Raw genomic sequence first — 288,358 nt, forward strand, 5'->3', positions numbered from 1 at the left:
TTTTTTTTTTTTTCTGAGAGCGGTACCATGCAGGAGTCTTGACAAGAAGTTGACAATAGTGTTCCCTTTTACATCCTTCCTTCCAACTCCAACCTCTCTTTTGAAGGATGACAGATTGCATTTTCCAGAGATGACCATGGCAATATCCCTGTCCCATGCCCTCTCGACATTCCTTCCATACAGAAGTGAGTGTCTGTTCCCTCCTCCCGAATCTGGGCAGGCTGTGACTACGGCTGAAGTCATGCTCTGTGACGTCTTAGATGAGACCATACTAATTCTCTGTACTTTTGCCTTGCTCTTTTGGGATGCTCATTTTTGGAATCTCAGCTAAGGTGCCAGCCCATAGCCAGATCCATAAGCATATAATTAGAGAAGCTTCCAGATGATTCTAGCCCACAGCAGTTAAGTCACCCCCAAGCTGAGTCTTCCTAGCTGAGGTCCCAGAGAATATATAGCAGAGACAAGCCGATCTTGTGCCCTGTCTGAATTCCTGAACTACCCTATCAGTGATCATAATAAAATGGTGGGTTTTGGCCCTTACACAGATTCAGAAATCAAATCTGAGCTGGAGGAGTTGGTACTTGAGAAGAGGAAGAGGAGCAGGACACAGGAGAACTCAGACATGAGGGTGGGACTTAGGCCCCCTTGTTCTCCCTCGCTAGGTGTGTGAGTGATGAGCCCCCAACTTTCCTACCGGGCAGCTCCAGGTCTTTTCCTGAGACCTCAGGCTGTGGTGTGGAGAGGAAGGTGGGAGGCAAGCAGTCAGCAAAGGGAGGCTTATAGAGCTCGCTACACCATATTTCTCCTTTCTCAGCTAAGGCCCTGGGAGGAAGGAAGCAGCAGAGCCTGAAGTTCCCACAGTGAGGAAAGGGAGTCGTTGTGAGAAGCATGTCCATCCATCCACTCACTCACTCAATGCCTGATCCCCGAGTGTCTGCACTTGTGTTTAGCATGGGAGGCAGAAGGAGTGGATACCCAGCTCTGTGGGGACAGACACAGCCTCCTTCTGGTTCTCAATCCCCTCTACTGACTCTTGGACATCTTTGAAAAATCCTTGATCAAACCCCTTTTCTCCATTACTATACCTGAGGTGGAGGCTCTTAGAGGATGTCAGGAGACTTGTGGGGAAGTAAGGTCCCTGGGTGTAATTGGTCTGTACTCAGCTATCAACCAAAAGGTTGGTGATTTGAATCTGCCCAGTGGTGCCATGCGAGAAAGGCCTGGTGATCTGCTTTCATAAAGGTTACATCCAAGAAAATCCTATGGAGCAGTTATGCTTTGTATCATATGGGGTCTTTTGAGTCATAGTCTAGTCAAGGACAATTTTATTTTTATTTTATTTTTTGGTAGGGAAGTAGGCATATGTGTCCCTCTCTGACCTCCAGATGAAACTTGGCACCATGTGACCTTGTAGGCCCTTCTCGAACTGACCCTTTCTCCTAACTTTCGCCTGCTCCAAGGTCAGGCTGTGTCCACCACCTTGAGGCTGAGCTGCCTTTCACCTTGAGCTGAAGCCTTCCACATCCGGCAGAATGGAGGGTTGAGACCTCTATCATTAGCAGCACCTTTTGGCCTGGGAGGAAGGCCACAAAGAGAAGGGTGGGTGAGAAAAGCCACTAGAGGGCACATGGGAGCCCATCCTAGAGGGCCTCCCCCTACCCGCCTGAGGCCACAAGGGCCCATCAGTGACAACTGTTCCCACTGCTCTGGGCCCTGCCCTGGCACAGTAACCTGAGGCAGAAGCCCAGGTAAACACTCACCTGCATCTCACACTGCTGGGTGAGGTCTCATGTAGGCAAAAGGAGGAGCAGCCTCAATCATTTAATCTTCTTGCATTACCTCCTTTACTCCTCAGCATAGTCCTATGAGATGGGTATTACTACCTTCATTTTGGTAAGAAAATGCAGGCTCAAAGATTTTAGGAAACTTTCCAGGGTCACAAGATAGTAAGAGTCTGTCAAATACTATGCTCATCCCTGCTGCCCCTCTAGATCAAGAACGGACAGGTACCCAGGATGCCAAGTCCCTACTAGGGACAAGGGGAGCAACACATCAGGGCAAAGGAGTGTATGTCTACACCTGTAGTATGTGGAGTATAGATACGCTCCCATGGGGAGTGTCAAGGCTGTCCTGCTCAGCACCAGGACCTGGGCTCAATCAGGAACCGAGCAAAGATTGAAAACCTTCCTGTTGTTAGGTGCCAACAAGTCGATTCAGACTCATAGTGACCCTATGTACAACAGAATGAAACACTGCCTGGTTTGCCCCATCCTCACAATTCTTGTTATGCTGGGGCCCATTGTTGCAGCCACTGTGTCAATCCATCTCGCTGAGCGTCTTCCTCTTTTTCGCTGACCCTCTACCTTACAAAGTATAACGTCCTTCTCCAGGAACTGGTCCCTCCTGATAACATGCTCAAAGTATGTGAGATGAAGTCTTACCGTCTTCATTTTTAAGAACCATTCTGGCTGTACTTCTTCCAAGACAGATTTGTTTGTTCTTTCAGCAGTCCACTGTATATTCAATATTCTTCACCCCACCACAATTCAAAGGCATCAATCCTTCTTTGGTTTTCCTTACTCGTCGTTTAGTTTTCAGATGCATATAAGATGGTGGAAAACACCATGGCTTTGGTCAGGTGCACCTTAGTCTTCAAGGTGACATCTTTGCTTTTCAACACTTTAAAGAGGTCTTTTGCAGCAAATTTGCCCAATACAATGTGTCTTTTGATTTCTTCACTGCTGCTTCTATGGGTGTTGATTACGGATTCAAGTAAAACAAAATCCTTGATAGCTTCAATCCATTCTCCACTTATCATGATGTTGTTTATTGGTCAGTTGTGAGGATTTTTGTTATACTTATGTTGAGGTGTAATCCATACTGAAGGCTGTGGTCTTTGATCTTCATCAGTAAGTGCTTCAAATCCTCTTCACTTTCAGCAAGCAAGGTTGTGTCGTCTTTGTAACATGGGCTGTTAGTGAGTCTTGCTCCAATCCTGATGCCCTGTTCTTCCTCATGTAGTCCAGCTTCTCAGTTTATTTGCTCAGCATACACATTGAATAGGTATGGTGAAAGGATACAACCTTGATATACACCTTTTCTAACTTTAAACCATGCAGTATCCCGTCATTCTGTTTATTTATTTTTATTGTGCTTTAAGTGAAAGTTTACAGTTCAAGTTAGTTTCTTGTACAAAAATTTCTACACACATTGTTATGTGGCCCGGTTGCTCTCCTTGTAATGTAACAGCACATGCTCCTTTCCACCCTGTATTTCCCATGTCCATTCAGCCAGCTCCTGTCCCTTTCTGCCTTCTCATCTCGCCTTTGGACAGGAGCTGCCCATTTAGTCTCATGTGTCTACTTGAGCTAAGAAGCACAAAAGTATCATTTTATGTCTTATAGTCCAGTCTAATCTTTGTCTGAAGAGTTGGCTTTGGGAATGGTTTTAGTTTTGGGCTAACAGAGAGTCTGGGGGCCATGTCTTCTGGGGTCCTTCCAGTCTCAGTCAGACCATTCAGTCTGGTCTTTTGACTAGAATTTGAGTTCTGCACCCCACTTTTCTCCTGCTCCATCAGGGACTGTCTGTTGTGTTCCCTGTCAGAGTGGTCATTGGTGGTTCTTCTGGTCCCATGCTTATAGAGTTTCTGGTTTATGTGGCCCTTTCTGTCTCTTGGGCTCATATTTTTCTTGTGTCTTTGTTGTTCCTCATTTGCCTTTGCTCCAAGTGGGTTGGGACCAATTGATGCATCTTAGATGGCTGTTCGCTAGCTTTTAAGACCCCAGACACTACTCACCAAAGTGGGATACAGAACATTTTCTTAATAAACTTTGTTATGCCAATTGACCTAGATGTCCCTGGAAACCATGGCCCCAGACCCCTGCCCCTGCTACTCTGTCACTCGAAGTGTTTGGTTGTCTTCAGAAAACTTCTTAGATTTTGGTTTTGTCCAGTTGTGCTGACTTCCCCTGTATTGTGTGTTGTCCTTTCCTTCACCTAAGATAATTCTTGTCCACTATCTGTTAGTGAATACCCCTCTCCCTCTCTCCCCACCCTCATAACCACCAAAGAATGTTTTCTTCTGTGTTTAAACCTTTTCTTGAGTTCTTATAATAGTGGAGCCGTACAATATTTGTCCTTTTGCAACTGACTAATTTCACTTGGCATAATGCTTTCCAGGTTACTCCATGTTATGAGATGTTTCTCGGACTCATCGTTGTTCTTTGTTATTGCATACTATTCCATTGTGTGAATATACCATAATTTGTTTATCCTTCAGTCCATTGATGGGCAGCTTTTTGCTTTTGTGAACAGTACTGCAGTGAACATGGGTATGCATGTATCTATTCATGTGACGGCTCTTATTTCTCTAGAATATATTCCAAGGAGTGGGATTGCTAGAGCATATGGTAATTCTATTCCTAGCTTTTTAAGGAAGCACCAAATTGATTTCCAACATGGTTATACCATTTTACATTCCCACCAGCAGTGTATAAGTGTTCCAGTCTCTTCACAGCCTCTGCAACATTTGTTATTTGGAGTTTTTTGGGTTCATGCTAGCCTCGTTGGGGTGAGATGGTGTCTCATTGTAATTTTTTTTTTTAATTGTACTTTAGGTGAAGGTTTACAGAACAAACTAGTTTCTCTTTAAACAGTTAGTACGCATATTGTTTTATGACATTGGTTAACAACTCCATGACATGTCAACACTCTCCCTTCTCAACCTTGGATTCCCTATTGCCAACTTTCCTGTCTCGTCCTGCCTTCTAGTCCCTACCCCAAGGCTCATGTGCTCTGTTAGACTCGTTTTGTTTTATGGGCCTGTCCAATCTTTGGCTGAAGGGTGAACCTCAGGATGGACTTCATTACTGAGTTGAAATGGTGTCCAGGGACCATACTCTCAGGGTTCCTCCAGTCTCTGTCAGACCAGCAAGTCTGATCTTTCTTTTTGAGTTAGAATTTTGTTCTACATTTTTCTCCAGCTCTGTCTGGGATGCTCTATTGTGATTCCTGTCAGAGCCATCAGTGGTGGTAGCTGGGTACCATCTAGTTGTACTGGACTCAGTCTGGTGGAGGCCGTGGTAGATGTGGTCCATTAGTCCTTTGGACTAATCTTTTCCTTTTATCTTTAGTTTTCTTCTTTCTTCCTTGCCTCCAAAGGGGTGAGCCCAGTGGAGTATCTTAGATGGCCACTTACAAGCTTTTATGTATGACCCCAGACGCTACTCACCAAAGTAGAATGTACAACATTTTCTTTATAAACTATGTTATGCCAATTGAACTAGATGTTCCCTGAGACCATGGTCACCACAGCCCTCAGCCCAGCAATTCTGTCCCTCAGGGAGTTTGGATGTGTCTATGGAGCGTCCATGATCTTGCCTTGTACAAGTTGTGCTGGCTTCTCCAGTGTTGTGTACTGTCTTACCCTTCACCAAAGTTACGACTTATCTACTGTCTATTTAGTGTTTTTCCTTCCACATCCCTCCCCTCCCTCGTAACCATCAAAGATCGTTTCTCCTTGTGCGTAAACATTTTCATGAGTTTTTATGGTAATGGTCTCATAGAATATTTGTCCTTTTGTTATTGACTTCTTTCACTCAGCATAACATCCTTCAGATTCATCCGTGTTATGAGATGTTTCACAGATTCATCATTGTTCTTTATCGTTGTGGAATACTCCAATGCACGTATGTATCGCAGTTTGATTATTCATTCATTTGTTGATGGGAATCTAGGTTGTTTCCATCTTTTTGCCCTTGTGAACAATGCTGCAGTGAACATGGTTGTGCGTATGTCTATTCGCATGGCTACTTTTATTTCTCTAGAATATATTCCTAGGACTGGGATTGCTGGGTCATATGGCATTTCTATTTCTAGCTTTCTAAGGAAGCACCATATTGTCTTCCAAAATGGTTGTATCATTTTGCATTCCCACCAGCAATGCATAAGAGCTCGGATCTCCCTGAAGCCTCTGCAACATTTGTTATTGTCTGTGTTTTTGATTCATGCCAGTAATGCCAGGGTGAGATGGTATCTCATTGTGGTTTTAATCTGCATTTCACTAATGGCTAGTGATCACGAACATGTGTCTGTTGGCAGCTTGAATGTCTTCTTTGGTGAAGTGTCTGTTCATTTCCTTTGCCTATTTTTTAATTGGATTATTTGTCTTTTTGATGTAGAGGTGTTGGATTTTCTTGTAGATTTTAGAGATTAGAACTTTGTCTGATTTGTAATAGCCAAATTTTCTTCCCAGCATGTAGGTTCTCTTTTTACTCTTTTGGTGAAGTCTTTTTTTTTTTTTTTTTTTAATTTTTATTGTGCTTTAAGTGAAAGTTTACAAATCAGGTCAGTCTCTCATACAAAAATTTACACACACCTTGCCATAGGCTCCTAATTGCTCTTGCTCCAATGAGACAGCACAGCTCTTCCCTCCACTCTCTCTCCCCTCGTGTCCATTTGGGTAGTTTCTGGCCCCCTCTGCCCTCTCATTGCCCGTGAAGACAGGAGATGCCAACATAGTCTCGTGTGTCCACTTGATCCAAGAATGTCGTTCTTTACCAGTATAATTTTCCATTCTCTCTTCCAGTCCAATCCTTGTCTGAAGAGTTAGCTTTGGGAATGTTTCCTGTCCTGAGCTAACAGAAGGTCTGGGGACCATGGCCTCCGGGGTCCCTCCAGTCCCAGTCTGACTGTTAAGTCTGGTCTTTTTTTATGAGAATTTGGGGTCTGCATCCCACTGCTTTCCTGCTCCCTAAGGGTTTCTCTGTTGAGTTCCCCGTCAGGGCAGTCATCGGTTGTGGCCGGGCACCATCTAGTGGTGAAGTCTATGATGAGCATAAGTGTTTAATTTTTAGACGATCCCAGTTATCTAGCTTATCTTCTGGACTATGTGTGTTGTTGGTTGTGGTTTGTATCCTGTTAATGCTGTGCATTAGGGCCTCTAGCATTGGTCCTATTTTTTCTCCTATGAACTTCATAGGTTTTGGCTTTATATTTAGGTCTTTGATCCATTTTGAGTTAGTTTTTGTGTATAGTGTGAGGTATGGGTCCTGTTTCTTTTTTTTGCAGATGGACGTCCAGTTTTGCCAGCACCATTTGAAAAAAGACTGTCCTTTCCCCGTTGGATGGGCTTTGGGCCCTTGTCGAAGATCAGGTGACCACAGGTGGATGATTTACATCTAGGTTCTCAATTCCATTCCTTTGGTCAATGTATCTGTTGTTGTACCAGTACCAGGCTGTTTTGACTGTCTTAGCTGTATAGTCCCCCACTTGTCTGTCAGTTTGTCATACTGTGGGGGCTTGCGTGTTGCTGTGATGCTGGAAACTATGCCACCGGTATTCAGATACCAGCAAGGTCACCCGTGGAGGACAGGTTTCAGCTGAGCTTCCAGACTAAGACAGACGAGGAAGAAGGACCCAGCAGTCTACTTCTGAAAAGCATTAGCTAGTGAAAACCTTACGAATAGCAGCAGAACATTATCTGATATAGTGCTGGAAGATGAGCTCCCCAGGTTGAAAGGCACTCAAAAGGTGACTGGGGAAGAGCTGCCTCCTCAAAGTAGAGTCAACCTTAAAGACATGGATGGAGTAAAGTTTTCAGGGCCTTCATTTGCTGATGTGGCAAGACTCAAAATGAGAAGAAACATCTGCAAACATCCATTAATAATCAGAACCTGGAATTTACGAAATATGAATCTAGGAAAATTGGAAATTGTCAAAAATGAAATGGAATGCATAAACTTCAATATCCTAGGCATTAGTGAGCTGAAATGGACTGGTATTGGCCATTTTGAATAGGACAATCGTAGTCTACTTCACTGGGAATAACACCTTGAGGAAGAATGCTGTTGCATTCATTGTCAAAAAGAACGTTTCAAGATCTATCCTGAAGTACAGTGCTGTCAGTGATAGGATAATTCCACACGCCTACAAAGAAGACCAGTTAATATGACTATTATTCAAATTTATGCACCAACCACTAGGGCCAAAGATGAAGAAATAGAAGATTTTTATCAGCTGCTGCAGTCTGAAATTGATCGAACATGCAATCAAGATGCATTAATAATTACTGGCGCTAGGAATGCAAAGAAGAAGAATCAGTAGCTGGAAAATATGGCCTTGTTGATAGAAACAATGCTGGAGATCGAATGATAGAATTTTGCAAGACCAACATCTTCATTGCACATACCTTCTTTCACCAATATAAATGGTAACTATACACATTGACCTCACCAGATGGAACATACAAAAATCAAATTGACTACATCTGTGGAAAGAGAGGAAGGAAAAGCTCAATATCATCACGCAGAACAAGGCCAGGGGCCAGCTGTGAAACAGACCATCAATTGCTCATACGCGATTCAAGTTGAAACCAAAGAAAATCAGAGCAAGTACACAAGAGCCAATATATGACCTTGAGTACATCCCACCTGAATTTAGAGACCATCTGAAGAATAGGTCTGACGCATTGAACACTAGTGACCGAACATCAGATGAGTTGTGGAATGACATCAAGGGCATCATACATGAAAAAAAGCAAGAGGTCATTGAAAAGACAGGAAAGAAAGAAAAGTCCAAGATGGATGTCAGAGGAGACTCTGAAACTTGCTCTCGAACGTCGAGCAGCTAAAGCAAAAGGAAGAATTGATGAAGTAAAAGAACTGAACAGAAGATTTCAAAGGGCATCTTGAAAAGACAAAGTAAAGTAGTATAAGGACATGTGCAAAGAGCTGGAGATAGAAAACTAAAAGGGAAGAACACGCTCAGCGTTTCTCAAGCTGAAAGAACTGAAGAAAAAATTCAAGCCTTGAGTTGCAATAGTGACGGATTCTATGGAGAAAATATTAACTGACGCATCAAAAGAGGATGGAAGTAATACACAGAGTCATTATACCAAAAAGAATTAGTCGATATTCAACCATTTCAAGAGGTAGCATATGAACAGGAACTGATGGTACTGAAGGAAGAAGTTTAAGCTTCTCTGAAGGCATTGGCGAGAAACAAGGCTCCAGGAATTGATGGAATATCAATTGAGATGTTCCAACAAATGGATGCAGCACTGGAGGTGCTCAGTCGTCTATGCCAAGAAATATGGAAGACAGCTTCCTGGCCAACTGATGGGAAGAGATCCATATTTATGCCTATTTCCAAGAAAGGTGATCCAACCGAATGTGGAAATCATAGAACAATATCATTAATATCACACGCAAGTAAAATTTTGCTGAAGATCATTCAAAGATGGCTGCAGCCTTGTATTGACAGGGAACTGCCAGAAATTCAGGCTGGTTTCAGAAGAGGACTTGGAACCAGGGATATCATTGCTGATGTCAGATGGGTCCTGGCTGAAAGCAGAGAATACCAGACGAATGTTTACCTGTGTTTTATTGACTCTGCAAAGGCATTCGACTTTGTGGATCATAACAAATTATGGATAACATTGGGAAGAACCGGAATTCCAGGACACTTAACTGTGCTCATGAGGAACCTTTACATAGATCAAGAGGCAGTTGTTCGGACAGAACAAGGGGATATTGATTGGCTTAAAGTCAAGAAAGGGGTGCGTCAGGGTTGTATTCTTTCACCATACCTATTCAATCTGTGTGCTGAGCAAATAATCCGAGAAGTTGGACTATATGAAGAAGAACAGGCATCAGGATTGGAGGAAGACTCATTAACAACCTGCATTATGCAGATGACACAACCTAGCTTGCTGCAAATGAAGAGGACTTGAAGCACTTACTGATGAAGATCAAAGACCACAGCCTTCAGTATGGATTATACCTCAATATAAAGAAAACAAAAATCCTCACAACTGGACCAATGAGCAACATCATGATAAATGGAGAAAAGACTGAAGTTGTCAAGGATTTCATTTTACTTGGATCCACAATCAACAGCCATGGAAGCAGCAGTCAAGAAATCAAAAGACACGTTGCATTGGGTAAATCTGCTGCAAAAGACCTCTTCAAAGTGTTGAAGAGCAAAGATGTCACCTTGGAGACTAAGGTGTGCCTAACCCAAGCCATGGTATTTTCAATTGCATCTTATGCATGTGAAAGCTGGTCAATGAATAAGGAAGACCGAAGAAGAATTGGTGCCTTTGAATTGTGGTATTGGTGATGAATATTGAATATACCATGGACTGCCAAAAGAACGAACTAATCTGTCTTAGAAGAAGTACAAACAGAATGCTCCTTAGAGGCAAGGATGGTGAGACTGCGTCTTACATACTTTGGACATGTTGTCAGGAGGGATCAGTCCCTGGAGAAGGATATCATGCCTGGCAGAGTACGGGGTCAACAGAAAAGAGGAAGACCCTCAATGAGGTGGATTGATACAGTGGCTGCAACAATGAGCTCAAGCATAACAACAATTGTAAGGATGGCTCAGGACCGGGCAGTATTTCATTCTGTTGTGCGTGGGGTCGCTGTGAGTCTGAACCAACTCCAGGGTACCGAACAACAACAGCTGTATGAGGTCCAGTAGTGTGAGTCCTCCTAATTTATTCTCTTTCAATAGTGCTTTACTTATCTGGGGCTTCTTCCCCTTCCATATTAAGTTAATGAGTTTTTCCACCTCTTTAAAGAATATTGTTGGTATTTGGATCAGGATTACATTGTATTTCTAATTTGCTTTGGGTAGAAATGTTATTTTCACAATTTTGAGTATACCGATTCATGAGCATGATATGTTTTTCCATTTATGTAGATCTGGTTTCTTGCAGTAGTGTTTTGTAGTTTTCTTTGTATAGGTCCTTTACATCCCTGGTTGAATTTATTCCTAAGTATTTTAGTTTTGGGGGGGCTATTATAAATGGTATTGTTTTCATGATTTCCTTTTCATCATTCTTTTTATTGGTGTATAAGAATCCAACTGATTTTTTGTGTGTTTACCTTGTATCCTGCTACTATGCTGAATCTTTCTATTAGTTCCAGAAGTTTTCTCATGGGGTCTTTTGGGTTTTCTATGTATACTATCATATCATCCACAAATAAGGACAGTTTAACTTCTTCATTACTAATTTGGATGCCCTTTTTTTCTTTTTCTTGCCTTATTGCTCTAGCTAGACCTTCCAACACAATGTTAAATAGGAGTGGTGATAAAGGGCATCCTTGTCTTGTTCCTGTTCTCAAGGGGAATGATTTCATCCTCTCTCCATTAAGAATGTTGTTGGCCATTGGTTTTGCATAGATGCCCTTTATTATGTTGACAAATTTCCCTTCTATATCTATTGTATCAAGAGTTTTCTTTATCAGAAATGGGTGTTGGACTTTGTCAAATGCCTTTTCTGGGTGGATTGAGATGATCGTGTGATTCTTTTCTTTCCCTTTATTTATGGGGTAGATTATGTCGATTGATCTAATGTTGAGCCACCCTCGCATAAAAGAAATTTTTTTTGAATGAATCCTACTTGGTCGTGGTGTGTTATTTTTAGATATGCTGCTGAATTCTGTTGGCTAGAATATTGTTGAGAATTTTTGCATCTATATTCATGAGAGATATTGGTCTGTAATTTTCTTTTTTTGTGGTGTCTTTGCCTGGTTTTGGTATCAGGGCTATGCTGTCTTCATAGAATGAATTTGCAAGTATCCCTTCCATTTCTATGTTCTGAAATAGTTCGAATAGTACTAGTGTGAGGTCTTCTCTGAATGTTTGGCAGAAGTCTCCTGTGAAGCCATCTGGGCCAGGGCTTTTTTTCTGTTGGGATATATATTTTTTTTAATTACCTTTTCAATCTCTTCTCTTGTTATGGGTCTGTTCAGATTTTCAACATTATTTTGTGTTAGTTTCAGTAGATAGTGCGTTTCTAGAAATTTGTCTATTTCCTCTAGGTTTTCAAATTTATTGGAGTTTAGTGTTTCATAATACTCCGTTATGACACTTTTTATTTCAGTTGGGTCTGTTGTAATGTCCCCCATTTTATTTCTTGTCTGGGTTGTGTCCTCTTCTGTTTTTCTTTTGTTAATTTGGCCAGTGGTTTGTCAAGTTTGTTGATCCTTTCAAAGAACCAGCTTTTAGTTTTGTTGATTCTTTTTATTGTTTTTCTAGTCTCTGTTTCATTTATTTCTGCTCTGATATTTATTATTTCCTTTCTTCTGGTGGCTGTGGGCTTCTTTTGCTGTTCTCTTTCTATTTGTTCAAGTTGTGTAACTAATGTTTTGATTTTATCACTTTTTTTTTTGATGTGTGCTTCTGTTGCTATAAATTGGCTTCTGAGCAGTGCCTTTGGTGTGTCCCAAAAGTTTTGGTGTGATGAGTTTTCATTCTCATTTGATTCTAGGAATTTTTTGATTCCATGTTTGATTAATTCTATTACCCAGTGGTTTTTAAGCAGGGTGTCATTCAGTTTCCATGTAATTGATTTTTTTCTCCTTGCTCTTCCTGTTGTAAATTTCTATTTTGATGGCTTTGTGGTCAGAGAAGATACTTTGTATTATCTCAATATTTTGGATTTTGTTGAGGGTTGCTCTGTGGCCTAAGATGTGGTCTCTTCTGAAGAACATTCCATGTGCATTGGAAAAGAACGTGCACCTTGGATCTGTTGGGTAGAGTGCTCTATGTATGTCTATGAGGTCAAGTTGGCTGATTGTGCCCTTTAGCTTTTCTGTATCTTTGTTGAGTTTCTTTCTAGATGTTCTGTCCTTTATAGAGGGTGATTTGTTGAAGTCTCCTACCGTTATTGTGGAACTGTAAATTGCTCGTTTCAGTTCTGTTAGAGTTCGTTTTATGTATTTTGGAGCCCTGTCATTGGGTGCATACATGTTTATTATGGTTAAGTGTTCATGATGGATCATCCCTTTAGTCATTATATAGCGCCCTTCTTTGCCTTTTATGATGGATTTTGTTTCAAAGTCTATTTTATCTGAGATTTGTATTGCCACTTCTGCTCTTTTTTGGTAGTTATTTGCTTGATATATATTTTCCCACCCTTTGATTTTTAATAAATTTGCATCTTTGTTTCCAAGGTGTGTTTCTTATGGAGAGCATATTGATGGATCCTGTTTTTTTATCCATTCTGTCACTCTCTGTCTCTTTATGGATGCGTTTAGGCCATTCACAGTCAGTGTAATTATTGATAGATGTGAGTTTATTGCTGTCATTTTGTAGTGCTTTTTTGGGGGTGGGGGCGGTTTCTTACATTTTCTTTGTTCCTCTTACTCTCCCATGCTGATTTCTTTTGTTTTTGTAGAGTGTGTTTTTATTGAGACTGTATGTGTTTCTTTATTTTGATGAGTATGTTTGTTAACTTTCTTTGTGGTTACCTTGAAATTTACCCTTATCTTCCTAGGTTTTAACCAGTCTATTATTATTTAGTATTTCCTTGTCTTCCTTTCCATTAGAGAGTTCTGTACCTACACTGTTCATCCCCTCTTTTGTTGTTCTGACATTGTTGTTATTTACAGATTAACCTCTCTGGTTCGCTGTTACAATTGTTTTGGTTTTGGATAGTCCTTAAGAGTTCATTTCCTACGTTGGTATCTCGCTGGTACAATCTTGTATCCTAGATTCAGGCTGTGGTCTGATGTTGTTTGTTCTCAGACTGAAGGACTCCCTTTAATAATTCTTGTAAGTTTGGTTTGGCTTTTACATATTCCCTCAATTTCTGTTTATCTGGAAATGTCCTAATTTCACCAACATATGTGAACAAGAGTTTTGTAAGATATATTATTCTTAGTTGGCAATTTTTTTTTCTTTCAAGGTTTTATATATGTCATTCCATTGCCTTCTTGCCTGCATGGTTTCTGCCAAATAATCAGAGCTTAGCCTTATTGTTTGTCCTCTGTATGCGACTTTTTGTTTTTCTCGTGCTGCTCTCAGGGCTTTGTCTTTGGTTTTAGTGACTGTGATTATGGTATGCCTTGGTAATTTTGTTTTGGGGTCTATCCTATACGGGGTTTGTTGAGCTTCTTAGATTGGCAGCTTTTCATCTTTCATGATATTAGGGAAGTTTTCTGTCAGCAATTCTTCAATAATCTCCATTTTCCATTTTTTCCCCTCTTCTGGAGCTCCGATCACTTGATTTTTGCTTTCGATTGTATCCCACGTGATTCTCAGGTTTTCTTCATTTTTCTTCATTTTTTCTGGATTTTTCCTCAAACAGAGTTGTATCCAAATGTTTGTCTTCAATTTTGTTGATTCTGTCTTCCATCATTTCACACCTGCTCAGGTTTATGACACTGTTTCTGAAATCTTGTTTATCTTTTGGATTTCTAGTTGTTGTTTTTGTATATTTTCTGTTTGTGAATTTATTCTGGCATTTTGTTCCTGCACTATTTTCCTGAATTCTTACATTTTTTTGTCTGTATTTTCCATGAATTTGTCTGCCTTTTCCATGAATTTGTCTGTGTTTCCTCACTTTTGTCTGCTTTTTGCTTCAGCTCTTGGATAGCTCTGAATATTAAAGATTTGAATTCCCCATCCGATAGTTCTATTGCCTTTTCTTCTACTGGAAAGTCATCTGATGTTTTATTTTGGACGCCTACTGGAACCATTCTGTCATCCTGTTTTTTGTATGCTTTGATATTGTCTGCTGTCAATATTAGTAGTTAATTTCTTTGTTTATTGATTGTAAATTTGTTTGTTTTTGTCCTTTTTTTTGTTTATTTGGTCATGTTTGAGCAGGTGGGCTGTGCATTCTTTGTTGTTTATTCGCCTGTGGTCTTGACACTTTTCATCTCTTTGTCAATGGGCAGGGCCAGTCACTCAGCTATGGTGCAGCAGGGCAGGTCCAGCTGAATGGGAGGGCCTGGGATGGGTCGTTTGTGGCATGTACTGGGGCCAACAGGGTGAGCCAGGAATCAGTGCTGGGCAGGTTCTGGTAGGCTGTGCCTATGCTGCTCCATGGTGTGATGTTCAGCGCATGCTGCAGTTAGGCAGGAAGGGGGGGGGGTTGTGATGTGTGGAGCTAATATGGATATGGGAAAGAGGAGAGAGAAATAGGACCTAAAAACAAACAAACACACCAAAAAAAAAGAGTGCTAAAGGAGCTTGCCATTGGAGTGGAGAGATGAGAAACTGAGAAATGGGGAGAAAAAAGGGAAAAAGAAAAAATAGCTAGATAAAAATTTGAAAGAAAGAAAAGAAAATCCCCCGGGGGTCTCACTAGTGCAGCTTCAAAAAATGGGGAAGTGGCTCCCAAGCTGCACAATATAGCCTGGCTAGAAGGGGTATAGGTATTCAGGAGACAGGAAAAGGAGGTAAGTACAGAGAGACGAGAATTGAGATATGAAGAAAAACAGAAAGGAAAAAAGAGAAAATAGAAATGCCCCAGGGATTCCACCTATGTGGCTCTGCAGTTTGGGGGAGTTGCTCCTAAGCCATGCAGTGCAGCCTGGCTAGAAAGGACTCCCAAGGTGCAAAAAGAAAAAGAAAACAAATTGACAAAAGAAAATAGAGCAAAACAAAGCAAAAAAAAAAAAAAAAGCCTTGGGGATCTCATAAGCTTGGTGCTGCAGGCCGTGAGAGTAGTTCCCCAGTTGAGCCGTGCATCACTTCCTTTCAAGAGGAGGCAAAGATCACACGCAGAGCCAGGTGTTCCAGAGAAAGGAGTGGGAGGTGGTGGGATGCCCAGAAGAAACCAAAAGAAATGGAAAAAAGCTATACCAGGAATAGACAGATGGCACTCAGGTAGCCAGCCAGTGTGGGTCCAGTGAATCCAAGTGGCCTGGGGCTGAAGCAGTTGCCTCAGGGCCAAGAGACTGCAGCCAGTGGGAAGATGAGGAGGCTGGGGGTGGGGGGAGGTTGTGGTGGGAAGAAGGGCGGGAGTTACGAAAACCTACATCGCTGGTTACTGGGTGCTCTGTCTCCTGCTGGGAACTTAATGAAGCTGCTTTCCTGTACTCCCTGTCAGCTGATCTCTGATGTGGGTGGGGCAAATCCAAGTGGCACACAGATGCTGCACTTCCCCGCTGGCAGAGCCACAGCTGCCAGCTAGGAAGCACGGAGGTAGAGCAGCTGGGAGAGGATAGGGGGTGGGAAAGCATGTATCGCTGGTTACCGGGTGATCTGTCTCCTGCTGGGAGCTCTGTGAAGCTGCGTTCCCGTGCTCCCTCTCTGCTGATCTCCGACAGGAGTCCAAGAAGGCGAATCCACGCTGCCTTAGCTGATAGGGGAACTCCATTGGCATCTCTCCTCACTCTCTGTTCTCTGTCAGTTTTTTATTCCATTCGGTACTTGGCTGAGTTCATTATTTCTTCATTTGACACTTTGGTTTCCAGGACTGACATTTGTCTCCGTTTTAGTTTTTCAGGTCTTTGCTGTGGAGAGATGAGGTGGTGCTTCTGTCTATGGTGCCATGTTGGCTGGAAGTCCTCTCATTGTAGTTTTGATTTGCATTTCTCTAATGGCTTATGATGGTGAGTATTTCCTCATGTATCTTTTAGCCACCTGAATGCCTTCTTTGTTGAAGTGCCTCTTCATATCCTTTGCCCATTTTTTAATGGGTATTTGTCTTTTTGTTGTTGAAGTTTTGCAGTATCTCATAGCTTTTAGAGATTAGATGCTGATCGGATTTGTTGTAGCTAATTTTTTTTCCGTAGTCTGTAGCTTGCCTTTTTTTTATGCTTTTGGTGAAGTCTTTAGATGAGCATAAGTGTTTGAATTTTAGGAGATCCCAGTTATCTAGTTTCTTTTCTGGGTCCTGTGCATTGTTAGTAATGTTTTGTATTCTGTTTATGGCATGTATGGGGGCTCCTAGCATTGTCCCTGTTTTTTCCTTCCAGGATCTTTATCATTTTGGATTTTACATTTAGGTCTTTGATCCATTTTGAGTTACTTTTTGTGCATGGTGTGAAGTATGGGTCTTGTTTCATTTTTTTGCAGATGGATATCCAGTTGTGCCAGCACCATTTGTTAAAGAGACTGTCTTTCCCCCCATTAATGGACTTTGGGCCTTTGTCAAGTATCAGCTGCTCATAGGTCAATAAATTTATGTCTGGATTCTCAGTTCTGTTCAACTGGTCTATATATCTGTTGTACCTGTACCAGGTTGTTTTGACTACAGTGGTGCTATAATAGGTTCCAAAATCAGGTAGAGTGAGGTCTCCCACTTTGATCTTGTTCTTCAGTAATGCTTTACATATCAGGGCCTCTTTTCTTTCCATATGACGTTGATGATTAGTTTCTGCATCTCATTAAAAAATTCCATTGGAATATGGATTGGGATTACATCGTATGTGTAGATCACTTTGTGTAGAATAGACATTTTTACAATGTTGAGTTTTCCTATCCATGAGCAAGGTATATTTTTCCACTTACGTAGGTCTCTTTTGGTTTCTTGCAGTAGTGTCTTATAGTTTTCTTTGTATAGGTCTTTTACGTCTCTGGTTAGGTTTATTCCTAAGTATTTTATCTTCTTGGGGATATTGTAAATTGTATTGATTTGGTGATTTCCTCTTCTACGTCCTCTTTGTTGCTGTAGAGAAATCCAACTGATTTTGCAGGTTTCTCTTGTATCCTGATACTTTGCTGAAACCTTCCATTAGTTCCAATAGTTTTCTTGTGGATTCTTTAGGGTTTTCTGTGTATATGATTATATCATCTGTAAATAGAGGTACTTTACTTCTTCCTTACCAATATGGATGCCCTTTTTTTCTTTTTCTAGCCTGATTGCTCTAGCTAGGACCTCCAGCACGATGTTCAGTAAGAGTGGTGATAAAGGGCATACTTTTCTGATTCCTGTTCTCAAGGAGAATGCTTTCAGACCCTCTTCATTTAGGAAGATGTTGGCTGTTGGCTTTGTATAAATGCCCTTTATTATGTTGAGGAATTTCCTTTCTATTCCTATTTTGCTGAGAGTTTGTATCATGAATGGGTGTTGGACTTTGTCAAATGCCTTTTCTGCACCAATTGATAAGATCATGTGGTTCTTGGCTAGAATTTTGTTGAGGATATTTGGGTCTATGTTCATGAAGGATTTTAGTCTGTAATTTTCTTTTTTTGTGGTGTCTTTACCAGATTTTGGTATCAGGATTATGTTGGCTTCATAGAATGAGTTTGGGAGTATTCCATCCTTTTCTATACTCTGAAATACCTTTAGTAGTAGTGGTGTTAACTCTTCTCTGAAAGTTTGGTAGAATTCTTCAGTGAAGCTGTCAGTGCCAGGGCTTTTTTTGTTGTTGTTGTTGTTGGGAGTTTTTTAATTACCTTTTCAATCTCTTATTTTGTTATAGGCTTATTTAGTTGTTCTATGTCTGTTTGTGTTAACATAGTTAAGTAGAATGTTTCTAGAAATTTGTCCATTTCCTCTAGGTTTTCAAATTTGCTACAGGACAATCTTTCATAGTATTCTGTTATGATTCTTTTATTTTCAGTTTGATCTGTTGTGATATCACCCTTCTCATTTCTTATTAGGGCTGTTTGCTTTCTCTTCTGTTTTTCTTTTGTCAATTTGGTCAGTGGTTTATCGATTTTGTTCTTTCAAAGAATGAGCTTTTGGTCTTATTAACTCTTTCAATTGTTTTTCTAGTCTCCATTTCTTTTAATTGTGCTCTAATTTTTATTATTTGCTTTCTTCTGGTGCTCAAGGCCTTCTTTTGCTGCTCTCTATTTGTCTGTGTCATAAGGTTAATGTTTTGATTTTGGCCCTTTTTTCTTTTTCCATGTGTGAATTTATTGCTATAAGTTGGCCTTTTGTGCACTGCTTTTGCTGTGTCCTGAAGGTTCTGGTAGGATGTATTTTCATTCTCATGTGATTCTGTGAATTTCCTTATTCAGTCCTTAATCTCTTCTATAGCCCAGTAGTTTTTGAGCAATGTACTGTTCAGTTTCCATGTGTTAGATTTTTTTTTTCTTGCTTTTTCTGTTATTGATTTCTACTTTTATGGCTTTATGGTCAGAAAAGATGCTTTGTAATATTTTAATATTTTGGATTCTGTTAAGTCTTGCTTTATACCCTGATATGTGGTCTATTCTGGAGAATGTTCCATGTGCATTGGATAAGAAAGTATGCTCAGCTGCTGTAGGGTGGAGTGTTGTGTATATGTCTCTGAGGCCAAGTTGGTTGATTGTGGCATTTAGTTCTTCCATGTCTTTATTGAGCTTCTTTCTGGATGTTCTGTCCTTCACTGAAAATGGTGTGTTGAAGTCTCCTACTATTATTGTGGAGCTGTCTATTTCACTTTTCAATGCTGGTAGAGTTTGTTTTATGTATTTTGGAGCCCTGTCATTCAGTGTGTAAATATTGAATATGGTTATGTCCTCCTGGTGTATGGACCCTTTAAGCGTATGGACCCTTTAATCATTATATAGTGTCCTTCCTTATCCTTTGTGGTGGATTTTACTTTAAAGTCTGTTTTGTGAGAAATTAATATTGCCACTACTGCTCTTTTATGATTGTTGTTTCCTTGATGTATTTTTTCCATTCTTTGAGTTTTAGTTTGCTTGTGTCTTTAAGTCTAAGGTGTGTTTCTTGTAGGTAACATTTAGACAGATTGTGTTTTTTAATCCATTATGCCACTCTCTTTCTCTTTATTGGTGCGTTTAGTCTATTTACATTCAGGGTAATTATTGATAGGTATGAGTTTAGTGCTGTCATTTTGATGTCTTTTGTGTATGTGTTGTTGTCTGTTTCCTTGTTCTGCTTAATTTTCTGTGCTGTCCTTTTTCTTTGTGTATTTTCTTTTGATCTTTTTCATTGTTGTTGATTCTGTATTTCCTGAATATATTTTTCTTGTTTTTTTATTTTGTGTGTTAGGATGGTTAGTTTCTTTTCTGGTTATGTTAATATTTACCCATTTTTCTAAGTTTAAACCAATCTTTTCTTTCTTTACATTACCTTGACTTCCTCTACATATGAAAGATATATGACTACATGTTTTTACTGTACTTTAGATGAAGGTTTTCAGAACAAACTAGTTTCTCAGTAAACAGTTAATACACATTACTGTTTTATGACATTTGTTAACTACCCCATGACAGGTCAACAATCTCCCTTCTCAGACTTTGGTTCCCTATTACCAGCTTTCTTGTCTCCTCCTGCTTTCTAGTCCTTGCCCCAGGGCTTGTGTGCCCCTTTAGTCTCGGTTTGTTTTATGGGCCTGACCAATCTTTGTCTGAAGGGTGAACCTCAGGGGTGACTTCATTACTGAGCTGAAAGGGTTTTTGGGGGCTGTACTCTCAGGGTTTCTCCAGTCTCTTCCAGGCCAGCAAATCTGGTCTTTCTTTTAGAGTTAGAATTTTGTTCTAAATTTTTCTCCAGCTCTCCCTGGGACCCCGTATTGTGATCGCTGTCAGAGATGTCAGTGGTGGTGGCTGGGTACAATCTAGTTGTACTGGACTCAGTCTGGTGGATGCCATGGTAGATGTGGTCCATTAGTCCTTTGGACCACCTCTTTCCCTTTTATCTTTAGTTTTCTTCATTCTTTCTTGCTCCCAAAGGAATGAGACCAGTGTAGTATTCCAGATGGCTGCTTACAGGCTTTTAAGACCCCAGATGCTACTCGCCAAAGTAGAATGTAGAACACTTTCTTTATAAACTAAGTTATGCCCACTGGTCTTGATGTTCCCTGAGACCATGGTCCCTGTCTTAGTCATCTAGTGTTGCCATAACAGAAGTACCACAAGTGGATGGCTTTAACAAAGAGAAATTTATTTCCTCACAGTCTAGTAGGGTAAAAGTCCAAATTTCAGGACATCAGCTCCAGGGAAAAACATTCTCTCTCTGTCCACCTTCTCATCAATGTTCCCTTGGACTAGGAGCTTCTTCACACAGGGACCCTGAGTCCAAAGGATGTGCTCTGCTCCCGGTGCTTCTTTCTTGGTGGTATGAGGTCCCCCTGTCTCTCTGCTTGCTTCTATCTTTTATATCTCAAGAGATTGCCTCAAGGCACAATCCAATCCTGTACGTTGAGTCCTGCCTCACTAACACAACTGCTGCCCACTCTCCCTCATTAACATCATAAAGGCAGGATTTACAACATATAGGAAGGTCACACAATACTGGGAATCATGGCCCAGCCAAATTGATACACGTATTTTTGGGGGGACATAATTCAATCCATGACAATCCCCACAGCTCTTAGCCCAGCAATTCGGTCCCTCAGGGAGTTTGGATGTATCTATGGAGCTTCCATGACTTTGCCTTGTATAAGTTGTGGTGGCTTCCCCAGTATTATGTACTCTCTTACGCTTCACCAAAGTTACCACTTATCTACTGTCTGTTTAGCGTTTTTCCATCCCCATCCCTTTCCTCCCTCATAACCATGAAAGATTGTTTCTTTTTGTGTGTAAAGCTTTTCATGAGTTTTTACAGTAGCGATCTCATGCAATATTTGTCCTTTTGTGATTGACTTATTTCACTCAGCATAACGCCCTCCAGATTCACCCACGTTATAAGATGCTTCACAGATTTATCCTAGTTCTTATTGTTGCGTAGTACTCCATTGTGTGTGTGTCGCACAGTTTGTTTATCCATTCATCTGTTGATGGGCATCTAGGTTGGTTCCGTCTTTTTGCTTTCATGAACAATGCTGCAGTGAATGTGGGTGTGCATATGTCTATTCGTGTGACAACTCTTATTTCCCTAGGATTTATATTACTAGAAATGGGATTGCTGGATCATATGGCATTTCTATTCCTAGCTTTCTAAGGAAGCACCATAAAAAAGCTCCATGAAGCTGCTTTCCCATGCTGCCTGTCTGCCGATCTCTGACGGGAGTGCAAAATGGTGAATCTGTGCTGCGTTAGCTGATGGGGAACATCCGCCTGTATCTCTCCTCTCTCTCTCTGTAGGTTTCTTATTCCATTCAGTGCTTGGCTGAGTCCTTTATCTCTTCATTTGACTCTTCAGGTTCCAGGATTGATGTTTGTCTCTGTTTTACTCAGTTTTTTGGTCTTTGCTGCGGTGGGATGGCGTGGTGCTTCTGTCTATGGCATCATGTTGACCAGACCTTATGACTACGTTTTTAAGTCCCTCTTTTTTTGTTTTAATGTTTTATGTATCAAAGTCTCTGTTTCTCTATTTTCAGTGTTTTAGCTTTGGTTTATTTTTGTGACTTCCTTATCTGGGTTGACATCTGGTTGCTCTGTCCTGTGTTCTAGTCTTGGGTTGTTATCTGATATTATTGATTTTCTAACCGGAGGAATCCCTTTAGCATTTCTTGTAATTTTCCTTTGGTTTTTAAATTCCCTGTACTGTTTAAGTGGAAATGCCCTAATTTCACCATCACATTTAAAAGTCAGTTTTGCCGGATATATAATTCTTGACTGGCATTTTTTTTCCTCCAAGGCTTTATATATGTCATCCCACTGCCTTCTTGCGTACATGGTTTCTGCTGAGTAGTCAGAGCTTAGTCTTATTGACTCTCCTTTATAGATGACTTTGTGTTTATCCCTAGCCACTTTTAAAATTCTCTCCTTATCTTTGGCTTTGGCAAGATTGATTATAATTTATCTTGGTGACTTTCCTTTAGGATCTACCTTGTGTGAGTTTCCATAAGCATCTTGGACATATATCTTATCTTTTATGATATCAGGTAAGTTTTCTTCCAACAAATCTTCAACAATTCTCTCTGTATTTTCTGTTATCCACCCCTGTTTTGGTACTCCATTCACTTGTGTTATTTTTCTTGATAGAGTCCTACATAATTCTTAGGTTTTCTTCAATTTTTAAAATTCTTTTATCTGATTTTTCCTCAAATAACTTGATGTCAAGTGCTTTATCTTCAGTCTCACTAATTCTGACTTCCATTGCTCCAATTCTGCTCCTATGACTTTCTATTGTGTTGTCTAATTCTAAAATTGTATTGTTAATCTTCTGGATTTCTGTTTGCTGTCTCTCTATGGATCCTTGCAGCCTGTTAAATTTGTCATTATGCTCTTCTACAATCTTAAGTTTCCCTATTGCTTTGTCTGTGTGTTCCTTGGCTTATTCTGTGTTTTGCCTGATCTCCTTCCTGATCTCTTGAATAGTTCTGTATATCAATTTTTTGTAGTCTACCTCCAGTAATTTCAGGAAATTCTCTTTCTCTGGAAAATTTCTTGATTCTTTGTTTTGGGAGATTGCTGAAGCCATCATGGTCTCCCTCTTATGTGATTTGATATTGACTGTTGTCTCCAAGCCATCAATAAGTTATTATATTTTCTTATTTTATGTTTGCTTATTGTGTCCTAGCTTCCTGTTTTGATATGCCCAAATAGGTGCTCCTGTGAGCTGGTTTGATTACTAGAACCTTTGAAGCTCTAACATCCTGTCACCAGGTGGTTAGATCTGTTACTAGGTATGTGTGCCCAGGAGTCTGTTTATTTTCTTGTATGGATTCAGCTCAGGTGTCCAGATAGTCAGTCAGCAAGTGTGTGGTGCAGGCTCTCGCCTACAGTCCTAGACAGCCAGAGGTGATTGGTGTAGGCACAGGTATCTGGCTGCAGTACAGGGTCACACGCTGAGCAAAGCAGGGCACTGACAGTTGCTGCTGAGTGGGAGGAAAGTGTGCCCCTGCTCCCTAGAGCACATAGGTGGGTGGGTTTTGCACCTGGACTATGGGCTCCCAATGTTGTTTGCCATAAGGACTGGGAGGCACCACTTATTCTTGGACCCTTGTTGCGGGTGGCTAAGTAGCATGGGTGGAGTCACCAGTCTCAGGCTCCTGATGTGGGTAGGTGAGGACCCTACTTAATAGGCAGAGCTGTGTCAAATATCATGAACTTGCCACTCCACCATATAGCTGATACAGTTGAAGTTAGGCTTCAGGTATATAGCCTGTTGTACTGTGCTAATGAGGGCCTATGTTGTTGAAATGGACCCACACAGGTCTATGCAGGGGCAAAAGGCATTCAAAATCCATGGACCCCTTATACCTGTGCCTAGGCAAAGGAGCTGTGCCTGCCCTGAGTTCCTGGCTTAGGGGAGCTGGCAGATTATTGTTTCCTGTTTGTTAATTTGTTTCTCTCCAAGTCTGGGAGAATAGCTCAGGATGTGTGATGGGTCCTACTTCTGGCCCAGGGGACACAGCAATGTCTGAAGCCAGCTTGGGACCGAGTGTAGAGCAGGGAGGGGGCAGGTAAATGGGAGAGATTTTCCCAAAGTTTGTTTTTTGATCTGCACGGTAGGTTAGATGCATGTACTTATCTTTTGCCAAATGAGTGCTGCTTTTCACAGATTCTGGAGTCTCGAGTAGACTCTCTGCTGCTCTGTCTCCCCCAATGTAGAAAAAGCTTCCTGAGTGCCACTGCTTACCTCACTGCTTGTGCCAGCCAATCCAGCCTGCAGGGTGCTGGTTCCCACTGGGTCAGGTCTGGCAACTCCTCACTGCTTCCATAAGTTGTTGTGACCCACACAGTTGAATGCCTTTGCATAGTCAATAGAACAGAGGGAAACATCTTTCTGGTATTCTCCGCCTCCAGCCAGGATCCATCTGACATCAGCAATGATAATCCTGGTTCCATGTACTCTTCTGAATCTGGCTTGAATTTCTGGCAATTCTCCGTCAATGTACTGCTGCAGCAGCTTTTGAATGATCTTCAGCAAAAGTTTACTCGTGTGTGATATTAATGATGTTGCTTGATAATTTCCACATTTGGTTGGATCACCTTGCTCACAGAATCCTTCAATATTGCAACTCAAGGCTTGAATTTTTTCTTTGGTTCTTTCAGCTTGAGAAATGCCAAGTGTGTTCTTCTCTTTTGGTTTTCTAACTCCAGGTCTTTGCACATTAGTTATAATATTTTACTTCATCTTCTTGAGCTGCCCTTCGAAATCTTCTGTTCAGCTTTTTTACTTCATCATTTCTTCCATTTGTTTTAGCTACTCTACTTTCAAGAGCAAGTTTCAGAGTCTTTTCTTACATCCATTTGATCTCATCTTCCTTTCCTGTGTTTTTAATGACCTCTTGTTTTCTTCATGTATGATGTTGTTGATGTCATTACACAACTCGTCTGGTCTCCAGTCATTAGTGTTCAACTCATCAAATCTATTCTTTAGGTCATCTATAAATTCAGGTGGATATACTCAAGGTTGTATTTTGGCACCCCTGGACTTGTTACAATTTTCTTCAGCTTCAAATTGAACTTGCATAGGAGCAATAATTGTCTGTTCCACAGTCATCTCCTAGCCTTGTTCCCACTGATGATGTTGAGTTTCCATTGTCTCTTTCCACATTGTAACAAATTATGGATAACATTGCAAAGAATGGGAATTCCAGAACACTTAATTGTGCACGTGAGGAACCTGTACACAGATCAAGAGGCAGTTGTTATAACAGAACAAGGGGATACTGCATGGTTTAAAGTCAGGAAAAGTGTGCATTAAGGCTGTATCCTTTCACCATACCAATTCAATCTATATACGGAGCAAGTAATCTGAGAAACTGGACTATATGAAGAAGAAAGGGGCATCAAGACTGGAGGAAGTCTCATTAACAACCTGCATTATGGTTGGATATTCCTGAGCTGCCCTTCGAAATTTTCTGTTCAGCTTTTTTACTTCATCATTTCTTCCATTCGTTTTACCTACTCTACTTTCAAAAGCAAGTTTCAGAGTCTTTTTTTACACCCATTTGATCTCATCTTTCTTTCCTGTGTTTTTAAAGACCTCTTGCTTTCTTCATGAAAGCAACCTTGCTTATTGAAAGTGAAGAGGACTTGAAGCACTTACTGATGAAGATCAAAGACCACAGCCTTCAGTATGGATTACATCTCAAAGTAAAGAAAACAAGAATCTTCACAACTGGACCAATAAGCAACATCATGATAAAAGGAGAAAAGATTGAATTTGTTATTTGGATCCACAATCAACACCCACGGAAGCAGCAGTGAAGAAATCAAATGATGAATTGCATTGGGCAAATCTGCTGCAAAAGACCTCTTTAAAGTGTTGAAAAGCAAAGATATCACCTCCAAGACTAAGGTGGGCCTGAACCAAGCCATGGTGTTTTCAATCATCTCATATGTGTGTAAAAGCTGGACAATGAATAAAGAAGACTGAAGAAGAATTGATGTCTTTGAATTATGGTGTTGGCAAACAATAATGAATATACCATGAACTGCAAAAAGAAAGAACAAACCTGTCTTGGAAGAAGTACAAACAGAGTGCTCCTTGGAAGCAAGGATAGCAAGACTACCTCTTACATATTTTGGACGTGTTATCAGGGGGGATCAGTCCCTGGAGAAGAACATTATGTTTGGTAAAGTAGAGGGTCAGCGAAAAAGAGAGAGACCCTCAATGAGACGGATTGACACAGTGGCAGCAACAATGGGCTCAAACATAACAAAGATTGTGAGGATGGCAGGGCCGGGCGGTGTTTAGTTCTGTAGAACATAGGATCTCTGAGTTGGAACCGACTGGAAGGCAGCTAACAATAACAACAACATTCTCTCTTTCCACAGATGTAGTCAATTTGATTCCTGTGTATTCCACCTGGCAAGGTCCACATGTATAGTCGCCATTGATGTTTTTGAAAAAGGTATTTGCAATTAATAAGTCATTGGTGTTGCAAAATTCTATCATGTGGTTTCTGATATTGTTTCTATCACCAAGGCCACATTTTTCAACTACTGTTTATTCTTCTTTGTTTCCAACTTTCCCATTCCAATTTCCAGTAATTATCAATGCATCTCAATTGCATGTTTGATCAGTTTCAGACTGCAGAAGTTGATAACAATCTTCAATTCCTTCATCTTTGGCATTAGTGGTTGGTGCGTAAATTTGAATAATAGTCTTATTAACTGGTCTTCATTGTAGGTTTATGGATATAACTGACAACAGTGTTGTACTTCAAGATAGCTCTTGAAATGTTCTTTTTGACAATGACTACAACACCATTCCTCTTCAATTTGTCATTCTTGGCATAGTAGACCATGTGATTATGTGATTCCAAATGGCCAGTACCAGTCCATTTCAGCTCAGTAATGTCTAGGATATTGATATTTATGCATTCCATTTAACTTTTGATGATTTCCGATTTTTCTAGATCCATACTTCATACATTCCACCTTCCTCTTAATGGACATTTGCAGTCATTTCTTCTCATTTTAAGTCGTGCTACATTAGCAAATGAAGGCACCAAAATCTTGACTCCATCCACGCAGGTCATTAAATTTGACTCCACTTTGAGGGGGCAGTTCTTCCTCATTCATATTTTGAATGCCTTCCAACCTTAAGTTCCCATCTTCCTGCACTATATCAGACTATATTCTGGTGCTATTCTTAAGGTTTTCATTGGCTAATTAGACTGCCTGGTCCTTCTTCCTAGTCTGTTTTAGTCAGGAAACTCAGCTGAAACCTGTCTGCCATGAGTGACTGTTGTTTTTTGAAATATCAGTGGCAAAACATCCAGTATTACAGTAACACACAAGCCACCACAGTGCAACAAACTGACCAAAGAGTGAGGATACTCAGCTGGCAACCTTTTCTTCTCCAAACATCCATAGCCAGGCACTGGTTGCTGTAACTGGTCCCTGTCACCTCCTTCTGAAGGACAGACTGGATGTCAAAACCAGGAGAGGTGTTAGAACAAGAGGAAAAGTAGAGAAGGGAATGAACACCCATGATGAGATGACAAGATTCCCCTCCCCTTGTGATATCAGCATCTTATTCCATTTTTCTAGAATGGTGAACCCCACACTGGGAGGCCCATCCACAGCTCCTGCCAAGAACTGAACAGAAACTTTCCTCCAGCTTCCATTATTCTACCATTCCTCCCACCCCCTCACTTTCACTTGGACTCCAAAAGCTTTGGAAGGCGGGATTATTATTGGCATAATGGTCAACAGCATTGGCTTTGAAACCGGATACAATCCAAGTTCAAATCTTGAATCTACCTTTTAGTAGTTAAGTAATCTTGACCCCATCATGTAGACCCATATATCCTACAACCTTCATGATATCTTCATTTCTATGCCTCATGTATCCAAAACTGAGTTCATGATATATACTCACATTCTCTTCTCTCAAGAGATAAAGTGTATTTTCATCACATCATATTTAGAGTACCTACTGTAAACATGATTAGGAATTGTTTATGTGGGCTTTAATCACCTGGATGTGGTAGTGTTTGTAAGGTTTTCCATTGTAAAGCTACAATCCCCGCCCTTTACATTCTGTACTCTTTGAAATGGCAAGCACAGTCCACAATTAAGGCATGGGGAGTTATGTTCCTTCTTTAGGGTGGAGTATCTACATAAATGTTTGTAGACATTTGGATAGAATATTTGTCTCTTTTCATAAATTTATTAACTTAATCGTTTACTTATATCAGTATGGACTCATGAATATTTATTATATATTTTGGGATGTAATTCAGCACTACTTTATTTATTTTGTTGCTCAAACCATTTCAACTTTGGCTATTGGGAACTCTTTCTGTTGGTTCTTGTGTCAGTGTGGGTTTTTTTTTTTTTTGTCTGAGCACTTCCTTAATTTCTGAAGGATGTTGAATTTTTGTTGGCATTTTTTAAACGCAAAAAAGAGAGAGCAATCTTTAAAGAAAGGGCTTTAGAATTTAAGAGCCAGGTGATTTAATGGAAAATCATTTTATTTTGAAATCCAACATCTAGTATAAACCAATGTCTTGAATAAAATATTATTCATTTATTTATTAAACAAAATATTTAAGAGCATATTATATGGCAGTCACTATTTTGCCACTGATGATACCTTTCCTTTTAGTATTTACATTCTATTTGAGGAAGACAGACAACAAACAAATAAATACAGAAAGTTCTTCCTCGACACGGTGCCGATATGCATGAAGTTTGAAGAGAAGCGGTTAGTTAAATAACACCAGTCTCCCAACAATATGGTTTCAAAATTTCAGTTTCAATTCAGTTACAAGATAAATTCACTGTGAGTCATTGCATAAAGTATAAACTTCATTACTGGCTCTTCAGGCCACAAATCACTACATAAATAACAGATGCTTATCATGATCAGTGAACAATCACATCTTCTTTCAAAGTCTGTTGGTAATTGATTTGCAAATCTTATTCATTTTATGCACAGGCAGCAAAGCATGGAGATCTCTTGTCCCTTGTGATGGTTAAGGTTGTGGGTCAACTTGGTTGGGCCATGATTCTCAATGATTTGGCAGCTATGATTAGGTTGGCAGGTATGTAGTGATGTAATCATCTCGGTAATGAGATCTGATATAATGTAATCACCTCTATGATGAGATCTGTTGTTGTTAGGTGCCATGGAGTTGATTCCAACTCATAGTGACCCTATGCACAACAGAACGAAACACTACCCAGTCCTGTGCCATCCTTACAATCATTGTTATGCTTGAGCCCATTGTGGCAGCCACTGTTTCAATCTACCTCATTGAGGGTCCTCCTCTTTTCTGCTGACCCTGTACCTTGCCAAGCCTGATGTCCTTCTCCAGGGACTGATCCCTCCTGACAACATGTCCAAAGTATGTAAGACGCAGTCTCGCCATCCTTGCTTCTAAGGAGCATTCTGGTTGTACTTCTTCCAAGAGATCTGTTAGGTGCTGTCAATTTGTTGAAAGCAATTTCTTTGTGGGTGTGACCTGCATTCACTATAGATGGACTTTCTGGTAAAGCTCGTGGGCTTTTGCTCACTCTGTATTCTGCAACTGCCTCCTGTTCATCTGACCTCCAGTTCTTGGGGCTTGAGCCAGCAGCTTGCCTGCCGATGTTGGGATTCATCAGCCTCTACAGCCTGTGAGCTACTGGCCTGACAGGTTTCTTGTAGATCTTGTGTTCTTTGGCCCCTGCAGCTACCTGAGTTGGGAGACTAGATTCTTCATTCAATGTTTCAGCTCAAGAGGTTAAGAAAGCACCTAATAGTTTATTTGGTTGGTTCTCTGAAGCATGGATTATGCAGTGGTCCACAGTAAATCAAGTTGAAGTGCTAGATCTGCCTTGGTGTACTATATCTTGGTATACTTGGGATCTCTTAGTGATGAACTCACATGATATTTTTCAAAAATGAATTATTAAAAGAAGGAATAGGCCAACAATGATTTAGGTGTAAGAAAAAAGGAAAAGTAATAGTGTTGGAAGTGAAATTCAATAAAAGATACAAGTAGTTATAGAAGAAATAATAGACCATGGAAATGTTGACACGCTGTCTGATAGACTGTAGATATGCAGCCATAGAAACTTAGTGAAGGCAAACTTAACAGATGAGGTGATACCAGCAAAAACCTTCACATTAAAGGAACTCTTGGAGAGATTTTACAAAATTGAAAGTGCAAAGGATAAAATGTTGGAAATGGATCCAAACTTTGAAAGGAGTATGATAACTCACCAAGGCAGGAGCAAGATGCTTGTTCTGTGTTTTAAGTTATACAGTGAGATGAAGGCAAGCACTATTTAAACTACCCTGGACAAATTTTTTACCAAGATACAAAACACTTTAATTCCCCATGTTTTTAAATTTTGGATTACAGTGTACTAAATAAATATTCTTTTTACTATTTTTTTAATTTTCTCTATATCTGGGTGGAGCATGTGGTTTGTGATCACCTGCTAACCTAAAGGTTGGCTGTTTAAACACACCCAGTGACTCCATGGAAGAAAGGCCTAGTGAACTACTTCTGTAAAGATTACAGCCAAGCCCTGTAGAGCAGTTCTACTCTGTAACACATCGGGTTTCCATGACTCAGAATCAGTTGGTTTTGTTTTGCTTTTTTATGCATTTATGGCTGGCAGTAAGAATGCTGTTAATGTTTTGACAAAAAAAAAAAAAAAAAATGAAAGCTCATTAAGCAATCACTATTTTTGCATTGACTATTAAGATCACTTTCCATAGTTTCAATTTGTATGCTCGTTTTTATGATCCCCCAGCTACCATCCAAAGTGAAGACTGCTCATATTTAGTATGTCAGATGGTAATAGTGCTATGGCAAAAAATTAGTCAGGTTAAGAGGAATTGAAATTCTAGGGTGGGGGGGTATTGATATTTTATATAGGATGGTTTACAGAAGGTGCCTTTAATAAGGTGACATTTAAACAGAGATTTGAAAAAGGGAGGGAGTGACCCAGGCAGATATGTCTGAGAAGAAGTAGAGGAATGATATAGTCTGACTCACATTTCAAAGAATCATTGTGGCTTCTTCAAGAGCAAAGCTGAAATAGGGAAGCCAGTTAGAGGGTAGCAATGATGGGAGAAGAGACGATGGTGGCTGGGATGAGGGAGTAGTGGTGGAGGTGAGGTATATAGATGATGGGTAGGAGAGGATGCAGGATGATAGAAGAACTAGTGTTCTCATCACAGAGAGGGGAGGGAAAACTTCCGGGTTTGAAAAGTAGGACACCTGGGCAAAGAGGGAGGAGAGAATAACTTTTCTTTTTCAAACAGAGATAGGGATCCATTTATGTTCAGGAGGCAAGGCTGGGTGTCAGGGTTTGGTAGGAATCCAGAAGGCAAGAAGAATTCTTGAGAGCACAGACTTGAGCATGTGGTCCACAGCCTAGTCACACAGCAGTGGATGAGACATATCTTGATATGTTCAGGAAACTTGATTTTTCTCATATTCTAAGGAAGTGGAGTTAATCAGTACCCAGAACCAGCTCTCAAGACCCATCCCTGGGGCACCAAGGACTGTAAGAAGCAACAGCAGTAGGGTTTGGGCAGGCAGGTGTCCAGAGCAGGGAGGCACGTGAAGCAGAGTTTGCAGAATCTTCCATCTGGCACCTTCTCTCAGGCTGGGCCGTCTGGGAAGGAAGGAAGTAGCTGCGGGGACACAATTGCACATTTAATTATCTGATCATTATCAAGAAATGTTTTCTGAGTGCCTACTGTGTCCCCAGGGCTTTTCTACTCCTGGGATGATAGTTGGGTTGTGAGGGGATAAGAAGCTGCTGGGATAGTTTCCAGCCATCTTCATCTTTCTCCCTGAGTCCATCTGCAGTCCTGTCCACTCGGGCTTGTGCAGCATTAGTTAGATACCCTTGCAGCAGCTGATCTAGGGGTTCTTAACATTACTTTAAAATGTAGATTCCTTTTGCCCTCATAGAACCCCAGTGTTCAAGTAATCTAGAGATATTCTCCAAGGGAGCCACCCACTGAATTGCCCCTCACTCACCCACACCCCTGCCATTTCCTCCATGGAACCTCTATGATTCTGAGGATACCCTTTGAAAACCCTTGACCTAACTCACCTCCTGCAGGTATCCACATGCTTCCTGGGAGCTGAGAACTAATTAGAGGGTTTCAGGAGACTCCTGAGGGGATTGTAGAGGGTGTCACCTCTCTTAACTCCAGGTGGGTCCTGACACTGTGACACATGGGACCTCCTAGGCTGGTCCTCCTTGCTGACCTTGCCCTTCTGGGGAAAGACCTTGCATGTGCCCCCCTCCCCTTCCTTAAGCCTGAGCTTTTCCCACAACTTACAGTCAGGCCCTCTGCTTCCTGTAGGCATAGATGGCAGAGACACCAACCACCAGCAGTGCTTTGAAGCCTAGAAGGAGTCCTTCAAGGAGGAGGAATGGAGTCGACAGCACTGGGACTAGAAGTTAACAGGCAGGAGAAGCCATTAGAGGAAGCACACAGGAGTCCAATCCCAGGGCTTCCACTTACTCCCTCTGAGACTCCCTGTGCCCATTGATGCTCTGAAGCCTTTGAACCTGCATCCTGTCTGTCCTCATTCTCAGCAGCCAGGACAGTCCTCCTTGAGGGAATGGGTGGGGAGAACGTGTACTCAGTGGCATATAAGTGTGACCCTTGGTTTACTTACTTGATCCTCACAATGCTGTGGGGCAAGTATCATCCCGACTCTGATGAGGAAACTGAAGCTTAGAGAGTTTAGAGAGGGTTATGAGGTGAATGGTATTCAATCTAGGGAAGTCCATACTGTGGCCCCTTAGGATGGCTCCAGAAACCCTGTTTTTGGAGCCAAGACAAGTCCATCATCTCAGGGTCATGGGAATTACGTAAACACTGCAGGCAAGGGAGTGAGGACAGGTTTCACTGGTAGAGATTTAAGGCTTTGCACCAAGGAGCTGAGGGAGCCCTCAGGGCAGCCTGACCTAATGAAACCTGCTGGCTGGGATCACCTGGTAAGTAAAGGAATCAGAGTCTCATGCCTGGGAGGGGCCTTACATATGATCTAGTCTGCCTGGCCCCAGAACAGATGCCACCTGAACTCTTTCTGTTGGACACTGAAAGATGGATCTGGGGAAGCACACCTTTGGATTCTTTGTATTTTTATGAGGAGCGGATTTTGCTTTTAATATTAAACAAATCCCCCCAAAAAAAACCAAACCCAGTGCCGCAGAGTGGATTCCAACTCATAGCGACCCTACAGGACAGAGTAGAACTGCCGCATAGAGCTTCCAAGGAGCGCCTGGCGGATTCAAACTGCCGACCCTTTGGTTAGCAACCGTAGCACTTAACCACTACGCCACCAGGGTTTCCATTAAACAAAGAGAGACATTAAAATATTTTTCTTAATAAATAAGATAATGGCGGTGCCTCCTTAAGAAAGGAGGGGAGACCTCATCATTTGTCGGTGCTGGTGTTTTAGAGGCCGCAAGCTCTCTGGAGCTTTATTTCAGTTGAAGACAGCTGCATTGCCTAAGGTCACATCTCCTTCTAGGGGACAACCCAGTCTAACCACTGGCTGAATTGTGGTATATAGGCTCCTTCCCATCCCTTTAATTGGAAACAGCTCTAAAAGACCATCCTAGCTCTACAGCCTTCTGTAGGAGTGACTCTTTTGTTGTTCAGCTGCAATTATACAGTTCAATGTTTTTCACCCCCAGTTCTGCTTCTTATACCCCTTCGTATGTATTGATCCTGATGGCACTCCACAAAGAGCTTCCTGCATTCTTATACTCATTTTGGAGTCTGTTTCCCAGAGAAACTGACCTATCTGAATTGGGCTGTTTTGAGAGTTTCTGGAAAACAGACTCTAAAATGCAAATCTGAAACTGGGTCACTCACGATGTGGATGAATTTTGTCCCTCTCAAAATATATGGTGAATTTCTAATTCCCAGTCCTTGTGAATGCGATCTTATTTAGAAAAAGTCTTTGCAGATGTAATCAAGTTAATATGAGGTCACAGTGGATTAGGGTGGGTCCTAAATCCAAAGACTGGTGTCCTTACAAGAAGAGACAGATTCAGAAATACAGACACACAGAAGGGAACCTTGTTTTAAGCGGCACAAATTTGCCGTATAGACTGGATTCAGGGATTCAGATTTACTCTGATTAGCTTAGGACAATCACCTGGTCTAATGGCAAGATGCCTTTGACAACATCCCATATCACTACCTGAGTCCTAGTTTCCCATCTGTAGAACTCCAAACCAACAGGGTGGTGATTGAAGCAAGAAAGGAGACCACAGATAAACTGAAATATGCATTTTTCTAAGTCCTAATAAGTTCCTTTAGCTTTTCTGCTAGAGCACATGTTAAACATTGTGTTTTAATTTTTTCAAAAAATGTTTATTTTGCCTTCATTATACAAGTAATTTTCATTGGATAAAGAATTCTACATTTATAGTTTTTTTCCCCTCCTTTATCACTTTTATGTTGCTTTTCCATTGACGTACACCCTCCTTTTTCCAACAAGAAGTCATGTGTCATTTGTATCGTCTTCTTCTATGTCATTTCTTTGTGTATGTGTGTGGCTATTTAAAGATGTTCTCTTAATCTCTCATTTTCAAAAGTTCGATTATGACATACCTAAATAGTGCTCGAGTTCAGTGAGCATCTTGCATTTATAGATTAACTTCATTTACAAAATTTGTGAAATTTTAGCCATTTCTTCAAATGACCTTTCTGCCCCACCTTGTCTCTCTTCCTTTTTCCCACAGGTGTGTTTGTTCCTTGTTTTTAATCTTTTCCCTCTCGGCTTCTCAGGTTGGGTAATTTCTGGTCATCTGTTTTATTAGTACCAGTTGCTGTTCAGTCAATCCTGACTCATTGTGATCGTGTCTGTGTCACAGTGGAACTGTGCTCCATAGGGTTTTCAATGGCTGGTTTTTTAGAAGTAGATTGCCAGACCTTTCTTCCAAGGCACCTCTGGGTGGACTCAAACCTCCAACCTTTTTGTTAGCAGCTGAGCATGTTAACTGTTTGCACCACCTGGAGAGTACATTAGCTCAACTAATTCTATCATTTCCAATCTGCACTTAAGGACAGCCAGTGCATTTTTTAATTTCGTACATTCTATGTTTTTGTTCTATGATTACTTTTTGGTATTTTGAAAATAATTTTTATTTCTTTGATAATGTTACCTATCTGCTAATCCATTTAAAAATATTATATATTAGTTATCGATCATAGTTTTAATAGCTGAATCAAAATCCTTGCCTGCTAACACATACATCTGTATCACCTCAGGAATGATCTCCACCTATCGCTTTTTATGTTGAGAATTATTTACATTTTCTGTTTCATCATATGAATAAATTTGGATTGTAACATGAATTTTGTAAATGAGATATTGTAGAGGCCTTGAATTATGCTGCTGTGAAGAGATTTGATTTTTTTGAGACAGTTAATTTTGTCTAAATAGTTTTTGGATTGTTCATTTGGCTGAGTTAATACACAGAATTGGGGCTATCCTTCTTGGATTTCTCTTTTCTGGGATTTTCCTGTCCTCCAATGGCTGTGGTCACCAAAACACTATCTTCTGACTCTTTACACAGTAAAACTGCAAGTTTCTACCCAAGTTACAGTCGACTGTTGAACATCGAGTAGGGCTGATGCTTAGCAAAAAACTGCAACAATGGGAAACACGGCCAGTACTGCTCCTTTCATTCAAAGTGGATCCATCTGCAGTTTCTGTCTGCTTTTGTTTGCCCTCCAAAGTATTCAGAAAGTTGGCCCTGTGCTTACAGATGTTATCTTCAGAAAAATTGGCCTATTGAGCTACTCTACCTTTTCTTAAAGTCTTACTTTTTACATGTTAAGACTTTAATCCAGCCTCCTGGAGAACATTGCCCCAACCCTGCAAGATATTGCCACCTAGCAGGCATTGTAATTGTGTCTTTGGAAGGCCATTTCATCATTCTGTAAAGCCAGCTGCTTCAGGATCATGGTGAACAGGGTAAGATCAGTGAATTACATGAGCATGGGCCCATTGCTGCACTTCGTTTACCGTGAAGTGAGTTCCTTCATTTGAGGCAATGATGTATGGGGTGCCTTGACAGTGGATGAGGCAGTCTGTGAGTCCATGAATGGTAGTTTTGGCAGAAGCACTGCATGCATGGAAGGCAAATCTGTATCCAGATTGAGTGTCTATTCCACTAAGAACAAAAGTTTGCCCTTTCCATGATGGAAGTGGTCCAATGTAAACAACTTGCCACCAGGTTGCTGGCTGATCACCAAGGAGTAGTGCCGTATTGAGGACTCAGTGTTGATCTCTGCTGTTGGCAGATTGGGCACTCAGCAGTGGCTGTAGCCAACATGACCTTGGTGAGTGGAAGTCCATGTTGCTGAGGTCATGCATAACCTCCTTCCCTGCCACCATGACCACTTAGGTTTTTAGCCCATTTGGGCGATGAAAGAGATGGTTGGGGAAGGAGGATGAATGATTTCCACTGAACATGTCATCCTCAGTACTCGAATGTTAAAATCCTCCTCCGCCAAGGTCACTCTTTGTTGAGCATTCACATGAGACCTAAATATCTTCACTTCTTTGGCCAGTTCAGAGAGATCTATCCATATACCTCTTCCCCATACCTCCTTGTCATCAACTTTCCAATCATGTTCCTTCCAAATCCCTGACCATTGAGCCAAACCATTGGCCACAGCCCATGACTCAGTATACAATAGCATATCTGGCCATTTTTCCTTCCAACCAAAGTGAACTACCAGGTGCCCTGCTTGAAGTTCTGCCCATTGGGAGGATTTCACTTCATCACTGTCCTTCAGGGAGTCCCAGAAAGGGGCTACAGTGCTGTCCAATTTCAAGTATTGCCTGCATGTCACATAGAACCATCTGTGCTGCTGTGCATGTCCTTCTTTATGACTCTGTAGGTCAAACAACATCCAGTTCATGATGGGTAGCTCAGGGCACATAGTGACTTTTTGGCCCATGGTTAAGCATTCAGTCTCTGTGAAGGTCCAGTAACAAGACAAAAGCTGTTTCTTGAAAGGAGAGTAGTTATCTGCTGAGGATGGCTGGGCTTTGCTCCAAAATTCTAAGGGTCTGCACTGTGATTCACCAATAGGGGCCTGCCAAAGACTCCAAAGAGCATCTCTGTCTGACACTGACACTTCAAGAACCATTGAATCAGCCAGAACACAAGGGCCAAGTGGCAGAGCAACTTGCATGGAAGCTGGAACCTGTTGCAGAGCCTTCTCTTGTTCTGGGCCTCACTCAAAATTAGCAGTTTTTTGAGTCACTTTACAAACAGGCTGGAGTAGCATACTCAAATGAGGGATATGTTACCTCCAAAATCCAAAGAGGCCCACCAGGTGTTGTCCCTCCATTTTAGTTGTAGGGGAAGGAAGATGCAACAACTTATCCTTCACTTTAGAAAGAATATCTCAACATACCCCACACCACTGGACCACCAGAAATTTCACTGATGTGGAAGACACCAGAATTTTTGTCAGGTTAATTTCCTGCCCTCTACGCTAATGTCTTACCAGTAAATCTAGAGTCATTGATGCTTCTTCCTTACTGGGTCCAACCTGCCTAATGTCATCAATGTAATGGACCAGTGTGATGTCTTGTGGAAGGGAAAGGTGATCAAATCCCTGCGGACTAAATTGTGACATAGGCCTGGGGAGTTGATATACACTGAGGTAAGAAAATGAATGTATATTGCTGGCCTTACCAGCTGAAGGCAAACTGTTTCTGGTGATCTCTCGAAACCAGAATCAGGAAAAAGGCATTAGTCAGATCAATAGCAGTATACCAGGTACTAGATAATCCACTGTAATCCTACAAAATCCATCTGTTTTTGCACAGGCCCAATAGACAAGATGAGTGGGGACGTTTGTAGGAATCTCCACCTCTGCATCCTTCAAGTCCTTGATAATGGCAGTAATCTCCATATTCCTTCCAGGAATGCGATGTTGCTTTTGCTTTACTATTTTCCTAGGTAGGAGCAGCTCTAATAGTTTCCAAGTGGCCTTTCCTTCCATAATAACTGTTACTCCACAAGTCAGGGATCCAGTGGAGGTGGGAATTCTGCCAGTTGCTGAGCATATCTATTTTTGTTATGCATTCTGGAACAGTGAAATGACTAAGGATGGATTTGGTGACCCACTGGACCCACAGTGAGACACACCTGAGCTAACTCTCCATTAATATCCTGACCTCCATCCACCCTGCCCCCAAATCTGACTGGTGGGCCACAATGACATTTTGGGTATCCTGGAATTAGTGTCAGTTCATATTCAGTGTCCAAAAATCCTTCAAAAATCTGATTATCCTTTTCCTCAATGAACTGTCACTTTCATAAAAGGCCATAGATCCCTTTGGGGAAGGCTGGAAGAAAAAGCAACTGTATACATTTTTGGCAGTGTAGTGGGGTCCTTCCTCAAGGAGATCCAGCCTCCCCTTCATTCAGGGCATTCTGGGTATGCAAACTGGCTCAAATCTGGGAATGATTGAGAAGTAGTGACTCTTTGGTCTAGTGATTCAACTTAGACTGCCATTCACTTGACCTAGAATTCTTTCACTTGTACAAATTTAGTAAATATTTAGATTTCCCATCTATTGTAGTCCTGGGGATACAGTGACTAAATAGCCAATGACATAAGTTCATATGAGTCAGCCTATTTTGATTATTGCTTTGAGTGTACTGTCCATTATGGTAATTACACCCACATTGTCTTTGTCGATTAAGTGCCTCCACTGGGTCTCTACCACCATGGGGTACAATCAGCCCCATTGTAGTTGTTGTTGTTAGGTGCCATCAAGTTGGTTCTGACTCATAGTTACCCTATGTAAAATAGAACCGAACACTGCCCATTCCTGCACAATCCTCACAATTGTTATGCTTGATCCTATTGTTGCAGCCACTGTCTCAATCCATCTCATTGAGGGTCTTCCTCTTTTTCACTGACCCTCTACTTTACCAAGCATGATGTTCTCCTCCAGGGACAGGTCCCTTCTGGTAACATGTCCAAAGTACGTGAGAAGAAATCTTGCCATCCTTGCATCTAAAGAGCATTCTGGTTGTACTTCTTCCAAAACAGATTTGTTCATTCTTCTGTCATTCCATGATATATTCAATATTCTTTGACAACACCATAATTCAAAGGCATTAATTATTCTTTGGTCTCCCTTATTCATTTTAGGTAGATGTCTTAATTCACTTAGGGCAATTCCTACTGTCAAGCCTGACTTACATAAAATAGGAATCACAGCAGTCTTCCAGGATGCTGAGGCTCCCTTCATAAATTTGTTCCTCACCATTGCGGTAAAAGGCGTGTCCTCTGGGCACTCCATGGGGGGTATGTGGGTCCAAACTGATCAGTCCACTCAAACATTCCGGTTTTCCTTAGCCTTTGGATACTTTCTTCTACAGTATATCAAGGGAGGTCTGGCATTTCAACTCGATTTAATGTAGGCCACCACTTAGTCCATGCTTCAGTGAACCAGCCAAATAAATTATTAGATCCTTTTCTAACCTTTTGAGCTGAAACATTGAATGAAGAACCTGTGCTCAATGGGCCCATATCAACAAACTCAGACTGATCCAACTTTATGTTCCTTACACCATTATCCCACACCACTAATAGCCATTCCCACACATATTCCACAGGATTCTGTTTGGATATATTAGAAAATCAAGCAGTTCTTTTGAAGCACACTTAGAAGTGTAGCTACTTTGAAGCGTAGCGTACCTCCTCCTGCATCACACTTTGTATTTCACATCTTGACACTTGCTGGGAGTTAAGTCTAGTTATAGGACTAGAGGAAAAATGGGTTGTGGGGGTGGATCCTGGGACATTCAGCAATGTCTTATAAGGCATCTGCCTCAGGTGATGCCCCAGGATGGCCCCAGGAGCTGCCCCAGGCAATATCTAAGACAAAGACTCTTTAGGAACAGCTTAGTTAATCTCATCAGATGGGGGTGGGATAGATACTGGTTTTACTGGGAAGGTAGTTTAGCAGACAGAGATGGAGCAATCTCTTGAGATTAGATTTAGAGGGCTGGTTCCATTGGCAGGAGTGATTCAACAGAATTTTTAGGAGCTCAGTGCCCCAACTTCCTGATTATCTGCCTATATGTCCCCATCTCAAGTTTCAGGATCCCATTTCTTCCCAATTGATGCCCTCATTTTAACTTCAGACACCGTTCAACATTGGGTATTCAGTTGTCATTGTAATTTAGCCACTTTTATGATAAGACCCTAGGTTTGGTTTTCAGCGGTATCAGCTTTGTGACTACAAGAAATAAGGCTTCCTTTCAGGGCACAAGTGGCAACATTCAGGTCATTTATGTGGCATTTGAGCTGTGACTCTGAAGACTTGAGCTCGTTCCTTTCTTTTACCACTTTGTCTAGCAAAAGAAGGAAAAATCAACAAGCTTCCTTATACTTCTCATTCTGATAAAATTATAGAAAAGTATCAAATATACAATCACCCAGAGCTTTGCCTCTCACAAATATTTAATCTATTGGGGGTGATATTTTGTGTATTCTATTGCCACTTCATGCCATGGGTTAGCAGTGCCCTCTTTACTACTGGAAGCAAAGACTTCAATGCCCTTAAAACTAGCCAGACTTGAGAACCAATTTAGAAGACTCATCCTTACGATTTTGTTCCTCTAGAACAACTCCTGGTACCAAATGTCTTAGAGGACCAAAACCACTGAAAGAGATATGTATGAATATATATACCCAATATATAGAGAGAGGTTTAATTCAAGGAAATGGCTAATGAAGTTGTGAAGGCTGAAAAGACCCAAATCCATGGGCCAGGCATCAGGCTTGAGGCTTCTTCTGACTCAAGTGATTGCAAGGGCTGAGGAAGTCAACTTCAGCATGTCAGACAGTAGGCTGCTGGCTCAAGGGGCTGTGGGAGCTGGAGAATCCCAAAATCTGCACATCAGATAACAGGCTATTGGCTCAAGTCCCAGAACCGAAAGTCAGATGATGACAAGACAAATATTGCATCCAGAGTGAGCCGGCTAGTGAGCTTTGCCAGAATGTCCATATATACTGGATGTAATCCACACCTCCGAGGAAACTCCTCTTACAGCTGATTGGCTGATCACATAGGATCATATCCTGGAGGTGATTATGTTATATTATCTTACGGAAAACCCATCAGTCCAATGTCTGCCAAACCACTGAGAATCATAACCCAATCAAGTTGACACATAACATTAGCCATCACAGTAAGCAATCCCTCCACACTGTTATTTTTCATTCTTTTCTTAGTAGTGCTCATGAATATATTCTTTTTATTTAAATATGAACATTCCACAGGGCACTGCAGCACCACTAGATACAGCCATTTTGAAGAAAGGAAATACACTGATAACAGATTGGATAGGGTGAGAAAAGGATACACTGAAGGCCTCTTACTCCCCCAAGGGATTGAATTCATACAACCCTTTTAAGGGACAGAATGGTAGTGTTATCATCATTTAAATAGGCGTGCCCTTTGACCAGAAATGCTCCTTTGGGAATTCATCCCTCGGAATAGTCACACATGAGAGATATATGTACAAGGACTTTCTTTGCAGCATTAACCTGTAAGCTGTAAACATCCCAGACGCACCTCCTGTCCAGTGCACTGTCTGAATGAGACCTGAGATAGGCTTGCAAAGCTGTGAGGGAGGCAAGGCAGAGGTTAGAAAGAACAAGGAGGAGGCCTGTGGGCTCACATGGACCTGGGAAAGTCGTGATTGTTAGGGGAGGAAAGCAAGGGGCAGGATGCTGTGAATGGGATGATCCTCTTCTTCCCTCCCTCCCTCCCTCCTTCTCTTTGTCTTCCCTTCTTTCTTTAATATGTATTTATGCAAAAATACCTATAAAAATACATACTCAACTCTTACAGTGGTGGGTGACCTTGGGCTGTGGGATTTCAGGGAAAGAAGCTCACTTTAAACTTCTGATTTATATTAACAAGCATCTAGGTTACAAGGAGCCATGGTGGTGCAGTGGTTAAGCACTCAGCAGTTAACTGAAAGGTCGGAGGTTCCAACCCACCAGCTGCTCCTTGGAGAAAGGTATGGCAACTTGCTTCTGTGGAGATTTACAGTCTTGGAAACACTACGGGCAGTTCTCTTTCCTGTAGGGTCCCTATGAGTCAGAATTGACTCCGTGGGTTTGGTTTTAGGTTAGATTGCCCTATAATAAGTGTAAATGAAAGAGCCCTGATGGGGCAAAGGTTAAGCTTTGACTGTTAACTGAAAGGTTGGTGGCATGAACCCACTGAGATGTTCTGTAGGAGAAAAACTTATTGATCTGCTCCTATGAAGATTACAGCCTAGAAAACACTGTGGGGCAGTCCTACTCTGTTACATGCAGTCGCTATGAGTCAGAATTGTCTCAATGGCATCTAACAACAACAAGCATGAGTGACTATCTTAACATTAAAATAATAAAGATAAAATTAAGGTACAATTTAAAGATAAGCCAGGTGGGGTGGATTGGAGGTCTCACCAGAGATTGACTTCCTGGTGTGGTCCTTCCAGAGGGTAGTGAACTTCAGGGTCTGGTGTTTGGTGACTGCTGGCTGCCCGTCATGCACCACCTGGCAGGTGAGCACCACATCCTCCCTGTGAGCAGATGAGTTCACCAGGATCCAGCTCTTCAGGTTATAGGTCCCATCCTTGTCCTTGGTGGGGATCCAGGCTGAGTCTGTTTGGGACACATTTCCGTCCTCCAACCAGGTCAGCTCTAGGCTCTTGGGGTAGAAACTCTTCACCTGGCAGGTGATGTTCACTTGGTTCCCTTGAATGGGGATTTGGGTAACCTCCAAGGTGGGTGGAACTGAAACAGCACAGAGTAGAAGCTCTGACCTTGTGGAAAAGACAGATCACAGAGGGGGAGCTCAATAATGGTTAGTTCTCACCATCATGGCAAGGGAATCACCGAGGAAAATGCTAGACATGCAGGAGGTACCCAAGCAATATACATTCTCTTTGCATAATGAATGAAATCACTAGGCACAATGCCTGAAACGCAGTATGTGCTCATGGACTGGTAGCTCCTATTAGGATAATAATGAGTGAAATCAGCCAGCACAATGCCTCGCATGCAGTCAGAATGTAATAACTATACCAAAATAAATAAAATCACCAAACACATAGGTGCTTACCATGTAGTCGGTGCTCAGTAATTGTCACTGCTGTTGGTAAAATAAATGGAACTAACACTGTGCTCGGAACATGAAAAGTATTCAGCTGGAAGCTGCCATTAAAATAGTAGGTGAAAGTGTTGAGCAGAGTGACTGACAGATTGTAGGTTTATGGTAATTGGGAGGGACTATTAGGAATTGGATTCCAGGAAGTTCAAGCCCTGGAGCAAACCTGGGAGAACAGACTGGGGGCTGGGTGGGGGTCTGGGCTGGGTGTGAGTGTCATCTACCTCGGATGATGTTAGACAAGTTGGCTGTCCCACGAAGAGAGCCCTGCAAGGTACTGTGGGCCACCTCACAGATGACCTGACTGTGGACATCCTCTTGGGTCAGCATCACCGGTGTCTTGCTTGAGACCTTGTAGGAGACACTGTCGCCCAGCGGGACTACCTTGGTTTGGAGGGCTGGGAGCTCCTTTCCATTTTTGAACCACTTCAGGGTGACATCTCTGGGGGAGAAGCCGTGGGATTCGCAGGTGAAGGTCACTGTCTGGCCAGGGGTGGTCCTCCTTGAGGGGCACAACACCACCAGGGGAGAGGGCTTGGCTACAAGAAGGAGCATTTGTAAACAATAACCATCACTGCATCATCACCATGAATGGTAAGTGTGTGACACTGCTCAGACTCTTCATGCTTACTGTTTTCTAATCCTGCTAATAGTGCTGGGAGGGAGGGGTCGCTGTCCTCATCTCATAGAGCAGGAAACAAACATTCTGAGAGGTAAAGGGACCTGACCGAAAGCAAGGCCAACATGGTATTCTATGCCTGCATCCAGCTCCACTTTCTTTTCCCTACACCAGGGGATCGCCCCACCAATCTCAACTCTGGAACACATTTACTTACAAGTCTCATTCTTTGAAATAAATGTTCCTAGCTGGCCTCATCCGGAAGCATTCCCATTTCAGAGAAATCGCTTATAGAAGTAAATGTAGGGGAAGAAGTGGCAGAGTGGGACCGCCTTGAAAGCAGAATCCAGGCTGACCAGCCACTGGCGGCGTGGCTGCTGCACATTCCAGGTTCCTCATCTGTAAAATGGGACCATAAACATTCTCCTCCCAGGGCTGGTGAGGTTCAAATGAGTCAATGCCAGCATTTCTGCACTGGACAAACCACAGAGGATGCTTAACAGAAATAAACAAGTGCAAGGTGAGTTTGGTTTTTTTTTGTAAACCTATCTTTAACACATGCTGTGTTTACATCCAGAGCTCCTTCTTCTTCAGGTATTTATTGTTGCATACTTTTCATTTCTTCCATCAATGTTCCAGCAGGGCCTAATCTGTATAAACCAGGAAATTGAAAGGAGGGGACAGGGGAATGTTTCTCTGAACCTGGGGCCTTCTTTTGGGTCAGCTGGGGGTGGAAAATGGAGACTACCGAGTGCTGAGAACTGTTAATTACAAGACACGCACGCACACACGAACGCACGTGCACACATACACACACACATACACACATGGGGATACTAAACCCAGAAGCACTTCAGGTACCCTGAAAGCTTCCAGAAATCAAAGAATCAGAAGAACCAGGGCAGTCCCTACCAGTGTGCAGGTCCTAAAGGAATGCCTCTTGGGTCTCCAGATTGTTAATTATTGCCCAAATTTCTGCGCCAGCAAATAGTGCAAATACTTGCATTTGTGAATATATGACTTGGCTCCTAACACCCATGGAACATTTTTGGGCACAGTAAGGAGGGCGTCACTTGAATAATCAAGTCATGAGAACACCAGATGTCTGGATATACCTAGAAGCACAATATGGGGTCGCCAGTGACCATTTATTGAGAGATCCCAGTCCTGATGCTGGGCTGATCCCTCCAGCCCCTCAGCTCTTTCTCCCTCCCTCCAGCCCTGTGCACTAGGTGGTAGTGACCCCCATTTATTGGATGAGGCTCAGAGAGGCACATGGTGGCCAAGGACGCACAGTGGGTAATGGCGGAGCTCGCCCCACGTAAGGGCTGACTAATGTTCGCATCTCTGTGCTTTATCTTTCTGAGCTTCAGTGTCTGTTTCTGCAAAAAGCGGATGATGACACCAACCTGGTAAGATTAGAGATGGTGTATGTACAAGGGAGAGCCTGGCATGTAGTAGGTGCTCGATAAATTATACGTATCATTGAGATCATAAGATCTGCTCATTACGAGTTCTTAAACTACATATTTACTCTTTAGGCAGTAAAAAGACAAAACAAAGCACAGGAGAAACACCAAAAACAGTCCCAAATCCTGCTCCCTGCAGCTGCAACAACAACAAAAACCGAAATGAAAAAAGCAGTAGAAACCACCAAATTATAATTCTCCTTTTTTAAAATAATCCCCTCAGGAGGCAAGTTTGGCAGATGAATTTGCAAAACAGAAACAAGATCACAGGCGTTTTCTTGCAGATTAGCTCTTTACAGAAGCTGGAAGCATTCTGAAAGGGCGAGGGAGCAGATTTTATCTGTGACATTGTGATGTGCTGGGGGAGGGAGAGTTCTGTGGCTGAACAGTGAGGATTTGTTGAAATTCCCTCACCTGTTCAGGCACAGACATTTTTAAAGGTAAAAATCTTCCCTGGCAATGAGCTGGATCTGAACCTGGCTTTGTCTGGGTTTTCCCTCTTGGTGAACAGAAGGGGTAGGAGCCCCTTCTCAGCCCCTGAGGCAGGTCCACGGGTAGGGTGTTGTCCTAGTCATCTAGTGCTGCTGTAACAGAAATACCACAAGTGTATGACAACAAAGAGAAGTTTATTCTCTCACTGTCCAGTAGGCTAGAAGACTGAATTCAGGGCGCCAGCTCCAAGGGAAGACTTTCTCTCTCTGTTGGCTCTGGAGGAAGGTCCTTGGCATCAGTCTTCCCTTGGTCTGGGAGCATCTCAGCGCAGAAACCTTGGATCCAAAGGACACGCTCTGCTCCCAGTTCTGCTTTCTTAGCGGTATAAAGTTCTCATATCTTTCTGCTCGCTTCTCTCTTTTATACCTCCTAAGAGATTGGCTTAAGACACTGCCTAGTCTTGTAGACCTCATCAATATAACTTCCGCTAATCCATCATAGTGATAGGATTTACAACATACAGGAAAATTACATACAATGGTGGACAATCACATAAAATGGTGAACAATCACACAATACTGAGAATGATGGCCCAGCTAAGTTGAAGATATTTTTGGGAGACACAATTCAATCCATGACAGGTGTCCACACCACACATCTAGGGCCTATTTTGTCAGGCCCACAAATACCTGTCACTGCCAGATGCTCTTCTGAAGTGCCCACACCCTGAAAGCTGTTCTAAAGCCCTAGTTCAGTGAGAAACCTCCCTTGACAAGAAAAAAATACAATTTTTCTCCTGCGACCCCAGAGAAAATGTAACTCAGGGGCTCTAAGCCCTGGCTGTGTAATAGAATCACCTACAATTATTTACACGTCTGTCAGTTTGTCTGACTATGGGGGCTTGAGTGTTGCTGTGATGCTGGAAGCTATGCCACTGGTGTTCAAATAACAGCAGGGTCACCCATAGTGGACAGGTTTCAGCAGAGCTTCCAGGCTATGATTATCACCATTTTGCAGATGAGAAAACTGAGGCTTCGAGGAATAAAGTGCCTGCATCCACGTGGGAATTTTATGTGGCCACCTAAGCTTTCGCATGCTATCAGCAGAGCAAACGCCCACCTTCAGGAGCCCTGACACTGACCGCCACCCTCCCTTTTCCCTTTGAGATCTCTGGCTTCAGCAATTATAGTGAGAACTTGCCCTCCTCAGTCAGTGCCCAGGCTGGTTACTCAGCAGCAATAAACAGAAGACACTGGGCTCCTGATATCCTGCATCGGGAATGTAAACATTTGCTCACCCACGACTCCAAGCACCTTCCAGGGACTGCCTTCCTCTCAGCCTCCTCAGTCTTCAGAGCTGTGTAGTGGGTGCTCGTTCTCTGTTGGGTTGCCCTGGGCCCCTCTTTGTTCCATGAGCACTGCCTTTTACAGAGCTGGCTCCCAGGCTGCTGGGGGAGAAGCAACATCACAGCAATGGAGGAAAAGGTGCCTTATTCCTTTTAAGGATGCTGAGATGCCTCTTTTAGGAACAGGTTCAACATATCCTGAGCTGCCTGCAGTATCTGTAGGATCTGGGTTGCAAAGTGAGCCCCTCCTCCCCCTGTAGGATTTTTTTTTTTTTTTTTTTTTTTTTAATGCTTATTGCTGCAAAACAGAGTAACACAAGATTTTAAAAGGCGAGGGCTGGCGCATTCTCCACACTTTGATAAGCACTGTGAGGATTGCAGAGAGCAGGGGCTGCGGAGTCTGTCTCCTTGGAGTTCAAGTCTCAGCTCCCCTACTGCCCACAGACAGTTCCGCTCTCTGAGCATCATGTAAAAGGGGCAGTGAAGGACCGCTTCTTCACAGCCCTGGTTGTAAGGGTAAATGCCATTATGCCCCCCCTTCTCATCCTGGCCATCACTTGGGAAGGCAATGTGGCAGAGAGGGATGGGGACTCACTAGGAGTTAGTGGCACTGAGTCAGGGTTGAGCCACTTACTACTGTGACCGCTTCCACAAGAGAAAGGGACTCACCATCTGGGAACCTCAGTGTCCCCACGTGTAATGTCTGTAAATCAAGATAGAGCTGCCTTCCCTGCCTATGTCCAGGGTTGTGGGAAACTGCTGTATCTGGGAGGGAATCTGGCCCTATCCACGTAAACTAAACTACCCACTATCCACTTAAATTAAACTACCCGCGCTCTATGACCCAGCAGCAACACCCCCAGTGGCCACCCCACGTGAGGAGGATGATGCAGGTGCAGGTCACCCCTGGCAGCACCATTTAATAGCTGGAGACTGGAGACAGCCTACTTATCCATCCACAGGAGATTGTAAAATAAGTGATGACATGTCCATACAACGGGGCATTCTGGAGTCCTTAAAAACAATGGAGAAGCTCTGTATGTACTGAAATGGCCTACACAAAGTGATCTGGCTTAAGTTAGACAAAGGCTTTGCAATCATATATGGGCCTCAGGGTCTGAGTGCAAGGGGCATTCTCGACCTTTGGGAAATTGATGAGAAGCAGCACTGCTGGCTCCTACTCAATGCTGGGTTCAACAAGCTTTTACTCAGCACCTACTGCGTCCAGGCTCTTCTGTGGACAGGGTATCTGATGGCGGGGCAGCAAGGAGCCTGGCCTGGAACCAGATCTTGGTTTGGGTACAGATCCCACCACTAACTCACCCTGTGACCACGGTCAGGGCCCTGTCGTCTCCTGGCCTCAAGTGCCCCATCTCTGAGTGGGGGCTGGGCTGGGCGGTGTCTAAAGATCCTTCCCGGCTGACGTCCAGGATCCAGGAGTTGGGAAGAGGATCCTGGGCCTCTGGCAGCAAACCCAAAGGAGCATCTTCTGTGCTGCCTCAGCTGGGTAACTCCTAAGTCACCCACATGGGGGGCCTCATCTCTGGGGTGAGGGACATTCTGAGATGACCAGCCTGGCTCGAACTCTCTGTACTTCGTGGGGGTGTCGGTCCTGAATCAGGATTTTCCCAAAAGAGCCCTCGGCCAAGCAAACCCTCTCAGCCTCTCCCCAACCAGGGCTCTCAGATCAAACAGTGAGTCTCTGCCTCTTAGGACTTTCTGCTTGGTGTGATGTTTCTGAAGACTACATAAAGAAACTCACATCTGCTCTCTGCCCTGGACCGACCCTCTCCTCCTTGGAGGGGAAGAGAACGGAAGCTTCACGGGAGGAGAGCTTTTGCCTGCCTTGTCCCTTGCTGTTTCTAATGAGAGCAGAGCCTGGCACACAGTAGGTCCTCAGCAAGTGTTTGTTGAATAAGAGAAGACACGACCACAATGCAGGGGAAGAATCTGGGGGCAGGAGGTGAGGTTTGGCCTGTGACTGGGCAAGTCGCCCAAACTGTCAGTCCCCTCATCTGCAGAGACCAGATTGGGAAAGGCAAGGGGAGCCAGGCTGACTAGGTTTCCAGACTTTCCTCCACCTTTTATCGGCTGGGGGTCCTTGAGCAAATAGCAAGCCCTCTAGGCCTCAGCTCCCTGATCTGTAAAAGGGGGTGAAAGGTGACCATGAGTATAAACACCCACCATCACACCTGATACATAGTTGTTCAAAGAACCGAGGGCATTATTACTGAGTTGTCGTCACACACTGGGGGGAGGAGGCCCATACTACTCACCACTCACAGTCACCTCTGTCCCAGGACCAGACTCAAACTCCACGTCCTCAGGGCTCCCTTTCCTGAACTTGACACAGAAGTAGGTGCCGGCGTCTTCTGGGGTGATGTTCCTGATGCGGATGGAATAGTCCATGTTGCCTCTTATTGTCTGGTCTGTAGCATTCGTTACTCGGGGGAAGAGGCGTACACGGTCTAGGCCTCCACCGAAACTGTAGACTAACTGCTGATCTGGTCCATTCCCCCTGAACCACTTGATGGGCCCCACACATTGCAGAGAGGAGACAAGGCAGGGCAGAGTGACCGCCTCCCCAGCCGCAACCGACACCGACGTCTCACGCTGAGTCACCTGGAGCTCCTGCTCACCTGTCACTCCTGCAGGGAACACAGGCCATTATTCATCCTGCAGGATCCTGTCTGTTGTCTCAGGTGTTTATCAGCAACGACTTCCGCTGACTGAGTGCAGACCATGAGCTGGGCTTGTGCTCATCACGTCCCATGTACCATCTCACGTAATCCTCACCACAAGCCTACCTGGTGAGACTGTATGACAAATGGGGAAACTGAGGCACACAGTGGTTAATGACCCAGCAGATGTGGGTGTGAACCCATCTGAGGGGGGTCTTGAGCTCTCTTTGGAAGAACCCTGTCCAAGCTGAGCTCTGGGGTTCAAACCTGGATTTACCAGGAAGAAAGGGGGCCTGGTATTCCCGACAAAGGGAACAGCCTGGGCCAAGGCTCAGAGGTGTGCGGCGGCATGTGTGTGTGGGGCTTAGAAAGGAGTTTAGTTCTGTTTCCAGTCTGGCCCAGGAAGCAGGCCCCAAGCAGGGAGCTGTACTCAGTGGTTTAGGCTTCATCCAGGCAGTGGAGACGTGGGAAAGATAAAACCAGAAAAAAACCAAACCCAGTGCCATCGAGTCAATTCCGACTCATAACGACCCTATAGGACAGAGTAGAACTGCTCTGTAGAGTTTCCAAGGAGCACCTGGTGGATTCAAACTGCTGACCCTTGGCTTAGCAGCTGTAGCACTTAGCCACTGTGCCACCAGGGTTTCCATGGGAAAGATACGGGATTTGAAATAGGAGAACTTGTTCTGGAGTCCTGGCCCAGTGGCTTCTAGTCGTATGACCCTGGCCAATCACTCAGATGACTGACAGGGTCGGAGGGGTGCTCACGAGAGTGAGCTCTGCAAGCTGCCTTGGTTTAGGTGGGTCCCTGTACTGCTCCTGAGCCTTCATCTCCTCCTCCGTGATATAATTACTATGACCCCATCTCCAGTCTCTGTGAAGATTAGATTCATGTAGGGCAGAGGCAGTGTCAAAAAGAAATCTGGCCTTTGGAGTCATCAGATCTGGTTTGAAACTGGGTGGAACCCCTTATTCATGTGTGAAGTTATCCATCAGTTTTGTTTGTTTGACTCCTTATCTAGGAGATGGGTACTGTACCCCGCCCCTCTGTTTTATTTCGGAAAGACAATGAGATGACACTTAGAAGTCAAGTAAGTAACCTGATCCTAAGAATGCTAGTAAATTTCCATTAGTCCTTAAAGTAGCCCAAGCCAGATTCCGCCCACCCTGCTTCTGCAGAAGGGCTAGCTGTGACCACTATTTGACCTCAGCAGAGGACGCAGCAACAGGAGGAATAAATCAGACAGCAAATCATCACCAGGACCCTACTGGGAAGTGAGAGGTCCAACAAGAACCACATCACCTCCTGTTTCCTGGTCCCCTTCTAGAATTTTCCCTCCCCACTATGCCTCTGTGGCCACCATCTTGCTGCCCAAATCATGTATAGGCCCTGCTTCCCCATGGCTTAGGGAGTTGAATCTGAGGAACTTCCTTCCAGTTCCTTGCTCTATGCATTCCAGTAAAGTTACTTTCTCTTTCTCAAAGACTGGTGTCCAGAAAATTGGCAAGTCTGAGCATGCCAGACAAGGATGCACCTTTCCGGACTCGGTAACAGTCATTTAGTACTGAGCTGGGTACAAGGGAGGCTATTCTTGTCATTATACAAAAGAAGAATAAATGGGGAGGGGCTGGTGCTCAAATGTCACCCCACCAACCCTCGCTGATGCCCCTGCAGGCCAGGCCCCTGCTGGATGCGGGACACACAGGAGCTGGACCCAGTCCACGCATCCAGGGCTCCCGGGCTCGGCAGCAGGAAGGAGCCTGAGTCCCAAATCAAAGACCACTTGATGCACATGAGACAGGGACCCGGATAAGGAGTCTGGGTGGACGAGAGGAGGACACAGCCAGGATGATGAACAGACAGGAGAAGGATGAAGGGACAAGAGGACATTGTTTTGAGACATGCAGGGACAGAGAGAGAATAGCCCAGGGCCTGATTCTGAACAAAGTGTGGGGTGAGGGAAGAGAAAATGGAAAGAGACAGATCACAGAGAGAAACACGGAGAAACAGAGAGACAGACAGATGGAAGGAAGCAGAAAGAAAGAGAGAGAGGGAAAGGCAGACAGAGACAGAATGAGAGAGTGAGGTGGAGTGGGGAAAAAGAAAGTGAGCCAGACAGAGACAGGGAGTGGTGACAGCCTGGTGTGCGGGAAGACAGGGATCCAGTCCCAGCCTGAGCTCTCCACTGCCCTGCAATGTGCCCTTGGGCAAGTCCTGCCCCAACCTAGGCCTCTTTGCCTCACAGTCAGCCAGGGCTGGAGCAGATGCCCTGAGCAGCCTGCTCTGGCTCTGGCCTGGGCAGGAGAGAGACATTGTGGATTTGTCCACCAGCCTATGCGCCTGGCACTGCCCTGCCTGTAGGCGCAGGCACCCAAGGGAAGGGAGGACCACAGATTCCAGTGTGCCCTCACTGGGCTAACCCAGGGCCTGGGAACAGGTCTCATCCACCTGTCCCTCATCTTCTTTCCCCCTTCCCAGTCTCACCCCACCCTGGCTCCTGGGCCGGGGATCGCCCTTGGGGCCCAGTTCTCATGGCATGTAAGCAGAGTCTCAGAGCTTCAACCTGCTCCTCATAGGACAGGGGGAGGAGCCAAGACCCACAGAGGCAGGGGAGCAGCAGGCATCACCCAGCCTAGAGTGGTGTGGCTGGTGCCAGATGTGTGAGAGACACAGAGGGGTACAGGTGCACCATGGCAGAGACAAGAAGCAACCCAGTGACATCAGAGGCAGCGCTGCAGCTGCCAACAGCAGTGAGCCAGGCACATTCCCAGTGGGTCAACATTTCAGCATCGGAGACAGGAAGGACTGAAGTGCTGCTTGGAAGAAGTGCAGGCTCTGGGACCAGCGGGCGGTATGAGGACGGGGTTCCCCTCTTAGCCAGCCCAGTACCCACCCTCTCTGGGCCTCATCATCCATAAGGTAGGGTACCGGCATCTACCCCCACGGTAGTCCTGAAGTCTGCATGGCCCAGTTGTTCACACTGCCTGTCACATAGGGGGTGGTGTCCACCTTCTGGTTCCTGTCCCATCGTTATCATCATATAAATGCAGTATTTATATTTGATTTTCTTGCGGTAATCATATCCCCCTACTAGCACATAAGATCCGTGATGGACTGTTTCCAAACCCTTGCCTGGAACAGTGTCTGACATGACATTAAAAAAAAAAACCAAAAACAACAACAACAAAAAAAACCGGGAGCCATAATTTATTATGAATCATGGCGACCCCATGTGTGTCAGAGTAGACCTGTGCTCCATAGGTTTTCAATGGCTGACTTTTTGGAATTAGATCGATCGTCAGGCTTTTCTTCCGAGGTGCTTCTGGGTGTACTCAAACCACCAACCGTTTGATTAGTAGCCGAGCATTTTAACTGTTTTACTACCCAGGTACACACTAAAGCAAAAAAGTCTGTTGCCATTGATCCGACTCAGGATGACTCCATGTGTGCAGAGTAGAACTGTGCTCCAAAGGATTTTCAAGGTTGCGACATCCTGGAAACAGATGGCAAGGCCTTTCTTCTGAGGCTCCTCTGGGCGGGTTCAAACTGCCAACTTTCAGTTAGTTGTAGAGTGCTTAACTGTTTGCACCACCCAGGGACTCCAGGCACACACACCAGATCCTCAATAAATATATGCTGAATGGATGAATGAATGAGTGACGGGTTGTGCTTGTTCCATTGCCCAGGGCCAATCCCTTCTCTGAGCCTCTCTCCTCATCTGTGAATTGGAGCTAAGGTTGGCATTTCCAGGAGACAGTGCAAGCCTGGAGCCTGGGCTGAGCAGCTCACAGATCAAGTGTAGTAACTGGCAGTTATTATTATCCTTATCAATAACACCACGCCGGGCTGTGAGTCAGCAGTCGGTGCAGTGGGAGGGGAGCCGCGGAGTCAGGCAAGCGGCAGGCTGGAGCAGGGCTATTCTTGTTGTGCCACCGAGGCCTGTAATCACAACCCGGCAGGTGACAATAAAATCTGGAGTTGTGGAGGGCTGGCTCCCCACCCCCCGCCCCCGCTTTTTTTTTTTTAAGCTCTTTCCACCAACTGCAGCCAGCTTTTGGCTGCTTAATTAATTAAAAAAAAAGTGTTTATAAGGCATTTGAAGAACTTTAAAAGTGTGATGTAAGTGCCAAATATTATATTAATATGTGTATGTGCGCACTTTTTTTCCAGCAGAGTTCTTTCTTTCCTCCTTTCTTTTCTTTTTCTCTGCAGGTTCTGTTCCAGGAAAAGAGCTTGTTAAAAATCACTGTGGCAGCTCTGGGCCTCGGGTCATCATGCTGGCATAGTTGACAACACCATTTCCTGCTACTCCTGCTGTCCTGGCAGAAAAGCGACTGTTGGGGGCCTGAAAGGTCTCCCGGAGATGAGGGTGGCTGGGCAGTCTTTCTCACACGCTGCTGGTGGAAGTGGAGATTGGAACCTCCTGAAATGTCCCTGGGCAGCACAAGTGGTTTGCACTCGACTACTAACCTATAGGTTGGCAGTTCAAACCCCACCCAGCAGAGCTACAGAAGAAAGGCCTGGTGATCTCCTTCCAAAAGGTCACAGCCATGGAAACCCTATGAAGTACAGTTCTACTCTGCAACACATGAAGTTGCCATGAGTTGCAGTTGACTCAATGGTAACAAGTCATTGGGAAAGCAGTTTGACAGGATGTACCAAAGGTGTGAAAACTGTTCACTAACCTTTTTGGCTGGGCTGATCTACTTCTGGGACTTCACCAGAGGTCATTACCCCAAATGTGGAGTGTATTTTCTATGTAACGATCTTCAAAAAGTTGGGAAAAAGTCCAAATGGCCAATAGTAGGGAATGGTTAAATGAATTACAGCCTGTCCCCTACTTGGAAACACAAGCAGCCATAAAAAGCCATCACCAAGAAAACCGTGGTAATATTGACACCTTTATGGTATAATTTTGAACAATATTGTGATAACCCAAATAAAATGTATTCATTGCAAAGCATTTAGAGAAAACAAAAAGCATAAAAACAGAATAATAATGTCATGGAATACCATCAAAGGTAACTACAATCAACATTTTGGTGTAGTTAAAACATAAAGTGGGAAAAAATATATATATGTATAAAATCATCCCATCAGGTAACTAAGGATATGTGCAAACATTTAGCTTCATTCATTCCAGAGTTCTTATAAAAAGGAAGAATTGAGAGTAACTTAACATCCAAAGAAAGGAAGCTGACCCCATTACAGTTAATCCATGTGATGACCAAGTCTACAGCCATGAAAATTGACAGTGTAGACTTATAATGATCAATGTGGAAATATGGTGCAAGAATGGTTGCCAAGTGATACATTCAATGTGATCTCAAACTTCTGTTTTTTTAAAAAGAATATATGACATTAAGGATAAGCTATGATTAATTTTGAGTGGTAGATTTATGAGGGATTTTGCTGTTGTTTATATTTTGCTTTTCTTTTTAAATTAAATACCCATAACTTGTGCAACAAGAAAAGATGAAAGAAGAATAGAGGCAGGGCCAAGATGGCAGAGTAGTCAGAAGCTTCCAGTGATCCCTCTTACAACAAAGACCCCCCCAAAACAAGTGAATTGATTATATGTATGACAAGCTAGGAGCCCTGAACATCAAGGCAAAGTTAGGAAATTGGACTCAATGGTACAGGGAGAGATGGTTCAGAAGCAGTGAGGAGTTGCTGGACCTGACTTGGTGGGAACCGGTGCCCCTCAGGCACGATCCATTGGCTTGACTGCAATGGGACTGGTGGTAGTGATTGGGACACGGTTTCCTGAGGGAGAGACAGACAGCCACACAGAATCAATGATGAACACTGCTCTCGGCAAAAGATAAGTACTTGCATCTAATTTACCGCACCCCCAACCTCCAAGCTGGCTTCAGTGGCTGTTGATTTTCCTGGGCCTGAGATAGGTCCTGCAGTGCACCCTGAGCCATACTCCCAGCCTTGGAGAAGGAATTAATTAACAATTGGGGGAAAAAAATCTGTTGGCTCCCCTAAGCTGAGAACTCAGAGCAGGAGTGGTTCCTGTCCAGGCACATACAGTCCATAGAATTTGAATGCCTTTCACCCCTGCATGGACCTGCGTGGGTGCATTTCAGGAGCTTAGGCCCTTATTAGGAGACTGCAATGTTGTATGTGCCTGAGATCTGACTACAACTATTTCAGCTGTGAGGTGGAGAGGTGGGTTTTGACATTTGACACTGCTCTGCATATTAAACAAGGTCCTCAAAAAAAAAAATTTTTTTTTTCACCTACCCACATCAGGGGCCTGAGGGATGGTGGCTCCACCCACACCACCTAGCCACCCGAGACAGGGGTCCAAGGATAGATGGTGCCTCACAGTCCTTACAACCAGAAACATTGGGTGCTCTTGGTCTGGCTGCAGAACCCACCCACCTGTGCACTCTAGGGAACAGGGATAAGCTTTCCTCACGTACACTCAAGGGACAGTTATCAGTCCCCTGCCTTGCTCAGAGTGTGACCCCCTGCTGCAGCCAGATACCTGTGCCTACATCAATCACTCCTGCCCTTTTACGGCTGTAGAACAGAGCCTGCAGCACACACTTGGTGACCAACTATCTGGACACCTGAGCTGAATCCAGGCAAGGAAAGTAAATGGACTCCTGGGCTCATATACCTGGTAAGAGCTCTAGCCATCTGGTGACAGGATGTTAGAGATTCAAAGGTGCAAATAATTAAGTTACCTTACTCAAGCAGCCTATTTGGGCATATCAAAATAAAACAAAGAAAGAAGCTAGGATACAGTAAGAAAACAAAATAAATTAATACAATAACTTATACATGGCTCAGAGAAAACAGTCAATACCAAATCACATAAAGAAGCAGACCATGATCACTTCAACAGGCTCCCAAAACAAAGAATCAAGGAATTTCCTGGACAAAGAGGTGCTCTGGAATTACCAGAGGTAGAATACAAAAGATTAATATATACAACTCTTCGAGAGATCAGGCAAAACACAGAACAAGCCAAGGAGCAAACAGATAAAGTAGTTGAGGAAATTAAGAAGGTTATTCAAGAGCATAATGAAAAATTTAATAGGCTGCAAGAACCCATAGAGAGACAGCAAACAGAAATTCAGAAGATTAACAATAAAAGTCCAGAATTAGACAACCAATAGAAAGTCAGAGGAGCAGAATTGAGGAACTGGAAGTCAGAATTAGTGAGATTGAAGATAAAACACTTGGCACCAATATATTTGAAGAAAAATCAGTTAAAAGAATTTTTTAAAAATGAAGAAATTCTAATAATCATGTGGGACTGTATTAAGAAAAATAACTTATGAGTGATTGAAGTACCAAAACAGGGAGGGAGAATGGAAAATACAGGGAGGGAGAACAGAAAATACAGAGAGTTATTGAAGATTTGTTGGCAGAAAACTTCCCCGATATCGTGAAAAATGAGAAGCTATTGATCCAAGATGCTCATCGAACCCCACATAAGGTAGATCCCAAAAGAAAATCACCAAGACATAATCAAACTTGCCAAAACCAAAGATAGAGAATTTTAAGAGCAGCTAGGGATAAACAAAAAGCCCCCTACAAAGAAGAGTCAATAAGAATGAGCTCAGACTATTCAAAAGAAACCAGGCAGGCAAGAAGGCAATGTGATGACATATATAAAGCATTGAAGGAAAAAAAAATCACCAGCCAAGAATCAAAATATCCAGCAAAACTGTCTTTCAAATATGAAGGCCAAATTAAGAAATTTCCAGAAAAACAGAAGCTTAGGGAATTTGCAAAAACCAAACCAAAACTACAAGAAATACTAAAGGGATTTCTCGATTAGAAAACCAATAACATCAGATACCAATCCAAGACTAGAACAGAGGACAGAGCAACCAGATATCAACCCAGATAGGGAAATCACAAAAATAAATCAAGATTAAAAAAACGCTCAAAACAGGGAAATAGTGATGTCATTATGTAAAAAGATGACAACATTAAGTCAATAAAGAGGATCTAAAAAATGTAGTCATAGATTGTTCATATGGACAGGAAGCCAAGGCAATATAAAGAAATAAAAGTTTGGTTTAAAATTAGAAAAATAGGGGTAAATATTAATGTAACCACAAAGGAGACTAACAATCCTACTCATGAAAATAAAATACAAGAAAAACATAAAGGCTTAGCAAGAACAAAATTGGCAACAATGAAAAAGAGACAATATATAAGGAAAACCTACTCAGCACAAAAAATTAAGTGGAAAAAAGAAACTGCCAGCAATGCACAAAAAAAAAAAAGACATCAAAATGACAGAACTAAACTCATACCTATCCATAATTATGCTGAATGTAAATGGCCTAAATGTACCAATAAAGAGGCAGAGAGTGGCAGAATGGATTAAAAAAAAAAACACGATCCATCTATATGCTGCCTACAAGAGACACACCTTAGACTTAGAGACACAAACAAACTAAAACTCAAAGAATGAAAAAAATATATATCAAACGACAATCAAAAAAGAGCAGGAGTGGCAATATTAATTTCTGACAAAATAGACTTTAAAGTAAAATCCACCACAAAGGATAAGGAAGGACACTATATAATGATTAAAGGGACAATGTACCAGGAGGACATAACCATATTAAATATTTATGCACCCAACTACAGGGCTTCAATATACATAAAACAAACTCTAACAGCATTGAAAAGAGAGACAGACAGCTCCACAGTAATAGTAGGAGGCTTCAACATACCACTATTGGTGAAGGACAGAACTCCAGAAAGAAGCTCAATAAAGACACAGAAGAGTTAATGCCACAATCAACCAACTTGACCTCATAGACATATACAGAAGACTCCACCCAACAGCAACCAAGTATACTTTCTTTTCCAATGCACATGGAACATCCTCTAGAATAGACCACATATTAGGCAATAAAGCAAGCCTGAACAGAATCCAAAACATGAAATATTACAAAGTATCATTAAAAAAAAAAAAAAGCCATTAAAGTAGAAATCAATAACAGAGAAAACTTGGAAACTGAACAACACCTTGCTCAAAAACTACTGGGTTATAGAAGAAATTAAGGATGGAATAAAAGAAATTCATAGAATCCAATGAGAACGAAAACACTTCCGATAAGAACTTTTGGGACACAGCAAAAGCAGTGCTCGGAGGCCAATTTATATCAATAAATGCACACATACAAAAAGAAGAAAGGGCCAAAATCAAATTATCCCTACAACTTGAACAAATAGAAAGGGAGCAACAAAAGAAACCCTCAGGCACCAGAAGAAGGCAAATAATAAAAATTAGAGCAGAATTAAATGAAATACAAAACAGAAAAACAAGTGAAAGTGTTAACAAGACCCAAATCTGGTTCTCTGAAAAAATTAACTGATAAACTACTGGCCATACTGACAAAAGAAAAACTCGAGAGGAAGCAAATAACCCGAATAAGAAATGAGATGGGCAATATCACAACAAACCCAACTGGAATTAAATGAATCATATCAGATTACTATGAAAAATTGTACAGTAACAAAAAAATTTTTTTCCCTTTATTATGGATTTATTTAGTTGTTTTATCTCTGTGTTAGGTAGATAGTGTGTTTCTAGAAATTCATCCATTTCTTCTAGGTTTTCAAACTTGTTACTGTACAATTTTTCATAGCAATCTGATATGATTCATTTAATTCCAGTTGGGTTTGTTGTGATATTGCCCATCTCATTTCTTATTGCTTCCTCTCGAGTTTTTATTTTGTCAAGAGATTGGAAAGTAATTTAAAAAACTCGCAACAAAAAAAAGCCCTGGCCCTGATGGCTTCACTGGAGAATTTTACCAAACTTTCAGAGAAGAGTTAACACCACTACTGCTAAAGGTATTTCAGAGCATAGAAAAGGATGGAATACTCCCAAACTCATTCTATGCAGGCAGCATATCCCTGATAAAAAAAAAAAAAAAAACAGGTAAAGATACAACAAAAAAAGAAAATTACAGACCTATATCCCTCACAAACTTAAATGCAAAAATCCTCCACAAAATTCTAGTCAACAGAATCCAATAATATATCAAAAAGAAAAAAAAAATTCACCATGACCAAGTGGGATTTGTACCAGTATGCGGGGATGGTTCAATACTAGAGAAACAGTCAATGTAATCCGATTCATGATTTGATATCACCAATTCATGGTAAAAACTCTCAGCAAAATAGGAATAGAAGGGAAATTCCTCAACATAAGAAAGGCCATTTATGCAAAGCCAACAGCCAACATCATCCTAAATGGAGAGAGTCTGAAAGTGTTCCTCTTCAGAGCGGGAACCAGACAAGGATGCCCTTTATCACCACTCTTATTCAACATTGTGCTGGAGGTCCTAGCCAGAGCAATTAGGCTATAAAAAAAAGAAATAAAGGGCATCCAAATTGGTAAGGAAGAAGTAAAAGTATCCCTATTTGCAGATGACATGATCTTATACACAGAAAACCCTAAAGAATCTTCAAGAAAGCTACTAAAACTAATAGAAGAGTTCAGCAGAGTATCAAGATACAAGACAAACATACAAAAATCAGCTAGATTCCTCTGTACCACCAAAGAGAACTTGGAAGAGGAAATCACCAAATCAATACCATTTACAGTAGTCCCCCAGAAGATAAAATACTTAGGAATAAATCTTACGAGAGACCCAAAAAAAACCCCACTGCCCTTGAGTCGATTCCAACTCATAGCAACCTGCCCCATAGAGTTTCCAAGGAGCACCTGGTGGATTTGAACTGCCGACCCTTTGGTTAGCAGCTATAGCACTTAACCACTATGCCACCAGGGTTTCCATAAAAGACCTATACAAAGAAAACTACAGGACGGTACAGCAAGAAACCAAAAGAGACCTACATAAGTAACATAAAACATACCTTGCTCAAGGATAGGAAGACTTAACATTGTAAAAGTATCTGTCCTGCCCAAAGCCATCCATAGATACAATGCAATCCCGATCCAAATTCCAATGACATTTTTTAATGAGATGGAGAAACAAATCGCCATCTTCATATGGAAGGAGAAGAGGCCCCAGATAAGTAAAGTATTACTGAAAAAGAAGAACAGAGTGGGAAGCCTCACACTACCTCATTTTAGAACCTATCATACCGCCACAGTAGTCAAAACAGCCTGGCACTGGTGCAACAACAGATACATAGACCAATGGAACAGCATAGAGACTCCAGACATAAATCCATCCACATATGAGCAGCTGATATTTGACAAAGGCCCAAAGTCTGTTAAATGGGAAAAAGACAGTGTCTTTAACAAATGGTGCTGGCATAATTAGATATCTATCTGCAAAAAAGTGAAACAAGACCCACACCTCACACCACGCACAAAAACCAACTCAAAATGGATCAAAGACCTTAATATAAAATCTAAAAAAATAAAGATCATGGAAGAAAAAATAGGGACAATGCTAGGAGCCCTAATACATGGCATAAATAGTATACAAAACATTACTAACAGTGCACAAACACCAGAAGAGAAACTAGATAACTGGGAGCTTCTAAAAAATCAAACACTTAAGCTCATCGAAAGACTTCACCAAAAGAGTAAAATGATTACCTACAGACTGGGAAAAAGTTTTTAGCTATGACATTTCCGATCAGTGTCTGATCTCTAAAATCTACATGATAATGCAACAACTTCAGCAACAAAAAACAAATAACCCAATTAAAAAATGGGCAAAGGATATGAAGAGGCCCTTCACCAAAGAAGTCATTCTCATGATCATTAGCCATCAGAAAAATGCAAATCAAAACTACAATGAGATACCATCTCACTTGAACAGACTGGCATTAATTAAAAAAACACAAATAATAAATGTTGGAGAGGTTGTGGAGAGGCTGGAACATTTATACACTGCTGGTGGGAATGTAAAATGGTACAACCACTTTGGAAATTGATTTGGCACTTCCTTAAAAAGCTAGAAATAGAACTACCATATAATTCAGCAACCCCGCTCCTTGAAATATATCCTAGAGAAATAAGAGTCCTTACGTGAACAGATATACGCACACCCATATTCACCACAGCACTGTTTACAATAGCAAAAAGAGGGAAGCAACCAAGGTGCCCACCAACGGATGAATGGTTAAATAAATTATGTTATACTTACACAATGGAATACTATGCAACAATAAGAACAACTATGAATCTGAGAAACATCTCGTAACATGGAGGAACCTGGAAGGCATTATGCTGAGTGAAATTAGTCAGTTGCAAAAGGACAAATATTGTATGAGACCACTATTGTAAGAACACTAGATAAAGTTTAAACACAGTAGAAAACATTCTTTGATGGTTACAAGTGTTGGGAGGGAGGGAAGGGGATATTCACTAATTAGATAGTAGACAAAAATTATTTTAGGTGAAGTGAAGGGCAACACACAACACAGGGGAAGTTGGTATAACTGGACTAAACCAAAAGTAGTTTCCTGAATACAACCAAATGCTTCAAAGGCCAGTGTCACAGGGACGGGGGTCTGGGGACCATGGTTTCAGAGACATCTAGGTCAATTGGCATAACAAAATGTATTAAGAAAACGTACTTCACCAGTTTGGTGAGAGGCATCTGGGGTCTTAAACACTGGCAAGCGGCCAAGTAAGATGCATCAATTGGTCTCAGCCTACCCGGATCAAATGAGAATGAAGAACACCAAAGACATATGGTAAAGATAAGCCCAAGAGACAGAAAGGGCCACATAAACCAGAGACTCCATCAGCCTGAGACCAGAAGAACTGGAAGGTGCCCGGCTACCACAGATCACTGTCCTGACAGGGAGCAAGACAGAGAATCCCTGATGGAGCAGGAGAACAGTGAAATGCAGACCTCAAATTCTCATAAAAAGACCAGACGTAACGGCCTGACTGAGACTAGAAGGACCCTGGAGGTCATGTTCCCCGGACCTTCTGTTAGCCCAAGACTGGAACCATTCCCAAAACCAACTCTTCAGACAGGGATCGGACTTGAATATAAGACAGAAAATGATACCGGTGAGGAGGGAGCTTCTTGTTTCAAGTAGACACATGAGACTATGTGGGCAGCTTCTGTCTGGAGGTGAGATGAGAAGGCAGAGGGGGACAGGAGCTGACTGAATGCACATGGCGAATACAGGGTAGAGAGGAAGAGTATGCTGTCTTATTAGGGGGAGAGCAGGTAGGAGTACACAGCAAGGTGTATATAAGTTTTTGTATGAGAGACTGACTTGATTTGTAAACTTTCACTTAAAGAACAATAAAAAAAAATGTAAAAAAAGAAGATGAAGGAAAAACTGTACTTTCAGGATGATCATGACTACGTAAACTAAAACTATTAACTATTTTATACTATATGTATAAATTAAATTTATAATACAATGATATAATATACATAAATAATTTTAGTTGTATCAAATACAAAAAAAACTGTATAATGTATATAGTTTCATTTTATTTTACAAAAGCATATATAATATATGCTCATATATGTATATAAACACCTGCAAGGTATTACACAAATTATAATGTATTGCCTGTTCTACACATGGAAGTTCTTTGGATCATGAATCTAAGTCTCATGGGAGTTTTTTCTTTTTTCCCTTTTATTTTGGGTATTTTTATGATTTTCTGAACTGCACGAACATTACATAATTGTATAGAATCTCTGTTTGTTTCTGTAGAAAGCTGTACGGATACGTGTGTTCCTTGTGTGTTTATTGTCTGAATGAGCTGTCCCGAGATTCTGTGTTTTGCTCACTGTATTTCCCTAGCTCCTGATAGGAGTTTTGGCACAGAGTAGGTGCTCCATGAATAACTGCTGAATGTACAGAGAAAAGGGTCTAGAATGGAAAAAGCCCAAATGTTTCAGTATGTTGCTTTTGGGAAGTGGGACAGGGAGGGAGGCTGGTTTTCTTTTTATATTATAGTAAACAATATATTCAAGTCTTTTTTGTTTTTCTTACCGTGAATGTTTATTGTTTTTAGGAAGAGATCAATGTGATGAAATAAAACATGTGACTAAATTTTCTAATGGGAGGAGTCAGCACAGTGGATGGTGACAGCCCCCTCTATTTGTTGTAGAGGAACCATTGTCAACAGGAGGCTGGATGCCCACAGCAGAGGGCCAGTCAGGACTTCATTTCTGGATTCCACTGTGAGCCAGGTGCTGAGCTAAGGGCTGTGAAGTGACTGTGGTCCCTGTCCTCACGGAGCTGGCATGCTAGCCCTGAAGACAGAGGTTAAGGAAATAACTCGAATGACTACATTTGGAATGAGTCCCCTGCCCCCTTAGCCATGTGGCTCCTGCTGACCTCTTGGCCCCCATCTCCTACCCCCTCCCTATGACCCACTGTGCTCCCTGCATCCCACTCTCCTTCCTCATCCTCAAATAGGCCAAGGAGGGCAGGGCCACCTGTAAATGCTGCTGAGAGGTACAGCAAGATGGGGGCTGAGAAGTGACCATTTGGCTTGGGAAAATGTACTTGATACAGTCATCCTGTGAGAGCGGGAATTCGATGGCACTGTATTGTTTGCCTGGGTCTTGCAAGTTTTCCACCTTTGACAGGGTGCAGTTATTACCACTAGGCTTGTTGACTTGACAACTTGAGGACCTTCTGTCCTACCTTCCCATTTTGCAGAGGGAAAAACTGAGGCCTGGAGGCAAATCTAGGAGAGGCCGGGGACTCAGATGGGTGGACTTCCAATTTCAAGACCCCATGTGTTCCTATAGAAAGGCCTATTCTGCACGGCAAGTTTTCCTCAGTACAGTGTGTGGACTGGGCAGACACAGAAGCCCCTGTGTTTCCTCACAGCAGCCCATGAGGTGAGTGCCGTTATTACCATCCCTTCTTACGGGTGGCAATAGGTCTTGGTTTGGTCTTACAGACAAGGGAATTGAGACCCAGAGAGGCAGGCAAGTGGCAGAGCTGGATTCAAACCAGAAGGCTTGCCGCAGAGCCTGTGTCCACCACGTGCGTTAGCTTTTCAAGAGTATAAAGGGGTCCCTCCGGCTTTGGCTGCTGACTCTCAGACTGCCAACAATGAACACACATGTTTCCCCAGCTGAGATAAACCAACACCCAAAACCAAACTGGTTGCCGTCGAGTAGATTCTGACTCATAGTGACCCAATAGGACAGAGTGGAACTGCCCCACAGGTTCCCAAGAAGCCGTTGGTGCATTTGAACTGCTGACCTTTTTGGTTAGCAGCCTGAGCTAAGTGACATGCATTTACTCAATGACATTTGCCAAGCTTTCAGCATACTCTACTGCCAACATCTGATAGTCTCCAGATGGGGTTTCCCCTAAGCTGACACTATTCACAGATTCCTTCTATAGAGCTTTTTACAGCTCGCAAGAAGCACTTTCCACAGCTCTTAGCTCTCTCAATTCAGCCGTTCTTGTGTGGGAGAAAACAGCATCAGTTTTTCCATTTTGCTGATGGGGAAACTGAGGTTCAGAGGGGAAGATGCTTGCTTGAGAGCACACAGCTCAGCAAGTGCGACATGCTGGATTAGAACTTAGGAATGGCAAACTCAGAAGCGTAAACAGGTCGAGAGGGGCAGAGTAGTGCGTTTCAGGTCTACTAGCTGGTAAATGATGGAACAGGGATTCTACCTTCTCTTTTGAGCCCCAAAGCATAAAATTGTGATAACACAATAATGGTTAATGTGCTTGGATGCTAACTGAAAGGTTGGAGGTTTGAGTCCCCCCAGAGGTGCCTTGGAAGAAAGTCCTGGTGATCTAATTTCAAAAGATCAGCCATTGTAAACCCTGTGGAGCAGAGTTCTACTCTGACACACATGGGGTCTCTGCGAGTTGGAATAGACTCTACAGCAACTGGGTTAGTAATGGCGGCTAATGAGCCCCAACCCCTGCCCCTGCTGAGAGCACGACAGATCTCACCTGACCTCCACAGTGACCGAGCAAGACAATGCTGTCACCACCCCCACTTTAGAGAGGACAAGACTGAGGCTTAGGGTGGTACAGCCCCTTGGCCAAGGTCACAGGTCTGGCAAGTGGTCTGACTCCACCTGCCCCCCCACATTATACTACCTTGTGCAATGACTTTTTGGGAGGAGGGTGACCACAAATCAGGCCCTCCAAACCAAATTCCAGGGGAAAGAATGCAACGTCAATTGTGTGATATTTCATGGTTTGCACAGCACCTACACATTTGTCATGCTTTCTAACCTGGGCAGGAAATTATGGGAAGCTGCAGTTTTTAGTACAAAATCTTGTGTTTATTGGTTCCTCCCCCAACTCCACCTTGCACTGATATTTTGTGTTCTTTGATATTCTACGGCCTCTATGGCATGACTCGAAATGAGAAGAAACAGCTGCAAACATCCATTAATAGCTGGAATGTAAAATACATGAAGTATGAAATCTAGGGAAATTGGAAATTGTCAAAAATTAAATGGAATTCATATACAGCTTTAGTGAGCTGAAATGTACTGGTACCAGCCATTTTGAATTGGACAATCAGAGGTGGGGCCAAGATGGCGGAGTAGTAAGATGCTTCTGGTGAACCCTCTTACAACAAAGACCTGAAAAAACAAGTGAAAAGATTACATTTATGACAAGCTAGAAGTCCTGAACATCAAAGGCAAAGTTAGAAAATGGACTGAGTGGAAGTGGGAGGGCGAGATTGTTCAGAAGCGGAAAGGAGTTGCCAGACCTGAATTGCAGGAAACCCTCAGGCTGCAGTGTGTTGGTGGTAGCGTTAGGCTGTAGTTTTCTCAAAGAGAAACAGCCAGCTGCACAGCCTACTCAAACCTCCAGAACCAGAGAAAAATGGCGCTCTTGGCAAAAGCTAAGTACTTGAGTATACTTGGCTTCAGTGGCTGTCAATTTCCTTGGGCCTGAGATAGGTTCTGTTGCTCATCCTGGGCCATTCTCCCAGCTGTGGAGAAGGAATAAATTCACAATTGGGGAAAAGATAATCTGCCAGTTCCACTAACCTGGGGAGCTCAGGACAGAAACGGCTCCTGTCCAGGCATAAACAGTCTGCAGACTTTGAATACCTTTCTGCCCTGCATGGACCTGTGTGGGTCTATTGCAGGAGAATAGGCCATGTTGGCAGACTGCAACTGTTTCAGCTGTGCTGTGGAGAGGTGGGTGTTTGATGTTTTACACTGTTTTGCCTATTAAACAGGGTCCTCGCATACCCACATCAGGGGCCTAAGGACCAGTGACTCCACCCAGGCCACCCAGCCACCCGCGAAAGGGGTCTAAGGATAACTGGTACCTTCCTGTTCTTACAACCAAAAGCATTGGGTGCCCAAGGTCCATCTGCAGAACCCACCCACCTGTGTGCTCTAGGGGACAGGGATGTTCTTTCCTCACAGACACTAGGGGGATGGTTGTCAGCCCCCTGCCTTGTTCAGAGCATGATCCCCTGCTCCAACCAGATACCTTTACTTACACCAATCAACCCTACCCCTCTAAGACTGTAGGACAGAACCTGTGCCACACACTTGATGACCAACTACCTGGACACCTGAGCTGAATTCATACAAGAAAAGTGAATGGACTCCTAGGCTCATATCTGGTAACAGCTCTAGCCATCTGGTGACAGGACGTTAGAGCTTCAAAGGCAAAAATAATCAAGCTAGCTCACTCAAGCAACCTATTTGGATGTATCAAAATAAAACAAAGCAAGAAGCTAGGATGTAGTAAGCAAACATAAACTAATACAATAACTTATAATGGCTCAGAGACAACGGTCAATATCAAATCAAAACAAAGAATCAAGGGATTTTCTGGATGAAGGTGCACTCCTGGAATTACCGGATGCAGAATACAAAAGATTAATACACAGAACTCTTCAAGACATCAGGAAGGAGATCAGGAAGGAGATCAGGCAGTACTCAGAACAAGCCAAGGGACATACAGATAAAGCAACTGAAGAAATTAAAAAGGTAATTCAAGAACATAATAAAAAATTTAATAAACTGCAAGAATCCATAGAGAGACAGCAATCAGAAAATCAGAAGATTAACAATAAAATTATGGAATTAGACAACTCAACAGGAAGTCAGAGGAGCAGAATTGAGCAAGTGGAAGGCAGAAGTGGTGAGACTGAAGATAAAACACTTGGCACCAATATATTTGAAGAAAAATCAGAAAAAAGAATTAAAAAAATGAAGAAACCTTAAGAATCATGTGGGGCTCTGTCAAGAGAAATAACCTACAAGTGATTGGAGTACCAGAACAGGGAGGGATAACATAAAATACAGAAAGAATTGTTGAAAATTTGTTGGCAGGATACTTCCCTGATATCGTGAAAGATGAGACGATATCTATCCAAGACGCTCATCGAACTTCACATAAGGTAGATCTTAAAAGAAAGTCACCAAGACATATTATAATCAAACTTGCTAAAACCAAAGATAAAGAGAATTTTAAGAGCTGCTAGGGATAAGCAAAAAGTCACCTACAAAGGAGAGTCAATAAGAACAAACTCAGACTCCTCAGCAGAAACCATGTAGGCAAGAAGACAGTGGGATGACTTATATAAAGCATTGAAGGAAAAAAAATTCCAGCCAAGAATCATATATCCAGCAAAACTGTCTCTCAAATATGAAGGCAAAATTAGGACATTTTTCAGACAAACAGAAGTTGAGTTGGGCAATCATATGGTCTACTATGCTGGGAAAGATAAGTTAAAGAGGAACAGCATCGCATTCACTGTCAAAAAATTTCAAGATCTATCCTGAAGTACAACTCTGTCAGTAATAGGGTAATATCCATATGCCTACAAGAAAGACCACTTAATACGACATTATTCAAATTTATGCACCAACCACTAAGGCCAAACAGGAAGAAATTGAAGATTTTTTACCAACTTCTGCAGTCTGAAATTGATTGAACATGCAATTAGGATGCATTGATAATTACTGGAGACTGGAATGCGAAAGTTGGAAACAAAGAAGAAGCGTCAGCAGTTGGAAAATATGGCCTTAGTGGGTAGAAACAATGCTGGAGATTGCATGATATAATTTTGCAAGACCAATGACTTCTTCATTGCAAATACCTTTTTTCAAAAACATAAACGGCAGCTATACATGTGGACCTCACCTGATGTAATGCACAGAAATCAAATTGACTACATCTGTGGAAAGAGATGATGGAGAAGCTCAATATAATCAGTCAGAAATAGGCCAGGGGACGATTGTGGAACAGACCATCAATTGCTAATATGCAAGTTCAAGTTGAAGCTGAAGAAAATTAGAACGAGTCCATGAGAGCCAAAGTATGACCTTGAGTATACCCCATCTGAATTTAGAGACCATCTAAAGAATAGATTTGACCCACTGAACACTAACATTATCATTAACATCACAGGCAAGTAAAATTTTGCTGGAGATCATTCAAAAGTGGTTGGATTAGTACATCAACAGGGAACTCCCAGAAGTTCAAGCTGAATTCAGAAGAGGACGTGGAACGACATATAACATCACTGATGTCAGATGGATCCTGGCTGAAAGCAGAGAGTATCAGAAAGATGTTGTCATGGATTGAATTGTGTCTCCCCCATATATCTGTCAACTTGGCTGGGCCATGATTCCCAGTGTTATCATCCACCGTTTTGTCATCAGATGGGATTTTCCTCTGTGTTGTAAATCCTATCTGATGTTGATGAGATGTGATTATCAGCAGTTACATTAATAAGGTGGAACTCAAGCTTTGAGATTAGATTTTGCCTTGAACCAATCTCTTCTGAGATATAAAGGAGAGTAGCGAGCAGAGAGACATGGGGACCTCATTTCACTAAGTAAGTAGAGGTAGGAACAAGTGTTGTTTGGAGCCAGAGTTCCTGCGCTGAGAAGCTCCTAGACCAGGGGAAGATTGATGACAAGAGCTTTCCCCTAGAGCCAACAGAGAGAGAAAGCCTTCCCCTGGAGTTGGTACCCTGAATTCAGACTTCTAGCCTCCTAGACTGTGAGAGAATAAATTTCTCTTTGTTGAAGCCATCTACTTGTGGTATTTCTGTTATAGCAGCATTAGATGACTAAGACTGATGTTTACCCGTGTTTTATTGGCTGTGCAAAGCCATTTGACTGCGCGGATCATGACAAATTATGGATAACATTGGGAAGAACGGGAATTCCAGACACTTAATTGCGCTTATGAGGAACCTGTACATAGATCAAGAGGCAGTCATTTGAACAAAACAAGGGGATACTGTGTGGTTTAAAGTCAGGAAAGGTGTGCGTCAGGGTTGTATCCTTTCACCATACTTATTCAATCTGTACTCTGAGCAAATAATCAGACACTGCTTGCTACCAGTGGTCCTTCTTACAACAAAGACCCTAAAAAACAAGTGAATCGATTATATATGACAATCTAGGCGCCCTGAACATCAAAGGAAAAGTTGAGGAATTGGGCTGAGCAGCAGGGGGAGGGAGAGACAGTTCAGAAGTAGTGAGGAATTGCCAGACTTAACCAGCAAGAACTGGCACCCTGCAGGTCGGATTGGCTGGTGTGAGTGGCGAGGCAAGCAGTGGTGCCCGGGATGCATTTTCCACACCGGAAGAGACCAAGCAACAGAGTCTATTCAAGCCTCCAGAACAAGTGAAAAGTGGTGCTCAATTGGCAAAAAAAAAAAAAAAAGTACATGAGCCTAACCTACTGCACAGACCAAAAAACACCCCTTTGGGAAAAAACATCTCTCCTGTTTACATGACCCATCCCCACTCTGCATTGGGTCATCGGCCTGCTTCAGAGATTGCTGTGTCCCCTGGGCCAGAAGTAGGACCCGTCACTCTCTCTGAGCCATTCTCCCAGGATTGGAGAAACAACAATTTAACAAACAGGAAAAAAAAAATCTGCCAGCCCCCTAAGCCGGGAACTCAGGGCACGCACAGCTCCTTTGCTTAGGCACAAGCATAAGGGACCCAAGGACTTTGAATGGCTTTCACCCCTGCATAGACCTGTGGGAGCCCATTTCAACAGCTGTGGCAGATTCATATTTGACACCCCTCTGCCTATAAAGCAGGGTCCTCACCTACCCACATCAGGGCCCGGAGGACTGGTGGCTCCACCCGTGCCACCTAGCCAACCACAACAGAGGTCCAAGAATAAGTAGTGCTTCCCAGTCCTTACAGCCAACAGCATAGTCTGGATGCAAAACCCATTCAGCTACGCACTCTAGGGAAGAGGGACATGCATTCCTCCCAGACACTCAGGGACAGCTGTCAGCCCCCTGACTTGCTCAGTGGATGACCCCCTACTGCAGCCAGACACCTGTGCCTACAGGAATCACCCCTTCTGGTCTGGGACTGTAGGTGAGAGACTGCACCACACACTTGGTGACTGACTACCTGAACACCTGAGCTGAATCCATACAAGAAAAGTAAATGGTCTCCTGGGCTCACATACATAGTAACAGACCTAACCACCTGGTGACAGAATGTTAGAGCTTCAAAGCTGCCAGTGATCAAGCTAGATCACAAAAGCAGCCTATTTGGGAGTATCAAAACAAAACAAGAAGCTAGGACAATGTAAGCAAACATAAAATAAATAAAAATAATAACTTATTGATGGCTTGGAGACAACAGTCAGTATCAAATTACATAAAAAGGGAGACCATGATGGCTTCAGCAAGCTCCAAAAACAAAGAATCAAGAAATTTTCCAGAGGAAAAGAATTTCCTGGAATTACCAGAGGTAGAAAACAAAAGATTAATATACAGAACTCCTCAAAAGATCTGGAAGGAGATCAGGCAAAATGCAGAACAAGCCAAGGAACATGCAGACAAAACAATAGAGGAACTTAGGAAGATTATAGAAGAGCATAACGACAAATTTAACAGGCTCCAAGAATCCATAGAGAGACAGCAAACAGAAATCCAGAAGATTAACAATAAAATTTCAGAATTAGACAACTCAATAGAAAGTCACAGGAGCATAATTAAGGCAATGGAAATGAGAATTAGTGAAACTGAAGATAAAGCACTTGACACCAACTTATTTGAGGAAAAATCAGATAAAAGAATTTTTAAAAAATGAAGAAACTCTTAGAGCTATTTGGGACTCTATCAAGAAAAATAACCTACAAGTGAATGGAGTTCCAAAACAGGGGTGGATAACAGAAAATACAGAGAGAATTGTTGAAGATTTGTTGGCAGAAAACTTCCCTGGTATTGTGAAAGATGAGATGATACCTATCCAATATGCTTATCAAAGCCCACATAAGGTAGATCCCAAAAGAAAGTCACCAAGACATATTATAATCAAACTTGCCAAAACTAAATATAAAGAGAGAATTTTATAAGTGGGTAGGGAAAAATAAAAAGTCATCTACAAAGGAGAGTCAATAAGACTAAGTTTGGACTACTCAGCAGAAACCATGCTGGCAAGAAGGCAATGTAATGACATATATAAAGCCTTGAAGGAAAAAAATTGCCAGCCAAGAATTATATATCCAGCAAAACTGTCTCTCAAAAATGATGGCAATATTAGGGCATTTCTGGACAAACAGAAGTTAAGGCAATTTGTAAAAACTAAACCAAAATTACAAAATATACCAAAAGGTGTCCTAAGGTTAGAAAATCAGTAACATCAGATAACAACCCAAGACTACAACACAGGACAGCGCTGCCATATGTCAACCCAGATAGGGAAGTCACAAAAATAAATCAAAGCTAAAAAACTGAAAATAGGGAAACAGAGGCATCAATATGTAAAAGATGACAACATTAGAACAAAAAAGAGGGACTAAAAAATGTAGTCATAGGTCCTTCATATGGAGAGGACATCAAGGCAATATAAAGAAATAAAAATTTGTTTAAACTTAGAAAAATAGGGGTAAATATTAAGGTAACCACAAAGGAAACTAACAATCCTACACATCAAAACAAAAAACAAGAAAAACATAAAGTCTCATCAAATACTAAATCAACAACAACAAAAAGGGGGAAAATAAAATACATAAAAGAAAAGAACTCAGCACAGAAAATGAAGCAGAACAAAGAAACTGTCAACAACACACAGCAAAAAGGCATCAAAATGTCAGCACTAAACTCACACCTATCAATAATTACACTGAATGTAAATCGACTAAATGCACCAATAAAGAGACAGAGTAGCAGAATGGATTAAAAAAACAATCTATATGCTGCCTACAAGAGACACATCTTAGACTTAAAGACACAGACAAACTAAAACTCAAAGGATGGAAAAAAAATATACCAAGCAAACAGCAATCAAGAAAGAAAAGGAATGGCAATATTAATCTCTGACAAAGTAGACTTTAAAGTAAAATCCACCAGAAAGGATAAGGAAGGACACTATATAATGACTAAAGTGTCAATACACCAGGAGGACATGACCATAATAAATATTTACACACCCAACAGCAGGGCTCCAAAATACATAAAACAAACTCTAACAGCATTGAAGAGATAGACAGCTCCACAATAATAGTAGGAGACTTCAAGGCACTACTTTTGGTGAAGGATAGACCGTCCAGAAAGAAACTCAATAAAGACATGAAAGATCTAAATGCCACAATCAACTTGACCTCATAGACATATACAGAACACCACCAAACAGCAGCCATGTATACTTTCTTTTCCAATGCACATGGAACATTCTCCAGAATAGACCACATATTAGGCCATAAAGCAAGCCTTAACAGAATCCAAAGCATTGAAGTATTACAAAGCATCTTTTCTGACTATAAAGCCCTAAAAGTAGAAATCGGTAACAGAAAAAGCAAGGGAAAAAAATCAAACACATGGAAACTGAACAACACCTTGCTCAAAAATACTCTGTTATAGAAGAAATTAAGGATGGAATAAAGAAATTCATAGAATGAAATGAGAATGAAAACACTGCCTATCAGAACCTTTGGGACACAGCAAAGGCAGTGCTCAGAGGTCAATTTATAGCAATAAATCACACATCTAAAAAGAAGAAAGGGCCAAAATCAAAACATTAACCCTACAACTTGAACAAATAGAGAACAGCAAAAGAAGACCTCAGGTACCAGAAGAAAGCAAATAATAAAAATTAGAGCAGAATTAAATGAAATAGTGAATAGAAAAACAATTGAAAGTGTTAACTAGACCAAAAGCTGGTTCCTTGACAGGATCAACAAAATCAATAAACCATTGGCCAAAATGACAAAAGAAAAACAGAAAAGAAAGCAAATAACCTGAATAAGAAATTAGATAAGTGATATCACAACAGACCAGCCGGAATTAAAAAAATCGTAACAGAATACTATGAAAAATTGTACGCTAACAAATTTGAAAACTTAGAGGAAATGGACAAATTTCTAGAAACATACTACTTACCTAAACTAATACAGAGGTAGAACAACTAAATAAACCTATAACAAAAGAAGAGATTGAAAAGGTAATTAGAAAACTCTGAACAACAATGACAAAAACAACCCTGGCCCCGATGGCTTCGCTGGAGAATTCTACCAAACATTCACTGAAGAGCTTACACTAGTACTACCCAAACTATTTCAGAACATAGAAATGGAAGGGACACTTCCAAATTCATTCTAGGAAACCAGCATAACCCTGATAACAAAATCAGGCAAAGACACCACAAAAAAAGAAAATTATAGACCAATATCTCTCAGGAATATAATTTGAAAATTCTTAGCCCAGATGCGGGGCTGTTACAGAGCCACGCCACTCCCCAGGCATTGTCATTTGTGAGGGCCACGGGGCTGTGTTTCCATATGAGAAATCCTGTGACTCAGTTAAAAGCTTCTGCCCCAGAAGAAATCTTTCTTCAAACCTCCATCTAAGCCCAGAGGGGGCTCCTGCCCTGGGTCTCCAAACCCTACAACTTGGACAAAGTTTAATCCTGATTGAGTCCTTAAACTCCTCCTTCCCTCAGAGGCCACCCAAGGAGGCCTAAATTCAAAATCTAGGTTCCCTACCTCATACTCCTTGGACAAGTTTTGGACCGGGTAATCAGTTCTGGGAGTCTCTGTGTGGTACAAAGGGTTAACTTGTTCAGCTGCAAACCGAAGGTTGGAGAATGGAGTCTACACAGAGGCTCCTTAGAAAAAATGCCTGGTGATCTATTTCTGGAAAAATCAGCCATTGAAAACATTATGGACCAACACCTTATAGGATTTGGTTCCTTGATTTGGAGATTTAGGGTCATGGTCTCATGGGCAGTCCCAGGTAAATGACCCAATAACGTGTGTAATGCTTCTGTTCTACCTCCTAGTTTGTTTCATAGTGCTTGGCATCTTAAAAGCTTGCAAGCGGCCATCCAAGGTACAACAATTGATCTCTATTTGCCTGGAGCAACAGAGGAAGGAGAGGCAGGAATAGGAGGAGGATATGGAGCATGTGGCTAACTGCCTCCATTAACAATCGCCTCCTTTGCCATGAGACCAGAAGAACTCAGTGGTGTTTGGCTACCATTACTGAACATTTTGATCAAAGATTCTATAGAATGTTCCTGATCAAAAGGAGGAAAATGCAGAACAGAATTTCAAATTCTTATGGACTCCAGACTTTCTGGAGCCACGGAGGCTGGATGAACCTCTGAAACTTTGCCCTGAGATAGTCTTTAAACCTTAAACCAAAAAAAAAAAAAAAGTCCCCTGAAGTCTTCTTAAAACCAAACAATAGTTTAGCTTAACTAGTAAAGAATGCCTGCCTTGAGCGTTGTGCTGTTTTAAGATATATCTCTATGGGATCAAACTGACAACAGCAAATGGAAAGATTAGATGGGAAATTTAGGGGGCAGTGAGTTTATGTTAATGAAGGAGTGACAACTCGGAAAAGGAGGGTAAGAATGGTTGAATAACTCAAAGAATATAATCAGTGTCACTGAATTGTACATGTAGAAATTGCTGAATTGGTGTATGTTCTGCTGTGTATATTCTCAACAACAACAACAAAACAAAATAAATTATTAAAAAAAAAAAAAAGCAAAACCCTATGGGGCATAGTCCTACTTTGATACACATGAAATCGACATGAGTTGGAGTCAACTTAATGGCAACTGGTACTGGTAATCAGTTTTGGACTCAATTTTCCTCATCTGTACAATGGGGATAAGAGCCACCTCCTCATGCTTTGATTTGCTGATTAATGAGCTTATGTCAATAAAGGGCTCAGCACACAGTCTGGCATGAGGTTGACAATCAATGAACATTGGTTCTCCTACCTTTTCTCAACATATGGTTCAAATCAGGATTTCACACATGAATCACACCATGGGTCTCCAGGGGTCCAGTGGAAGAGGCCCCTGAACTGGGTATCAGGCTGACTGGGCTCAAGGCTTGGCTCCAGCATTGACCAGCCAAAGCCACACTGTTTCTTCTCCATTCTGTTTCTTTTGCAAACATGATGGATCATTCCCATTTCCCATGTTGCTGTGAGATTTAAGTGAAGACTTGGGCTTGTCCAGGACACAGAGGAAGTGCTCCGTAAGGGCCACAATCAGCAGGACCACTTTATGTATTTGCACTTACTGAGCCCTGGAGGGATGTAACACAGACGGCTGCTGGGCACCACACATTATTCTGAACATTTGGCTACATTAACTAACTTGTTTAATTTTTACCACAACCCTATTAGGGAAGCATTGTTATTTATTCCCATTTTATAGACAAGTAACTTGCCCAAAGTCTAACAGCCTGTAAGTGATGGAACTCAGAACTGAACTCTGGCAGGTTGGTTTCAAGAAATATCTGTGCTTTTAATCACTTTGCTAGATGGCCTCTCAGCTGAGATGTTAGCACTTGTGGGAGGAGGAGGGGTGCTCTCCGGTCTGCTTCAGAGTCTGTGCCGAGCTCTGGGTAGAAAGAGTGGACCAGCGGGAGAAACGCCCACATCCAGAATGTAACCCAAGGATGCTGGATTCTGGGTGACTTCATAATGTGCAAATCACTATTTACCAGTTTTTTTCTACTGTTGTTGTTAGGTGCCGTCCAGTCAATTCTGACTCATTGCGACCCTGTATACAACAGAACGAAACTCTGCCTTGTCTTGCACTGCCCTCATAATCGTTGTTATGCTTGAGCCCATTGTTGCAGTCACTGTATCAGTACATCTCGTTGAGGGTTTTCCTCTTTTTCGCTGACACTCTACCATGCATGTTGTCCTTCTCAAGGGATTGATCCTCCTGATAATGTGTCCAAACTATGCGAGACAAAGTTTCGCCATCCTCACTTTTAAGGAGCGTTCTGGCTGTACTTCTTCCAAGATAGATTCGTTTGTTCTTTGGCAGTCCATGGTACATTCAATATTCTTCGCCAGCACCATAATTCAAAAGGGTCGATTCTTCTTCAGTCTTCCTTATTCATTGTCCAGCTTTCTCACGCATATGAGGCTTTTGAAAACTCTATGGCTTGGATCAGGCTCACCTTAGTCCTTAAAGTGACATCTTTGCTTTTTTTAAAAAATTTATTTATTGTGCTTATTGGAAAGTTTACAAATCAAGTCAGTCTCTCATACAAAAAGTCATACACACCCCGCTGTGGACTCCCAGCTGCTCTCCCCTTAAGGAGACAGCATCTTCCTCCTTTCCATCCTGTATTCCCCTTGTCCATTCAACCTGCTCCTGTCCTCCTCTTCCTTCTCATCTCACCACCAGACAGGAGTGGCCCACATAGTCTCATGTGTCTACTTGAGCCATAAAGTTCACTCCTCACCAGCATCGTTGTCTATCTTATAGTCCAGGCCAATCTCTGTCTATAGAGTTGGTTTCAGGAATGGTTCCAATCTTGGGCTATCAAAGGGTGCAGGGACCATGACTGTCAGGGTCCCTCCAGTCTCAGTCAGACCATTAAGCCTGGTCTTTTTTATCAGAATTTAAGAGCTGCATCCCACTGTTCTCTTGCTCCATCAGGGATTCTCTGTTGTGTTCCCTGTCAGGGCAGTCATTGGTGGTAGCCGGGCACCATCTAGTTCTTCCGGTCTCAGGCTGATGGAGGCTCTGGTTTATGTGGCAGATCTTTGCTGTTTAACACTTTAGAGGTATTTTGCAGCAGATTTGCCCATTGCAATGCATCATTTGATTTCTTGGCTGCTGCTTCCATGGGAGCTGATTGTCAATCCAAGTAAAATGATATCCTTGACAAACTTCTCTCTGTTTATCATGATGTTGCTTATTGGTCCAGTTGTGAGGGTTTTTGTTTTCTTTATGTTGAGGTGTAATGCATACTGAAGGCTGTAGTCTTTGATTTTCATCAGTAAGTGCTTCAAGTCCTCTTCACTTTCAGCAAGCAAGGTTGTGTCATCTGCGTATCGCAGGTTGTTAATAAGACTTCCACTAATCCTGATGCCACATTTTTCTTCATATAGTCAAGCTTCTTGGATTATTTGCTCAGCATAGAGATTGAATAAGTACGGTGAAAGGATACTACTGTGTCGCACACTTTTCTTGACTTTAAACCATGCAGTATCCCCTTGTTCTGTCTGAACAACTGCCTCTTGTTCCAAGTACGGGTTCCTCCTGAGCAAAATTAAGTGTTCTGGAGCCCCCATTCTTTGCAATGTTATGCATAATTTGTTATGATCCACAGAGTCAAATGCCTTTTTATAGTCAATAAAACACAGGTAAACATCTTCTTCATATTCTCTACCTTCAGCCATCATCCATTTGACATCGGTAATGATATTCTTTGTTCCATGTCCTCTTCTGAATCTGGAGTTCTCCATACTAGTTGTGTTATATGTATATATATATTAGAAACTATTAGAAATATATATGTTTTTTAAATATATATATTTAATATATATATCATATTATGTAGGATATAATATGATATATATATATAGCACATGTACACACACACACACATCCCTGGGTGGTACAAGTAGTTAACCCAGTCACTGTCAACTGGAAAATTAGAGGTTCAAGTCCACCCAGAGGTGCCTTAGAAGAAAGGTCTGATTGTCTGCTTCTGAAAAATCAGCCACTGAAAATCCTGAGGAGCACAGATCTACTCTGACACACATGAAGTCACTGTGATTCAGAGTCAAGTCCACAGCAACTGGAAAAAATATATATATACATATACATACGAGCCGTGGTGGTGCAATGGTTAGGCTCTCAGCTGCTAATCACAAGGTTGGTGGTTTGAACACACCCCACGGTTCTGTAGGACAAAGGCCTGATCATCTACTTCCATAAGATTACAGCCAAGATAATCCTATGGGGCAGTTCTGCTCTGTCACACAGGGTCTCTATGAGTAGAAAATCAACTCCACAGCAGCCAGCAACAACATACGTATACATATAATCTACATCTGCATATATATACATATACACGCACACATGTATTCATACATATATATGCACATACGTATACACACATATATGCAAGTACATACATGTGTATATGTATAAACACACATACACACATATATATACACAGAAACACATAGGTATATATACACACACATAAACACATACTATATATAATACACACGCTCATACACATATGTATATACACATACATACATGTACACAAATATATACATATGTATAGGGTCACTATGAGTCGGAATCGACTCGACGGCACTGGGTTTGGTTTTGGTTTTTTATATATACACACACACACACACATACATGAGAATGTATGTATATAGGCAGTCAGCTTCCCAGGATCTATGGTCTTCAGCAGGAACAAAGAGTCCGACGCTGCACCCTCACTTCCTCCTTCAAGAGGTTAAGCCCCAGGAGGGCATGGAGCCTTGACAGGGTGTCAGGTGTGTGGGAGGTGAAGAAAAAAACAGCAAAAACTTATTGCTGTAGCACGGATTCTGACTCAGAGTGACCCCATGTGTGTCAGAGTAGAACTGTGCTCCATATGGTTTTCATTAACTGTGATCTTTCAGAAGTAGATTGCCAGGACTTTCTTCTGAGGTGCCTCTAGTGGATTCGAACAACTAACCTTTCAGCTAGCAGCCAAGCACTACCCAGTGACTCTGTGGGAAGTGAGGAAGGACTGGACAAAGCACTGGAAGTCCTGTTGGGTAAACCCTGCCTGGACCTGGCTGGGAGAGGAAAGGACCCCTCCAAGGAGGGAGATATCCCTGGGGCAGAAGTAAGACTTCTGGGGGGATTTCTCTGGAAGTTCCTTGTTATAAAATCAGCTATTTAGGGCAATGGCTTAAGAGGAAGAGGCAGAGGAGAAAGAGGTCCGAGGACTGTGAAGTAATTAAAGAAGGGGGGGACAGAAGGTGAGGTGGTGTGGGACAGAGACTCATCTGCCCCACTGCCAAGCAGAGAAGGGTACCTCTGTCAGGCTTAGGTGAGCATCCCTGCAAGTTGGTGCCTGAGGGTAGCCACACTCACCTGTGAGTCCCAGCAGCAGAGGCAGCAGCAAGGAAGGCAGAGGCAGGCGGGGCTGGGTGGCAGAGACCAGCATTGTCGTGGTCCCTGGAGCTTGCTCTGTGCCAGTGTTGCCCTGAGGAAGCCCTAGACTCTGCTCTGCAGGAAGAAATGCAGGCTTTTCTCCCGTGGTGTCAGAGGAAGTGACTGTGATGGGAGGAAAGGGCTGTGAGACTCTGGCAGTTTCTGCTTCTAGATTGTGAAATAGAAACCAGACACCATCTAAGAGGTTACCGAGCTGAAAGTTCCAAGAAACAATGATTTTTGGAGAGTTGCTGCCAACCCCTTTAGTGCCCAGGCTCTGTGCCCTGGGCCCTACGTGCCATCTCAGGAACGCTGGTGCCTGTCCTGATCCAGGAGCCCCGGGACATGGACTGGGTGAAGGCTTCTGCCCCAGCACCTTGCAACGGTGGAAGGTGCGTTCAGCCTCTTGTACCTGCCCAGCATCTGGGCTCAGAAAAGCTACACAGCTGGAGTCAGGAGGAGAGCTCCACAGGGCCAGTGCGGCGTTTTGGTGGAGGTCTCAGGGGATGGGAGTCCTGTTTTCCCCACTCCAGTGGCATCAGTGGTTACAGTGAGCCTGAGTCAGTGTGTACTGAGGGCCCCTGGATTTGCAGCCAGTCCCTGCCCAGAGTGCAGGGAGCGCCTCCTTTCTCCTTCTTGCAGAGGAAGGAGCTTTGGCTGAGCAAGGAGTTAGACCCTGGGAGGGACTTGTGTTTTCTGTTTCAGAGGATGGGGGAAGCCTGGGGGAAGGAGGAGGGGAGGCGAGCAGGGGACTAGGGGTGATCATCCTGCAGGGAGAGCAACACACCCAGAAACACAGCTAGGAGCAGGGGTGCCTCTCACGTCTGTCCACCAGTCTGGGGCCAGCTGTGGGGAGAGTGGATGGCCGGAGAAGTGGCCACACCAGGAATGTGCCTCCTCTTCCCACTTCTGAACGATCATGTCCAGCTCACACCGTGGTGTCCAGAGCCTCTCAACCGTGCGCTCTTCACTTCTGTGGGCCCATCGCCAGGCGCTGCTGTCTGTGACTTAGTTTCTCCTCTGCTCCAGGCCCCTGCCTCCTTCCTAGAGGCTGACTGTATGTTTGTGATGAGAAGGGACCAAACCAGTGGGGAAATCCGAGACATGACAGGTTTTCCTCTTCCCCTGAGACCTTATTATTCTGGCTTAAGTGTTCTGGAATTCCCACTTTTTGAAATGTTATCCATAATTTGTTATGATCCACACAGTTGAATGCCTTTGCATAGTCAGTAAAACACAGGTAAACATCTTTCTCTGCTTTCACCCAGGATCCATTTGTCATCACCACGGCCTCTTCTGAATCCGGTTTGAATTTCTGGCAGTTCTCTGTCAGTGCACTGCTGCAGCAGCTTTTGAATGATCTTCAGCAAAATTTTACTTGCAGGTGATATTAGTGATATTGTTTGGTAATACCCACATTCAGTTAGATCACCTTGCCCATAGAATCCTTCATTATTGCAACTCAGGGCTTGAATTTTCTCTTCAGTTCTTGCAGCTTGAGAAATGCTGAGCGTGTTCTTCCCTTTTGGTTTTCTAACTCCAGGCCTTTGCACATTCATTATTATGCTTTGTCTTCTCGAGCCGCCCTTTGAAATCTTCTGTTCAGCTCTTTTACTTTATCGTTTCTCCATTCGTTTTAGCTACTGTACATTGAACAGCAAATTTCAGAGTCTCTTCTTACATCTGTTTTGGTCTTTCCTTCCTGTTTGTTTATTTATTTATGTGCTTTAGGTGAAAGTTTATAAATCAAGTCAGTCTCTCATACAAAAAGTTATACACACCTTGCTATGTACTCCTAGTTGCTCTCCTCCTAATGAGACAGCACACTTCTCCTCTGCACCCTGTATTCTGCGTCCATTCAGCCAGCTCCTGTTCCCCATTTCCTTCTCATCTCTCCACCAGACAGGAGTTGCTCACATAATCTCAAGTGTCTTCTTGGGCCGAGAAGCTCACATCTCACCAGTATCATTGCCTATCTTATAGTCCAGTCTGTTTTGTCAGAAATTAATATTGCCACTCCTGCTCTTTTTTCATTGCTTGCTTGATATATTTTTTCCATCCTTTGAGTTTTAGTTTGTCTGTGTCTTTAAGTCTAAGGTGTGTCTCTTGTAGGCAGCATATAGATGGATCATGTTTTTTTTTTTATCCTTTCTGCCACTCTCTGTTTCATTATCGGTGCATTTAGTCCATCTACATTCGGCGTGACTATGGGTAGGTATGAGTTTAGTGCTGTCATTGTGATGTATTTTTTTTGCGTTGTTGACAGTTTCTTTTTTCCCTTTACTTTTTTTGTGCTGAGCAGTTTTTCTTTGCAAATTGTGCGTTCCTCTTTTTCATTGTTGTTGATTTTGTTTTTGCTGAGTCTTTATGTTTTTCTTGTATTTCATTTTGATGTGTAAGATTGTTAGTGTCTTTTTGTTACCTTATTATTTATCCCTATTTTTCTAAGTTTAAACCTAACTTTTAACTCCCTATAATTGCCTTGATTTCCTCTCCATATGAAAGATCTATGACTACTTTATGTAGTCCTTTTTTCTTTATCGATTTAATGTTGTAATCTTTTACATAAGGACATCGCTGTTTCCCTGTTTTGAGCATTTATTTATCTTGATTTATTGTTGTGATTTGTCTATCCGGGTTGATATCTGGTTGCTCTGTCCTGTGTTCTAGTCTTGGGTTGATAGCTGATATTATTGGTTTTCTAGCCAGAGAATTCCATTTAGTTTTTCTTGCAGTTTGGTTTGGTTTTTGCAAATTCCCTAAACTTCTGTTTATCTGGAAATGTCCTAATTTCACCTTCATATTTGAGAGACAGTTTTGCTGGATGTAAGGTTCTTGGATGGCAATTTTTTTCCTTCAGTGCTTTATATATGTCATCCCATTGTCTTCTTGGTTTCTGCTGAGTAGTCCGAGCTTGTTCTTATTGACTCTCCTTTGTAGGTGACTTTTCGTTTATCTCTGGCTGCTCTTAAAATTTTCTCTTTATCTTTGGTTTTGGCAATTTTGATTATAATACGTCCTGGTGACTTTCTTTTGGGATCTACCTTGTATGGGGTTTGATGAGCATCTTGGATAGATATCTTCTCATCTTTCATGATATCAGGGAAGTTTTTGCTGACAAATCTTTAAAAATTCTCTCTGTATTTTCTGTTATCATTCCCTATTTTGGTACCCCAATCACTCATAGGTTATTTCTCTTGATAGAGTCCACATGATTCTAAGGGTTTCTTCATTTTTTTTAATTCTTTTCTCTGATTTTTCTTTGAATACATTGTTGCCAAGTGTTTTATCTTCAGTCTTGCTTATTCTGATTTCCATTTCCTCAATTCTGCTCCGCTGACTTTCTACTGAGTTGGGTAATTCTGAAATTTTATTGTTAACCTTCTGAATTTCTGATTGCTGCCTCTCTATGGATTCTTGCAGCCTATTAAATTTTCCATTATGTTCTTGAATATCCTTCTTAATTTCCTCAACTGCTTTATCTGTGTGCTTCTTGGTTTGTTTTGCATTTTGCCCGATCTCCTTGCTGATGTCTTGAACACTTCTCTGTATTAACCTTTTGCATTCTTTGTCTAGTAATTCCGGGAAAACATCTTCATTCAGAAGATTCCTGGATTCTTTGTTATGGGATTTTGTTGAAGTGATCATGGTCTGCTTCTTTGTGTGATTTGATATCTACTGTTGTCTCTGAGGCATCTATAAGTTATAGTATTAATTTATTTTATGTTTGCTCACTGTGTCCTAGGTTCTTGCTTTGTTTTGTTTTAATATACCCAAATAGGCTACTAGAGTGAGCTAACTTGATTATTGGAGCCTTTGGAGCACTAATGTCCTATCACCAGATGGCTAGAATTGTTACCAGGTGTATGAGCCTAGGTGCCCATTCACTGTTCTTGTATAGATTCAGCTCAGGTGTCCAGGTGGTCAGTCACCTAGTGTGTGGTACAGGCTCTCATCTACGATCTTAGAGGAGTAGTGGTGATTGGTGCATGTGCAGGTTTCTGGTTGCAGCAGAGGGTCACACTCTGAGGAAGGCAGGGAGCTGACAACCTTCCCCTGAGTGTCTGTGAGGAAGGTGCATCCCTGTTCTCTACAGCACACTGGTGGGTGGGCTGTCCAGCCATACCATAGGGACCCAGTACTTTTAATTGTAAGGACTGGGAGGCATCACTTATCCTTGGACCCCTGTCATGGGTGGCTGGGTAGGGTGGGCGGAGCCACCAGTCCTCAGACCCCTGCTGTGGGTATGTGAGCACACCATTTACTAGGCAGAGCAGTATGAAATGTCAAAACCCCTCCTCTCTGCTGCACAGCTGAAACAGTTACAGCCAGACCTCCAGCACACTCGCCCTTGCAATATAACAGCCAGATCCTATCTGCTGTAAAGGGGCCACCTGTGTCCATTCAAAGGCTGTGGACTGCTTGTGCCTGGACAGGAGCTGCTTTTGCTCTAAGTCTCCAGATTAGGGGAGCTGGCAGATTATTTTTCCCCCGTTCGTTAATTTGTTTCTTCTCCAAGGCTGGGAGACTGGCTCAGGGAATACAGCAGAACCTATCTCAGACCCAGGGAAATCAAGTGTCACCGAAGCCAGCTGGTGCAGAGGGAGGAGGGATCAAATAGATGGGAGAGAGTTCTTTCAAAAGGAGGAACTACTAGATCCAAGCAGTAAATTAGACAAAATCACTTACTTTGTGCTGCAAGAACTGTTTCATCTCAGATTCTGGAGACGTGTAGATTATGTGTGCTGGCTCAGCCCCTCACCTTCTTTTGATGAAGCAGCCATGTCCCAAACGCTACTGCCAGCCCCGCCATGGTCATGCCTGGGGATCGGGGCTGAGGCACTCCCGTGAAGTCAGGTCTGGCAACTCCTTGCTGCTTCTGCACCATCTCTCCTTTCCCCTGTCACTCAGTCTGATTTCTTAACTTTTCCTTTGATGTTCAGGGTTCCTAGCTTGTCATATATATAATTGATTCACTTGTTGTTTTGGGTCTTTGTTGTAAGAGAGACCACCGGAAGCATCTGACTGCTCTGCCATCTTGGCTCCACCTCCCTTTCCTGTCTTTTTTTTTTTTTTGCTTTAGCAAGGGGAAATTTATTTTCTCACAGTCTAGTAGGTTACAAGTCCAAATTCAGGAGCACTGGCTCCAGGGGAAGGCTTTCTTTCTCTGTCAGCACTGGAGGAAGGTCCTTGTCCTCAATCTTCCCCTGGTCAAGGAGCTTCTCAGGCACAGGGACCCCATGTCCAAAGGACACTCTCTGCTCCTGGTGCTGCTTTCTTGGTGGTATGAGATCCCCAACTCTCTGCTTGCTTCTCTTTCCTTTTTATCTCTTGAGAGAGAAAAGGTGGCACAAGCTACACCCCAGGGAAACTCCCTTTACATCAGGATCAGGGATGTGACCTGGCTAAGGGCGGTATTACAATCCTACCCAAATCCTTTTTAACATAAAATTACAATCACAAAATGGAGGACAAACAGAATACTGGGAATCATAGCCTAAACAAGATGATACACACATTTTGGGGGGGACATAATTCAATCCATGACAGTGATCAACACATTTGACCCCAAAATCTTTTACGATGTTCAGCACTCTCTTTTTAGTATGTGGGATGTGGCTGCGGGGGAAGAGGTCTCCACAGAGATGCAGCTCAGTTGCTGCAGGAGTTTGGGGCACATTATTTTTTCTTACATTTTTGATTGTGTTTTCTTTCTCTGTATCATCGTATCTTCCTCTCCATATGGAAGGTGTATGATTACATTTCTTAGTCCCTCTTTATTATTTTAATGTTGTCTTCTTTTATATAATAACATTGCCATTACCGTGTGTTGGGCTTTTTTTTTTTTTTTTTTTTTTTAATCTTGCTTTGTTTTTTGGATTTCCCTGTTTGGGTTGACTTCTGGTTGCTCTGCCCAGTGTTCTAGTCTTGGGTCGATACCTGATATTATTGATTTTCCAACCAAAGAACTCCCTTTAGTATTTCTTGTAGTTTGGGTTTGGTTTTTACAAATTCCCTCAACTTGTGTTTATCTGGAAATGTCTTAATTTCACCTTCATATTTAAGAGACAGTTTTGATGGATATGATTGACTCTTGGCAGGCAATTATTTTCCTTCAATTTTTTAAATATATCATCCCATTGCCTTCTTGCCTGCATGGTTTCTGCCGAGTAGTCCGAGCTTATTCTTATTGACTCTCCTTTATAGGTAACTTCTCATTTATCCCTCGCTGCTCTTATAATTCTCTCTTTATCTTTGGTTTTGGCAAGCTTGATTATAATATGTCTTGGTGACTTTCTTTTAACATCTACATATGTGGAGTTCGATGAGCATCTTGGGTAGATATCTTCTCATCTTTCACAGTATCAGGGAAATTTTCTGCCAACAAGTCTTCAACAATTTTCTCTGTATTTTCCGCTATCCCTCCCTGTTCTGGTACTCCAATCACTTGGTTATTTCTCTTGAGAGAGTCCCACATGATTCTTAAGGTTTCTTCATTTTTTTTTAATTCTTTTATCTGATTTTTCCTCAAATATATTAGTGCCAAGTGATTTATCTTCAGGTTCAGAAATTCTAGCTTCTACTTGCTCAATTCTGCCCCTCTTTCTATTGAGTTATCTAATTCTGTAATTTTATTGTTCATCTTCTGAATTTCTGATTGCTGTCTGTCTGTGGATTTTTCCAGCTTATTAAAGTTTTCATTATGTTCCTGAATAATCTTTCTAATTTCTTCAGTTGCTTTATCTGTGTGTTTCTTGGCTCGTTCTGTGTATTGCCTCATTTCCTTCCTGATTTCTTGAAGGGTTCAGTATATTAAACTTTTGTATTCTGCATCTGGTAATTACAGGAATGCACTTTCATCTGGATGATCCCTGGATTCTTTGTTTCGAGAGACTATTGAGGTGATCATGGTCTGTTTCTTTATGTGACTTGATATTGACTGTTGTCTCTGAGCCATCTATAAGTTACTGTATTAGTTTATGCTTGCTTACTGTGTCTTAGCTGCTTGCTTTGTTTTGTTTTGGTATACCCCTATGGGTCGCTTGAGTGAGCTAGCTTGATTATTTTCACCTTTGGAGCTCTGGGGTCCTGTCCCCAGATGGCTAGTATCAGTCTAGGAGTCCATTCAGTTTTCTTGTATGAATTCAGCTCAGGTTTCAGGTAACTGATCATCAAGTGTGTGGTACAGGCTCTGTCCTACAGTCTTAGAGGAGCAGGGGTGATTGGCGTATAGACCCGTATCTGATTGCAGCAGGGGGTCACGCTCTGAACAAGGCAGGGGGCTGAGAACCGACCCCCAAGTGTCTCTGAGGAAAAAGTGTCTCTGTTCCCTAGAGCTTGCTGGTGGGTGGGTTCTGCAGAGGGACTATGGGCACCCAAATTTTTCATTGTAAGGACTGGGAGGTACCAGTTATCTTTGGACCTCTGTTGCGGGTGGCTGGGTGACCTGAGTGGAGCTACCAGTCCTTTGGTCCCTGATGTGGGTAGGTGAGGACCTTGTTTAATAGGCAAAGCAATGTCAAACATCAAATACCCACCTCTCCACTGCTCTGCTGAAATGGTTGGAGTTTGTTAACAAGGGCCTATTCTCCCGAAATAGGCCCACACAGGTCCATGCAGAAGGGAAAGGTGCTCAAGGTCCACAGATGGTTTATGCCTGGACAGGAGCCGCTTCCGTCCTGAGCTCCCCCAGTTAATGGAGCTAGCAAATTATCTTTTCCCCCCATTTGCAAATTTTTTCCTTCCCCAAGGCTGGGAGGACGGCTCCAGGTGCTCACCAGGGTCTATCTCAGGAGTAGAGATTCAGCCGCTGAAGCTGGTTTGCGGGTGGGGGGGCGTGGTAAAATATACACAAGTACTTAGCTTTTGCCGAGAGCGCCATTCTCCTTAGGTTCCTGAGGTGTGAGTGGGCCGTGTGGCTGGCTACTTCTCCCTGAGGAAACTGAGGCCGAATGCTAGGACCAGCCTGCCACTGCCACCGCCACTGCTCTGGAAATGGTGCCTGAGGGCTCCCCGCAATTCAGGTCCGGTAACTCCTCTCCACTTCTGAACAGCCTCTTCCTCCCCCTGCCCCTCAGCTCATTGTCCAAGCTTGCCTTTGATGCTCAGGGCTCCCAGCTTGTCACAAATATACTCATTTCACTTGTTTTTTCAGGTCTTTATTGTAAAGAGGGCTCAAAGGAAGCATCTGTCTATTCCGCCATCTTGGCTCCACCTCCCTGTTTCCTTTTTAATGACCTCTTGCTTTCTTCATGTATGATGTCCTTGATGTCATTCCACAACTCGTCTGGTCTTTGGTCATTAGTGTTCAATGTGTCAAATCTATTCTTGAGAGGGTCTCTAAATTCAGGTGGGACATACTCAAGGTCATATTTTGGCACTTCTGGACTTGTTCTTTCTTCAGCTTCAACTTGAACTTGCATAAGAGCAATGATGGTCTGCTTCAGTCATCTCCTGGCCTTGTTCTGTTGATATTGAGTTTTCCATTGTCTCTTTCCGCAGATGTAGTTGATCTAATTCCTGTTTATTCTATCTGGTAAGGTCCACGTGTATAGCCGCCATTCCTGTTGTTGAAAAAAGGTATTTGCAATTAACAAGTCATTGGTCTTGCAAAATTCTATTATGCAACTTCTGGCGCCATTTCTATCACCAAAGCCATATTTTTCAACTACTCTTTCTTCATCTTTGCTTCCAACTTTTGCATTCCAATTTCTGGTAATTATTAATGCATCTTGATTGCATGTTTCATCAAATTCAAACTGCTGAAGTTGGTAAAAGTCTTCATTTCTTCATCTTTGGCCTTTGTGGTTGGTGCCTAAATTTGAGTAATAGTTGTATTAACTAGTCTTCCTTGTAGGCATATGGACATTATCCTATTACTGACAGCGTTGTACTTCAGGGCAGATCTTGAAATGTTCTTTTTGATAGTGAATGCAATGCCATTCCTCTTCAATTTGTCATTCTCGGCATAGTAGACCATATGATTGTCAGATTCAAAATAGCCAATACCCACCCATTTCAGCTCACTAATGCCTAGGATATTGATATTTATGCATTCCATTTCATTTTTGATGATTTCCAATTTTCCTAGATTCATACTTCATACATTCCTGTTATTAATGGATATTTGCAGTTGTTTCTTCTCATTTTGAGTCATGCCACGTTAGCAGATGAAGGTCCCAAAAGCTTGGCTCCATCCACACACATCGTTAAAGTTGACTCTACTTTGAGGAGGCAGTTCTTCCCCAGTCATATTTTGAATGCCTCCCAACCTCAGGTTCTCATCTTCCTGCACTGTATGAGACAATGTTCTGCTGGTATTCTTAAGGTTTCATTGGCTACTTTTTTCAGAAGTAGACTGCCTGGTCCTTCTTAGTCTGTTTTAGTCTGGAAGCTCAGCTGAAACCTGTCACCATGGATAACTGCTGGTATTTAAAATACCGGTGGCAAAAGTTTCAGTATCACAGAAAGCCACCACAGTGCAACCAAATTAACCAACACATGAAGATACTCAGTTGGTGACCCTTTTATGTCCAACCATCCATAGCCAGGCACTGGTTGCTGTAACTGGTCCCTACCACCTCCATCTAAGGGATAGACTGTATGTCAAAGCTAGGTGTTAGAACAAGAGGAAAAGCCAGAGCAGGGAGTGAGCACCCTTGATGAGATGACAAGATTCCCCTCCCCTTGTGATATCAGCATCTTTTTCCATTTTTCTAGGGTGGTGAAACCCACACTGGGAGGTCCATCCAAGGCTCCTGCCAAGAACTGGGCAGAAATTTTCCTCCAACTTCCATCATTCTACCCTTCCTCGCACGTCCTCACTTTCGCTTAGACTCTAAGGACTTTGGAGGGTGGTATTCTTAGTGGCATAATGGCCAAGAACATTGTCTTTGGAACCAGATACAATTTAGGTTCAAATCTTGAACCTACCTCTTAGTAGTTATGTAATCTTGAGCCCGTCATGTAGACCCATATATCCTACAACCTTCTTGATATCTTCATTTCTGTGCTTCAGGTATCCAAAACTGAGTTCATGATCTACATTCACATCTTCTTCTCCCAAGAGGTAAAGTGCTATTTTCATCACATCATATTTAGATTACCTACTATAACCGCGATTTAGAACTGTTGATGTGGACTTTGATCACCTGAATGTGGCAGTGTTTATCAGGTTTTTCCATTGTAAAGTCACACCCCTCCCCCCATTTTGTACTCTTTGGAAGGGCAAGCACAGTCCACACTTAAGGCATGGGGATTTATGGTTCTCCTTTAGGGTGGAGTATCTACATAAATGATTCTAGATATTTGGATGAGATATTTGTCTCTTTTCACAAATTTATCAATTTATTCAATCACTTACATCAGTATGAACTCATGAATATTTATTACGTATTTGGGATGTAATTCAATAGTACTGTATTTATTTTGTTACTCAAATTATTCCAGTTTTAGTGATTGGGAACTCTTTATTTGGTTGTTGTGTCAATGTGGGGTTTTTTTTTTTGTTATTGTTATGTTGTTGTTTGAGCACTTCCTTACTTTCTGAAGAATGTTGAATTTTTGATGGAATTTTTTTAAACTTAAAGTAGAGAGAACAATCTTTAAAGAAAGAGCTTTAGAAGTTAAGAACCAGGTGATTGAATTGAAAATAATTTTATTTTGATATCCAACATCTAATATCAACCAATTTCTTGCACAAAATTTCATTTATTTATTTATTAAACAAAATATTGAAGAGCTTTTTATACGACAGTCACTATTTTGCCACTGAGGATACCTTCCCTGTAAGAATTTACATCCTGTTTGAGGAAGACAGACAACAAACAATTAAATACAGGAAGTTCTTCCTTGACATGGTGCTGATATGCATGAAGTTTGAAGAGAAGAGTTTAGTTAAATAATACCAGTCTCCCAACAACATGGTTTCAATTCACTACATGATGAGTTCAATGTAATTGCATAAAGTATAAACTTCACTGCTGGCTCTTCAGTTCACAAATCACTACACAAATAACAAATGCTCATCGTGGTCAGTGAACATTCAGGTCACTTCTTTTAAAGTCTGTTGGTGAAGGATTTGTGAATCTTACCCATTTTATGCTCAGGCAGCAAAGCATGGAGTTCTGTTGCCTCCTCTGATGGTTACGGTTCTGGGTCAACTTGGCTGGGCCATGATTCCCGATGGTTTGTTAGTTATGATTAGGTTGGCAGCTATGTAGTGATGTAATCACCTCTGTAACAAGATCTGATATAATGTAGTCACCTAAATTTTAGATTATGATGTACTAAATAAATATTCTTTTTACTATTTTTTTCATTTCTCTATATCTGGTTTAGGTAGGCATATCTGATGGAGCAAGTGGTTTGTGATTGTCTGCTAACCTAAAGGTTGGCTGCTTAAACACACCCAGTGACTCTGTGGAAGAAAGGCCCAGAGAGCTGCTTCTATAAAGATTACAGCCAAGTTTTATGAAGCAGCTCTACTGTGTAACACATGGGGTTTCCATAAATCAGAATCGACTTGATACCAATGGGTTTTATTTTGCTTTTTTAGGCATTTATAGCTGACAGTAAGAATGTTTTTAATGTTTTGACAAAAAAAATTGAAAGCTCATTAAGCAAGCACTATTTTCCCAGTGACTATAAACATCAGTTTCCATAGTCTCAATTTGCATGCTCATTTTTATGATCCCACAGCTACCATGCAAAGTGAAGACTGCTCATATTTAGTATGTCAGAGGGTAAGAGTACTATGACAAAAAAATTAACCAGGTTAAGAGGAATTGAAATTCCGGGTGAGGGGGGGTATTGATATTTTACATAGAGTGGTTTACAGAAAAAAAACAAAAAACAAACCCAGTGCCGTTGAGTCGATTCTGACTCTTAGCGACTCATAGGACATAGCGATTCTGACTTATAGCGACCCTATAGGACAGAGTAGAACTGCACCATAGAGTTTCAAAGGAGCACCTGGTGGATTTGAACTGCCAACCTCTTGGTTAGCAGCCGTGGCCCTCCCCCGCTCCCCGAAGCCTGAGCTTCTCCCACAACTTACAGTCAGGCCCTCTGCTTCCTGTAGACATAGATGGCAGAGACACAAACCACCAGCAGGGCCTTGAAGCCTATAACCACTATGCCAGCAGGGTTTCCAGGGTTTATATAAGGTACCTTTAATAAGGTGACATTTAAGCAGAGACTTAGAAAAGGGAGGGAGTGACCCAGGTAGATATGTCTGAGAAGAAACAGGGGAATGATATAACCTGACTCGTGTTTCAAGGAATCATTGTGGTTTCCTGAAGCAGTAAAACTGAAATAGAGAAGCCAGTTAGGGGTAGCATGATCCAAGAAGAGATGATGGTGGCGGGGGTGAGGGAGTAGTGATGGAGGTGAGGTATACAGAGGATGGATATAACTCAGGGGTGTGCTGGACTGGGCTTGTACTGGCTCATGAAAGCTGATTGCTAAATTTTCGGGAATTTTTCAATCTGGTTGCTAAACTGTTAGTGGCTTGAAATTGGCCTTGGTGGGAATATTTACACCACAGAAATTGGAAAACGCCACAAATTAGGCTTTTTTTCTTTTCCTTTTGGAGAGCCAATTGTTAACCGTTTGTAAGTCTATCTCTGGATACAAGCAGTTTGAAGGCCGAATAAAGTATGGGTATAAAAACTTTTGGAACACTCATAACATGTGCACCTTGGGCAACAGGGTAGGGGAGGGTACAGGATGATATAAGAACTAGTACTCCCGTCACAGAGAGGGGAGGGGAGATTTCTTTTGGGTTTGAGGAGTAGGACACTTGGGCAAAGAGGGAGAAGAGAATAATTTTTCTTTTTTAAACAGGATTAGGGATCTATTTATGTTCAGAAGGCAAGGCTGGGAAGTCAAGGGTGGGCAGAAATCCAGAAGCTGAGAAGAATTCTTGAGAGCAGACTTCAGTATGTGGTTTATGGCCTCATCGCACAGCAGCAAATGACACATAACTTGATATGTTTAGGAAACTTGACTTTTTCTCATATTCTAGGGAACCGGAGTGAGTCAGTCCTCAGAACCAGTTCCTAAGACCTGTCATTGGGGCACCAAGGACTGTAGGAAGGAACAGCAGGAGAGTATGGGCAGGCAGGTGTCCAGAGCTCAGAGGCACATGGAACAGAGTCTGTGGAAGCTTCCGTGTAGCACCTTGTCTCAGGCTGGGCAGTCTGCGGAGCAAGTAGCTGTGGGGACACAGTTGTACTTTTAATTATCTGCTCATTATTGAGACATGTTTCCTGAGTGCCTACTGTGTCCCGGAGGCTGCTCTCCTCCTGGGATGATAGTTGTGTTGTGAGGGAATAGGAAGCTCCCAGGATAGTTTCCAGCCATCTTCATCTTTCTCCCTGAGTCCTCACTCCCATCCCCAGTCCTGTCCACTCAGCCATGTGGTATATCAGTTGGACCCCTCATAGCAGGTGATCTAGAGGTTCTCAACATTACTCTAAAATGTGGATTTCTTTTGCCAGCATGGAGCCCCAGTATTCAAGTAACCTGGAGATGGTCTCCAAGGGAACCACTCGCTCAGTTGCCCCTCACTCAGCACCCCTTGCCATTTCATTCATGGAACCTCTAGGACCCTGAGGATACCCTTTGAAAACGCTTGGCCTAACCCACCTCCTGCAGGTCTCCACATGCTTCCTGGCAGCTGAGAACTTCTTAGAGAGTTCCAGGAGACTCCTGAGGGGAGTAGAGAGGGTTTCACTTCTCTTAACTCCAGGTGGAGCCTAACACTGTTACAACTGGGACCTTCTGGGCTGGTCCTCCTTGCAGACCTTGCCCTTCTGGGGACAGACATTGGCCTGTGCCGCCCCCCCCCCCCCCCCGAAGCCTGAGCTTCTCCCACAACTTACAGTCAGGCCCTCTGCTTCCTGTAGACATAGATGGCGGAGACACAAACCACCAGCAGGGCCTTGAAGCCTAGAAGGAGACCTCCAAGGAGGAGGAATGGAGTCAACAGCACTGGGACTAGAAGTTAACAGGCAGGAGAAGCCATTAGAGGAGGTACACAAGAGTCCAATCCCAGGGCTCCCACTTACTCTCTCTGAGGCTCCCTATGCCCACTGATGCTCTGAAGCCTTTGAACTTGCGTCCTGTCTGTCCTCATTCTCACTTATCTTCTCAGCAGCCAGGATAGTCCTCCTTGAGGGAATAGGTGGGGAGAATGTGTACTCAGTGGCATACAAGTGTAACCCTTCACCTACTTTCTTGATCCTCACAACGCTGTGGGGGCAGTATTACCCCTAGTCTGGTGAGGAAACTAAGGCTTAGAGAGTTTAGAGAGGGTCACGAGATGAATGGGATTCAATCTAGGGCAGTCCATACTGTGGTCTGGAGATCCTGTTTTTGGAGCCAAGACAAATCCACCATCTCAGGGTCATGGGAATTATGTCAACATTGTAGGCAAGGGAGTGAGGACAGGTTTCCTTCAGAGAGAGTTTCAAGGCTTTGCACCAAGGAGCGGAGGGGCTCTCAGGGCAGCCTGACCTAATGAAACCTGCTGCCTGGAATCACCCTGGTAAGTCAAACAATGGGACTTTCATGCCTGGGAGGGGCCTCACATATGATCTAGTCCACCTGCCCCCAGGGCAGATACCACTTCAACTCTGTTGGACACAGAAAGATGGATATGGGAAAGCATGCCTTTGCTTTCTTTGTGTTTTTATGAGAAGCAGTTTTTGTTTTTAATATTAAATGAATAGAAATATTAAAATATTTTTCTGAATAAATAAGATAGTGGTGGTACCTCCTTAAGAAAGGAGTGGGGACACCTCCCTATTTGTTACTGCTCGGGTGTTGGAGGCCACAATCCTCAGCTGAGTCACTCTCTGGAACTTTATCTCAACTGAGGACAGCTACATTGCCTAAGGTCACGTCTCCTTCTAGGGGGCAACTGAATCCAATGACTGGCTGAACTGTGGTGTATTCCCTCAATTCGAAACGACTCTAAAAGTCCATCCTAGCTCTACAGCCCTCTGTTGGAGTGAATGAGTCTTTTGTTGTTCACCTGCAATTGTGCTTCAGTTATATACTTCAATATTTTTCACCCCCAGTTCTGCTTCCTATACCCCTTCGTGTATATTGATCTTGATGGCACTCCCCAGTGAGCTTCCTGCATTCTTACACTCATTTTGGAGTCTGTTTCCCAGAGAAACTGACCTATTGGAATTGGGCTGAAAGTGATCTGGAAAGCAGATTCTGAAATGCAAATCTGAAACTGGATCACTCATGTTGTGGATAAATTTTGTCCCTCTCAAAATATATGGTGAATTCCTAACTCCCAGTACTTGTGAATGTGATCTCATTTAGAAAAAGTCTTTCTGGATGTAATCAAGTTAATATTAGGTCCTACTGGTTTTGGGTGGGTCCTAAATCCAATGACTGGTATCCTTATAAGAGATGGTTTCAGAGATACAGACACACAGAAGGGAATCTTGTTCTAAGTGGCACAGATTTGCTGTATTGGCTGGATTCAAGGATTCAGATTTACTCTGATTAGCTTAGGACAATCACCTGGTCTAATGGCAAGACACCTTCAGCAACATCCCGTATTACTCCCTGAGTGCTAGTTTCCCATCTGTAGAACTCCAGACCAACCGGGTGGTGGCTGAAGCAAGAAAGGAGACCACAGGTAAACTGAAATATGCATTTTTCTCAGTCCTAATAAGTTCCTTTAGCTTTTCTCCTAGTGTACATGATAAGCTTTCTGTTTTAATTACCCCCCGTTTTTTTGTTTTTTTGCCTTCATTATACAAATAATTTTAATTGGATATAGAATTCAACATTTATAGTTTTTTTTCCTCCTTTAGCAATTTTATGCTCTTTTTTATTGTCTTCCCATTGACCCCATTGCTGTCGAGTCGATTCCAACTCATAGTGACCCTACAGGACAGAGTAGAACTGCCCCATAGGGTTAACAAAGGAGCACCTGGTGGATTTGAACTGCTGACCTTTCGGTTAGCAGCCATCGCTCTTAACCACTATACCACCAGGGCTTCCATTGTCTTATGCCCTCTTTTTTCCAATGGGAAGTCATGTGTTATTTCTATTGTTTTCTTCTATGTCATTTCTTTGTGTATCTGTGTGGCTGCTTAAAGATATTCTCTTAATCTCTCATTTTCAAGAGTTTATGACATACATAAGTTGTGCTGGAGTTCAATGAGCTTCTTGCATTTATAGATCAATTTCATTTGCAAAATTTGTGGAATTTTAGCCATTTCTTCAAATAGCTTTTATACCTCAACTTGTCTCTCCTCCTTCCCACAAGCACCTATATTCTTGCTTTTAATCTTTTTCCTCTCTGCTTTTCAGATCAGGTAATTTCTATTAATCTATTTTAGTACCAGTTGCTGTCGAGACATTCTGACTCACAGTGATCATATCTGTGTCATAATAGAACTGTGCTCCATAGAGTTTTCAGTTGCTGGTTTTTCAGAAGTAGATAGCCAGACCTTTCTTCTGAAGTACCTCTGGGTGGACTCACCTCCAACCTTTCAGTTAGCAGCTGCACATATTAACTGTTTGCACCATCTGGGGAGTACATTACCCCTAGTAATTCTTCCATCATTTCCAATCTGCTCTTAAGGACAGCCAATAAATTTTTTATTTCATATATCCTTCGATTCGATGGCACTGGGATCTGGGACGTTATTTTATGATTTCCTTTTGGTCTTTTTAAAGTAATTTTTATTTATTTGATGACATTACCTACCTGTTAATTCACTTAAAAATATTTTAAATTAGTTATCGATCATAGATTTAATAGCTGAATCAAAATCCTTGTCTGCTGATACATACATTTGGATCATCTCAGGTTAATTTCCACTGATTGCTTTTTATGTTGAGAATTGCTTACATTTTCCCTTTCATCATATGCATAAATTTGGATTGTATCCTGGACTTTGTAAATGAGATATTGTAGAGACCTTGAGTTATACTGCTATGAAGAGATTTGATTTTTTTGAGACAGTTAGTTTTGGCTAAATAGTTTTTTAGATAGTTCATTTGGCTGAATTAATACACAGAATTGGGGCTGCTCTTCTCTGATTTCTCCTTTCTGGAATTCCCCTGTCCTCCAGGGGCCGTGGTCACCAAAATGCTATCCTCTAACTCTTCACTCCACAAGACTGCAAGCTTCTATCCACGTTACAGTTGACTGGTGGACATTGATTTGGGCTGATGCTTAGCAAAAAGCTGTACCAACGGGAAACACAGTCGCTACTGCTCCTTTCATTCAAAGTTGATTCCTCTGCAGTTCCTGCCTGCTTGTTTTCACCCTCCAAAGTCTTCAGAAAGTTGTTCCAGTACTCGCACTTGCTATCTTCAGAAAATTGGCCCAATGAGCTATTCCACCTTTTCTTAAAGTCTTACTTTTTATGTATTAAGACTTTAATCTAGTCTCCTGGAGAACATTGCCCCAACTCTGCAAGGTATTGCCACCTAGCAGGCACTGTAATTGTGTCTTTAGAAGGTCATTTCATCATTCTATAAAGCCAGCTGCTTCAGCATGATGGTGAACATAATAAGATCAGTGAATTACATGAGCATGGGCCCATTGTTGCACTTCATTTACTGTGAAGTGAGTCCCTTCATCCGAGGCAATGGTGTGTGGGATACCATGACAACGGGTGAGGAATTCTATAAGTCCATGAATGGTAGTTTTGGCAGAAGCATAGTGTGCAGGAAAGGCAAATCCATATTCAGATTGAGTGTCTATTTCAGTAAGAACAAAACTCTGCCTTTTCCATGATGGAAGCAGTCCAATGCAATCAGCTGGCCACCAGGTTGCTAGCTGATCACCTTGAGGAATAGTGCCATGTCGAGATTGGCAGATTGGATACTGAGCAATGGCTGTAGCCAAGTCAGCCTTGGTGAGTAGAAGTCCATGTGGCTGAAGCCATGCATTATCTCCATCCCCGACACCATGGCCACTTACCTTTTGAGCACATTCGGGCAATGACAGAAGTGGTTAGGGAAAGAGAATGACTGGTTTCCACCAAACTTGTCTTGCTCAGTACTTGAATGTTAAAATCCTCCTCTGCCAAGGTCTCTCTTTGGTGAGCATTCACATGAGATCTAAGTATCTTCACTCCTTTGACCAATTCAGAGAGGCCTATCCACATACCTCTTCCCCATACCTCCTCATCACCAATTTTCCAATCATGTTCCTTCCCAGTCCCTGGCCATCTAGCCAAACCATTGGCCACAGCCCATGACTCAGTATAGAATTGCACATCCGGCCATTTCTCCTTCCAAGCAAAGTGAACAACCCGGTGTACTGCTCATAGTTCTGCCCATTGGGAGGATTTCCCTTCATCACTATCCTTCAGGGAGTCCCAGAAAGGGGCTACAGTGCTGAGGCTGTCCAATTTCAAGTGGTGCTGGCATGTCACATAGAACCATCTGTAACCAAGGCACAAGTTTTCTCTTCCTCAGGCAGCTGATCATAAGGAACTCCCCATTAGGCCATAGGTGCAGACTGGGAGAGGGAAGTTAATGTGTCAGGGGTGGAGACCATGAGCATTTGGGCCACTTCCTCATGTAATTTACTTGTGCCTTCAGGTCCTGCTCAAGCCCAATCTCGTATAAACCACTTCCATTTAATGATGGAGTGCTGCTGTGCATGTCTGACTTTATGACTCTGTGGGTCAAACAACACCCAGTTCATGATGGGTAGCTCAGGCCACATAGTGACTTATTGGCCCGTGGTAACCATGCAGTCTCTACTAAGGCCAAGTAACAAGACAAAAGCTGTTTCTTGAAAGGAGAGTAGTTATCTGCTGAGGATAGCAGAGCTTTGCTCCAAAATCCTAAGGGTCTGTGCTGTGATTCACCAACAGGGGCCTGCCGAAGACTCCAAATAGCACCTCTATCTGTCACCGACACTTCAAGAATCATTGAATCAGCCAGATCACAAGGGCCAAGTGGCACAGCAGCTTGCATGGCAGTTTGAACCTATTGCAGAGCCTTCTCTTGTTCTGGGCTCCACTCAAAACTAGCAGCTCTTTGAGTCGCTTGACAAATAGGCCAGAGTAGTATATCCAAATGAGGGATATGTTACTTCCAAAACTCAAAGAGGCCCATCAAGTGTCGTCCCTCCTGTTTAGTTGTAGGATAGGCAAGATGAAACAACTTATCCTTCATTTTAGAAGGAATATCTTGACATGCCTCACACCACTGGACCTCTAGAAATTTCACTGATGTGGAAGGGACTTGAATTTTTGTCAGGTTAACTTCCCACCCTTTAGCACACTAATGTCTTGCCAATAAGTCTAGACTCATTGATGCTTCTTTCTTACTGGGTCCAATCTGCCTAATGTCATCAATGTAAGGGACCAGTGTGATGTCTGCCGGAAGGGAAAGTCAATCAAGTTCCCTGCAGACTAAATTATGACATACGGTTGGCAAGTTGATATACTTTAAGGTAAGACAATGAAGGTGTATTGCCAGCTAAAGGCAAACTGTTTCTGGTGATCTTTCAAAACCAGAATCAAGAAAAAGGCATTATCCAGATCAATAGCTGTACACCAGGTACCAGAAAGTATATTAATTTGCTCAAGCAGTGAAACCAAATCTGTAACAGCAGCTGCAATTGGAGTCACCACCTAGTTAAGTTGTTGATAATCCACTGTCATTCTCCAAAATTCATCTGTTTTTTGCACAGGCCAAATAGACAAGATGAATGGGGATACTGTAGGAATCTCCACCCTTGAATCCTTCAAGTCCTTAACGGTGGCAGTAACCTCTGTAGTCCTTCCAAGAATGCAGTATTGCTTTTGGTCTACTACTTCCCTGAGTAGGGGGCAGTTCTAACAGTTTCCAAGTGGCCTTTCCTTCCATAATAATCCTTATTCCACATGTCAGGGATTCAGTGAGGGTGGGAATTCTGGCATTTGTTGAGTATATCTATTCCAGTTATACATTCTGGAACTGGAGAAATGACTATAGGATGGATTTGGTGACCCACTGGGCCCACAGTGAGACACACCTGAGCTAACTCTCCATAAATAACCTGACCTCCATACACTGCCCCCCAGTCTGACTGCGGGGCCACAGTGACATTTTGGGTATCCCAGAATTAGTGCCAGTTCATATCCAGTGTTCAAAAATCCCTGAAAATTCTGATTATTTCCTTTTCCTCAATGAACTGTCACTCTCATAAAAGGCTGTAGATCCCTTTGGGGAAGGCTGGGAGAAAGAGCAACAGTATACATTTTTGGCAGTGTAATGGGGTCCTTCCTCAAGGAGACCCAGCCTCCACTTCATTCAAGGTGTTCTGGGTCTGCAAACTGGCTGAAGTCTGGGAACTGGTTGAGAGACAGTGACTCTAGTCTGGTGACTCAACTTAGGCTGCCATTTGCTTGACCTAAAATTCTTCTGCTTGTACATGTCCAGTAAATATTTAGTAGATTTCCCATCTCTTGCACTCTTAGGGATACAATGACTAAGTAGCCAATGGCATAAGTTCATATGAGTCAGCCTATTCTGATTACTGCTTTGAGCCTACTGTCCATTATGGTAACTACACCCACCTTTTCTTTGTTGATTAAGTGCCTCCACTGGGCCTCTACAACCATGGGGTCCAATCAGCCCCATTGTAGTTGTTGTTGTTATTAGATGCCATTGAGTTGGTTCTGACTCATAGCGACCCTATGTGAAACAGAATAAAGCACTACCCAGTCCTGCACCATCCTCACAATCGTTGTTATTCTTGAGCCCATTGTTGTGGCCACTGTGTCAATCCATCTCATTGAGGGTCTTCCTCTTTTTTGCTGATGCTCTACTTTAGCAAGCATGATGTCCTTCTCCAGGGACAGAGCCCTCCTGGTAACCTGTCCAAAGTACATGAGAAGAAGTCTTGCCATCCTCACATCTAAGGAGCATTCTGGCTGTACATCTTCCAAGACAGATTCGTTCATTCTTCTGGCATTCCATGGTATATTCGATATTGTTTGACAACACTGTAATTCAAAGGCATTAATTATTCTTTGGTCTCCCTTATTCATTTTAGGTAGGTGTCTTAATTAATTCAAGGAAATGGCTCGTGCAGTTGGAGGCTGAAAAATCCCAAATTCATGGGTCAGGCATCAGGCTAGAGGTTTCTCCTGACTCATGTGATTGCAGGGGCTGAGGAAGTCAACATCAGCATGTCAGACAGCAGGCTGCTGGCTCATGGGGCTGCGAGAGCTAGAGAATCCCCAAATCTGTAGGCTAGATGGCAGTCTGTTGGCTCAAGTCCCAAGAACCAAAAGTCAGATGATGACAAGACGGATGTTGGAGTCAAAGAGAGCAAGCTAGTGAGCTTTGCCAGAATGTCTGTATGTATTAGATGCAATCCACACCTCCAAGGAAACTCCTCTTACCACTGATCAGCTGATCACATCAGATCACATCATGGAGGTGATTACATTATATTACGTTATGGAAAAGCCATCAGTCCACAATGTCTGCCAAACCACTGAGAATCATAACCTAATCAAGTTGACACATAACATTAAACGTCACAGTAAGCAATCCCTCCACACTGTTATTTTTCATTCTTTTCTGGGTGCTCATGAATATATTCTTCTATTTAAATATGAACATTCCGCAGGGCACTGAAACACCACTGGGTGCAGCCATTTTGAAGAAAGGAAATACACTGATAACAGGTTGGACGGGGAGAGAAAAGGATACACTGACAGCTTCTTAGTCTTCCAAGGGATTGAATCAATAGAACCCTTTTAGGAGACAAAATGCAGTGTTGTCATTGTCTTAAATAGGCACGCCCTTTGACCAGAAATGCTTCTTTGGGAATTCATTCCACAGGAATAGTCACACATGAGAGATATATGTACAAGAACACTCTCTGCAGCATTAACTGTATAAGCTGTAAACTTCCTAAATGCAGCTCCTATCCAGTGCACTGTCTGAATGAGCCCTGAGATAGGCTTGCAAAGCTCTGAGGGAGACGAGGCAGAGGTTAGAAAAAACGACGAGGAGGGCTGTGGGCTCATATGCACCTGGGAAAGTCGCGATTGTTAGGTGAGGAAAGCAAGGTCAGGACACTTTGAACAGGTTAATCCCCCTGCTTCCTTCCCTGCCTCCTTCTCTTTGTCTTTCCTTCTTTCTTTAATACGTATTCATGTAAAAATCTCTATAAAGATACATACCAAACTCTAACAGTGGTGGGTGATCTTGGGGTGTAAAATTTCTGGGAAGAAGCTAACTTTATACATCTGATTTATATTTACAAGCATCTAGATTACTCTAGAAGGAGCTCTGATGGTGCAGTGGTTAAGCACTGAGCTGCTAACTGAAAGCTCAGAGGTTCCAACCCACCAGCTGCTCCATGGGAGAAAGGTGTAGCAATTTGCTTCTGTAAAGATTTACAGTCTTGGAAACACTGTGGAGAAGCTCTACACTTTCCTATAGGGTCCCTGTGAGTCAGAATTTACTCAATGGGTTGGGTTTTGGGTTCAATTACTCTATAACAAGCATAAATGAAAGAGCCCTGGTGGGATAAAGGTTAAGCTTTGGTTGTTAACTGAAAGGTGGGTGGTGTGACTGAGAGGTTCTGCAGGAGAAAAACCTATTGATCTTTTCTTATGAAGATTACAGCCTAGAAAACACTGTGGGGCAGTTCTACTCTGTCGCACGTGGTTGCTATGAGTCAAAATCAACTTAATGGCATCTAACAGCAACAACCATGAGTGACTATCTTAACATTAAAACAATAAAGATAAAATTAAGATACAATTTAAAGACAAGCCAGGTAGGGTGTAGTGGAGGTCTCACCAAAGGTTGATTCTGTGCTCTGGTCCTTCTGGGGGGCAGTGAACTTCAGAGTCTGGTTTTTTGTGACTGCTGGCTGCCCGTCATGCACCACCTGGCAGGTGAGCACCACATCCTCCCTGTGGGCAGATGAGTTCACCAGGATCCAGCTGTTCAGGTTATAGGTCCCATCCTTGTCCTCGGTGGGGATCGAGGATGAATCTGTCCGGAACACATTTCCGTTCTCCAACCAGGTCAGCTTTAGGGCCTTGGGGTAGAACTTCTTCACCTGGCAGGTGACATTCACCTGGTTCCTTCGAATGGGGAGTTGGGTAACCTCCAAGGTGGGCGGAACTGAAACAGCACAGAGCAGAAGCTCTGACTTGTGGAACAGACAGATCACAGTGGGGGCGTCTCAATAATGGTTAGCTCCCACAATCATGGCAAGGGAATCACTGAATAAAATGCAAGACATGCAGGAGGTACCCAAGCAATATACAACCTCTTTGCATAATGAATGAAATCACTAGGTACAGTGCCTGGCACACAGTAGGCGCTCAAGGACTGATAGCTCCTATTAGGATAATAATGAGTGAAATCAGCCAGCACAATGCCTTGCATGCAGTCAGAATGTAATAACTGTACCAAAATAAATAAAATCACCAAGCACATAGGTGCTTACTATGTAGTTGGTGCTTAGTAATTGCCACTGCTGTTGGTAAAATAAATGGAACTAACACTGTGCTTGGCACATGGAAGGTGTTCAGCTGGAAGCTGTCATGAAAATAGTAGGTGAAAATGTTGAGGAGTGTGACTGAACATTGTAGGTTTATGGTAATTGAGAAGGACTATTAGGAATTGGATTCCAGGAAGTTCAAGCCCTGGAGCAAACCTGGGGGAGCAGACTGGGCTCTGGGTGAGGGTCTGGGCTGGATGTGAGTGGCATCTACCTTGAATGATGTTAGATAAGTTGGCTGTCCCACGAAGAGAGCCCTGCAAGGTACTGTGGGCCACCTCACAGATGACCTGACTGTGGACGTCCTCTCTGGTCAGCATCACCTGGGTCTTGCTGGAGATGTTGTAGGAGACACTGCTGCCCGGAGGCACCACCTTGGTCTGGAAGGCTGGAAGCTCATCCCCGTTTTTGAACCACTTCAGAGTGACATCTCTGGGAAAGAAGCCATGGGACTCGCAGGTGAATCTCACTGTCTGCCCAGGTGTGATCCTCACCAAGGGGCCAGATACCACAAGAGGAGAGGGCTTGGCTACAAGAAGGAGCATTTGTAAACAATAAGCATCATTTCATCATCATCATGAATGATAAGTATGTGATACTGTCTAGACTCTTCGTGCTTATTATTTTTTAATCCTGCTAATAATGCTGGGAGGCAGGGGTCACTGTCCTCCTCTCATAGAGCCGGAAACAAAGGTTCAGAGAGGTGAAGGGACCTGACCGAGGACAGACATTGAGTGGCGGGGCCAACATGGGATTCTAGGCCTGAGTCCAAAGTCCACTTTCTTTTCCCTGCACCAGGTGCTTTTCCCACCAATCTTGGCACTCGAGCAAATTTACTCGCAAGTGTCATTCTTTGTATTAACTCTTCCTAGCTGGCCTCATCCAGAAACCTTCCCATGTCAGAGAAAGCATTTATAGAAGTAAATGAAGGGGAAGAAGTGGCAGAGTGGGACTGGCATGAAAGCAGCATCCAAGCCGACCAGACCACTGGTGGTGTGACTGCCACAAGTCCTAGCTTCCCCATCTGTAAAATGGGACCATAAGCATTCTCCCAGGGCTGATGAAGATCAAATGAGGCAATGCCAGCATTTCTGCTCTGGACAAAACTCAGAAGATGCTTAACAGGAATAAACAAAGGCATACCTATCTTTAACCCAGACATTATTTACATCCAGAGATCCTTCTCCTTCAGGTATTATTTCATAGTTTCCGTTCTTTCCATCAACAGTCCTGCAGCACCTAATGTGTGCCAAACCCAGAAACTGAAAGAAGGGGGCAGGAGAATGTTTCTCTGAACGTGGGGTCATCTTTTGGGTCAGTTTTGGGTGGAAAACGGAGATTTATTGAGTAAACCCACAGAGGGTAATCTGTTAAGTGATAATTACAAGAGACCCACGGGGATACTAAGCCCAGAAGCACTTCCAGTGCCGGGAAAGCCTCCAAGAATTGAAGAACCAGAATAGTCTATCCCTGTGGGCAGGTCCTAACAGAGAGTCTCTAAATTGTTAATTATTATCCAAATTTCTGTGCCAGCAAACAGAACAAACATTTGCATTTGTGAATATATGACTTGCCTTCTAACTCCCATGAAACATTTTAGGACATAGAAAGCAGGGCACCACTTGAATAAGTTAAGTCATGAGAACACCAAACCAAACAAAAACCAAACTCTTTGCTGTCAAGTCGATTCTGACTTATAGCAACCCTACAGGGCAGAGGAGAACTGCTCCATAGGGTTTCCAAGGAGCAGATGATGGATTCAAACTGCCAACCTTTTGTTTAGCAGCTGTAGCTCGTAACCACTACACCACCAGGGTTTCTATGAGAACACCAGCTGTCTGGATGTCCCTAAAAGCATGACATGGGGTGGCCAGTGACCGCTTATTGAAAGCTCCCAGGTCCTGACCCTGGGCTCATCTCTCCAGCCCCTCAGCTTTTTCACCCTCCCAGCAGCCCTGTGCACTAGGAGACAGTGACCGGCATTTATTGGATGAGGCTCAGAGAGGCATGTGCTGGCCACATAAGGGCTGACGAATGTTAGCATCTCTGTGCTTTATCTTTCCGAGCCTCGTCTGTTTCCGTAAAAAGAGGAAGAAAACGCCAACCTGGTAAGATTGGAGACGGTGTATGTATATACAGTGCTGAGCCTGGTGTGTAGTCCAATGCACCACCCAGTGGTAAAAAAAAAAAAAATAGGTGCTCAATAAATAATACCTATTAATATATTTTTTAATTTTTATTAATATAGGGTCGCTATGAGTCAGAATCAGCTCGATGGCAGTGGGTTTGGTTTTTGTTTTGGTATTAATAAGATTGTAAGATCTGTTCATTATAAGTTCTTAAACTACGTATTTACTCTTTCGGCAGTAAGAAGACAAAACAAAAGCAGAGAAAGAAGACAAAACAAAAGCACACCAAACGAGTTCCAAATCCTGCTCCCGACAGCTGTCACCAAAACAAACAACAAAAACATAAATAAAAAAGTCGGAAGAAACCACCCAATTACAATTGTTCTTTTTTTAAAAAATAATTTCCTCAAGAAGCAAGTTTGGTGGATGGGTTTTCAAAACACAAACAAGATCACAGGCCTTTTCCCCCAGATTAGCTCCTTATGGAAGCTGGAAGCATTCTGAGAAGGGGAGGGAGCAGATTTCCTCAGCGACCTTGTGGTGTGCCAGAGGAGGGAGGGTTCTGTGGCTGAACAGCGAGGATTTGTGGAAATTCCCTCACCTGTTCAGACACAGACCTATTTAAAGATGGGAAGGGTCCCCAACAACGAGCTGGATCTGAACTCGGCTTTGTCTGGTTTTCCCCTCCTGGTGGACAGAGAGGGTGGGAGCCCCTTCTCAGCCCCAGAGGCGTGTCCGTGGGTAGGGTGTTCGCACCACATGCCTGGGCCATATTTTCTTGGGCCCCTAAAGAGTTGTCACTGACATGTGCTAACATACTGCACCAACACCCTGAAAGCTGTTCTGAAGCCCCAGATCCATGAGGAAATTCCCTTGTGAGGAAAAAAATACAATCTTTCTTCTTTGAGCCAAGAGTACAAGTAGCTCAGGGGCTTCTAGCCCTGGCTGTGTATTAGAATCTTCTGAATTCTGGTACCCAGGCCCATGCCAGACCAATTAAATCAGAATTTCTAGAGAGGGGCCTGGGTCTTGGGATTTTTTCAAAGCTCCCTGGGTGAATTTAATGAGCAGCCAAGATTGAAACCACTAAGCTAGTGAACACTCATCCCCAAGCCCCATTTATCCTTGAGCCCTAGAAAGGAAATGTGACCTGTCCAGGGGCATAGGCTTTGGCATAACATTTATAGCTGGCATTTATTGAAGGTTTAGTACATGCCGGGCCCTATTCTAAGCACTTTAACACCTGTATTAACTCCTCTCATCCTTGCAGCCTCTTTAGTGGGTGAAATTAGCACTGGCAGATGAGGACACCAAGGCCCAGTGTGGTAACTTGTCTGAGGTCACAGCCAGGAGCTAGCAGAGCTGGGATTTGAACCCAGGCAGTTGGGCTCCAGGCTGTGCTTCCCTAACCACTGCGCTACTTACACTCAGTAATAACCCCAATCTTTTTAGGGGTTTATACACGTCCTCTCGAATTCTCATAGAACCGCTGAGTGGTGGCCAGGATTATCCCTGTTTCACAGTTGGGAAACTGAGGATTCCAGGGAAAACAAGGCTTGCTCAAGAACACAAGCTTTAAGATATCACAAACCATCATTTTATTGAGGGTCTTTCATGGTGCAGGAATTAAGTGGTTGGCTGCTAATGGAAAGGTCCGTGGTTCAAACCCACCACCCACTCAGGAAGAATGATGTGACAGTCCACTTCTGTAAAGATTATTGTTGTTATGTGCCGACGAGTCTATTCCAACTCATAGCGACTGTATGTACAACAGGAAGAAACACTGCCCAGTCCTGTGCCATCCTCACAATCCTTGTTATGCTTGAGCCCATTGTTGCAGCCACTGTGTCAATCTATCTTGCTGAGTGTCTTCCTTTTATCACTGACCCTCTACTTTACCAAGCATGAAGTTCTTCTCCAGGGACTGGTCCTTCCTGATAACATGTCCAAAGTTATATAGGACGAAGTCTCGCCATCCTTGGTTCTAATGAGCATTCTGGCTGTACTTCTTCCAAGGCAGATTTGTTCATTCTTATGGCAGTTCCTTCATGTATTCAATATTCTTGGACAACACCATAATTCAAAGGCATCAGTTCTTCTTCAGTCTTCCTTATTAATTGTCCAGCTTTCACATGCATGTGAGGCGATTGAGAACACTATGGCTTGAGTCAGGAGCACCTTAGACCAGATTTGTCCAATGCAATAACTCGTTTGATTCTTTTTTTGTTTTGTCTTGTTTTAGGTTGTGTCTTAAGTCAATCTCTCTCTTTTTTTTATTATACTTTAGGTGAAAGTTTACAGCTCAAATTAATCTCTCAGACAAAATTTATACACATATTATCATGTGACACTAGTTGCAATTCCTACAATGAGACAGCACACTCCCCCTTTTCACCCTGGGTTTCCCGCATCCATCCAGCCAGCTCCTGCCCCTTCTTGCTTTCTTATCCTGCCTCCCTACAGGAGCTACTCATTTGGTGTCCTGTATCTGCTTGAACTAAAGAGCACACTCTTCACAAGTATTATTTTACATTTTATAGTCCAGTCTAGTCTTCGTTTGAAGAGTGGTCTTTGGGAATGGTTTTAGTCCTGGGTTAACATAGCATCTGGGGGCCATGGCTTCAGGGGTTCCTCCAGTCTCAGTCAGACCACTAAGTCTAGTTTTTTTTATGTGAGTCTGAGTTTTCTCATACTCTGTCAGGGACTCTCTGTTGGGTTCCCTGATGGGGAAGTCATTGGTGGTAGCTGGGCACCATCTAGTTCTTCCGGTCTCAGGCTAATAGAGTCTCTGGTTTATGTGACCCTATTGTCTCTTGGGCTTGTTTCTTTGGTGTTCTTCATTCTCTTTGCTCCAAGTGGGTCGGGACCAGTTGATGCATCTTAGATGGCTGCTCACAAGCTTTTAAGACCCCAGATGCCACTCACCAAAGTGGAATGCAGAACATTTTCTTAATAAACTTTGTTATGCCAATTGACCTAGATGTCCCCCAAAACCATGGTCCCCAGACCCCAGCCCCAGCTACTCTGTCCTTTGAAGTGTTTGGTTGTGTTCAGGAAACTTCTTAGCTTTTGATTTAGTCCAGTTGTGCTGACTTTCCCTGTATCATGTGCTGTCCTTCCCTTCACCCAAGGTGAGTCTTGTCTACTATCTAGTTAGTGAATTTCCCTCTCTTTTTTTTTTTCTCCCTCCCTACCCTCGTAACCATCAAAGAATGTTTTCTTCTGTGTTTAAACCTTTTCTTGAGTTCTTATAGTATTGGTGTCATACAATATTTGTCCTTTTGCAACTGACTAATTTCACTCAGCATAATGCCCTCCAGATTCATTCATGTTGTGAGATGTTTGGCGGGTTCTTCATTGTTCTTTAACATTGCGTAGTGTTCCGTTGTGTGTATTCCATTTGTCTGTTGATGGGCACCTGGCTTGTTCCCATCTTCTTGCTATTGTGAACAGTGCTGCAATGAACATGAGTGTGGATATATCTATTTGTATGACGACTGTTATTCCTCTAGGATATATCCCAGGGAGTTGGATTACTGGATCATACGGTACTTCTATTTCTAGCTTTTTAAGGAAGCATCAAATTGATTTCCCAAGTAGTTGTACCATTTTATATTCCCACCAGTGGTAAGTGTCCTGTCTCTCCACGACCTCTTCAACATTTATTATTTTGTGTTTTTTGAATTAGTGCCAGCTTTGTTGGGGTGAGATGGTATCTCACTGTAATTTTGATTTGCATTTTATTTTTTTTAATGGCTAATGTAGTGGTTAAGTGCTATGGCTGCTAACCAAGAGGTCAGGAGTTAAAATCCGCCAGGCGCTCCTTGGAAACTCTATGGGGCAGTTCTACTCTGTCCTATAGGGTCGCTATGAGTTGGAATCGACTCGACAGCAGTGTTTTTTTCTTTTTTTTTAATGGCTAATGATCATGAGCATTTCCTCATGTATCTGTTAGCTGCCCCAATGCCTTCTTTGGTGAATTGTCTGTTCATATCTTTGCCCATTTTTTAACTGGGTTGTCTTTTTGTTGTTGAAGTGTTAAATTATCTTGTAGATTATAGAGATTTGATCCTTTTCAGATATGTCATAGCCAAATTTTTTTTCCTAGCCCATAGATAGTCTTTTCAGTCTTTTGATGAAGTCTTTTGGTGAAGTCTTTTGATGAGCATAAGTGTTTGATTTTTAGGAGCTCCCAGTTATCTAGTTTTTCGTCTGGTGTTTGTGCATTGTTAGTTATGGTTTGTATTCTGCTTATGCCATGTATTAGGGCTCCTAGCATTGTCCCTATTTTTTTTCCATGATCTTTATCGTTTTAGATTTTATATTTAGGTCTTTGATCCATTTTGAGCTAGTTTTTGTACACGGTGAGAGGGGTCTTGCTTCATTTTTTTACAGACGGATATCCAGTTATGCCAACACCATGTGTTAAAGAGACCTTTTCCCATTTAATGGACTTTGGACCTTTGTCAATATCAGCTGCTCATAGGTGGATGAATTTATGCCTGGATTCTCAATTCTGTTCCATTGGTCTACATATCTCTTGTTGTACACATGCTAGGCTGTTTTGACTACCATGGCAGTATAATCGTTTCTAAAATCAGGTAGTCTGAGGCCTTCCACTTTGTTCTTCTTCAGTGGTAATGCCTTACTTATGCACGTCCTCTTACCTCTCCGTATGAAGTTGATGACTTGTTTCTCCATCTGGTTAAAAATTGTCATTGGAATTTGGATCATGATTGCATTGTATCTATAAATCGCTTTGGGTAGAACTGACATTTTCAGAATGGTGAGTCTTCCTGTACATAAGCAAGGTATGTTTTTCCACTTATGTAAGTCTCTTTTGCTTTCTTGCAGTAGTGTCTTGTAGTTTTCTTTGTATAGGTCTTTTACGTCTCTGGTTAGATTTATTCCTAAGTATTTTATCTTCTTAGGAGCTATTATAAATGGCATTGATTTGGTAATTTCCTCTTGGAAGTCTTCTTTGTTGGTGTAGAGGAATCCATCCTGATACTTTGCTGAACTCTTCTGTTAGGATTGTTAGTTTCCTTTGTGATTACCTTAATATTTACCCCTATTTTTCTAAGTTTAAACCAATCTTTTATTTCATTATATTGCTTTGATTTCCTCTGCCTGTGAAAGATTTATGACTAGATATTTTAGTCCCTCTTTTTTGATTTAGTGTTGTCATCTTTTACATAATGATGTCTCTGTTTTCCTATTTTCAGTTTTTAACTTTGATTTATTTTTGTGACTTTCCTATATGGGTTGATATCTGGTTGCTCTGTCCTGTGTTCTAGTCTTGGGTTGTTATCTGATGTTACTGATTTTCTAACTGGAAGACTCTTTTAGTATTTCTTATAATTTTGGTTTGGCTTTTACAAATTCCCTTAATTCTGTTTATCTGGAAATGCCCTAGTTTCCCTTTCATATCTGAGAGACAGTTTTGCTGAATATATAATTCTTGGCTGGCAATTCTTTTCCTTCAAAACTTTATATATGTCATCCCATTGCCTTCTTGCCTGCGTGGTTTCTGCTGAGTAGTCAAAATTTAGTCTTATTGGCTCCTCTTTGTAAGTGACTTTTCCTTTATCCCTAGCCACTCTTAAAATTCTCTCTTTATCTTTGGTTTTGGCAAGTTTGATTATAATATGTCTTGGTGACTTGCTTTTGGGATCTACCCTGTGTGGTGTTCAAGGAGCTTCTTGGATAGATATCTTCTCATCTTTTGTGATATCAGGCAAGTTTTCTGCCAGCAAATCTTCAACAATTCTCTCTGTCTTTTCTGTTATTCCCCCGCCCCCCATTCTGGTACTTCAGTCGCTCATAGATTATTTCTCTTGATAAAGTCCCACGTAAATCTTAGGGTTTCTTCATTTTTAAAAATACTTTTGATTTTTCCTCAAATAAGTTGGTGTCAAGTGCTTTATCTTCAATCTCACTAATTCTGACTTCCATCGTCTCAATTCTGCTTCTATGACTTTCTATTGAGTTGTCTAATTCAATTCTGAAATTTCATTTGATTTCTTGGCTGCTGCTTCCATGGGCATTGATTGTGGATCCAAGTAAAATGAAATCTTTGACAACTTCAAAATTTTCTCCATTTACCATGATATTGCTTATTGGTCCAGTTGTGAGGATTTTTGTTTTCTTTACACTGAAGTGCAATCTATACTGAAGGCTGTGGTCTTTGATCTTCATCAGCAAGTGCTTCAGGTCTGTAAATATTACAGCTTTGGAAACCCTATGGGAGCAGTTCTATTCTGTCTTATAGGGTCACCATGAGTTGGAATTGAAACAACAGTAAAGACTGTTTTTTGTTGTTGTTGTTTAATTTTTGTGTTCTGCTTATTATATTCCACATAACATCCAGAAAGATGGGTGTGATTATCCACAGCCTACAGGTAAGGTAAGTGAGGCTCAGTGAAGGAAGCCAGGGTGCTAAGGTCTCACAACCTTGAAATAACACTAGGATTTTCTGAGTGCTTACTCTGTGCTAGGTGCTTTACACAAAGGACCTCAAATCTTTTCAACTCTCCTAAATAGAGCCCATGATTATCACCATTTTATAGATGAGAAAACTGAGGCTTCAAGGGATAAACTGACTGTGCCTAAGTGGGAATTTCCTGTGGCTCCCCCAAGCTTTCATATGCCCTCAGCAGAGCAAATGCCCCCTTCAGGAGCCCTGACACTGACCACCGTCATCCTTTTTCCCTCTGCGACCCTTGGCGTCTGCAATTACTACAAGTTCCCTCATCAGTCAGTGCCTGGGCCAGTTACTCTGCAGCAATAAACAGAAGATGCTGGGCTCCTGACAACCTGCATATGGAATATAAACATTTGCTCACCTGTGATTCCAAGCACCCTCCAGGGACTTCTTTCCTCTCAGTATGCTAGGTCTTCAGAGCTGTGCAGTGGGTGCTAGTTCTCTGTGGGGTTGCCCTGGGCTCCTCTTTGTTCCAACAGCACTGCCTTTTACAGAGCTGGATCCTAGGCTGTGCAGGGAAGGGGCAACATCACAGCAATTTGGAAAAAGATGCCTCAATACTTCTAAGGATGCTGGTTCAACATATCCAGAGCTGTTTGCTGTATCTGTATCATCTGGGTTGCAAAGCGAATTCCTCCTCCCTCTGCTGGACTTTTTTTTTTTTTTTTAAATGCTTACCCTCTTATCTATTGCCATTGAATTGATTTCAAATCATAGCAACCCTATAGGACAGACTAGAACTTCCTCATAGGGTTTCCAAGGAGCAGCTGGTAGATTTGAACTGCAGACCTTTTGGTTAGCACCTGAGCTCTTAACCACTGCACCACCAGGGCTCCTTTTTATACTTATTGCATCGAAACAGAATAATACAAGATTTTAAAAGTAGAGGGCTGGAGCATTCTCCATACTTTGACAAGTACAGTAGGATGTTGCAAAGAGCAGGGGCTGTGGAGTCAGGCTGCTTGGGGTTCAAATTTCAGCTCCCCTACTGCCCCCAGACAGTTCCCCTCTCTGAGCCTCATGTCCTCGCCTGTAAAAGGGCAGTGAAGGGCCCTTCCCTCACAGCTCTGGTTATAAGAGTAAATGCCATTATGGGGACATGATCGAGCCCCCTGGCCTACTCCACCCTTTCTCATCCTGACCATCGCTTGAGAAGACAGCATGGCAGAGAGGGATGGGCACTCACTAGGAGTTAGCAGTTCTGAGTCAGGGTTGAGCCACTTGCTATTGTGACTGCTTCCACGACAGAAAGGAACACACCATCTGGGAACCTCAGTGTCTCCACCTGTGATGTCTGTAAATCATGATAAAGCCACCTTCCCTGCTTGAGAAAACTCAGTTGCTGTATCTGGGAAGGAATCTGGCCCTATCCATGTAAACTAAACTACCCACTATCCCCGTAAACTAAGCTAACCCTATTCTCTGGACCAGCAACACCACCCCCAGGGGTTGCCTTCACTTGAATAGGACAATGTAGGTGCAGATCATCCCTGGCAGCACTGTGTCAACAGCTCGAGACTGTGAACAGCCTAAGTACCCATCAACCAAACCAAAAACCAAACACGTTCCTATCAAGTCGATTCTTACTCATAGAGACCTATAGGACAGAGTAGAACTGCCCCATAGGGCTTCCAAGGAGCAGCTGGTGGGTTAGAACTGTTGACTTTTTGGTTAGCAGCTGAGCTCTTGACCACTGCACCACCAGGGTTCCTTTCCATCAACAGGAGACTGTAAAATAAATGATGACATTTCCATTTGATGGAGTATTCTGCAGTCATTAAAAATGACAGAGGAGCTCTATATATACTAATATGGCTTAAGTTAGAGGTTTTGCAATCATCTATGGGCCTCGCGGTCTGAGTGCAAGAGGCATTCTCAGCCCTTGGAAAACTGATAAAAAGGAGCAATGCTGGCTTCAGCTCATTGGTTTGGTTCAATGAGCTTTTATTCAGTGCCTACTGTGTGCCAGCCTCTTCCATGGAGCACTGAGGAGCCTGGCCAGGAACCAGATCTGGGTTCTGGTCCAGATTCCACCACTAACTAGCCCTGTGACCATGGTCAGGGGCCTGTCATCTCCTGGCCTCAGGTGCCCCATCTGTGAGTGGGGGCTCGGCTGGACAGAGTCTAAAGGTCCTTCTGGGCTGACATTCCAGGATCCAGGAGTTGGGAAGAGGATCCTGGGCCTCTGGCAGAAAACCCGAAAGGAACATGTATTTTGCTGCCTCAACTGGGTAACTCCTAAATCACCCACCTGGGGAGTCTCATCTCCGAGGAGAGGGACATTCTGCAATGACCAGGCCTGGCTTGAGTCTTCCGTGCTCAGTGGAGGTGTCAGTCCTGAATCGCATGTGGTTCTCCTAACAGAGCCTAGGGCCAAGCCAGCCCCCGTGGCATCTCTCCCATCCCAGGATCTCACATCAAAAAGTGAGTCTTTGCCTCTTATGACTTTCTCCTCAGTGTGGTGTTTCGTGTAAAAAATTCATATCCCCTCCCTGCCCTGGACCAACCCTCTCCTCATTAGAGGGGAAGAGAATGGAAGTTTCATAGAAGAGCTTTTGCCCTCTTTCTTCATTTGCTGTTTCCAAACACTGAGACCAAAACCTGGCACACAGTAGGTCCTTAACAAATATTTGTTGAATACGAGAAGACATGACCATGATGCAGAGGAAAAATCTAGGGGCAAGAGACAATGTTTGGCTTGTGACTGGGTATCATGGATTGAATTATGTCTCCCCAAAATATGCGTCCATTTAGCGAGGCCATGATTCCCAGTATTGTGTCATTGTCCTCCATTTTGTGATCTAATGTAATTATCCTTCATTTTGTTATATGTATTGTAAATCGTAACCTGTATATGTTAATGAAGCAGGATTAGGACAGGTTGTGTCTTGAGGCATAGCCTTACAAGAAGGCGTAACTCAAAGTCACCACCCTTGCTTAAGTCAAACCCTTGCTTGAGTCATACCTTTTATCTTACAAGAGATAAAAGGAGAGAGAAGCAAGCAGAGAAGAGGAACCTTACTACGACAACACAAGAAGAGCCAAGAGGGGGGTGCATTCTTTAGATCTTGGGTCCCTGTGCTCAGAACCTCCTAGATCCAGGGAAGACTGATGCCAAGACACATGGAGGTCTTCAAGGATCACCAACCCCACAGATGTTGAAAGGAGACAAGTATCTACCCTTAGAGCCAGCACCCTGAATTCAGACTTCTAGTCTCCTAAACAGTGAGAAAATAAATTTCTGTTTGTTAAAGCCACCCATTTGTGGCATTTCTGTTATAACAGCACCAGATAACTAAGGGGGCCCTGGTGGCACGGTTATTAAGAGCTCGGTTGCTAACCAAATGGTCAGCAGTTGGAATCCACCAGCCACTCCTTGCAAGCCCTATGGAGCAGTTCTACTCTGTCATATAGGGTTGCTGTGAGTGGGAAACGACTTGATGGCAATGGGTTAACAGAGTTTTAGATAACTAAGGCACTGGGAAAATTGCTCAAACTTTCAGCTCCTTCCCCTAAGGGGATCAGATTGGAAAAAGCAAGGGTTTGGAGCCAGGCCAACTAGGTTTCCAGACTTTTCTCCACCTTTTATCAGCTGTGGGCCCTTGAGCAAATAGTATACCCTCTAGGCCTCAGCTCCCTGATCTATAAAAGGGGCTGAGAGGTGACCATGAATATAAAATAAACACCCACCACCACACCTGATACTTGGCTGTTACTTAAAGAACAGAGGGCATTATTACTGACTTGTCACACACCAGGGGGGTGGAGGCCCACACTACTCACCACTCACAGTTACTCGCGTCCCAGGACCAGACTTAAACTCCACATCATCAGGGTTCCCTTTCCTGAACTTCACACAGAAGTAGGTGCCGGCGTCTGCTGGGGTGATGTCACTCATGCGGATGGAAAAGTTCTTGTTGTTGCTTTTTGTGTGGTCTGTAAGATTTCTTACTCGGGGGAAGAGACGTACACAGGCTAGGCCTACTTGGAAACAGTAGGCTAACTTCCGATCTGGCCCAGTCCCCTTGAACCACTTAATAGGCCCCATGGGTTGCACAGAGGAGACAAAGCAGGGCAGAGTGATTGCCTCTCCAGCTGCAACCAACACCGACTTCTTAGGTTGAGTCACCTGCAGGTTCTCCTCACCTGTCACTCCTGCAGGAAACACAGGGCTGTTATTCACCCTATGGGATCCTATCTGTTGTCACAGGTGTTTATCAGCACCAACTTCCGCTGACTGAGTGCAAACCATGAGCTGGGCTTGTGCTCGGTACATCGCGTGTACCATCCCATGTAATCCTCATCACAAGCCTACCTGGTGAGACTGCATGACAAATGGGGAAACTGAGACACACAGTAGTTAAAGACTTGGCAGATGCAGGTGTTGACCTGCCTGAGAGGAGCCATGAACTCTTTCTGGAAAAGCCCTGTTAGAGCTGGACTCTCAGGTTCAAATCTGGATTTACCAGGAAAAAGGGGGTACAGTTAAAGAATAACTGCCAGCCTGACTCAGTCCCCCTGAACCTGCAATGGGCCCCAAGGGCTGCTGAAAGGACACGATGGAGCACAGAGTGACCTATGTCTGGATGTGACTGATAAGGATTTCTCAGGTTGGGTCACCTGCAGCTCCCCATCCCCTACCACTCCTAGAGGGAAACACAAAGCTAGTCTCATGTTCCTCTCTGTCCAGGCAAGGCTGAAGAGTATGGATGCCCTACCCAGCTGGGGGCTTACTCATTTATTCAGTCGTCTAACCACAGGTAGTATCACCTGCTGTATGCAAATCACAATGCTGTGTTCTCTGGAGAGAGGGAAGAGAGCAGAGGGTAGTACAGAGATGATAAAGACCCAGTCCTGAAAAAGATGTTGTAATTGCTGTTGTTAGTTGCTTTCAAGCTGATTCCGACTCATGGAGACCCCATGTGTACAGAGTAGAACTGCTCCAGAGGGTTTTCAAGGCTATAACCATTTGGAAGCAAATCACCAAGCCTATCTTCCTAGGTGGCTTTGGGTGGGTTTGAACTCCCAATATTTGGGCTAGTAAGTGAGCAATTAACTGTTTGTGCTACCCAGGGACTCCTTGTTGAAAAGCTAAAGAGAGACAAATGAGAGAAAAATAAACAGGATAAAACTTTTTTCATCATTTCTAGTAAATATGACCACCATGTGTATGTCAGTTTGTTGTACTGTGGAGGCTTGCTTTGCCACTGGTATTTCAAATACCAGCAGGGTCACCCTTGGTGGATAGGTTTCAACAGAGCTTCCAGACTAAGACAAAGAAGAAGGACCTGGTAGTCTACTTCTGAAAAACACTAGCCAGCATAAACCCAATGAATAGGAGCTGAATGTTATCTGATATACTGTCAGAAGATGAGCCCCTCAGATTAGAAGGCACTCAAAATACAACTGGGGGAATGCTGCCTCAAAAAAGTAAAGTCAACCTTAATGACTTGGATGGAGGCAAGCTTTTGAGAGCTTCATTTGTGGATGTGACACAACTCAAAATAAGAAGAAACAGTTGCAAATATCCATTAATAATCAGAATGTGGAATATAGGAACTATGAATCTAGGAAAATTGGAAGTCATCAAAAATTAAATGGAATGCACAAACATGGATATCTGAGGCACTAGTGAGCAGAAATGGACTGCTATTGGCCACTTTGAATCAGACAATCATATGGTCAGCTATGTCTGCAGTGACAAATTGAAGAGGAATAGCATCACTTTAACTGTCAAAAAGAACATTTCAAGATCCATCCTGAAGTACAACGCTGTCAGTGATAGGATAATATCCATATCCCTCCAAAGACCAGTTAATATGAGTATTATTCAAATTTACGTGCCAACCACTAAGGCCAAAGATGAAAAATTTGAAGGTTTTTACAAATTTCTACAGTCTAAAATTGAGCTAACATGCAATCAAGATGCATTGATAATTACTGGTGCCTGGAATGCAAAAGTTGGAAACAAAGAAGAAAGATTAGTGGTCGAAAGTATGGACATGGTGATAGAAACAATGCCTGAGATCACATGCTAGAATTTTGCAAGACCAACAACTTGTTCATTGCAAATACCTTTTTTCAAGAACATAAATGGTGACTATACATTTTTTTTTTTTTATACATGTGGACTTTGCCAGATGGAATACACAGGAATCAAATCAGCTACATCTGTGGAAGGAGATAATGGAAAAGCTCTATAGCATCAGTCAGGACAAGGTCAGGGGCCAATTGCAGAACAGATCATCAGTTGCTCATATGCAAGTTCAAGTTGAAGCTGAGGAAAATTAGAAGAAGTCCAAGAGAGCCAAAGTACAACCTTGAGTATATCCCATCTGAATTTAGAGACCATCTCAAGAATAGATTTGACACATGGAACACTAATGATGGAAGATCAGATGAGTTGTCAAATGACATCAAGGACATGATACACGAAGAAAGCAAGAGGTCATTAAAAAGACAGGAAAGAAAGAAAAGACCAAAATGGATGTCAGATGAGACTCTGAAAGTTGCTCTTGAATGTAAAGTAGCTAAAGCAAAAGGAAGAAATGATGAAATAAAACAGCTGAACTGAAGATTTCAAAGGGTGACTTGAGAAGATAAAGTAAAGTATATGAAATGTGCAAAGACCTGGAGATAGAAAACCTAAAGAGAAGAATACTCTCGGCATTTCTCAAGCTGAAAGCACTGAAGAAAAAATTCAAGCCGCCAGTTACTATATTGAAGGATTCTATGTGTAAAATATTAAATGACAAAGGAAGCATCAAAAGAAGATGGAAGAGAGAGGTGGGGCCAAGATGGCGGAATAGTCAGATGTTTCCAGTGGTCCCTCTTACAACAAAGACCAAAAAAAAAAAAAAAAAAAGTGAATCAATTATATATATGACGAGCTAGGAACCCTGAGTATCAACGGCAAAGTTAAGAAATCGGACTGAATGCAGGGGAAGGGAGAGACGAAGCATAAGCAGCAAGGAGCTGCTGAGCTGGCAGCAGTGCCTCAGCCCCGAATCCCTGATGTGACTGTGGCAGGCCTGGCAGTAGCATTCATGGATGCAGCTTCTTCAGCGAAAGAAGGCAAGCGAAGTGGTACAGCCCTGACCCACTGGTACGAACATAGTGGGCACTGAGCCAGGGCATAAGATCTGCACATGTCTCCGGAATCTGACATAAAACAGTGCTCTCAGCACAAGATAAGTGATTTTGTATTATTTACTGCACAAATCTAAAAAAAAAAAACCAGTGCCATAGAGTCGACTCCAACCCATAGCGACCCTATAGGACAGATTAGAACTGCCCCATAGAGTTTCCAAGGAGCCCCTGGCAGATTCAGCTCCTCCTTTTGAAAGGACTCCCTCCTATCTATCTGATCCCTCCTCCCTCTGCCCTAGCCAGCTTCATTAACAGGTGATTTCCCTGGGCCTGAGATAGGTCCTGCTGCACTCCCTGAGCCATTCTCCTGGCCTTGGAGATGGAACAAATTAACAATCAGTGGAAAAATTCTCTGCCGACTCCACTAATCTGGAAACTCAGAGCAGAAGCGGCTCCAGTCCAGGCACAAGCAGTCCACAGACTTTGTCTTTCACCCCTGCATGGGTCCAGGTGGCCCCATTACAGCAGCGAGGATTTAGCTGTTATATTGCAAGGGTGAATCTGTTTAAGGTGGGACTGGAACGATTTCAGCTGTGAGGCCTAGAGGCAGATGTTTGATGTTTGATACCGCTCTGACTATTAAACAGGACCCTCACCTACCCACTGCAGGGCCTGAGGACTAGAGGCTCCACCCATACCACCTAGCCACCTGCAAAAGGTCTCCAAGGATAAGTGGTGCCTACCAGTCCTTACAGTTAAAAGCACTTGGTGCCTATGGTACGGCTGCAGAGCCCACCCACCAGAGTGCTTTAGGGAACAGAGATGTGCCTTCCTCACAGACATTCAGGGGAAGGTTTTCAGCCCCCTGCCTTCTGCAGAGTGTGACCCCCTGCTGCAACCAGAAACCTGTGCATACACCAATCACCAGTGCTCCTCTAAGATTGTAGGTGAGAGCCTGCACTGCACACTGGGTGACAAGCTACCAGGACACCTGAGCTGAATCTATACAAGAATAGTGAATGGACTCCTAGGTTCATATACCTAGAAATAGCTCTAGTCATCTGGAGGTAACAGGCCATTAGTGCTTCAAAGGCTTTAACAGGCTACTCTAGTAGCCTATTTGGGTATATCAAAACAAAACAAAGCAAGAACCTAGGACACAGTGAGCAAACATAAAATAAATTAGTACAATAACTTATAGATGACTCAGAGAAAACAGCTGATATCAAATCACATATAGAAGGAGACCACGATTGCTTCGACAAACTCCCAAAACAAATAATCAAGGACTCTTCCAGATGAAGATGCCTTCCTGAAATTACCAGATGGAGAATATAGAATATTAATATACAGAACTCTCCAAGACATCAGGAAAGAGATCAGGCAAAATGCAGAATGAGCCAAGGGGTACACAGATAAAGGAGTTGAGGAAATTAAGAAGATTATTCAGGAACATAATGACAAATTTAAAAGGCTGCAAGAATCCATACAGAGGCAGCAATCAGAAATTCAGAAGATTAACAATAAAATTTCAGAATTAGACAACTCAGTAGAAAGTCAGCAGAGCAGAATTGAGGAAAAGGAAGTCAGAATTAGCAAGATGGAAGATAAAACACTTGGCAACAACATATTCCAAGAAAAAAAAGAAAATAGAAATTAAAAAAGTGAAGAAACCCTAAAAATCATGTTGGACTTCATCAAGAAAAATAACTGATGAGTGATTGGAGTACCAGAACAGGGAGAAAGAACACAAAATACAGAGAGAATTGTTGAAGATTTGCTGGCAGAAAACTTCCCTGACATCGTGAAAGATGAAAGAATATCTATCCAAGATGCTCATCAAACCCTATACAAGGTAGATTCCAAAAGAAAGTCACAAAGACATATTATAATCGAACTTGTCAAAACGAAAGATAAAGAGAAAATTTTAAGAGTGGCAAGGGATAAATGAAAAGTCACCTACAAAGGAGAGTCAGTAAGAACAAACTTGGACTACTTGGCAGAAATCATGCAGGCAAGAGGGCAATGGGATGATGTATATAAACCATTGAAGGAGAAAAATTGCCAGCCAAGAATCATATATCCAGCGAACTGTCTCTCAAATATGGAGGTGAAATTAGGACATTTCCAGATAAACAGAAGTTTAGGGAATTTGTAAAAACAAACCAAAACTACAAGAAATACCAAAGGAAGTTCTCTGGTTAGAAAATCAATAATATCAGCTATTAACCCAAGACTAGAACACAGGACAGAGCAACCAAATGTAAACACAGATAGGGAAATCACAAAAATAAACCATGATAAAAAAAAAAAACACTCAAAACAGGGAATCAGCGATGTCATTATGTAAAAGATGACAACATAAAATCAATAAAGAGGGACTAAATAAAGTAGTCATAGATCTTTCATATGGAGAAGAAATCAAGGTGATACAAGGAGATACAGGTTAGGTTTAAAATTAGAAAAATAGGGGTAAATATTAAGGTAACCACAAAGGAGACTAACAATCCTACATATCAAAATAAAATACAGTAAAAACATAAACACTGAGTAAAAACAAAATCAACAATGAAAAAGAAGAACACACAATTTACAAAGAAAAACTAATCAGCATAAAAAAATGGAAAAATGAAGCTGTCAACAACACATGAAAAAGACATCAAAAATGACAGCACTAAACTCATACCTGTCTATAATCACACTGAATGCAAATGGACTAAATGCACCAGTAAAGAGACAGTAAAAAAAAAAAATGGATAAAAAAGATGATCTGTCTATATGCTGCCTACAAGAGACACACCTTAGACTTAGAGACGAAAACAAACTAAAACTCAAAGGATAGAAAAAACTATATCAAGCAAACAACAATCAAAAAAGAGCAGGAGTGCCTATACTAATTTCTGACAAAACAGACTTCAAACTTAAATCTACCACAAAGAATAAGGAAAGACACTATATAATGATTAAAGGGACAATATACCAGGAGGATATTACCACATTAAATATTTATACCCAACAACAGTGCTTCAAGATACATAAAACAAACTCCAACAGTGTTGAAAAGTGAGATAGACAGCTCCACGATAATAGTAGGAGACTTCAACACATCGCTTTCAGCCAAGGACAGGAACATTCAGAAAGAAGTTCAATAAAGACACAGAAGATCTAAATGCCACAATCAACCAACTTCACCTCAGAGACATATACAGAACACTCCACCCAACAGCAGACAAGTATACTTTCTTTTCCAATGCACATGGAACTTTCTCTAGAATAGACCACACATTAGGTCATAAAGCAAGCCTTAACAGAATCCAAACATTGAAATATTACAAAGCATCTTCTCTGACCATAAAGCCATAAAACTAGAAGTCAATAACAGAAAAATCAGGAAAAAGAAATCAAACAAGTGGAAACTGAACACTTTGCTAAAAAATCATTGGATTACAGAAGAAAATAAGGACAGAATAAAGAAATTCATAGTAGATTGAATGAGAATGAGAATGAAAACGCTTCCTATCAGAACTTTTGGGACTCAGCTAAAGCATTGCTCAGAGGTCAATTTATATCAATAAGTGCACACATACAAAAAGAAGAAAGGGCCAAAATCAAAGTATTATCCTTACAACCTGAACAAATAAAAAGAGAGCAACAAAAGAAACCCTCAGGCACTAGAAAAAAGCAAATAATAAAAATTAGAGCAGAATTAAATGAAATAGAGAACAGAAAAAACAATTGAAAGAGGTTACAAGACCAAAAGCTGGTTCTTTGAAAGGATTAACAAAATCAATAAACCATTGGCCAGACTGACAAAGAAAAACAGGAGACGAAGGAAACAACCCGAATAAGAAACAAGGCGGGCGATATCACAATAGACCCAACTGAAATTAAAAGAATCATAACAGAATACTATGAAAAATTGTACTCTAACAAATTTGAAAACCCAGAGGAAATAGACAAATTTCTAGAAACGCACTACCTACCTAAAAACAGAGGCAGAACAACAAAAGAAACCCATAACAAAAGAAGAGATTGAAAAAGTAATTAAAAACTCTCAACAAAGAAAAGCCCTGTCCCTGAAGGCTTCACTGGAGAATTCTACCAACCTTTCACAGAAGAGTTAACACCACTACTACTAAAGGTATTTCAGAGCATAGAAAAGGATGGAATACTCCCAAACTCATTCTATGAAGCCAGCATAACCCTTATACCAAAACCAGGTAAAGATACCACAAAAAAAGAAAATTATAGACCTATATCCCTCATGAACTCAGACGTAAAAATCCTCAACAAAATTATAGCCAATAGAATTCAGTAGCATATCAAAAAAATAATTTATCATGACCAAGTGGGATTCATACCAGTTATGCAGGGATGGCTCAACATTAGAAAAACAACCAGTGTAACCCATCTCATAAATAAAACAAAAGACAAGAACCACATGATCTTAACAATTGATGCAGAAAAGGCATTTGAAAAAAGTCCAACACCCATTCATGATAAAAACTCTCAGCAAAATAGGAATAGAAGGAAAATTCCTAAATATTATAAAGAGTATTTATACAAAGCCAACAGCTAACATCATCCCAAATGGAGAGAGACTGAAAGCATTCACCTTGAGAATGGGAACCAGACAATGATGCCCTTTATCACCACTCTTATTCAACATTGTGCTGGAGGAACTAGCCAGAGGTATTAGGCTAGATATAGAAATTAAAAAAAAAAGCAAAACTACAGTACACTTCTGCAAGAAACCAAAAGAGACTTACATAAGTGGAAAAATGTACCTTGCTCCTGGATAAGAAGACCCAACATTGCAAAAAGGTCTGTTCTACCCAAATCGATCTATAGATACAATGCAATCCCGATCCAGTGACATTTTTTAATGAGATGGAGAAACAAATCACCAACTTCATATGGAAGGGAAGGGGCCCTGGATAAGTAAAGCATTATTGGAAAGTAAGAACAAAGTGGGCGGCCTCACACTACCTAATTTAGAACCTCTTATACTGCCACAGTAGTCAAAACAGCCTGGTACTGGTACAACATCAGATACATAGACCAACGGAACAGAATAGAGAATCCAGACATAAATCCATCCACATGTGAGCAGCTGATATTTGACAAAGGCCCAAAGTCAGTTATATGAGGAAAAGACAGTCTCTTTAACAAATGGTGCTGGCATAACTGGATATCCACCTGCAAAAAAAATGAAACAAGACCCATACCTCATACCATGCACAGAAATGAACTCACAATGGATTGAAGACCTAAATATAAAATGATAAAGATCATGGAAGAAAAAATAGGGACAACACTAGGAGCCCTAATACATGGCATAAACAGTACATAAAACATTACCAACAATGTACAAACACCAGAGAGAAATTAGATAACTGGGAGCTCCTAAAAGTCAAACACCTATGCTCATCCAAAGACTTCACCAAAAGAGTAAAAAGATTACCTGCAGATTGGGAAAAAGTTTTTAGCTATGACATTTCCGGTCAGTGTCTGATCTCTAAAATCAACAAGAAAAAGACAAATAACTCAATTAAAAAATGGGCAAAGTATATGAACAGACACTTTACCAAAGAATACATTCAGACTGCTAACAGATACATGAGGAAATGCTCATGATCATTAGCTATTAGAAAAATGCAACTCAAAGTACAAGGAGATTCCATCTCCCCCCAGCAAGGCTGGCATTAATCCAAAAAACACAAAATAATAAATGTTGGAGAGGTTGTGGAGAGAATGGAACACTTATACACTGCTGGTGGGAATGTAAAATGGTACAACCACCTTGGAAATCGATTTGGCGCTTCCTTAAAAAGCTAGAAATAGAACTACCATAGCAAAATCAAAAACCAAACCCACTGCCATTGAGTCGATTCCGACTCATAGCGACCCTATGACCCAATGATTCCACTCCTTGGAATATACCCTAAAGAAATAAGAGCCTTAACGTGAATAGGTATAAGCACACCCATGTTCATTGCAGCACTGTTTACAATAGCAAAGAGATGGAAACAACCAAGGTGCCCATCAACAGATGAATGGATAAATAAATTATGGTATATTCACACAATGGAATACCTAGCAATAATTAAGAACAGTGATGAATCTGTGAAACATTTCATAACATGGAGAAACCTGGAAGGCATTATGCTGAGTGAAATCAGTCAATTGCAAAAGGACAAACATTGTATGAGAGTACTATTGTAAGAAGTCTAGATAAAGTTTAAACAAAGAAGAAAATATTCTTTGATGGTTACAAGGGTGGGAAGAGTGAGAGAGGGATATTTACTAACTAGATAGTAGACAAAAAATTTTTTAGGTGAAGGAAAGGGCAACACATAACACAGGGATAGTCAGTACAACTGGACTAAGCCAAAAGCAAAGAAGAATACAACCAAACATTTTGACCGCCATTTCAAGAGGTGGCATATGATCAGGAACTGACGGTGCTGAAGGAAGAAGTCCAAGCTGCTCTGAAGGCATTAGCGAAAAACAAGGCTCCAGGAATTGATGGAATATCAACTGAGATGTTTCAACAAACAGATGCAGCATTGGAGGTGCTCACTCGTGTATGCCAAGAAATATGGAAGACAGCTTCCTGGCCAACTGACTGGAAGAGATCCATATCTATGCCTATTCCCAAGAAAGGTGATCCAACCAAATGTGGAAATTATAGAACAATATCATTAATATCACATGCAAGTACAATTTTGCTGAAGATCATTCAAAAACGGCTGCAGCAGTATATCAACAGGGAACTGCCAGAAATTCAGGCCGGTTTTAGAAGAGGACATGGACCCAGGGATATCATTGCTGATGTGAGATGGATCCTGGCTGAAAGCAGAGAATACCAGAAGGATGTTTGCCTGTGTTTTATGGACTGTGTAAAAGCATTGACTGTGTGGACCATAACAAATTATGGACAACATTGCAAGGAATGGGAATTCCAGAACACTTAATTGTGCTCATGAGGAACCTGTACTTAGACCAAGAGGCGGTGTTTTGAACAGAAGAAGGTAATACTTCATGGTTTAAAGTTAAGAAAAGTGTGTGTCAGAATTGGATCCTTTCACCATACTTATCAATCTGTATGCTGAGCAAATGACCTGAGAAACTGAACTATAGGAACAAGAATGTGGCAATAGGATTGGAAGAAGACTCATTAACAACCTACGATATGCAGGTGACACAACCTTGCCTGCTGAAAGTGAAGAGGACTTGAAGTACTTACTGATGAAGATCAAAGATCATAGTCTTCAGTATGGATTATACCTCAACATAAAACAAAAATCCTCACAAGTGGACCAATAAACAACATCATGATAAATGGAGAAAAGATTGAAGTTGTCAAGGATTTCATTTTATTTGGATCCACAATCAACAGCCATGGAAGCAGCAGTCAAGAAATCAAAGGATGCATTGCATTGGGCAAATCTGCTGCAAAAGACCTCTTTAAAGTGTTAAAAAGCAAAGATGTCACTTTAAGGACAAAGGTTTACCTGACCCAAGCCACAGTGTTTTCAATCACCTCATATGCATGGGAAAGCTGGGCAATGAATAAGGAAGATCAAAGAAGAACTGATGCCTTTGAATTATGGTGTTGGCAAAGATTATTGAATATACCGTGGACTGCCAGAAGAATGACCAAATCTGTCTTGGAAGAAGTACATTCACCTAAAGCACAGTAAAATGTTCAAAATAAACAAAACAACAACAAAAAAGAAAAAAAAAAGTACAGCCAGAATGGTCATTAGAAGCAAGGATGGTAACACTTTGTCTCACACGCTTTGGACATGTTATTAGAAGGGACCAGTCCCTGGAGAAGGACATCATACTTGGTAAAGTACACAGCAAAAAAGAGGAATACCTTCAACGAGGTAGATAGGCCCAGTGGCTGCAACAATGTGCTCGAGCATAACAGTGATTGTGAGGATGGCGCAGGACCAAGCAGTGTTTCATTTGGAACCGACTCAACAGCACCTAACAACAGAAGAGTAAAAATGAAATAGAAAGTCAAAGAAAAAAGTGGATTTTCATTTTTTTTTTAACCAAACTGGCAAAGAAGACCAAGATTGACAAGACCTGTTGTTCACAAATGAAGTATATAATTGTAATTCATTTTTTCTTCTTGCTATCTGAACTCCCTTATACAATGGAAAGATTGGAGGTCCAGTCCACACAGAGGCACCTCAGAAAAAAGTCGGACAGTCTACTTCTAAAAAATCAGCCACTGAAAACCCCATGGAGCACAATTCTACTCGGATACACAATTGGTCATTGTGATTTGGAATCAGCTCGAAGGCTACTGGAAACATCTGCAAATCTCCCTTTTCAAACACAGCAGGCCGTGGCATCTTTTTGTTTATTCACCCTCTGTATTTCACAATTGCTTTCTATTTATTCTGGTTTTGTGTTTATACTATTAATTTTTAAAACTTAATATTTGAAAATAATTTCAAACTTGCAAAGAGTTGCCAAATGAAAATAATATAAAGAACAACAGCAACAAAAACTTCTGTTTTTGGGATCCTTTTTTTTTTTTTTTTTTAATCTTAGCGTACTGACTTGGGGAAAAGGACTAGCGTGCATAACCGGAAAAGAAAATACCCAGTACTAGCTCTCCCAGCCTCTTTGGCAGCTAAGGTACAGGCCTGTGATTGGGGATCTGCCAGTGAGTGACCCCTCCTGACCCTGACTTTAGAGCCTGTGAATGAAGAAAGCAGTGGACCAGTAGCAATCTGTCCATCTCTCTCTCTTCTTTCTCTCCAGGCTCTGCCACGGCACAAGAGATATCACCTGAACGTGCTTTGGGGCTTATTCCCTATCTTTTTAGCCAGAAGCCTGGTGCTCCAGTCTCTCAATGAATCTGAGAGTTAGCTAGTCAATGTCCTGTTAACAAACTTTTTCTGCTTAGTTCAACCAAAGTCAGCTTGTATTTCCTGCAGCCCACAGCCTCTCATACTCTGCACTGGGTGATGTAAAAAGGCGCTAATTTCTGAATGAGCTTTGTGCATACCCTTGGCATCAACAACATAATTTTAGGGGTTTATGCTCAGAAAATTATGAGATGATTGTGCAAAGCCCTAAATTCAAGAGTATTCGCAACAGTGTTTGTTATGGAAGAAAAAAATATAAACAAGTATTCATTCATAGTCTTTTTTACCAAGTATTTCCAGCTCTCCAGCTTCTAGCCACATGGAGGGTTGCACTGTCTGAAACATTGCAGTAGGTGGGGCCATGTGACTACTTTAGAGCCATGAGCAGTGAGCGGAAGTGAAAGCGGTACCTTCTGGGCTATGCATTTCACTGCAGATGCAAGAAAACCTCTATGGATCAACTTCCTGCTTCCACAGAGACCCACAGGGTTCATGATAGAGTCTGCTCTATCAGCCTGGGTTCTTAAGGGACAGCGACTTAGGGAGTTTCCAACACACAATGAACATGAAGTTTGAATAAGAAATGAAACATTCTTTTGAGTCCTGAGATTTTTTTCCCCATAGCCTGAGCATGTTGTATTAGTTTCCTAACGCTGCTAAAACAAATTGTCACATGCTTAGTGGCTTAAAACAACACAGCTTTATTATTTTAGTTTTGGAGGTCAGAAGTCTAAAACGGCCGCGAAGGGCTATTATGGATTTTATATGACCCCATGAAATATGTGTTGAAACCTAATGGCTGCACCTGTAAATATGACCATATTTGGAAATAGGGGTTTTCTTTTGGTATGTTAAGGTGGTCATACCAAAATAGGGTAGGCCCTAAACCTAATCACTTCTGAGTTATAAAAGTAGGGGAATGGTCACAGAGAGACACAGAGGGGCAAGATGAAAACAGAAGACTGAGACACATGCATCTACGAGCCGAGAAATGCCTAGGATTGCTGGTCGCTACCAGAAGCTGAAATAGCCAAGGAAGGACCTCTCCCTAGAGTCATACTCTGAATTTGTATTCGCAGCCTCCTGAGCTGTGAGAAAATAAATATCTGTTCTTTAAAGTCTTCAGTTTGTGGTATTTGTGTAACAGCAGCACTAGGTAACAAAGACAAGGGCTAAATGGGTATTTCTGGGCTAAGATCAAGGTGTCCACAGAGCTGCTTTCCTATTGGAGGCCCTAAGGAGAATCCATTGTTTGCTTTCTCCAGCTTCCAGGTGATGTACACATTCACCTGCCTTGTGGCCCCTTCCTCACATCACTACAGCCTTTCTTCCATGAACACATCTTCTCCTCCTGTGACCCTCCAGCCTTCCTCTTATAAGGATTCCTGTGATTATATTGCTCCAACCAAAAGAATTCGGGATAACCTATCTTAACTTAATCACATCTGAAAAGTCCGTTTTGCCATGTAAGGTAACAAGTCCAGGGGATCAGGACGTGGATGTATTCTGGCAGGAGGGCTGTTATTCTCTGTACCACACATATTTCTCCTGACTCATACAGAAATTAGTACCTAGAAGTGTGGTGTTGCCATCACCAAACCTGAAGTATGTAGCATTGTCTTACAGGCTGAGAGGCAAAGACACTTGATGGAATCTGAAGGGAAGGCAATTCAGGTCGTGCATTGGTGAAACAGTTGGTAAAAACATCACCTTTAGTACCGTTAAGGCAGAAAATAAACCTACGCTACTTGTAACACTAGGGAAAGTTGTTGAAAAACCCAATTTTGGTAGTATGCGTTGGTTATTGTACACTGCATTTAATGAGTTAGCAGAAGAAAGACCTAGAAGCATTGCCTGGTTTGCAAGCAGGAATAAAATGGAACAGAGAGATCTGGAATTTACGGGACTTTCAATTTAGAAAGGAATCTCTCAGTGGTGCAAATGGTTCAGGTGCTCAGCAGCTAACCAAAAGGTTGGGAGTTCGCATCCACCCAAATGGGTCTCAGAAGAAAGTCCTGTCAATCTACTTCAGAAAACTCAGCCATTGAAAACCCCCTGGAGCACAGTGCTACACTGACACACATGGGGTCACCATGAGTTGGAATCAACTGACAGCAACTGGTTTTCAGGTTAGAAAGGTAACTGCTACTCATCCCCTAGCTGGTATAATACTGAAATGACCATTAGACATTGTCTTGTGGCCCCTAAAAGACCAATTAGAACTCAGTCCCGAGGCAAAGATCAAATCAATATAGGACTTTTACACCCATTGTTAGACCCTGGAGTGGATAAAATCACCATGGGCTGACCCTTCAAAATGCCTTATGACTGTTATCTCATTTGATCATTATGTCTAAGGTATATACTTCTCAGAGCAAAGACCCAGTTAAGGTTGTAGTCCCAGGAGAGCCTTTTCATTGGAAAAAATAGCTCCAGGAAAGAGATGAAATGTATGGCCCATAGATTCTCCAAACTCCCGTATGCAACTAGAATTTAACTTTTTCCTTACCACTGACTGCTTTCTAATGTACTATGTTATTTACTTATCTAATATGTGTGACATTGAGCAAGTACTTTGTCCCTTTTATTCACCAATATACCCCAAGTTCCTATAACAGTGCCTGACACACAGTATGTATCCAATACATATTAGTGTAATGTGTGAATTGCTCAATGTGACATCTCCCTGCCACCCTGAAGTTATTTTAAGAGGAAATTGTGTCAGAAACTGAGTTTCCCATCTAGATGACTAGGTGAAAAATAAAAACAAATTGCACGTATGTGGAAAGCAGGAAGCAGAAGGGCCCAAGAGAAGAAAACCACAAACTCTCTTCCCCACGCCCTCCCGCACACCAACTGGAAGAAGCTGCAGATGTCTCATGGGGTGGAATTGGGGCCACATGTATTTGAGAAGAATAATGGTTAACATTGTGAGCTCCAGAGTCAGACTGCTTGAGTTCAAAGCATAGCTCTGCATGTCACCTGCCATTGAGTGAGTCTTTCTGGTCTTCAGTTTTCTCATCTGTAAGGCAGGGATGACAAAAGTATCTGCCTTAGATACAATGATCAAATGAGATAACAGTAATAAGGCATTTCCAACAGGGTCTGGCCCATGGTGACTGCTCAAGGAATTTAAAGTTATTACTCATTAGATTTCCTGAGGCATGAAGGCCTCAATGACCTTAGACCTGGATCCGATCTGGACCTAGATTGAGATCTCGGTGTGGGTATAGGTAGTGAGAGAGGAGGAGGAAGAGGAGGGAACAGAGATGGAAATACACATAGAGATAGAGATGGAGACAGATGATACAGGCTCAAGGCTCTCTACCTTTGATCCCCTTTGTTCCTTCCCACCCCTAACCTGCTTGGAAAAGGGAACTCTAGAAATTCTACTCTGAGAAAAAGCTCAGTTTTCCAAAAGAGAAGTTTGCCTATCTTAAGAGCTGGTGGTGGTGGTGGGGGTGGTGGGGAGGGGTGGAGGTGGTGTAAGGATAAGGGTAGAGACATAGGGAGGCTGGGAGACAGGGAAAGCAAAACATCTCTTCAATGTGCACTTTGTGTAACTTAGAAATGACTGGAAGAGAACAGTAAGGAAGACCCTTTTCAAAATCCCCTGTGTGTGTACACTGACTCAGACCCACTCGTAAACACGCATACACACACACACATACCTATAAATGTATTCATAAATAAATACAAAAGTGTGGCCTAGATTATTCTGAGGAATCAATGAGATTATAATACATGTGAAAAGTTTAGTTAAGAGTTTGGCGCACAGACAAAAAAGCAACCAACGCACCATTAACAAAAGTTTGAGAGTGCTCACACCAGACTTTTAAGTCTGGCTATCTCGGGGTGGTTGGTGGGTGATGATCTTTCATCTTCTTCCCTTTCTACATCTTCTAATCTTTCTGCGATTGGCCTCCACTGTGAAGCCGAGGAGCGTAACAGCAGTGTGGAATGAACTTGGGAGAGGTCAGCCTGACTTCAGTCCTGGCTGCTCCACTGACTTAGCTAGGTACCATTGGGTGAGTTACACTCTCTGCCTCAATTTCCCCATCTGTAGACAGGCAATCACAGCAGTAGCTGTCACACAGTGATGTTGTGAGAATTAGAGGAGCTCAGACATACAAAGTGCTAAGAACCTGCCTTATGGGAAAGGCTCCGTTAGTGAACTATTAGTGTTGTACTTGGGGACAGGGTAATAATTTAAAAGTCAGACCCCTGCCCTCAATGACCTGTGAGGCTGCATGACAGCAGGGCCAGGGTGGGGAGCTGAGAGGGGTGCTGCACCCACCCCTGTGTCTATGGGTTTGGCTGGGAGAAAAATCCAAAACCAAACCCATTGCCATCGAGTTGATTCTGATTCATGGCGACCTTACAGGACAGAATAGAATTGCCCCATACGGTTTCCAAGCAGTGGCTGGTGGATTCAAACTGCCGATCTTTTGGTTAGCAGCCTGAGCTCTTAAACACTGCGCGACCAAGCAGAGAAGGGACTGTGGAACAAACACAGCCTGAGGGGGCACTGTGAGCTGGGAGGCTTCCAGGCTGCCTCCAAACCCAGCCTGTGCTGGGTAAAGCCAAGAGGACCTGGGAGGTTGTGGGGACCTATAACACAGAAAAATGTGGAGCTTCTTAAAGAGGAAGAAGATGCAGAGAAATGGGTAGCAATACCCCGAGGTCATAGGTGGAAGAGGGAGGAGCAGGGGAGAACAGAGGGCAAAGCAAGGTGCAGCTCTTGGGAGGGATGGTGGCGACCGTTTCCCAGAGGAACACTGTGTCCTTGCCCAACTCAAGCAGGCACCACTTCAGACTTCACGACCTTGGGATAGTGAACAGAGAGCAGTGGGCTTGGAGCCAGACAGCCCCAGGGCTCTCTCTGGACTTGCTCAGGGGCCTTGAGCAGGTTACTTCACCTCTTGCAACCACAAGAGTTACAAGGGTTTACATAATGATCCTTCTGAAAAAGTGTTCTGTTAAAGGAAATTTTTATTAAAATGTAAGATATTATTGTTGTTTCTTGAAGCATCATCTGATTTGAGGCCTCTGGTAGCTGGTTGCAAGTACTGGGTCCCTGATTTTATCCTCTCAAATAATGCCCAGTCCTTGACCTTCTGTGACAGCCTTGGAAGGTGTATCTGTTTACCTGGAGTCCCTAGGAGTGTGGGTGCCGGGGGGGGGGGGCAGGGAAGGTAAGGGGATAGGAAGAGGGGATTCCACCTCAAGGCAATGCTCACCTGTGAGTCCCAGCAGCAGAGTTAGCAGCAAGGAGGACAGAGACTGGTGGGGCCAAGAGGAAGGAATGGGCATCCTGGAGGCCACGGGGTCTGCTTTGTGCCAATGTCTGTGCTGGGGAGGTCTGGGCTCTGCTCTGCAGGGAGAAGAGAAGCCCTGCCTCCTGCAATCTAAGAGGAAGTGGCTTTGACCTAAGAGGAAAATGTCCATGAGGAAACACCTCTTCTACACTGCGAAATAAAAATCAGGAAGGTAAGGTTGTTTGAAGCTAAGAGTGATTCATGCTAAGTTTTCACAGAAGCTTGGACAAGTCTAGCAGAAATATTCTTTCTCCCATCCTTGAGGCCTGTGCTCTCTCTGCTTGGCCCCTGGCCCTATTCTGAGGTCTCCATTTGGAAGCCTCAGGCAAGAAGAATGTGTGGTTGTGGGCTGTGCCCCAAACTCCCAGGCCCAGGACCATAGGATGTGGCTGACTGTGATCTCATTTTGTACCATTTTCAACCAAGAACTACCCAGCTGGAGGGAGGAGGAGGGCTCTCTAGGACCTGGTCAATGTTGGAGTGGACCCAGGTCTGCCTGGTTCCTACCCTTTACTGATGTCACTGGTGCAGCTTAGTCCAAAGGTACAGTCTAACGTGGACCTCAGAAACTGCATGCCCCTGGCCGTACAGAGGTCCTTTCCTAACTCCTTTTAGGAGAGGAGGTGGGTTAAGGTCAACAGGTATCTGCTTTATGGGATGAGGTGGGGATTATGGGCTATGAAGAGGGACAGGGTTGGAATAGGAGGAGCAAATGGTGGGTAGGTTCCTGGAGGGAGGGGACAGTCACTACCCTTTGTGCTGTACCTATTTCAGGTACCATACTATGTGGATGGAACTGGAGAGAGAAGGAGGATGAATGACCAGACCAAGAGGGCACTCTAAGGAGTTGGGCAAGTCACTGGACATTCCCAGGATCAGTTTTGTCATCTTTAAGCTGTCATTTCATAAGAAGTCTTGCCTTGTAGTGTTTTAGCAGAGATTAAATGAGATCATGACTGTAGGATGCCTGAGACCCAATAAGTTATTAATGATAGTTCTGGTACCAAGTGAATTAACCAGCTGACCAGTTGTGGTCAAGCCCATTTCAACTCCTGGTGACCCCCATGTGTGTCACCATAGTAAGATAAACTGACCAACAAGTGATGGTGAGATAAGTTTACACAGCTATAAATGTTGGAACCTAAGCATAATTTTGTCTGAATTCAAATAATAACTGTAGCTGCCATTTATTGTAGATAAATATGTGAACTGCATGTATAGTTTAAGGAGTCCTGGTGGTACAGTGGTTAAAGCACTCAGCTGTTAACTGAAAGGTCAGTGGCTCAAACCCACCAGCTGAGCTTTGGTGGAAAGATGTGGCAGTGAACTTCCATAAAGATTACAGCTTTGGAAACTCCATGGGGCACTTCTATCTGACCTTTAGGGTCCCTCTGAGTTAGAACTGACTCAAGGGCCATGAATTTTATATGTATAGTTTACATATGTTAAATCTCTTAACCCTCATAAGAACTCTATGAATTAGGAATCTTCATCAGGCCCTATCTACAGACGAGCAAACTGAAGCACAGAGGTTTTGAATGGAAGAGTCTGCTCTCTATCTTTGGAGCAGCCATCATACCGTCTCCAGGTAAGGTTGTCCAAGCAAGTCTTATAATGCAAGCTCACCTCCACACAACCCAAACTGACTATCATAAACCACAGAGCCTTACTGGTGACCAAGGAAAAAATCTACATTTCAGAATTACCAGTAAGTGAGCTTATTGAACTGATCTCTGCCTTGGGCATTTTTAAGGAGACTGAGCTGGGAGATCACTATCTCCAGAGAAGCTACAGAACCTTTTAGGATGGTCACATCTAAAGGAAGCTACTGGTTAGAAATCATTCTGGTTATTCACAGAATCACAAGCTCTTAATTTGCGCAAGACCTCTATGAATATCAAGCTCCCCCTCCTCCGGATGTCTTTTGGTATCCAATCAGGAGACAGGGGTTGCCCCAGCTGCCCATGGTGAACTTACCTGAGCTTCCAATGGGTTTGTAGGTGGTGTGAGCTGCTGCAGACAGTGTGAGGCTGGCCCAGATAGGAGGCTGTGCCTCAAGCTGAACACCTGTGCCGATGTAGCCACCAACTGCATGTTTTTAGGGTGAAGATCGCATCGCTATTCTTCCTGGGTATGTATTGCTCAGTTTCCCTGAACACCTGTCAGTTATCCAGCAGGGTGAGGTGCACAGTCTGTGGATAGAATGTCTGCACATGGCAGGTAATAGCCACCAAATTTGAGGAGATTGAAGACTGGGACACTGTCACTGTAGGGGCAACTGACACAGCCCAGAGAAAGCAGACAGTTACTGTAGGAAGTTCATTATGGGATGCTGAGAGCTCCTTGAGGATGCGATCGTCCACCCAAAGCCTAGCCCAGGGCCTGTCACAGAGGAGGATTTAGGTATTGGCTAACAGTAGCATGCATGAGTAAATGCATGATTGAATTATGGTATGAATGCATGCTTGCTTGGATGGGTGGATGGATGGAAGGAAGGATGGATAGATGGTTGGGTGGACGGGTGGACAGGTGGACGGATGGACGGACAGACGGACGGACAGGTGGATGGGTGGGTGGGTGGGTAGATGAAAGCCATCTTAATTTTTTTCTTTTTTTTTCCACTTTGACAACTAAAGATGAAAAGATGAGATTTGAATTCCATTTAAGAATCTACAAACCAGCTGACTCACTCTACAACTTGATAATTCTAAGAACTGAAGGTTCATAAACTCTAAGTCTTCATGATTCCAAGATACTAAGATTTTACAAAGGAAGGAACTTGGGTTTAGAAAGGTTCAGTAACTTGTCCAAGGTCAAGTGGCAAAGCTGGGATTACTCCAGAGGCAGCATGTTTTACTGCTATGCTTTTCTGATACCCAAACTGTAAGAGGATGAGCATTTACGATTTCAGGCTTCTGAAATTATGATCTAATGACTTCTAGAGTTTTTTCAACCAGATTTTCAGCTGTGCAATAGAATGTATTCATATTGAGAAATATTGGGATAGTGTTAAATACTATAAAACGTTAAATCTTTTATGAAAATAGTACGTTGTAGTCCTAACATTAATGAGGTCATACCAGAATAGGGTAGGTCCTCAACCTAACCATTTCTGAATTATGAAAAGAGCAGAGTAGACACAGAGACACACAGGGGGAAAACAGACCCCAAGGATCACCAGCAGACACCATAAACCAGGAGAGAGGCTCACAGATGAAATCTACATGGCTGAGATCCTGGTTTGGAATTTCAGCCTCCAGAACTGTGAGAAAACAAATTTCTCTTCTTTAAAGCAAATACTTGCAATATTTGTGTTACAGCAGCACAAGTTTACTAAAATGCCAACCCACCCAGATCTATAATTTTCTCTCAGTGATGCTGTTAATGGGTTGGAGAAAAAAAGGCAAAACACCATCCCTAGAAGCTCACTACTTGTACTCAGTCTTTCCCCATCAGCACAACAGACAGGGATTCTCAGTAATCAAAGAGCAGAACCCTGAGCAGAGAGGACCCAGGATTGTGAAGGCCTGGTAACTGGGTGGTGCCCAGGGAGAGTACAACAAGATAAGATACCACCAAGCAAGGGTGATAGGGGGCAGCAAGTCCAAAAAAAGGATAGGGAAACAGATGGCCCATTGGAGCCACCAGTGAGTTCTACTGGCTATACAGTATCTAGGAGCAGCGTCAGGGACACAGCTGATAGTAACTATTTCCATGCACTGAGTGGCAGTACTTGAGGCATTGTACATGTATTATCTCATTTAATCCTCACAAAACCAAATGAGGTGAATTACAGAAAGCTGCTGGGTATTGGTTAGCCCCTGATGGAGCGGTGGTTAAGCACTCGGTTGCTAACCAAAAGTTTATTGGTAGGAACCTACCAGCCACTTTGTAGGAGAAAAATGTGGCAGTCTGCTTTTGTAAAGATTTACAGCCTTGGAAATCCTATACCTTGAAGTCCTGTGGGGCAGTTCTGCTCTGTCCTAGAGGCTCGCTATGAGTCAGAATCAACTTGGTAAATTGGGACAGTGAGGAAGTTGGTATAATTTTTTTTTCCACAGAAACTCACACTCTGATACCAACGAATCCATCATTTTAAGTCCCATGTTCTCAGCGCAATCGTTGAAAGGTTATTTTTGAAGAAATATTTGAAATCATTTAGTGTTTTAGCAAATTTCACAGGGAAACTTTTTTTTTACTGTACTTTAGATGAAGATTTACTGAACTAGTTTCTCATTAAACAGTACACATATTGTTTTATGACATTGGTTAATAACCCAACAACCTGTCACCACTCTCCCTTCTTGACCTTGGGGTCCCTATTACCAGCTTTCCTGTCCCCTCCTGCCTTCTAGTCCTTGCCCCTGGGCTGTTGTGCCCATTTGGGGTCATTTTGTTTTATGGCCTGTCCAATCTTTGGCTGAAGGGTGAACCTCAGAAGTGACTTCATTACTGAGCTGAAAGGGTGTCCAGGGGCCATACTCTCAGAGTTTCTCCAGTCTCTGTCAGGCCAGTAAGTCTGGTTTTTTTTGTGTGCGTGTGAGTTAGAATTTTGTTCTACATTTTTCTCCAGGCCTGTTTGGGACCCTCTATTGTGATCCCTGTCAGAGCAGTCAGTGGTGGTAGCCGGGCACCATGTAGTTGTTCTGGACTCAGTCTGCTGAAGGCCATGGTAGTTGTGGTCCGTTAGTCCTTTGGATTAATCTTTCCCTTGTATCTTCAGTTTTCCTCATTCTCCTTTGTTCCCAAAGCGGTTTGACCAGTGGGGTATCTTAGATGGCCACTCACAGGCTTTTAAGACCCCAGACACTACCCACCAAAGTAGAATGTAGAACATTTTTCTAATAAACGATGTTATGCCAATTGAGCTAGATGTTTCCTGAGACCATAATCCCTACAGGCCTCAGCCCAGCAATTCAGTCCCTCAGGGAGTTTGAATGTGTCTATGGCTCTTCCATGACCTTGCCTTGTACAAGCTCTGCTGGCTTCCCCAGTATTGTGTGCTGTCTCACACTTCACCAAAGTTACCACTTACCTATTGTCTATTTAGTGTTTTTCCATCCCCACTCATCCCCTCCATCATAACCATCAAAGATTGTTTCTTTTTGTGTGTAAACATTTTCATGAGTTATTACAGTAGCGGTCTCATACAATATTTGTCTTTGTGTGATTGACTTATTTCACTCATCATAATGCCCTCCAGATTCATCCATGTTATGAGATCCTTCTCAGATTCATCATTGTTCTTTATCATTGCATAGTGCTCTATTGTGTGCACTTACCATAGTTTGTTTATCCATTCACCTGTTGATGGGCATCTAGGTTGTTTCCATTTTTTTGCTATTGCAAACAGTGCTACAGTGAACATGGGTGTCCCTATGTCTATTTGTGTGAGGACTCTTATTTCTCTAGGATATATTCCTAAGAGTGGGATTGCTGGATCATATGGCATTTCTATTTCTAGCTTTCTTTTTTTTAAGGAAGCACCATACCATTTTCCAAAATCGTTGTACAATTTTGCATTCCCACCAGCAGTGCATAAGAATTCTGATCTCCATGCAGCTTCTCCAACATTTGTTATTTCCTGTTTTTTTGATTCGTGCCAGTAATGCCTGGGTGAGATGGTATCTCACTGTGGTTTAGTTTTTCGTTTCTCTAATGGCTAGTGATTTCATTTCCTCATGTGTCTGTTGGCCACTTGAATGTCTTCTTTGGTGAAGTGTCTGTTCATTTTCTTTGCCCATTTTTTAACTGGATTATTTGTCTTTTTGTTGTAGAGGTGTTGGGTTTTCCTCACAGGAACCTCTTTTAATCAAAGCATTCTCTTTTCAAGTGCCTACAGTATCATTATCATCGTAGATTTTGTTCTTCCGTTTTTTTTTTAGTCTGCTCAAAGATTTCGCCTGAGATCCCAGCACTTCCCCAACACTATTTGCATCAACTTTTTGAAGCCCTACAACTTTTGCAAGATTTGTGATTTCACTTTACATCAGGTTTGGATTCTATTTCATGGTATCGTCTGGTGTTTACCACACTTCAATCAAGTGAGCCCCATGTCCTACAGCAGAGATTTCTGCGTCCCCACCACCTCCCCAGGCCAGCGATCTCGGGCCGCTGTGCTGGGCCATGCTGTATACACAGAGGCTCACCTTAAGCCCCTGCAATATCTCCCATCTTCTTCTCCATCTGAGGATTTCTCCAAAACCATGACCTGCCACCCCGCCCATGCAGACACAATCCCTATACCTGTGGTTATAATCCCGTTTGGGAATGCATTTTCTCTGTTATGCTAATAAGGCAGTGTTAATGTGGGATGTGTCTTAAGCCAATCACTTTTCGAGATATAAAAACAGCAGATTGGGCACAGAGGGAGCAGAGCAGAGATGGGGGGGACGAGGGCAGGAGGGGATTAGAGACAGAAGCCAAGCCACATGAAGATAGCTGAGGAAGTAGAAAAGAGACAAGGGCCTTTCTCCAGAGCCAACAGAGGGAGAGAGCCTTCCCCTAGAGCCAGCACCCTGAATTCTGACTTACAGGCTCTTAACTATGAGAAAATAAATTTGTTTGTTAAAGCCATCCACTTGTGGCCTTTCTGTTATAGCGGCACTAGGAAACTAAGACAGTGACAGAAGGCAGTTGAGGAGGCCGCAAGAACCTGTTCTCTTACCACCAAGCTCTGGTGCCTTCTGTGTGGTGCTTTCCTCTGAGCAGACGCTAATGGTACTCTCATCCCACCATGCACATTATCAAACACTTCCAGGTATGTGTGCTCATTTTCATCAGCGTCCCAACTGTGGGGTTGGTGTTATTGTCCCCACTCTCCAGAAGAGCAGAGGCTCAGAAAGGTTTAATGACTTGTTTAATGTCACACAGCCTGTCAGTGAAAGGAGGGATTTTAAGCAGGTTTGTCTGACTTTGGGTCCGAGACTCTTCCCTTAATGCCACAGGCTCCATCACTCAAAGGATTTCTCTCTCTCTCACTCTCTCTCTCTGACTTTCACACCCTCACAGCCTCTCTGACCCAGACCTGTTAGTTACCCAGACCAGAGCTAACATCAGAGAAGCTGGGTGGTAAGTAGGGCTCATCTTTCACCCCGGTCTTACCCCCCACCAAGCCCCTCACCTTAGTGTCACCTTTTCTACCTCCTGACCCCCAAGCTCTCATCATCTGTCTTTCCCCAAAAGATCCTCACTGAGAAGATGCAAACACCCTGGCATATGGGGAAATGGCACTGTGCCAGCCCCTGAGCCTCAGTAACACAAAGTGGCTGGGCACGATAATTGCTGAGGGCTTCCCTGCTTGCTCTGAGGGTCTCTGTGGGCAGGACTTACCTACAAAAACCAGGAGTAGTGTGGTCAGGTTGGCCCCCTGAGCCCACCCAGTTATGGCAGGCATGACAGGAGGCTCACGGTGTCACCAGCTCCTGGATGAGGCTCTGCTGAGCATGAATTCCGGCCTGGCTTACTGACAGCATGGGGTGGGCCTTCCCTATTGCAGCTGCCCACCTACCCCAGGCCTGGGGCAGAGATTTGAGCCACAATGAGAGAAGTGAGCATTGTAGCCATGGCCTCCTTCCAATGCCCAAACCTTCAGGCTTGAGGTCTCCCTGGACCCCACACAGGGACCCTGGAAGGAACATGTTTGCTGCACTTCTGTACTGTCAATCCGGATACCCCATGAGCCAGAGTCCAAAGGGGCTGGGCTCTGCCTCTACTTTGCGCCATGGAGCTTGCCTCAGGTGCTGTGAACCTCCGGGTCCCCTCTCCTGGGGCCTCCTCCACACTGAGCAGATGTCACTAGGAGCATGCTCTGTCCCAGGCCCAGGAATGGCTTCCAGGAATACAGAAATGGGTATGGAGGGTTGGTGAAGTGATGAGCCTGGACATATATGACTAAAAGCTGAGAAAACAGCGCAGACTCAGGAACTCAACCCCCACACTATAGGTAAGTAGGCTCCCACAGTGTCGGACCTGGCTTTTCCAGTTTCCCCAGAGATTGTCCACTGGAATCTGAGTTGGGGGAAAGTCAATTTTAAACAGAACTTCATTTCCCCTGACTTCCCTGTTAAAACAGCCTCTCCCTTTGGCCACTCCCCTCCACTTGCTCTACCTACTTAGCTTCCTAATGCTTAGCCCTGACACGCGTACTTATTGTTTCTATCTTTTCCCCCATGAAAAACAATTTGCCATGAGGGCCGTTGCCTTTTGTTCAGTGCTCTAACCAGCACCCAGAATAGTACTGGACACACAGTAGGTCTTCGATAATAATGAATGAAATTTTGGGGCCGGATACGTTCTTAGGACTGAGCAAGAACTAACTAAACCCGACCTACAATCAGGAGCCCTGGGTCATGAAAACAGTTAATGTGATCAGCAGCTAACAGAAAGGCTGGAAGTTTGAGCCCAGCCAGAGGCATCTTGGAAGAAAGGCCTGATGATGTACTTCTAAAAAATTAGCTGTTGAAAACCTTATGGAGCATAGTTGCACTCTGATACACATGGGGTCTGCATGAGTGAAAGTTGACTTGACAAGTAATTTTTCAACCCATCCAGCTCCCTAGCCATCCTGCCTTCCCCTTGATCGATGTTCTTAGCTATCTGTGGAGGAAGAGGATTGAAAAATGTGGTTGGTGTAGGGAGTTGTCAGCCATACAATAGAAATATAGTGTTATAAGTAGTTTTAAGTACTTTGGACGTGTTATCAGGAGGGACCAATCCCTGGAGAAGGACATCATGATAGGTAAAGTAGAGGCTGAGCAAAAAAAAAAAAAAAAGGAAGACCCTCAACGAGATGGAATGACACGCTGGCTTCAACAATGGGCTCAAATATAGGAAGGATTGTGAGGATGATGCAGGATCAGGCAGTGTTTCGTTCTGTTGTACTTAGGGTTGCTATAAGTCAGAGCTAATTAAAAAGCACCTAACACCAACATATAGTTTTAAATTTTTTTCCAGTACCCACTTTAAAAACAAAAAAAAAGTTAAATATGAATTAACATATTTTATTCAATGCAATAACAAAAATACTCTCATTTTAACATGTAAACAAGATAGAAACATTGAGATATTTTACATTCTTTTTTTCTTACTAAGTCTTTGAAATTTTCAACAGCTAAAGTGAAAATGTATTCCTACCACAACAAAAAGTTTTGTTTAACAAAAAAATCTTTTACACTGCTTCGGTTTTTCAATTTCAGTTGAATAAAATTGGAATTTCAGTTCCTCGGAGGCACTAACTATATTTCAAGTGCTCCATAGCCACATGTGGCTTGTGGCTACCATGTTGGACAGCACAGTCTGGGATCAAACTTTTCTTCCAGGAAAGCCTTCCCTACTCTGGCCACTGCTCTAAGTATAGATATTTTCCTTCCATAGCATTTATCACAGCTGTAATTAGATCTCTAATATGTAATTAGTTGCATAATGACTCTTGTTAGACTATAAGCTCCTCAGGGACCATGTCCTTGTTATTCGCTACTGTGGATAAACGCTTAGCGCATAGTAAACCAGTTGCTATTGAGTGGACTCCACTCATGGTAACCCCATGCATGACAGAGTAGAACTGTACTCTACAGGCTGACTTTTTTGGAAGTAGATTGACAGACCTTACTTCTGAGGTGCCTCTGGGTAGACTCAAATCTCCAACTTCTAGTAGCAGCCAAGTACATTAACCATCTGTGTTACCCAGGCCCTCCTGGAACATAGTAGGTGCTCAGTCAATGTTTGTTGAATGGATGGATGGATGGAGGGACAGACGGACAGATAGATAAATGAATGAATAACCTGAAAGGCATAGAGAGGTGCCTTGGCGTTAAGGGAAAAGAGGAAGCACTACCAATGAGAAAGCAGAGAAGGCTTCCTAGAGAAAATGAGTTTGCCTTCAAGGGTTCCTGCACTTGGCCTTCAGCTTCTGTCCCATCATCTGCATGAAAGGAGACTGGGGTCACCAGGACTGGGCTTCAGGCAGTGGAGAGCTATGGGTAGCCTGTCTTGTAAGGCTCAAGGAGAAGTGGGGAGACTAGAGCCCTTGTGGGGGTAGACTGAGGACTGCCAAGGAAACCACAGGCTCACGAGGCTGGGCCACGTGTCCACTGGGTGAGGCTCGGTTGCCATTGAGTGAAGCCAAGCCAACTTCTTCCTGATTCCAGCACCAACAGGAACTGAATCTCACAGCCTGTGAGCACAACCTCTTATGGGGCCCCTACTTGTAGTAAGTATGGGCCCAAATCCTGCCCTAATGATCTGAGGGTCAAGAGAGGGACAGAAAGTCCCTAGCTTCTCAGAATCTGTGTTATATGGGACATCAACAACCTCTAACATCCAACCCCTGGTTGAAAGGACCCCTGGGTCTTTCACCTTCGTCCCTCTTCTTAAGCTGGAGCTTAGACTCAGCTTAGCCCAGCCACTCATGCTATTCTGCCACTCTTCCAAACAGAGCTTGTCTTTCCCAAGGCGCTGCTCCACCTCCTTGAAGAAAGAGCCATCTCTTGTTCACTCGCTCCCAGTCCTCAGCACCTGGCACAGGACCTGATGCAAAACAGTCTCTTAACACATGTTCATTAAACAAATTTATTCCGTTGTCAGTTTATTCATTCATACAAATTTTCATAGAGTGCCAAGTATGTGCCGGACACCATTGGAGGCCCTGGGGTTACAGCAGTGAGCAAGACAGTCTCTACCCTCAGGGAGGGTACATTCTACAGGCGAGGCAGAAAATAAATGAATAACTATGAGATATAATTTCAGGTAGGGTTAACCTGTATGAAGAAAAATCAAGAAGGCAAGGGGTAGAGACTGACGCATTGTATTTTGGGAAGGTCTCTTTGGGGAGAGGATATGTGAGCTGAGACTTGAGTGAAAGAGAGAGGGAGCCATGGGGAGAACTGGAGGAAGTGTGTTCGAGAGAGAGGAGTATAACATGAAAGGCCAGTGTGAACTGGGTACATCTGTTCAACAGCAGGGCCACTGGGATGGGATCAGAGTGGTGGCAGGGAGGGCAGAGGTTCATGGGAGAAATGAGGGTCAAAGTCCGAGGTAGAGGTTAGAGTTTAGTCTGTATGCAATGCACTGGTGGGCTGAGATCAGGGCTATGGCACAATTAGATTGGCAACTGAAAGTGTACACTCTGGGGGCTGTATGGAGGTGCTGGAAGTGAGTTTGTAAGGAAATTTCAAAATTTGAGGTGTCTGAGAAGATCTGAAGTGGCCAACTCGTGGTTTGAGTGCAACTCCTTTGTGGCTAGCAACAGCCATTTTCTGTGCAGACATAATCATGAAACTAAGAAATGTCCAGCCATGATGATGTAACAACACTGCATCCCTCTCCACCCCATTCCTCTCTGCCCTGCCCCCCACCAGTCACATGCCTTATTCATTGTCCACGTTTTGCATGCATGTAAGACAGTTGAAAATATCATGATTTGGATCAGGCAGACCTTAGTCCTCATGGTGACATCTTTGCTTTTAACACTTTAAAGAGGTCTTTGCAGCTGATTTGCTCGATGCAATAATTTGTTTGATTTCGTGACTGCTGCTCCCATGGGTATTGATGGTGGATCCAAGTAAAATGAAATCCTTGACAATTTCAATATTTTCTCTGTTCAACATGATGTTGCTTATTTGTCCAAATGTGAGGATTTTTGTTTTCTTTATGTTGAGGTGTAATTCATACTGAAGGCTGTGGTCTTTTATATTCATCAGTAAGTGCTTCAAGTCCTCTTCACTTTCAGCAAGCAAGGTTGTGTTGTATGGCAGGTTGTTAATGAGTCTTCCTCCAATCCTGATGCCCATGTTCTTCATATAGTCCAACTTCTCTGATTATTTGCTCAGCATACGGATTGAAAAAGTACTGTGAAAGGATGTAACCCCAATGCACACCTTTCCTGATTTTAAACCAGGCAGTATCTCCTTGTTATGTCTGAAAGACTGCTTCTTGGTCTGTATACAGGTTCTGCATGATCACAATTAAACGTTCTGGAATTCCTGTTCTTCACAATGTTATTCATAATTTCTTATGATCCACACAGTCGAATACTCTTGCGTAGCCAATAAAACACAGGTAAGTATCTTTCTGGTACTCTCTGCTTTCAACTGAGATCCATCTGACACCGGCAGTGATATCCTTCCTTCCAAGTCCTCTTCTGAATCCTGCTTGAATATCTGACAGTTCACTGTCGATATACTGCTGTAACCATTTTAGAATTATCTTTAGCAAAAATTGCATGTATTATTTATTGTTCAATAATCCCCTCATTTTGTTGGATCACCTTTCTTTTGAATAAGTACAAATATGGATCTCTTCCAGCCTGTTAGCCAGGTAGCTGTCTTCCAAATTCCTTGGCATAGAAAAGTGAGTGCTTCTAGCATTGCACCCCTTTTGGAAATATCTTAAATTGTATTCTGTCATTTCCTAAAAAAAAAAAAACCAAACCCGTTGCAACCCTATAGGAGAGAGGAGAGCTGCCCCATAGTGTTTCCAAGGAGTGTTTAGTGGATTCAAACTGCCAATATTTTGTTTAGCAGTGTAACACCTAACCACTGCACCACAGCCTTGTTTTCTGCGATGTCTTCACTGCAGCTTATTCTTCCTTCAGTACCATTGGTTCCTGATCATATGCTACCATCTGAAATGGTTGAACATCAACCGATTATTCTTGGTACATTGACTCTGTATATTCCTTCCATCTTCTTTGGATGCTTTCTGCATCATTCAATATTTTGCCCATAGAATCCTTCAATATTGCAACTCAATACTTGAATTTTTTCTTCAGTTCTTTCTGCTTGAGAAATGCCAAGCATATTCTTCCCTTTTGGTTTCCACTCTCCAATTCTTTACACATTTCATTACAATACTTTACTGTTTCTTCTACAGCTGCCCTTTGAAATCTTCTCTTCAGCCCTTTCAGTTCATCATTTCTTTCATTCCCTTTAGCTACTCTACATTCACGAGCAAGTTTAGAATCTCTTCATTGTTTTTTTTATTGTACTTTAGATGAAGTTTTATAGAACAAACTAGCATCTCATTAAACAGTTAGTACAAATATTGTTCTGTGACATTGGCCACTAACCACACGACATGTCAACACTCTCCTCTCTTGACCCTGGGTTCCCCGTCACCAGCTTTCCTGTTCCCTCCTGCCTTGCAGTCTTTGCCCCTGGGCTGGTGTGCCCCTTTAGTCTTGCCTTGTTCCATGGGCCCATCCGATCTTTGGCTGAAGGGTGAACCCCAGGAGTGACCTCATTGCTGAGCTAAAAGGTTATCTGGAGGGCCATACTCTCAGGGTTTCTGCAGTCTCTGTCAGACCAGTACTAGTCTGGTCTTTTTTGTGTGTGTAAGAATTTTGTTCTACGTTTTTCTCCAGCTCTGTTTTGGACTCTCTATTGTGATCCCTATTAGAGCAGTTGGTGGTGATAGCTGGGCACCATCTAGCTGTACTGGACTCAGTCTGGTGGAGGCTGTGGTAGTTGTGGTCCATCAGTCCTTTGAACTAATCTTTTCCTTGTGTCTTTGGTTTTCTTCGTTCTCCCTTGCTCCCGGTGGGGTGAGACCAATGGAGTATCATCCTAGATGGTTGCTCATAAGCTCCCAAGACTCCAGACAGATTCACCAAAGTCAAATGTAGAACACCTTTTCCACAAACTATGTTATGCCAGTTGAGCTAGGTGTTCCCTGAGACCGTGGTCCCCATAGTCTTCAACCCAGTAATTTGGTCCTTCACGGAGTCTGGGTGTATCTATGGAACTTGTACAAGACAAAGTCATAGAAGCTTCAGAATCTCTTCTGACATCATTTTATTTCTTTCTTTCCTGCCTTTTAAATGATCTTTTGCTTTCTTCATGTATGATGTCCTTGATGTCATCCCACAGCTTGTCTCGTTTTCTCTCATTAATGTCCAGTGCATCAAATCTATTCCTTAGATGGTCTCTAAATTCAGTGGAATATACTCAAGTCATACTTTGGCTCTTGAGGAATTGTTTTAATTTTCTTCAGCTTCAACCTGAACTTGCATATGAGCAATTGATGGTCTGTCCCACAGCTGGCCCCTGGCCTTGTTCTGTCTGATGATATTCAGCTTCTCTGTCATCTTTTTCCACAGGTATAGTTGATTTGATTCCCATGTATTCCATTTGCCAAGGTTCATATGTGTAGTCACCATTTATGTTGTTGAAAAAAGGTATCTCAGTGCATAGGTCATTGGTCTTGCAAAATTTCATCATGCGATATCCAGCATCATTTCTACCACCAAGGCCATATTTTCCAACTACTGACACTTCTTTGTTTCCTACTTTTGCATTCCAATCACCAGTAACTATTAATGCGTCTTGATTGCGTGTTTCCTCAATTTCGGACTGTAGAAGCTGGAAAAATCTTCAGTTTCTTAATCTTTGGCCTTAGTGGTTGGTGGTAAATTTGAAATGGTATTAAGTGGTCTTCCTTGTAGGCATGTGGATATTATCCTATCACTGAGAGCTTTGTACTTCAGGACAGATCTTGAAATGTTCTTTTTGACAATGAATGTGATGCTTTTCCTCTCATTTGTCATTCCCGGCATAGAAGACCATGATTGTCTAACTCAAAATGGCCAATACCAGTCCATTTCAGCTCACTAATGCCTAGAATGTTGATCTTTATTTATTCCATTTCATTGTAGAAGTCTTCCAATTTTCCTAGAATCATACTTTGTACATTCTATGTTACAATTATTAATGGTTGTTTGCAGCTGTTTCTTCTCATTTTGAGTTGTGCCACATCAGCAAATGAAGGTGTCTTAGGTTGGGTTGTCTAGAGAAGTGAAACCAGTAAAGCATATAAATATGTAGAGAGAGATTTATGTCAAGAAAACAGCTCATGCGATTGTAGTAGTTGGAACATGCCAAGTCCTTGGATCAGGATAGAGGACTTTCCCAATTCACAGACCTGCAGAAGCTAGTGAACCCAAGATAAGCACATTGGAGAGGAGGCTCCCGCTCAAAGGCTGTGAAGGTTGAGAAATCCCCAAGGTCGGCAGGCAAGACTGCAAGGTTTCTCCTGTGTCATGTAGCTGCAGGGTTTGGAGAACCCAAGATAGGCAGGCTGGGGAACAGGACTCTTGCTTGCAGGCTGTGAATATCGGCAAATCCCAAGATGGACAGGTAAGCTGCTCGCTCAAGTCCCAAGAACCAGAGGTCAGACAAGAGACAGCTGCTGGATCCAGAACAATCCAACAACTTTTGCAAGGTGAGCAGGAAGGAAGGAAAAGGCAGAAGGTGGAGACATGAAGACTGAGGGGGCAGTGAGCCACCACAGGCCCCACCCTCACCGGTACCACTCAGAAGATTCCATCATGGAGGTGATCACATATCAAATTTCGACAGGGAAGTCATCACAATATTATACAACTGCCAAAACACTGAGAATCACGGCCCAACTAAGTTGACACACAATCTTAACCACCATAGGAGGTCCCAAAAGCTTGACTCCATCCATCGCCATTAAGGTCGACTCTACTTTGGGAAGGCAACTCTTCTCTAGTCTTATTTTGAGTGCCTTCCAACCTGAGTGGCTCATCTTCTTACACTATGTCAGACAATGTTCAGCTGCTTTAGTAGGTTTTCACTGGCCAATTTTTTCTGAAGTAGATCACCAAGTCCTTCTGCCCAGTCTGACTTAGTCTGGAAACTCCACTGAAACCTGTCCACCATGAGTGATTGTTATAGATTGAATCGTGTCCCCCCAAAATATGTGTAACCTGGATAGGCCATGATTTCCAGTGTCGTGTGGTTGTCCATCATTTTGTGATCTGATGTGATTATTCTTTGTGTTGTAAATCCTAACCTCTATGATGTTAATGAGGCAGGATTAGAGACAGTTGTGTTAATGAGGGAAGACTCAATCTACAGGATTAGGTAGTGTCTTGAGTCACTCTCTTTGGAGATACAAAAGGGAGAAGCGAGCAGAGAGGAGAGGGACCTCACACCACCAAGAAAGAAGCACCAGGTGCGGAAGGCTTCCTTTCAACATAGGGTCCCTGATGAGAAGCTCCTAGACCTGAGGAAGATTGATGACGAGGATATTCCTCCATAACTGACAGAGAGAAAGACTTCTCCGGGAGCTGGTGCCCTGAATTTGGACTTCTAGACTCCTAAACTGTGAGAGAATAAACTTCTGTTTGTTAAAGTCATCCACTGTGGCATTTCTGTTATAGTGGCACTAAATAACTAATACAGTGACCCTTCTGGCACTTAAAATACTGGTAGGTAACTTCCAACATCATAAAAAATTTTTTAACTTCCAACATCATAGCCACGTAAAAGCAACCACAGTACAACAAGCTGACAGACGAGTAGTGGTCTTTTGATTATGGTGCATATAAAAACATTTGCATATCCTTCAAAGATGACTTTTCTTTTATGTAAATTTAAATTAATCGGAAAGTAAGTAGGCAATCGCCAAGGCCTTTGTTAACTATGGTTAGCAGAAGTAGCTCTTAACCACTATACCACCAGGGTTTCCTTGCATCTCATAAATAGTATAAAACTTAAATAAAGGGTAGATCTTTCTGTTCCTTCACTGATTTGATAGGCCAGCCCTGAAGGTCTTCAGGGGCTGTGTAAGAGACACTCATAAACTCAGAAGTTCATCTGCCCTTCGTCAGGCTCAGATCACTGTTAAAGTTATTAATGTTTATAAAAACGTCCTTTAGAATGTTTCATCTTCAAGTTGAAAAATTCGTTCTTTGCAATCATATTGCTCATCAGTATCAGTGGGCTTCTTCGTTCCTGCAGCTGTTTTTGTTATCTGGCCAACATGTGCATATATTTATTCTGCTTCCTTTCCTGTCCGTGTTAAGTTGTGTCAAGGGTGATTTGAGGTGCATCAGGGAAGAACTCTACAGGGTTTTTCACAATGTACCATGTCAACCTTGGGGTGGTGCTTTCTTAACTTCATTATTATATCAAAATCATTTTGGTAGCCATTAACAACTTAAACATTTGTTTCCAGTATTTGCTCATTATAAATTCCTGTGCAGATTGATGTTTTTCCAGGAAGGCCCATCATTTTCTATTAATTTGATACATGTCTTTGATTTTTCTGTTTTCTTGACAGATTCCTGTAACTGTTGTGAACCGTGGTCAATGTCTTACAACTTTATTTTATTTCCGAATTTCTTCCTGAACCTGCTTCATCACTTCTACTCACTTGATGAGAGCTGTAGTTTTGGTAGTAGGAGATGGTGTTGCATTGTGGAATTTCTCAGTCTTTCCACAAGAGCTATGGCATCAGCAAATCCCTTCTCAATTGTGCAGTTCATTTCTAAGGAAATACCTGCGATCCTAGCCTACCATGATTAATACAAGTAAGAGCAAGAAGTTACTCAGTGGCCATGGTAGACATATTGGTTTTGCCCCTTGTAGCCCAACAGTGACCTGCTACAAAGAGGTTAAGGCACTGGACTTTTAGTTTCTGTCCTGCCTGGAGGTTTCATTCATCCACTGTCAAGTTATACAATACACTGATGGACTTGCTCACAAGCAATAAGCAGGATTTCACTTTCCCATCCACCTTTTTGGTTCGTCCTTCATTTTCCATAAAAAGCTGTTAGCAAAGAGGCTACTGCATGAAGCTATCTCTTCGGAGACTCGAATTATAAAAGGATATGGCTTTCTATTTTCGGCAGGACTTTGCCCTTTTCTGTCCTGTTTGTGGTCCCTAAAGCATAGGGCTCTGGAATCGAATGCCTGATTATTTTTCTTTTGTTTTCTTTCTTCCCAGGTGACTTGACTGAACTTTAATTGAGTCACTTTATTTTCAGCAGAATTATAGCCTTGCATATTTGATTTATAAAGAACTTCTTTGAGTGTCTATACTAATTACAATTTTTTTAACTTTTTCTTTAGAGATAAATTGTAGATTCAAATGGAGTTGTAAGAAATTATGGACAGATATCCTGAACTCGTTATTCAGGTTTCTTCAAAAATAATACCTTGCCAAACTACAGTACAACATCACAATCAGAATATAATCCAGTAGCTGTGTTCAGGCTTCCTCAGTTATACTTGCACTCGTTTGTGATTGTGCCTGGGTGTATGTATTTTGTTCTATGAAATTTCATCACAAGTGTAGTGTCATGTATCCACCACCGCAATCAAGATATAGAACAGCCTATCAACACGAGAATCCTTCAGATTGCCCTTTTATAACCACACCCAATTCCCCCCTCCTCTGTCATTTTGTTGTTAGTGGCTGTCCACCGGATTCCAAATCATGGCGACCCGATGTGTGCAGATTAGAACTGCTCCATGGAAACCCCGGTGGCATAGTGGCTAAGTGCTGTGGCTGCGGAAGGAAGGGTCAGTGGTTCAAATCTACCACTTGCTCCTTGGAAACTCTATGGGGCAGTTCTGCTCTGTCCTATAGGGTCGCTATGAGTCAGAATTGACTCAATGGCAATGGGTTTGGTTTTTTTTTTGGCATGGGGTTTTCAAGGCTGTGACCTTTTGTAAGCAGATCTCCAGGGCTCTCTTCCGAGTTGCCTCTGGGTGTGTCCAAAGCACTAACCTTTCAGGTAATAATCAAGTGCTTAACCATTTGCACCACCCAGGGACTCCTTCATACACCTGTTACCCATTAATCTATCCTCCATTTCTATAATTTTGTCATTTCATGAATGTTGTCAAAAGGAAATCATAAGCATGTAACCTTTAGGGATTAGGTAATTCTTCACTCCTCATAATTCCTCAAAGATCCATGCAAGTTGGCATATGAATCAATAGTTTGTTCTTTTTTATTGCTGAGCAGTATTGCTTGGTATGGAGGTAGCATAGTTTAACCATTCACCCTTTGAAAGACATCTGGGTTGTTTCCAGTTTGGTGCTGTTATAAATAAAGACACTATAAACATTCATGTACAGGTTTTTGTGTGAACATAAGTGGCTGTGTCATATAGTAGTTGCATGTTTAGTTTTTAAGAAACTGCTAATTTGTTTTCCAGAGTGGTTGTGCCATTTTACATTCTCATCAGCAATAAGTGGGTGATCCTGTTTCTCAAAATTCTTGTATTTGGTGTTATCATGTTTATTTTAGCCTTTTTGAAGGAAGTATAATGATATCTCACTGTGGTTAGTGTGCTGTGCTTTTCCCTAAGGGCTTGTGAGGTTGAACATCTGTTCGTGTGCTTATTTCTCATATGCATTTCTTCTACAATGAAATGTCTATTCAAGCCTTTTGTCCATTTTCTCATTGTATTTCCTTTTTTCCTTTTTTTTTTACTGTTGAATTTCGAGAGTTCTTTATATATTCTAGATAAAAATCTTTGTTGGATATACAGTTTGCAAATATTTTCTCCCAGTGCATAGCTTGTATTTTTGTCTTTGTTTCAGAAGCATTTTGTAATTTTCACAACTCAAATCTTGTTCATTTTTTAGGATTAAGTTAGATTAATTCCTAAGTATCTCTTTATCATTTGGGCGGTTGTAAACGACACTGTTTTTTACTTGTTTGTTTTTAGTGTGTAGTAATGTAGTTGGTTTTTATGTGTTCATCTTGTATCCTACCATCTTGCTGATCTCACTTATTAGCTTTAGAGACTTTTTAGTAGATTTCTTGGGATTTTCAACGTAGACAATTATGTTATCTGCAAAGAGAGGAAATTTTATTTCTTCCATTCCAATCTATACGAATTTTCTTTTTTTTTTTTTTTGTCTCATTGCAATGGCTAGAACATCCATCACAGTGTTGCCTTATTCTCAGTCTTAGGGAGAAAGTACACAGTCTTTCATCATTAAGTGTGATGTTAGGTGTGGCATTTTCATAGATGCTCCTTACCAAGTTGAGGGAGTTTTCCTCTACTCCTAGTTTGCTGAGAGTTTTTATCATGAATGGGTGTTGGATTTTGTAAAACCCTTTATCTACTATAATTGCTATGATCATATAATTTTTCTTTTTAGCCTATTAATATGAAGGATTGTGATGACTGATTTTCAAATGTTGAAACAGCCTTGCATGCCTGGGTTAAATCCCACTTGGTCATGGTGTGGAATTCTTTTCAACACTTCTTAATTTGATTTGCTAGTATTTTATTAAGGATTTTTGCATCTAAGTTCATGAGATATATTGATTTGTAGCTTTCTCTTTTTTTTTGGATCGTCTTTGGTTTTGGTCTCAAGGTAATATTGGCCTCATAAAATGAGTTGGAAACTATTCTTCTATTTTCAGGAAGAGATGTGTCAAATTGGTATTCTTTAAATGCTTTGTAAAATTCTCCAATGGGACTGGGTGTCTAAGATCTTTTACTGTTCCTCAAATACCCACCTTCCTCATACTCAGAAAATGGTCTTGCTTCCTGTTTCATCTGGTCTGAATCCCTCAAGATATGCACTGTGGCAATTGGTACTCAAAGCCTCTGCCAAAAACTAATGGCTCTGGGGGCGAGACAATACAGGCTTATTCAGCTTTTCTAGCAAGTACAGGCAGAACTGGGCAGACCCAGTAAGTAGCCTGTTGGGGCGCTAGTGGTGCTTAGCCCAGTCACTGACCTGGTGAAACTTCTATAGTGACCACTTCTGGCAAAGTGGTCTGTGAGCACATAAGCCTCTGCAACATATTAACAGTGAATATTTGTGGGTGGAGGCATTGTGGATTATTTTCTTGGTCTATAATTTCACATTTTCAAACATTTTTCTACATTGAGGAGGTAGCATTTGGGAGGTACAAACACTTAAGCAGTCAACTACTAGCCAAAGGTTTAGTGGATCAAACCCACCCAGTGGCACCTGGTGATCTGCATTTGAAAGGCCACAGCCTTGAAAACTCTATAGACCAGCTCTACTCTGCATACATGTGGTCTGATGACTAGATGACAACTAACAACAACAATTAACTTAAAAGACAGATCCTCTGTTCCCAGGAACCTTTGAAATAGTGTGATAGCTGGGGTCAGGGTCTGTAGGACAGGAGTTGTAATGCGTGCTTTGCCCAGCCTTGTATCCATGGAAATGAGTCCATACTTGAGCAAGGGGATGTGGAACAGGGGTGGCCATGGAAGATTTTGCAAGCTGGAAGTCATCAAAGTCTGAGTCCCCTAAATTCTGCCTTTTCTGGAATGACCTAGACTTCCAAAGGAAGTCTATGGCAATGGGTGAGGATAACACAGTAAATAGGCAGAGGGCTCCCACCACACGCACAGCCTGAGGCCCCCACTTAACTGTGAGTCCCAGGAACAGAGACTGGAGGAGAGAAGGCAGAGGAAGGTGGGGCAGGGGGTCAGGGATGGGGCATTGTGGTGGCCTGAGGGGATTTCTGTGTCTGAATGCCTTGGAAAGGCCTGGGACTCTGTGCTCTAAGGAGAGAGTACAGTTCCTGCCTCTGTGAAGTCAGAGAATGGGGATTGTGATGAGAGAAAAAGCCATGGGACTGTGGCACTTTCCCTTTGTGACTATAAATTAGACAGACAAGGTTGCTACAAGCTGAGAAGTTGCTGATGAAAGTGTCCTGGGGGCCAGAGCAGAGGTCTCGACACCCGCAGGCTTGTGCTCCTCCCAGAGCGTCTTCCCATCTCATGGCTTCTCTTCAATCTCACAGCCCTTGCTTATCCAGGAGCTCCAGAGACATAAGCTGGACCAAGGGCTTCTGGAACATTCTAATAGACAAGTGCTGGTCCAGCTTCTGCATGAGCCCAATACCTGGGCCACAGTGACCTGCACATCTGGAGGGAGAGGGCAGGATCTCTACACCTCACCTTCCTGGGGATAGAGTTGGACTCTGTAAGGACCCTTCCCTCTACCCTTTCTACCCCACCATTCTACTCTTTCTCCCACCCCACCGTGTCTTCTTACTTTCCATTGGACTCTAACAGTTGGAGGTGAAAAATGAGCCCGGTGCAATGCCTGCAGTGGGCCCCCAAGTTTACAGTGAATCCCTGCATACAATATGGAGAGCCACCTCCTTTCCCTCTCCTGCATAGGAATTAAGTTTGGTTGTGAAAGTGTTAGATTTTTGGAGATGGTGATGATTTGTGCTGTAGAAGATGGGGGGAGCTTGTGGGGGAAGGTGGGACTGTGGGTAACACTCTCCAGGAAGGAAAGCAACATACTTAGAGACATGCCTGGGAAAGTAAGAGGTGACTGGGTCTGGGGCTAGCTATGGGAAGAAGGGAGTGGAGGGGCCAAAGTAACATTCCCAGAAAGTGGGAGGAGCCAGCAAGTTGGCCTCCTTCTCTCTCACCTTTGGAATGGCTTTACCCAAGCACAAAGGTGGTGTCCAGGGATTCTCAGACCATACTCAGTTGGTGACCTTTTAATGTCCAAGAGTCCATAGCCAGGTGCTGGTTGCCGTGGCTGGTTCCCTGCTCTCTCCTTCTCAGGGACAGACTGGATGTCAAAGCCAGAAGAGAAGAGGAAAAGGCAGAGTAGGACCTGAACGCCCTCCATGAGATGACAAGATTCCCCTCCCATTGTTATGTCAGCATCTCATTCCATTGTTCTGGAATGATGAAATCCACACTGGGAGACCCATCCATGGCTCCTGCTGAGAATTGGACAGAAACTTTCCTCCAGCTTCTATCATTCTACCCTCCCTTCCACCCCAAGGAGTCTTCTCAATTTCTATTAGACTCTAAGCTCTTTGGAGGGTGGTATTCTTAGTGGCACAATTGTCAAAACACTGGCTTTGGAATCAGACACAATCCAGGTTCAAATTTTGCATCTACCTCTTAATAGTTAAGTAATCGCAAGACTATCACGTAGACCCATATATCCTACAATCTTTTTGATATCTTCATTTCTATGCCTCAGATATCCCAAACTGTGTTCATGATCTAGACTCACATTCTCTTCTCCCAAGAGGTAAAGTGCTAGTTTCATCACATCATATTTAGAGTACCTACTATAACCATGATTTAGGGCTGTTGATGTGGATTTTGATCACTTGGATGTGGTAGCGTTTGTCAGGTTTCTCCACTGTAAATTTATACCCCCAGCCCCTTGCATTTTGTACTCTTTGGAAGGCATTCACAGCCCACATTTAAGGAGTAGTAGCTATGTCCTTCTCCTTTAGAGTGGAACATCTACATAAACGTTTATAAATAATTGGGTGGAATATTTGTCTCTTCTCACCAATTTACAAATTTATTCAATCATTTACTTATATCAGTATGGACTGGTGGATATTGACTATATACTTTGGGATACAATCCAATACTACTTCACTTATCTGTTGCTCAAATTATCCCAGCTTTGGCCTGGGAACTCTTTCAGTTGGTTATTGTGTCCCATTTGACATACCTCCATCAATGTAGGATTTGCTATTGTTGTTGTTGTTGTTTTACATCTCCTTACTTTTGAAAGGATGTTGAATTTTTGATGGAATTTTTTTAAACACAAAGAAGAGAGCAGTCTTTATAGACAGGGCTTTAGAATTTAAGACCTAGGTGATTGAATGGGAAAAAAAGTTTTGTTTTGAAATCCAGCACCTAATATAAACCAATGTCTTGAATAAAATATTATTAATTTACTTATTTAAAAAAATCATAATCAGTGACCAGTCACTTCACTTCTTTCAAACTCTGTTGGTGATTGATTTGTGAATCATCTTCACTTTACACACAGGCAGCAAAGCATGGAGATCTGTTGCCTCGTTATCTCCCAGTCATGAACCCACATGATATTTTACAAAAATGAATTATCTGAACTGGGAATTGGCCAATACAGATTAGAGTATAAGAAGAAAGGAAAAGCAATAGCACTGGAAGTGAAATTCAAATCAAACATATAAGGAATTATAGAAGAAATAGTTGACCATGGAAATGCTGACATGGCTGCTGTTTGATACACTCTAGACATGCAGCCACAGGAACTTAGTGAAGGCAAACATATCAACATAAATGAGTAAAGTGGTAGTGATGAAAAGGGTGAAGATGTCCCACATGGGGTGATACCAGCAAAAAACTTCACATTAGAGGTACTCTTAGATTTTAGAACATTGGAAGTGCAAAGGATAAAATATTGGAAGTGTATTCAATCTTCCAACGGAGTATGATAGCTCAACAAGGCAGGAGCAAGATGCTTCCTCTGTATTGTAAGTTATACAATGAGAAGAAGGCAAACTACTCTTAGGAAATTTTTTTTTTTTTTTTTTACCAAGAAGCAAAACACTGTAATTCCCAATGTTCCTAAGTTTTAAATTACAGTGTACTAAATAAATATGCTTTTTACTATTTTTTTTTCTCATTTCCCTGCATATGGATGGCCCAAGATGTTTGTGATAGGCTGCTAACCTAAAGGTTGGTTGTTCAAACCCACCCAGTGACTCCATGTAAGAAAGGTTAGTGAACTGCTTCTGTAAATATTGCAGCCTAGAAAGCCCTATGGAGCCGTTCTACTCTCTAACACCTGTAGTCACCATGAGGTAGAATCAACTCAATAGCAATGGGTTTAATTTTTTTATGGATTTATAACTGACAGTAGGAAGGTTTTTAATGTTTTGACAAAAAATATATAAAGGTCGTTGAGCAACCGTTATTTTTCCCATTGACTATTAAGCTCACTTTCCATGGTTTTAATTCGCATGGTCGTTTTTATGATACAACACCTACCACACAAAGTGAAGACTGCTCACATTTACTGCGTCAGATGGCAATAGTGCTATGACAAAAGACTAATCAGGTTCAGACAAATTGTAATGCCAGGTGGGGGGGGGATTAATATTTTATATACTGCTGTTTACAGAAGGTGCTTTAATAAAGTAACATTTAAGCAGACACTTGAAAGAAGGGAGGGAGTGAGCCAGGCAGATATGTTGGAGAAGAAGCAGAGGAATGATAAGATCTGATTCACATTTCCAAAGAATCATTTTGGCATCTTCAGGAGCAAAGCTGAAACAGGGAAGCCAGTTAAAGAGTACCAATGACCCAGGAAGAGATGATGGTAGCTGGGCCCAGGGAGCATTGGTGGACGTGAGGTGTACAGATGATAGATATAACTCAGTGGTGTGCTGGACTCAGCTTGTACTGGCTCATGAAAGCCGGTTGTTAAATTTTCAGGAATTTTTCCATCTATTTGCTAAACTGTTAGTAGTTCGAAGTTGGCCATGATGGGAGTATTTGCACCTCAGAATTTGGCAAATGCCACAAATCGGGATTTTTTTCTTCTTCTTTTGAACAGTCAACTGTTAAACATTTATAAGTCTATCTCTGCATATAAGCATTTTAAAGGTAGAATTGAATATGGAGTATAAAAAGCTCTTGGACAGTGACAACATGTTCACCATGAGCAACAGGGTAAGGAAGGATGCAGGATGTCTTAGTCATTTAGTGCCGCTATAACAGAAATACCACAAGTGGGTGGCTTTAAAAAAGAGAAATTCATATCCTCACAGTAAAGTAGGCTAAAAGCCCAAATTCAGGGAGTCAGCTCCAGGGCAAGTCTTCCTCTCTCTGTTGGCTCTGGAGGAAGGTCCTTGTCTTCAATCTTCCCCTGGTGGTGCAGCTTCTCAGGCGCAAGGACCCTAAGTTCAAAGGATGTACTCTGCTCCTGGTGCTGCTTTCTTGGTGGTGCGAGGTCCCTGACTCTCTACTTCCTTCCCTTTCCTTTTATTTCTCAAGAGATAAAAGGTGGTGCAAGTCACACCCCAGGGAAACTCCTTTTACATTGGATCTGGAAGGTAAGCTGAGCAAGAGTGTTACCTTCCACTCTAATCCTTTTAACCACAGGCAGAGATTATGATTTAAAACACATAGGAAAACCACAAAATGGAGGACTACCACACATGGCCTAACCAAGTTGACACATATTTTGGGGGGACACAATTCAATCCATTACACAGGATGATAGATGAACTAGTGCTCCCATCACAGAGAGGGGAGGAAAAACTTCTTCTGGGTGTGAGTAGTAGGACACTTAGGCAAAAAGGGAGAAGAGAATAATTTTTCTTCTTCAAACAGATATAGGGATCCATTTATGCTCAGAAGGCAAGGGTGGGGAGTCAAGGGTTGGCAGGAATCTGGAAGACGAGAAGAATTTTGGCTTCACAAACTTCAGTATGTGGCATATGGTCGAACCGCACAGCAGTGGATGAGACTTAACTCAATATGTTTAGGAAACCTCACTTTTTCTCATATCCTAGGGAAGTGGAGTGAGTCAGTCTTCAGAACCAGTTATCAATACCTGGACCTGGAGGCACTAAGGGCTGTGAGAAGGAATAGCAAGAGGGTGTGGGCAGGCAGGTATCCAGAGCATTGAGGCACATGGAGAAGAGTCTGCAGAAGCTTCCATCAGGCATCTTCTCTCAGAGTGGGCCATCAGATGAGGAAGGAAGGAGCTGTGGGGAAACAGGCCACATTATCAAGAAATGAGTGCATACTGTGTCCCCAGGGCTTTTCTCCTTCTGAGATGATAGTTGTGAGGGGAATAGGAAGCCTCTGGAATAAGACTGCTCTTATCTTCATCTTTCTCCCTGAGTCCTGACCCCCTTCCCCAGTCCTGTCCACTCAGTCATGTGGAGTGTCAGTAGGACAACCCTCACAGCAGCCGATCCAGGGGTTCTCAACATTACTGTAATATGTGGATTCCTTTTGCTTCCATGGAGCCCCAGTGTTGAAATTATCTGGAGATGGTCTCCAAGGGAACCACCCACTCAGTTGCCAATTACTCAGAACTCTCTGCCATTTCCTCCACGGAACCTCTAGGACACTGAAGATGCCCTTTAAAAACGCTTGATCTTAACCACCTCCTGCAGGACTCCATGTGCTTCCTGGGAGCTGGGAACCTCTTAGAGGGTTCCATGAGGCTCCTGAGAGGAGGGGTGGGAGTGTCATCTCTCTTAACTCCAGGTGGTCCTGACGGAGACTTAGGACTTCCTGGGCTGGTCCTCCTTGATGACTTTGCCCCTTTGGGATATACATCGGACTGCCCTCCTCCCTGAAGCCTGAGTTTCTCCCAAAACTTACAGTCAGACCCTCTGCTTCCTGTAGACATAGACGGCAGAGACACCAACGACAAGCAGCGCCTTGAGGCCTAGAAGGAGACCTCCAAGGAGGAGGAATGGAGTTGACATCTCTGGAAGTCAACAGGCAAGAGGCACCATTAAAGAAGGCACACAGGAGTCCCCTTATTCCCTCTGAGGCTCCCTGTGCCCACAGATGCTCTGAAGACTTTGAATCTATGTCCTGCCCGTCCTCATTCTCACTTACTTTCTCAGTGGCCAGGAGAGAAGGGGTGAGGAGAACATATACTCAATGGCATCTATAAAAGTGTTATCTGCTTTACTTACTTGATCCTCATGAGCCTGTGAGACAGATATTATTATCCCCAGTCTGATGAGGAAACTGAGGCTCTAAGAGTTTAGGGAGGGTCACAAGATGAATGGGATTCAATCTTTGGGATGTCCATCACTGTACCCGCTTAGGATGGCCCCATAAACCCTGTTTTTGGAGTCAAGTCCAACCTCACAGTCATGGAAATGAATGTCAATGCTGCAGGCAAGGCGTTGAGGAGAGGTTTCAGTGCAAGAGCTTCAGCACCAAGGAGCTGAAGAGCCCTCAGGGTGGCCAGACCTAATGAAACCTGCTGGCTTGAAGCACCCTCCTAAATCAAGGAAACACAGTCTCAGGCTTGGGAGGTGCCTCACACATGATCTAGTTCACCTGGCCCCAGAGCAGATGTCGCCTGAACTCTTTCCGTTGGACACAGAAAGTTGGATCTGTGGAAGCATACTTTTAGATTGTTCATATTTTTCTAATGAGTAGTTTTTGCTTTTAAAATTAAACAAATAGAGATAGTAAATAATTCTTTTTTTTAATAAATAAGGTAATGCTGGTGCCTCCTTAAAGAAGTAGTAGAGACCTCTCCATTTGTTACTGCTGGGGTATTGGAGGCCACAAGTCTTAGCTGAGTCACTCTCCAGAACTTTATCTCAGTTGAAGAGAGCTGCGTTGCTCAAGGTCACGTCTCCTTCTAGGGGGCAACTGAATCCAACAAACCGGCTGAATTGAAATATACAGGCTCAGTCTCAGCTCCTCAATTTGAAACAACTCTAAAAGTCCATCCTAGCTCTACAGCCCTGTGTAGCAGTGGCCAAGTCTTTGGTTTTTCAACTGCAATTGTGGTTCCATTACAGTTCAATGTCCTTCCCCTAGTTCTGCTTTCTATACCCTCTCATGTGTATTGATCCTCACGGCACTCCCCAATGACCTTCCTGCATTCTTAGATCCATTTTGGAGTCTGTTGACCAGGGAAACTGACCTATTTGTATTGGTCTGGGAGTGGTCTGAAAAGTAGACTCTAAAATGCAAATCTAGAATTGGATCACTCATGTTGAAAGGGACTTATGTCCCTCTGAAAATAGACCATATGTTGAAGTCCTAGCCCCCACTGCATGTAAATGTGGTTTCATTTGGAAAGAGTCTTTGCAGATGTAATCAAGTTAAGATGAGTTCATGCTGGATTAGGATGGGCCCTAAATCCAATGACTTAGTGTCCTCATAAGGAGAGAGAGATTCAGAGACACAGAGACACAGAGGCACAGAGGGCCATGTGATCATGGAGGCAGAGGTTGCAGTGATGCCACTACAATCCAAGGAATGGCAAGGATTGCTGGCAACCACCAAAAGCTAAAACTAGGCAAAGAATTCCTCTCTAGAGCCTTAAGGTGGAACATGGCCCTGCCAACAACTTGATTACAGATTTCTAGCTTCCAGAACTCTGAGAGAACAAATTTCTCTTGTTTTAAGCCACGTAGTTGGTGACAATTTGTTACTGTAGCCCTAGGAATTGAATACGACCCATTAGCTGGCTGGCAACAAAGACTCTATCATTAATGGTAAGAGGAGCCTGGGTTGATGCTGTTATTAAAATTTTCACCAGTAGTGAACTGGAATGGTATATGCCAGAAGAAGGAAATGCCCCAACATCAGGCATTTGAAGAATTGTTGGGAAATGGTAATTATAAATTATAAGGACTATGAAATTGGATGGGTGTAGCTGGGGGATCATTCCTTTGGAGAAAGACAATGAAAAGGTGAGAGTAATTAATCACCACTTAAAAGCAAACCATGAAAGCTAGAGGACTTCTTAGCAGCACAGTAGATTCTTACCTGCAGGAACCAGAGAGCAGAAAATCCCAAGGACTGGGCCAAGGACAGAATTATAAGAGGAGCAGAGCTACAGAGGAGGTTGAATGCATTCTCAACCTCTAAGGGTCTGCTATGCTAAGGGTGAGCCTGCTATGCAAACTGAAGGGTCAGAGGTTCCAACCTACCAGCTGTTCTGCAAAAGAAAGACGTGGCAGTCTGCTTCCATAAAGATTTACAGTCTTGCGATCCCTATGGGCAGCTCTACTCTGTTCTACAGGGTTACTATGAGTCAGAGTCAACTCAACGGCAATGGGTTTGGTTTTGGATTAGGTTACTCTATAATGAGGATAAGTGAAGGAGCCCTTGTGGGGCAAAGGTTAAGCCTTGGCTGTTAACCAAAAGATCACTGGTGTGAATGCACCCAGAGGCTCCACAGGAGAAAAATCTGGTGATCCGCTCCTGTAAAGATTACAGCCTAGAAAACCCTATGGTGCAGTTCTAGTCTGTCACATGGGATCACTATGAGTTGAAATCGAGTCAATGGCACGTAACAACAGAAACCAACCCAGTGCCGTTGAGTCTACTCATAGCGACCCTGTAGGACAGAGTAGAACTGCACCACAGGGTTTCCAAGGAGCGCCTGGTGGATTTGAACTGCCGACCCTTTGGTTAGCAGCCGTAACACTTAACTATGCCACCAGAGTTTCCAACAACAGAAAGCATGATGACTATTTCAACATTAAAACAATAAAGATAAAATTAAGATACACTTTAAAAATAAGCCAGGTCGGGTGGAGTGGAGGCCTCACCAGGGGATGGCTCTGTGGTCTGGTCCTTCGAGGGGGCGGTGAACTTCAGGGTCAGGCTTTTTGTGACTGCTGGCTGCCCGTCATGCACCACCTGGCAGGTGAGCACCACATCCTCCCTGTGGGCAGATGAGCTCACCAGGATCCAGTTGTTCAGGTTATAGGTCCCATCCTTGTCCTCGGTGGAGATCGAGACTGAATCTGTTCGGGACAGATTTCCATTCTCCAACCAGGTCAGCTCTAGGCTCTTGGGGTAGAACTTCTTCACCTGGCAGGTGACGTTCACCTGGTTCCCTTGAATGGGGAGTTGGGTAACCTCCAAGGTGGGCGGAACTGAAACAGCAGGGCAAAAAATCTGATCTTATGGAACACACAGATTAAGGGGTGGGGGTGTCAATAGTGGCCCCACTGTCATGGCAAGGGATAACCGGGGGCAGTGCTATGCATGCAGTAGGTGCTCAAACAATATACATCCTCTTTGCATAATGGATAAAATCACTACGCACAGTGCCTGGAACACGGTAGATGCTCAAGAAATGATAGCTCATATAAGGGTAATAATGAGTGAAAGCAACAAGCACAATGCCTTGCATGAAGTTGGAACATAATAATGTTGGCAAAATAAATAAAATCACCAAGCACATAGGGGCTTAGCATGTAGTTGGTGCTCAGTAATTGCCATTGCTATTGGTAAAACAAATGAAACTAACACTGTGCTTGGCACATGGAAGGCGTTGAACCGGAAGCTGCCATTAAAATAATAAGTGAAAGTGTTGAGCAGTGTGACTGACACATTGTAGGTTTGTTTCTGGTAATTGGGAGGGACTATTTTAGGAATTGGATTCCAGGCAGTTCAAGCCCTGTAGCAAACCCAGAGGGAGCAGCAGGCTTGGGGCTGGGTGGGGGTCTGGGCTGGTTGTGAGTGTCATCTACCTCGGATGGTCTCAGACAAGTTGGCCATCCCACGAAGAGAGCCCTGCAAGGTACTGTGGGCCACCTCACAGAAGACCTGACTGCGGACGTCCTCTCGGGTCAGCGTCACCTGGGTCCTGCTGGAGACATTGTAGGAGACGCTGTCGCCCGGCGGGACCACGTTGGTCTGGAGGACTGGGAGCTCATTCCCATTTTTGTACCACTTCAGGGTGACATCTCTGGGGGAGAAGCCATGGGACTCGCAGGTGAAGCTCACTGTCTGCTCAGGTGTGGTCCTCACCGAAGGGCCCAATACCATGGGGGGAGAGGGCTTGGCTACAAGGGGGAGCATTTGTAAACAACAACCGTCACTGCATCATCACCGTGAACAATAAGCATGTGACACTGTCAAACTATTCATGCTTATTATTTTCTAATCCTACTAATAATGCTGGGAAGGATGGGTCACTGTCCTCACCTCACAGAGCCGGAAACAAAGGTTCAGAGAGGTGAAGGGACCTGACCGAGGACAGACAGTGAGTGGTGGGGCTGCCATGGGTTTCTAGGCCTGAGTCCAAAGTCCTCTTTCTTTTCCCTGCACTGGGTGATTTCCCCAACAGTCTCAGCCCTGGAGCAAGTCTCACTCTTTGTATTAACCATTCCTAGCTGGCCTCACCCAGAAAATTTCCCACGTCAGAGAAAGCATTTATAGAAGTAAATGAAGGGGAAGAAGTGCAGAGTTGGATCAGAAGAAAGGGGGATTGAGACTGATCAACCACTGGCTGTGTGACCGCCACACGTCCCAGCTTCCCCGTTTGTAAAATGGTACCATAAGCATTCTCCCAGGGCTGGTCAGGATCAAATGAGCCAGCATTTCTGCTCTGGGCAAAGCACAGGAGGTGCTTAACAGAAATAAAACACAAACAAACAAACAAAAAACACAGACCAGACTTCATTTACATCCAGAGATCCCTTTCTTTTAGGTGTTTATTATTTCATACTTTTCATTCTTTCCACCCACATTCCTGCAGGGCTGAATCTGTGCCAAGCCTCGAAATTGAAAGGAGGGGAGAGAGGAATGTTTTTCTGAACCTGGGGTCTTCCATAGGGACAGTTTTAGGTGGGAAATGGATATCACTGAGTGCTGAGAAAGCCCAAAGAGGGCTTAACTATTAATTACAAGAGAAACACAGACAGGGATACAAAATCCAACAGCACATTTGGTGCCCTGAAAGCTTCCAGCAGTGGAAGAATCAGAAGAACCAGGGCAGTCTATCCCTGTGGTCAGGTCTCCATGGAGTGCCTTTGGGGTCTTCAAATCTTAATTATTACCCAAATTTATGTACCCGGAAATAATACAAATATTTGGATTTTGAATATATGACTTGCCTCCTAACACCCATGGAACATTTTAGGGCACAGTAAGGAGGGTGGCAGTTGAATAAGTCAAGTCATGAGAACACCAGCTTTCTGGATATCCATAAAAGCATGACATGGTTAGAAGCTGGGGAAAAGGACATGAAAAGAGAGAGTGGAGGGAGAGGGCAGGCTGTCTCATTAGGGGGAGAGTAATTGGGTAGCAAGGTGTATATGGGTTTTTGTGTGAGAGACTGACTTAATTTGTAAACTTTCACTGAAAGTACAATAAAAATTATTAAAAAAAAAATTCAAATTCATGAAAAAAGACCAGACATACTGGTCCCACAGAGAACCCCTGAGACTATGGCCTCAGATACTGTGCTAACTCAGAACTGAAACTACTCCCAAAGCCCACTTTTCAGACAAAGACTAGATAGGCCTATAAACAATAACACACGTGAGGTATGTGCTTCTTAGCTCAATCAAATATATGAGACCAAATGGGCAACTCCTGCCCAAAAGCCAGACAAGAAGGCAGGCAGACACAGGAAATGGACAAATGGACACAGGGAACCCAAGGTAGAAAGGGGGAGAGTGCTGTCACACTGTGGGGATTGCAACCAATGTCACAAAACAATACATGTATAAATTTTTGAACGAGAAACTAACTTGAGCTGCAAACTTTCACCTAAAGCACGATAAAATTGAAAAAAGAGAAAACAAAATACTAGAAATGAAAAAAAAAAAAGCATGACATGGGATGGCCCTTGGCCATTTACTGGGAGTGTCCGGGTCCTGATGCCGGGCTGATCCCTCCAGCCCCTCAGCTCTTTCATCCTCCCCCCAGCCCTGTGCACTAGACAACATGATGAGATGCCTCTTTTAGGAACAGGTTCAACATATCCTGAGCTGTCTGCAGTATCTGTAGGATCTGGGTTGCAAAGTGAGCCCCTCCTCACCCTGCGGTACTTTTTTTTTTTTTTTTTAACGCATATTGCAGCAAAACAGAATAATACAAGATTTTAAAAGGAGAGGGCTAGAGCTTTCTCCACATTTTGACAAGCACCGCGGGGTGTGGCAGAGAGCAGGGGCTGTGGAGTCTGGTGGCTTGGGGTCCCCTCTCCAAGCCTCAGGTCCTCACCTGTAAAAGGGGAGTGTAGTGCCCCTCACTCACAGCCCTGGCTGTAAGTGTAAATGCCATCATGGGGACACGATGGAGCCCCCAGCACCCCTTCTCATCCTGGCCATCACTTGGGAAGACAGCGTGGCAGAGAGGGACGGGCACTCACTAGGAGTTAGCAGTGCTGCATCAGGGTTGAGTCACTTGCCACTGCGACTACTTCCACAAGAGAAAGGGACACACCATCTGGAAACCTTGGTGTCTGCACCCGTAATGTCTGTAAATCAAGAGAAATCCACCTTCCCTGCCTGTGACCACGGTTGTGGGGAAACTCAGCTGCTGTGTCTGGGAGGGAATCTGGCCCTATCCACGTAAACTAAACTACCCACTACCCACGTAAACTAAACTACCCACTATCCACCTAAACTAAACTACCCACTACCCACCTAAACTAAACTACCCACTATCCACCTAAACTAAACTACCCACACTCTCTGACCCAGCAGTGCCACCCCCAGTGGATGCCCCGCTTGAGGAGGACGATGCAGGTGCAGGTCACCCCTGGCAGCACCGTGTAAACAGCTGGACACTGGGGACAGCCGATGCATCCATCCACAGGAGACTGTAAAATAAGTGCTGACACGTCCCTACGATGGGGCGTTCTGCAGTCCTTAAAAACAATGGAGAAGCTCTGTATGTACTGCAACGGCCTACACAGAGCGATCTGGCTTAAGTTAGAGAGAGGCTTTGCAATCGCCTGTGGGCCTCAGGGTCTGAGTGCGAGGGGCATTCTCGACCTTTGGGAAATTGATGAGAAATGGCACTGCTGGCTCCTGCTTAATGTTGGGTTCAATGGGCTTTTATTTAGCACCTACTGTGTGCCAGGCTCTTCTGCAGACAGCATCTAACGGCGGAGCAGCAAGGAGCCTGGCCTGGAACCGGATCTCAGTCTGGGTCCAGAGCTCACCACTAACACACCCTGTGAGCATGATCAGGGCCCTGTTGTCTCCCAGCCTCAGGCGCCTCATCAGTGGGTGGGGGCTGGGCTAGATGGTGTCTAAAGGTCCCTCGGGGCTGACATCCAGGATCCAGGAGTTGGGAAGTGGATACTGGGCCTCTGGCAGAAAACCCCAAAGAAGCATGTTCTTTGCTGCCTCAGCTGGGTAACTCCTAAGTCACCCACATAGTGACCCTCGTACCCAGGGTGAGGGGCATTCTGAGATGACCAGCCTGGCTCCGAGCCTCTGTGCCCAGTGGGTGTGTCAGTTCTGAATAACCTGGTTTTCCCAACAGAGCCCTCGGCCAACACAGCCCTCTGAGCATCTCCCCCAACCAGGGCTCTCAGATCAAACAGTGAGTCTCTGCCTCTTAGGACTTTCTGCTCAGTATGACATTTCTGAAGACTAAATAGAGAAACTCACACCCACTCTCTGCCCTGGACCGACCCTCTCCTCCTTGGAGGGGAAGAGAGCGGAAGCTTCGTTTGAGGAGAGCTTTTTTTTTTTTTTTTTCTGACTTGTTTACTTATTATTTTTATTTTTATTATTTTTTTTAATTTTTATTAAGCTTCAAGTGAACATTTACCATTCCAATCAGTCTGTCACATGTAGGTTTACATACATCTTACTCTCTTCTCCCACTTGCTCTCCCCCTATTGAGTCAGCCCTTACAGTCTCTCATTTCGTGCCAATTTTGCCATCTTCCCTCTCTCTCTATCTTCCCATCCCCCCTCCAGTCAAGAGTGCCTACACACTCTCCCGTGTCCACCTGATTTAATTAGCTCACTCTTCATCAGCATCTCTCTCCCCCCCACTGACCAGTCCTTTTCATGCCTGATGAGTTGTCTTCGGGGATGGTTCCTGTCCTGTGCCACCAGAAGGTCTGGGGAGCATTGCCTCTGGGATTTGAGGAGAGCTTTTGCCTGCCTTGTTCCTTACTGTTTCCAATGACAGCAGAGCCTGGCACACAGTAGGTCCTCAGCAAGTGTTCGTCGAGTAAGAGAAGACCCAACCACGATACAGGGTAAGAATCTGGTGGCAGGAGGTGAGGTTTCTCCCTGTGACTGGGCAAGTCGGCGGAACTATCAGTTTCCTCATTTGCAGGGACCAGTTTGGTAAAGGCAAGTGAAGCCAGGCTGACTAGGTTTCTAGACTTTTCTCCACCTTTTATCAGCTATGAGGCCTTGAGCAAATAGCAAGCCCTCTAGGCCCCAGCTCCGTGATCTGTAAAAGGGGGTGAAAGGTGACCAGGAGTATAAACAGCCACCATCACACCTGATAGTTGTTGCTCAAAGAACAGAGGGTGTTATTACTGAGTTGTGGTCACACACCAGGGGGAGGAGGCCCACAGTACTCACCACTCACAGTCACCTGTGTCCCAGGACCAGACTTAAACTCCACGTCCTCAGGGCTCCCCTTCCTGAACTTGACACAGAAGTAGGTGCCGGCGTCTGCTGGGGTGATGTTCCTGATGCGGATGGAATAGTCCGTGTTGCCTCTTATTGTTGGGTCTGTAACATGTGTTACTCGGGGGAAGAGGCGTACTCGGTCTAGGCCTCCTTTGAAACTGTAGACTAATTGCCGATCTGGCCCATTCCCCTTGAACCACTGCACAGGCCCCACGGGTTGCGGAGAGGAGACGTCGCAGGGCAGAGTGACCACCTCCCCAGCCGCGACCGACACCGACGTCACACGCTGAGTCACCTGCAGCTCCTGCTCACCTGTCACTCCTGCAGGAAAACAGGCCTGTGGGATCTTGTCTGTTGTCTCAGGTGTTTATCAGAAACAACTTCCGCTGACTGAGCTCAAACCATGAGCTGGGCTTCTGCTCAGCACGTCCCATGTACCATTTCATGGAATCCTCACCACAAGCCTCACCAGGAGACTGCATGACAAATGGGGAAACTGAGGCACACAGTGTTTAATGACCCAGCAGATGTGGGTGTGGACCCGGTCTGAGTGGAGCCCTGAGCCCTCTCTGGAAGACTCCTGTCTGAGCTGGGCTGTCTGGTTCAAATCTGGATTTACCAGGAAGAAAGGGACCCCAGTAAGGAGACTGGGGCACGAGGGAAGGACATAGCCAGGACAATGAATGGGCAGGAGAATGATGAAGGGGCAGAAGAACGTTGTTGTGAGATGTGTAGAGACCCAGGGAGAACAGCCCAGGGCCTGATTCCGAATATAGTGGTGGTGAGGGGAGACAGACCACAATGACCAGGAAGAAACGGAGAGACAAAGAGAGCCTGCTAGACAGACAGAGACAGAGAAGCAGAAAGACACACAGAGAGAGGGAAAGGCAGACAGAGACAGAATGAGAGAGTGAGGTGGAGTGGAGGAAAAGGAGAGAACGAACCAGACAGAGACGGGGAGTGGTGACAGCCTGGTGTGCGGGGTGACAGGGATCCAGTCCCAGCCTGAGCTCTCCACTGCCCTGTGATGTGCCACTGGGCAAGTCCTGCCCCGATCTAGGCCCCTTTGCCTCCCATGTCAGCCAGGGTTGCAACAAATGCCCTGAGCAGCCCACTCTGGCTCTGTCCAGGGCAGAAGAGAGACCTCGTGAATTTCCCCCAACCTGTGGGCCTGGCACTGCCCAGCTGGCAGGGGCAGGCACCCAAGGGAAGGGAGGGCTAGAGATCCCAGTGTGCCCTCACTGGGCTAGCGCAGGGCGTGAGAACAGGTCTCATCCACCTGTCCCTCTTCCTGTCTCTTTCCCCCTTCCCAGCCTCTCCCCAGCCTGGCTCCTGGGCCAGGGATCGCCTTTGGGACCAGGTTCTCATAGCAGGTGAGCAGAGTCCCAGAGAGGCAACCTGTTCTTCATAGGATGGGCACAGAAGCTAGGACCCACAGAGGCAGGGGCACTGCCAGCATCACCCAGCCTAGAGTGGTGTGGCTGGTGCCAGATGTGTGAGAGACACAGGGAGGTACAGGCGCACCGTGGCAGAGACAAGAAGCAAACCAGCGACATCAGAGGCAGCACTGCAGCTGCCAACAACAGTGAGCCAGGCACATTCCCGGTGGGTCAGTATTTCAGCACCAGAGACAGGACAAACTAGAAATACTGTTTGGAAGAAGGACAGACTCTGGGGTAAGTGGGCGGGGTGAGGACCTGGGCTCCCCTTTCACCGAGCCTAGCACCCACCCTCTGTGGGCGTCATCATCCATAAAGTGGGGGACCTGCATCTACCTCCTGGTTACTCCTGAGGACTGCATGACTGCATGGCCCAGTCGTCCACACTGCCTGCCACTTTGGTGGTGGTGGCCACCTTCTGGCTCCTGTCCCACTATTATCATCACATAGATGCATTATTTAGGTTTGATTTTCTCTCCATCATCATATCCCCCCACTAGCTTGTAAGATCCATGAGGCACTGTTTCCACCCTCTTGCCTGGAACAGTGTCTGACAAAATACTGAAAAAAAGCAGGAGCTGTTGAACTGATTCAGACTCATAGCAACCCCACATGTGTCAGAGTAGACCTGTATTCCACAGGGTTTTCATGGCTAATTTTTTGAAAGTAGATCAATCATTATGTTTTTCTTCTAAGGTGCCTCTGGGTAGATTCAAACCATTAACCTTTCAGTCAGCAGTTGAGTGTATTAACTGTTTTACCATCTAGGCACACACTAAAACAAAGAAAACCTGTTGCCATTGGTCCGATTCATAGTGACTCCATGTGTGCAGAGTAGATCTGTTCTCCAAAGGCTCTTCAAGGCTGTAAATTTTTGGAAACAGATTGCCAAGCCTTTCTTCTTAGGTACCTCTGGGTGGGTTCAAACTGCCAGCCTTTCAGATAGTTGTAGAGTGCTTAACTGTGTACCGCCCAGGGACTCCAGGCACATACACTAGGCCCTCAGTACATATATGCTGAAGGAATGCATGAATGAATGGATGAGAGAGGGGTTGTGCTTCCTCCGTTGTCCTGGGCAAATCCCCCCTCTGAGCCTCTCCGCTTATCTGTGAAATGGAGCTAAGGTTGGCATTTCCAGGAGATAGTGCAAGCCTGGAGCCTGAGCTGAGCAGCTCACAGATTGAGTGTAGTAACTGGCAGTTATTATTATCCTTATCGATAACACCACTCTGGCTGTGAGTCAGCAGTCGGTGCAGCGAGAGGGGAGCCGCAGAGTCCACAATCTTCAAAAAGTTGGAAGAAAGTTCAAATGGCCAATGATAGGGAACAGCTAAGTGAATTATGGCCTAACCCCTACGTGGAATTACAAGCAGCCATAAAAAGTCATCACCATGAAAACCGCGGTAAATGTAGACATTTTTATTGTATAATTTTAAATAATATTGTGATTACACAACTAAAAGATGTTCATTGCAGAGCATCTAGAGAAAACAAAAAAGCACAAAAAGAAAACGACAATCCCATACAATATCATCAAAGGCAACTGTAGTTAAAACATGAGTGAAAATGTATAGTATAGGCGATACATTATAATTTCTATAATACCTTGCAGTTGTTATATACATATCGTCCCATCAGGTGACTAAGGATATGTGCAAACGTCTAACTTCATTCATTCAGGTGTTCTTATAAAAAGGAAGAATTGAGAGTAACTTAACATCCAAAGAAAGGCTAAATGATCCCATGGCAGTGAGTCCACAGGATGGCCAAGTCTACAGCCATGAAAATTGACAGTGTAGACTTGTAATGATCATCGTGGAAATACCGTTGGTTGCCAAGTGATATAAAAACAAACAAACCCGTTGCCCTCGAGTCGATTCTGACTCATACTGACGCTATAGGGCAGAGTAGAACTGCCCCATAGGGTTTCCAAGGAGTGAGGGGTGGATTCAAACTGCCAACGTTTTAATTAGAAGCCTGAGGTCTCAACCGCTGTGCAACCAGGGCTCCCCAAGTGCTATGTTCCGTGTGATCCCAAACTTCTATTTTTTTTAATGAATATTAGTCAGCAGCCTGAGCTCTCAGTCATTGCCCCACCGGGGCTCCATATGACATTAAGAATTAAAAAAAAAAAAAGGATGATTAATTCTGAGTAGTAGATTCATAAGGGATTTTGCTCTTGTTTATTTTTTCTGTTTTTCTGTTTAGATAAAGTGTGCACAACTCACACAATAAGAAAAGAGGAAGGAAAAACTGCTTTCAGCGTGAGCATGACTGTAAAATAAAACTCTTAACTATTTTATCCTGTATGTATAAATTACTTACACAATACAATGCTATAATTACACACACATAATTTTATATGTATAAAGTACAAATAAAACTATATGAATAAGATGAGTATAGTTTTATTTTACAAATATGTATATAATATACGCACCCACAAGTATATAAACAACTAGAAGGTATTATACAAATTATAACGTATTACCTGTACTGTGCATGGAAATTCTTTGGATCATGAATCTAAAACTCATGGAAGTTTTTCTTTTTTCCCTTCTACTTTGGGTATTTTTCTGATTTTCTAAACTGGATGACCATTAAACAATGTTCTAGAATCTCATTTTGTTTCTGTAGAAAGCTGTGCAGACACGTGTGTTCCTTGTGTGTTTACTGTCTGAATGAGCTGTCCCGAGTTTCTGTGTCTTGCTCACTGCATTTCCCTAGCTCCTGATAGGGGGTTTGGCACAGAGTAGGTGCTCCATGAGTATCTGCTGACTGACTAACCACTGAATGTACAGAGAAAAGGGTCTAGAATGGAAAAACGCCCAAATGTTTCAGTGTGTTGCCTTTGGGAAGTGGGACAGGGAGGACGGCAGGTTTTCTTTTTATGTCTTTTATTTTGTAGATAAAAATATATTAAAGTCTTTTTTTTTTTTTTCCTCATCGTGAGCATTTATTGCTTTTCGGAAAAAATCAAAGTAATGAAATAAAACACTTGACAAATGGGGGGAGTCAGCAGAGTGGATGGTGACAGCCCCTCTATTTGTTGTAGAGAAACCAGTGTCAACAGGATGCTGGGCGCCCACAGCAGAGGACCAGTCAGGACTTCATTCCTGGAGCCCACTGTGCGCCAGGCACTGAGCTAAGGGCTGTGAAGTGGCTATGGTCCCTGCCCTCACGGACCTGACGTGCTAGCCGGGGAGACAGAGGTTGAGGAAACAATATGAATGATTACATTTGGAAGGAGACCCTAGGCCCCATAGCCATGTGGCTCTTGCTGAGGCCTTGGCCCCCATCTCCTGCCCCCTTCCTGTAAGACACTGTGCTCCCCCCACCCCATTTTCCTTCCTCTTCCTCAAATAGGCCAAGGGGGGAGGACCACCTGTAAATGCTGCTGAGAGATGCAGTAAGATGGGACCTGACAGTACACAATATTGGGGAAGTCAGCACAACTTGACGAAGGCAAGGTCATGGAAGCTTCAAAGACATATCCAACTCCCTGAGGGACTAAATTATTGGGCTGAGGGCTGGTGACCATGGTCTCAGGGGACATCAAGCTCAATTGGCATAACATAGTTTATAAAGAAAACGTTCTACATCCTTCTTTGGTGAGTAGCGTCTGGGGTCATAAAAGCTTGTGAGCGGCCAACTACTGGTCCCACCCCATCTGGAGCAAGGGAGAATGAAAAAACCAAAGACACAAGGGAAAAATTACTCCAAAGTACTAATGGACCACAACTACCACAGCCCCTACTAGACTGAGTCCAGCACAACAAGATGGTGCCCGGCTACCACCACTGACTGCTCTGACAGGGATCACAATAGAGTGTCCCAGACAGAGCTGGAAAAAATGTGGAACAAAATTCTAACTCACAAAAAGAGACCAGGCCTTAAGAGGAACCCAAGGTTGAGAAGGGAGAGTGTTGACATGTCGTGGGGTTATTAACCAATGTCATAAAACAACATATGTACTAACTGTTTAATAAGAAACTAGTTTGTTCCGTAAACTTTCATCTAAAGTACAATAAAAAACAAACAAACAAACCAGACTTACTGGTCTGACAGAGACTGGAGAGACCTCAAAAGTATGGCCCCTGGACACCCTTTTTTAACACAGTACTGACATCACTCCAGAGGTTCACCCTTCAGCCAAAGATTAGACAGGCCCATAAAACAAAATGAGACTAAATGGGCACACCAGTCCAGGAACAAGGACGAGAAAGCAGGAGGGGACAGGAAAGCTGGTAGGGGGGAACCTAGGGTGGAGAAGGGGAGAGTGATGACATGCCATGGGGTGGGCAACCAATGTCACAAAACAATATGTGTATTAATTGTTTAATGAGAAACTAATTTGCTCTGTAAAACTTCATCTAAAGCCCAATTAAAAAAAAAAAAAAAGCTGGGGGCTGAGAAGTGACCATCAGGCTTGGGAAAATGTGTTTGATGCAGTGATCCTGTGAGAGCCGGACCTCGACGGGACTGTCTTATTTGTCTGGGTCTTGGAAGTTTTCCAGCTTCAACAGGGTGCAGCCTTACCACTTTTCTATTGCTCAATTTAGTGGAAAATATTTTAGTTTTCCTTCTCTGACAGGTTTCTGCCTTATACAGGTTCTAGCTTTCTCAGGTTTTACTGTATATATGTGTTCTGCAATGGGCATTTTTGGCTTTTGAGATTTAAAAAGATTACAACAATTTTGATAAGTGAAAAAATAAGCATGGATACTTTTTCCAATGCGAAAGAAAAAACCAACTTAGAGCCAAAACAAAATTCTTCAGAGTCTGTCTTATCTGGGGCACAGAGAACAAGCTGAAATTGTCCTTCCCAAGAATCAGCCTTGTCCCGGATGAAGCTCCCTGTCGCTTGTATGAACGGGAAAGCAATGGGTAGCAAGGTGACCACTCTCAGCCGGCCCACGAGCCAGCCGGGCCAGGGCCCAAGGAAGGGAAGGCCACCGTCCCAGGGGCCAAAGAAACAGGCTGGAGGCCACCCCTCAGGTTTCTACAAACTCAAGGAGCCCAGGTGCATGGAAGTCTGCAGTAGAGCTTGGCAGTGCCCAGCACTCAGCATCCTAAGATGGCCAGAATGACACCTCACCCAGCACCCACAGCAGGGGTAGCTTGGCACCCACCCTTCCCCGACCACAGTTATTATCCACATGCCTAGGGGCTTATCATCATGAGCATGGCAGCACCGCATCACGTGTTACCCTTCATACCTTTTGGATTGTGATTATTGGCTGTGTGTGAGTGTGTAAAGCAGAGTGTGCAAAGTACACATGCACATAAGTGTGCTGAGTGTGTGTAAAAGAGTATACAGGCAGAACAAAATATAGTACAGGAGTGTGCAAAAGGACAAGTGAACACAAGAATGTGTGAAAGAAAATGCAACAGGATGCAATGTAGGAGTGTGCAAAAACATACACGCGAGCGTGCTGAGTATGCACGAAAGAGTGCGCACACAGGAGAGACATTGGATGCCAGTGTGCACACATGTGCATGAGTGTGTGGAGCAGCGTGAGCACACGTACACACGGTAGTGTGTAGGCATGTGAGCATGTGTGTACAGCAGTGTGCAACAGTGCAGCACAGAAGCGTGTCCAAATGGGGGCCAGTGAACAGGGCATGCAGGGGTGCGAGTCATGTAAAGACAGTCTCTGAAGCTGGCTGGCCTGGGTGTGCCTGAGTGTGTCAGTGGGAGTGAGAGGGTGTGTGAGAGTGTGTCTGTGCCCGAGGTGGTGAACACCTGTTGGGCGCGTGAGCATGTGGGTGTGTGTGAATGTGTGGGTGAAAGAGTGACCACAGGAGTAGTATGCGAGTGAGTCATGTGTGCACAAGTGTGCGTGTGTGTGAGGGGTGGAGAGTGATGTGTGCACAAGTGTGGATGTGTGTGAGGGGTGGAGAGTGATGTGTGCACAAGTGTGGATGTGTGTGAGGGGGTGGAGAGTGATGTGTGCACAAGTGTGGATGTGTGTAAGGGGTGGAGAGTGATGTGTGCACAAGTGTGGATGTGTGTGAGGGGTGGAGAGTGATGTGTGCACAAGTGCACGTGTGTGTGAGGGGGTGAAGGGAGTGTGTTGAGGGTGTAGGTGAGATGGGAGTGGGTGCATATGTGTGTACAGATGTGAGGTGCATGTACCCAGATAAGTACTGGGGGTAGGGGTGGGCCCATTGTTTGTGTACACCCTCGTGTGCCAAGGCATTCATGCCCATCTGTGAACTGCCTGGCGTGGTTGAGTTTGCCATAGGAGTGTCCACATGCAATGAGTGTGTGAGGAGAAAGAGGAGGAAGGGACATCCCCTCAAGTCCCAGCAGCTGCTGGTGGGCAAAACCCTGTGCAACACCTGGTACAGGGTCCTGCCCTTGAGAGGAGGCTCAGACCTTTACTGAGCACCTACTGTGTGCTTACCCAGAACACAGCAGCGGTGAGCAGGTTTTGCTGAAAATGCCCTGCTAAAGTCACAACCCCAAGGAAGTATGCAGAGGGTGCTTGGGGCTGGATAGAAAGGGAGCTGCAAGGGGTGGGTGGCCATGTGGACTCCACAATTCCTAAGCGGGGAGCTCTGGGCCCCGCTAGCCATGCAAGCCACTGACTTCCCTCTGAACTTAGACTGATTTATTCATGTCCTCCCAAACCTCAGTAAGACCTCACTCTGCAGCTTGACCCTGTCCTCGGTGCTGAGAGCACAGAGCTGAGTAAGACACATCCCTGCCTCTGAGCTTTTCTTAGTCTGCTGGGGCAACAGGCAGTGACCATGCACAGAGTGATCAGTGAGGCAAGGTGAAGCTTGGGGGGGTGGGTCTTGGTATAGGAGTGGTATCAGGGAAGGCTTCCTGGAGGTGGTGACACTTGAGTTGTGCAGTTGAGCAGCAGAGTCTGGGAGAAGGGAAGGCATTCCAGAATGAAGGAGCCACATGGTCAAAGTAGCAGAGGGGAGACAAGAGCTCAGGTAGGTTCGTTTGCTGTGAGCAGGCAGGGATGGGGCTAGCCTGGTCTGGGTTAACCTAGAGGGATGGCTTGGTTGACCATCTGAAGAGCAGGCTGTCAGTGGGGGAAGAATAAACCCAATAGGTAGAGAGGACCCAGGTACTGTGGCAGAAGCTACCACCTGCAATGGTGCCAGCACAGATGGGGTGCACTTGGCCTGGCAAATAATGTGGGGCTGGGTCCAGGTGCTTGCACCTCCAACTACTCCAGGCAGCTCTGAGAACTGGGTAGTGTGCGGCAGCCTTGCAGGGAAAGGGTCCACCCATCCCTGTAGCAGGTAAACTCTTAGGGTACCAAGATGGGCCAAAGTTGGATTTACATGCCTGTTCAGCTCGTCCCTACCAATGTGACCAGGCCAAGTAGCTTTTTCATAAGGCTCCGCTGCCTCACCTGGAATAGGGGGTACAGCCCCAACCGCCTGAGGTGGAGGCTTGGGGGTTAAGAGGGCCAAACTGGGAACTATACGTCTCTTAGACTCCTCGCTCTCCCATGTCGCACACACCATCTATTAGCAGGTCTTGCCACTTCAACTTTGAAGACATGACCAAACTCTGCCCTCTTTTCACCATGTCCACTGCACCACCATCCCTCACCTACATCATATCGCAGCTTCCAAACTGGCCTCCCTGCACCCACCTCGCCCCTCTACGCTGCACACTCTCCTTGCAGCCAGAGGAGCCTCTAAAACCTGAGTCAGGTAGCATCCCTCCTTTGCTGAAAACCCTCCTGCAGACCCCGCAAACTCAAAGTGAGATCCAGAATGCTTATGGTGGCCCAGAGGACCCCACTGCCCTGCTCTTCCACAACCATGCCAGATCTGCACTCACCTCAGGGCCTTTGCACGTGCCATTCCCTCTGCCTGCAACTCTCATCCCCTAGATATTGACAGGGCTGGCCTCCTCGCCTCCTTCAGGCCTAGCTGAGATGCCTTCCCTTAACACCCTGTATAAAATACTTCCCACTATGTGCCCCTTGATCTGCTTTATTTTTCTACGTATCACCCACCACCAGTCATATAACGTATACAGTTGCTAACTTCCCTTAGTGTCCACCTCCTCTCCCTACACTTACTCATACCCAGCATGAGAGCAGGGCCTCAGTGTGGTCCCTGCAGTGTCTCCCAGGCTTGGACCAGTGCCTGGCATTTGCTGAATGAATATTTTGATTAGAATTTCAGCCACGAGACCTGAGGACATTTCTTAACCTCTGGGCTTCTGCTTCTTCATCTTTAGAGTAGGGATGATGATGATGATGATGATGATGATAAAAGGGCTGTTCTGAGAATGAAATGGGCTAATAAACGTCAAGAATTTAGTGCCACAAGCATTCAACACAGGGCAGCCGTTGCCATGCAGCTGGATATTTAAGGCTGAAGGGATGACAGATGATCACAGCCTTAAGCCCAGGAGGCTAAGGATTCTCACAAGGCAGACCCAGCCCTCCCCAGAATATGCTCGAGACTGCTGGGGAGCAGAACCTGTGAGCAGGCTGAGAAAGCTGGTGGCAGGAAGCCAGGGAGGCAGGGATGCCAGAGACCCCAGTGAGCACCTACTGTGTTGGGACAGAGCTGGGAGATGATGAAGCAATGTTTGCAGTGTGGCCCCGTTTGCAAGGTGCCAGGGGAAAAAAGTATAAAGACATCTGCACTGGAGACACCCTTCTACTCAACAGGCCTAGGAGGACCGGGAGAGGCTGGGAGAGTGTCCAGGGGATACCAGCACCCACTAGTCACTGGGCTTGTTGCCTTGACAACCTGAGGACCTTCTGTCCCACCTCGCCATTTTGGTTTAGTGAAGGTAGCTAACGAACTTTGACCCCTGCCACTGCTGAGAGCACAAAAAGCCTCACCTAACCACCGCAGTGACCCAGCAAGACAGTGCTGTCACCACCCCACTTCAGAGGACAAGACTGGGGCTCAGGGCAGGTACAGCCCCTTGGCCAAGGTCACAGGGCTGGCGAGTGGTCTGACTCCACCTTCGTCTGAACCCCCACACACCACAGCTTTGTTCAATGAATTTTTGTGAGGAGGGTGACCCCGAGTTGGGCCCTCCAAACCAAATCTCGAGAAGAGAGTTCAGTGCCAGTTGCTTCCTGTTTGATGGTCTGCACAGCACCTGCTCATTCATCACACTTTCTAACCTGGGGAGGAAGTTGTGGGAAGCTGCAGTTTTCAGGACAAAATTTGGAGTTTCTTGGTTTCTCCCCTAACTCCATCTTTCACTGATGTTTTGTGTTCTCTGATGTTTTGTGGTTCCGTATTGCATAACAACGGGCAGGGATTTGTGGTGGTCACCAATCTGGTCACACAGGCAGGGTGGTGTATTGGTTAGAGCACAGGTTCTGCTTTCAGACCAGGTTCATGTCTACATGACCTCATGATGCAGAGCTTAGTACCCACCTTTTTCTTTCATTCAACCAATATGCATTAACCCACCTACTATGTGCCTGCCACTGCACTAAGGCTCTGGGAGGCCCCACCAAAAAACCCGATGCTGTTGGGTCAATTTGAACTCAGAGCAACCCTATAGGACAGAGTAGAGCTGCCCAAGAGAGTTTCTAAGGAGCACCTGGTGGATTCGAACTGCCGAACTTTTGATTAGCAGCTGTAGCTCTTAACCACTACACTACCAGGGTTTCCTCTGGGAGGCCCAGCACTGAATAAGCCAGATACAACACCTACCGTCACAGAGCTTATATCCTAGTAGGGGGACAGGGCTGAAATAATGAAACAAACATGCAATTGACTAGAAGAGCTAGAAAGAAAACAAATTTGGCATGGTGATAGAAAATAACAAGTGGGAACCTCATTTAGAAGGCAGTGGTCAGGGATGGACATCGTTGAGGCCTGAAAAACGTAGAAAAGGCCAGGAAGGGTGTTCCAGGAGGCAATAACAGGAATTGCAAAGACCCTGAGGTAGAAAAGAAGCTACATACAAAGGCCACAAAGAAGGCCATCATGCTGAAGCCCATGAAGCAAGAGGAATGTGGATGAGAATAGGCTGGCAAGATAGATGGGGCCCAGATAACACCACACTCCATAGGCCATGGAAACGAGTTTGGTTTTACTAAGCATAGAGGAAACCACTGGAAGGTTTTGAGCACTGCAACTGCTATGGAGTGAAGAGCCTGAAGGGGGCAAATGTGGAGCAGGAAAGCCAGTGATGAGAAAGATACAGGCTTCAGAGGCCTGGGTTCAAATCCTACCTCTACACTTACATGTTGTGTAAGCTTGGATGAGTTAGTTCACCTCTCTGAGCCTCATTTACTTCATCTGGCTAATGGGTATAATAATCATTTCCATCTCACAGAACTGTGATGAGAATTCACTGAGATAATGCAAAGAGAAACCAGCCAGCACATGGGCTGTCATGGTCAATGCCAAGTGCTCAGCAAAGAAGATCCAACCTGGACCGGGCCTGATACCTCTCCTAACCCTCCCCACCCTCACCTCCCTCCCCTCCAGCCACACTGGCCTCATTGCTATTAATGGAACATTCCAAGATCATTCTGGCTTCAGGGCCTTTGCACATGCTATTCCTTCTGCCTGCAGTGCTCTTTCCCTGATACCCCATGGGTGCTCCCTCAGTTTTATTCAGTCCTCTGCTCCTCAGAGAGGCCCTTGACTGTCCCCATCCTCCCCATTCTCTATTCCCTCATCCTGCTTGGGTGTCTTTCCTGGAACCTGTCTTTCCACCTGACATGATTTGTTCACTTGGGTTTGTATTTTTCTTCCCTATTAAATGCCACCTCCTTGAGGGCAGGTGTTTTTGCATCTTCTTCATGGTTGTATCCACGGCACTGAAAACCATGTAGCAAATGCTCAAAAATGTTTGTTGAACGAATGATTGTAACTGAAGTGACCACCACAAGGACAGCACAGTGGTTAGGGGCAAATGGAGGCTGGGAGCCAGGCTTTCACTCTCACCAGCTGTGTAGCTTTAAAAGCGGCCTAACTTGGCTTTGAGGAGCCTCAGTTTCCTAATCTGTAAAATGGGGTGAAGGACTCCATGCTTCTTGGCTCACTGTGAGGATCAGAGTACGATGCACACCCAGAGATGCACACTGGAGTATTTATGGGTGGAATGACCCATAGTATCTAGCACCACTTTAGAATGTCCCAGCGAAGTGAGGGGCAGGTAGAACAAGGATGGCGGAGTGTGATAACTGTGGTCGTCACACCATTTTTCTAACTTTGCACATGTTTGAAAGTTTCCAAAATAAAAAGATAAGGAAGAGCTAATAGGTGCTCAAGCCTCAGCCCGGTCCTGGCACACAGTGGGTGCTTCACATGCACTAGTATTTCCCTCCACTTTGGGCTTCCATTTCTGGACACGGCGGCTTGAAGCTCAGAGGCAACAGAGCCATCCTGACAACCGTGCCCACCCACTATCCCAGCCATCCTCCTGGCTGGAGCCCCGTCGCTCACTCCGTGATTCCAGCCTCTCTCTCCTGAGGGTACACTGATCTCCTCTGGCTCCTGGGGACGATGGGCAGCATAGCAGCCTGCCCCCTAAGTGGATGTGCCAGGAAATCTCACAGACACAGAAAACCAATTCTGTAGCAGCGCCAGCTCCCACCTGAGGTGTTTTGCATCTCCCTGGACGAGAGGCTGGTGAGACACGTGGCAGAGAAAATCCATCTCACAGAGGGCCCAGTCAGAAGACCTGCCCAGGATGGCCTAAAGTGAACAGGAAACCAGTCTCAGGTGTAAAAATAGGTCCTTCCTTCTCTGGTACAAGGCCCCAAACACATCTTGGGAATGAGCACCTACTGTGTGCAAGCAGTTTTGCTAGGCACATTAAAATACCAAAAAACAAAATAAAACAGAAACAACGAAATCCCATCGCATCCAGTCCATTGTAACTCGTCGCGACCCAATGTGTTTCAGAGTGTAACTGCACCATAGGGTTTTCAGTGGCTGTAATCTTATGGACATAGATCACCAGGAGTTTCTTTTGCTGCACTAATGGGTCGATTCAAACTGACAACACTTCGGTAAGTAGACAAGAACAGTTCATTTGTGCCACCCAGGGACCTACGTGCCTTACAAAGGGTAGTCTCAGTTTTATAAAAAAAAAAAATAATAAGGGAATTAAGATGGAATCAAATAATGGAGATGATTACAACACTGTCTAACTGGCTTTTTTTTTTTCTTTCATTCTTTCCACTTCTTTTTTTCCCCTGGTTTCTAGTTTTTCTCTACCACCCTTCCTTTCCTTCCTCCCAAATATCTAGCATCTTTTTTTCTCTCTCTCTCTCAGTTTCTTGTCTCTCTCTACATTACTTCTCTCCCTTTCCTCCAACCACCTAGCCACATGTGCCTTTCTCTCTCCTTTTTTTAAAAAATGTAGTTTCTTATGTCTTTCTCCCTTCCATTCCTTTCTCCCACCCATCTAGCTGCATGTGCCATATCTGTCCCTTCTTGATGGTCCGTGCCTCACAGCCTGGCTACAAAGCCACTGGCACACAGATTCCCCAGTCTGTGCCACTCCAATGGCAAGCTCACTCAGCATATTTTTTTTCCTGTTTCTCTCTCCTCTTTCTCTTCTTTCCCATACTCATTTAATTCCATACATCACGACTTCCCCGCTCCCTTCTGACTACCTGCACCATGAGCTGAACATTACACCCCCAAGCAGCACAGTCATGGTCCACTGGAAACTACCCTACACTGACCCAAGGCCCTGTCCTCTCAGCCCCAGTACGTGACTCAAACAACCCATCCCAGCACTTCCCTTTCAGCTGGACCTGCTCTGCAGCACCATAGCTGAGCGACTGATCCTGACCATTGGACAAGGTGGTGAGAAGTATCATGCCCAGACATGAGCAAGCAATAAAGAAAGCATAGCCTCCCTGCTGAGACATAACCAAATGAAACAAAAAAACAGGATGGAACATCTACAAAAATAAATGAAGAAAATAACTACTGAATGTCCAAATACAGCAGACAATATCAAAACAAAAACACAGGACAGGATGGTTTCAGTGGGTGTCCAAAATAAAACACCAGATGAATTTCCAGTAGAAGAAAAGGCACTGGACCTACTCAATAGGGAATTCTACTCTCTAATATGCAGAGTTATCCAAGGGTTGAAGAAAACAGCAGACAAAATGAGGAAGAAATAGACAAAATTATGGAAAAGACACCAAAAAATGGAAGAATTCAGGAAAATAATACAGGAACAAAATGTCCAGATAAATTCACAGCTACAAACCATACAAGAACAGCAGTTAGAAATCCAAAAGATAAACAACAAGATTTCAGAAATGGACAGCGTCATAGAAGGTCTGAGGAAGACAGGATTGACAAAATTGAAAACAAATACTTGGGTACCACTTTGAGGAAAAATCAGAAAAAAAGAATGAAGAAAAATGCAGAAACCCTGAGAATGATGTGGGATACAATCAAAAGCAAAAATTTGTTAGCCATCAGAGTTCCAGAACGGGGATGAGAATGGAAAACACAGGGAGGATCATAGAAGAATTGCTGGCAGAAATCTTCCCTAATATCATGGGAGATGAAAAGCTGACCATTTAAGAAGCTCAACAACCCCATATAGGATAAAACCCAAAAGAAAATCACCAAGGAATGTCATAATCACACTCACTGAAACCAAAGACAAAGAAAGAATCCTGACAGAAGCTCAAGGAAAAAAGCCACATATAGAGGGGAAAGAATAAGACAAAGCTCTGATTACTTGGCAAGAAAATATGCAGGCAAAAAGGCAATGTGATAACATATATAAAACCTTGAATAAAAAAAATTGCCAAGCAAGAATAATTTATCCTGCAAAACTTTCATTCAAATATGATGGTGAAATTAAGCCATTTCCAGATAAACATAAACTAAGTGAATATGTAGAAACCAAAGCAAACTTACAAGGTTTATTGAAGGGAGTTCTTCGGTTTGAGAACAAACAACATCAGATGACAGCCTGAATCTGGGATGCAAGATCATACAAGCCAGATACAAACCTAGGAAATGAACTCTCAAGGATTAATCAAAACTAAAAGATTTACAACAGGGAACCAGAGAGATTAATCTGTAAAAGACAACAACATCAGAACAATAAAAGAGGGAATAAACATTGTAGGAACAGGACCTTCCATTGGAGAGGAAGGCAAGCAGACACTAAGTAATAAAAGACGGGCTCAAACTTAGGAAGATAAGGGTAAATTTTAAGGTAACCACAAAGAAAGTTAAGAAACCTACTCATCAAACTAAAGAAGAAAAACATAAAGTCTCAGTAAACACAAAAACTACAAAAACAAAGGAAAGGGAAAAAAAATCCACAAACAAAAGGAATTCAGCACAGGAGACTAAGAGGAGCAAAGAAAACATCAGCACCAAAAAAAAAAAAAAAAACCCTACAAAATGACAACAATAAACTCACACCTATCAATTACACTGAATGTAAATGGCCTAAATGCATCCATAAAGAGAAAAAGAGTGACAGACAGATTAAAAAAAAAAGACCCATCAATATGCTGTCTACAAGAGACACACCTTAGAAACAAAGATGTAAATTTATTAAAAATCAAAGGATGGAAAAAATATATCAAGAAAACAGCTACCGAAAAAGAGCAGGAGTGGCAATACTAATCTCAGATAAACTAGACTTTAAAACAAAATCCTCCATAAAAGACAAAGAATGGGAGGTGGGGCCAAGGTGGCTGACTAGGTAGAAGATACCTCTGATCCCTCTTGCAACAAAGACTCGGAAAAACAAGTGAATCGATCACATACATGACAGTCTACGAACCCTGACCATCAAACACAGGTCTAAAGGGTTGACCTGAGTGACAGGTGAGTGAAAAGCTGCATCCTGAAGCAGCAACTGCCTTTATAGCCTGCATCTGGCGCCACAGCCTTGAGCCCTCGAGGTTCCCTGGTGCCGAGTGGCAGGGCTGATTGCGGCTTGCTGAGGTGCAGCAGGCACCTAACCCCTAGCCCCCTGGGATAACCTCCGTAGAGACTCAGCAAGCACAAGCAGGCTGCATGCTGACGCTGCTAACGAGAGAACAAGCAACCACGGGGAAGCAGTGACTGTTTTCGGAGCCTGGAGCCAGCGTCCCAGCCAGAAAACCTTGGCGCTGGGCTTTGGACTGGGCGCAGGGCAGCTGAGCACTGAGCATGGCATCCTGAGATGGCGCAAACACGGGACGCAGCCCTAGCTTTCTGAAGTGACCTCGGGGGAAGCCCAGCCAGTGCATGCAGACAGCGCAGCGACGCGGCTGACAAGAGGAGAAGTCACTGAGAGGCAGCGACTGGTTTTGGAGCCTGGAGTTCGGCATCCCAGCCGGGGAACCTTGGCGCTGGGCTTTGGACTGGAAGCGGAGGAACTGACCACAGCTTCTGAGACAGCACAAGCACAGGATGCAGGCCTGACCCTCAGGGGCAATCTCAACCCAGCCAGCGCACACAGGCTACAGGCCCCTCGGGAAACTCAGATAAAACAGTCATCACCAAGCAAGATAAGTAACTTCCTCTGTATTCCTGGGTGCTACTTTCGCCTATCTATCTGACCCCTCCCCTCCCTTCCCAGGCAGCTTCATTAACATTGGAATTTCTTGTGCCATGGAGTGAAGTGCTCTGCGGTTTTGTTTTGTTTTGTTTTTGTCTTTTCCTAACCCATTCTCCTGGCCTAAGAGAAGCAGCTACAAAAATCCAGGGATCAAGAATCCTTCCCTGACTTCCAGAAATTGGAATAAAAATACAGAACCAGCTCCAACCAAGCATATGAGATCCACAGTCTTGGGCTTTCATCCCTACAGGGAACAAGGTGGCTATTATAATGCAAAGGCAATTCTGATAGTGATCTGACTGTAATTGTTTTCCCAGATTACTGGAAAGACAAGTTTTCCAGGTCTGATATCTCTACCTATTAAACAGAGCCCTCACTGACCCACAACGGGGAACTGGGGACTGAAGCTCCACCCAACCCACCTAGCCTCCTACCAAAGGGGTCTGAGGATAGTGACACCTACCGATCTGTAGAGGTACATGCATTGGGTGCCTAAGGTACAGCTGCAGAGCCCACCCACAAAAGTGCTTTAGAAATAGAGACACACCTACCTCACTGGCACATGGGGGATGGCTGTCAGCATCCTGCCCCCACAGGAGTGTGACCCCCTGCTGCTACTAGAATCTGGTGCACTCAACTATCACCACTACTCCTCTAAGTTGATAGGTGACAGTCTATTCCACACACTTGGTAACCCAAAATCAGATTCTAATGAAGAATAGTGAATGGACTCTTAGGCTTATATTCCTGGTAACAGCCCAAACCAGCTGGTAATAGGACATAAGTGATTTAAAGGCTGCAACAATCAAGACAGCACAATCTAGTAGCCCATCTATGTATACTGAAAGAAAACAAAACAAGATAAGATTCAGTGAGCAAATATAAAATAAATCATCACAATATCTTATAGATGGCTCAGAGACAGCAGTCGATATCAAACCACATAAAGAAGGAGACCATGATTGCTTCTATGACTCCCCAAATTAAAGAATCAAAATCTTTCCCAAATGAAGATACAATCCTGGAATTCCCAGATGCAGAATATAAAAAACTAATTTACAGAATGCTTCAAGACATCAGGGATGACCTCAAAAATGAAATAAGGCAATCTACAGAAAAAGCCAAGGAACACACTGATAAAGCAGTTGAAGAAATCAAAAAGATTATTCAAGAACATAGTGGAAAAATTAATAAGCTGCAAGAATCCATAGAGAGACAGCATTCAGAAATCCAAAAGATTAACAGTAAAATTACAGAATTAGACAACTCAATAGGAAGTCATAGGAGCAGAATTGAGCAATTGGAATGCAGAGCGGAGGAGTTGGAGGATAAGACAATTGACACCAATATAGTTGAAGAAAAATCAGATAAAAGAATTAAAAAAAAATGAAGAAACCCTAAGAATCATGTGGGACTCCATCAAGAAGAATAAATTGCATGTGATTGGAGTTCCAGAACAGGGAGTGATAACAGAAAATACAGAAAGAATAGATGAAAATCTGTTGGCAGAAAACTTCCCTGACATCATGAAAGATGAAAGGATATCTATCCAAGATGCTCATCGAACCCCATATAAGATTGATCCAAAAAGAAAAACACCAAGACATATTGTCACCTAACATGCCAAAGCCAAAGATAAAGAGAAAATTTTAAAAGCAGCCAGGGAGAAAAGAAAGGTCTCCTACAAAGGAGAATCAATAAGAATAAGTTCAGACTACTCAGCAGAAACCATGTAGTCAAGGAGGCAATGGGATGACATATATAGAGCACTGAAGGAGAAAAACTGCCAGCCAAGGATCATATATCCAGCAAAACTCTCTCTCAAATATGAAGGTGAAATTAAAACATTTACAGATAAACACAAGCTTAGAGAATTTGCAAGAACCAAACCAAAGCTACAAGAAATACTAAAGGATATTGTTTGGTCAGAAAACCAATAATATCAGATACCAGCACAACACAAGGTCACAAAACAGAACGTCCTGATATCAACTCAAATAGGGAAATCACAAAAACAAACAAATTAAGATTAATTAAAAAAAAATACACATAACAGGGAATCATGGAAGTCAATAGGTAAAAGATCACAATAATCAAAAAGAGGGACTAAATACAGGAGGCATTGAACTGCCATATGGAGAGTGATACAAGGCGATATAGAACAATACAAGTTAGGTTTTTACTTAGAAAAATAGGGGTAAATAATAAGGTAACCACAAAAAGGTATAACAACTCCATAACTCAAGATAAAAGCCAAGAAAAACGTAACGACTCAACTAACATAAAGTCAAACACTATGAAAATGAGGATCGCACAATTTACTAAGAAAAACGTCTCAGCACAAAAAAGTAAGTGGAAAAATGAAATTGTCAACAACACACATAAAAAGGCATCAAAATGACAGCACTAAAAACTTATTTATCTATAATTACGCTGAATGTAAATGGACTACATGCACCAATAAAGAGACAGAGAGTCACGGACTGGATAAAGAAACACGATCCATCTATATGCTGCCTACAAGAGACACACCTTAGACTTAGAGACACAAACAAACTAAAACTCAAAGGATGGAAAAAAATATATCAAGCAAACAATAAGCAAAAAAGAAGAGGAGTAGCAATATTGATTTCTGACAAAATAGACTTTAGACTTAAATCCACCACAAAGGATAAAGAAGGATGCTATATAATGATAAAAGGGACAATTGATCAGGAAGACATAATCATATTAAATATTTACGCACCCAATGACAGGGCTGCAAGATACATGAATCAAATTTTAACAGAATTGAAAAGTGAGATAGATACCTCCACAATTATAGTAGGAGACTTCAACACACCACTTTCGGAGAAGGACAGGACATCCAGTAAGAAGCTCAATAGAGACACGGAACACCTACTTACAACAATCAACCAACTTGACCTCATTGACTTATACAGAATTCTCCACCCAACTGCTGCAAAATATACTTTTTTTTCTAGTGCACATGGAACATTCTCTAGAATAGACCACATATTAGGTCATAAAACAAACCTTTGCAGAGTTCAAAACATCGAAATATTACAAAGCATCTTCTCAGACCACAAGGCAATAAAACTAGAAATCAATAACAGAAAAACTAGGGAAAAGAAATCAAATACTTGGAAAATGAACAATACCCTCCTGAAAAAAGACTGGGTTATAGAAGACATCAAGGAGGGAATAAGGAAATTCATAGAATGCAACGAGAATGAAAATAGTTCCTATCAAAACCTCTGGGACACAGCAAAAGCAGTGCTCAGAGGCCAATTTATATCGATAAATGCACACATACAAAAAGAAGAAAGAGCCAAAAGCAGAGAACTGTCCCTACAACTTGAACAAATAGAAAGTGAGCAATGAAAGAATCCATCAGGCACCAGAAGAAAACAAATAATAAAAATTAGAGCTGAACTAAATGAATTAGAGAACAGAAAAACAATTGAAAGAATTAACAAAGCCAAAAGCTGGTTCTTTGAAAAAATTAACAAAATTGATAAACCATTGATTGGCTAGACTGACTAAAGAAATACAGGAAAGGAAACAAATAACCCGAATAAGAAACGAGAAGGACCACATCACAACGGAACCAAATGAAATTAAAAGAATCATTTCAGATTACTACGAAAAATTGTACTCTAACAAATTTGAAAACCTAGAAGAAATGGATGAATTCCTAGAAAAACACTTCCTACCTAAACTAACACATTCAGAAGTAGAACAACTAAATAGACCCATAACAAAAACGGAGATTGAAACGGTAATCAAAAAACTCCCAACAAAAAAAAGCCCTGGCCCGGACGGCTTCACTGCAGAGTTCTACCAAACTTTCAGAGAAGAGTTAACACCACTACTACTGAAGGTATTTCAAAGCATAGAAAATGACGGAATACTACCCAACTCATTCTATGAAGCCACCATTTCCCTGATACCAAAACCAGGTAAAGACATTACAAAAAAAGAAAATTATAGACCTATATCCCTCATGAACATAGATGCAAAAATCCTCAAGAAAATTCTAGCCAATAGAATCCAACAACACATCAAAAAAATAATTCACCATGATCAACTGGGATTTATACCAGGTATGCAAGGCTGGTTTAATATCAGAAAAACCATTATGTAATCCATCACATAAATAAAACAAAAGACGAAAACCACATGATCTTATCAATTGATGCAGAAAAGGCATTTGACAAAGTCCAACACCCATTTATGATAAAAACTCTTACCAAAATAGGAATTGAAGGAAAATTCCTCAACATAATAAAGGGCAGCCCAACAGCCAATATCACTCTAAATGGAGAGAACCTGAAAGCATTTCCCTTGAGAACGGGAACCAGACAAGGATGCCCTTTATCACCGCTCTTATTCAACATCGTGCTTGAAGTCCTAGCCAGGGCAATTAGGCTAGACAAAGAAATAAAAGGTATCTGGATTGGCAAGGAGGAAGTAAAGTTATCACTATTTGCAGATGACATGATCTTATACACAGAAAACCCTAAGGAATCCTCCAGAAAACTATTGAAACTAATAGAAGAGTTTGGCAGAGTCTCAGGTTATAAAATAAACATACAAAAATCACTTGGATTCCTCTACATCAACAAAAAGAACATCGAAGAGGAAATCACCAAATCAATACCATTCACAGTAGCCCCCAAGAAGATAAAATACTTAGGAATAAATCTTACCAAGGATGTAAAAGACCTATACAAAGAAAACTACAAAGCTCTACTACAAGAAATTCAAAAGGACATACTTAAGTGGAAAAACATACCTTGCTCATGGATAGGAAGACTTAACATAGTAAAAATGTCTATTCTACCAAAAGCCATCTATACATATAACGCACTTCCGATCCAAATTCCAATGTCATATTTTAAGGGGATAGAGAAACAAATCACCAATTTCATATGGAAGGGAAAGAAGCCCCGGATAAGCAAAGCATTACTGAAAAAGAAGAAGAAAGTGGGAGGCCTCACTCTACCTGATTTTAGAACATATTATACAGCCACAGTAGTCAAAACAGCCTGGTACTGGTACAACAACAGGCACATAGACCAATGGAACAGAATTGAGAACCCAGATATAAATCCATCCACGTATGAGCAGCTGATATTTGACAAAGGACCAGTGTCAGTTAATTGGGGAAAAGATAGTCTTTTTAACAAATGGTGCTGGCATAACTGGATATCCATTTGCAAAAAAATGAAACAGGACCCATACCTCACGCCATGCACAAAAACTAACTCCAAGTGGATCAAAGACCTAAACATAAAGACTAAAATGATAAAGATCATGGAAGAAAAAATAGGGACAACGCTAGGAGCCCTAATACAAGGCATAAACAGAATACAAAACATTACCAAAAATGATGAAGAGAAACCCGATAACTGGGAGCTCCTAAAAATCAAACACCTATGCTCATCTAAAGACTTCATCAGAAGAGTAAAAAGACCACCTACAGACTGGGAAAGAATTTTCAGCTATGACATCTCCGACCAGCGCCTGATCTCTAAAATCTACATGATTCTGTCAAAACTCAACCACAAAAAGATAAACAACCCAATCAAGAAGTGGGCAAAGGATATGAACACACATTTCACTAAAGAAGATATTCAGGCAGCCAACAGATACATGAGAAAATGCTCTCGATCATTAGCCATTAGAGAAATGCAAATTAAAACTATGATGAGATTCCATCTCACACCAACAAGGCTGGCATTAATCCAAAAAACACAAAATAATAAATGTTGGAGAGGCTGCGGAGAGGTTGGAACTCTTATACACTGCTGGTGGGAATGTAAAATGGTACAACCACTTTGGAAATCTATCTGGCGTTATCTTAAACAGTTAGAAATAGAACTACATTACAACCCAGAAATCCCACTCCTCAGGATATACCCTAGAGATACAAGAGCCTTCACACAAACAGATATATGCACACCCATGTTTATTGCAGCTCTGTTCACAATAACAAAAAGCTGGAAGCAACCAAGGTGTCCATCAATGGATGAATGATTAAATAAATTGTGGTATATTCACACAATGGAATACTACACATCGATAAAGAACAGTGACGAATCTCTGAAACATTTCATAACATGGAGGAACGTGGAAGGCATTATGCTGAGTGAAATTAGTCAGAGGCAAAAGGACAAATATTGTATAAGACCACTATTATAAGATCTTGAGAAATAGTAAAAACTGAGAAGAACACATACTTTTGTGGTTATGAAGGGGGGAGGGAGGGAGGGAGGGAGGGAGAGGGTTTTTTATTGATTAATCAGTAGATAAGAACTGCTTTAGGTGAAGGGAAAGACAACACTCAATACACGGAAGGTCAGCTCAATTGGACTGGACCAAAAGCAAAGAAGTTTCCGGGATAAAATGAATGCTTCAAAGGTCAGCGGAGCAGGGACGGAGGGTCTGGGGACCATGGTTTGAGGGGACTTCTAAGTCAATTGGCAAAATAATTCTATTATGAAAACATTCTGCATCCCACCTTGAAATGTGGCATCTGGGGTCTTAAATGCTAACAAGCTGCCATCTAAGATGCATCAATTGGTCTCAACCCACCTGGAGCAAAGGAGAATGAAGAACACCAAGGTCACACGACAACTAAGAGCCCAAGAGACAGAAAGGGCCACATGAACCAGAGACCTACACCATCCTGAGACCAGAAAAACTAGTTGGTGCCCGGCCACAATCGATGACTGCCCTGACAGGGAGCACAACAGAGAACTCCTGAGGGAGCAGGAGAACAGTGGGGATGCAGACCCCAAATTCTCATAAAAAGACCATACTTAATGGTCTGACTGAGACTAGAGGAATCCCGGCGGCCATGGTCCCCAGACCTTCTGTTGGCACAGGACAGGAACCATCCCCGAAGACAACTCATCAGACATGAAAGGGACTGGTCAGTGGGTGGGAGAGAGATGCTGATGAAGAGTGAGCTAATTATATCCGGTGGACACTTGAGATTGTATTGGCATCTCTTGTCTGGAGGGGGGATGGGAGGATAGAGAGAGAGGGAAGCTGGCAAAATTGTCACGAAAGGCGAGACTGAAAGGACTGACTCAATAGGGGGAGAGCAAGTGGGAGTACGGAGTAAGATGTATGTAAACTTATATGTGACAGACTGATTGGATTTGTAAACGTTCACTCGAAGCTTAATAAAAGTTAATAAAAAAAAATTGGGCAAAGGATATGAACACGCACTTCACTAAAGAAGATATCCAGGCAGCTAACAGATATGTTAGAAAATGTTCTCGATCATTAGCCATTAGAGAAATGCAAATTAAAACTACGATGAGATTCCATCTCACTCCAACAAGGCTGGCATTAATCCAAAAAACACAAAATAATAAATGTTGGAGAGGCTGTGGAGAAATTGGAATTCTTATGCACTGCTGGTGGGAATATAAAATGGTACAACCACTTTGGAAATCTATCTGGCATTTTCTTAAAAAGTTAGAAATAGAATTACCATACAACCCAGAAATCCCACACCTTGGAATATACCCTAGAGAAATAAGAGCCTTTACACGAACAGATATATGCACACCCTCATTTATTGCAGCACTGTTTACAATAGCAAAAAGCTGGAAGCAACCAAGATGTCCATCAACGGATGAATGGTTAAATAAATTACGGTATATTCACACAATGGAATACTACGCATCGATAAAGAACAGTGACAAATCTGTGAAACGTTTCATAACATGGAGGAATCTGGAAGGCACTATGCTGACTGAAATTAGTCAGATGCAAAAGAACACATATTGTATAAGACACTATTATAAGATCTTGAGAAATAGTATAAACTGAGAACACATTCTTTTGTGGTTACGAGAGGGGGAGGGAGGGAGGGTGGGAGAGGTTTATTTACTGATTAGATAATAGATAAGAACTACCTTAGGTGAAGAGAAGGACAATACTCAATACAGGGAAGGTCAGCTCAACTGGACTGGACCAAAAGCAGTTTCCAGGATAAACTGAATGCTTCAAAGGTCAGCACAGCAAGGGTGGGGGTTTGGGGACTATGGCTTAAGGGGACTTCTAAATCAATTGGCAAAATAAATTCTGTTAAGAAAACATTCTGCATCCCACTTTGAAGTGTGGCATCTGGGGTCTTAAATGCTAACAAGCGGCCATCTAAGATGCATCAATTGGTCTCAACCCACCTGGATCAAAGGAGAATGAAGAACACCAAGGTCACACGATAACTATGAGCCCAAGAGACAGAAAGGGCCACATGAACTAGAGACTTACATCATCCTGAGACCAGAAGAACTAGATGGTGTCTGGCCACAACTGATGACTGCCCTGACAGGGACACAACAGAGAACCCCTGAGGGAGCAGGAGAACAGTGGGATGCAGACCCCAAATTCTCATAAAAAGACCAGACTTAATGGTCTGACTGAGACTAGAAGAATCTCAGCTGTCATGGTCCCCAAACCTTCTGTTGTCCCAGGACAGGAACCATTCCCGGAGACAACTCATCAGACATGGAAAGGACTGGACAATGGGTTGTAGAGAGATGCTGATGAAGAGTGAGCTACTTGTATCAGGTGGACACTTGAGACTGTGTTGGCATCTCCTGTCTGGAGGGGAGATGGGAGGGTAGAGAGGGTTAGAAACTGGCAAAACGGTCAGGAGAGACTGGAAGGAGGGAGCGGGCTGACTCATTACAGGGAGAGTAAATCGGAGTATGTAGTAAGGTGTACATAACTTTATGTGTGACAGACTGACTTGATTTGTAAACTTTCACTTAAAGCACAATAAAAGTCATTAAAAAAAAAAAAGACAAAGAATGCAATTATGTAATGATTAAAGGGGCAATCCACCATGAAGACATAACCACAATAAATATCGACATACCCAATGACAGGCCTCCAAAATACATAAAACAAACTCTAACAGCACTAAAAAGAGAAATTGACAGTTCCACAATAATAGTAGGAGACTTCAACACACCACTCTCAGGAAAGGACAGAACATCTAGAAAGAAATTCAAGAAAGATACGGAAGGCCACAATCAGCCAACTTGACCTCATAGACATACATAGAACACTCTTCCCAACAGCTGCAAAGTACATATTCTTTTTCAACACGCATGGAACATTCTCCAGAATAGACCACATATTTGGCCACAAAGCAACCCTCAACAAAATCTAAAACATTGCCATAATACAAAGTATCTTCTCTGATCACAATGTCATCAAAGTAGAAATTAAAAACAGAAAGAGCAAGGAAAAACATCAGTTGCATGGAAACTAATAACACCCTGCTTAAAAGCCAATGGGAAATAAAAGAAATGAAAGATGGAATAAAAAAATTCCTAGAATCAAACAAGAATGAAAACACATCATACCAAAACTTTTGAGATATAACATAGGCAGTGCTCAGGGGTCAAATATAGCAATAGATGCACACATCAAAATGGAATAGAGGGATGAAATCAAAACATCAGGGCCACAATCAGCAGGACCACTTTATGTATTTGCACTTACTAAGCCCTGGAGGGGTGCGACACCCAAAGCCTACAAAGACACTGCTGCGCAGCACACATTATTCTGAACACTTGACTACATAAACTAACTTTTTAAGTTTTCACCACAACCCTATTAGAGAGGACTTGTTATTTATTCCTATTTTATAGACAAGTAACTTGCCCAAATTTTAACACCCTATATAGTAATGGAACTTGGAATTGAACCCTGGCAGGTTGGTTTCAAGAAATATTTGTGCTTTTAATCAGTTTACTAGATGGCCTTTCAGCTGAGATGTTAGCACTTCTGGGAGGAGGAGTGGTGCTCTCCTGTCTGCCCAGAGGTCTGTGCCCAGCTCTGAGAAGGGAGTGGATGGGTGGGAGAAACACCCACATCCAGAATGTAACCCTAGGATGCTGGATTCTGGGTGACTTCATACCGTGCAAAGCACTATTTACCACTTTTTTCTATTGTTGTTGTTAAGTGCAGTCCAGTTGATTCCAACTCATAGTGACCTTATGTACAACAGAGTGAAACTCTACCTGGTCCTGTGCCACCCTCATAATTGTTGTTGTGCTTGAGCCCGTTGTTGCAGTCACTGTATCAATACATCTCATTGAGGGTCATCCTCTTTTTCACTGACCCTCTACCATGCGTGCATGATGTCCTTCTCAAGGGAGTAGTTTCTCCTGATAATGTGCCCAAAATATGTGAGACAAAGTCTCACCATCCTCACTTTTAAGAAGCATTCTGGATGTCTGTCTTCAAAGACAGATTTGTTTGTTCTTTTGGCAGTCCATGGTATAGTCGATATTCTTCACCAATGCCATAATTCAAAGGGGTCAATTCTCCTTTGGTCTTCCTTATTCATTGTCCAGCTTTTGCATGCATATGAAGCAACTGAAAATGCCATGTCTTGGGTCAGGCACACCTTAGTCCTTAAAGTGACATCTTTGCTTTTTAACACTTTAAAGGAGTCTTTTGCAGCAGATTTGCCCAAAGCAATGTGTTGTTTGATTTCTTGACTGCTGCTTCCATGGGCTTTGATTGTGGATCCAAGTAAAATGAAATCCTTAACAACGTCAATCTTTTCTGTTTATCATGATGTTGCTTATTGGTCCATTTGTGAGAGTTTTGGTTTTCTTTATATTGAGGTGTAATCCATACTGAAGGTTGTACTCTTTGATCTTTATCAACACGTGCTTCAAGTCCTCTTCAGTTTCAGCAAGCAAGGTTATGTCATCTGCACATCACAGGTTGTTAACGAGTCTTCCTCCAATCCTGATGCCACATTCCTCATATAGTCCAGCCTTCTCAAATTATTTGCTCAGCATATTGAATAACTATGGTGAAAGGATACAACCCCGACACACATCTTTCTTGACTTTAAACCACGCAACATTCCCTTGCTCTGTTTGGAAGACTGCCTCTTGGTCTAAGCAGGAGGTCCCTCATGAGCACAAATAAGTGTTCTGGAATTCTCGTTCTTTGCAATGTTATCCATAACTTGCTATGATCCGCAAAGTCAAATGTCTTTGCATAGGCAGTAAAAGACAGGTAAATATCTTTCTAGTGTTCTCTACTTTCAGCCACCATCCATTTGACATCAACAATGTTATTCTTTGTTCCATGTCCTCTTCTGCATCCAGTGCTTTCTCTACTAGTTTTGTTATATGGATATATATATATAAGAAACTATTAGAAAAATATATGTATTTTAAATAAACATATTTAGAATATAATATATATTCATATTATATAGTATATAATACAACATGTATATAAAGCACAAGCACACACACACACACACGCACACACATCCATGGGAGCTACGAGTAGTTAACCTGGTCACTGTTAACTGGAAAATTAGAGGTTCAAGTCCACCCAGAGGGGCCTTAGAAGAAAGGCCTGATGATGCTGAAAAATCAGCCACTGAAAATCCTAAGGAACGTAGGTAGTTCTACTCTGACACACATGAAGTCACCGTGATTCAGAGTCAAGTCCACGGCAATTGGAAAAAAACTACATGTGTATAAATACATATACATAGGAGCCCTGGTGGTGCATTGGTTAGGCTCTTGGTAGCTAACCAAAAGGTTGGCAGTTTGAACACACCCAGCGGCTCTGCGGGCAAAGGTCTGATGATTACTTCCATAAGATTACAGCCAAGAAAACCCTATGGGGCGGTTCTGCTCTGTCACACAGGGTCTCTATGAGTAGAAAATCAACTCCACAGCAGGCAGCAACACCTATGTATACATATACACATGCATATAATATACACATGCGCATACATACATATATCACCATTGCAGTTGAGTGGATTCGGACTCATAGCGACCCTATGGGAAAGAGAAGAACTGCCCCATCGAGTTTTCAAGGAGCACCTGACGGATTCCAACTAAAGGCCTTTTGGTTTGCAGCTGTAGAACTTAACCACCATGCCACCAGGGTTTCCACATACATATGTACACACATACGTATACACATGCTGTTGTTGTTGTTAGGTGCCGTCGAGTTGGTTCCAACTCATAGCGACCCTATGCACAACAGAACGAAACACTGTCCGGTCCTGTGCCATCCTTACAATCATTGTTATGCTTCAACTCATTGTTGCAGCCACTGTGTCAATCCACCCCGTTGAGGGTCTTCCTCTTTTCTGCTGATCCTGTACTCTGCCAAGCATGATGTCCTTCTCCAGGGACTGATCCCTCCTAACAACACGTCCAAAGTATGTAAGACGCAGTCTCGCCATCCTTGCCTCTAAGGAGCATTCAGGCCGCACTTCTTCCAAGACAGATTTGTTTGTTCTTTTGGCAGTCCATGGTATATTCAATATCCTTCGCCAAAACCACAATTCGAAGGTGTCAACTCTTCTTCAGTCTTCCTTATTCATTGTCCAGCTTTCATGTGTGTATGATGTGATTGAAAATACCATGGCTTGAGTCAGGCGCACCTTAGTCTTCAGGGTGACATCTTTACTTTTCAACACTTTGAAGAGGTCCTTTGCAGCAGATTTGCCCAATGCAATGCATCTTTTGATTTCTTGACTGCTGCTTCCATGGCTGTTGATTGCGGATCCAAGTAAAATGAAATCCTTGACAACTTCAATCTTTTCTCCGTTTATCATGATGTTGCTCATTGGTCCAGTTGTGAGGATTTTTGTTTTCTTTCTGTTGAGGTGTAATCCATACTGAAGGCTGTGGCCTTTGATCTTCATTAGTAAGTGCTTCAGGTCCTCTTCACTTTCAGCAAGCAAAGTTATGTCATCTGCATAACCCAGGTTGTTAATGAGTCTTCCTCCGATCCTGATGCCCCATTCTTCTTCATATAGTCCAGCTTCTCGTATTATTTGTTCAGCATACAGATTAAATAGGTATGGTGAAAGAATGCAACCTTGACACACACCTTTCCTGACTTTAAACCAATCAGTATCCCCTTGTTCTGTCCGAACAGCTGCCCCTCGATCTATGTAAAGGTTCCTCACGAGCACAATTAAGTGTTCGGGAATTCCCATTCTTCGCAGTGTTATCCATAGTTTTTTTTATAATCCACACGGTCGAATGCCTTTGCATAGTCAACAAAACACAGGTAAACATCCTTCTGATATTCTCTGCTTTCAGCCAGGATCCATCTGACATCAGCAATGTTATCCCTGGTTCCATGTGCCCTTCTGAAACTGGCCTGAATTTCTGGCAATTCCCTGTTGATATACTGCTGCAGCCATTTTTGAAATGATCTTTAGCAAAATTTTGCTTGCGTGTGATATTAATGATATTGTTCAATACTTTCCACATTCGGTTGGATCACCTTTCTTGGGAATAGGCATAAATATGGATCTCTTCCAGTCAGCTGGCCAGGAAGCTGTCTTCCATATTTCTTGGCATAGACGAGTGAGCACCTTCAGCGCTGCATCTGTTTGTTGAAATATCTCAATTGATATTCCATCAATTCCTGGAGCCTTGTTTTTCGCCAATGCCTTCAGAGCAGCTTGGACTTCTTCCTTCAGTACCATCGGTTCCTGATCATATGCCACCTCTTGAAATGGTTGAATATCGACTAATTCTTTTGGCAGAATGACTCTGTGCATTCCTTCCATCTTCTTTTGATGCTTCCTGCATCGTTTAATATTTTCCCCATGGAATTCTTCACTATTACAACTCGAGACTTGAATTTTTTCTTCAGTTCTCTCAGCTTGAGAAACGCCGAGCGTGTTCTTCCCTTTTGGTTTTCCATCTCCAGCTCTTTGCACATCCCATTATAATAATTTACTTTGTCTTCTCGAGATGCCCTTTGAAATCTTCTGTTCAGTTCTTTTACTTCACCAATTCTTCCTTTTGCTTTAGCTGCTCGACACTCAAGAGCAAGTTTCAGAGTCTCCTCTGACATACATCCTGGTCTTTTCTTTCTTTCCTGCCTTTTCAGTGACCTTTTGCTTTCTTCATGGATAATGTCCTTGATGTCATTCCACAACTCGTCTGGTCTTCCATCACTAGTGATCAGTGTGTCAAATCCATTCTTGAGATGGTCTCTAAATTCAGGTGCGATAGACTTAAGGTCATATTTTGGCTCTTGTGGATTTGCTCTGAGTTTCTTCCATTTCAGCTTGAACTTGCATATGAGCAATTGATGGTCGGTTCCACAGTTGGCCCCTGGCCTTGTTCTGGCTGGTGATATTGAGCTTTTCCATCATCTCTTTCCACAGATGTAGTCAATTTGATTTCTGTGTGTTCCATCTGGCGAAGTCCATGTGTATAGTCACCGTTTATGTTGGTGAAAGAAGGTATTTGCAATGAAGAAGTCGTTGGTCTTGCAAAATTTTATCATTCAATCTCCAGCATTGTTTCTAGCACCAAGGCCATATTTTCCAACTACTGATCCTTCTTCTTTGTTTCCAACTTCCACATTCCAATCACCAGTAATTATCAACGCATCTTGATTGCATGCTCAATCACATACATATACATTAATACGGAAACCCTGGTGGCATAGTGGTTAAGAGCTATGGTTGCAAACAAAAGGTCAGCAGTTCAAATCCACCAGGCGCTCCTTTGAAACTCTATAGGGGCAGTTCTACTCTATCCTATAGGGTCGCTATGAGTCGGAATTGACTCGAGTGCAATGGGTTTGCAGTTTTTTTTGGTTTATACACTAATACATATATATTACGTTTTTTATACACATACATATATATACACACATACACGAGTACATACATGTGTAAATATACATATGTATATACATATACTTGCCTATATACACACATAAACACATGCATATGTATACACACACAAACATATAATACACATATGTACAGATGCATATACACATATGTGTATACACATATATATGTCATATACACAAATACATACATATGTATGTATACACACGTGCATATACACACACATACTTGCGTATGTATTTAGGCAGCCAGCCTCCCAAGATCTATGGTCTTCAGCAGGAAGAAAGAGTCCGATGCTGCACCTTCACATCCTCCTTCAAGATGGTGCCAGAGCCTGCAGGTTAAGTCCCAGGAGGGCATGAAGCCTTCACAGGGTGCCAGGTGTGTGGGAGGTGAAGGACAAAACAGCAAAAATCAATTTCTGTCATATGGATTCTGACTCACAGTGACCCTGTGTGTGTCAGAGTAGAACTGTGCTCCATATGGTTTTCAATGACGGTGATCTTTCAGAAGTAGATTTGCTAGGCCTTTCCTCTTAGGTGTCTCTGGTGGAATCGAACAACTAAACTTTCTATCACTTAGTAGCCGGGCCCCACCCAGTGACTCTGTGGGAGGTGAGGAAGGACTGAATGAAGGACTGGAACTGCTGTGGGGTAAACCCTGCTGGATCTGGTTGGGATAGGAAAGGACCCCTCCAAGCAGTAAGACCTCCCTGGGGAAAAAGTAAGGCTTCTATGGGGATTTCTTTAGGAGTTTCTTGTTTTAAACAACTATTTAAGGAAATGTCTTAAAGATGAAGAGGCAGAGGAGAAAGAAGCCTGAGGACTGTGAGGTAATTTAAGAAGAAGGAGGGCAACAGGAGGTGAGGGGATTGGGATCCATCTGCCCCACTGCCAAGGAGGGAGGGGCACCACTGTCAAGCTCAGGCTCAGGTGAGCATCCCTGCCGGGTGGTGCCCCAGGGGGGCCACACTTACCTGTGAGTCCCAGCAGCAGAAGCAGCAGTAGGGAAAGCCGAGGCAGGCAGGGCTGGTTGGCAGAGACAGGCATCATGGTGGTCCCTGGAGCTTGCTCTTTTTGCTAATGTTGCCCTGGGGAGGCCCTGGACTCTGCTCTGCAGGGAGAGATGTAGCCTTTTCTCCTGTGGTGTCAGAGCAAGTGACTGTGATGGGAGGAAAGGGCTGTGAGACTCTGGCAGTTTCTGCTTCTCGATTGTGAAAGAGAAACCACACACCAACTAAGAGGTTCCTGAGATGAGGGTTCAAAGAAACAATGATTTTTGGAGAGGTCCTGGCCAACCCGTTCAGTGCCCACACTCTGTGCCCTAGGCCCTACATGCCATCCCAGGGACGCCGGTAGCCCTTCCTCATCCAAGAGCACCAGGGGCATGGGCTGGATGAAGGCTTCTGCCCCAGAACCTCTCAGTGATGGAAGGTGTGTCAGCCTCCTGTACCTACCCAACATCTGGGGTCAGATGAGCTACACAGCTGGAGTCAGGAGGAGAGCTCCATAGGGCCAACATTCCCTTTGGGTGGAGATCCCAGGGGGTGGGGGCCCTGTTTTCCCCACTCCAGTGCTATCAGTGGTTTCAATGTGCCTGAGTCAGTGTCTATTGAAAGATCCTGGATTTGCAGCCAGTCCCTGCCAGGGGTACAGGGATCTCTTCCTTTCTCCTTCTTGCTGGGAAGGTAGCTTTGACTGAGCAAGGAGTTAAAATCTGGGAGGGGCTTGTGGTTTCTGTTTTAGAGGATGGAGGAAGCCTGCGGTGGGAGGAAGGAAGAAGGGGACTAGGGTTGATCAACCTGCAGGGAGAGCAACACAGCTAGGACCAGAAGTACCTCTCCTGCCTGCCCCCCAGCCTGGAGTCAGCTGTGGGGAGAGCAGATAGCAGGAGCCATGCCCACACCAAGAATGTGCCTCCACTTCCCACTTCTGAACAATCATGTCCACCTCACACCATGGTGTCCAGAGTCTCTCAACCCTGAGCTCTTCAATTCTGTGGGCCCATCGCCAGGCACTGCTGTCTGTGACTTAGTTTCTTCTCTGCTCCAGGCCCCTCCCTCCTTCCTAGAGGCTGACTGTACATTTGTGATGAGAACGGACAAAATCAGTGGGGAAATCTGAGACATGACAAGTTTCCTCTTCCCTTGAGACCGTATTAGTCTAGCTTTTTTTTTTTTTTTTTTCCTTCTGAGAGAGATTCCATACAGGGGTCTTGACAAGAAGTTGACAATAGGGTTCCCTGTGACGTCCATCATCCCAACCCCAACCCCTCTTTTGAAGAATGACAGATTGTATTTTCCAGAGATGACCACGTTGCTATCCCTGTCCCACACCCTCTCGACACCACGTCCGTGTGTTGTGGGTGTCTGTTCCCCTCCTCCTGAACCTGGGCAGTCTGTGTCTACCGCCGAAGTGATGCTCTGTGACATTTTAGGCTAGATCATTCAATTTCTCTGTATTTCCATCTTGCTCTTTTGGGATACTTATTGTTCGAATCTCAGCTGAGATGCCAGCCCATAGCCAGATTCTATCACCATATAATTATAGAAGTTTCCAGATGATTCTTCGGAAACCCTGGTGGGGTAGTGGTTAAGCGCTATAGCTGCTAACCTAAAGGTCAGCAGTTCAAATCTGCCAGGAGCTCCTTGGAAATTTCACGGGGCAGTTCTACCCTGTCCCATAGGGTGGCTATGAGTTGGAATGACTTGACGGCAACAGGTTTGGCTCTTTTTTTTTTTTGGTTTCCAGATGATTCTAGCCCACGCAGTCTGAATCTTTCAATCTGAGGTCCTAGAAAAGATACAGTAGACACAAGCCATTCTTGTGCCCTGTCTGAATTCCTGACCCACTCTATCCGTGATCATAATAAAATGGTAGGTTTTGACCCCTACGTAGATTCAGAAAACAAACCTAAATTGGAGGAATTGGTACTCGAGAAGAGGGAGAGGAGTAGGACATGCAAGAACTTAGACACGAGGGTGGGATTCAGGCCCCCTATTCTCCTTCCCCAGGTGGAATTAGCTGGATGAGCCCTCAGCTTTCCTATTGGGCTTCTCCACGCCTTGTACTGAGACCCCGCACTGTGATGTAGAGAGGAGGGTGGGAGGCAAGCAGGCAGCAAGGGGAGGCTTATAAAGCTCATTGCTCCATATTTCTCCTCTCTCAGCTAGGAAGGAAGCAGCAGAGCCTGAAGCTCCCTCAGTGCAGGGGAGGGAGCTGCTGTGGTGAAGCACATCCATCCATCCACTCACTCACTCAACACCTGTTTCCCGAGGGTCTGCACTTGTGCTCAGCATGGGAGGCAGAAGGATTGGATGCCCTGCTCGGTGAGGACAGACACAGCCCCCTCCCAAGACTTAACCCCTTCTACTGACTCTTGGACATCTTTTGAAAATCCTTGATCAAACCCCATTTTCCTCATTACTATACATGAGATGGAGGCTCTTAGAGGATGTAGGGAGGTTTCTGGGGAAGTAATGCCCCTGGGTGAATTGGCTTGCACTCAGCTAATAACAGAAAGGTTGTTGGTTTGAATCTGCCCTGTGATGCCATGGAAGAAAGGTCTAGTCATCTGCTTTTATAAGGTTACGTCCAAGAAAACCCTGTGACACAGTTATGCTTTGTATCACATGGAGTCATCATGAATTTTAATAGACTCAAGGACAATAATTATTATTATTATTATTATTTGCTGGGTAAGTAGGGAGATGTGTCCCTTTCTGACCTCCAGATGAAACTTACTACCATGTGACCTTGTAGGCCCTTCTTGACCGGGTCCTTTCTAATTTCACCTGCTCCCAGATCAGGCTCTGACCACCATCTCATCCATCTCCTTGAAGCCTGAGCCTCCTTTCAACTTGAGCTCAAGCCCTCCACATCCTGCAGAATGGAGTGTTGAGACCTTTCTCATCAGCAGCACCTTGTGGCCTGTGAGGAGATCCAGGAAGAGAAGGGTGGGCAAGAAGAGCCTCCAGAGGGCACCTGGGAGCTCATCTGACAGGGCCTCCTCTCTCCCACCTGAGACCACAGGGGCCCATCAGTGACAACTCTTCCCACTGCTCTGGGCCCTGCCCAGACACAGTAACCTGAGGCAGGAGCCCAGGCAAACATTCACCTGCATCTCACACTGCTCAGTGGGGTGTCATTTAGGGAAAAGGAAGAAAAACCTCAATCATTTGATTTTCTTGCATTACCTCCTTCACTCCTCAGTCCTATGAGATGGGTATTACTGCCTCCATTTTGGTAAGAAGATCCAGGCTCAAAGATTTTACGAAACTTTCCAGGGTCAAAAGGTAGCAAGAGTCTGTCAAATACAATGCTCATTCTTGTCCCTCTAGATCAAGAAAGAACATGTACCAAGGACACCCAGAGTCCCTTCTGGGGACTAGGAGGGGCTAGGAGGGCAACGACACATCAGGGCCAAGGAGTGATCGTCTGCACCGGTAATATGTGGAGTACAGACATGATCCCATGGAGAGAACATCAAGGCTGCCCTGCTCAGCACCACAACCTGAGCTCAATCAGGACCTAAGCAAAGATTGAAACACCTCCTGTTGTTAGGGGACAGTGAGTCAGTTCAGACTCATAGTGACCCTACGTACAACAGAAGAAAACGCTGCCCGGTCCTGCTCCATCCCTACAATTATTGTTATACTCGAGCCCATTGTCGCAGCCACTGCATCCATCTATCTCATTGAGAAAGAGTCTTCCTCTTTTTTGCTGACTCTCTATTTTACCAAGCATGATGTCCTTCTCAAGGGAATGGTCTTTCATGATAACGTGTCCAAAGTATGTGAGATGAATTCTTGCCATCCTTGCTTCTAAATAGCATTTTGGTTGTACTTCTCCCAAGACAGATTTGTACGTTCTGAGGGCAGTAAATAATACATTCAATATTCTTCACCAACACCATTAATCAAAGGTATCAATTCTTCTCTGGTATACTTTATTCTTTGCCCAGCTTTTGCATGCACGTGAGGCAATTGAAAACACTATGGATTGTGTCAGGCACACCTTACTCCTTAAAATGACGTATTTTCTTTTTAATGATTTAAAGAGATCTTTCACAACAGATTTGCCCAGTGCCATGCATTGTTTGATTTCTTGACTGCTGCTTCCATGGGCATTGATTGTGGATCCAAGTAAAATGAAATCTTTAACAACTTCAATCTTCTCTTTAACATGATGTTGCTTATTGGTCCAGTTGTGAGGGTTTCTGACACCTTTATGCTGAGGTGTAATCCATACTAAAGGTATGGATTTGATCTCCAACAGTAAGTGCTTCAAGTCCTCTTCACTTTCAGGAAACAAGGTTGTGTTATCTGCATATCACGAGTTGTTAATGAGTCTTCTTTCATTCCTGATGCCCCATTCTTCTTCATGTAGTCCAGCTTCTTGGATTATTTGGTGATCATACAGATTGAATAAGTACGGTTAAAGGATACAACCCTGACAAACACCATTCTTGACTAAACAATGCAGTATCCACTTGCTCTCTTTGAACATCTGCCTCTTTGCCTACATACAGGTTCCTCATGAGCACAATTAGCTGTTCTGGAATTCCCATTCTTCACAATGTTATTCATAATTTGTTACAATCCAGACATTCAAATGCCTTTACATAGACAATAAAACACAGGTAAACATCTTTCTGGTATTCTCTGCTTTCAGACAGGATACATTTATGATCACCATGTCCTCTTCTGAATTCAGCTTGAATTTCTGGCAGTTATCTGTTGACGTACTGCTGCAGCCGCTTTTGAATGATCTTCAGCCAAGTTTTACAACAGTAGTTGAAAAATATGGCCTTGGTGATAGAAACGATGCCAGAAATTACATAATAGAAATTTGGAAGACCAGACTTCTGGCCAACATGGCTCTATAGACAGAAGCACCACACTGTCCCTCCACAGCAAAGACCTGAAAAACGAAGTAAGATGGAGACAAATGTCAGTCCTGGAAATGGAATTGTCAAATGCAGATATAGAGAACTCAGCCAAGCACCAAATATGATAACAAACTGACAGAGAACAGAGAGCTAGGAGACATACATACAGAGGTTCCCTATCAGATAATGCAGCACAGATTTGCCATCTTGGACTCCTGCCGGATATCAGCAGACGGGGAGCACAGGAAAGCAGCTTCACAGAGCTCCCAGCAGGAGACAGAGCACCTGGTAACCAGCAATACATGCTTTCCCACCCCCCATCCTTTCCCCACTGCTCTACCTATGTGATTCCTGGCTGGCAGTGGTGGCTCAAACAGCCAGGAAGAGCAGCATCTGTGTATTCACCCCACCCACATCAGAGATCAGTGGACAGGTAGTACAGAAAAGCAGCTCCACAAAGTTCCCAGCAGGAGACAGGGCACCTGGTAGCTGGCGATATATGCCTTCCTAACCCCCATCCTTCTTCCTCCCTGTCCCCCGGACTCCTCTGCTTCCCACTGGTGGCAGTCTCTTGGCCAAGAGGCAACTGCTTCGGCCCCGGGCCACTTGGATTCACCCTGCCCACACTCCCTACGTGCCCTTTGTCTGTTGCTGATGTTGCTTTTTTTCCATTTCTTTTGGTTTCCCCATGCTTCCCACAACCTAACTGTCCTTTCTCTTCAACACCTGGCTCTGTGTGCCATCTTTGCTTCCTCTTGAAAGGATTTGAAGTGCTGCTCAACTGGGGAAACACTTCCCTGGCCCACAACACCATGCTGGTGGGATCCCCATGGTTCTTTTTTTTTTTTTTCTTTCTTTTCTTTTTTTTTTAGTGCTTTGTTTTGTTTTGCTTTATTCCATTTTGTTTTGTTTAATTGTTTTGTTTTCCTTTTCATGGCTTTGGAGCCCCTTTTAGCAGGGCTGCACAGCACAGCTTAGGAGCCACTCTCCCAATTCATAGCCACGTAGGTGGGATCCCTGGGGACATTTCTCTTTTCTTTCTTTTTTTTTTTTTCACTCTTTTCCTTTCTGTCTTCAAGTCTCAGTTCTCGTCTCTCTATACTTACTTTCTTTTCTTGTCTTCTGAATACTGGCACATCGAGCCAGGTTATACTGGGCAGACCGGGAGCCATTTCCCCAGTCCTTGAAGCTGCAATGGTGGGACTGCTAGGGGCTTTTCTTTTCTTTTTTCTTCCAATTTTTTATGTGATTATTTTTTCCCTGTTTCTTTCTTTTTTCCTTTTGTTTTTCCCCTTTCTCAGTTTCTTATTTCTCCACTCCAACGGCAAGCTCCCTTGACACCCTGTTTGTTTGTTTTTGGCTCCTGTTTCCCTCTCCTCTTTCTCATAACCATATTAGTTCCACACATCACAACCTCCCCCCTCCTTCCTGCCTACCTGCACCATGTACTGAACATCATACCCCTAAGCAGCACAGGCATAGCCTATCAGAACCTGCCCAGCATTGATTACCAGCCAGTCCTGTAGACCCAAGTACATGCCAAAAACAGCCCATCCCAGCCCTTCCCCATCAGCTGGACCTGCTCTGCTGCACAGCAGTTGCATGATTGGCCCTGCCCATTGGATAAGGAGGTGAAAAGTTATCGTGACCACAGATGATTAAACAACAAAGAACACACAGCCCACCTACTCAGACGTAACCAAATAAAGAAAACAGGAGAAAACAAACAGAACTACAATTAAAAAATGAAGCAAGGAGGGGATGATTCCAGTGGGAGTCCAAAATAAAACACCAGATAACTTTCCAGTAGAATAATATTCAGAGCTATCCAAGAGTTGAAGCAAAAAGCAGACAAAGATGAGGAAAAGATAGACAAATTCGTAGACAGTACAGAACAAAAAATGGAATAATTCAGGAAAATAATACAGGAACAAAATACCAAAATAAATTCACAACTAGAAATCATACAAAAACAATTATTAGAAATCCAAAAGATAAACAACAAGATTTCAGAAATGACCAGCACCATAGAAGGGCTGAGGAGCAGATTTGAAATGATGGAAGACAGGATCAGCAAAATGAAGACAAACACTTAGATACAACAATATTTGAGGAAAAATCAGAAAAAAGAACAAAGAAAAATGAAAAAACTCTGAGAATTACTTGGGATGCAATCTAGAGCAAAAATTTGTGAGTGATTGGAGTTCTAGAACAGGGGGAGAAAATGGAAAACACATACAGGATCTTTGAAGAATTGCTGAAAGAAAACTTCCGTAATATCATGAAAGATGAAAAGCTGATCATCCAAGAAGCTCAAAGAACCCCATATAGGATAGACCCCTACATAGAATAGACCCCCAAAGAAAATCACCAAGACATATCATAATTACACTCACTAAAACCAAAGACAAAGAAAGAATCCTGAGATCAGCTCAAGAAAAATGAAAAGTCACATACACAGGGGAAATAATAGGACTAAGCTCTGATTACTCAGCAGAAACAATTCGGGCAAGAAGGCAATGGAATGACATAAATAAAACATGGAAAGAAAAAAAACGCCAACCAAGAACAATATATCCTGCAAAACTCTCTTTCAGATATGGTGGTGAAATTCGGACATTTCCAGATAAAGAGAAACGAAGGATCTATGTAAAAACATAACCAACTTTATGAAAATTATTAAAGGGAGTCCTTCAGATTGAGAACAAATAACATCAGACAACAGCCTGCATCTAGCACACAAGACCACACCAGCCAGATACTAATCTAGGAAATGAACTCTCAAGGATTTATCAAAACTAAAAGATTTACAACAGGGAACCAGCGAGGTTAGTTTGTAAATGGCAAAGATGTCAAAACAATAAAAGAGGGAATAAATGGTGTAGGTATACAACTATCTAATAGAGAGGAAAGCAAGGTGATACCATGTGATAATAGACTAGTTCAAACCTAGGAAGATAAGGATAAATTTCAAGGTAACCACAAAGAAAGTTAACAAACCTACTTATCAAAGAAAAGAAGAAAAACATAAAGTCTTAATAAAAACAAAACCCACAAAAAGAAAAGAAATGAAAAAGAAATCCACAAACAAAAGGAATTCAGCACAGAAGAATAAAAGGAACAACGAAAAAGTTAGCATCACCAAAAAAAAAAAAAAAACCCTACAAAATGACAGCAATAAACTCACACCTATCAATAATTATGCTGAATGTAAATGGCCGAAATGCACCCACAAAGACACACAGAGTGACAGAATGGATTAAAAAAAACTGTATCCAACAATATGCTGTCTTAGAAACAAAGATGTAAATTTATTAAACATCAAAGGATGGAAAAAAATATATAAAGCAGATATCTTCCACAAAAGAGTAGGAGTAGCAATACTAATCTTAGATACTATAGACCTTAATACAGAATCCACCATAAAAGACAAAGACGAGCACTATATAATGATTAAAGGGACGATCCATCATGAAGACTTAACCATAGTAAACATCTATGGACCCAATGACTGGGCTCCAAAATACATAAAACAAACTCTGGCAGCACTGAAAAGAGAAATTGACAGTTCCACAATAACAGTAGGCGACCTCAACACACCACTCTCAGGAAAGAACAGGACATAGAGAAGGAAACTCAACAAAGATACAGAAGATCTAAAGGGCACAATCAACCAACTTGACCTCACAGACATATATAGAACATTCCACCCAACAGCTGCAAAATACACATTCTTTTCCAACACACATGCTACATTTCCCAGAATAGACCACATCTTAGGCCACAGAGAAACCCTCAACAAAATCCAAGAAACTGAGATAATACAAAGTATCTTCTCTGATCACAACACCATCAAAGTAGAAAATAACAGGAAGAACAAGGAAAAATAAATAAATTACATGGAACTGAATATTCCCTGCTTAAGAACCACTGGGTAAGAGAAGAAATCAGAGATGGAATAAAAAAATTCCTAGAATCAAATGAGGATGAAAACACATCATACCAAAACTTTTGGGACACAGCAAAGGCAGTGCTCAGAGGTCAATTTATAGCAATAGAAGCACACATCAAAAAAGAAGAAAGGGACAAAATCAAAACATTAGCTAAACAACTTGAACAAGTAGAAAGAAAACAAAAAAGAAAGACCACAGCCACCAGAAGAAAGGGAATAATAAAGATCAGAGCAGAAATAAATGAAATAGAGAACAGAAAAACAATAGAAAGAATCAACAAAACCAAAAGTTGGTTCTTTGAAAGGATCAACAAAATTGACAAACCACGGGCCAAAATGACAAAAGACAAACAGAAGAGAATGCAAATATCCCAAATAAGAAATGAAATGGGGGACATCAGAACAGACCCAACTGAAATAAAAAGGATCATAACAGAGTGTTATGAAAAGCTATACTCCAACAAATTTGAAAACCTAGAGGAAATGGGCAAATTTCTAGAAATACCCTACCTACCCAAACTAACACAAAATGATGTTGAAAACCTGTCTATAACAAGAAAAAAGATTTAAAAAGTAGTTAAAAAAAAAAAAAATCCCAATGAAAAAATGCCCTGGCTCAAATGGCTTCACTGGAGAATTCTACCAAACATTAGAGAAGAGTTTGTACCAGTACTACTCAAACTATTTCAGAACATAGAAACGGAAGTGATACTTCCAAGTTCTTTCTATGAAGCCAGCGTAACCCTGATATAAAAACTAGGCAAAGACACCACAAAAAAAGAAAATTACAGACCAATATCTCTCATGAATATAGATGCAAAAATTCTTAAAAAAATTCCAGCCAGTAGAACTCAGCAACATATCAAAAAAATAATACAAAATGGCCAAGGAGGAGTCAACCACGTGTGCAAAGATGGCTCATCATTAGGAAATCAGTCAACATAATCCACCACATAAATAAAAGGAAAGAAAAGAATCACATGGTCATCTCAATAGACACAGAGAAGGCATCCAACAAAGTCCAACACCCATTCCTGATACTCTCAAAAAAATAGTTATAGAAGGGAAATTTGTCACCATAATAAAGGGCATACATGCAAAACAAATGGCCAACATCATTCTTAACAGAGAGAGGCTGAAAACATTTCCCTAGGGAACAGGAACAAGACAAGGATGCCCTTTATCACCACTCCTATTTGACATTGTACTGAAAATTCTAGCTAGAGCAAAAAGGCAAGAAACATAAAAACAAAGGCCATCCAAATTGGTAATGAAGAAGTTAAACGGTCCCTATTTGTGGATGATTTGATACTAACATAGAAGACCCAAAAGACCCCATGAGAAAACTACTGCAACTAATAGAAAGATTCATCAGAGAATACAAGGTAAATATACAAAAATCAGTTAGATTCCTATACACCAATAAGGGGAATGATAAAAACAAAACAATACCATTTACAATAGCCCCTAAAAAATAAAATACCTAAGAATAAATCTAACCAGGGATGTAAAAGACCTATACAAAGAAAAGTATAAAACATTACTGCAAGAAACCAAAAGAGATCTATATACATGGAAAAACATACCATACTCATGGATAGGTAGACTCAACATTGTGAAAATGACAATTCTACCCAAAGCAATTTACAAATACAATGCAATCCCGATCCAAATACCAACAACATAATTTAAAGAGATGGAAAAATTGATCTTTAACTTTATATGGAAAGGGAAGAAGCTCTGGATAAGTAAAGTAGGATGACTCACAGTACCTGACCTCAGAACCTACTATACATACAGCTACAGTAGTCAAAATGGCCTGGTACTGGTACAATAACGGATACTTTGACCAATAGAACAGAATTGGGAACCCAGGTATAAATCCATCCACCTATGGTCACCTGATCTTCGACAAAGTCTATCAAATGGGGAAAAGACAGTCCTTTTAACAAAGGGTGCTGGCAAAACTGGATGACCATCTGCAAAACAAAAAGTGAAGCAGGACCCATACCTCAAACCATGTACAAAAACTAACTCAAAATGGATCAAAGACATAAATATAAAGCCAAAAACCATGAAGTTTATAGAAAAAAAATAGGATCAACGCTGGAGGCCCTAATACACAAGAATTAACAGGATACAAACTACAACCAACTACATGCAAGCTCCATAGAATAAGCTAGATAACTGGGATCTTCTAAAAATTAAACACATGCTCATCAAAAGACTTCGCCAAAAGAGTAAAAAGAGAATCTACAGACTGGGAAAAAATTTTTGGCTATTACAAATCAGACAAAGGTCTAATATCTAAAATCTACAAGAAAATCCAACACCTCTACAACAAAAAGACAATAATCTGATTAAAAAATGAGCAAAGGAAATGAACAGGCACCTCACCAAGAAGACATTCAAGCAGCCAACAGACACATGTGGAAATGCTCGCAATGTCTAGCCATTAGAGAAATGCAAATCAAAACCACAATGAGATACCATCTTGCCCTGGCATTACTGGCATGAATCAATAAAACAGGAAATAACAAATGTTCAAGATGCTGTGAGGAGATCGGAACTCTTAAGCACTGCTGGAGGGAATTTAAAATGATACAACCATTTTGGAAAACGATATGGCGCTGCCTTAGAAAGCTAGAAAGAGAAATACCCTATGATCCAGCAACCCCACTCTTAGGAATATATCCTAGAGAAATAAGAGTTGTCACAAGAATAGACATATGCACACCCATGTTCACTGCAGCTTTGTTCACAATAGCAAAAAGATGGAAACAACCTAGAAGCCCATCAACAGATGCATGGATGAAGAAATTGTGGTACATGCACACAGTGGAGTATTATGCAATGATAAAGAACAACGATGAATCTGTGAGGCATCTCATAACATGGATGAGTCTGGAGGGCATTATGCTGAATGAAATAAGTCAATCACAAAAGGACAAATACTGTATGAGACCACTATTGTAAAAACTTATGAAAAGGTTTTCATACAAAAAAGAAACAATCTGATGGTTATGAGAGAGGGGCGTGTGAGGATGGAAAAACATTTAATAGACAACGGGTAAGTGGAAATTTGGTGAAGGGTAAGACAATACACATTACTGGGGAAATCAGAAAACCTGTACAAGGCAAGGCCACATTAGCTCCATAGACACATCCAAACTCCCTAAGGGACCAAACTGCTGAGCTGATGGTTCTGGGGACCATGGTCTCAGAGAACAACTAGCTCATTTGTCATAACATAGTTTATAAAGAAAATGTTCTACATTCTACTTTGGTAAGTAGCGTTTGGGGTCTTAAAAGACTGTGAGGGGCCATCTAGGATACTCCACTGGCCTTACCCACTCGGGAGCAAGGAAGGATGAAGAAAACTAGATACAAGGGAAAGATTAGTCCAAAGGACTAATGGACCATGTCTACCCTGGCCTCCACCAGACTGAGTCCAGTACAACTAGGTGGTGCCTGGCTACCACCACTGACTGCTCTGACAGAGATTACAACCGAGGGCCACAGTCAGAGCTGGAGAAAAATGTAGAAGAAAATTCTAACTCAAAAAGAAATACCAGATTTGCTGGCCTAGTGGAGACTGCAGAAACCCTGAGAATATGGCCCCCCAAAACCCTTTCAGCTCAATAATGAAGTCACTCCTGAGCTTCATCCTTCAGCCAAAGATTGGACAGGCCCATAAAACAAAATGAGGCTAAAGGGGTACACCAGCCAGGAGCAAGGCCTAGAAGGCAGAAGGGAGCAGGAAGGCTGGTAATAGGGAACCCAAGGTTGAGACGGGAGAGTGTTGACATGTCGTGGGGTTGTTAACCAATGTCATAAAACAACGTGTGTACTAACTCTTTAATGAGAAGCTAGTTCTGTAAGCTTTCATCTAAAGTACAATAAAAAATAATAATAAAATGGGAAAAAAAGGAACTTTGCAAAAGCAACCACTTATTAACTGCAAATATATTTTTTCAACACCATCAACGGTGACTATACATGTGGACCTCGCCAGATGGAATAAACATGAATCAAATCGACTACATCTGTGGAAAGAGACATCGGAAAACTCAATATTATCAGTTAGAACAAGGCCAGGATCTGCTTTCAGCCCAGATCCCTTTATCGTCACCACATCCTCTTCTGAATCCGACTTGAATTCCTGGCAGTTCTCTGTCCATGTACTGCTGCAGCCGCTTTTGAATGATCTTCAGCAAAATTTTACTTGTGTGTAATATTAATGATATCGTTCTATATTTTCCACATTTGGTTAGATCAACATGTCCATAGAATCCTTCAACATTGCAACTCAAGGCTTACATTTTTTCTTCAGTTCTTTCAGCTTGAGCAATGTGAAGCATGTTCTTCCCTTTTGGTTTTCTAACTCCAGGTCTTTGCACGTTCATTATAATACTTTACTTTGTCTTCTCGAGCCACCCTTTGAAATATTCTCTTCAGCTGTTTTACTTCTTTTCTTCTGTTTGTTTTAGCTACTCTACACTGAAGAGCAAGTTTGAGTCTCTTCTTACATCCATTTTGGTCTTATCTTTCTTTCCTGTCTTTTTAATGACCTCTTGCTTTCTTCATGAATGATGTCCTTGATGTCATTCCACAACCCGTCTGGTTTTGGTCATTAGTGTTCAGTGGGTCAAATCTGTTCTTGAGATGGTCTGTAAATTCAGGTAGGATATACTCCAGGTTGGATTTTAATACTCCTGAACTTGTTCTAATTTTCTTCAACTTCAGTTTGAACTTGCATAGGAATAATGATGCTCTATTCCACAGTCATCTCCTGGCCTTGTTCTGACTGATGAGACTGAGTTTTCTACCGTCTCTTTCCACAGGTGTAGTCAATTTGATTAGTGTTTATCCTTCTGGCGAGGTCCTCATGTATAGTCACCGTTTATGCTGTTGAAAAATGTATTTGCAATTAACAAGTCATTGGTCTTGCAAAATTCTATCATGAGATTTCTGGCATTGTTTCTATCACCAAGGCCATATTTTTCAACTACCGTTTCTTCTTTGTTTCCAACTTCCACATTCCAATTTCTGATAATTATTAATGCATCTTGCTTGTATATTTGATCAAATCCAGACTGCAGAAGTTGGTAAAAATCTTCAAATTCTTCATCTTTTGCCTTAATGTTTGGTGTGTAAATTTGAATAAGAGTTGTATTAACTAGTCTTCCTTGTAGGTGTATGGATATTATCCTGTTACTGACAGCGTTGTACTTCAGGATAGATCTTGAAATGCTCTTTTTGACAATGAATGCAATGACATTCCTCTACAATTTGTCATTCTCAGCATGGTAGACCATATGCTCGTCAGATTCAAAATAGCCAATACCAGTCCATTTCAGCTCACTAAGGCCTACAATACCAATGTTTATGCATTCCATTTCATTTTTGATGATTTCCAATTTTCCCAGATTCATATTTCCCACATACCATGTTCCTATTATTAATGGATGTTTGCAATTGTTTCTTCTCATTTTAAGTCATGTCATATTAGCAAATGAAGGTTCCAAAAGCTTGACTCCATCCATGCACATTGTTACTGTTGACTCTACTTTGAGGAGGCAGCTCTTCTCCAGTCATATTTTGAATGCCTTCCAACCTTAGGTTCTCATCTTCCCACTCCGTATCAGACAATGTGGTATTCTTAAGGTTTTCATTGACTAATTTCTTCAGAAGTGGACTGCCTGGTCCTTCTTCCTAGTCTGTTTTAGTCTAGAAACTCAGCTAAAACCTGTCCGCCATGAGTGACTGCTGGTATTTAAAATACCGGTGGTAAAATTTCCAGTATCACAGCAACGCACAAGTCATCACAGCACAGAAAACTAACCGAGACATGAGGATACTCTGTTGGTGACCCTTTTTTGTATAAGCATCCATAGCCAGGCAGTCATTGCTGTGAGTGGTCCCCACCACTTCCTTCTAAGGGGCAGACTGGATGTCAAAGCCAGGAGTGGTGTTAAAACAAGAGGAAAAGGCAGAGCAGGAAGTGAACACCCTCAATTAGATGACAAGATTCCCCTCCCTTCATGTTGTCAGCATCTTATTTCATTTTTTTGGAGTGGTGAACTCCACACTGGGAGGCCCATCCATAGGTTCTGCTAAGAACTGGGCAGAAACTTTCTTCCCGCTTCGATCATTCTCCTGCCCCTCACTTTCCGTTAAACTCTAAGAGTTTTGGAGGGTGGGAATATTAGTGGCATAACAGTCAAGAACATTTGCTTTGGAACCAGATCCAATCCAGGTTCAAATCCTGAATCTACCTCTTTTTAGTTAAGTAATCTTGAGCCCATCATATAGACCCATATATTCTACAACCTTCTTGATACCTTCATTTCTATGCCTCGGGTATCCAAAACTGAGTTCATGATCTACACTCACATTCTCTTCTCCCAAGAGGTAAAGTGCTATTTTCATCACGTCATATTTAGAGTGCCTAGTATAAACATGATTTGGAACTGTTGATGTGAACTTTGATCACCTGGATGTGGTAGTGTTTGTCAGGTTTTTCCATTGTAAAGTTACATCCCTCTACCCCTTCCATTCTGTACTCTTTGGAAGGGCAAGCACAGTACACACTTAAGGAATAGGGAGTTAGGTTCCTTCTCCTTTAGAGTGCAGTATCTACATAAATGTTTGTAGATATTTGGTTGGGATATTTGTCTCTTTTCACAAATTTATTAATTTATTCAATCATTTACTTGCATTAGTATGAACTCATGAATATTATATATTTTGGGATGTAATTCAATACTATTTTATTTATTTTGTTGCAGAAATCATTCCAGTCTTGGCTATTGGGAACTCTTTTAGTTGTTTCTTGCATTAATGTGGGTTTTTTTTTTTTTTTTTTTTGGTGTTTTTGTTAGGTGGTTGTTTGAGCACTTCCTTACTTTCCAAAGGATGTTGAATTTTTGATGGAATTTCTAAAATGCAAAGAAGAGAGAGCAGTCTTTAAAGAAAGGACTTTAGAATTTAAGAACCAAGTGATCGAATGGAAAACCACTTTATTTTGAAATTCAACATCTAATATAAACCAATGTCTGGCATAAAATATTATTCATTTGTTTATTAAGCAAAACATTTAAGAGCCTATTATAGGGCAGTCACTGCTTTACCTCTGAGGATACCCTTCCTATTACAATTTAAATTCTATTCCCTGAAGACAGACAACAAACTATTAAATACAGGAAGTTCTTCCTTGACATGGTGCCGATATGCATGAAGTTTGAAGAGAAGAGTTTAGTTAAATAACAGCAATCTCCCAACAACATGGGTTCAAATTTCAGTTTCAAGTCAGTACATGATAAATTCACTGTGAGCAATTGCATAAAGTATGAACTTCACTGCTATCTAGTCAGTCCACAAATCACTACATAATAACAGATGCTCGTCATGATCAGTGAACAATCAGATCACTTCTTTCAAACTCTGTCAGTGGTTGATGTGTGAAACATTCATTTTATGCACAGACAGCAAACCATGGATCTTTTGCCTCCTGTGATGGTTAATGTTGTGGGCCAACTTGGTTGAGCCATGGTTCTCAATGATTTTGCAGTTATGATTAGGTTGGCAACTATGTAGTGATGCAATCACCTTAGTAATGAGATCTGATATAATGTAATCACCTCCATGATGAGATCTGTTATGAGCAGCCAGTCAGTTGAAAGCAGTTTCCTTGTGGGTGTGACCTGCATCCAATATAGATGGACTTTCTGACAAAGCTGGAGGGTTTTGCTCACTCTGTATTCTGTGTCTGCCTCCTGTTCCTCTGACCTCCGGTTCTTGGGACTTAAGCTAGCAGCTTGCCTGCTGATCTTGGGATTCTTCGGCTTCCACGGCCTGTGAGGTGAAAGCTTTCCTGCAGTTCTTGTGTTCTTTGGCCCCTGCAGCTACATGAATTGAGAGATGCCTCCAGCCTGAAACATGGACTTGGAAATTTCCAGCCTATACACCATGGAGTGCTATTTTCTTGATATAAATCTCTTTCTCTCTCTCTCTTTCTCTATCTACATACTCTTCTGTGGTTTTGCTTTGCTAGAGAACCCAACATAAGGCAATTGGTACTGAGAGTGGTTCTAGAGAAACAAAGGTGTAAGGATGAGTTTTCTAAATTGGTTCTCAAGTCTGGTTGGTCTTAAAGAAGTTGATGACTCTGCTTCCAGTAGTAAAGAGGGCACTGGTAATTCATGGTGTGAGATGGCAATATAAATATGTAAACTATCACTATCAATAGAATTAGGTATTGGAGAGAGGCAAGGCTCTGGGTGATTGCATGTTTGACACTTCTGTACAATTTTGTCATAATGAGGAGTATGAGGGAGTTGGTTTGTTGGTCATACTTTCGCTAGACAAAGTAGTAAAAGAAAGATGAGTTTAGGGTTTCAGAATCACAGTTCAAGCGCTGCATTAAACCCTTAACAACCTCAAAAATTCCACTTGTGCCTTCAAAGAAAGTCTTATTTCTTGTAGTAACAGAGTTGATTCTGGTGAAAATCAAACCCAGAGTCTTATTGTGAGAGTGGCTGAATTAATGCCAGTTGAATTCCCAACTTCAATTGGTGTCTGAAGTTCAAGTGAGGGCATTGTTTGGGAAGAAATGGGATCCTGAAACTCAGGATGGGAACATATGGGCAGATAATCAGGAAGCTGGGGACGTTAAGCCCCTATATTCTATTGAATCACTCCTGCCAATAGAATCAGCCTTCTCATCCTCATCTGAAGAGATTACTGCATCTATGCCTGCTAAGCCGCCCTTCTCAGTAAAATCATAAGCACCTCCGCCTACATCTGATGAGATTAACCCAGCTGTGTCTGAAGAGCTTTGTTGGAATCATCCCCTGGGGAGGCATCTAAATCATTGCCTGGAGCACCGCCTGAAGCAGATACCTTCCAAGATGTTGTTGAATGTTCTCAGAACACATCCCCATCACCCATTTTTGCTTCTAGGCATATAACTAGACTTAAGTCCCAGCAAGCTCCAAAAGGTGAATTACAAAGAGTGACCTAGGAAGAGGTAAGCTACAATCCAAAAGAACTACTTGACTTTTCTAATATGTACAAATAGAAGCCTGAGGAATAGGTGCGGAAATGCCTATTAAGGGTGTGGCACAATGGGACAAGGAACATAAAGTTGTATCAGTCTCAGTTTATTAATATGAGCCCACTAAGCATGGACATGTCAGGTGGGGAGGGGATTGATATTTTATATAGGGTGGTTTAAAGAAGGTTCCTTTAATAAGGTGACATTTAAGCAGAGATTTGAAAAAGGAAGGGAGTGGCCCAGGCAGACATGTCTGAGAAGAAGCAGAACAATAATATAACGTGACTCACATTTCAAAGAATCATTGTGGATTCTTCAGGAGCAAAACTGAAACAGGGAAGCCAGTTAGAGGGTAGCATGATCCAAGAAGAGATGTTGGTGGCAGGGACCAGGGAGTAGTGATAGAGGTGAGGTGTACAGATGATAAATATAACTCAGGGGTGTGCTGGCCTGGGCTTGTTCTGGCTCAAGAAAGCCGATTGCTAAAGTTTCAGGAATTTTTCAATCTGGTTGCTAAACTGTTAGGAGCTTGAAGTTGGCCATGTTGGGAATATTTACACCACAGAAATTAGAAAATGCCACCAATTAGGCTTTTTCTTTTTTTTTTTCTTTTCCTTCAGGACGGTCAATTGTTAAACATTTGTAAGTCTATCTCTAAATTAAAGCATTTTGAAAACAGAATTAAATATGGGGCATAAAAACTTTTAGAACAGTCATAACATGTGCACCATGGGCAACAGGGTAGCGGAGGGAGGAGGATGATATAAGAACTAGTGCTCCCATCACAGAGAGGGGAGAGAAACCTTCTTCTGGGTTTGATGACTAGGACACGGGCAAGGAGGTAGAGGAGAATAATTTTTCTTTTTCAGAGGTACTGAGGTAGGGATCCATTTATGTTGAGGAGGCAAGGCTGGGGAAATCAAGGGTTGGCAGGAATCCAGAAGGTGAGAAGAATTCTTGACTTCACAGACTTGAGTATGTGGTTTATTGCCAAGTTGCACAGCAGCACCGCTGAGACATATCTCAATATGTTTAGGAAACTTGACGTTTTCTCATATTCTAAGGAAGTGGAGTGAGTCAGTCCTCAGAACCAGTTCCCAACACCTGGCCCTGGAGTAACCAAGGACTTTGAGGAGGGACAGCAGAAGATTGTGGGCAGGCAGGTGTCCAGAGCAAGGAGGCACATGGATCAGAGTTTGTGGACACTTCCATAAGGCATCTTTTCACAGACTGGTCCATGAGAAGAGGAAGGAAGGAGCTGTGGGGAAACGGGGCCAGATTTAATCATCTGCCTATTATCAAGAAATGAGTGCCTACTGTGCCCCTGGGGCTGTTCTCCTTCTGAGATGATAGTTGTGAGGGCATAGGAAGCACCCGGAATAGGACTGCTCCCATCTTCATCTTTCTCACTGAGTCCTAACCCTCCCTTCCTCAGTCCTGTCCACCCAGTCATGTGGAGTGTCAGTAGGATGACCCACACAGCAGCCAATCCAGCGGTTCTCAACATTACTCTAACATGTGGATTTCTTTTGTCTCCATGCAGCCCCAGTGTTGAAATTATGTGGTGATGGTCTCCAAGGAAACCACCCACGCCGTTGCCCCTCACTCAGCCCCCCTCTGCCATTTCCTTCATGGAACCTCTAGGACAATGAGGATGCCCTTTGAAAATCCTCAAACCAAGCCACCTCCAGCAGGACCCCACATGCTTCCTGGGAGCTGAGAACTTCTTCGAGGGTTCCATGAGACTCCTGAGAGAAGTGGGGGGTGTCACCTCTCTTAACGCTAGGTCGGTCCTGACACTGACACATGGGACCTCGTGGGATGGACCCCTTGATGACCTTTCTCCTTTGGGACAAACATTGGCCCGCCCTCCCTCCCTGAAGCATGAGCTTCTCCCACAACTTACTTTCAGGCCTTTGACTTCCTGTGGACATAGATAGCAGAGACACCAACCACCAGCAGTGCCTTGAGGCCTAGGAGGAGACCTCCAAGGAGGAAGAATGGAGTCAACAGTTCTGGAAGTCAACAGGCAAGAAGTGCCATTAGTGGAGGAACACAGGAGTTCAATCCCAGGATTTTTGCTTACTCCCTCTAAGGCTCCTTGTGCCCATTGATATTCTGAAGCTTTTGAATCTGTCCACAGCCTGGCCTCTTTCTCATTTACCTTCTCAGCAGCCAAGGTAATCCTCCTTGAGAGAAAGGGTGGGGAGAACATGTATTCAGGGGCATATACAAAAGTGGCATCTCCTTTAGTTACGTGAACTTCATGACACTGGGGCAGGTATTATTATCCCCAGTGTGATGAGGAAACTGAAACTCAGAGAGTTTAGGGAGTGTCACAAGATTAATGAGATTCAATCCTAAGGATATCCAGCGCTGTGATGCCTTAGAATGGCCCCCTAGATCCGTTATTTGGAGTCAAGACATGTCGAACATCACAGAGTCATGGCAATGAATGTTGACACTGCAGGCAAGAGAGTAAGGACAGGTTTCACTGCACGAGTTTCAAGGCTTTGCACCAAGGAACTGAGAAGCCCTCATGGTGGCCTGACTTAATGAAACCTGCTGGGTGGAAGCACCCCGATAAGCCAAGGAAACAAGAGTCTCAGGCTTGGCAGGGGCCTCACACATGAACTAGTCCACCTGGTCCCAGAGCAGACGCCAGCAGAACCCTTTCTGTTGGACACAGAAAGGTAGACCTGGGCAAGTACCTTTTTGAATTCTTTGTGTTTTTCTTACGAGTGGTTTTTGCTTTTAAAATTAAACAAATAGTGAGAGTAAAATAATCCTTTTTTAAAAAAAGTAATTCTGAGCATGACAACTGTTTGCACTACCCAGGGAGTACCTTAGCCTTACTAATTCTTACTTCTGTCATTTCCAATCTGCTGTTAAAGGAAGCCAATTAGTTTTTTACTTCATATATTCTATGTTTTAGTTTTTTGATTACCCTTTGGTCTTTTAAAAATAGTTTTTATTTCTTTGATGAGATTATCTTTCTGTTTATTCATTTAAAAATATTTTCCTTTAATCATTGATCGTAGCTTTAATAGCCAAATCAAAACTCTTGCCTTGTCATATATACATACGGATTATTTTAGGAACGATTGCCACTGATTGCTTTTTATGTTGAGAATTGCTTACATTTTTCACCTTTCTTCTTATGAGTAATTCTGGATTGTATCCTGGACATTGTAAATGAGATATTGTAGAGACCTTGAATTATTCTGCACTGAAGAGCGCTTTTTTTTTTTTTTTTAAACAGTTAATTTTGGCTGAATAGTTTTTGAATAGTTCATTTGATTGAGCTAATACACAGATTTCTGGGTATCCTTCTTGGATTCTTCCTTTCTGGGATTCTGCTGTCCTCTAGTGGCTGTGGTCATGAAAACACTATCCTTTGACTCTTCAACCTGCAAGACTGCAAATGTTCCATCTAGGTTACAGTTGACTGGTGGTCACTGATCCAGGTGATCCTTAACAAAAAGCCACAACAATGGAAAACACAGCCAGCGCTGCTCCCTTCATTCAAATTTGATTGCTCTGCAGTTTCTGCCTGCTTTTGTTTAGTCACAGAAGTCTTCAGGCAGTTGGTCCAATGCTTGTACATGTTATGTTCAGAAAATTCAGCCCAATGAGCTACTCCACCTTTTCTTAAAGTCTTACTTATTACATGTAAGATCTTAAGCCAGTGAGAATTTGTTTTAGATTATGGCATAAATATGAATTCAATTTTTTTTCTTCCAGATGGACAGTCAGTTATGCTGGCAACATTTAGTAATGTTTTCCATCTGGTTTGCTATATCATCAATTATTTCTATTTGTGGCACTTGTCTGTTTTTATTTCTGTACCAATTCTGTATATATTCAAAGGCTGTATAGCATATTCCAGTGATTGGTAAGTGTCTAAGGCTGGGTTCCCTAGAGGAGCAAACCCAGGGAAACGTATATATATGAATACATGTTGTCGTTAACCACTGCTCCACCAAGTATGTAGAGAGAGATTTAATTAAAGGAAATTATTCATGCAGTTGTAGAGGTTGGCAAGTCCCGAATCTATGGATCAGGCATCAGGGTGGAGGCTTCCCCTCACTCACAGAACTGCAGGGGTTGACAAACTTTAGATCAGCAGGTCATGCAGTAGGCTACTGGCTCATGGTGCCCTGGGAGCTGGTGAATCCCAAAATCTGCAGGTCAGGCAGAAAGCTGCTGGCTCACATTCTAGGAGCTGAACATCAGATAATGAGGTCTTGGATGTAGGATCCAGAGTGAGCAAGTGAACTTTGCCACAACGTCCATATACATTGGATGCAGGCCACAAAACCAAAAAAAAACTCCTCTCACAACTGATGGGCTAATCACATCAGATACATCATGACAGTGATGACATTATATTACACCGTGGAAAAGGAATCAGTCCAATATCTGCCAAATTACAATAACCATAACCTGAGCAAGACGACACATAACATTATCCATCAGAGTCCACCCATTGTCAACCTGGCACATATATACACATCTCCTTAAACCACACATAATCTCTAAATAAAGACAATTATAAAGTCATACTTCGCCTAATGTGACACAACTGACATGTGTACAACTGAAAACACACTAGCCAGCCCTGTTCACATCTTATATTTTATAAGCAATGGAATAAAGCAGAAGAGAAAACAAAAATATTTAATATACAGATATGTAAAAAAAATTATATGTATACATATATAGGTGTATATGTATAAATACACACACACACATTATAAAAAACAAAAACCAAACCTGTTGCCATCAAGTCAATTCTAATAGCAACCCTATAGGACAGAGTAGAACTACTCCATAGGGTTTCAAATGAGCAGCTGGTGGATTCCTGACGTTTGGTTAGCAGTCAGTCATAGCTCTTAACTACTGAGCCACATACACATGCATCTGGCCACGCAGTCCTAGCTAGTGTTCAGAACGGCCTTCTTACACCACCTATTCCTTATTCCCTTTGCCCTCAGCAAACACCTCACCTGGTTGTGGTTCTTTGTCCGGTGAGGTGATCCAAACATTCATTCCTGAAGGGTCTGGGCCATTATAGTCATGTCGGAATTGGGTTGCTGTAGCTTTCCATTGACTAATCACAGGGGATGGTAGTACTAAGAGATGCCCTAAAGGATCTCCTCTATGCCAGACATACTCATGTTTACCTCCATTATGTAATATCAATTCTATTGCCCCTTGGTAATCATGATCAATCATACTAGCCACTATGGTAACTCCCTTCTTTGTCTGTTGATCCAGAGCCAAGAAGAGCCCAAAGTGGCTGGGTGGCATTCTTAACTTCCAGTTCAATGGAATCAGTGTTGTGTTTCCAGGTGGGAGCATTCTTCTCTTTGGATCTAAGAGCTCTAGACCTGCAGTGCATAGCGTCGTGGGGACAGGGAGCAAAAATTTTGGGAGAGGGCAGCTAGTGGTAATAGTGAGTGCTGCCACTCAAATTTCCACCCCTTGATTCCTAACCCGTGAATTCTGGCTATGGAAGAAATAACACCAACCATATATTGGACACTGGTGAAGAGCATATACAGCCTCCTGAAAAAGTTGCCCAAAACCCTGCAAGGTATTGCCAACTAGTTTGCACCATAGTTGTGTCTTGAGAAGTTCATTCTATTGTTCTATTAAGCCAGGGACTTCAGGATGATCGTGGACATGGTAAGAACAATGAATTCCACAGGCATGGGCCCACTACCACACTTCATTTGCTTTGAAGTGAGTTCCTTAATCAGAAGTGATGCTGTGTGGGATACCATGATAGTGGATGAGGCATTCTGTAAGTCCACAGAAGGTAGTTTTGGCAGAATCATTGCATGCAGGGAAGGCAAATCTGTATCCAGAGTAAGTGTCTATTCCATTAAGAACAAAACACTTCCCTCACTATGATGGAAGTGGTCCAATGCAATGAACCTGCCACCAGGAACAGTGCCACATCTTTGCTCTCGAAGGGTTGAGACCAATGGAATATCCTAGATGGCTGCTCACAGCCTAAGCCTTCTTCTACAGCATACCAAGGCCGGTCTGGCATTTCAACTTGATGTAGTGTGGGCCACCATTTAATCTATGCTTTAGAGTCTACCAAATGAACTATTAGATCCTTTCTCAAGCTGAAACATTGAAGAATTTGCATTTAGAGGGCCCATATTAATAAACAGACTGATACAACTTTATGTTCTTTGCACCATTATATCATTCCCTTAATAGCTATTCCCGCACTTATTCCCCAGGTTTCTGTTTGTATACACCAGAAAAATCAAGCAGTTCTTTTGGAGTGTACTGTATCTCCTCCTGGGCCACACCTTGTACTTCACCTCCTGAGGCTCAATGGGACTTAGGTATAGTTACATGTCTAGAAGCAAAAATGGGTGGTGGGGGTGGGTCCTGGGGACATTCAGCAATGTCTTATAAGGCATTGCCTCAGGCAATGACCCAGGCAATGCCCCAGGAGCCAACCTAGGCAATATTTAAGACAAAGACTCTTCAGGCACAATTTGTTAATCTTCTCAGATGGAGGTGAAAAGGATGATGGCTTTACTGAGGAGGGTGGTTTAGCAGAAAAAGATGGAGTAATCTCTTCAGATTGATTTAAATGGCTGGTTCTGTTGGCAGGAGTGATTCAATGGAATTTAGACACTCAATGTCCCCAGCTCCCTGATTATCTACCTATATATCACCTTCCCAAGGTTCGGGACCCCATTTCTTCCCCATCAACGCCTTCACTGTAACTTCAGGCACGATTCAGTTCTGGATATTCAGTTGTCATTGTAATTCAGCCACTCTTATGATAAGACTGTGGTTTTGTTTTCAGCAGTATCAGCTCTGTTACTACAAGAAATAAGACTTTTCTTTCAAGGCAGAAGTGGCAACATTCAGGTCTTTTATGCAGTGCTTGAGCTGTGACTCTGAAGCCTTGAGCTCATTTGCTTCTTTTACCACTTTGTCTTCTGAAAGTAAAGCCAACCAACAAGCTTCCCTTTTTTTCTCATTCTGACAAAATTGTAGAAAAGTATCAAATATGCAATCACCCAGGTCTTTGTCTCTCACAAATATTTAATCTATTGGTGGTGATATTTTGTGTATTTCTATTGCCACCTCATGCCATGGATTAGCAGTGCCCTCTTTACTGCTGGAAGTAGTCTTCAATGCCTTTAAAACTAGCCGGACTTAAGAAACAATTTGGAAAACGCATCCTTATAATTTTGTTCCTCTAGAATAACTCTCAGTACGAAATGTGTTAGGCTGGGTTCTCTAGAGGAGCAAATTCAGTGAAACGGATGTATATGAATAAATAGAGATTTAATTCAAAGAAATGGCTCACACAACTGTGGAGGGTGGCAAGTCTTCAAATCCATGGGTCAGGCATCAGACTGGAGGCTTTTCCTGACTCACATGTTTGCAGGGGCTAAGGAACTCAAAACCAATAGGTCAGATGGCAGGCTGCTGGCTCATGAGGCTACAGGAGTTTAAGAATCCCAATATCTGCAGGTCAGATGGCAGCCTGTTGACTCACATCCCAAGAAATGAAGATCACATGATGGCAAGTCAGATACAGGGTCGAGAGAGAGTGAGCTAGTGATCGTTGTCAGAACATCCATATATATTGCATGCAGGTCACACCCCCCAAGTAAACTGCTCTTACAGCTGATTGGCTGATCTTATCCGATCACATCGTGGAAATGATTATATTATATTCCATTATGGAAAATCAATCAGTCCAATGTCTGCCAAACCACTGAGAATCATAGCCTAGCCATGTTGACAGATAACAGTAGCCATCACAGTAAGCAATTCCTCCACACTGTTATTTTTCATTCTTTTCTTAGTCATGCTCATGAATTATTCTTCTATTTCAAATACGAACATCCCACAGGGGACTGAAACATCACTAGGTACGGCCATTTTGTAGAAACAAAAGAAATACATAAATAACAGGTCGAAAGGAGGTGAGAAAAGGATACCAAGACCCTCTCCCTCTCCCAGGGAGTAAATCAGTACAACCCTTTAAGAGGACAATATGGCAGTGTTATCATTGTCTTAAATAGGTGGACTATTTGACCAGAAGTGCTCCTTTGGGAATTCATGCCACAGTATAGTCACATGTGAGAGATAAATGTACAAGGACACTCTTGGCAGCATTAACTGTATAAGTGGCAAACATCACAAATGCACCGCCCATTCAGTGCACTGTCTGAAGGAGTCCTGGGATAGGCTTGCAAAGCTGTGAGGGAGACGAGGCAGAGGTTAGAAAGAAGAGGGCTGTGGCCTCACATTGCCCTGGGAAATTTGCAATTGTTAGGTGAGGAAAGGGCAGGACACTAAGAACAGGATGATTCTCTCCTTCCTTCCCTCCTTCTCTTTGTCTTTAATATGTATTTATGTGAAACTATCTATAAAGATATGTACCAAACTCTTAGTGGTGGGTGACCTTGGGCTGGGGGATTTCAGGAAAGGAAGCTCACTCTAAACTTCTCCTTTATAGTAACAAACATCTAGATTACTCTACAAAGAGTCCTAGTGGTCAGTGATTAAGCACTCAGCTGCAAACTGAAGGGTCACAGGTTCCAACCTACCAGCTGTTCTGCAAAAGAAAAATGTGGCAGTCTGCTTCCCTAAAGATTTACAGTCTTGCGATCCCTATGGGCAGCTCTACTCTCTTCTACAGGGTTCTATGAGTCAGAGTCAAGTCAAAGGCAGTGGGTTTGGTTTTGGATTAGGTTACTCTATAATAAGGATGAACACAGGAGCCCTTGTGGGGCAAAGGTGAAGCCTTGGCTGTTACCCAAAAGATCACCGGTGTGAATGCACCCAGAGGCTCCACAAGAGAAAAATCTGGTGATCCGCTCCTGTAAAGATTACAGCCTAGAAAACCCTATGGGGCAGTTCTGGTCTGTCACATGGGATCACTATGAGTTGAAATCGAGTCGATGGCACCTAACAACAGAAAGCATGATGACTATTTCAACATGAAAACAATAAAGATAAAATTAAGATACACTTTAAAAATGAGCCAGATGGGATGGAATGGAGGCCTCACCAGGGGATGTCTCTGTGGTCTGGTCCTTCGAGGGGGCTGTGAACTTCAGGGTCTTCTGTCCAGTGACTGCTGGCTGCCCATCATGCACCACCCGGCAGGTGAGCACATCCTCCCTGTGGGCAGAAGAGTTCACCAGGATCCAGCTCTTCAGGTTATAGGTCCCATCCTTGTCCTCGGTGGGGATCGAGGCTGAATCTGTTCGGGACACCTTTCCATTTTCCAACCAGGTCAGCTGTAGGCTCTTGGGGTAGAACTTCTTCACCTGGCAGGTGACGTTCACCTGGTTCCCTTGAATGGGGAGTTGGGTAACCTCCAAGGTGGGCGGAACTGAAACAGCAGGGCAAAAAATCTGACCTCATGGAACACACAGATTAAGGGGCCTGGGGTGTCAATAGTGGCCCGACTGTCATGACAAGGTATAACCGGGGGCAGTGCTATGCATGCAATAGGCGCTCAAACAATATACGCCCTTTTTTTTGCATAATGGATAAAATCACTACGCACAGTGCCTGGAACACGGTAGATGCTCAAGAAATGATAGCTCATATAAGGGTAATAGTGAGTGAAATCAACAAGCACAATGCCTTGCATGAAGTTGGAACATAATAATGTTGGCAAAATAAATAAAATCACCAAGCACATACGGGCTTAGCAGGTAGCTGGTGCTCAGTAATTGCCATTGTCATTGGTAAAATAAATGAAACTAACTAACACTGTGCTTGGCACATGGAAGGTGTTGAAGCAGAAGCTGCCATTAAAATAATAAGTGAAAGTGTTGAGCAGTGTGAGTGACACATTGTAGGTTTGTTTCTGGTAATTGGGAGGGACTATTAGGAATTGGATTCCAGGCAGTTCAAGTCCTGGAGCAACCTGGGGGAGCAGACTGGGCTCTGGGTGGGGGTCTGGGCTGGATGTGAGCGTCATCTACCTCGAATGATGTCAGACAAGTTGGCCGTCCCACGAAGAGAGCCCTGCAAGGTACTGTGGGCCACCTCGCAGATGACCTGACCGTAGACGTCCTCTTGGGTCAGTGTCACCTGGGTCCTGCTGGAGACATTGTAGGAGACACTGTTGTCCAGTGGGCCCACCTTGGTCTGGAGGGCTGGGAGTTCATTCCCATTTTTGAACCACTTCAGGGTGACATGTCTTGGGAAGAAGCCGTGGGACTCGCAGCTGAAGATCACTGTCTGCCCAGGTATGGTCCTCGCCGAGGGTCCCAATACCACAGGTGGAGAGGGCTTGGCTACAAGATGGAGCATTTATAAAAAATAACCATCACTGCATTGTCACCATGAACGAGAATCATGTGATTACTGCTTAGACTCTTCATGCTTATTATTTTCTAATACTGCTGGCAGGGAGGGGACACTGTCCTCATCTCAAAGAGCAGGAAAAAAAGATTCAGACAGGTGAGGGGACCTGACAAAGGACAGACAGTGAGTGGTGGGGCTGCCATGGGATTCTAGACCTGAGTCCAAAGTCCACTTTCTTTTCCCTGCACTGGGTGATTTCCCCACCAACCTCAGCCCTGGAGCGAGTCTCATTCTTTGTATTAACCATTCCTAGCTGGCCTCACCCAGAAACCTTCCCATGTCAGAGAAAGCGTTTATAGAAGTAAATGAAGGGGAAGAAGTGCAGAGTGGGATCAGGAGAAAGGGGGATCGAGAATAATCAGCCACTGCCTGTGTGGGTGCCACACGTCCCAGCTCCCCCATTTGTAAAATGGGACCATAAGCATTTTTCCTGGGCTGGTCAGGATCAAATGAGCCAGCATGTCTGCTCTGGGCAAAGCACAGGAGGTGCTTAAGAGGAAAAAAAAAAAAAGACCTGTCTTTAACCCAGGCTTTATTATTTTTTATTTATATCCAGGGATCCCTTTCTTTTAGGTCTTTATTATTTCATACTTTTCATTCTTTCCACCCACATTCCTGCAGGGCCGAATCTGTACCAAGCCTGGAAATTGAAAGGAGGGGGCAGAGGAATGTTTCTCTGAACCTGGGGTCTTCCACAGGGTCAGTTTTAGGTAGAATATGGATATCACTGAGTGCTGAGAAAGCCCAAAGAGGGCTTAACTGTTAATTACAAGAGAAACACAGACAGGGATACAAAGCCCAATATCACATTTGGTGCCCTGAAAGCTTCCAGGAGTGGAAGAATCAGAAAAACCAGGGCAGTCTATCCCTGTGGTCAGGTCTCCATGGAGTGTCTCTGGGGTCTTCAAATCTTAATTTTTACCCAAATTTACGTGCCAGGAAATAATACAAATATTTGGATTTTGAATATATAACTTGCCTCCTAACACCCATGGAACATTTTAGGGCATAGTAAGGAGGGTGGCACTTGAATAAGTCAAGTCATGAGAACACCAGCTTCCTGGATATCCCTAAAAGCATAACATGGGATGGCCCTTGGCCATTTACTGGGAGTGTCCGGGTCCTGATGCCGGGCTGATCCCTCCAGCCCCTCAGCTCTTTCATCCTCCCCCCAGCCCTATGCACTAGACAACATGATGAGATGTCTCTTTTAGGGACAGGTTCAAAATATCCTGAGCTGTCTGTAGTATCTGTAGGATCTGGGTTGCAAAGTGAGCCCCTCCTCACCCTGTGGTACTTTTTTTTTTTTTTAATGCATATTGCAGCAAAGCAGAATAACACAAGATTTTAAAAGGACAGGGCTAGAGCTTTCTCCACACTTCGACAAGCACAGCGGAGTGTGGCAGAGAGCAGGGGCTGTGGAGTCTGGTGGCTTAGGGTCCTCTCTCCGAGCCTCAGGTCCTCACCTGTAAAAGGGGAGTGTAGTGCCCCTCACTCACAGCCCTGGCTGTAAGTGTAAATGCCATTATGGGGACCCGATGGAGCCCCCAGCACCCCTTCTCATCCTGGCCATCACTTGGGAAGACAGCGTGGCAGAGAGGGACGGGCACTCACTAGGAGTTAGCAGTGCTGCATCAGGGTTGAGTTACTTGCCACTGCGACTACTTCCACAAGAGAAAGGGACACACCATCTGGGAACCTTGGTGTCTGTACCCGTAATGTCTGTAAATCAAGATAAAGCCGCCTTCCCTGCCTGTGTCCAGGGTTGTGGGGAAACTCAGCTGCTGTGTCTGGGAGGGAATCTGTCCCTATCCACATAAACTAAACTACCCACTACCCACATAAACTAAACTGCCCACTATCCACCTAAACTAAACTACCCACTACCCACATAAACTAAACTGCCCACTATCCACCTAAACTAAACTACCCACACTCTCTGACCCAGCAGTGCCACCCCCGGTGGATGCCCTGCTTGAGGAGGACGATGCAGGTGCAGGTCACCCCTGGCAGCACCGCGTAAACAGCTGGACACTGGGGACAGCCTATGCATCCATCCACAGGAGACTGTAAAATAAGTGCTGACACGTCCCTACGATGGGGCGTTCTGCAGTCCTTAAAAACAATGGAGAAGCTTGTATGTACTGCAACGGCCTACACAGAGCGATCTGGCTTAAGTTAGACAGAGGCTTTGCAATCGCCTGTGGGCCTGAGGGTCTGAGTGCGAGGGGCATTCTCGACCTATGGGAAATTGAGGAGAAGCAGCACTGCTGGCTCCTGCTCAATGCTGGGTTCAACGAGCTTTTATGCAGCACCTACTGTGTGCCAGGCCCTTCTGTGGACAGAGTGTCTAATAGCAGAACAGTAAGCATCCTAGTCTGGAACCAGATCTCGGTTTGGGTCCAGAGCCCACCACTAACTCACCCTGTGAGCATGGTCAGGGCCCTGTTGCCTCCCAGCCTCAGGAGCCCCATCAGTGGGTGGAAGCTAGGCTGGATGGTGTCTAAAGTTCCTTTCAGGCTGACATCCAGGATCCAGGAGTTGGGAAGTGGATCCTGGGCCTCTGGCAGAAAACCTCAAAGAAGCATGTTCTTTGCTGCCTCAGCTGGGTAACTCCTAAGTCACCCACATGGTGACCCTCGACCCTGGGGTGAGGGGCCTTCTGAGTTGACCGGCCTGGCTCTCAGTGGGTGTGTCAGTTCTGAATCACAGGGTTTTCGCAGCAGAGCCCTGGGCCAAGCCAACCCTCTAGGCATCTCCCCGACCAGGGCTCTCAGATTAAACTGTGAGCCCCTGCCTCTTAGAACTTTCTGATCAGTGTGATGTTTCTGAATGCTAAATAAAGAAACTCTTACCCCACTCTCTGCCCTGGACCGACCCTCTCCTCCTTGGAGGGGAAGAGAATGGAAGCTTTGTGGGAGGAGAGCTTTTGCCTGCCTTGTTCCTTACTGTTTCCATCGACAGCAGAGCCTGGCACACAGTAGGTCCTCAGCAAGTGTTTGTCGAGTAAGAGAAGACCCGACCATGGTACAGGGGAAGAATCTGGTGGCAGGAGGTGAGGTTTCTCCCTGTGACTGGGCAAGTCACCCAAACTGTCAGTTTCCTCATTTGCAGGGAACAGATTGGGAAAGGCGAGGGGAGCCAGGCTGACTAGGTTTCCAGACTTTTCTCCACCTTGTATCATATAGCATGCCCTCTAGGCCCCAGCTCCGTGATCTGTAAAAGGGGGTGAAAAGTGACCATGAGTATAAAATAAACACCCACCATTACAGCTGATACTTAGTTGTTGCTCAAAGAACAAAGGGTGTTATTACTGAGTTGTGGTCACACACCAGGGGGAGAAGGCCCACACTACTCACCACTCACAGTCACCTCTGTCCCACGACCAGACTTAAACTCCACGTCTTCAGGGCTCCCTTTCCTGAACTTGACACAGAAGTAGGTGCCGGCGTCTGCTGGGGTGATGTTCCTGATGCGGATGGAATAGTCCGTGTTGCCTCTTATTGTCGGGTCTGTAACATTTGTTACTCGGGGGAAGAGGCGCACGCAGTCTAGGCCTCCTTTGAAACTGTAGACTAACTGCCGATCTGATCCATTCCCCTTGAACCACTGGATGGGCCCCACGGGTTGCAGAGAGGAGACAACGCAGTGCAGAGCCACTGCCTCTCCAGGTGCAACCGACACCGATGTCTCACGCTGAGTCACCTGCAACTCCTGCTCACCCGTCATTCCTGCAGGAAAACAGACTGCTATTCATCCTGCGGGATCCTGCCTGTTGTCTCAGGTGTTTATCAGCAACAACTTCCACTGACTGAGCTCAAACCATGAGCTGGGCTTCTGCTCAGCACGTCCAGTGTACCATCTCATGGAATCCTCACCACAAGCCTACCCTGGGAGACTGCATGACAAATGGGGAAACTGGGTCACACAGTGTTTAATGACCCGGCAGATGTGGGTGTGGACCTCGTCTGAGTGGAGCTCTGAGCCCTCTCTGGAAGAGTCCTGTCTGAGCTGGGCTGTCTGGTTCAAATCTGGATTTACCAGGAAGAAAGGAAGCCCGGTAAGGAGACTGGGGGACGAGGGAAGGACATAGCCAGGATGATGAGTGGGCAGGAGGATGATGAAGGGTCAGGAGGACATTGTTGTGAGATGTGTAGAGACCGAGGGAGAAGAGCCCAGGGCCTGATTCTGAACACAGTGGTGGCGAGGGGAGACAGACCACAATGACCAGGGAGAAACAGAGAGAGAAAGAGAGCCTGCCAGACAGACAGAGACAGAGAAGCAGAAAGACACAAAGAGAGAGGGAAAGGTAGACAGAGACAGAATGAGAGGGTGAGGTGGAATGGAGGAAAAGGAGAGAATGAGCCAGACAGAGACGGGGAGTGGTGACAGCCTGGTGTGTGGGGTGACAGAGATCCAGTCCCAGCCTGAGATCTCCACTGCCCTGTGATGTGCCACTGGGCAAGTCCTGCCCTGACCTAGGCCCCTTTGCCTCGCATGTCAGCCAGGGTTGCAACAAATGCCCTGAGCAGCCCATTCTGGGTCTGCCATGGGCAGGAGAGAGATCTTGTGGATTTCTCCCATCTCTATGGGCCTGGCACTGCCCCGCCAGCAGGGGCAGACATCCAAGGGAGGGGAGGACCAGAGATCCTGGTGTGCCCTCACTAGGCTAGCCCAGGCCCTGAGAACAGGTCTCATCCACCTGTCCCTCTTCCTGTCTCTTTCCCCTTTCCCAGCCTTTCCCCAGCCTGGCTCCTGGGCCAGGGATCGCCTTTGGGACCAGGTTCTCATAGCAGGTGAGCAGAGTCCCAGAGAGGCAACCTGTTCTTCAAACGATGGGCACAGAAGATAGGACCCACAGAGGCAGGGGCACTGCCAGCATCACCCAGCCTAGAGTAGTGTGGCTGGTACCGGATATGTGAGAGACACAGGGAGGTACAGGCGCACCGTGGCAGAGACAAGAAGCAAACCAGCGACATCAGAGGCAGCACTGCAGCTGCCAACAACAGTGAGCCAGGCACATTCCCAGTGGGTCAGTATTTCAGCACTAGAGACAGGACAAACTAGAAATACTGTTTGGAAGAAGGACAGACTCTGGGGTAAGTGGGCGGGGTGAGGACCTGGGCTCCCCTTTCACCGAGCCTAGCACCCACCCTCTGTGGGCGTCATCATCCATAAAGTGGGGGACCTGCATCTACCTCCTGGTTACTCCTGAGGACTGCATGACTGCATGGCCCAGTCGTCCACACTGCCTGCCACTTTGGTGGTGGTGGCCACCTTCTGGCTCCTGTCCCACTATTATCATCACATAGATGCATTATTTAGGTTTGATTTTCTCTCCATCACCATATCCACCCACTCACTTGTAAGATCCATGAGGCAGTGTTTCTAATACCTTGCCTGGAACACTGTCTGACATCACAGTAAAAATAACGCGGGAGCTGTTGAACTGATTCAGACTCACAACAACCCCACATGTGTCAGAGTAGACTTGTGCTCCACAGGGTTTTCATGGCTTGGTTTTTGGAAGTAGATCGATCACCAGGCTCTTCTTCTGAAGTGCCTCTGGGTGGATTCAAACCGTTAACCTTTTGGTTAGCAGTTGAGTGTATTAACTGTTTTACCATCCAGGCACACAATAAACCAAAGAAAACCTGTTGCCATTGGTCCAATTCATAGTGACTCCATGTGTGCAGAGTAGATCTGTGCTCCAAAGGCTCTTCAAGGCTGTAAATTTTTGGAAACAGATTGCCAAGCCTTTCTTCTTAGGTACCTCTGGGTGGGTTCAAACTGCCAGCCTTTCAGATAGTTGTAGAGTACTTAACTGTGCACTGCCCAGGGACTCCAGGCACATACACTAGGCCCTCAGTAGGTACATGCTGAAGGAATGCATGAATGAATGGATGAGTGAGGGATTGTACTTGCTCCATCGTTCTGGGCAAATCCCCTCTCCGAGCCTCTCTCCTCATCTGTGAAATGGAGCTAAGTTTGGCTATTCCAGGAGACAGTGCAAGCCTGGAGCCTGGGCTGAGCGGCTCACAGGTTGAGTGTAGTAACTGGCAGTTTTTATTATCCTTATCAATAACACCATGCTGGGCTGTGAGTCAGCAGTTGGTGCAAGGGGAGGGGAGCCGCGGAGTCAGGCAAGCAGCAGGCTGGAGAAGGGCTATCCTTGTGGTGCCTCCAAGGCCTCTAATCACACCCGGGCAGGTGACAATAACATCAGGAGTTGTGGTGGGCTGGCTCCGTTTTTGTTTTGTTTTTAGCTCTTCTTGAGTTCTCTCCACCAACTGCAGCTAGATTTAGCTAGTGTTTATAAAGAGTTGGAAGAATTTTAAAAACTTGACTTAAGTGCTGTCTTAGGCTGGGTTCTCTAGAGAAGCAAAACCAGTAGAGAGTATAGATATATAGAGAGAGAGGTTTATATCAAGAAAACAGCTCATGGGATTGTAGAGGCTGGAACTCCCAAGTCCGTGGATCAAGATCAAGGACTCTCTCAATTCACGTAGCTGCAGGAGTTCGTGAAGCCAAGATCAGTAGATCATGGAGAGAAGGGCTCTTGTTTACAGTCTGTGAAGATCAACCAATCCCAAGATTGGCAGATAAGCTGATAGCTCAAGTTCCTAAGAGCCAGAGGTCAGACAAACAGGAGGCAGCCGCAGGATACACAGCAAGCAAAAAGCCAGAACAACTGCTTATATTATGATGCAGGCCACACCCCCGAGGAAACGCCCTCTCAACTGATTGGCTCCTCACAGCAAATGCCATCATGGGAGTATCACATATAAACACTGGGGATCATGGCCCAGCCAAGCTGGCACACAATCTTAACCATCACAAGTGCCATATATTGTGACTCCAGCAGAGTCCTTCTTTTCTCTTTTTTTTTCTTTTTCCCTGCAGGTTCTGTTCTGGGAAACGTGTTTGTGAAAAATCACACCTGCTTCTCTGGGCCTGGGGTCATCACACCAGCGTAGTTGGCAACACCGTTTTCTTTTGCTTCTGCTCTGCTGGTAGGGAAAGTGACTGCCCAGGGGTCTTAGAGGTGTTTGGGAGATGACGGTGGCTGGGCAGGTGTTCTCATAAGCTGCTGGTGGGAATGAAGATTAGAAACTCCTATAAGGTCCCAGGAGCCATGGTGGTGTAGTGGTTAAGAGCTAGGCTGCTAAGCAAAAGGTCAGAAGTTTGAATCCACCAGCCACTCCTTGAAAACCCTATGGGGTTGTTCTGCTCTGTCCTGTAGATTCGCTATGAGTTGGAATCAACTTGATGGCAATGGCTTTGGTTTTTTTGATATTAAGGTGCCTTGGTGGTGCAAATGGTTTATGCTTGACAACTAACCTAAAGGTTGGCTGTTCAAACCACTCAGCAGCATTGCAGAAGAAAGGCCTTGTGAGCGCCTCCTGAAAGGTCACAGCCATGAAAGACCTAATGGAGTACAATTCTACTCTCCAACACATGAGTTGAATCTACTCGACGGCCATGAGTTATGGGAAAAGCAGTTTGGCAGGATGCCCCAAAGGTGTGAAAACTGTTCACTAGCCTTTTGCTGGGCTGGTCCACTTCTGGGACTTCACCAGAGCTCATTACCCCAAATACAGAGTGTGCCTTCTCTATAATCTTTAAAAAGTTGGAAAAAAGTTCAAATGGCCAATGATAGGGAATAGCTAAGTGAATTATGGCCTATCCCCCATGTGGAATTGAAATAAAACACATGATTAAGTTTTCTAATGGGAGGAGCCAGCAGAGTGGATGGCAACAGCCCCCTCTATTTGTTGTAGAGAAACCAGTGTCACCAGGAGGCTGGGCGCCCACAGCACAGGGCCAGTCAGGACTTCGTTCCTGGAGCCCACTGTGCGCCAGGCACTGAGCTAAGGGCTGTGAAGTGGCTGTGGTCCCTGCCCTCACAGAGCTGACGTGCTAGCCGGGGAGACAGAGGTTGAGGAAACAATTTGAATGATTACATTTGGAAGGAGCCCCCAGCCCCCATAGCCATGTGGCTCTTGCCGAGGTCTTGACCCCCATCTCATGCCCCCTTCCTGTAAGACACTGAGCTCCCCCGACCCCATTTTCCTTCCTTTTCCTCAAATAGGCCAAGTGGGGAGGACCACCGGCAAATGCTGCTGAGAGATGCAGTCAGATGGGACCTGACAGTACACAATACTGGGGAAGTCAGCACAACATAATGAAAGCAAGGACATGGAAGCTTCATAGACACATCCAACTCCCTCAGGGACTGAATTATTGGGCTGAGGGCTGGTGACCATGGTCTCAGGGGACATCTACCTCAATTGGCATAACATAGTGTATAAAGAAAATGTTCTACATCCTTCTTTGGTGAGTAGCGTCTGGGGTCTTAAAAACTTGTGAGTAGCCATCTACTGGTCCCACCCCATCTGGAGCAAGGGAAAACGAAGAAAACCAAAAACACAAGGGAAAAATTAGTCCAAAGAACTAATGGACCACAACTACCACAGCCCCCACCAGATGGAGTCCGGCACAACCAGATGGTGCCCGGCTACCACCACTGACTGCTCTGACAGGGATCACAATAGAGTGTCCCAGACAGAGCTGGAAAAAAATGGGGAACAAAATTCTAACTCACAAAAAGAGACCAGGCCTTAAGAGGAACCCAAGGTTGAGAAGGGAGAGTGTTGACATGTCGTGGGGTTATTAACCAATGTCATAAAACAATATCTGTACTAACGGTTTAATAAGAAACTAGTTTGTTCTCTAAACTTTTGTCTAAAGTACAATTAAAACAAAAAAAAGGCCAGACTTACTTGTCTGACAGAGACTGGAGAGACCTCAAAAGTATGGCCCCTGGACACCCTTTTAACACAGTATTGACATCACTCCAGAGGTTCACCCTTCAGCCAAAGATTAGACAGGCCCATAAAACAAAATGAGACTAAATGGGCACACCAGTCCAGGAACAAGGACGAGAAAGCAGGAGGGGACAGGAAAGCTGGTAGGGGGGAACCTAGGGTGGAGAAGGGGAGAGTGATGACATGCCATGGGGTGGGCAACCAATGTCACAAAACAATACGCGTATTAATTGTTTAATGAAAAACTAATTTGCTCTGTAAAACTTCAACTAAAGTACAATTTAAAAAAAAGAAAGCTGAGGGCTGAGAAGTGACCATCAGGCTTCGGAAAATGTGTTTGATGCAGTGATCCTGTGAGAGCTGGACCTCGACTGGACTGTCTTGCTTGTCTGGGTCTCGCAAGTTTTCCAGCTTTGACAGGGTGCAGCTTTATCACTTTTCTACTGCCTGTTTTAGTGGAAAATATTTTAGTTTTCCTTCTCTGATAGGTTTCTGCCTTATACAGGTTCTAGCTTTCTCAGGTTTTACTGTATATATATGTTTTGCAATGGGCATTTTTGGCTTTTGAGATTTAAAAAGATTACAACAATTTTGATAAGTGAAAAAATAAGCATAGATACTTTTTCCAATGCGAAAGAAAAAACCAACTTAGAGCCAAAACAAAATTCTTCAGAGTCTGTCTTATCTGGGGCACAGAGAACAAGCTGAAATTGTCCTTCCCAAGAATCAGCCTTGTCCAGGACGGAGCTCCCTGTCGCTTGTATGAACGGGAAAGCAATGGGTAGCAAGGTGACCACTCTCAGCCGGCCCACGAGCCAGCCGGGCCAGGGCCCGAGGAAGGGTAGGCCACCGTCGCAGGGGCCAAAGAAACAGACTGGAGGCCACCCCTCAGGTTTCTACAAACTCAAGGAGCCCAGGTGCATGGGAGTCTGCAGTAGAGCTTGGCAGTGCCCAGCACTCAGCATCCTAAGATGGCCAGAATGACACCTCACCCAGCACCCACAGCAGGGGTAGCTTGGCACCCACCCTTCCCCGACCACAGTCATTATCCACATGCCCGGGGGCTTATCATCATGAGCATGGCAGCACCTCATCACGTGTTACCTTTCATAGCTTTTGGATTGTGATTAGTGGCTGTGTGTGAGTGTGCAAAGCAGGAGTGTGCAAAGTACACATGCACATAAGTGTGCTGAGTGTGTGTAAAAGAGTATACAGGCAGAACAAAATGTAGTACAGGAGTGTGCAAAAGGACATGTGAACACAAGAATGTGTGAAAGAAAATGCAACAGGATGCAATGTAGGAGTGTGCAAAAACATACACGCGAGCGTGCTGAGTATGCATGAAAGAGTGCGCACACAGGAGAGACATTGGATGCCAGTGTGCACACATGTGCATGAGTGTGTGGAGCAGCGTGAGCACACGTACACACGGTAGTGTGTAGGCATGTGAGCATGTGTGTACAGCAGTGTGCAACAGTGCAGCACAGAAGTGTGTCGAAATGGGGGCCAGTGAACAGGGCATGCAGGGGTGTGAGTCATGTAAAGACAGTCTCTGAAACTGGCTGGCCTGGGTGTGCCTGAGTGTGTCAGTGGGAGTGAGAGGGTGTGCGAGAGTGTGTCTGTGCCCGAGGTGGTGAATACCTGTTGGGGGCGTGAGCATGTGGGTGTGTGTGAATGTGTGGATGGAAGAGTGACCACAGGAGTAGTATGCGAGTGAGTCACACGTGCACAAGTGTATATGTGTGTGAGGGGTGGAGAGTGATGTGTGCACAAGTGTGTGTGAGGGGTGGAGAGTGATGTGTGCACAAGTGTGGATGTGTGTGAGGGGTGGAGACTGATGTGTGCACAAGTGTGCGTGTGTGTGAGGGGGTGGAGAGTGATGTGTGCACAAGTGTGCGTGTGTGTGAGGGCGTGAAGCGGGTGTGTCGAGGGTGTAGGTGGGATGAGAGTGGGTGTATATGTGTGTACAGATGTGAGGTGCATGTACCCAGATAAGTACTGGGGGTAGGGGTGGGCCCATTGTTTGTGTACACCCTCGTGTGCCAAGGCATTCATGCCCATCTGTGAACTGCCTGGCGTGGTTGAGTTTGCCATAGGAGTGTCCACATGCAATGAGTGTGTGAGGAGAAAGAGGAGGAAGGGACATCCCCTCAAGTCCCAGCAGCTGCTGGTGGGCAAAACCCTGTGCAACACCTGGTACAGGGTCCTGCCCTTGAGAGGAGGCTCAAACCTTTACTGAGCACCTACTGTGTGCTTACCCAGAACACAGCAGCTGTGAGCAGGTTTTGCTGAAAATGCCTCCTAAAATCACAACCCCAAGGAGGTATGCAGAGGGTGCTTGGGGCTGGATACAAAGGGAGCTGCAAGGGGTGGGTGGCCATGTGGACTCCACAATTCCTAAGGGGGGAGCTCTGGGCCCCGCTAGCCATGCGAGCCACTGATTTCCCTCTGAATTTAGACTGATTTATTCATGTCCTCCCAAACCTCAGTAAGACCTCACTCTGCAGCTTGACCCTGTCCTCGGTGCTGAGAGCACAGAGCTGAGTAAGACACATCCCTGCCTCTGAGCTTTTCTTAGTCTGCTGGGGCAACAGGCAGTGACCACGCACAGAGTGACCAGTGTGGCAAGGGGAAGCTTGGGGGGGGTGGGTCTTGGTATAGGAGTGGTATCAGGGAAGGCTTCCTGGAGGTGGTGACACTTGAGTTGTGCAGTTGAGCAGCAGAGTCTGGGAGAAGGGAAGGCATTCCAGAATGAAGGAGCCACATAGTCAAAGTAGCAGAGGGGAGACAAGAGCTCAGGTAGGTTCGTTTGCTGTGAGCAGGCAGGGATGGGGCTAGCCTGGTCTGGGTTAACCTAGAGGGATGGCTTGGTTGACCATCTGAAGAGCAGGCTGTCAGTGGGGGAAGAATAAACCCAATAGGTAGAGAGGACCCAGGTACTGTGGCAGAAGCTACCACCTGCAATGGTGCCAGCACAGATGGGGTGCACTTGGCCGGGCAAACAATGTGGGGCTGGGTCCAGGTGCTTGCACCTCCAACTACTCCAGGCAGCTCTGAGAACTGGGTAGTGTGCGGCAGCCTTGCAGGGAAAGGGTCCACCCATCCCTGTAGCAGGTAAACTCTTAGGGTACCAAGATGGGCCAAAGTTGGATTTACATGCCTGTTCAGCTCGTCCCTACCAACGTGACCAGGCCAAGTAGCTTTTTGCTAAGGCTCCGCTGCCTCACCTGGAATAGGGGATACAGCCCCGACCGCCTGAGGTGGAGGCTTGGGGGTTAAGAGGGCCAAACTGGGAACTATATGTCTCTTCGACTCCTCGCTCTCCCATGTCGCACACACCATCTATTAGCAGGTCTTGTCACTTCAACTTTGAAGACATAACCAAACTCTGCCCTCTTTTCACCATGTCCACTGCACCATCATTCCTCACCTGCATCATATCGCAGCTTCCAAACTGGCCTCCCTGTGCCCACTTCACCCCTCTACACTGCACACTCTCCTTGCAGCCAGAAAAAAAAAAAAAGCCAGAGGAGCCTCTAAAACCTGAGTCAGGTAGCATCCCTCCTTTGATGAAAACCCTCCTGCAGACCCCACAAACTCAAAGTGAGATCCAGAATGCTTATGGTGGCCCAGAGGGCCCCACTGCCCTGCTCTTCCACAACCATGCCAGATCTCCACTCACCTCAGGGCCTTTGCACGTGCCATTCCCTCCGCCTGCAACTCTCATCCCCTAGATATTGACAGGGCTGGCCTTCTCACCTCTTTCAGGCCTAGCTGAGTTGCCTTCCCTGGCCACCCCGTATAAAATACTTCCCACTCTGTGCCCCTTGATCTGCTTTATTTTTCTGCGTATCACCCACCACCAGTCATATAACATATACAGTTGCTAACTTCCCTTAGTGTCCACCTCCTCGCCCTACACTTACTCATACCCAGCATGAGAGCAGGGCCTCAGTGTGGTCCCTGCAGTGTCTCCCAGGCTTGGACCAGTGCCTGGCATTTGCTGAATGAATATTTTGATTAGAATTTCAGCCACGAGACCTGAGGACATTTCTTAACCTCTGGGCTTCTGCTTCTTCATCTTTAGAGTAGGGATGATGATGATGATGATAAAAGGGCTGTTCTGAGAATGAAATGGGCTAATAAATGTCAAGAATTTAGTGCCACAAGCATTCAACACAGGGCAGCTGTTGCCATGCAGCCGGATATTTAAGGCTATAGGGATGACAGATGATCACAGCCTTAAGCCCAGGAGGCTAAGAATTCTCACAAGGCAGACCCAGCCCTCCCCAGAATATGCCCGAGACTGCTGGGGAGCAGAACCTGTGAGCAGGCTGAGAAAGCTGGTGGCAGGAAGCCAGGGAGGTAGGGATGCCAGAGACCCCAGTGAGCACCTACTGTGTTGGGACAGAGCTGGGAGATGATGAAGCAATGTTTGCAGTGTGGCCCCATTTGCAAGGCAGAAGGGAAAAAGTATAAAGATATCTGCACTTTAGACACCCTTCTACTCAACAGGCCTAGGAGGACCGGGGGAGGCTGGGAGAGCATCCAGGGGATACCAGCACCCACTAGTCCCTGAGCTTGTTGCCTTGACAACCTGAGGACCTTCTGTCCCACCTCGCCATTTTGGTTTAGTGAAGGTGGCTAACGAACTTTGACCCCTGCCACTGCTGAGAGCACAAAAAGCCTCACCTAACCACCGCAGTGACCCAGCAAGACAGTGCTGTCACCACCCCACTTCAGAGGACAAGACTGGGGCTCAGGGGAGGTACAGCCCCTTGGCCAAGGTCACAGGGCTGGCAAGTGGTCTGACTCCACCTTCGTCTGTACCCCCACACCACACAGCTTTGTTCAGTGAATATTTGTGGGGAGGGTGACCCCGAGTTGGGCCCTCCAAACCAAATCTCGAGAAGAGAGTTCAGTGCCAATTGCTTCCTGTTTAATGGACTGCACAGCACCTGCTCATTCATCATACTTTCTAACCTGGGGAGGAAGTTGTGGGAAGCTGCAGTTTTCAGCACAAAATATGGGGTTTCTTGGTTTCTCCCCTAACTGCACATTCGACTGATGTTTTGTGTTCTCTGATGTTTTGTGGCTCCGTATTGCAGAACAACAGGCAGGGATTTGTGGTGGTCACCAATCTGGTCACACAGGCAGGGTGCTGTATTGGTTAGAGCACAGCCTCTCCTTTCAGACCAGGTTACTGCCTACATGACCTCATGATGCAGAGTTTAGTACCCACCTTTTTCTTTCATTCAACCAATATGCATTAACCCACCTACTATGTGCCTGCCACTGCACTAAGGCTCTGGGAGGCCCCCACAAAAAACCCGATGCTGTCGGGTCAATTTGAACGCAGGGCAACCCTATAGGACAGAGTAGATCTGCCCAAAGGAGTTTCTGAGGAGCACCTGGTGGATTCGAACTGCCGAACTTTGGTTAGCAGCCGTAGCTCTTAACCACTACGCTACCGGGGTTTCTTCTGGGAGGCCCAGCACTGAATAAGCCAGGTACAACACCTACTGTCACAGAGCTTATATCCTAGTAGGGGGACAGGGCTGAAATAATGAAACAAACATGCAATTGGCTAGAAGAGCTAGGAAGAAAACAAATTTGGCATGGTGATAGAAAATAACAAGTGGGAGCCTCATTTAGAAGGCAGTGGTCAGGGATGGACATTGCTGAGGCCTGAAAAAAGTAAAAGAGGCCAGGGAAGGTGTTCCAGGAGGCGATAACAGCAAGTGCCAAGACCCTGAAGTAGAAAAGAAGCTACATACAAAGGCCACAAAGAAGGCCATCATGGCAGAAGCCCATGAAGCAAGGCGAATGTGGAATGAGAACAGGCTGGCAAGATAGATGGGGCCCAGATAACACCACACTCCATAGGCCATGAAAAGGAGTTTGGTTTTACTAAGCATAGAGGAATCCACTGGAAGGTTCTGAGCACTGCAACTGCTATGGAGTGAAGAGACTGAAGGGGGCAAATGTGGAGCAGGAGAGCCAGTGATGAGAAAGATACAGGCTTCAGAGGCCTGGGTTCAAATCTTACCTCTACGCTTACATGTTATGTAACTGTGGGTGAGTCAGTTCACCTCTCTGAGCCTCATTTACTTCATCTGGCTAATGGGTGTAATAATCGTTTCCATCTCACAGAACTGTGATGAGAATTCACTGAGATAATGCAAAGAGTAACCAGCCAGCACATGGGCTGTCATGGTCAATGCCAAGTGCTCAGCAAAGAAGATCCAACCTGGACCGGGCCTGATACCTCTCCTAACCCTCCCCACCCCCACCTCCCTCCCCTCCAGCCACACTGGCCTCATTGCTATTAATGGAACATTCCAAGACGATTCTGGCTTCAGGGCCTTTGCACATGCTATTCCTTCTGCCTGCAGTGCTCTTTCCCTGATACCCCATGGGTGCTCCCTCAGTTTTATTCAGGCCTCTGCTCCTCAGAGAGGCCCTTGACTGTCCCCATCCTCCCCATTCTCTATTCCCTCATCCTGCTTGGATGTCTTCCTGGAACCTGTGTCTCCACCTGACATGATTTGTTCACTTGGGTTTGTATTTTTCTTCCCTATTAAATGCCACCTCCTTGAGGGCAGATGTTTTTGTCTGTCTTGTTCATGGCTGTATCTCCAGCACCGAGAACCACTCTTCACACGTAGCAGATGCTCAAAAATGTTTGTTGAATGAATAATTATAACTGAAGTGGCAATGACATGGACTGCACAGTGGTTAGGAACAAATGGAGGGTGGGAGCCAGGCTTTCACTCTCACCAGCTGTGTAGCTTTAAGAGCAGCCTAACTTGGCTTTGAGGAGCCTCAGTTTCCTTACCTGTAAAATGGGGTGAAGGACTCCATGCTTCTTGGCTCACTGTGAGGATCAGAGTACGATGCATACCCAGAGATGCATGCTGGAGTATTTATGGGTAGAATGACTCATAGTGTCTAGCACCACTTTAGAATGTCCACCAAAGTAAGGGGCAGGTGGAACAAGGATGGTGGAGTGTGATCACTATTGTCGTCACACCATTTTTTCTAACTTTGCACATGTTTGAAGTTTTCCAAAATAAAAAGATAAGGAAGAGCTAATAGGTGCTCAAGCCTCAGCCCGGGCCTGGCACACAGTGGGTGCTACACATGCACTAGTATTTCCCTCCACTCTGGGCTTCCATTTCTGGACACGGCAGCTTGAAGCTCAGGGGCAACAGAGCCGTCCTGACATCCCTGCCCACCCACCATCCCAGCCATCCTCCTGGCTGGAGCCCCGTCGCTCACTCCCTGATTCCAGTCTCTCTCCTGAGGGCACACTGATCTCCTCTGGCTCCCGGCGACAATGGGCAGCATAGCACCCTGCCCCCTAAATGGATGTGCCAGGAAATCTCACAGATACAGAGAACCTGAGGTGTTTTGCATCTCCCTGGACGAGAGCCTGGTGAGACACCTGGCAGGGAAAATCCATCTTACAGAGGGCCCAGTCAGAAAACCTGCCCAGGATGGCCTGAAGTGAACAGGAAACCAGCCTCTGCTGTACAAATAGGTGCTTCCTTCTCTAGTACAAGGCCCGAAACACATCTTGGGGATGCCCGCCACCCCACCTCCCAGGAGGGTATACTCATTAACAGAAATATGAGAGACATACCAAGAGAGCAGGATGCCAGCACCTCTGGGCTTCAGTTTTCCTACCTGTCAAACATAGGGAGGTGATAGCTAAGGAATGGTGCAGTGATTGACAACATGGGCTCTGCGCTCAGGCTGATCTGGGTCACCATCCCAGATACACTGTGTGGCCTTGTTCCTTGGTTTCCACATAGGTCAAAGAGGCCTGATGGTAATTGTGCACTCCACTTAGGGTGACTGTAAGCACCACTGGAGTCGTACACACCAAGTGCTGAGCCCAGTAAGTGGCTGGAAATGATTGCTTCTATTATTATTTTAATATTTTCCCATGGAATTTGGGATCTGTCTGGCTTGAACAGTGGCAACCAGCACAGCCCAGGGTAAAAAGCCTTGTGTTGGACAGCAGGCAGCTTGGCATTCCACCCAGGCCTGCTAAGGCTCTGCTGGGTGACAGTGGCCAGTCCTGCCCTCTCTCTGGGCCTCAGTATTCTTCACTGGATGAGAGGATGGCAGCTTTTCTCAGGACCCATCCAGCTTCCCAGGCCTGGGAATCCACTTGGACAGAGATACCTAGAGGCAGACAGTGCCCATGGTGCCAAGCCTTAGTAACAGACAATTAAATCACATTACCTGGGCTTTTGCTCCACTTGTCCATCCTCCAACAGCATAAAAGCTAGGGGAAAAACCTCAAGCTGCAAGTCATTCATCCACCCACTTAACAGCTTTTGTTGGTCTTTTGAGCACCTACTGTGTGCAAAGAGTTTTGCTAGGCACATTAAAATACCAAAAAACAAAATAAAACAGAAACAAAAAGATCTCATTGCATCCAGCCCATCGGAACTCGTCGCGACCCAATGTGTTTCAGAGTGTAACCCGTAGGGTTTTCAGTGGCTGTGATCTTATGGAAGTAGATCACCAGGTGTTGCTTTTTGCTGCACTGCTGAGTTGATTCAAACTGACAACCCTTTGGTTAGTAGCCAAGAACAGTTCATTTGTGCCACCCAGGGACCTATGTACCTTACAAAGAGTAGTCTCAATTTTATAGATAAGGAAATTAAGATGGAATCAAATAATGGAGATGATTGCAACACTGTCTAACGGCATTGAGTGCTCACTACAGACCAGGAACACCTTCAAGCATTACCTTCACGTTAATTGACTTAATCCCTGCTTAAAATGAGTTGCCTTGGAGGCGGAGCCAACATGTCACCATGGACACAAACACCACACGACCTCCACAGCAAAGACCTAAAAACCTAAGTAAAACAGAGACAAACAGCAGACTTGGAACCCTAAGCATCAAATGAAGAGATAAAGAACTCAACAAAACACCAAATGAAATAAGAAACTGAGAGAGAAAAGAGAGTGAGGAGAGATACGGAATGGAGGTTCCCTATCAGCTAATGCAGCACAGATTCACCATCTTGGACTCATGTCGGAGATCAGTGGATGGGGGTATGCGAAAGCAGCTTCATGGAGAAAACAGAGCACCCGGTAACCAGTGGTACCTTCTTTCTCACCCCCCTACCCTTCTTCCTCCTGCTTAGGCTCCACTGCTTCCTTGTGGGCCAAGGTCATCATTCTGCTGCAGAGGTACTGCTTCTGTGCTGCTTGAATTCATCCAGCCCACACTAGCCAGCTCCTTTGGTGCCATTTCTCTGTTGTTGTTGTTGTTGCTTTTTTCAGCTTCTTTTGGTTTCTTCTCTCTCTCACCTCCTTCCCTTCCTTTCTCTCAAACAGTGGGCTCTGTGTGCCATTTCTGCTTCTTTTTGACAGGCCATGAAGCACTGCTTAGTTGGGGAACTGCTTCACCAGTCCATGCTGCTACACTGGTGGGATTTCTGGGGTCATTTTTTTTTTTTTCTTTTTTCCTTTTTGTGTTTTTTCATTTCTCGGTTTCTTGTCTCTCTCTACTTACCTTCTTTTCCTGTCTCCTGAATACCTGATGCTGTGTGCCGTCTCTGCCCTTTTGAGACGAGCTGTGCTCCAAGGGTTGGGAGCTGCTTCCCTGGTCACTGGTGGGACCTCTGGGGGCATTTTTTTTTCCTTTTTGTTTTTCTTCATTTCTCAGTTTCTTATCTCTCTCTACTCTCCTCTCCTTTTCCTGTCTCCTGGATACCTGATGCTGTGTGCCATTTCTCCCCTTTCGAGATGGGCTGTACTCCAAGGTCTGGGAGCCACTTTCCCAGTTACCAGTGGGATCCCTGAGGGCATTTCTCTCTCTCTTTTTTTTTTTTTTTTCCTTCATTTATCGGTTTCTCGTCTTTCTCTACTTTCCTTCTTTTCCTGTCTCCTGAATACCTGTACTGTAAACCATCTCTGCCCATTCCAGATGAGCTATGCAGTGTCTAGTGGCTTGGAAGCCATTTCCCCAGTCTGCGCCGCCAAGCCAGTGGGCTCCCTTGGGGATTTTTTTTCTTTGCTCAGTTTCTTGTCTCTCTCTACCATCCTTCGCTTCTTTTCTCCTGAACTCCTGGCTATGTGTGCCATCTCTGCTCTTTCTAGAGGGTTGTACAGTGCCTTGAGGCTGGAAAGCCACTGTAATAGTCTAGCCCACCACATCAGTGGCATCTCTCAGGGCATCTGTTTTATTATTTTTTTTTTCTTTCTCTTCTTTTCTCAAATCCTTGTCTCCCTCTACCTTCTTTCCTTACCATTCTTCTGAACAGCCAGCACCATGTGCCACCTGCACTCCTTCTGGAGGGGCTGTGCAGTACCTCTCAACTGAGACCCTCCCTTGGTGGGCTCCCTTGGGGCATTTTTTTTCTTTCATTCTTTCCACTTCTTTTTTTCCCTTGGTTTCTAGTTTTTCTCTACCACCCTTCCTTTCCTTCCTCCCAACCGTCTGGCATCTTTTTTTTCTCTCTCTCTGTTTCTTGTCTCTCTCTATGTTACTTTTCTTTCTTTCCCCCAACCACCCAGGCACGTGTGCCTTTCTCTCTTCTTTTATTTATAAATCTAGTTTCTTATTTCTCTCTCTCTTCCTTCCATTCCTTTCTCCCACCCATCTAGCTGCATGTGCCATGTCTGTCCCTTCTTGATAGTCCGTGCCTCACTACCTGGCTACAAAGGTACTGGCACACAGATTCCCCAGTCTGTGCCACTCTGATGGCAAGCTCACTCAGCACTTTTTTTGTCTCCTCTTTCTCTCTCCTCCTTCTCTTCTTTCACATGCTTACTTAATTCCACACATCACAACCTTCCCCCTCCCTTCTGACTACCTGCACCATGAGCTGAACATTGCACCCCCAAGCAGCACAGTCATGGTCTACTGCAAACTACCTTCCACGGGCCCAAGATCCTGCCCTCTCAGCCCCAGTATGTAACACAAACAACCCATCCCAGCCCCTCCCTTTCAGCTGGACCTGCCCTGCAGCACCGTAGCTGAGAGACTGGCCCTGACCATTGGACAAGATGGTGAGAAGCATCCTGCCCAGAGATGAGCAACAATAAGGAAAGCACAGCCCCCCTGCTCAGACATAACCAAATAAAACAAAAAAACAGGAAGAAACATCTACAATCAATAAATGAAGAAAATAATTACTGAATATCCAAAGACAGCAGACAATATCAAAACATAAAAACACAGGACAGGATGGTTCCAGTGGGTATCCAAAATGAAACACCAGGTGTGCTTCCACTAGAAGGAAAGACACTGGACCCACCCAATAGGGAATTCAAGCCTCTAATATTCAGAGTTATCCAAGGGTTGAAGGAAACAGCAGGAAAAAATGAGGAAAAAATAGACAAAATCATGGAAAAGGTGGTCAAAAAAATGGAAGAATTCAGGAAAATAATACAGGAACAAAATGTCAAGATAAATTTACAACTATAAATCATACAAAGACAGCAATTAGAAATCCAAAAGATAAACAACAAGATTTCAGAAATGGACAGTGTCATAGAAGGCCTGAGGAAGACAGGATTGACAAAATTGAAGACAAATATTTGGGTACCACTTTGTCTGAGGAAAATCAGAAAAAAGGAATGAAGAAGAATGAAGAAACTCTGAGGATGATGTGGGATAAAATCAAAAGGAAAAATTTGTGAGCCATCAGAGCTCCAGAACAGGAGATGAAAATGGAAAGCACAGAGAGGATCATAGAAGAATTGCTGGCAGAAATCTTCCCTAATATCATGGGAGATGAAAAGCTGACCATTCAAGAGACTCAACAACAGCACATAGGATAAAACCCAAAAGAAAATCACCAAGGCATATCATAATCACACTCACTAAAACCAAAGACAAAGAAAGAATCCTGATGGAAGCTCAAGGAAAAAAAGTCACATACAGAAGGGAAAGAATAAGACTAAGCTCTGATTACTTGGCAAGAAAATATGCAGGCAAAAAGGCAATGTGATAACATATATAAAACCTTGAATGAAAAAAATTGCCAAGCAAGAAAAATTTATCCGCAAAACTCTCATTCAAATATGATAGTGAAATTAGGACATTTCCAGATAAACGGAAACTAAGGGAATATGTAGAAACCAAAGCAAACTTACAAGGTTCATTGAAGGGAGTCCTTCGGTTTGAGAACAAACAACATCAGATGACAGCCTGAATCTAGGATGCAAGATCATACGAGACAGATACAAACCTAGGAAATGAACTCTCAAGGATTAGTCAAAACTAAAAGATTTACAACAGGGAACCAGAGAGATTAATCTGTAAAAGACAACAACAGAAAAATAAAAGAGGGAATAAAGGGTGTAGGAATAGGACTTTCTAATGGAGAGGAAGGCAAGCAGATACTAAGTAATAAAAGACGGGTTCAAACTTAGGAAGATAAGGGTAAATTTCAAGGTAACCACAACGAAAGTTAAGAAACCTCTCATCAAACTAAAGAAGAAAAACATAAAGTCTCAGTAAACACAAAAACTACAAAAACAAAGGAAAGGGAAAAAAAAATCCACAAACAAAAGGAATTCAGCACAGGAGAGGAAGAGGAGCAAACAAAATGTCAGCACCAAAAAAAAAAAAAAAAAAAAACCCTACGAAATGACAACAATAAACTCACACCTATCAATAATTACACTGAATATAAATGCCCTAAATGCATCAATAAAGAGAAAAAGCATGACAGATGGATTAAAAAACAAACAAACAAACCATCAATATGCTGTCTACAAGAGACACACCTGAGAAACAAAGATGTAAATTCATTCAAAATCAAAGGATGGAAAAAATATATCAAGCAGAGAGAGGCGGGGCCAAGTTGGCTGACTAGGTAGAAGCTACCTTGGATCCCTCTTGCAACAAAGACTTGGAAAAACAAGTGAATCGATCACATACATGACAATCTACAAATACTGACCATCAAACACAGATCTAAAGAGTTGACCTAAGTGACAGGTGAGTAAAATCTGCATCCTGAAGCAGCAACTGCCTCTGAAGCTGGTGACTAGTACCATAGCCTTGGGCCCTCCTGGTTCCCTGGTGCCGAGTGGTGGGGCTGATTGCTGCTTGCTGAGGCGGGGCAGGCACAGGACACAGCCCTAACCCCTAGCCCCCTGGGGTAACCTCCGTAGAGACTCAGCCAGCACAAGGAGGCTGCACACTAACGGGGCTAAGGAGAGAAGGAGCAACCACGGGGAAGCAGCGACAGTTTTTGGAGTCTGGAGCCAGCGTCCCAGTCAGAAAACCTTGGCACTGGGCTTTGGACTGGGCGCAGGGGAGCTGAACATGGCATCCTGAGATGGCACAAACACGGGACACAGCTCTAGCCCCCTGAAGTGACATCAGGGGAAGCTCAGCCAGTGCACGCAGGCAGCGCAGTGATGCGGCTGACAGAAGTCACCAGGAGGTAGCGACTGGTTTTGGAGCCTGAAGTGTGGCATCCCAGCCAGGGACCCTTAGCACTGGGCTTTGGACTGGGACTGACCACGGCTTCTGAGACAGCACAAGCACAGGACGAGGGCCTGACCCTTGGGGGCAATCTCGACCCAGCCAGCACACACAGACTACACGCACCTCGGGAATCTCAGATAAAACAGTCATCACCAAGCAAGATAAGTAACTTTGTCTATATTCCTGGGTGATACTATCTTTTTTTACTCTTTTCTATCTATCTGATCCCTCCCCTCCCCTTCCCAAGTGGTTTCATTAACATTGAATTTCCCGGGCGAGAGAGTGAAGTGCTCTGCGGTTTGTTTTTGTTTTGTCTTTTCCTAATCCATTCTCCTGGCCTGAAAGAGGCAGCTACAAAAAAACCAGGGACCAAAAATCCTTCCCTGACTTCCCGAATTTGGAATAAAAATACAGAACCAGCTCCAGCCAACCATATGAGATCCACAGCCTTGGGCTTTCATCCCTACAGGGAAGAAGGTGGCTATTATAATGCAAAGGAAATTCTGATACTGATCTAACTGTCATTGTTTTAGCGGATTACTGAAAAGACAAGTTTTCCAGGTCTGATATCTCTACCTATTAAACAGAACCCTCACTGACCCACAATGGGGAACTGAGGGCTAAAGCTCCACCCAACCCACCTAGCCTCCTGCCAAAGGGGTCTGAGGATAGTGCCACCTACCAATCTGTAGTGGTACATGCATTGGGTGCCTAAGGTACAGCTGCAGAGCCCACCCACTAAAGTGCTTTAGGAATAGAGACAAATCTACCTCACTGGCACTTGGGGGAAGCCTGTCAGCATCCTACCCCCACCCAGAGCGTGACCCCCTGCTGCTACTAGAATCTGGTGCACACAACTATCGCCAAAACTCCTCCAGGTGGAGAGGTGACAGTCTGCACCACACACTTGGTAATCCAAAATCAGATTCTATTCAAGAATAGTGAATGGACTCTTAGGCTTATACATCTGGTAACAGCCCAAACCAGCTGGTAATAGGACATAAGTGATTCAAAGGCTACAACAATCAAGACAGCGCAATCTAGTAGCCCATCTACGTATATTGAAAGAAAACAAAACAAGATAAGATTCAGTGAGCAATTATAAAATAAATCACTACGATATCTTATAGATGGCTCGGAGACAGCAGTCGATATCAAACCACATAAAGAAGCAAACCATGATTGTTTCTACAACTCCCCAAATTAAAGAACCAAAATCTTTCCCAAATGAAGATACAATCCTGGAATTCCCAGATGCAGAATATGAAAAACTAATTTACAGAATGAGTCAAGACTTCAGGGATGACCTCAGAAATGAAATAAGGCAATCTACAGAAAAAGCCAAGGAACACACTGATAAAGCAGTTGAAGAAATCAAAAAGATTATTCAAGAACATAGTGGAAAATTAATAAGCTGCAAGAATCCATAGAGAGACAGCATTCAGAAATCCAAAAGATGAACAGTAAAATTACAGAATTAGACAACTCGATAGGAAGTCCTAGGAGCAGAATCGAGCAATTGGAATGCAGAGTGGGGGAGCTGGAGGATAAGACAATTGACACCAATATGGTTGAAGAAAAAACCAGGTAAAAGAATTTACAAAAATAAAGAAACCCTAAGAATCATGTGGGACTCTATCAAGAAGAATAACTTGCGTGTGATTGGAGTTCCAGAACAGGAAGGGATAACAGAAAATACAGAGAGAATAGTTGAAGATCTGTTGGGAGAAAACTTCCCTGACATCATGCAAGACGAAAGGATATCTATCCAAGATGCTCATCGAACCCCATATAAGATTGATCCAAAAAGAAAAACACCAAGACATATTGTCACCTAAGTTGCCAAAACCAAAGATAAACAGAAAATTTTAAAAGCAGCCAGGCATAAAAGAAAGGTCTTTCTGACAAAGGAGAGTCAATAAGTTCAGACTACACAGCAGAATCCATGCAGTCAAGAAGGCAATGGGATGACATATAGAGAGCACTGAAGGAGAAAAACTGCCAGCCAAGGATTATATATCCAGCAAAACTCTCTCTCAAATATGAAGGTGAAACTAAAACATTTACACACAAAGACAAGCTTAGAGAATTTGCAAAAACCAAACCAAAGCTACAAGAAATACAAAAGGAAATTGTTTAGTCAGAAAATCAATATCAGATACCAACACAACACGAGGTCACAGAACAGAACATCCTGATATCAACTCAAACAGGGAAATCATAAAAACAAATTAAGATTAATTTTAAAAAGAAAAAAATGCTCAGAACAGGGAATCACTGAAGTCATTATGTAGAAGATCACAATCATCAAAAAAAGGGACTAAATACAGGAGGCATAGAACTCCCATATGGAGAGGAAAACAAGGCGATATACGACGATACAAGTTAGGTTTTTACTTAGAAAAAGAGGGGTAAATATTAAAGTAACCACAAAGAGGTCTAACAATTGCATAACTCAAAATAAAAACCAAGAAAAACATAACAACTCTGCAAACATAAATTCAACTACTATGAAAACGAGGAACATATAATTTACAAAGAAAAACATCTCAGCACAAAAAAGTAAGTGGAAAAATGAAATTGGCAACAACACACACAAAAAGGCATCAAAATGACAGCACTAAACACATACTTATCTATAATTACGCTGAATGTAAATAGACTAAATGCACCCATGATGAGACAGAGAGTCTCAGACTGGAGAAAGAAACACGATCTGTCTATAGGCTGCCTACAAGAGACACACCTTAGACTTAGAGACACAAACAAACTAAAACTCAAAGGATGGAAAAAAATATGTCAAGCAAACAACAAGCAAAAAAGAGCAGGAGTAGCAATATTAATTTCTGACAAAATAGTCTTTAAAGTGAAATCCACCACAAACGATAAAGAAGAACACTACATAATGATTAAAGGGACAATTGACCAGGAAGATATAACCATATTAAATATTTATGCACCCAATGACAGGGCTACAAGATATATAAAACAAACTTTAACAGAACTAAAAAGTGAGATAGACACCTCCACAATTATAGTAGGAGACTTCAACACACCACTTTCGGAGAAGGATAGGACTTCCAGTAAGAAGCTCAATAGAGACATGGAAGACCTAATTGCTACAATCAACCAACTTGACCTCATAGACTTATACCGGACACTCTACCCAACAGCTGCAAAGTATACTTTTTTTCTAGTGCACACGGAACATTCTCTAGAATAGACCACATATTAGGTCATAAAACAAACCTTTGCAGAATCCAAAACATCAAAATATTACAAAGCATCTTCTCAGACCACAAGGTCATAAAAGTGGAAATCAATAACAGAAAAACCAGGGAAAAGAAATCAAATACTTGGAAACTGAACAATAAAAAAAAAAAAAAAAAAAATACCCTGCTCAAAAAAGACTGGGTGATAGAAGACATTAAGGAGGGAATAAAGAAATTCATAGAATGCAACGAGAATGAAAACACTTCCTATCAAAACCTCTGGTTATAAGATAAACATACAAAAATCACTTGGATCCCTCTACATCAACAAAAAGAACACCGAAGAGGAAATCACCAAATCAATACCATTCACAGCAGCCCCCAAGAAGATAAAATACTTAGGAATAAATCTTACCAAAGAGGTAAAAGACCTATACAAAGAAAACTACAAAGTGCTCCTGCAAGAAACTAAAAGGGGCCTACATAAGTGGAAAAACATGCCTTGCTCGTGGAAAGGAAGACTTAATATAGTAAAAATGTCTATTCTACCAAAAAAAAAAAAAAATACCAAAAGCCATCTATATATACAATGCACTTCTGATCCAAATTCCAATGACATTTTTTAATGTGATGGAGAAACAAATCACCAACATCATATAGAAGGGAAAGAACCCCCGGATAAGTAAAGCATTACTGAAAAAGAAGAAGAAAGTGGGAGGCCTCACTCTACCTGATTTCAGAACATATTATACAGCCACAGTAGTCAAAACAGCCTGGTACTGGTACAACGACAGGCACATAGACCTATGGAAAAGAATTGAGAACCCAGATATAAATCCATCCACATATGAGCAGCTGATATTTGACAAAGGCCCAGTGTCAGTTAATTGGGGAAAAGATAGTCTTTTTAACAAATGGTGCTGGCATAACTGGATATCCATTTGCAAAAAAATGAAACAGGACCCATACCTCATACCATGCACAAAAACTAACTCCAAGTGGATCAAAGACCTAAACATAAAGACTAAAATGATAAAGATCATGGAAGAAAAAATAGGGACAACGTTCGGAGCCCTAATACAAAGCATAAACAGAATACAAAACATGACTAAAAATGACAAAGAGAAACCAGATAACTGGGAGCTTCTAAAAATCAAACACCTATGCTCATCTAAAGACTTCACCAAAAGAATAAAAAGACCACCTACAGATTGGAAAAAAATTTCAGCTATGACATCTCCGACCAGCACCTGATCTCTAAAATCTATATGATTCTGTTAAAACTCACCACAAAAAGACAAACAACCCAATCAAAAATTGGGCAAAGGATATGAACACGCACTTCACTAAAGAAGATATCCAGGCAGCTAACAGATACATGAGAAAATGCTCTCGATCATTAGCCATTAGAGAAATGCAAATTAAAACCACGATGAGATTCCATCTCACTCCAACAAGGCTGGCATTAATCCAAAAAACACAGAATAATAAATGTTGGAGAGGCTGCGGAGAGATTGGAACTCTTATACACTGCTGGTGGGAATGTAAAATGGTACAACCACTTTGGAAATCTATCTGGCGTTTTCTTAAAAAGCTAGAAATAGAATTACCATACAACCCAGAAATCCCACTCCTTGGAATATACCCTAGAGAAATAAGAGCGTTTACACGAACAGATGTGTGTACACCCATGTTTATTGCAGCACTGTTTACAATAGCAAAAAGATGGAAGCAACCAAGGTGCCCATCAATGGATGAATGGTTAAATAAATTGTGGTATATTCACACAATGGAATACTACACATCGATAAAGAACAGTGACGAATCTGTGAAACATTTCATAACATGGAGCAACCTGGAAGGCATTATGCTGAGTGAAATTAGTCAGATGTAAAAGGACAAATATTGTATAAGACCACTATTATAAGATCTTGAGAAATACTATAAATTGAGAAGAACACATACTTTTGTGGTTATGAGAGGGGGGAGGGAGGGAGGGTGGGAGAGGGTTATTTACTGATTAGATAGTAGATAAGAACTACTTTAGGTGAAGGGAAGGACAATACTCAATACAGGGAAGGTCAGCTCAACTGGACTGGACCAAAAGCAAAGAAGTTTCCAGGATAAACTGAATGCTTCGAAGGTCAGCGGAGCAAGGGCAGGGGTTTGGGAACTATGGCTTAGGGGAACTTCTAAGTCAATTGGCAAAATAATTCTATTAAGAAAACATTCTGCTTCCCACTTTTAAGTTTGGCATCTGGGTTCTTAAATGCTAAAAAGTGGCCATCTAAGATGCATCTGTTGGTCTCAACCCACCTGGATCAAAGGCGAATGAAGAACACCAAGGTCACACGATAAGTATGAGCCCAGGGGACAGAAAGGGCCACATGAACTAGAGACTTACATCCTCCTGAGAAGAGAAGAACTAGATGGTGCCCGGCTACACCGATGACTGCCCTGACAGGGAGCACAACAGAGAACTCCTGAAGGAGCAGGAGAACTGTGGGATGCAGACCCCAAATTCTCATAAAAAGACCAGACTTAATGGTCTGACTGAGACTAGAAGAACCCCTACGGTCACGGTCCCCAAACCTTCTGTTGGCCCAGGACAGGAACCATTCCGGAAGACAACTCATCAGACATGGAAGGGACTGGACAATGGGTTGGAGAGAGATGCCAATGAAGAGTGAGCTACTTGTATCAGGTGGACACTTGAGACTGTGTTGGCATCTCCTGTCTGGAGGGGAGATGGGAGGATAGAGAGGGTTAGAAACTGGCAAAATGGTCAGGAAGGGAGAGACTGGAAGGAGGAAGCGGGCTGACTCATTGGGGGAGAGTAAATGGGAGTATGTAGTAAGGTGTATATAAGCTTATATGTGGCAGACTGATCTGATTTGTAAACTTTCACTTAAAGCACAATAAAAATTATTTAAAATATATATATATATATATATCAAGCAAATAGCTACCGAAAAAGAGCAGGAGTAGCAATACTAATCTCAGATAAACTAGACTTTAAAACAAAATCCACCATAAAAGACAAAGAAGGGCATTACATAATGATTAAAGGGACAATCCACCATGAAGACATAACCATAATAAATATCTACATACCCAATGACAGGCCTCCAAAATACGTAAAACAAACTCTAACAGCACTGAAAAGAAAAACTGACAGTTCCACAATAATAGTAGGAGACTTCAACACACCACTCTCAGTAAAAGGCAAAACATCTAGAAAAAAACTCAACAAAGATACGGAAGGCCACAATCAGCCAAATTGACCTCATAGACATACATAGAACACTCCACCTAACAGCTGCAAAGTACATATTCTTTTCCAACACGCATGGAACATTCTCCAGAACAGACCACATATTTGGCCACAAAGCAACCCTCAACAAAATCTAAAACATTGCCATAATACAAAGTCTATTCTCTGATCACAATGTCTTCGAAGTAGAAATTAATAACAGGAAGAGGAAGGGAAAAAAATCAATTACGTGGAAAATAATAACACCGTGCTTAAAAACCAATGGGAAATAAAAGAAAGCAAAGATGGAATCAACAATTCCTAGAATCAAACAAGAATGAAAGCACATCATACCAAAACTTTTGAGATATAACACAGGCAGTGCTCAGGGGTCAAATATAACAATAGATGCACACATCAAAATGGAATAGAGGGATGAAATCAAAACATTAGCTACACAACTCAAACAAATAGAAAGAGAATGGCAAAGGAAGCCCACAGACACCAGAAGAAAGGAAATAATAAAGATCAGAGCAGAAATAAATGAAATACAGAATAGAAAGAATCAACAAAACCAAAAGTTGGTTCTTTGAAAGGATCAACAAAATCAACAAATTGACAAAAGAAAAACAGGAGAGGAGGCAAATAACTCAATTGAGAAATGAAATGGGGAAACATTACAACAGACTCAACTGAAATAAAAAGGACCATAACGTAGTACTATGAAAAACTATACTCCAACAAATTTGAAAACCTAGAGGAAATGGACAAATGTCTAGAAACACACTACCTAACCAAACTAACACAAAATTATTTTTGAAAATCTGAACAGACCCGTAGCGAGAAAAGAGATTGAAAAGGTGGTTAAAAAAAAAAAAAACTCCCAACAAAAAAAAACCCTGGCCCAGATGGCTTCAATGGAAAATTCTACCAAACATTCAAAGAAGAGCTTACACCAGTACTACTCAAACTATTTCAGAATGTAGAAAGGAGATACTTCTAAATTCATTCTATGAAGCCATCATAACCCAGATACCAAAACCAGGCAAAGACACCAGGAAAAAAGAAAATTACGGACCACTATCTCTCAGGAATATAGATGCAAAAATTCTCAGCCCAGATTGGGGGCTCTTACAGAGCCATGTCACTCCCCAGGCGTTGTCATCTGTGAGGGCCAAGGGGCTGTCAGCATTTCCATCTGAGAAGTACTGTGACTCAGTTAAAAGCTTCTGCCCCAGAGGAATCCTTCTACAAACCTCCACCTAAGCCCAGAGGGGACTCCTGCCTTGGGTCTCCAAACACTCCATCTTGGACAAAGTAATTCTGATTGAGTCATTAAATTTCTCCTTCCCTCAGAGGCCACCCAAGGAGGCCTGGATTCAAAATCCAGGTTCCTTACCACACACTCTTTGGACAAGTTTTGAACTGGGTGATCAGTTTGGGGAATCTCTGGGTGGTGCAAAGGGTTAACTTATTCAACTGCTAACAAAGGTTGTAGGATCAAGTCTATATACAGACCCCTTGGAAAAAAGGCCAGGCAATATACTTCCCAAAAAAATCAGCCAGCAAAAATGCTATGGACCAAACACCTCATAGGTTTTGTTTCCCTGGTTTGGAGATTTAGGGTCACGTTTTCAAGGGAAATCCAAAGTAAGTGTCCCAATAACATGTTTAGTGCTTCTGTTCTAACTCTTAGTTTGTTTCATAGTGCCTGGGGTCTTAAAGCTCGCAAGTGGCCATCCAAGGAACAACAATTGGTCTCTATTTGCCTGGAGCAACAGAGAAAAGAGAGTCAGGAATAGGAGGAGGATATGGAATCCGTGGCTAATTGCCTCCATGAACAACCACCTCCTTTGCCATGAGACAAGAACTGAAAGGTGTTTGGCTAACATTACTGAACATTTTGATCAAAGATTTTATACAAGAATCTTGATCAAAAGGAGGAAAATGCAGAAGACAGTTTCAAATTCTCATGTACTCCAGACTTTCTGGAGCCATGGAGGCTCGCTGAACCTCTGAAATTTTGCCCTGAGATCATCTTTAAAACCTTAAACCAAAGACAAAAAAAAAAAAAAAGAACAGCAAAAAATCCCCTGAAGTCTTCTTAAAACCAAACAATAGTTTAGCTTTATAGTAAAGAATGTCTGTCTTGAACATTGTGCTCTTTAAAGATATATCTCTATGAGATCTAATTGACAACAGCAAATGGAAAGATTAGATAGAATATTTAGGGGGCAGTGAGTTTATGTTAATGAGGAGTAAGAACTCAGGAAAGGAGGGTAAGAATGGTTGCATAACTCAAAGAATATAATCAATGTCACTGAACTGTACATGTAGAAATTATTGAATTGGTGTATGCTCTGTTGTGTATATTCTCAACAACATAGAAGTCATAAATTATAAAAAACAGAAAAGAAAAATTGCTGTGGAGCACAGCCCTGCTTTCACACATTATGAAATCACCATGAGTTGGAGTTGACTTAATGGCAACTGGTATTGATAATCAGTTTTGGACTCAACTTTCCTCATCTTTACAATGGGGATAACAGCCACCTCATTCTTTGCTTTGCAAATTAATGAGCTTATACAGAAAAAGCGCTTAGCCCACAGCCTGGTATGAGGTTGACATTCAATGAACATTGGTTGTCCTACCTGTGCTCAACATATGGTTCAAATCAGGGTTTCATACGTGCTGAATGACTACAGGAAAGGAATGAATAACACCATGGGTCTCCACGGGTCCAGTGGGAGAGGCCCCTGCACTGGGTATCAGGCTGACTGGGCTCAAGGCCTGGCTCCAGTATTGACCAGCCAAAGCCACGCCCTTCTTCTCCATTCTGTTCCTTTTTGTAAAGGTGATGGATCATTCCCATTTCCCATGTTGCTATGAGTTTTAAATGAAGACTCAGGCTTGTCCAGGGCACAGACCAAGTGCTCCATAAGGACCACATTCAGCAGGACCACTTTATGTATTTGCACTTGCTAAGCCCTGGAGGGGTACGACAGTCAAAGCTTACACAGACGCTGCTGCACACAATGCACAATGCAGTATTCTGAACACTTGGCTACATTTACTAACTTGTTTGATTTTCACCATAACCCTATCAAAAGGCATTATTATTTCTCCCCACTTTACAGACAAGTAACTTGCCCAAAGTCTAACAGCTGATAAGTGATGGAACTTGGAATTGAACTCTGGCAGGTTGGTTTCAAGAAATATGTGTGCTTTTAATCATTTTACTAGATGGCCTTTCAGCTGAGATGTTAGCACTTCTGGGAGGAGGAGGGGTGCTCTCCTGTCTGCCCAGAGGTCTGTGCCCAGCTCTGAGGAGAAGGGAGTGGATGGGTGGGAGAAACACCCACATCCAGAATGTAACCCGTAGGATGCTGGATTCTGGGTGACTTCATAGTGTGCAAAGCACTATTTACCAGTTTTTTCTACTGTTGTTGTTAAGTGCCGTCCAGTTGATTCCAACTCATAGTGACCTTATGTACAACAGAATGAAACTCTACCTGGTCCTGTGCCACCCTCATAATCATTGTTATGCTTGAGTCCATTGTTGCATCACTGTGTCAATACATCTCATTGAGGTTCTTCCTTTTTTCGCTGACCCTCTACCATGCATGCATGATGTCCTTCTCAAGGAACTGGTTCCTCCTGATAATGTGCCCAAAGTATGTGAGACAAAGTCTCACCATCCTCACTTTTAAGAAGCATTCTGGATGTCTGTCTTCAAAGACCAATTTGTTTGTTCTTTTGGCAGTCCATGATATGTTCAATATTCTTCTCCAACACCATAATTCAAAGGGGTCAATTCTTCTTTGGTCTTCCTTGTTCATTGTCCAGCTTTTGCACACATATGAGGCAATTGAAAATGTCATGTCTTGAGTCAGGCACACCTTAGTCCTTAAAGTGACATCTTTGCTTTTTAACACTTTAAAGCAGTCTTTTGCAGCAGATTTGCCCAATGCAATGCGTTGTTTGATTTCTTGACTGCTGCTTCCATGGGCTTTGATTGTGGATCCAAGTAAAATGAAACCCTTAACAACGTCAATCTTTTCTCTGTTTATCATGATGTTGCTTATTGGTCCATTTGTGAGAGTTTTGGTTTTCTTTATATTGAGGTGTAATTCATACTGAAGGTTGTACTCTTTGATCTTTATCAATAAGTGCTTCAAGTCCTCTTCATTTTCAACAAGCAAGGTTATGTCATCTGCATATCACAGGTTGTTAACGAGTCTTCCTCCAATCCTGATGCCACATTCCTCATATAGTCCAGCCTTCTCAAATTATTTCCTCAGCATATAATAAGTGTGGTGAAAGGATACAACCCTGACACACATCTTTCTTGGCTTTAAGCTATGCAATATTCCCTTGTTCTATTTGAAAGATTGCCTCTTGCTCTAAGCAGGGGGTTCCTCATGAGCACAATTAAGTGTTCTGGAATTCTCGTTCTTTGCAGTGTTATCCATAATTTGCTATGATCCACAAAGTCAAATGTCTTTGCATAGGCAGTAAAAGACAGGTAAATATCTTTCTAGTGTTCTCTACTTTCAGCCACCATCCATTTGACATCAACAATGCTATTCTTTGTTCCATGTCCTCTTCTGCATCTAGCGTTTTTTCTATTAGGTTTGTTATGTGTATATATATATTCGAAACTGTTAGAAAAATATATGTATTTTAAATAAACATATTTAGAATATAATATGTACTCATATTAGATAGTACATAATACAACATGTATATAATGCACACATACACACACACACGCACACATCCACGGGTGGTACAAGTAGTTAGCCCGGACACTACTAACAGAAAATTAGAGGTTCAAGTCCACCCAGAGGGGCCTTAGAAGAAAAGCCTGATGATGTACTGCTGAAAAATCAGCCACTGAAAATCCTAAGGAACGTAGGTAGTTCTACTCTGACACACATGAAGTCACCGTGATTCAGAGTCAAGTCCACAGCAATAGGAAAAAAAATACATGTGTATATATACATATACATAGGAGCCCTGGTGGTGCATTGGTTAGGCTCTTGGCAGCTAACCAAAAGGATGGCGGTTGGAACACACCCAGCGGCTCTGCGGGCAAAGGTCTGATGATTACTTCCATAAGATTACAGCCAAGAAAACCCTATGGGGCGGTTCTGCTCTGTCACACAGGGTCTCTATGAGTAGAAAATCAACTCCACAGCACCCAACAACAACAAATGTATACATGTATGCATACATATAATATACACATGCACATACATACATATATCACCTTTGCAGTTGAGTGGATTCGGACTCATAGCGACCCTATAGGACAGAGTAGAACTGCCCCATACAGTTTTCAAGGAGCACCTGGTGCATTCCAACTGCGGGCCTTTTGGTTTGCAGCTGTAGAACTTAACCACCATGCAACCAGGGTTTCCACATACATATGTACACACATACGTATACACACGCTGTTGTTGTTGTTAGGTGCCGTCGAGTCAGTTCCAACTCATAGAGACCTTACGCACAACAGAACGAAACACTGTCCGGTCCTGCGCCATCCTTACAATCGTTGTTATGCTTGAGCTCATTGTTGCAGCCACTGTGACAGTCCACCTCATTGAGGGTCTTCCTCTTTTCTGCTGAGCCTGTACTCTGCCAAGCATGTTGTCCTTCTCCAGGGACGGATCCCTCCTGACAACATGTCCAAAGTATGTAAGACAGTCTCGCCATCCTCGCCTCTAAGGAGCATTCTGGCCGCACTTCTTCCAAGACAGGTTTGTTCGTTCATTTGACAGTCCATGGTATATACAATATTCTTCGCCAACACTACAATTCAAAGGCGTCAACTCTTCTTCAGCCTTCCTTATTCATTGTCCAGCTTTCACATGCATATGATGTGATTGAAAATACCATGACTTGGGTCAGGCGCACCTTAGTCTTCAGGGTGACATCTTTGCTTTTCAACACTTTGAAGGCGTCCTTTGCAGCAGATTTGCCCAATGCAATGCGTCTTTTGATTTCTTGACTGCTGCTTCCCTGGCTGTTGATTGTGGATCTAAGTAAAAGGAAATCCTTGACAACTTCAATCTTTTCTCCATTTATCATGATGTTGCTCATTGGTCCAGTTGTGAGGATTTTTGTTTTCTTTCTGTTGAGGTGTGATCCATACTGAAGGCTGTGGTCTTTGATCTTCATTAGTAAGTGCTTCAAGTCCTCTTCACTTTCAGCAAGCAAAGTTGTGTCATCTGCATAATCCAGGTTGTTAATGAGTCTTCCTCCAATCCTGATGCCCCGTTCTTCTTCATATAGTCCAGCTTCTCGTTTTATTTGTTCAGCATACAGATTAAATAGGTATGGTGAAAGAATACAACCCTGACGCACACCATTCCTGACTTTAAACTGATCAGTATCCCCTTGTTCTGTTCGAACAGCTGCCTCTTGATCTGTGTAAAGGTTCATCATGAGCACAATTAAGTGTTCGGGAATTCCCATTCTTCGCAGTGTTATCCATAGTTTGTTATGATCCACACAGTCGAATGGCTTTGCATAGTCAACAAAACACAGGTAAACATCCTTCTGGTATTCTCTACTTTCAGCTAGGATGCATCAGACATCAGCAATGATATCCCTGGCTCCACGTTCTCTTCTGAAATCGGCCTGAATTTCTGGCAGTTCCCTGTCGATATACTGTTGCAGCCATTTTTGAATGATCTTCAGCAAAATTTTGCTTGCGTGTGATATTAATGATATTGTTCTATAATTTCCACATTCAGTTGTATCACCTTTCTTGGGAATAGGTATAAATATGGATCACTTCCAGTCAGTTAGCCAGGAAGCTGTCTTCCATATTTCTTAGCATAGGTGAGTGAGTACCTCCAGCACTGCATCTGTGTGTTGAAACATCTCAATTGACATCCCATCAATTCCTGGAGCCTCGTTTTTCTCCAGTGCCTTCAGAGCAGCTTGGACTTCTTCCTTCAGTACTATCAGTTCCTGATCATATGCCACCTCTTGAAATGCTTGAACGTCGACTAATTCTTTTTGATATAATGACTCTGTGCATTCCTTCCATCTTCTTTTGATGCTTTCTGCATCGTTTAATATTTTCCCCATGGAATCCTTCACTATTGCAACTCGAGGCTTGAATTTTTTCTTCAGTTCTTTCAGCTTGAGAAACGCCGAGCGTATTCTTCCCTTTTGGTTTTCCATCTCCAGGTCTTTGCACATCTCATTGTAATACTTTACCTTGTCTTCCTGAGAGGCCCTTTGAAATCTTCTGTTCAGTTCTTTTACTTCATCAATTCTTCCTTTTGCTTTAGCTGCTCGACACTCAAGAGCAAGTTTCAGAGTCTCCTCTGACATTCATCCTGGTCTTTTCTTTCTTTTCTGTCTTTTCAGTGACCTCTTGCTTTCTTCATGGATGATGTCCTTGATGTCATTCCACAACTCGTCTGGTCTTCGGTCACTAGTGTTCAATGCATCAAATCTATTCTTGAGATGGTCTCTAAATTCAGGTGGGATAGACTCAAGGTCATATTTTGGCTCTTGTGGACTTGCTCTGATTTTCTTCCATTTCAGCTTGAACTTGCATATGAGCAATTGGTGGTCTGTTCCACAGTTTGTCCCTGGCCTTGTTCTGGCTGATAATATTGAGCTTTTCCATCGTCTCTTTCCACAGATGTAGTCAATTTGATTTCTGTGTGTTCCATCTGGCGAGGTCAATGTGTATAGTGGCCGTTTATGTTGGTTAAAGAAGATATTTGCAATGAAGAAGTTGTTGGTCTTGCAAAATTCTATCATTCAATCTCTGGCATTGTTTCTATCACCAAGGCCATATTTTCCAACTACTGATCCTTCTTCTTTGTTTCCAACTTCCGCATTCCAATCACCAGTAATTATCAATGCATCTTGATTGCATGTTCAATCACATATATATACATTAATACGGAAACCCTAGTGGCGTTGTGGTTAAGAGCTATGGTTGCTAACCAAAAGGTCAGCAGTTCAAATCCACGAGGCACTTCTTGGAAAATCCATAGGGGCAATTCTACTCTGTCCTATAGGGTCGCTATGAGTCAGAATTGACTTGACTGCAATGGGTTTGGGTTTTTTTTTGTTGTTGTTGTTTATACTTTAATACATGTATATTATGTATGAACACATAAATACGTATACATATATATGTATATATACACACATACACAAGTACATACATGTGTAAATATACATATACATATGTATATATACACACACGTGTATACACACACGTACATGCATATGTATGTAATTAGGCAGCCAGCCTCCCAAGATCTATGGTCTTTAGCAGGAAGAAAGAGTCTGACGCTGCACCCTCACTTCCTCCTTCAAGATGGCGCCAGAGCCTGCAGGTTAAGTCCCAGGAGGGCATGGAGCCTTCACAGGGTGCCAGGTGTGTGGGAGGTGAAGGAAAAAAGAGCAAAAACCAATTTCTGTCACATGGATTCTGACTCACAGTGACCCTGTGTGTGTCAGAGTAGAACTGTGCTCCATATGGTTTTCAATGACTGCGATCTTTCAGAAGTAGATTTGCTAGGCCTTTCCTCTTAGGTGCCTCTGGTGGATTCGAACAACTAAACTTTCTATCACTTAGTAACTGGGTACCACCCAGTGACTCTGTGGGAAGTGAGGAAGGACTGAATGAAGAACTGGAACTCCTGTGGGGTAAACCTTGCTGGACCTGGTTGGGGAGGAAAAGACCCCTCCAAGCAGTAAGACCACCCTGGGGAAAAAGTAAGGCTTCTATGGGGATTTCTTTAGGAGTTTCTTGTTTTAAACAACTATTTAAGGAAATGTCTTAAAGAGGAAGAGGCAGAGGAGAAAAAAGACTGAGAACTGTAAGGTAATTTAAGAAGAAGGAGGGCAACAGGAGATGAGGTGATGTGGGACAGAGACCCACCTGCCCCACTGCCAAGGAGGGAGGGGCACCACTGTCAAACTCAGGCTCAGGTGAGCATCCCTGCCGGGTGGTGCCCCAGGGGAGCCACACTCACCTGTGAGTCCCAGCAGCAGAGGCAGCAGTAGGGAAGGCCGAGGCAGGCAGGGCTGGTTGGCAGAGACAGGCATCGTGGTGGTCCCTGGAGCTTGCTCTGTGCTAATGTTATCCTGGGAAGGCGCTGGACTCTGCTCTGCAGGGAGAGATGTAGCCTTTTCTCCTGTGGTGTCAGAGGAAGTGACTGTGATGGGAGGAAGGGGCTGTGAGACTCTGGAAGTTTCTGCTTCTAGATTGTGAAAGAGAAACCACACACCACCTAAGAGGTTACTGAGATGAGGATTCAAAGAAACAACGATTTTTGGAGAGGTCCTGGCCAACCCCTTTAGTGCCCACGCTCAGTGCCCTAGGCCCTGTGCCCCATCCCAGGGACGCCGGTAGCCCTTCCTCATCCAGGAGCACCAGGGGCATGGGCTGGATGAAGGCTTCTGCCCCAGAACCTCTCAGTGGTGGAAGGTGTGTCAGCCTCCTGTACCTACCCAGCATCTGGGGTCAGATGAGCTACACAGCTGGAGTCAGGAAGAGAGCTCCATAGGGCCAACACTGCCTTCAGGGGGTGGGGGCCCTGTTTTCCCCACTCCAGTGCTATCTGTGGTTTCAATATGCCTGAGTCAGTGTCTACTGAAGGATCCTGGATTTGCAGCCAGTCCCTGCCAGGGGTACAAGGATCTCTTCCTTTCTCCTTCTTGCTGGGAAAATAGCTTTGACTGAGCAAGGAGTTAAAACCTGGGAGGGGCTTGTGGTTTCTGTTTTAGAGGATAGAGGAAGCCTGTAGGGGAGGAAGGGAGAAGGGGACTAGGGGTGATCAACCTGGAGGAAGAACAGCACACCCAGAAGCACAGCTAGGACCAGAGGTGCCTCTCCTGTCTGCCCACCAGCCTGGGGATAGCTGTGGGGAGAGCGGATGGCAGAGGCCATGCCCACACCAAGAATGTGCCTCCACTTCCCACTTCTGAACAATCATGTCCACCTCACACCATGGTGTCCAGAGTCTCTCAACCCTGAGCTCTTCACTTCTGTGGGCCCGTCGCCAGGCACTCTGTCTGTGACTTAGTTTCTTCTGTGCGCCAGGACCCTGCCTCCTTTCTAGAGGCTGACTGTACCTTTGTGATGAGAACGGACAAACCCAGTGTGGAAATTCAAGACATGACAAGTTTCCTCTTCCCTTGAGACCGTATTATTCTAGCTTTTTTTTTTTTTTCTTCTGAGAGAGATTCCATAGAGGGGTCTTGACAAGAAGTTGACAGTAGTGGTCCCTGTGACATCCACCATCCCCACCCCAACCCCTCTTTTGAAGGACGACAGATTGCATTTTCCAGAGATGACCACGTTGCTATCCCTGTCCCACACCATCTCGACACCCCTTCCATGTGTTGTTGGTGTCTGTTCCCTCCTCCTGAACCTGGGCAGGCTGTGTCTATGGCCGAAATGAGGCTCTGTGACATCTTAGGCTAGATCGTTCAATTTCTCTGTATTTCCATCTTGCTCTTTTGGGATACTTATTGTTCGAATCTCATCTGAGGCACCGGTCCATGGCCAGATTCTATCACCATATAATTATAGAAGTTTCCAGGTGATTCTTCGGAAACCCTGGTGGGATAGTGGTTAAGTGCTATAGCTGCTAACCTAAAGGTCAGCAGTTCAAATCTGCCAGGAGCTCCTTGGAAACTCTATCGAGCAGTTCTACTGTGTCCTATACGGTCACTATGAGTTGGAATGACTTGACGGCAACGGGTTTGGCTCTTTTTTTGTTTGTTTGTTTCCAGATGATTCTAGCCCACAGCAGTCTACTCACCCCCAGCTGAATCTTTCTGTCTGAGGTCCCAGAGAAGATACAGCAGAGACAAGCCATACTTGTGCCCTGTCTGAATTCCTGACCCACTCTATCCGTGATCGTAATAAAATGGTGGGTTTTGGCCCCTACGCAGATTCAGAAAACAAGCCTAAACTGGAGGAATTGGTACTTGAGAAGAGGGAGAGGAGTAGGACATGCAAGAAATTAGACATGAGGGTGGGATTCAGGCCCCCTGTTCTCCCTTCCCAGGTGGAATTGGCTGGATGAGCCCTCAGCTTTCCTATTGGGCTGCTCCATGTCTTGTCCTGAGACCTCGCACTGTGGTGTAGAGAGGAGGGTGGGAGACAGGCAGGCAGCAAGGGAAGGCTTATAAAGCTCATTGCTCCATATTTCTCCTCTCTCAGCTAGGAAGGAAGCAGCAGAGCCTGAAGTTCCCTCATTGCAGGGGAGGGAGTTGCTGTGGTGAAGCACGTCCATCCATCCACTCACTCACTCAACGCCTGCTTCCCGAGTGTCTGCACTTGTGCTCAGCATGGGACGCAGAAGGAGTGGATGCCCTTCTCTGTGAGGGCAGACACAGCCCCCTCCCAAGATTTAACCCCTTCTACTGACTCTTGGACATCTTTCGAAAATCCTTGATCAAACCCCATTTTCCCCATTATTATACATGAGATGGAGGCTCTTAGAGGATATGGGGAGATCTCTGGGGAAGCAATGCCCCTGGGTGAATTGGCTTGCACTCAGCTAATAACAGAAAGTTTGTTGGTTTGAATCTGCCCAGTGATGCCATTGAAGAAAGATCTAGTCATCTGCTTTTGTAAAGGTTACGTCCAAGAAAACCCTGTGACACAGTTATGCTTTGCATCATATGGGGTCACCATGAATTTTGACAGACTAAAAGAGGATAATTTTTTTTTTTTTTTTTTTTTTGGTGAGGAAGTAGGCAGATGTGTCCCTTTCCGACCTCCAGATGAAACTTAGTACCATGTGACCTTGTAGGCCCTTCTTGACCTGGCCCTTTCTAATTTCACCTGCTCCCAGGTCAGGCTCTGACCACCATCTCATCCACCTCCTTGAAGCCTGAGCCTCCTTTCAACTTGAGCTCAAGCCCTCCACATCCTGCAGAATGGAGTGTTGAGACCTTTCTCATCAGCAGCACCTTGTGGCCTGTGAGGAGATCCAGGAAGAGAAGGGTGGGCAAGAAGAGCCTCCAGAGGGCACCTGGGAGCTCATCTGACAGGGCCTCCTCTCTCCCACCTGAGGCCACAGGGGCCCATCAGTGACAACTCTTCCCACTGCTCTGGGCCCTGCCCAGACACAGTAACCTGAGGCAGGAGCCCAGGCAAACATTCACCTGCATCTCACACTGCTCAGTGGGGCTTCATTTGGGGAAAAGGAAGAAAACCCTGAATCATTTAATTTTCTTGCATTACCTCCTTCACTCCTCAGTCCTATGAGATGGGTATTACTACCTCCATTTTGGTAAGAAGATCCAGGCTCAAAGATTTTAGGAAACTTTCCAGGGTCAAAAGGTAGCAAGAGTCTGTCAAATACAATGCTCATTCTTGTCCCTCTAGATCAAGAAAGAACATGTACCAAGGACACCCAGAGTCCCTTCTGGGGACTAGGAGGGGCTAGGAGGGCAATGACACATCAGGGCCAAGGAGTGATCATCTGCACTGGTAATATGTGGAGTACAGACATGATCCCATGGAGAGAACATCAAGGCTGCCCTGCTCGGCAACTAAGCAAAGATTGAAACACCTCCTGTTGTTAGGGGGCAGTGAGTCAGTTCAGACTCATAGCGACACTATGTACAACAGAAGAAAACGCTGCCCCGTCCTGCTCCGTCCCTACAATTATTGTTATACTCGAGCCCATTGTTGCAGCCACTGCATCCATCTATCTCATTGAGAGTCTTCCTCTTTTTTGCTGACTCTCTATTTTACCAAGCATGATGTCCTTCTCAAGGGAATGGTTCCTCCTGATAACTTATCCAAAGTATGTGAGATGAATTCTTGCCATCCTTGCTTCTAAATAGCATTTTGGTTGTACTTCTCCCAAGACCTATTTGTATGTTCTGTTGGCAGTGAATAATATATTCAATATTCTTCACCAATACCATTAATCAAAGATGTCAATTCTTCTTTGGTATTCTTTATTCATTGCCCAGCTTTTGCATGCTTGCAAGGCAGTTGAAAACACTATGGCTTCTGTCAGGCACACCTTATTCCTTAAAGTGACATCTTTTCTTTTTATTGATTTAAAGAGATCTTTTGCAACAGATTTGCCCAGTGCAATGCATTGTTTGATTTCTTGACTGCTGCTTCCATGGGCATTGATTGTGGATCCAAGTAAAATGAAATCTTTAACAACTTCAATCTTCTCTTTATCATGATGTTGCTTACTGGTCCAGTTGTGAGGATTTCTGATTACTTTATGCTAAGATGTAATCCATACTAAAGGTATGGATTTGATCTTCATCAGTAAGTGCTTCAAGTACTCTTCACTTTCAGGAAACAAGGTTGTGTTATCTGCATATCACGGGTTGTTAATGAGTCTTCCTTCACTCCTGATGCCCCATTCTTCTTCATGTAGTCCAGCTTCTTGGATTATTCGGTGATCATACAGACTAAGTATGGTTAAAGGATACAACCCTGACAAACACCATTCTTGACTAAACAATGCAGTAACCACTTGCTCTGTTTGAACATCTACCTCTTTGCCTACATACAGGTTCCTCATGAGCACAATTAGCTGTTCTGGAATTCCCATTCTTCACAATATTATTCATAATTTGTTACAATCCAGACATTCAAATGCCTCTGCATAGACAATAAAACACAGGTAAACATCTTTCTGGTATTCTCTGTTTTCAGCCAGGATCAATTTATGATCACCATGTCGTCTCCTGAATTCGGATCGAATTTCTGGTAGTTATCTGAGAAACAAAGACAGAAATCACGTAATAGAAATTTGTAAGACTAGACTTCTGGCCAACATGGCTCTATAGACAGAAGCACCACACTGTCCCTCCACAGCAAAGACCTGAAAAACGAAGTAAAACAGAGACAAATGTCAGTCCTGGAACTGGAAGTGTCAAATGCAGATATAAAGAACTCAGTCAAGCATCAAATACCATAAGAAACTGAGAACAGAGTGAACAGAGAGTGAGGAGACATACATGCAAAGGTTCCCTATCAGATAATGCAGCACGGATTTCCCATCTCGGACTCCTGCTGGATATCAGCAGACAGGGAGCACAGGAAAGCAGCTTCACAGAGCTCCCAGCAGGAGACAGAGCACCTGGTAACCAGCAATACATGCTTTCCCACCCCCCACCCTTCCCCCACTGCTCTATCTCCATGCTTCCTGGCTGGCAGTGGTGGCTCAAACAACCAGAAAGAGCAGCATCTGTGTATTCACCCCACCCACATCAGAGATCGGTGGACAGGTAGCGGCTTCACGAAGTTCTCAGCAGGAGACAGTGCACCTCATAGGCAATGATATATACCTTTTTAACCCCCATCCTTCTTCCCCCTTCCCCCTGGACTCCTCTGCTTCCCACTGGCGGCAGTCTCTTGGCCAGGAGGCAACTGCTTGGATTCACTCTGCCCACACTCCCTGAGTGCCCTTTATCTGTTCCTGATGTTGCTTTTTTCCACTTCTTTCGGTTTCCACCATGCCTCCAACAAGCTCCCTGTACTTTCTCTTGAACACCTGTGTGCCATCCTTGCTTCCTCTTGAAAGTATTTGAAGTGCCGCTGAACTAGGAAAACACTTCCCTGGTGGACAACACCACGCTGGTGGGATCCCCAGGTTCTTCTTTTTTTTTTTTTCCTTTGTTTTGTTTTCCTTTATTCCATTTTGTTTTATTTATTTGCTTGTTTTGTTTTTCTTTTCATGGCTTGGGAGCCCGTTCTAGCAGGGCTGCACTGCACAGCTTAGGAGCCACTTCCCCACATAGGTGGGATCCCTGGGGACATTTCTATTTTCTTTCTTTTTTTTCACTTTTTTCCTTTCTGTCTTCAATTCTCAGTTCTCGTCTCTCTATACTTACTTTCTTTTCCTGTCTCCTGAATACCTGGTGCTGTTTGACACCTATACCACATCTAGCCAGGTTATACTGCACAGCCTGGGAGCCATTTCCCCAGTCTTTGAAGCTGCACTGGCAGGACTGCTGGGGGATTTTCTTTTTTTTCCAATTTTTTTATCTGATAATTTTTTCCCTTTTTTTTTTCTTTTTGTTTTTCTCCCTTTCTCAGTTTATCATTTCTCCACTCCAACGGCAAGCTCCCTTGACACACTGTTTGTTTGTTTTTGGCTCCTGTTTCTCTCTCCTCTTTCTCATAACCATATTGGTTCCACACATCACAACCTCTCCCCTCCTTCCTGCCTACCTGCACCATGCACTGAACATCATAACCCCAAGCAGCACAGGCACGGCCTATCAGAACCTGCCCAGCATTGATTCCCAGCCAGCCCTGTAGACCCAAGTACATGCCACAAAGAGCCCACCTTAGCCCTTCCCCGTCAGCTGGACTTGCCCTGCTGCACAGTAGTTGAACAACTGGCCCTGCCCATTGGATAAGGAGGTGAAAAGTTATCGTGACCACAGATGATTAAACAACAAAGAACACACAGCCCGCCTACTCAGACATAACCAAATAAAACAAGCAGGATGAAACAAACAGAACTACAATAAAAAAATGAAGCAAGGAGGGGATGATTCCAGTGGGAGTCCAAAATAAAACACCAGATAACTTTCCAGTAGAATAATATTCAGAGCTATCCAAGAGTTGAAGCAAAAAGCAGACAAAAATGAGGAAAAAATAGACAGATTCATGGAAAAGACAGACAAATTCATAGACAATACAGACCAAAAAATGGAATAATTCAGGAAACTAATACAGGAGCAAAATACCAAAATAAATTCACAACTGGAAATCATACAAAAACAATTATTAGAAATCCAAAAGATAAACAACAAGATTTCAGAAATGACCAGCACCATAGAAGGGCTGAGGAGCAGATTTGAAATGATGGAAGACAGGATCAGCAAAATGAAGACAAACACTTGGATACAACAATGTTTGAGGAAAAATCAGAAAAAAAAAAAAATGAAGAAACCCTGAAAATTATGTGGAATGCAACCTAAAGCAAAAATTTGTGAGTGATTGGAGTTCTAGAACAGGGGGAGAAAATGGAAAACACATACAGGATCTTTGAAGAATTGCTGACAGAAAACTTCCCTAATATCGTGAAAGATGAAAAGCTGACCATCCAAGAAGCTCAAAGAACCCCATATAGGATAGACCCCCACATAGGATAGACCCCCACATAGGATAGACCCCCAAAGAAAATCACCAAGACATATCATAATTACACTCACTGAAACCAAAGACAAAGAAAGAATCCTGAGATCAGCTCAAGAAAAACAAAAAGTCACATACAGAGAGGAAAAAATAAGACTAAGCTCTGATTACTCAGCAGAAACCATCCAGGCAAGAAGGCAATGGGATGACATAAATAAAACATGGAAAGAAAAAAAAATGCCAACCAAGAACAATATATCCTGGAAAACTCTCTTTCAAATATGGTGGTGAAATTCAGACATTTCCAGATAAACAGAAATGAAGGGACTATGTAAAAAAAAAAAAAACCAAACTTACAAGAATTATTAAAGGGAGTCCTTTGGATTGAGAACAAATAACATCAGACAACAGCCTGAATCTAGGACACAAGGCCATACACCAGCCAGATACCAACCTAGGAAATGAACTCTGAAGGATTTATCAAAACTAAAAGATTTACAACAGGGAACCAGAGAGGTTAATCTATAATGACAACAATGTCAGAACAAAAAAAGTGGGAATAAATGGTGTAGGTATACAACTGGAAAGGTGATACCATGTAATAATAGGCTGGTTCAAACCTAGGAAGATAAGGATAAATTTCAAGGTTACCACAAAGAAAGTTAACAAATCTACTTATCAAAGAAAAGAAGAAAAACATAAAGTCTCAATAAAAACAAAACCCACAAAAAGAAATGAAATGAAAAAGAAATCCAGAAACAAAAGGAATTCAGCACAGGAGAATAAGAGGGACAAAGAAAACATTAGCACAACCAAAAAAAAAAAAAAAAAAACCCTACAAAATGACAGCAATAAACTCACACCTATCAATAATTACGCTGAGTGTAAATGGCTGAAATGCACCAACAAAGACACACAGAGTGACAGAATGGATTAAAAAAAAAAAACTACATCCAACAATATGCTGTCTTAGAAACAAAGATGTAAATACATTAAAACTCAAAGGATGGAAAAAAATATATCAAGCAGATATCTTCCACAAAAGAGCAGGAGTAGCAATACGAATCTCAGATAATATAGACTTTAACACAGAATCCACCATAAAAGACAAAGACGAGCACTATATAATGATTAAAGGGACGATCCATCATGAAGACTTAACCATACTAAACATCTACTGACCCAGTGACTGGGCTCCAAAATACATATAAAAAAAACTCTAGCAGCACTGAAAAGAGAAATTGACAGTTCCACAATAACAGTAGGAGATCTCAACACACCACTCTCAGGAAAGAACAGGACATAGAGAAAGAAACTCAACAAAGATACAGAAGATCTAAAGGGCACAATCAACCAACTTGACCTCACAGACATATATAGAACACTCCACCCAACAGCTGCAAAATACACATTCTTTTCCAACACACATGCTACATTTCCCAGAATAGACCACATCTTAGGCCACAGAGCAACCCTCAACAAAATCTAAGACATTGAGATAATACAAAGTATCTTCTCTGATCACAACACCATCCAAGTAGAAAATAACAGGAAGAACAAGGAAAAAAAAAAAATTACATGGAAACTGAATAACTCCCTGCTTAAGAACCACTGGGTAAGAGAAGAAATCAGAGATGGAATAAAAAAAATTCCTAGAATCAACTGAGAATGAAAAAACATCATACCAAAACTTTTGGGACACAGCAAAGGCAGTGCTCAGAAGTCAATTTATAGCAATAGATGCACACATCAAAAAAGAAGAAAGGGACAAAACCAAAACATTAGCTAAACAACTTGAACAAGGAGAAAGAGCACAGCAAAAGAAAGACCACAGCCACCAGAAGAAAGGGAATAATAAAGATCAGAGCAGAAATAAATGAAATAGAGAACAGAAAAACAATAGAAAGAATCAACAAAACCAAAAGTTGGTTCTTTGAAAGGATCAACAAAATTGACAAACCACTGGCCAAATTGGCAAAAGACAAACAGAAGAGAATGCAAATATCCCAAATAAGAAATGAAATGGGGGACATCAGAACAGACCCAACTGAAATAAAAAGGATCATAACAGAGTATTAGGAAAAGCTATACTCCAACAAATTTGAAAACCTAGAGGAAATGCGCAAATTTCTAGAAATATACTACCTACCGAAACTAACAAAATGAATTTGAAAACCTGTCCATAACAAGAAAAAAAAAATTCCCAACAAAAAAACCCCTGGCTCAAATGGCTTCACAGGAGAATTCTACCAAATATTCAGAGAAGAGTTTGCACCAGTACTACTCAAACTATTTCAGAACATAGAAAAGGAAGTGACACTTCCAAATTCATTCTATGAAGCCGGCATAACCCTGATACCAAAACCAGGCAAAGACATGACAAAAGAAAATTACAGACCAATATCTCTCATGAATATAGATGCAAAAATTCTTAAAATTCCAGCCAATAGAATTTAGCAGCATATCAAAAAAATAATACAAAATGACCAAGTAGGAGTCAACCAGGTGTGCAAGGATGGCTCAACATTAGAAAATCAGTCAACATAATCCACCACATAAATAAAAGGAAAGAAAAGAATCACATGGTCATCTCAATAGACACAGAAAAGGCATTTAACAAAGTCCAACACCCGTTCCTGATAAAAACTCTCAATAAATAGTTATAGAAGGGAAATTTCTCAACACAATAAAGGGCATACATGCAAAACAAATGGCCAATATCATTCTTAACAGAGAGAGGGTGAAAACATTTTCCTTCAGAACAGGAACAAGGCAAGGATGCCCTTTATAACCACTCCTATTTGACGTTGTACTGGAAATTCTAGCTAGAGCAATAAGGCAAGAAACATAAAAACAAAGGCCATCCAAATTGGTAATGAAGAAGTTAAACGGTCCCTATTTGTGGATAATTTGATACTAACATAGAAGACCCAAAAGACCCCATGAGAAAACTACTGCAACTGATAGAAAGATTCATCAGAGAAGCAGGATACAAGATAAACATAAAAAAATCTGTTAGATTCCTATACACCAATAAGGAGAATGACAAAAACAAAACAATACCATTTACAATAGCCCCTAAAAAATAAAATACCTAAGAATAAATCTAACCAGGGATGTAAAAGACCTATACAAAGAAAAGTATAAAACGCTACTGCAAGAAACCAAAAGAGATCTATGTACATGGAAAAACATACCATGCTCATGGATAGGTAGACTCAACATTGTGAAAATGACAATTCTACCCAAAGCAATTTACAAATACAATGCAATCCCGATCCAAATACCAACAGCATAATTTAAAGAGATGGAAAAACTGATCTTTAACTTTACATGGAAAGGGAAGACACTCTGGATAAGTAAAGTAGGATGACTCACAGTACCTGACCTCAGAACCTACTATGCATACAACTACAGTAGTCAAAATGGCCTGATACTGGTACAATAACGGATACTTTGACCAATAGAACAGAATTGAGAACCCAGGTATAAATCCATCCACCTATGGTCACCTGATCTTCGACAAAGTCCATCAAATAGGGAAAAGACAGTCCTTTTAACAAAAAAAAAAAGGACACTGGTAAAACTGGATGACCATCTGCAAAAAAAAAAAAAAAAAAGTGAAACAGATCCCATACCTCAAACCATGTACAAAAACTAACTCAAAATGGATCAAAGACGTAAATATAAAGCCAAAAACCATGAAGTTTATAGGAGAAAAAAATAGGATCAACGCTAGAGGCCCTAATACACAGCATTAACAGGATACAAACTACAACCAACTACATACAAGCTCCATAGGATAAGCTAGATAACTGGGATCTTCTAAAAATTAAACACATGCTCATCAAAAGACTTCGCCAAAAGAGTAAAAAGAGAATCTACAGACTGGGAAAAAATTTTTGGCAATTACAAATCAGACAAAGATCTAATATCTAAAATCTACAAGAAAATCCAACACCTCTACAACAAAAAGACAATAATCTAATTAAAAAATGAGCAAAGGAAATGAACAGGCACCTCACCAAGAAGACATTCAAGCAGCCAACAGACACATGTGGAAATGCTCGCAATGTCTAGCCATTAGAGACATGCAAATCAAAACCACAATGAGATATCATCTCGCCCTGGCATTACTGGCATGACTCAATAAGACAGGAAATAACAAATGTTCAAGATGCTGTGAGGAGATCGGAACTCTCAAGCACTGCTGGAGGGAATTTAAAATGATACAACCATTTTGGAAAACGATATGGCGCTGCCTTAGAAAGCTAGAAAGAGAAATACCATGTGATCCAGGAACCCCACTCTTAGGAATATATCCTAGAGAAATAAGAGTTGTCACAAGAATAGACATATGCACACCCATGTTCACTGCAGCTTTTTTCACAATAGCAAAAAGACAGAAACAACCTAGAAGCCCATCAACAGATGCATGGATAAAGAAATTGTGGTACATGCACACAATGGAGTATTATGCAATGATAAAGAACAACGACGAATCTGTGAGGCATCTCATAACACGGATGAGTCTGGAGGGCATTATGCTGAATGAAATAAGTCAATCACAAAAGGACAAATATTGTAAGAGACCACTATTGTAAAAACTCATGAAAAGGTTTTCATACAAAAAAGAAACAATCTTTGATCGTTATGAGGGAGGGGAGGCGTGAGGATGGAAAAACTTTTAATAGACAATGGGTGAGTGGAAATTTGGTGAAGGGTAAGACAATACACATTACTGGGGAAGCCAGAAAACCTGTACGAGGCAAGGTCACAGTAGCTCCATAGACACATCCAGACTCCCTGAGGGACGAAACTGCTGGGTGGAGGGTTGTGGGGACCATAGCCTTGGGGAACATCTAGCTCAATTGGCATAACAGTTCATAAAGAAAATGTTCTACGTTCTACTTTGGTGAGTAGTGTCTGGTGTCTTAAAAGACTGTGAGGGGCCATCTAGGATACTCCACTGGTCTTACCCACTCGGGAGCAAGGAAGAATGAAGAAAACTAAAGGTACAAGGGCAAGATTATTCCAAAGGACTAATGGACCATGTCTACCACGGCCTCCACCAGACTGAGTCCAGTACAACTAGGTGGTGCCTGGCTACCACCACTGACTGCTCTGACAGGGATTATAGTACAGGGCCCCAGATAGAGCTGGAGAAAAATGTAGAAGAAAATTCTAACTCAAAAAGAAATACCAGATTTGCTGACCTGGTGGATGCTGGAGAAACCCTGGGAGTATGGCTCCCGAAAACACTTTCAGCCCAGTAATTGTGTCACTCCTGAGCTTCATCCTTCAGCCAAAGATTGGACAGGCCCATAAAACAAAATGAGACTGAAGGGGTACACCAGCCCAGGGGCAAGGACTAGAAGGCAGAAGGGAGCAGGAAGGCTGGTAGTAGGGAACCCAAGGTTGAGATGGGAGAGTGTTAACATGTCGTGGGGTTGTTAACCAATGTCATAAAACAACATGTGTACTAACTCTTTAATGAGAAGCTAGTTTGTTCTGTAAACCTTCATTTAAAGTGCAATAAAAAATAATAATAAAATGGAAAAAAGAAGAATTTTGCAAAAGCAACCACTTGTTAATTGCAAATACCTTTTTTCAACAACATCAATGGCGACTATACATGTGGACCTCGCCAGATGGCATAACAGGAATCAAATCGACTACATCTGTGGAAAGAGACAGTGGAAAACTCAACATCATCAGTTAGAACAAGGCCAGGGTCTGCTTTCAGCCCTGATGCATTTATTTTCACCACATCCTCTTCTGAATCCGGCTTGAATTTCTGGCAGTTCTCTGTCCATGTACTGCTGTAGCCGCTTTTGAATGATCTTCAGCAAAATTTTACTTCCATGTGATATTAATGATATTGTTCGATAATTTCCATATTTGTTTAGATCACCTTGTCCATAGAATCCTTCAGTATTGCAACTGAAGTCTTACATTTTTTCTTCAGTTTTTTCAGCTTGAGAAATACGAAGCATGTTCTTCCCTCTTGGTTTCCTAACTCCAGGTCTTTGCACATTCATTATAATACTTTGTCTTCTCAAGCCACCCTTTTCAAATCTTCTCTTCAGCTCTGTTACTTCATTTCTTCTGTTTGTTTTAGCTACTCTACATTGATGAACAAGTTTTAGAGTCTCTTCTTATCTCCATTTTGGTCTTATCTTTCTTTCCTGTCTTTTTAATGACCTCTTGCTTTCTTCATGAATGATGTCCTTGATGTCATTCCATAACCCAGCTGGCCTTTGGTCATTAGTGTTCAGTGTGTCAAATCTGTTCTTGAGACGGTCTCTAAATTCAGGTGGGATGTACTTGAGGCCAGATTTTGGCACTCCTGGACTTGTTCTAATTTTCTTCAACTTCAACTTGAACTTGCATAGGAGCAATGATGCTCTGTTCCACAGTCATCTCCTGACCTTGTTCTGACTGATGAGATTGAGTTTTCCATTGTCTCTTTCCACAGATGTAGTCGATTTGATTCACGTTTATTCCTTCTGGTGAGGTCCTCGTGCATAGTCACCATTTATGCTGTTGAAAAAATGTATTTACAATTAACAAGTCATTGATCTTGCAAAACTCTGTCATGAGATTTCTGGCATTGCTTCTATCACCAAGGCCATATTTTTCAACTACCATTTCTTCTTTGTTTCCAACTTCTGGTAATTATTAACGCAACTTGCTTGTATGTTTGATCAAATTCAGACTGCAGAAGTTGGTAAAAATCTTCAAATTCTTCATCTTTGGCCATAATGGTTGGTGTGTAAATTTGAATACTAGTCGTGTTAACTAGTCTTCCTTGTAGGCATATGGATATTATCCTATTACTGACAGCGTTGTACTTCAGAATAGGTCTTGAAATGCTCTTTTTGACAATGAATGCAATGACATTCCTCTACAATTTGTCACTCTCAGCATAGTAGACCATATGCTTGTCAGATTCAAAATAGCCAATACCAGTCCATTTCAGCTCACTAAGGCCTATGATGCTGAAATTTGTGCATTCCATTTCATTTTTGATGATTTCCAATTTTCCTAGATTCATATTTCCCACATACCATGTTCCTATTATTAATGGATGTTTGCAGTTGTTTCTTCTCATTTTGAGTCATGCCACATTAGCAAATGAAGGTCCCAAAAGCTTGACTCCATCCATGCACATTATTACAGTTGACTCTACTTTGAGGAGGCAGCTCTTCTCCAGTCATATTTTGAATGCCTTCCAGCCTTAGGTTCTCATCTTCCCACTCCGTATCAGACAATGTTCCAGTGGTATTCTTAAGGTTTTCATTGACTAATTTCTTCAGAAGTGGACTGACTGGTCCTTCTTTCTAGTCTGTTTTAGTCTGGAAACTCAGCTGAAACCTGTCTGCCATGAGAGACTGCTGGTATTTAAAATACCGGTGGTAAAACTTCCAGAATCACAGCAACGCACACCATCGCAGTGCAGAAAACCAACCCATACATGAGGATACTCAGTTGGTGACCCTTTTTTGTATAAGCAACCATAGCCAGGCAGTCATTGCTGTGACTGGTCCCCACCACTTCCTTCCTAAGGGACGGACTGGATGTCAAAGCCAGGAGAGGTGTTAGAAAAACAGGAAAAGGCAAAGCAGGGAGTGAACGCCCTCGATTAAATGACAAGATTCCCCTCCCTTCATGTTGTCAGCATCTTATTCCGTTTTTCTGGAACGGTGAACTCCACACTGGGAGGCCCATCCATGGGTCCTGCCAAGAACCGGGCAGAAATTTTCTTCCAGCTTCAATCATTCTACCTTTGTCCCACCCCACCCCCTTCCCTTAGACTATAAGAGTTTTGGAAGGTGGGAATATTAGTGGCATAATGGTCAAGAGCATTGGCTTTGGAACCAGATACAATCCAGGTTCAAATCCTGAATCTACCTCTTAGTAGTCAAGTAATCTTGAGCCCATCATGTAGACCCATATAATCTACAACCTTCTTGATATCTTCATTTCTATGCCTCGGGTGTCCAAAACTGAGTTCATGATCTACACTCACATTCTCTTCTCCCAAGAGGTAAAGTGCTATTTTCATCACGTCGTATTTAGAGTGCCTAGTATAAACATGATTTGGAACTGTTGATGTGGACTTTGATCACCTGGATGTGGTAGTGTTTGTCAGATTTTTCCATGGTGAACTTACATCCCCCCACCCCTTCCATTCTGTACTCTTTGGAAGGGCAAGCACAGTACACACTTAAGGAATAGGGAGTTAGGTTCCTTCTCCTTTAGAGTGCAGTATCTACATAAATGTTTGTAGATATTTGGTTGGGATATTTGTCTCTTTTCACAAATTTGTTAATTTATTCAATCATTTACTTGCATCAGTATGAACTCATGAATATTATATATTTTGGGATGTAATTCAATACTATTTTATTTTGTTGCTGAAATCATTCCAGCCTTGGCTATTGGGAACTCTTTTAGTTGTTTCTTGCATTAATGTGGGGTTTTTTTGTTTTTTTGTTTTTGGTGTTTTTGTTAGGTGGTTGTTTGAACACTTCCTTACTTTCCAAAGGATGTTGAATTTTTGATGGAATTTCTAAAACTCAAAGAAGAGAGAGCAGTCTTTAAAGAAAGGACTTTAGAATTTAAGAACCAAGTGATCGAATGGAAAACCACTTTATTTTGAAATTCAACATCTAATATAAACCATTGTCTTGCATAAAATATTATTCATTTTTTTATTAAACAAAATATTTAAGAGCCTATTATAGGGCAGTCATTGTTTTATCACTGAGGATACCTTTCCTGTTAGAAGTTACATTCTATTCCCCAAAGACAGACAACAAACTATTAAATACAGGAAGCTTTTCCTTGACATGGTGCTGATATGCATGAAGTTTGAAGAGAAGAGTTTAGTTAAATAACACCAATCTCCAAACAACATGGTTTCAAATTTCAGTTTCAAGTCAGCATGTGATAAATTCACTGTGAGTAATTGCATAAAGTACAAGCCTCACTGCTGGCTCGTCAGCCCACAAATCACTACATAATAACACATGCTCATCATGATCAGTGAACAATCAGGTCACTCCTTCTTTCAAAGTCTGTCAGCAATTGATTTGTGAAACTTATTCATTTTATGCACAGACAGCAAAGCATGGAGATCTGTTCCCTCCTGTGATGGTTAATGTTGTGGGCCAACTTGGTTGAGCCATGATTCTCAATGGTTTGGCAGTTATGATTAGGTTGGCAACTATATAGTGATGCAATCACCTTAGTAATGAGATCTGATACAATGTAATCACCTCCATGATGAGATCTGTTATGAGCAGCCAATCAGTTGAAAGTAGTTTCCTTGGGGGTGTGACCTGCATCCAATATAGATGGACTTTCTGGCAAAGCTCGAGGGCTTTTGTTCACTCTATATTGTGTGTCTGCACCCTGTTTATCGGACCTTGGTTCTTGGGACTTAAGCTAGCAGCTTGCCTGCCGATCTTGGGATTCTTCAGCTTCCACAGCCTGTGAGGTATTGGCCTGACAGGTTTCCTGCAGTTCTTGTGCTCTTTGATCCCTGCAGCTACATGAATTGGGAGACGCCTCCAGCCTGACGCATGAAATAGGAAATTTCCAGCCTCTACAACATCATGAGCTTTTTCCTTGATATAAATCTCTCTCTCTCTCTCTATCTATCTATCTATCTATCTATCTATCTATCTATCTATCTATCTATCTATCTATCTATCTATCTATCTATCTATCATCTATCTATCTATCTATCTATCTATCTATCTATCTATCTATCTATCTATCTATCTATCTATCTATCTATCTACCTACCTACCTACCTACCTACCTACCTACCTACCTACCTACCTACCTACCTACCTACCTACCTACCTACCTACCTACCTACCTACCTACCTACCTACCTATCTACCTACCTACCTATCTACCTACCTACCTATCTACCTATCTACCTATCTATCTATCTATCTATCTATCTATCTATCTATCTATCTATCTATCTATCTATCTATCTATCTATCTATCTATCTATCTATCTATCTATCTATCTATCTATCTATCTATCTATCTATCTATCTATCTATCTATCTACGTACTCTCCACTGGTTTTGCTTTGCTAGAGAACCCAACATAAGACAATTGGTACCGAGAGTGGTTCTAGAGAAACAAAACTGTAAGGATGAGTTTTCTAAATTGGTTCTCAAGTCTAGTTGCTCTTAAAGAAGCTGATGACTCTGCTTCCAGTAGTAAAGAGGGCACTGCAAATCCATGATGTAAGGTGACAATACAAATATGTAAAATATCACTATCAATAGATTAGGTATTTGTGAGAGGTGAGGCTCTGGGTGATTGCATGTTTGATACTTCTGTACAGTTTTGTCATAATGAGAAGTTTAAGGGAGTTGGTTGGTTGGTCCTACTTTCACTAGACAAAGTGTTAAAAGAAAGATGAGTTCAGGGTTTCAGAATCACAGCTCAAGCTCTGCACAACCTCAAAAATTTCTACTTGTGCCTTGAAAGAAAGTCTTATTTCTTGTAGTAACAGAGCTGATACTTGTGAAAATCAAACCCAGAGTCTTATTGTGAGAGTGGCTGAATTATAACACCAATTGAATTCCCAACTTGAAATGGTGTCTGAAGTTCAAGTGAGGGCATTGATTGGGAAGAAACGGGATCCTGAAACTCAGGATGGGAACATATGGGCAGATAATCAGGAAGCTGGGGATGCTAAGCCCCTATATTCTATTGAATCACTCCTGCCAACAGAATCAGCCCTCTCATTCTCATCTGAAGAGATTACTCCATCTATGTCTGCTAAGTCACCCTTTCCAGTAAAATCATTAGCTTCTCTACCTCCATCTGGTGAGACTAACCCAGCTGTGTCTGAAGAGCTTTGTTGGAATCATCCCCTGGGGAGGCATCTAAATCATTGCCTGGGACACCACCTGAAACAGACACCTTACAAGATGTTGCTGAGTGTTCTCAGAACATATCCCCATCACCCATTTTTGCTTCTAGACCTATAACTAGACTTAAGTCCCAGCAAGCTCCAAAAGGTGAAGTACAAAGTGTGACCCAGGAAGAGGTATGCTACACTCCAAAAGAACTACTTGACTCTTCTAATATGTACAAATAGAAGCCTGAGGAGTAGGTATGGGAATGCCTATTAAGGGTGTGGCATAATTTTTTCTTTATAATGGTACAAAGAACATAAAATTGGATCAGTCTCAGTTTATTAATATGAGCCCACTAAGCATGGATCCTTCATTCAATGTTTCAGTTTGAGAGGTTAGGAAAGGATCTAACAGTTTATTTGCTTGGTTCACTGAAACATGGATTATGCAGTGGCCCACACAAAATCAAGCTGATGTGCCAGACCTGCCTTGGTATACTGTATCTTGGTATACTTGGTATCTCCCAGTGATGAACCCACATGATATTTTCCAAAAATGAATTATCAAAAGAGGGAATAGGCCAACAATGATTTAGGTGTAAGAAAAAAGGACAAGTGATAGTGCTGGAAGTGAAATTCAATCAAAGATCAAGGAATTGTAGAAGAAATAGTAGAACACGGAAATGTTGACACGTTGCTGTATGATAGACTCTAGGTATGCAGCCATAGAAACTTAGTGAAAGCAAACTTACCAACAAAGTGAAGAAAGGTGTAGTAACCAAAGGATGAAAATGTCCCAGTAAAGAACTTCATGTTAAAGGAACTTTTAGGGAGATTTTACAACATTGGAAGTGCAAAGGATAAAATGTTGGTAGTGGATGCAAACTTTGAAAAGAGTATGATAACTCACCAAGGCAGGAGCAAGACACTTGCTCTCTATTGTAGGTTACACAGTGAGAAGACAAGCACTGTTCAAACTACTCTGGATAAAATTTTTACCAAGATACAAAACACTCTAATTCCCAATATTTCTAAATTTTATATTAAAATCTACTAAATCAATATTCTTTTTACTATTTTTTTCATTTCCCTATATCTGGGTGGTACAAGTGGTTTGTAATTGCCTGCTAACCTAAAGGTAGGCTGTTTAAACACACCCAGTTGCTCTGTGGAAGAAAGGCCTAGTGAACCACTTCTGTAAAGATTACAGGCAAGCCCTATAGCGCAGCTGTACTCTATAATACACGTGGTTGCTGTGGGTCAGAATCGACTCAGTAGCAATGGGTTTGTTTTGCTTTTTTACGCATTTATAACTGATAGTAAGAATGTTTTGGGAAAAAAATGGAAAATTTATTAAGCAATCACTATTTTCACATTGACTGTAAACACCACTTTCCATAGTTTCAATTTGCATGCTCATTTTTATGATCCTGCAGCTACTATGCAAAGCGAAGACTGCTCATATTTAATATATCAGACACTAACAGTGCTGTGGCAAAAAATCAGGTTAACAGGAAATGAAATGCCACTTTGGTGGGAGGGATTGATATTTTATATAGGGTGGTTTAAAGAAGGTGCCTTTAATAAGGTGACATTTAAGCAGAGATTTGGAAAAGGGAGGGAGTGACCCAGGCAGATATTTCTGAGAAGAAGCAGAACAATAATATAAAGTGACTCACATTTCAAAGAGTCATCGTGGCCTCTTCAGGAGAAAACTGAAACAGGGAAGCCAGTTAGAGGGTACCATGATCCAAGAAGAGATGATGGTGGCTGGGATGAGGGAGTAGTGGTAGAGGTGAGGTGTACAGATGATGGATATAACTCAGGGGTGTGCTGGACTGGGGTTGTTCTGGCTCATGAAAGCCAATTGCTAAATTCTCAGGAATTTTTCAATCTGGTTACTAAACTGTTAGTAGCTTGAAGTTGGCCATAGTGGGACTATTTACATGACAGAAATTGGAAAATGCCACAGATTGGGCTTTTTTTTTTTTTTTCTTTTCTTTTAGGACAGTCAATTGTCAAACATTTACAAGTCTATCTCTGGATAAAAGCATTTGGACAGGGAGCAGTGGGTTGCAGACCCCAAATTCTCATAAAAAGACCAGACTTAATGGTCTGACTGAGACTAGAAGGACCCCAGTGATCATGGCCCCCATACCGTCTGTTGGCCCAGGGCAGGAAACATTCCCAAAGCCACCTCTTCAGACAGGGATTGGACTGGACAATGGGTTGGAGAGGGATGCTGGTGAAGAGTGAGCTTCTTGGAACAGGTGGATACTTGAGACTATGTTGGCATCTCCTCCCTGGAGGGTAGATGAGAGGGTAGAGGGGGTTAGAAGCTGGCAAAACGGACATGAAAAGAAAGAGTGGAGGGAGAGAGCCAGCTGTCTTATTAGGGGGAGAGCAATTGGGAGTATGTAGCAAAAACCCAAGGTGTATATAAGTTTTTGTGTGAGAGATTGACTTGATTTGTAAACTTTCACTT

At 43.1% G+C, this 288,358-nt stretch overlaps 2 protein-coding genes and 1 long non-coding RNA gene across 17 annotated transcripts; 1 reads left to right on the top strand and 2 right to left on the bottom strand.

Moving 5' to 3' along the window:
• Positions 1 to 28,505: 28,505 nt before the first annotated feature.
• On the bottom strand, positions 28,506 to 201,956 carry LOC126067441 (signal-regulatory protein beta-1-like). Of its 12 annotated transcripts, XM_049869302.1 has the most exons (8): positions 201,780 to 201,956; positions 169,102 to 169,473; positions 164,288 to 164,602; positions 163,358 to 163,687; positions 43,412 to 43,726; positions 42,485 to 42,814; positions 32,291 to 32,405; positions 28,506 to 31,630 (listed from the first exon to the last, which is right to left on the bottom strand). In XM_049869302.1, the coding sequence occupies exons 1-7, from the start codon at positions 201,853 to 201,855 to the stop codon at positions 32,293 to 32,295; spliced, it is 1,851 nt and encodes a 616-aa protein (XP_049725259.1). In that variant the 5' UTR covers positions 201,856 to 201,956; the 3' UTR covers positions 28,506 to 31,630; positions 32,291 to 32,292. The 12 variants fall into 12 exon arrangements, 11 of the variants coding, with proteins under 11 accessions (XP_049725259.1, XP_049725260.1, XP_049725264.1 ...); XM_049869303.1 differs by lacking the exons at positions 163,358 to 163,687; positions 164,288 to 164,602 and adding an exon at positions 49,329 to 49,700; XR_007515401.1 differs by lacking the exons at positions 28,506 to 31,630; positions 32,291 to 32,405; positions 42,485 to 42,814; ... (2 more) ...; positions 164,288 to 164,602; positions 169,102 to 169,473 and adding exons at positions 90,745 to 93,286; positions 93,720 to 93,782; positions 93,956 to 94,070; ... (1 more) ...; positions 103,805 to 104,119; positions 115,987 to 116,358.
• On the top strand, positions 80,270 to 106,075 carry LOC126067447 (uncharacterized). Of its 4 annotated transcripts, XR_007515403.1 has the most exons (5): positions 80,270 to 80,461; positions 81,338 to 81,453; positions 90,088 to 90,138; positions 103,908 to 104,178; positions 105,958 to 106,075. It is a non-coding gene; the product is annotated as an uncharacterized LOC126067447 (long non-coding RNA). The 4 variants fall into 4 exon arrangements; XR_007515405.1 differs by lacking the exon at positions 103,908 to 104,178; XR_007515404.1 differs by lacking the exon at positions 81,338 to 81,453.
• A 19,654-nt stretch (positions 201,957 to 221,610) lies between the features above and the next one.
• LOC126067345 (signal-regulatory protein beta-1-like) lies at positions 221,611 to 233,811 on the bottom strand. The gene is made up of 4 exons (XM_049869145.1): positions 233,442 to 233,811; positions 229,698 to 230,012; positions 228,770 to 229,096; positions 221,611 to 221,717 (listed from the first exon to the last, which is right to left on the bottom strand). Exons 1-4 carry the CDS (start codon positions 233,809 to 233,811, stop codon positions 221,611 to 221,613), a joined length of 1,119 nt encoding a protein of 372 aa, XP_049725102.1.
• Between the last annotated feature and the right edge of the window lie 54,547 nt (positions 233,812 to 288,358).

The sequence above is a fragment of the Elephas maximus genome, chromosome 25 (genome assembly GCF_024166365.1).
Source record: "Elephas maximus indicus isolate mEleMax1 chromosome 25, mEleMax1 primary haplotype, whole genome shotgun sequence".
Classification (NCBI taxonomy): domain Eukaryota; kingdom Metazoa; phylum Chordata; class Mammalia; order Proboscidea; family Elephantidae; genus Elephas; species Elephas maximus.

Coding starts and splice junctions, on each gene's coding strand:
- LOC126067345 (XM_049869145.1), bottom strand. CDS start 233,811: ATGACGGGTGAGCAGGAGTTGCAGGTGACTCAGCGTGAGACATCGGTG. Junction 230,013..233,441: donor GACAGAGGTGACTGTGAGTG/GTGAGTAGTGTG, acceptor TCCATCTTGTAG/CCAAGCCCTCTCCACCTGTG. Junction 229,097..229,697: donor CTTGTCTGACATCATTCGAG/GTAGATGACGCT, acceptor CTGCTGTTTCAG/TTCCGCCCACCTTGGAGGTT.
- LOC126067441 (XM_049869302.1), bottom strand. CDS start 201,855: ATGATGCCTGTCTCTGCCAACCAGCCCTGCCTGCCTCGGCTTTCCCTA. Junction 164,603..169,101: donor GACACAGGTGACTGTGAGTG/GTGAGTACTGTG, acceptor TCCCCCTTGTAG/CCAAGCCCTCTCCCCCCATG. Junction 42,815..43,411: donor CTTGTCTAACATCATCCGAG/GTAGATGACACT, acceptor GTGCTGTTTCAG/TTCCACCCACCTTGGAGGTT.